This window comes from Ammospiza nelsoni, chromosome 20, assembly GCF_027579445.1.
Source record: "Ammospiza nelsoni isolate bAmmNel1 chromosome 20, bAmmNel1.pri, whole genome shotgun sequence".
NCBI classification, from domain to species: domain Eukaryota; kingdom Metazoa; phylum Chordata; class Aves; order Passeriformes; family Passerellidae; genus Ammospiza; species Ammospiza nelsoni.
The window spans coordinates 7260432-7526023 of record NC_080652.1 but is presented as its reverse complement, the minus strand read 5'-3'; the positions used below and the strand labels follow the sequence as shown (position 1 = coordinate 7526023).

The window sequence follows — 265592 nt, the reverse complement described above, 5'->3', positions numbered from 1 at the left end:
GAGCAGGGGGTGCTTGGCCAAGCAGCCAGGACAGCTGCACTGCTGATCTCTTAAACCCACTGGCATCTTCGTGCTCCAGCTCCTCCTGCCACAGCCTGACCCCACTGCAGGCTCCCATCCATCCCACCGGCTCTGCCCAAGCAAGACACAGCTTTCTCCTTTGCACATTTGTTTGGTCTGTGAGAAGTTTTGCTGGTCTCTGATTCAGCTGGCAAAGCAGCATCCAAACTTCTCCAAAAAAGCAGCAGAGCAAAGACCTGCTGGGTATCAGTGCTGTGGCAGTGACACAAACAAGTGCAGGTGGGGAGGAGGAGGAAGGAAACTCCCAGCTCAAAGGAAGGAATGTGCAGGGATGGAGCTGGAGCAGGGGAGAGGACAGATTCTGAGTGGGATTCCTTGCCACAGTGGAAACACTCCAGCCTCATCTGTTGATAGCAGCTTAAATTTAGATGTCCCAGTTTTGGAGGGAGGGAGGGAGGGGTGGGGAGGGGACACAGCCAACTCACAGCTGCTTTGGTGAGATCCTGGAAAAGCCAACAGCTCCTGGACACTTCTCCCTGCACAGGGAGGCTGGAAAAGCCCCTGTGGGGGATGAGGAGGGCACAGGGAAGACCATGAGCTGCTGAGCCCAGCACAGCCCGGGTGAGGCTGGAGCTCTGCTCTGGTGCCTCAGCTAACACCAATCCTTGACTGCAGCACATCTCAAACTTTGCCTTTCTACGAGTTTTCTCCCTTGGTTTTGTGATTTTCTAACCTCAGTTTTAAGCAGACTGAGGCAACAATTCCTTCATTTGAAGAAGCCCTCTGACCTCCACAGTTCTTTCTTGAAACTCTGCAGGGACTTTCCTCTGCTGATGCAAATCAGGTTTTGTTCCCTATTTCTTCTCTCACATCTCCTTAAGCTGTTAATGTGCAGCAGCTGCAAATACTCCTTTCATTCCTTCACGTTTTCAAGTTTTAAAGCAAAACATTTTTAGCAATGCCCTGAAGAAGCACCTATGAAAAATAAAATAAAAATACAGTGCCATGAATTGACACATAATTGTAACAGCTCCTGAAACAACCTGCACTGAGATTCTCAGGGCTACCTTTAGTAGCTTTTGTAAATTGGTCCCCACAAAGCTTTTGGTTGTAGAGTCCTGGAAAAAGGATTTCCCTGTGAGGGTGGTGAGAGCCTGGCACAGGGTGTCCAATCCCTGAAGTGTCCAAAGCCAGGTTGGATGGAGCTTGGAGCAATCTGGGATAGTGGGAGGTGTGGAAGGGGGTGGAATGAGATGGGCTTTAAGGTCTCTTCTCCCCCAAACCATTCCATGATTCTGTGAAGAGCCCAAACCCAGGAGAGCAGCACTGGAGAGCCAGCTCTGACTCAACCACGATTCACGACTTTGGGGTTGTCCCACGTTTCCCTTTCACCTGTGCACCTGCAGAGAGGTCCTGTGAGGAGCCCTGAGTGCAGCACTGGTGCAGGGGGGCTCACTGCCTCTGTCCCTGCTGGGATGGGGCTGTGAGGAGGCAGAACTGCAGCCCAGGCTGGGGCAGAGCAGTGCAGCCCCAGCACTCGAGCTTATCTCCTATCAGGGAACACAGGAGTCCCAGACAGGCCCTGGCAGCACAGAGCCCGCATGAGATAAGGGCAGAAAGGAGAAATCCTGGCTCTGCAGCAGGGGACAGACTCACACTGGAGAGGAGGAGCTCTGTGACCTACTGGGAGCTGCAGATGGGGTGAGGTGAGGAATATGCTGAGAGTGACCACAGAGCCCCTGGGGAGCTGAGCCCACGGACACGTGTGGGTGTGCAGAGCTGGAAGATGTGTTCTCACATCCAAGCTCATCCCTGGGAGAGGAAGAGCCATGGAGGCACAAAGGTTGGAAAGGACCTCCAAGGTCATGGAGTCCAACCTTTGAGCAAACACCCCCATGCCAATTAAAGCAAAGCACTGAGTGCCTGTTCTCCATGGCTGCCAGACCCCAGAGCCTCATGGCTATGAGAGGGGGGACAGGGATGGACTCACTGCTGACCCAGGGCTGCTCATCCCTGTGAGCCACAGCTGCCTCTGCCCAGCCCCTGGGGCTGCACACATTTATCCAGGAACACAACTTGCCCTGGCACTCCCAGGCTCTCTCATGCCAAAGCCTCATGCAGGATTATTTTTCCTTGTAAGCAATGCTGCAAGCAATGCACCAGGGACACATGAAAACTAAGAAGGGATAAATAAAATGTCATTTCAGCCTCTGAGCCTGGGCACATACACAGCTGAGGGGAGAAGGGAGCTCTGCTCCAGAATGCTGGCAGAGAGCAGTGCCCTGATTGCTGGGCAAAGGGCTGGCAGGACATGGAGCCACCACCTGCCTGCACCCTTCCCCAGCCTCACTCCCTGCTCCAGCATCTGCAGCAAGGGAATGTTCTGCAGCACCTTCCCAACCTCCATCACCTCTGTGAGACTCACCCCAGCAGCTCCCTCCCATGGTCTGGTTCCTCCCACTGCCAGGATTTTGGTCAGGGACACATCAGCTTTCTTTTGTCTGGAAAATAAGGCCAAACCATAGCTTTGTCACAGAGGTGGAAAAATTAATTACTTAAAACTCATGTTTGAAAGGCTTTGCTGTATAAGGCTTGATATTTCAAAATGTGGTCTTGGCCATATCCCTCTGTCTGGGAAGGGAAGGACATCATTCCCTTGGCCCTTCTGTGCCACAGTGGGGAGGTGACCAGAAGAAAAATGCCAGTGGTGTCCTGCTGTTGTTGAGCTGGGAGGGGATGGCAGGGCAAAAGCCCTTCAAACATGAGATTTAAGCAATTAATTTTTCTACCTCTGTGACAAAGCTATGGTTTGGCCCTATTTTTCCAGAAAAAAGCTTTTTTCTTTTTTGCTCTTTTATCATTCAAGGAAGCAGAAATCCCTGCTTTGGTCTCCCCATGGGTTTGGGGAGATCCTTTTTGTGCCTGAGGCTCCCCTCTGCCCACCACAGTGACACCAGCCCTGTGCTCTGTCACAGCACAGCCCTTCCAGCACTCGGCTTCCCACTGCCCTGAGCTCTCAGGGGAGGGGAAAATAAGTGTGTGCCTTCATTAGACATAATTAAGATTTTGCCTTTGATAAAAGCCTTGGAAGATTTCTGCTCAGGAAAAAAAAAGGCACAGAAGGCAAAGCTCCTCCAGAACAGTGGAGTGAGAGGTGCTGGTTACCCAAGGATTAACCAGCATGGACAAACTACTGAGTGAGACCCCAAACCTGGCTGGTCCTTGAATTGTTCCCCACCACCAGAGGCCACTTTTAGCAATGTGACACAGCTGTGACAGCCTCTGGCAGCCACCAAGCCACTGCCACACACACACACTTACCAACTCCTTGAGTCATCTAATGAAAATGCAGATTTTCCAGAGCAGACTCTGCTGGGTTTTGTGCAGATTCCTGTGGGCTCTTGGTCACGATCAGCCTGAGCTGCTCAGCTCCTCCAGCAGCTGCTATGGAAACAGGGAGCAGCACCTGCTTTTCTCAAGGGCACATAGTTCAGGGGGCTGGGCTGTTTCAGCCAGGATTTGGGAATAATTGCAAGAAAAGGGATGTTCAGTCAGGGTCTGGGGTAGTTCTGAAGGGACAGGAGTTAAACAGGTACCAAGCAGCAGAGCAGGGACACCCCCAACTGCTCCCATCATTCCAAAAGAGAAACTCTAAAAGGCTCAGCCTGCCAACACCACATTCTTACCAAGCCAATCTTCTCCATAGCAAGAGGCTTTTCTGAGCTATCTGGGGGAGCACAGCTGATATGGCCTCTGAGGAGGTGTCACATGCCACAGTGAGGGGAGATTAATGCAAAGAATTTAAGGTCAGTGGTTTGGGCCAGCTGCTATTTATAAAGAGGAAAGAAAGCACAACAGCAGTGTCACCTCTAGGCCTTAAGAAATGTTGTCTTGTCAAGGAGAACACACAGGGAAGGGCATGCTTCAATCCATCTTCAGCTTTTCTTCACCTCCAGACCAGCCAGTTTGGAGTATTCTCTCTGTCCCAGTGCTGTGGTCCCTGGATCACCAGAACTCTCCCTGTTCCCCCAAAGGACTGGGAGGTTCCACCCAAATCCCAAAAGTGCTGCCTCTAACATCACCCATGGCATACCAGGTGTGAAATCCAGGGCTTATGGAACAGCCTTGGAGCCCATGGCCTTGCAAAGCCTCTCCACAGCTAAAAACATTGCCCACATCTCTTCATTTTTAAAGGAAACCTGCCTAACATCATTCCCAGGTGCAGCGACAGGAAGGACACCTGGCTCAGCAAGGACAGAGTTAGGAAAATATTTTTAGGCTGATTTGAAAAAAAAATAAAGCAATTTCTTCAGGAACTGTTGAAAAATATAAGTTTATAATGGATATGAAAACAAGAAGTTACCAATTATTTACAATTCCCAAAAATGATCACATGTCCACCAAACCAGAAAATGTCCCCTGTCATCATATCATATGAAAAGAAAAAAAGAAACAATATAATATTTCTGCTGAAAACAGAAAATGCAGAACTCCCCAAAACATCCTAATAGGACCAAGGAGAAAATCCCATCTAATTTGCTAATACAGGAGCTGCTATTTCAAACATGTTATCCACAGAGCAACATTTGCAGGTTTCATGGAGGTCAGATGCATCAAATACAAAAAGTGTTTGGTCAGGAGTCTTTGGGGCATTCTTAAAAAAAATTGTTTAGTATGTTCAAGTATAAACACATGAGAATTTCACAAATGAAACTGACTAAAGCCAAAAGCTACAGGAAAAAAACCAAAATCTCATCTCTGTTAGAAAACAAAATGTATCCAACAGTAGAATCCAACAACCAAAGCCAAAAAAGGCAAAATCACTAATGGCTCTAGATGGAGGTCATGTGTCTCCTTCCAGGGCCAGAAGTTTTCCCCAGAACCTGAGTTCCAATTTTTGAGTTCTGTAAGATGTACAGAAAGGTAAAAATAGGAGAGCTTTTACTTCCCACCTCTTTGCTGAATGTTACTGCCATGGGAACGTGCTCTGCACGCTGCCAGCTTCTTCCCAGATAATTTCCTATTTCTCCACCAAGCCTCTGGCTCACACATGACTCAGTTTCAGCACTTCACTGAGATAAGCATGTGCCCCATCCTAGACTTAAAATTAGCAGGGCAAACCTCAGTCCCTTCTTCAGAGCCTGGGATAATCAGGCATTCTATTAATGAAAAATGTGCTGGTTTATGTCAGGAACCAACTGGAGCTTCTACCTTGGGTAGGCAAGGGATGGACAAGAAAAAGCTGAGCTCAGCACACATCCAGCCCTTGATGCAGAGAGATAATAAACCCTTCCACCACAGAAAACATCAAGCCAGATAAAATAGTTTAATATAGAGCAAGAGCAAGTATTGCATAAAAATAAGCAAAATCTTTTTCTTAAAAAAAAAGTCTGAGAACTCGTATTTAGAAGAAAAGCTGGTTGGGTATCAATCATGTGGGTGACTCATGAATGCAGGAGCTACAGGAAGAGTTCAGGATGTCCCTAGCTTCTCCATCCACTAAATCCAGAGGAAGATCTGTGGAGCAAGATAAAAAGAAAACCACAGCAGTGAGTGCTAGAGCCTCCCTCAGGCAGCATTAATTCAGCAGATCTCTCAATCAAACCTGCAGTCTCCCTAGTACCAGCAGCTTTTTATGAGAACACACAAGTATTTCCAGCCTCTTTTACCTGAGCCTGCAGCAACACACACTGACTAGATATAATTGTGCTTATTCTAGAGCCTGCCATCTGCAGAGATCCATGTTCTCTCCATCTGACAGGGAAACAAAGTTTAGGAAACTTGCTGGAAGGGATCCAGCCAGGCAGAGGCAGAGCAGATGACAGAGTTAACCTTTAACTGTAAATCATCATCTCACTTCAGCCACCAAAGTACCAATTTATCTCATTCCTTGTTTCAACCTGATAAATGGAGCAGACTCCTGATTCACAGACACAGCTTGAGCAGAGAGATCATGTCCCTGAGAGGTGGAGAGGGAGCATGATCCAAGTGGAAATTTTCTCTTAAGAGACAGGTAAACCTCTCTGGAAAGCTCACATCCTGGACTGGGACCTCTGCAGCATCACCAAAATGGGAATAGAGCTAGTATTTAAATGCTATTTTGAGTGTTTGCTCCTGTAAACCATTCCATTCTTTATTCTGATTCAATTCCTATTTTTAAGGAAGAGTTAAGACACAAAATGGTACTTACGTGTTAGGTGATCCAAAACCAAACCCTGAAAGAAAAGCAAGATAGAAAAACAGTTGGTAAAAGGGAACACGAATGCTTAGGATTTGTAGTAAATGTCCCCTCCCACACACAGATTGAAAAATATTTCTTTCCTGCCTTAGGCCAGGAAAAAAGCGATGGGCAAACAATGAAAGTCAAATCTCCATCTACAAGAGAAGTGACTTGCCTGCCTCCTGAGAGAGCTTGGCTTTCACTGCTCATCAGCCAGGTCATTCATTAGCAGACAATGTGCCTGCTTTGCTCCTCTCTCCCTGAGCTGCTTTTTTGAGGTTTGTGCTTAATGCAGGCCCCTGGTGTCAGGCAGCCACCAGGGAACGTGGCCCTGCCTGGATCACTGTGGCTTCACTGAACTGCAGCACAAAAACATTTGGCTGTTGGTGCTCCAGCTCAATTTTTCAGTGCATATTCCTCTAACACTAACCACTTACAGCACAGATACCCAAGTGGGTACTGAAGAAATATTCCTTATTTCTCAGTATTTTCCTTGGAGAAGAAAGAGCAACTCCACAAAAAGGGGTGAAAAGCAGTAAACAGATGAGGTGTGCAGAGCAGTAGTGATGTGCTGCCATTGCAGCCAGCAGATCAGTCATGAATTAGGAGCTGAAGGCTGAGAAGGTGCTGTACCTCACCCTGCACCTCTATCCTCCTGGACATGGTGCCTTCCCTACAGCACCAGGCAGATTTTTGAGAATTCCCACCAAATTTCCAGGGAAAACCAGAGACATGGGGATGTTATGGTGACTTTAGCCTCTCCTACCTCCTCCACCTGTCCCAAAAGCTGAGAATCCACTGCTCTGGGTGCCAAAGCCTGTGCCCTGCTGGGACAGGGAGCCAAAGGTGGGAGTGTTCTGGTTTGCCAAGGTGCCAAACGACGCCGTGTTGTTACTGGTACCACCAAACCTGCAGGTTTAAAGAGAAAATCTCAGTTTGCAAACATCATCTCACTTACACTGGAAGTTTGTCCCCATACCCATGATAACAGTGCACTCCTTAAATGAGGATACATCAAAAGGTGGGATCAGTTGATATGAATAATTGTTCATTTTGGAAAGATTTCTTGCTTTGGGAGAATATTGTACATAGCAAGGTCTGTTCAGCTCCCATTCTAAACACACACCAGGCAAATATGTTCATGCTCACACACAGGGTATATTTTCAAGGGCTTGGAAATACCAACTCCAGCCAACAAATGGAGTATTTTAATTCACCCCTGTGTGTGTGTTGTCACCAAAAGCCTTGCTTCACAAACAGGGCAGCAAACACAGAATTGGTGTGAGCTGCTCAAAGTCAGAGCACAAACCAGAGCCCAGATACAGAACCCAGACTCTCAAATTTCAGAGGGTACCTTCCCCATTGCCCAGAAATGTGCAGATTTCTCAAATCCTTTCTCCCCCCAGCCCATTTTGAACTACACAAGGTTCCAGTGCTTCCCTGAAGATCTTCACCAACCTGGCACTTCTCCCCACCAACTCTAACTAATCACTTCCCTAATTGCCTTTGGGGACTGAAATGAGAAACACTTTTATATAAGAAAATGTGCCTTTCTCCACCCACTCTGTCCAACCAGGCAGCACAAAGCTCTTGGTGTGACACACTAATGAGACCATGACATGCAGTGTTTCTCTGCCCTTCCTTCCATTCTGAATAGAAGAAATGTTCTCAAAGAACGACCTTCAAATTTAACTTAAACTGGGCAAAATGCAGATTTCCAAATGACAAGCTCTGCTAAAGCTCTGCAAATGCACAACAATCCTAAACTACAGCCTGAGCAGAGCTGGACATGTCACAGTGTGCCAGCTCTACAGGGCTGTGCCTCACACAAACTCCTGTCATTTCTCACTTCAAACACAACCTGACAGCACGTTAACCCACCTCTCCATCCATCCACATCCAGGAGACTTGAAAACACCCAAAACACAGAGCTACATCAAAAGCTATCTCTGCAGACAAAAGACAGCCCTTGTAGCAATGTGACAAGCAATTCACCTGGCAAAGGACATCACCTCTGCTGCCCCAGACACTGCCAAGTGTGCACACTGCCTCCACAGACTGCAGAGACACCAGGGGCACTTCAGTGACTCTGCATCTCTGCTCCTGCTCTGCCTTCTCACCTCTCAGAACCACAAATGTGCTTTTCTCAGGAAAAGCAGAACAGATTTTTTATTTTAAAAAGAAGCAAGACTGGGTGATGTGTTCAGAACAAGAGGTTTCAGAGTGCTCCATCCTCTCAGGACCATGCTACAACACAAATCCTGTCTACCTTGTGTAAGGAAGAGGTGAAAAGAGTGACAAGAAAACTTGTGGTTCAAACTGCTCCCTTCAGGCCTGTTGGAAAGGCTGCACACAGTTTAAGTAAGAAACAGCTTAATATGGACAGATTTTTTTCCAGACACATAAAAGACATGAAATGCAGTCATTGCCTGGTAACAATTTAATCAACCTATCTTGCCCAGATTTTCAGGTCTTTTGTAAAGCTGCTGTGCAAAACACAACTGAGATGCACTTGAGGTTAGTTTATAAAAGCAAAATATTATTTGCCCACAAACAGTTGGAACTGCACGGTCTGAAGAAGTGTAGTGGTTTCTATTTCTGATACCCCCATAATTTATTGAGTGATGCACATTTTTCAGAATTGAAGCAGTATGAATCACATGTATTTAAGTCAGCAGAGTATTCTCAGGAACTGGGAGCTAATACAACACCATGTACTTGCAAGTAACTTCTTTGGAATTGGGATTTTTAAAGTTTCACTTCAAGAGAAAGGCAAAAAGGAAGTCCTGCACAGATGCTACAGAATTAAACTATTGCTCAACATTATGTGGTGAGATTTGGATTTTTGTAAAGATGCCTCGGAATTTTGCACACTCTTTTAAAGTTTTAAAAATCAACATCATCAGGGAACTCTGAAAACATCAGACTGAGTCTGTACCTTTCTAGTAGAGAAAAAATTGTCAAAGCTTCCCACAAGTGAAGTCACTGAATTATCTTTCTTGAGTCTGCAGACTGCTTATGCAAGCCCTCTTTTCCATCAACATGCTGCTTGTTCTGAATCCCATTTTATCTTTAAGCTCTCCATGTTGTCACTAAGCAGATCCAGTCTCAGTACAAAATCCTGCAGCACAGTGGCTTGATGATGGAACTGAACAAACCAGCAGTTGATTTAAGCTAAGTCATCCCTACAAACACATCTTCCTTTTAAGATTTAATTAAGCTGCCTGTATTTTCACTTTCCAAAGGGACTCCTCAAGCTGCTGCACATTCTGGACAGCAGGAGCACCTGGCTGAAGCCTGCCCCAGCTCAGGGGTACCTGCCCACACCTCACAGGAATGAACAAGTCACACTTCTGGATGCTCCCCTGAGCCTTACATAAGGGCAGTTCCTCCTGAAGCCAGACAGAGAGACAAACACTTGTGAAATTTATAAACACCAAGATAGGGGAGACATCCTGTTTCCTCTCCTCACTGGAAGTTTTTCTCTTTTTAATTGGCTCTGTTCAGTCTGACTGTAACTGCAGCACAATGCTGAAGAACTGCATTTGCTGCCTCCTGCAGAAGCTGCTTGGCAAGGTTTGGAATTTTGTATTTGCTGAACAAAGCAAGGAATGATGTGCTGTCTGCTCTGGTGCCAAGCACAGTCTTAGGGGACACAGGAACAGGTAAAAACAATCAGGGAGGGATAAATATGAAGAGCTCAGACTGTTACAAGTGCCTCATCCCACAGGTGAGAGAACAGCCTGAATTCTCATTAGCATCTCTAGCCCGAATCTAACCAGAGGATAAAGTGTCTGGACAGAGTAACAGATAACAATAATTGTTATTTTCTTTGCTAGGCATAGTTTGTAGTCCTAGATTTGCACACAGAGAAAATACCCCTGCATTTCCTCACACAGTTACAAGCTGACATCTCTGAAGCTAAAGATTCAACACAGGATTTACCAGCATTACAATGCTCACGCTCATTCTTTGGGGTGCAAATTTTAGTTTTATACCTTAATATTTTTGTCTTTTAAACAAACCAAGGACAGTTTGAGCTTACCAGCCAACGATAGAACATATTCCTCATGTCAAAGCAGAGGTAACCAAGCAGAACCTTGTCATGCAAGCAGGCTGCTTTCCCTGGCTTACCCAAATCCTCCAGCGCTGGCTGCTGCCGTCCCCTCGCCGAACACTTTGCCTCCCGTTGAGCCCAGAGGGCTTGAAAAGGTTGGGGCTGAACCGAATGCTGGCACCCCTCCAAACCCAGGGGATCCCCCAAAAGTGGGAGGGCTGCCAAACACTGGAGCAGCACCGAAGCCACCTGAGCAAAACAGAGGCAAAAAAGGGGACAGGAATATCACATAAATGATAAGGCAGAGAGAGAAAACAAAGAGCAGCTTTCCAGGTAGGTAATGGGGTGTGCATCCTATCATATGGACATCAATTTATGGAATTAATTCCAATCTGCAGGGTGTTTTGTTGTAAGAGATATGGGTAAGAGAAGTGCCTGAATGCATGAAAGAAAACTGCAACTGGCAAGTCTCCCCCATCTCTGAAGATCAGAGAGTAATGCAAACTTGGGTTTTAAGGGATTCAAGGATGCAAAGATTCAGGAGGTAGGGTATGATTTAATTCTGGTTTAAGTGGTGGAAACTAAAATGAAAGGATTAAATGCCAGGTCAGTGGAACTGCCTGCAGGAACCGAGAACTTATCTCTGCTCTTGGCAATTTCTTTTCAGGGGTTAGCCGCCTCCTGCAGCTCTGAATGGATTTCTACCCAGATTATTTCTATGTTCATCTGCTGATATTACTGGCCTGTTTCACTGTAGAACATGAAGGACACCTGCTCTTTTATTTGACCAGGGATGAGGATGGGATACCACTGCACCTTTTAATACCCAGGGTGAAATTCCAGTCCATGCCAAGGTAATGGATACTGTTTGGCTGTAAACACAAAAGGTCTGGAAAAAAAATAAATGCTAGGCCTGAATTATTTAAATGCAGATCAGATATTTTGTTACCTCTGTCTCTAGGAAGTTAAGAGCATTTATCCCAGGGGCTGAAGCTTTGGTCAGCAAACACTCTCTTTAGCAACGTATATTAACATTTTTCACTTTCCTTTTTCCACTATTTTAAGTAGTGAAATGGGGATAAAAGAGGTTACAAAACCCAGAGCAAAGCTTGTAAGATAATATTCCAAGGAAGTATCTAAAACAAGAAAAATGTATTCAGTTCCATGTTCTGTACTCTTAACTTTACAGAACATATGACCAGAACTAAATTACACAGCTCTCAGCTCTTAAAGTGCAATGGGAATTTTTGGAATCAACACCTGAGGAAGTGGTGTACTGGATGCTGCATAAGAGAGAGTAAAATTCAGTCTTGGACCCACCAGTTAAAGCTCCACTCACTCAGCCATTTATTATTTTTCATTTATTGTTCAGAGACAATTCTTGTCCATGCACCGAGTCCAGGCTGTGCACAGCTCAGTGCAGAACAGCAAATATCTCCCAGACAGTGAGGGCTGTCCTAGTGGGTGCTCCCCAAAGTACCTGCTTTGTTTGGAGTGGAGAACCCAAAGCCTTGGGAGGCCACACTTCCACCACCAGAGCTGAAAGTGCCTGTAGGCTTCTGCTCTCCAAAGGAGGAGCTGCCAAAGCCAAAAGTCTTTGCTCCGCTGTTTCCAAATAAGCTTGAAGAATCTGGGGAGATGAAGAATATTTATAAACAGCCAATACTCAAGAAGACAATATTCTACACTGCACTTCATTAGCTGAAGCAGGAGAAAGGAAAATGACTTTTCTTTCCACAAGCCCCAAGCACACAATGAACATCACACTGACAACAGCACAGGGAGAAGCCAAGTTTTCCCTAATTCCTACAGGACTTTGTAGTTGCACCAAGATCCATTCTGGATTTGAGAGACCACTAACAAGCCTTTATTGCTGCAATCTAGTAAATTACCAGGAGGGATGATTTGTTTAGATGCATCCTGTGCCCCAGTCAGTAAAAGACAATTCCTCAAGTGAGAAATCCCAGCAGCTACAATCAGTCCCTCCAGACAACACAAATATCAGCAAACCACAAATTAAAGGTTCTCAGCTGTTTTGGCAATGCTCATTATTTCTACACAAGATTATCTAACAGGACCTTAAAGTAGGAGCCAAACTTCTCCAGCCTTACTGAGAAATAACTCATTTTCTTCATCCTTCATGAGCCTACAGGGAGTTTTTGCATCTGGAGGCAGGACACAGAACAACCAAAGCTTTTCTCTGGTAAACCATCTGTTTTGTTTCATCACAAACCGCAGAATTGCATTAAATGATTAAATTAGCAAGGTTAGAAAACTGACCTCAACCATTAATCCCAATGGATCATTAAAGATGTAATAAAATAAATGGATTTTCTCTTTTAAGGCTTGAAGTGCTACTTCTAACCACTTGCAGCACTAATTTTACAGCTTCCCTTTGTTCCCCAACTTTCATGTTCAGTCACTGCTTCCCCCTCTTTGGGCTTTCTACCTGCCTATCCATATGTCAGAGCAAATTCTGATAAAGTACCTTGCATGTGCTGCATAAAGACATTAATTTTTAGGTAGAGGTTCACAAAAATTCTCTCCCTCTCATATTGATGTGTTGCAATTTTTACAGTCCTAGGGCGATGAGAGATGATCAAAGCTTTCTAACTTCCAACCAAGTTGGAGGCAGAAATTCAGTGACAAGAATTTTGAGTATTTCATTTTAAGGAAGGATTTAGACAAGAATTCTCTACAGAATATAAATATTATTCACACTTCTTGTTTGTTTCAATGGCTTCCCTACTTGTTTTCCATAAACCTAGAAGAAAAATTCTGGATTACACATCACACATGCACTGGTTACTCCCTCAAAGCCTTTCATATTAACACAGAATTTACTCAAAAACAACCAGCAGAGAAGCAGATGGGCTCACAAAAAGCAGATGGAAATCACAGCACATTTTGTATTCTTGTTTTGTTCACTTACTCTGGGAAGCTGCAGATCCAAATCCTCCACTGGAGGAACTGAAGGGATTCTTGTTGGCTGCATCCTGGCTTGGCTTTCCTCCCAAACCACTGAAGAAGCCTCCACCTCTCCCACCACTTCCAGCTCCAAACAAGCTTCCACTGGAAGAAGATGGCTGCTAGAACACAAAAAAAGGACAAAAAAGGGATTTAAGCAAAATCAAAGCAGCACGTGTTCCCCCCAGGCTGCTCTGCCTGGGTCTTTTCTCTGGATGTCTGAAGGGGCTGACAAACCAGCCAGCAATCACCTTCCAAAATGGAATGCCATGAAATTTTATTTAAGTCTCTCTTAAATCTTGTCCACAGCACAGAATAATGCCTTTGAGACTTGCCCTACACTTGTCCTACTTTCCACATAGCATGGAATAAAGGCAGGAGACTCACTGCATCTATCTTATCTTGCATCTGATAAAATGTTTGTGTCTCCATGCCCCCTGCAGTATTCATGCAGATGCTGCTTTGGTGCTTACCACAACAGCAAATATCTCCAGTACAGACTGGGACACATTTTATTTAATACATCAAACTATATTTTAAAAAATACATCAGAAATAAGGAACCCTGATCAAGTCCCCCACAAACAGCCATAAATACTTGCCTGGCCAAAGACAGTGCCTCCAGTGTTTGCTGCTTGCCCAAACACAGAACCTGTGTTACTAGAACCAAAACCTAAGAGGAAAATAAAAGAAAAATTAACCACTAAAACTATTACCAGAGTGTAAGACCAGGACAGGATAAGGACAGGTCTTCCATGCCAAAACAAGGATACAAATGATGTTAGCAAACATATCTAGGCTGGACAAATACAAAGCATGTCCCAACACACAAATAATAATTTACACTGAAAGTTTATATCAAAATCATTCTCATTCTCTCTTTGGCCAACTTAAAAACAGACATTATAAGGCCTTTTCACTTGTAGGATTGTAACTAACACTAAGAGAATGGAATTTCTGTTAACATGGCTACAATAACACTGCAAGTCGTGCACAAGCACTGGAGCATTCTGATTGCCCTTGTGTAAAGAGGATCTGAGCTTTGTTACCTGAAGACTCCTGTTAAAGATAATGAAATGTTTTGATTAAAAAAAGAACTCCCCTTTCCATTTCCCAGTTCACTTAAATGTGCCTTTTGTAATAAAACTTGCATCTCTATAATTAGGAACACCTTTCTCGAGCAGAGTTCACTTCCCACCATTTAACTATTCTCTGCTACTGTAGTTAAAATGAGCAAGCAGTTGCCTGCAGTGCCATCATTTTTAATTAAATGAACCTAATTAGTTTTTCTTCTTTGGAAATACATGCTCTCCATTATTACTATGCACTTGTCACTTTTCCCTGGGAGCTCTCTGAAGATTGTACAGAAAAACCTTTGGAAAAGCCCCAACAATATACTGGAGAACAAAAAGGGACTGACCAAGGAGGTTTGGTCTGTGCAGGAATCCAATTTAACTGTGTGGACAGGTAGCTGATGCTCCTGTTACTGCTATATTTAATTTTGAGATGTTTCCAAATGCAGAAGTGGATTTAACAGATTTTTCCCTGCAAACCCATCACTTTGAGGGCTTAAATTTTTTTTTTGGCCATCCTAGCTGATGATAGTGTTACACCTGGCTGTACATGCACTGTTGCATCTGTTCAGTGCAGGTCACTGAGGGAAGTGCTGCATCTGTGTTTATTCATTGCCTTGGTTATGGTTTCAGAGCTGCTCTGTCCCTTTCGTGCAACAATTTACATTTCCAGTTATTGTGCAACAGGCAGGATAATATGTACTTCAAAATTAAATTAAGGTAGACTAGTAAGTATAAAATGAAGGCAGGACTGGCTGACAAGGCTACATTCAGAGGCCTGCTGCTGAACAGTGAAGCAGAGCAAAAGCTTCTTTTGCCTCCAACATTAGTCTGCTTCTCACATCCACTGCAGCTCTTGTTCTTACTAACTGAAAACAAAACAGAACAAAACCAAAAAATGAGACCCATCAGGTGCAATAGGGGGGGAAAAAGGCATTAATGCCATCCTGCTTTCCCCAGTGATACACTCCAAGCCAGAGAGTGCCAACACTCTGCTCTTACCTGAGGCCTGGCAGAAGCTGAAGCCAGCAGAGGACGTGGTGGTGGTGACAGCAGCAGTGCTCCCAAACACAGATCCCCCCTGCCCAAAGCCAGAGCTCTGCCCAAACACAGGAGGGCTGCTCTGCCCAAAGAGCACCCCCCCTGTGCTGGCTGGCTGCCCAAAGGAGAAGGAGCTGGCACTGTTGGTGCTGGCTGGGGCTCCAAAAACATTCCCACTGCTCGAGGCTGCTGTGGAAGCTGCTGGCTGGCCAAAGGCTGGCATTGTCCCAAAGCCAGACTGGCTGAAGGTAAAGCCACTTGAAGAACTGCTTGCAGGCTGTCCAAAGACTGGTGCTTGCCCAAAGGCTGGCTGGCCAAAGCCTCCCGTGGTGGTGGTGCCAAAAGCAGAAGCACCAAAGGCTGAGGTGGCAGCCTGGGTGGTGGCAGTGGCCGTGGACAGAGTGCTGGTGGTGAGCTGCCCAAAGGGAGAGGATGCTGTGGTACCTGCTGGGAGCTGTCCAAAAACTGGGGGTGTGGAAGGAGTGGCAGCAGCTTCTCCAGCAGGCTGGGTAAATGCTGAGCCAGAAGAGCTGGAACTTGGTGGCTGAGAGAACACTGAGGAGCCTGCAGACGTGGGGGCAAACACAGAGGCACCAACAGCTGCACTCTGCACACCTGTAGTAACATCAGAGGTAGAAGCCAGAGCACCTGTGGCTTCTGCAGGAGAGGCAACACTTGCTGTGGAGGTTGCTGCTGACACATTCTGATCTGCAGGGGTGGCTGTGGAGACAGCAGGAGGCACTGGGGCCTTCAGATCACTGGTGGAGGTGGGAGCAGCCACGGGCTCAGGGGCAGGAGGTGCCACTGTGGTCCCAGAGCCCTCTGGGACGGTGTCCCCAGCTGTGGCCTGGGGTAAGGCTGGCTCTTTGAGTGGCTCTGAGAGCTGTGCCTGGGGCTGTGGCACTGCAGCTGAAGACCCAGCTGCTCCAGTTTCGTTTTCAGATGGTTTTTCTGAGCCTGGTGGTAATTTGGCATCCCCTGCAGACTTACTGGAAGTTGCAGCAGGGACAGCAGTTTGTGATGAACTTGAGAAACCTCCAAACGAGAGGGATGTCGAAGCAGGGAGAGTAGAAGGGGCAGGGGTGGAAGTGCTCATACTGTTTGTCTGCTGAATACCAAATGAAAAGGTGGGTTTGCTGCCACCAGAGCTTCCAAGATTAAACACCCCAGAAGAGCCTGTGTTGGTTAACTGGACATTGCCAAAGAGACTGCCCGTGGCACTGGTGCTGATGGACAGGGGTGCTGTGCCAGCTGATGTGACTGAGGTTGAAGCAGCTTCTCCAGCTTTTCCTAAAGCCAGGGGAGCAGTAAAACTAAACCCAGAAGATATTGTAGACACTTTAGTTGACTGTGTTCCTGCAGCACTGGTGGATGGTGCTTTACTGGTGGTCTTGGCATTATCATCTACTTGACCAACCCGTAGTCCTGAGAAGCTCCCAAGAGTTTCCCCAGCTAGGTTGCCCTGAAACAAGTGATCTCCTGGTTTGGATGGAGCAATATCCAACTTGCCAGAGGTTGTGGGGGGAGCAGAAGATGATGTTGCAGCAGCTTTGGTTGACTGGGTGCCATCTGCTGAGGAGCTACTTCCTACTACACCTCCTGGAGCACCTGCTGGTTTGTGGGACCCAAACACAAAGGAGGAGGCCTCAGCAATTGCTCCAAGTTTGGAACTCCCAGCAAACAAAAATGAGTCTGGCTGAGCTGATTCTTTTGCAGGAGCTGTCAGTGAGAGAGACAGAGGAAACAAATTGAGTTAAGGTATGCAAAGCTCATTTATCATTCTTGCAATAATGGTCCATTTTAGTGCTTCACAGACTGTCAGTGCTCCTGCCTCAAAGCTATAAAGCCTCTGTCCATCAGGTAACTGCAGCCTTCACATCCATTCAGGACACAACAGTGACACCTGAAGCCTTTATGGCCAGGGTGGCAGTGACAAACACTGCTAGTGTCACATCACTGCCTCCACTTAACCATCCTTTCCTCTGAGAAGAGACAACTCCAGCCTTTGGCTCCCATTTCTTTTTCAACAGTTTGATAAAAACATGAAAGACCTGGTTATTACAGATCATTTTCTACTGACACCACTCTCACCTCTTCTTACTTGGTTCAGGTAAAAAAATTCCTGACATTTACTACAGCACTTTCTTTTTAAACCAATGGCTCAGAACAGTTAAGGTCATAAAAATACTTTCTGACACTTGAAGAGTTTTCCACAAAATCAAATCTTTCTTTACCAATTCAGTTATTTATAGACCACCAACCAGTTTTGATACAGCTTGTTTTCAGCTTTGAAAAACTAGAGAAAAACTCTCAAAGGTAATTGCCTGCCCTCCATTTCTAACCTACACTGCTGTCCAACAGGGTGAAATTGTTAAAGTTTTAAGGGAGACTGAGCTAGTTTTATTTAATGTACTGTCATTTCATTTCTGTGCACCAAACTCTGACCAGAAAACACTTCACTGGTGTTTGGACAAAGAACAGGAAATCTTCATGGAGCTCAAACAACAAAGAGCAAAAGTTTCTTACCAGATCTGGTATTATCTTTGTGTTTTCCTCTATATTAAGTATATTTAAGTGACTGACATTCAATAACGTAGCTTTATTTTCCTCCTGAGGCCCTGAAATTACATTCTGTAGTTCTTTCATTATCAATTAGAGAGACAGAGGTGCTCCTACCAGCTCACAGAACAGAGTGAAGTACCTGCCCTCACACAATGCTGTGGTTTACAAGTCTGCCTCCTGTACCCCCCACTCCTGCTTCATCTCTGTTATTTACCTAAGCTTTTATGTTCATCTCCAAATTTTAAGCCCAGCTCATTCTCTCTGCTTAACATCAAGAGTGTCAGTAGGATTACTGTAGCTGTGATGTCTAAGGATAGAAACAAGCCAAGATTTGTAAGAAGAGGTGATATCTTTTATCAGAGGGACCAACAACATTGGGAGCAAATTTTCTGACTGTATGATCTCATCTGCAAGACTGAAATTAAAGGCAGAAAGCTTCAAAAATATTACAAAGCAGATTTTATCAGTTCCTTTGATGAGACTCAACAAGGATCTACCTACGGCATGGAAAATCAGCCTCTGTATTGTCACTTCAATTTTGGAAGCAACACAAAGCCATTCCAAGCACTTCCCTCTGATTACTAAATGCTCAGTGGATAACAGTTCTATGTCAGTCCACCTCAGCAAACTTAAATCTACAGATTAAAAACAGCAGAGGAAATGACTACAGATGTTACCCTTTCCATAAACTAGTGCCTCCTAAATGTTCTTGGCAACAAATATTTTGCTTAATTGATGGGTGGGTGGCCCAGATTTCTGTGTATTACAGGGGAGAACCCAGCATGTGTATGAAATGTTATTGCAATTTTAGTAATAGAAGTGCAACACACAACAAGAACCACATGGATTAGGAAGAGTAAACACTCTGTTAAGAGGGAAGAGATGCTGTTTGCACAACTCTCCCAGACTAACCTTGAGAGGGAGCGAGGCTGGCAGGCGTCTGTGATGAAGCAGCTGATGTGACACCACCAAAATTAAATACAGGCCTAGGAGGAGAGGGGAGAAAGGGAAAGAATGACTTAGCTCAAAGTGCTGAAATTTCCAACCATATGATGGGCACAACTCAGAGGCTCAGATTTCCAGTACAGACTTGCACAAAGCCAGGCACACAGGAACAGTTTCTCCAAGGATTAACAGCAAGAGAGAAGCATACACACACACTGTGCTCCATTTGTTCCCTCGCTGAAAAGGCTTCTAGAGGGTTAAAGAGAGTCAGGGCTCAAAGTTCTTTTCACCACCCTCATCCTTCCATGTTCTTTCCTTTCTGTGGTGTATTTCTTGCTCATGCACCAAAACCTGATGAATTTGGGTGAGAGGAAAAACCACAGAGGTAACTAGAGTTTGAAAGAGGTAAAAGGGAAGAATCAGTGCACGTGCAGAAGGGAATGACTGGATACAACCATCCATCAAAAAGGAGATCACTCATAGCAAGACAAAAATGAAAAGTTATCATGACTATTTTACACTGAAAATATTTTGTCTTGCAAAAATACTGTGATATTTCATAATGAGTCTTGCAGAGATCTCCATTCCCTGAGGCTTTTTAAGCTTTCTCTGATTCTCAAAGACCAGCTGCTGATACAGAAGTCAGGCCATGGGACTAAGACATCACTGACAGCAGCACTGTATTTAGCATATGGTTTACACACTGAGGCACTGCACATGGGACAAAGGGAGGGTTGTTTGCTTTTTGAATCTGAATTTCCATCACTCAAAAGGACTCTTTTAGCCCTCTGAAGAGCCCAGCAAGGCATTTGGGTAGTATTCACTTTAAAAAAGTGCAGAGAAATGGGTAAGACTGGAAGAAAGCACCCATTTGAATGTGTGTGTATTCTGAAATACTTAATGCTGCCAACTTCACAGAGAAATTCACTTGAGTGGTAGACCAGTAAACACGCAGAACTTCAAACAATCATTCCTAAGGAATTATCCCTCTCCCCTAAACATAAGATATAACCAAATAAACATTTTTGCTATCCCTGAAATTCCATAAGAAAGATTTCAGAGTAACTGTATGTTCATAATATGTGCCTTGCTCTGTGTTATTGTTATGTAACAGATATCACCAGATGGCTTGGGGGCCCTCTTGTCACCTTCATGAACTGATTACTTTTCCAAGCCAAAACACAAAATTTGTTCTGCTGTATTAAAATGAAGAAGTAATTGTGACCATCAGTACATATTTCAAGTCCTAACAGGTCATTTGTTTATCAGTAGATAAAACCCAAAAGTAAGCCAGTCATCCTTTACTCTTGATTAGTTATACACTGAAAATTCTCAGAGCAACATGATATTGAGTCAAAATCTCAAAGACCTTCACTCAGGCTTCCACAAACAAGGTCTTCAAAGGATTCTGGTACAACCCCTGCCCTCCCAGTCTAACATTGCAGGTGCCATTTTACAGTTCTGCACAGCTTGTAGGCAACACCTGCTGTAACAGCCAAAACTCATATTTAATGTCAACCACAAAGAAATTTAATGTTCATACAGACCCTGCAGAAGAAAACAAGGATGTTTTGTTAAGCTGTGAAGTTGTTGCTTGTACTGATGTCACAGTAGAAGAAACAGCTGTAACTGTTTTTACTGTCCCTTGTCCTGTAAGTTACAAGAACAACAAATAAATATACTTTTAAAATAAATTTACAAATTAAAAAAAATAAACAAGGCATCCTGTCATCTATCTATTAGAAAAGCAGGGATTAGCTTGCACACACAGTCTATAATTTAATAAATTTCTAATAAAAAGGAAGTGCTATCAAATTCAGGAGCTGACATTTTCAATAAACCAAAATTTAAGAAGCATTTGCCAAGTCAAATATGATTCCTAGCTATTTTTACTGCTTCCTACCCCTGGCTAAGAGGCAACCTACATCCACGGATTAAAGGCAAAAGACCAACAGAGATGGATTGCAGACATTTATGCAAGAGGCTTATAAAACCATGCCCAATGCAAGCATTATTGTCTAATACACATGAAAAATCAATTGCTTCCTTCCCCTAATGTTTCCTCTTTCCCTGTTAAGTTGTAAACTGAGCACTCCTTTCTTTGCAAGCTTCCCAACTCTATGAGACTGATCCCTGTGTCTGAAGTGGCTCTGAAGTTGGTCCTACAGCTCAATGTTCAATAGATCCAGCACAGGAATTAGATCAAGCTTGTTCAGGTACTCCTATAATGCTATGTGGCTAAAAATCAAATCAGCACATTTAAAATCAGTAGGATTTTAATGTTTTAAAAATGAAATCTGCTTTTAATTTGCTGTCAAACCACAGTAGCCTTGTGGAAGATGTGCTTTCAGCATTCCCTGATAAGAGTTACAAGCCCTGAATGCACTCTGAACAAGGAATTGTGTCACTAAATTCTAGATGCAGGAGCAGACAAAACACAGGGAGAGTAGAAAACCACTCTCCTGTACTTCTGTACCTTCATTTTTACAAATTCTTCCCTTCAAGACTGGCACAGCAACCTCTCAGTGGAGGCAAATCTGTTCTCAGTATTCTCATTCTCTGGACTATGCACCCTGACATCTTGCAAGAGACATCCAGGCCTTATTTCCAACTTACCTGAGATCTTGTTGCCTGATGATGTTGGAGCAGCTGTGGATGCCATAGGAGAGGGTGCACACACAGAGGAAGGGGGAGTCTGGCTCTTCATTGAGCTTGTGAGAGATGTCTAAAAACACAGCACCACTTCAGGTCAGTGAAGTCTGTCCATTATCAAAGGTCTTTCTGACTTTGGTTTGCTATTATCAGAGTCATGCAGTGACTTAAGAATAAAATAGAGGTGGGTGGCTGCAGCACTTAGAAGAGCTCTGCACTCTTGGGCCCATTATGTCTTGACACTTAAATAGAGGGTCAGTCCTCAGCTTTTTCAACAAGCCAGCAAGCCTCTGTGGGCAGCAGCTCAATGATTTCAGAGGACAAAGACTTCTGCATTGGGGTTTTTTGATGCATAGATATAAACCCCAGCAGCTTGTCAACTATTAAGCAATATTTTCAGTAGAACAGCAGGGTAATAAAGAACTCTCTCCTTTGTTTTCCTGTAACTTTCTTTTTTTTTTTGTGTGTGAAATTTAGTTGTAGCTACCTAACACAGCTTCCTTTGCTGTTAGCTGCAACCATCACTGCAGCAAGGCTGTGGCCATTAGAAAGCTGCATGTCTTCAGAAGTGAGAAAAGACAAGACATAACATAAGATATGCCTGACATCACGCTGTCAAGGTCACAGATACAGAAATGGTTTGTCAAGAATGCAGGGCAAGCTATGAAAATTAAACCCCCAAACTCTGCTGAGCATGCCCAGGTAAGTATTCCACAGGGAAAGGGCTCCCTATCAAAATACCTGCTTAGCTTGATTTGTAGCAACAGTTGCCAAAACTTGATGGACTGCCTGGGCTGCAGAGTGAGGTACAGATGATCTAAAAAAAAAAATTAAACAATTATATGAATAACTAGTCTGAAAGAGGATTTCCTCTCCTCTCCTCTCAGAAAGCCCAGCTCCCAGAAGCCTTGAACAACAGCCACTATTAAAGATTCCACACACAACTCCAAAAGAACAAATCTGATTAGAGAATAAACCTCTTAAATGAATCAGCCACATTTAACAAAGGAAGTCTGTAAATGTGTTTAAACCTCTAGACTGAAATGATCAAGTCTTCTCCAGACACTCTTGTCTCTGAACAGAGTCAGGGCTTTCTATTTTACAGGGAGTTGATGAAAAATCAGCAGGTAAGGGGATTACAATTTTATGCCTAGTGGATAACAAATTTAAGCAGCTTCCTCCACAATGTGGAGTCCAGACACGTACATGCAATACTTAGAAATGCTGAGTAAGTTGGGAGGGGGTGGAGGGAGCATTTCCTGTCTTTGAAGTGCACTATAAACACTGACAAAGTCGTGGAAAGAACTGTGATAAAATTAATCTATATTCTACATTGTAAATTTGGTAATTTTGACCATGAAATACAAACCCCCAGACAATTGCTGCAGAATGGCAGCACCTCATGGGCTGCAGGATCTGACCTTGGCACTGTGGGGCACCAACAAATCAAATCAAGCTCCCTTTCTAAAAAGCTGAATCAAAGGAATTCCACCTTTTTTTTTTTTTTACAGTGAAAAGTAAACACACAAATGTGTGAAAGCCAGTGGTGATGCAACAATAGCAATTGTTCCAGGAACTGCACATACAGTTATATGGATAAAGCATTTGTAATTCCATATATAATCAGAGATATGTGATGAATTTATCCCTCTTCTTGCAGTAAGCCCAACTTTGCACAGACTTCTCAGTACTGCCCTGAACTGGCCATGCACTGCCCTGGTCTTAAGCAACAGCATGAACTTCAAGTTAAGACAGTTCCAAGGTCATCACAATGGCAGGGAAAAAGCTTAGTCCTAGGCTGGTGACAGAGCCTGGTGATAAGGAAGAAATCTCTGGAATGAGCTGAGCTGGCTGCTGTCTGCAGGAAGCAGAGTAGGGAAGCCAAGTGTTAGAGCTAACTCACAAGAAATGGTAACAAATTCAAGGTTAAATACCAGAAGTCAATGTTCCTAGTTTACTCCTGAGGAAGAGCCCTGCAGCTCTGAAAGGTTCCAAAGGGACTGACCCCTAGTGACACCCAACCTTGCAGTCAAAATTCTGGTGTCAAAACATTTGAGACAAGTTTCCAGAAAAGCCAGAGCACAGCTCTCCCTCCCTTCAGGGGGTAAATGTGGGAACAGACAGAAGAGGCATAACTCCAGAGAAGGTTCTCTCAGCAAAGGATGACAAAGTAGAAGGAAAACATCTGGACAGCCTGAAGTCACAGACCACACTCAGTGACAGAGGGCTGCAATTCCCTCACTGAAAGAGGTAGAATAGAGGTAGTGATTTGAGAGATACCAGGGCCAAATTTCATATTAGCAGTTAAACCACTGAATCCCAAAAGCAGAGGATGCACATAAATGCATTTCACAGACAAATGGAGAAGGAGGTTAATACTGGTCTCATCATTTGTTCAGGACAAGCCTTTAGCAATTCCTTGAATGACCTGCTAAGATCTTTCTTTCAACACACAAACCCAATACTCTTGTCTAAATGCACCCACTTCAGGTCTTACACAGGCAGACTCAGTAAAACACTGCTACTGCTCCCCACTGGCAGATGTGCTCCAGTGCAAATACTACCAAAGGGCACCAGAAAGAGAGGCAGCACTCACTCACCCTATAACTGCAGAGACTGCACTGCTGGACAGTGCACCAGACTTGAGTTCTCGAACGTTCACCACCTGAGGAACATTCTTCAGAGTTGATTCAGTCAAGGAGGTGCTCACAGCTTGAAGGAAAAGGAAAAAAAAAAAAGACAAAAAAAAAAAAAAAAACAGATGTGAAGAAAAACTCTATATTAAGCATTTAATTTCATTCAGCATGGCCTGAATAATTCCAAGAAGGTCCATCCAAGATTCAAGAACATATATAGTGTACCTGGCCTGAAATATTTGGAACCTCAGATTTCATTAAGGACAAAAGTGGGCAGCAATCTATATAGTTGGTACATTTTTTGTTTGCTGAGCAAATCTACTATGAACTCTCTCTTACCAACATTGTAACATCTTCTGTTAACAGAAACGGGAATTTCTCAGGTATTCTGTACTAGCAGCTTACAGGAAAAAGGAAGACAAAGGAACACTGGATAGCTCAGAGGTGCGACAACTACAGATGTGTGCCACATTCTGTTTGATGATCTCCTCCTTTGAGAGCACTAAATCCCTGTGAAAGCCCCACTGAGCTGCTCAGAGGTCACTTGGGCAATTAGCCATCCTTTTACCTGGGGACTGGTTAGCAGCCATCTGCCTCTGCAGAGCTGCAGCAGCAGCTGCTTGTGGTGCTGGAACAGTGACAGTGGGAGCAGGGGCTCCATGCTTCACAGTCTTTGTTGCAAGCATTGTACTGTCTGCCCCTTGTGGGATGATTCTGTTTGAAGATGCAGGCACTAAAAATAAAACAAATTAACAAAAGTATTAGTTAAATGTTTCTCTATAAATCAGGGAGTCTTTGGAAGCCTTTGCTGAGCTGCAGTTCCTCTAAGTACACAGCTTCCTTCTGACAGGACTCATGTGCAGGCCATTCAAACAATCAACACAATCTGTCCCTGGCAGATTTTGGTATATCCCAAGAAATTTAGTCAGTCTCAATAGATGTAATTTCAATACACTAGAGGATTTCCAATTTGCTGTAACAGACACTTCTGCTGACACCTTATTTCTCTCTCTGGCTGCAGAGATTAAAGAAACCTCTCTTGCACAAGGAAAACTGAATGTATGCAAATGCAGCTCTTACTGAGACTTGCTGGGCTCAGACCTCCTAACCCTGGCCACAGATGCAGCAGTACTCCAGCTTCTTAGGCTTTGGGCAATATTTTAGCTCACTGAAATTTGAAAGAAGCAGGCTATCACAAAAACACAATCAGTGAGTTAAGGTGTTTTAGTGCCTTTAGCTCAAGTTCATGAGGTTACAAAGCCACTCTGTTACTGCTCCTGGGAACCTGGCAAAGTAAATGTGTATCCTGCAGTCTCATTTCTCCAGGGCCTGAAGCACTGGCAATGGATAACACAGTAGTTAAAGCTACTCACAAGACCACATTGAGAAGAGACACTGCAAACACGACTCACACAAAGTACCCAGGGAGAGGTGCTGTTTCCCAAAGGATGGAGACTGAGCCATCAAGCCAGGCTGGACTGAGGGAGTTCGGACCACGGGAGCATGACGAGGGACCTGGACTGGGGCAGCCTCTTCTTCCTGGTCCACTGCTTGGGAATCATCATTCTCCAGTGACTGGGAAACTGAGGATGTTGAGCTGACTTCATCCAAATCTTCATAATATCTTGTGGACAAGAAGGCAGATCGGGACAAACTTGCTGCAACATCAAAACCAAAATTCAGTATTAAGTTGAGGGAACCATCCAGTGTAACAGCCATGACAAATGCACCCTAGGACAGTCACCTATTGGCTTGTTTAACTCATACATTTAAGATTTGACTTCTTAACTGCCTGCAAAGGCAGCCTTCAACCAGACAGCAACTGAAGGCAAGTCCTTCTGAGAGCAGATGGGAGAACAGGAAAGGAGAAGTAGGGGCTGAGTAGTCAAAAGCTAATTTCAGGTCTCAGTCCCACAGCAAGTAAGTCACCCTCCCAGAAAGAGTGAGACTTTATAGAAGTGACTATAGAAGCATATCAGACTTCTATAGTCACTAAAGGCTTACCTGGAGCTGTAGACCTAATTGGTGGAGTTTTCCTCTTGGCTAGAAAATTCCTCAGCTGTGCCTGCTTCACTGGGGATAACTTAGCTGGAAAATGGAAGGCAGTTATTAGTCTACAGTCAAACTGCAAGTAAAAAAAAAAAAAAGGTAATTCACATTTATGGCAGGAAGAAAGAATAAATTACCAGGTGCTTTGGGCAGAGGTTTTGCATGTGATTTCAAAGTGGTTTTCATCAAATCGTTGCGCAGGCTTTCAAGGTCACTGTCAAAACTGGGACAAGGCAGAGAAGTGAAAAAACAGCAGCAGAAAAAAGAAGCCAACCAAAGCAGGAACAAAACTGGGCCAAAGTAGCCACTAGAACCACTGGCATATTTAGAAGAACAATTGGCTCCTCTAGATACTGTGTGATGCACCTTTAACTATTTTGGAAACTTCAATTCTTCCCCTGAAGTCAGACAGACAACCAGCAGTATCTCAGCCTGGAGGCTCAATTATCCCATTTACTAAAAAACTTGTTAAACTTTTAGGGGAAATTTCTGCTAAGTATCACACAGTGTCCACGAATACAACCAATGAACTTCTGTATTACCTGGGCATGGTTTAGTATAATCTTCAGAACATCCTGTCCTCCCGTACCATGCCCACAAAACATCATTGTCTGGAGGATGCACATTACTGGGGGCAAGAGAGAGGGAGGAATTCATGTTTCACACACCTCTGAGCACTGTTGAGAGGTGAATCACTGGGAACACTCCACTGAGATGTCTGGTTGTAGAGGCGCAGCTGCTGCAGGCTGTTCACCAGGTGGTTCAGCCTCTTCCTCTGCTGGTTGATGATTTCCCGGTTGTTTGCCAGGGTGTTGAACAAAGTCTCTCGCTCAGGGACTATCAGACGCCTGCAGAGACCAGACCAAGAGACAGGGATAAGGATCATTCTGTGCATCTGGGGCACAGGCAGCAAGCAAACACCAATGGTTTGGTGGTTCTGGCTACTGAAACTCAAGGTCAATCTCCAAAGCAGTTCAGTTCATTTCAAATACAGATTTCTCCTTTGAATGTGCAGTTTATTTCTTTAGCTCATTTGCTTTAAGATGCTTTATCTATTAGAAAGGTTTAATTAGCTGCCATCAATGAATTTCTGCAAAACTTAGTTTGTTTCTACAAGCACTATTTACACTGTACAGAGACACAACAAGCTTATAACATGTACAAAGCCAGAGAGTCTGAACCTATGGCTCCCATTAGGTGTCTGAGACAAGCTTCATTTGCAGATCCCTCAAAAAAAAAAAAAAATCACACTTTTAAATAGAAAAAGGTCTTTATCTGTTAATTATAGACTAATTCCCAATTCACAGATGTAGTTCTGTACTCCAGTTCCTTACTTCTGCTTTCTCTTCTGTTCCAGGTGCCGGTCCCACTCCAAATCCAGGACGTCGTTCACATCCTGAACAGCAAACTTCACGTACTGGTGCAAGCGCCGGATTTCCTGCCATGAAAAATAAAGTGAGCTTTAAATTCATTTCAGATATTTCAGTTGAAGAAGATGAAGACTCTTTGGGCTCATTCAGTCCAAGCCATAGAACACTTGCCTGTATTTCTGCCTGGAGATTTTTGCCAGCACAACAGAACCCAACACGGTGAAAATTTATGTAACAATCAATAGGGTACACATTGTCCAGGGTTTGCCCTGGACATTTCACCTCAGCTCTCAACTAAGAGAAATACTGTCCATAATTATTTGCAAAACACTGCCAGGTCTTTACAAAAAGGATTTTACAAACCCCAGGCATTATACAAAACAATTCTTATTTCAAATGCCACTTCCAGAGCATGAGTCATTTGGTCCCATCTTACAACACTGAAACTTCTAACAATTATAAGTGATCAAAGCTTTGCAGGCTGCTCACACGGCTCTAGAATATCAGCATTCACAGACTATGATTCATGAAAGCACTCACAAATGCTTACACATCCCACAGTAAGGCAAGGAATTAATTTGACTTTTATAGGTAGGAAAATAAAAGTAAGTAAAAAGCAAGGACAGAGAGTAAAGTGACTTATCCATGACCACACAGCTGCACAACTGCAGCTATGCCAGAGACCTCTGGCCCCAAGCTCTGCTCCCTAAACAAACCCAGAGCTCAGTCTCATTCCTGTGATCCCTCCTGCCTGGCATGGCACAGCCCTGGCTTGAACTCCAACCTTGTAAAATGGAAGTGGGAACTGTAGCTGGTTTCAGCTCATCTCAACAGAATGCTCACCTAAATACAATGAAGCAACCAAGGAACACAGCTTGAGAAGAATTCCACTATAATGCTCTCAAGATACAACATGGAATTCTAGTGGGACCTCTCCAACCTGAAAGCAAACCCAGTCCTGCTGTGGGCTTAGTGTTAAACACTGCCAAGCCCAGGCTTCCTTTCCCCAGCACCTATGTGGCAGCAACTCTCTGGATACCAAACTGGTAGAGCTGGACATCAGAAAAGTCTCAGGGTATTGAAAACTTCATGAAAACTAAGACACAAAGCTGCCTAAGGGAGCTTTTCTCACCCAGGAGAATGGGGATGATGCAGACTAAGCAAAATTTCAGAGTCAGCACACAGCTTTCTCAAAGCAAACTTCCACAAAGTTGACCCAAAAGCTCTCTCATTCCATTCAAATCCACTTCCACTTCTCTCCCACTGTGTTCTACTTTCCTCATGGTCCTTTCTCTACACAGTGAAACACATACTTCAAGATTATCATCTCTCTGAAGTCACAGGCTTAAGCTTCAAATGTCACAGCGACATGCTGGACATCAAAGCAGCAATTAAGACTGTGAATCAGTCAACAGAATCCAGGTGAAGATTAGAGATCAGACTTAAAAGAAATTACTTTGTGTCAGCTGATTTCCAATAACTACATGCATGGTCTTGATACTTAATGCCACAAAGATGACATTCAATTATGCCTTCAACCTGCCAGTCAAACCTCTTGAGGGGAACTTATCAGTGTATAAAAGACCAAGTATCATTTGTAGGGCACATTCACTCTATTTTGCTTAGGGTTAAATAGCCTTCATCACCAGAGCTGCAACAAAAAGTGCTTCACCCCTGCTTTCTTTCTTGTCTTTGAAAGCTTCTTTATGTACTGCTGGTTATTTTCCTTTGTGCCCCAGCTTTCAGAATATCATTAAGCTTTATGCTCCACCATCCATGAAATTAACCACACAATTCTGTAAGTCATAATAAATCATCAAATTGTTCCACAAGGCACTTGCTGAAGATAAAAATAATTCTAAGAACTCTTCTATAAAGTGTAGGAAAAAACCCAACACTCTTTTAACTAAATCCCTGAGCAAACACTACAGGCTGAGAAGGAACAGGATGTCAAGAGTCACATTCTAAGATTAGAAGACTTAGATCTCAGGTGAACTACATCCACTTCAGGAGGAGTTTTGAATCATCACTGCAAATGGCAACAACAGAGAGGAGCTTCAGGAGAGGATTTCCAGCAGCTCTTGCAAACTCATGGAAACCAAAGCTCCCCACACATTTACTAGACTATTTACTGAAACAGCAAATACTTAGGGCAGAACAAGAATGTTAGGAACTTGCACACACAAGCCTAAGTTTTATTTGATTTAAAGCTCTCTATCAGAAGTTGGCTGACATGATTCATACCTGAAGCTGTGCTTCACTCTTGGGATCCAAAGGTTTCTTATAGAGCAAGTGTAAATACCCCGAGCTACGATTCTGTTCGTTCTGTTCTTTAGCCTCTTCTACCCCTGCAAATCCCTCCAGCAGGGTTGTCTTCAGAATACTGATATCTCCATGAAGTGACTGCAAAGTGAAAAGATGGGACAAGGTTCAAGGTAACATTTTCTACAGCCATTTCTAGCACAAGGGCTCCTGCAAGCATCTATCTGTCTAAAAGCACAAAGGCAAATGCCAGGTGTTCCCTCTACAGTTCAGGTGTAGAGGTGTAGGAGGAACATCAGGTGAGGAACAGTCACTGCTGGTTCACAGTTTGAAGACAGCCTGCTCACCTCTGTGGTCTCTTTAATTTCCAAGAGGAAGGTGTGAAGATCCTCTGACTCAGTCCTCAGCATCTTCATTTCCTCTGGAGTCCCAACTTGGAAACAGGCTTTGGAAGTCCTGGCCTTCAGCTCCTCCATCTCCTTTTGGAAATGTGCAATCTGCAAGGCCAAGTGGAAGAAAGGGCAGCCACTGAAAACACAGCAGGGACTGGAACAAATGTCTCAGCTCTTGGACCATGCCTCAACCACACCATAAACACTGATCACTTTGCAGCCAATGCAGGAAATTCTTCTTGAACATTAACAGGAAAGAATACTCCATCTTCTCAGCACAATGACTGAAGATGACTGAACAGGACACACAAATAACAACTACAAATCAGGCTGATCATCTTAGGAAAAATTTTCATTCTGATTCCTGAACTACTTACAGACACCATCAGAACACAGCTGAACTGAAGTGTTTGTGTGGCATTATGAAGAAAACTGCTTGAAAATCTTACCTCCTCCCTGATGCCTGCTATGACAGGGTCTGACTCCTTCCACTGGTGGGTCTGTTTCTCTAAAGCTGTGCTGGGGAGTGCTGATTTGCCCTGGGGAAAAAAAAAAAAAAGACAAAACCAAAACAAATATTAAGGATATATCCATTGTAACAGGGAGTTCAGAATATCAAAAAAGGCCTGGTGTTAAACTCCATTCAGACACTCTGGTTATAACAGGTAAAATACAGCTCTCTAAAGACATGCAGAAAACATTATTTAGAACCACAGATTTGCCACTGTTTCAAAATCAGAACTTAGCTAATTCTTTGACCAACATTAGTTCAGTCCAAAGAATTCTAAGCAATTCATGGGCCATGAAAAACATTCACCCTCCAAAGAAACCAGACAAGTTCCTGTTACCTGAGCAGAGCTTGGTTTTGCTGCTGATGGGGTGACTTTGGCTGTCTTCTGTACCAAGGAAGCTGAAGGAGGATTTTGAGCAGGACGTGCCACTGGAATTTAATAAGAACAACAGAAATGGATGAAGTTAAACAAAGCTTGAGGAAACAGGCAGTGATGAGAAACAATCAGCATTATCAAATCCAAAAGCAGTAGTGCTATGGGCCCCAATGCAAGAACACACCTTCCTCAGGTGCCTTTTCACTTCCATTCAACTTCTCTTGTGACTGCTTTGAACTCTGGTCAATGCAGATGGAAGGTAAGGCACTGATTTGTGTGGCTGCCCAGAAACATTCAGAGCACTGAAAATGCCAGAACTTCTGGGTGAACTTCAGCAGCTGAATATAATTATTTCACACATGGCTCTTTGAGAAATAGAGCACAAATGGAAAAAATGCTCAGTTTCAAGACAAAGTGATTCACATCATGATGGTGTGCCAATCAGGAGGGCCTCTGGAGCAGGAAAAGCAGCAGGAAAAAATAAGCAAAAAGCCAAACGAAGCTCCCTGTGTCCTAAAACTTTTATAATGTTTTTCATAATGCTTTATTCCCAACAATAGGTATCAGACTCCTACCTGTGGCAGGCACAGGGGATGAAGTTTTCAGTGGTGTGGCAGGAGGGGCTGCAACAGGCATGGATTGGCTCAAAGAACCTCCAGGAGCAGTTTTGGAACTGGTTGAGAAGGAAAACATTGTGGAGGTGCTTTGCCCACTGCTGCTGGTGGGAGAAGAGGTGTCTACAGCACTGAACCTGCAACAGAATGAATAAATGAGTGAGTGAATTAATGAATAAATGAATGAGCACCCCCTGGGATCAGAACCACTCAAGCTGCAGATACAAAATCATGACTGTAACTTGTGGGATAGTGGGAAGGAGCCATTCAGGATAATTTCTGAATACATGGAACCACAGAGACTTCTATCTTAGATCCTCCCGTGAGCAAAAGCTAAATGCCAGCAAAAAATACTACCCTGCTTCAAATGCACCTCATAATTTTGTTCCAGCTATAGCAAATCTGAGCTGACCTTCACTGCACATCTCAGAGTAAGGCTCAAACAGAAATTCTATAGGAAAATATGAATTTCTGCTCATTTGCAAACTCAGCTCCTCAAGACAGCCAATTTAAATATTCAGCCAATTCACTGGTGTATCATTTGCTTTATACACAAAATATAAAAAGCCCTAAGAGCTCCCATCAGATTCTGGTGTAGTAAAGATTTTTCTAATTCAAAAAGAATCATTTAAACCATCAGAAATTTCTTTATGATGCATTTACATGAAAGTTCTTCTCCTTAAAAAGCAGCTCCAATTAACATAGCTCTGTGTTTTAAGCCACTTTTTCTAAAAATAAAGAGCAAGTCTCAGGAGTTGGAGGGAAGAGTGAGTATATGACATCTGAGAACACTCAAATCCATTTTACATGGCTTCTAATCAATATTAGTTTTGTTTTTTTTTTCCAGTCAGTGTGAACAAGCTTTGAAGATTCCAGATCCTGTGCTCAGTGAGCAAGTGTCCATTTAAGAATACAACCAAAAGGTCTGGCACCTTCTCTGCTGAACACAGAGTGGCAAAGCAATCCATCAGCTGTGGCTCCAGCTTCCTCTCAGGCTGGGGTAAGGAACCTTCAATAAACTGTCAGAGAAATTTGTACTATCACCACCCCACTCAAACAATTCCAGACAGAAGAGATTTCCCAGCAGTCCTCAGTCACGATTTGCATCAAACCAAGGCATGGAATCACTGTTTGATGCCTATGAAACAAAGATATAAAACCCCCCTAAGTCTCTGGCAATTTATCAGTCTAAATTTTTGGCACTGTCCCTTGACTAGTACACATGAACAAAATCTCTGCCATGGGAAGCACTGAGGGTTTCCACAGCCACAACACTCTTGGATAAAGAGGGGCTTCCTCAGTGCTTTCCTGGGAATGTGGGGAACTGCTGTCAGGGCAAAAAGCCAGACACCATCTTCAGAACTACCATATATTATCCATGCCTGCTGCAATTTAACATGTATCCAGCCCCTGCATTCAGTGCTGAATCTATTTACTTCTCATTGAGGTTCACTTTGACTGAAGAAGCTGAAGGTGCAAAAGATGACTTCTGTGCAGCAGGTGCTGTGGAGAGCAGTGGCCCAGGTGAGCTGTCTGCAGCTGGTTTAAAGTTCATGGAGCCAAAAGGAAAAGAGGTGGCAGGAGCTGCTGTAGTGCTGCCTGCAGAAGCAGGAGTCATGGATGCCTTGGAAGAAGCAGAGGAGAAGGAGAATGTTGCTAGTCCAGTCAGAGAAGGAGTCTGGCCTTGCTTGGAGGCATCAGTGGCAAAGGAATATGGTGGAGGATCACTGCCTGTGGAGCCAGGAGCCTTCACAGCTGGGGGCATGAAGGAAAAAACAGCTGCTCCACTCCCTGCTGGAGGCTGACTTGAGGTGGGCACAGTGGGAGCAGCAGCTGGGGCTGTGTCAGGCTTCAGAGAAGTTGGAGTTGTGGTTGGACTCGTGGCAGCACTCCCTGCAGGAACACAAATGGGAAAGGAGGAGGCTCATGGGGCTGCACTGAGTCATGGCAGAAGGTATTGCAAGGCTAAATCTGTTTGATATGGACAGCTCAGCACTGCTCCTCTCATTGGACAGTGAGGAAGAGAGATGGCAGAGCTGGGCTGGCAGTTCCCAATCCCAGCAAGTGATACAGAAACTGTACAAAGTCATGATCAATACAACAATCTGTTCAGATTAATGTTGTCTGCAGTTTCCTGTGAAAAAGCTTCACCTTCCTCCATTGATTTTGATGAGGTTCCTGCCATCTCAAATAAAATAAGCAGTAAGCATTCAAGTTAGCCAGCACTGCAGGAAGGCAGGCTGCCAAAAAGCAGCTTTCTGGCTGGGAAAGGAGAAGCAAATTTGGGCACAGGGGAGAAAATGGTGCATTTGCAATTATTTCTCTATGAATGCAGACAAGCAAAACAATCATCTTACCTGCCTACATCATACCACACAGCAACACATCTATAACTCAAACAAAACTACTCCCATTCACCTGCTGACACAATTTTCACAGTGCTGAGGAAAGCTTTAAATAGAATTTAAAAATAATTTTATTTAAATAGGATTTTTCTGCAGTCAAACACCTTAGTTCATATCATGACCTCCTGTGGCAAAACTATGGAGGAAAACCATCATCTCTCTGAAGTGTGCAGGCCATGTTCAGAGCTGGGCAAAGAGCCTCCTAAAACTGGTCTGGCCCTATTCTGCAAAATAGGGAAATTGCAGAAGAGATTGCACAGGGAAATCTAAATGCACAGCCTGTAAAGTGCTTGAGATCCCACAAACAAACTCCATGATCCTAGAGGTCTTTTCCAAACCAAATGATTCTGTGATTTGGTGAACAGGACTTGGTAATTTCATACTCATGCACCAAAGACAGAACAGTCCTGGAAGCTCAAAACACCCAAGAACTGCTCCCCATTATCATTATAAAGAAATAATATGTTTTCTGTCACCACATGTATCTGACTACTGAACTGACAAAGATCAGTATGACAAAGATCCACAAATCCCAGTGCTCCCCTGAGCCCTGGAGCACTCACCTGCTGCCTTTGGGACTCTCTCCCCTGCCACCTGCAGTGGCTCTGGGGTCACAATAAGTGACTTGACTCCTGGGTTTTGGTTGATCATGTGAAATGGGCAAAGCACACCATCCGTAGAGAGCAGGATCAGAACTGGAGCTGGAGCAAGGATCTTCTCATCACCTGCCAGAGACCACACATGTAAGTCCTGCAGTCAAAGCTTCCTATTCTGTTCCTGCTGGAATTGCCTCCTTCAATATTTCTTACATTTCTACCTTCTTGCTTTCATTTGCATTTTTGTTCCCTTGCTTCTCTGTCAGTGCTCAGATCTCTTCCTTTATCCTTTTGTATTCCTTTGTGTTTCTGACTTCATGTTTCATAAAAGAGTTGTTTGACAATTGAATGTCATCTCCTGAATGACAAAGCCCAACTTTCACCCATCAATTCCTGTGCCAAGCTTTTTCAGATTTTGAAGCAGTCATTTTTCCTCACTGATACTCTGCTCCCTCCTTCAATTCCTCTCAGCAATCCCCACATTCCATTGGGCCCTCCTCATTAACATTCATATGCATAAACTACAAAATGGAATTGCTACAGAGGAAGCTTTTTAACTTTAAAGAAAGCAAACATCAAACAAATATCCTCGTGATCTGAACCACTGACATAAAATACTTGTGTTTTATGCAGCTGCTTTGTGAGTCTGCTTCAGTACAAAAATTCTCAGAACAGTTAAAGGCTCCAGAACACTCTCTGTCTTTCTCAAATCCTGTAATAGTTTAACTGTGCCTAATTACATGCAAAAAACCAAACCCAACACATACAGAGTGTAGGAAAAATCTGCTATAATCATGGTGCTTTGTTTGTCAGGCACAGTGAACAGCCATTTTTCTTTACTATTGGTTCTTCAGGAAAACCATGCTAGGGAAGGGCTGTTTGCATTTGGGAACAAGCTCCAGGACAAATCAGGTTTCTCTGCAACCTAAACTTGCTGTGAACTGCAAAGCCAATTAATGTGTAGCCAAACTCTTGTGTCAGAACACAGAAAATGTATTAGCACAGAGCTTCTCCAAAAACCTTTTTAAAAACTCTGAGGCAGCATAACACAGGCTTTAAAAAATCTGTCCTGACAGATTTCTTAATCCAGTAACTGTATAGATTAACAGAGAAAAGGCTTCAAATTCAATTTGGCATTCAACTACAAATGTTTGACCTCAATTCCCTACTGCAGGTTTTTTTTCAGGTAAAGGTCTCAGTTAACTGGCACCCTCCTGCGCTCTTCAGGAACTCCTGACTGCAGTACCTTCCACTCTGCCTGAAGGCATCTCTATTTCCATCTGTCTCTGGCCTTCAAGGCAGAATTCTCAGAATTCACTGAGATGCAACACAATAGCTCAGATGTAGCTTCAGACTTTGACAAAATGCTTTGAAGGGCCTTCAGGCAGCACAGAAGGTACAGCAATAATGCAGCTGAGATGTGGAGCACAGCAGGGTTCAGGCAGTACAGACCTGAGCTTTAATGCAGAATTAAAACCTACGCATTCACCTCAGCAATCTTTGCTCTTTCTGGCTTTGAAACCAACCCACTTTTCCTTTAGATCCATGCAAATGTACTTGATACAAAACAGTTCTGCAAAAGGACATAAGTGACAAGAATAAAAAACACCTCATGGGCAGCCTGAAATCCCCAGTGTTGGAACACAACTCCTTTAAACTCACTAAAATGTCAGTTCTGGGGACAGATGTAACTCAGGAGCTTTGTTTGTCATGTCTGTTGGTGTCATATCGCAGGATGCTGAAAGCTCCAGGAAAAAAATGAATTTAACACTTCACCCCTGAATCCTTACACAGAAGTGAAGCCACGTGCTGTGGGTTTGGAATTAAAACAGCAGGAGATGTGTTGGTCTGCCTTTCAGAATGATCTCCCAGAACTCTGAGCACAAGGCTGCCCCTCAAGAACATCAAATATACTGAGATTTTTGGACTACCCCACAAGAAAGACAAACAAGACTTACTGATCACAATGGGCATGTTACTGGTGTAGTCCACAGCAACACCAACAGGCAGAGTGTCATCACTTTTATCTGTCAGAGGAAGTTCTGCTCTGCTTGAGTCCTCCAAAACCCACGATTCCCAGTTCTGCAAAAAGTAAAATTATTGCTACATCAGCTACTGCTTTCCTGTGACCAGCCTTCTTCAGCACTCCAGCCTACAACAGCTGAAACACCAGCTAGAGAGTAACTACTTAAATTTGTCAGATTAACAAATGCCAGAAAGATCAGGGTCCTTCACAGATTTCTGTGTGACTTCTCATGTATCACTGCATGTCAGAGGTCAGACATTTTTAATGCTTAACTTCAACTGATGACCCCACATCAATCACTTTATTATAGTGAGTTTGATCAAATTTTGCAAATAACAAAAAATAGACTTCTGGAACTTGATTCACAACACACATCTCTTGTTCACCTAAGAGTTATCTTCAGATTATGTACAATTTAGAAGCTTGTTTAGTTTTGGGATGTCTTAAAAAAATCATCATCTCATGGTATTCCAGGTCTTATACAGGTTATACCTGGGGAAAGAAAATGCATGTTTGCACAGATGCAACACAAAATACATTCCAAAATGGAGTAAAAATATTACCTGATCCCCCTGCCTGGCAAGAATGCTGACTTCTGTGGAAGCTGCTGAAGCTGCCAGAACTAGATCCCTGTAAGCATGGACACAAACAGGTTAAAACTAACATAACAGTCCACTGCAAGGTCAACAAAAAGGAGGAACACAATCTATGCAGAAGCACTGATGACTCAGACATGCATACCAAGGGAAGGACTTTGCCATGATTCCTGCCACTCACCATTCCTCCACAAAATTGAGGAAGTAATGATGTTGTCTCTCAGTGCAGCTCGTGTAGCACGGTTCCATGAAATTCACAAACTTCTCTGGTCGCTTCTCTTCCTTTTTCTGTAGGATCAACATTGATAATTTATCCTTCAATGCACCAACCAAGTGATCTCCCTTAAACTTGACAGTATCAGGGCACACCAATAACATCACAATTGGATCTCAGCAGAGAATAATTTACTCATTGATTTTCAGGTGGATCCTACTTCCTCCACTTAATCCCCCAACCTCAATCCCATGATTTACAGCACTACTAAACTCAAATTCTGTGTGGTGCCAACATCAACAATAAAAGTAACTCTCCATTGTCATGAAGAAGTCAGGAACAAGCAACAGACACTATTGTCATTGTGACTGCTGGCACTTACAGGCAATATGGCTATGACCACTTGTGGAGACATCTCCAGTGTCCCATCAGCCTCTGCATACACAATGGCAAAGACATAGGTGCCAATCCAAAGCACATCCAAAACTGAAAGAGAAAGCAAATACCTCAGCCAGAAACACTTTATAGTTAATATTTCCTTGTTGATTTTAACTGTGCACAGCACACAAAAGGAAATAACAAGCAAATGGCAACTAAACTCCTAAACTACCAAGCTTAAGAATCACAGAAAATCACACTGTAATTTCATAATCATTGCTATACAGGTGCTATAACTAAAGACAATAGGGGGAACAATGAGTAAAATACTTTGGAAGAGAAAACAAGTTAAAAAGTAATAAAAAGATGCACCTTTAACAGGATTGTCCGAGTCATAAAAGGGAGGACAAGGAATTACTTTCTTCTCCTGCAGATTCTGCAAATAAAACAACTCTTAAATATACAGAAAAGGCAATGAACAAATCCAATTGCAAGTTTTGCAGAAAGCCCAGAAAACTGGTTTAAAACTCACCCATTCTTTAACAATCATGGGCCACTCTGAAATCATGACTTCAGTGACCAGTGCAAACCTTAAACTAAACCAAGTATTGGCCTAAGACACTTGAATATTACTGAAGCACTTGGGTAGCATCACATGGCTCACACCATGTGCCACCTAACCAGATTCTGGAGTTTGTGATACAAAAACCAATCTACCAACCAAAGAAAGACCAACCAACAACCCAAACATATTTTAAACTCCTGAAATCATAAGGCCTTAACACCACCAATACTCACAGGCAGATATTGCACCACAGTGCCATTTTGCCTCCCTGCAGCCAGTTGTTTTCCCTTTGGGCTCCAACACACTAGGCAAAAAAAGAGAAAATTTCATTAGCCCTGAGGAACTGGAGATGCCCCACAAAAAGAGGGCAAATAAATTAAAACTGCTATTTTTTTAACTGAAAGAAAAAAAATAATCTGAATCAAACAAGGCATCATCCAGTCACAGAGAAGGCAGGACTATACAGGTCAAAGCCCAACAGGTGATGATGCTTATTTGCATGTTTTCCTGGAAATGAGTCAAGCCTGAGATAGCACAAACCACAGGTGGGCACGTTTGGTAACTCACAAGACTCAGCTGCTGCAATCAACTGGGAAAGAGTAATTCCACTGCAACACATTTTCTGAGTCTCACTGAGTTTAAACCCTTCCTTTTTGAGAAGAATTTTAAGAAACCTCCTCCTGAGGCAAACAACCTGTGTTTATACACCTCTCAATCAATGTCTCCTCTTTAATGTTCAAGATTCTGAGTGCCCTCCAAGGCTGCCACTCACCAGATGTGACAGCAGCAGAGGATGGGAGTGTGGCATAGACCTTCACAGAGTCTGTGACCTGCAGCACGGAGATGCTGCCATCGGACAGACAGACGGCCACCATGGTGGGACTGGCAGGGTTCCACTTCAGGTCATTGACCATGGCTGCACCTCCTGAGTCCTTGGCCAGTTTGTGACAAGCAAATGCATGTTTCTGCTGTTTTGCCTTTTGGGGAAGACAAATACACAGGACAGTCAAAGTGGAGCACAAAACCAAACTCTCCTGAAGCCACAGCTCAAAGCAGTTTTGACTTATAAGTCTATAAATTAATGATAAAAACAAGCAGATTTTGAGAAACTCCTGTACAAGACAACCCTCAGAGAGACAGAAAATCCCACCCCAGCTACACCTCTCCTCTGCTGCATTCTGAAAAAAAAAATCCAAGCCCCAAACCAAAGGCAAACCCACTTGGCATAGGCTGTACCTGATTTAGGAATGTGCGGACATCAAAAAAGCTGATGAAGGACCCAACCTCACTGGACATCATACAGACAGACAGGGTGAGATTGTCACAGCTCAGAGCCAGGTGCTGCATAGGAAACTTCATGGGAACCAGAGTACTCTGAATACTCTCCACTTGAAACACAAAAGGAAAGGAAGATGGAATGAAGGGGACAAATTTAAATAGCAGGAATTGTTCTTGTAAAATGAGACAACAAATTTATGCAATAATCTTCAGTCCTATGAACAGCAGTTATTAAAAGTAACATGTAGAAAAACTGAATGAAAGCAAATCCCTTGATCTGTATCAATACAATCTTGAGAGATGCCAAATTTCTAAAAAAAGAAAATGCCACCTTACTTCCTCAGTAACCTGAGTAATAATAAGTGGAAAGATTTTTGGCTTTATTCATGTATGTAGAGAATGGAACAGTTACTAAGGAGAATGAAAACCATTCTGCACTCAGGTGGTGGAACAGTGGTTGCTTCTCCTCTCCTGGACAGTAATTTAGCCAGAGTGGGTAACTCAGTGTGAAAGCTGCCTCAGTGTGTCCCTCAAATCTCACACATCCCTGACACATGCACAGGCTCACAGCTCAAAGAATGGCTACCAACCATTGTTCCTGCCTTCCTACACAAGAAAATGTGGCAATTCAAATGCCTGACAGAGAATGGCAAGGACTGTAACATGTATCAGAAACCAAGAGTTCCATGTCATAAACCCCTACAAACCTGTCTCTGCCAAACCCGTGAGATTTAAGTGTGTCTTACCGTGAGATTTAAGTGTGTCTTACCAATTTTATTGGGATCTTCTCCTGGCTGTTTCTGCATGAGAAGATCTCTGGTGTGGAAGATCTGCAGGCTGGTCCCTCCTCCAGCAAAGACCAGCCCATATTTGTTGGACACTGCGAGGAGGCTGGAGCGCTCTTTGGGGAGGTCATCAGGAGAATCAAAGATGCGAACCTTCTTCAGTGCTCTGAACTGAAAATCCTGTTTGGGAGAGTTGGGAAGAGGCTGCTCACATGCTGCCCAAGAGGAACAATTTGCTTTGGCTTCTCTATCCTGCACACCCAGGCAGGCTCTGGCCACTCCATCACATTTTCTGTCTCATCCATAAAAGACTGAGATCACACCACTTTTTTTTTTTTCCCATTGGTTAAATCTTTCTTGTACCCAGTGCTTGTGTTCATAAAATCTGCCTGGGATATCTGACCTTCTCAGGAGCACACCAAAACCAGCCAAGGGATACAAAGAGAAAGGAATAAAGAAAAGATGGGACAGGACTGAACAAAACTTGCTGCTACAGGTACACATTTGCCAGCCTACATGCCAGTAACTCCAGTCAAGCACCTGAGTTATTCCCAAATAACTGCCACTAAATAAGGACATTCCTGCAATCTGAGGAGGATGTAGGAACTCAGAAGCTTCTGCAAAGCAAACAGCCCAACCACCCTGTCTGTGAGGGCAGAAGGCATCTGCATAAAGATCCATAATCACCCCAGGAATCTGTTCCCCCATGTCCCTTCTCACAGTAACACTGGGTGACACAGGATGGGCTAGGCTGGCTCCACACAGCAACACTCCAGCTCACACTGCCCCACAGCCACACATTCCCAAACCACGAGATCCCAGCACAAGGCATGCTGACAGAAGGACTTAGAAACATATCACTCTTCTTCCAAAACAAGGTTCCTCCAACTCTCCTTCATCCCTGAAACTGCTCAAGAACGAGGCTTGGAGCAACCTGGTCTGCTGGAAGGCGTCCCTGCCCATGGCAGGGTTTATTAGGATTCCTTCCAACCCAAACCATTCTGTGATTTCCTCCCCAGGCATTAAACACCCCTCTACACCAAGGCCATGCCAGCCTTCACTTTTCCACCCCACAGGCTTGTACCACGGTATACCAGAGAGTCCCCAAATATTTGGAAGTCCTCAAGATTGCCCAGAAAGGCTGCGGAGTGTTCCTCACTGGAGATATTCCCGACCCGTTTGGACACAATCCTGTGCTGTGTGCTCTGGGACGAACCAGTCAGAGCAGGGAGGTTTGCCCAGATGACCACTGTGGTCCCTTCCAGCCTGACCCATCCTGCGGTTCTGTTTCACAAACACTGCAAGGATGTCTCAAACAGCCCCGCCATATCCCAAGCCGACCCTCCCGGTTTGTCAGCCCCACGGTCCCAACCAAGCCTCCCCCATAACCCATCACCGCTCGCAGCCCAGGCCGAGCCTTCTCCAAGCCCCGCTCCCCTCCGGCTCCAAGCCAAGGCCCCCCGGCCCGAGTGAAACAGCCTGTTCCCCCGTCGGGCTGCCCCCACAGCCCCGCTCTCCCCGTGCCTCACCTTCATCTCCCGCTCGGGGATCACGTCCATGTCGTCCCCCATGGCGGCCCCGCGGCCGCGGTCCCGCCGCCCGCGCTCCGCCGGGAGAGCCCCGCGCCGCTTCCGCTTCCGCCGGGGCCGCTCTGGCCGCGGCTCTCGCTGCTCCGGGTCCTCCCAGCGGCTCCTCCCCTACAGCAGCTGGGTTTAATAAACCCTCTTTGCACAGAGTCAGATTGGAAAATAACTATGAACCATCGAGTCTAATCTGTGACCGATCACCACCTGTCACCCACATCACTGAGTGTCGTTCCTTAAACACCTCCAGGGACCGTGACTCCAGCACCCCTCTCGCAGCCCATTCCGATATCTGATCGCCCTTTCTGTGAAGAAATTCCTCCCAGTGTCCAACCTAAACCCCCCTGGCGCAGCTTAAGGCTGTGTGCTCTAACCCTCCACACGTTCTGAGGCGCTGAGAGCTGCGCGATGCCCGTGCCTCGCTCCATCCTGAGGGGACAGACCCCGCTGACAGCGGGGATGGGCTCCGGCAGAACCAGGGTTAGGCTCCGGCCGAACCGGGGTTAGGCTCCGGCTGTCCCTGCCGAGCCACGGTGGAGCCTGGCAGGCGGCTGCTCCACCCCGGCCACCAGCCCTTGGTGAGCTGCTTTGATGCTTTTCCCGTATCAGTATTGCTGAAGGGCTAAGGAATAACAGACTCCCGAGTCGGAAGGAACGCTCAAGGATAAATTGAGCATCCTGACCCTGCACAGGCCAACCCCAGAGTCCCACCATGTCCCTGAGACCCATGTCCAAACATCCTGCAGCTCTGGCAGCCTTGGGGCCGTGCCTGTTCCCTGGGGAGCCTGGGCAGTGCCCAGCATTCTCTGGGGAAGAAGAACCTTTTCCTAATTCCAACCTAACCCTACCCTGACTCAGTTTCGTGCCTTTCCATCAGCTAAAATCCTGCTCCCTTGGCGTGGGCTGCAGTGGGAGCACAGGGATGCTCTGGGTCAGCTCCAGTGCGGGGTGGCTGAGCTGCAAACACAGCAGCTCTGTGAGCTGGAGGAGCCTTATTGTGCTCCAGGACCATGCAAAAGCAGAAGATGGGGCCTTAATCATGCCAGGTCCCCAATTTCTTTACTTGTTCAAGTTTTCAGGGGTTCAGCTCCCAACCAGACAGAATGCCAGCACTCAGCCCTATGGGAACATCTTGAGAAGGGCTGTTTCCAGCTCTAGCAGGTCATTCTCTTTTCCAGGACCAAAAAGGACAAGGATTGCCACAGAGACAAGCAATGATGGCTTTGGGCAGTGACCTGAACTGCAGCAAACCACATCCAAGTTTCCCTCGTGTAATATGCTTCCTTTATTTCCTAAGTGAACAACAGCTCCAACACATAGCCAAGAAAAGCAGGTGCATTCCCAGAGGCTACCAGGCAGAAGAAAGCAGACATGGGGCTGTGATCTCAGGGAAATTCTGTCCTTTTGAGAAACATGTGAAAAAAGTGCACACAGTAATTCCCTGGGAAACGTGGTCTCCCCTTTAGATAATTCACATCAGACAAGAACCTTGGGCAATGGCTTCCAGAGCAGAGAGAATAATAAAAAAACCCTTCCTTCAAGAGAAGCATTGCAAGTGTCTGCTCTCAATAAACAAGTTATTCCTTAAAACAAGCACTGGCACCTGCTTCTTTTCAGTAAGTCAGAAAAAAGCGCCAACTTTCAGGAGGTGGCCTCTGTATTTCATCCCACAAACTCCATGGCTTTCAGTCAGTTATTACAGATAAAAATCAGATCAAGACAGTCCAAACCTATCTCCACGATCTGTTTAAGAGTTTATATTAACAGACTTGGAAACCAGCTCTCTTAATCTTCAACCAGTCATATAGACCAAACTTCAGAGGAGATAACAGTAAACACTGACACACTGTGTAGCTTTAAAAGATTTATTTTCAGTCCCTGAAGTAGACTGGTGCTGCTTTTGCTCATAATTTTTCTCTCTGTTACAGTTTTGGTTTTCACACAAACAGTAGTGAGAATGTTTTTGTTGGTTTTTTAAATTATTTAAAAGTGCAGCCTTTGGCAGGAACAATCAGCCTAGTAGAGTTAATCATCTGTATTTCCTTTAAAAAATGTACTTACTAAACCATGATTTAAAAAAGTTAAAAGCTGTCAAGAGCATTTAAGAAAAGAGGAGGGAAAGGCCAAAGAGCAAACACCTGAATTCCAGAAATTGTGTATGGAACAAGAATCACCACAGTACCCAGAGCATGGATAGCACAGTCCCAGCTCATATTCCATATTTACAGCCCTTCTTATTTTGCAGATTTGACAGCTTATCCATCAGGGAAATGGATAATCCCAGGGGACCAGGCTGAAACACGTACAGGGAGGTCTGCAAAAATCAGAGGGACAGAGCAGCTGCCTGAGGACAGATCCTCATCTGCAGCTGCTCTGGCCAGGCTCAGTTTGGTCACTCAGCTTCCTTTCACCTGGAGGTTTCACTTGCCCCAGGAATCCTGTGGGGCTGCAAAGGCATCACAGCTTGGTTCTGGACTCCATGGATGGGACAGACAACCACCTGCCCAGAGGTTACACTCCTGGTCGGGCCCAAGTGGTGATTTATCAGGAAGGGGCTCCCCAAGGTGGCATTAACCATCCTCACTTGCAGTTGGACCCCGAGATCTGCCTGCAGGATGAGCCCCCAGAGCAGACAGAAACTGTCCCCACTCCAACAGGCTGTGCAGGCAGATCTCTGTGTCCAAGCACATTCCCCATAGGATCAGGCAGATGTGGGAGGCTGATTTGCATTTTGGGGAGGTCAGGAGGGGAAGAACTAAGTCCAAAGTAGGAACAGGAGGATGCCGCAGAGAAGGCACTTATTTCTTTGCACCCATGAAGCTGCTCTCAGGGGCTTTTTCCACATCTGGCAGCAAGGACCATCAGGAACCTGTCGTGACAAGCACAGCTCTGAATCCATAGGCTGGGAACAAAGTAGCTCCTCGTCTGAGAAATGCAGGAAGGGCAGAGGAAAGAGTAAAATCACAGGATATTTTTTGTTCTTTTTGGTCTCACATTACACTTGGTGCTACGGCTTCTGTCTAACAGATCGAGTGTGCTAAGGGATGCAGCAGAAAGACACGAGCGGGAGGGGCTCCAGCTTCCCTTGCTGTTCCTCTAAGGCAGGTTAGTTGAAAACTAGGACTGTCCACAATAAAGAGTAACAAAGCACAGGTAACCTCTGTTACAGACCAGCAAAGCAAACAGTGCCCATTTTACAGCCTGTCCTCTTCAAGGGAGGCTGGCTATGTCTCTCTCTGGAGGGGGACCAGAAGGTTTTCGGCTGCTTTCATTGGCTTTTCCTTCAAACAGCATGACCCTGCAAAACACAACAGATATTGCCAATTTTAAAAAAGCAAATGTATATTTATCCATCATTGGGGGTGTCATTCTCTGCTGAAAAAGAGCATCTGGCTCCCCTACAAAGAGCACTCAGATAATTAACAAAGCAGGGAAAGCCAACAGAGGGCAGTGCTGCCAGGCTGGGTTTTCCAGCAGCTACCAGGAGTGGGTTCCCTAAGTCTCTGCCGGTTTTCCTCTCAGAGCCCAGGGGATTAGCACATTTTATTTAGACAGCCACTTCCGAAATCCCCTGGGCACACACTGCATGCCAAGTGCTCCTGATGCGTAAAAGCAAATACCACTCCTGGCCCACCTTGCACATAACCACACAACAGAGCATTCAGAAGCCAACACTGAGCAAGCAATTACAGCCCGGGGAGAGAGCAAAAACAAGGAGCAAGGCACTGGCTGTAGGAATCTCAAGCATTTTGAAACCACTAGCACTGTCTTTGTCCCTGAGGACTGCAGCTACGCTGGGAATGCCAGCTGCCTCGATGGATCAAAGGGCTGCACTGCTCTTAGGATGAGTTTTACATTTCTGCTCCTGCTCTACAGGGTCCAACAGACAATGGGGTGTCTGTTAGCAAGAGAAGGGACCTGTTTGTGAAAGCTGCTGCAGTTGGGAGGAGGGATGGGAGATACAGGACACGCTGCAGGCTGTCTGATTCTGTGGAGAAAAAGGAGGAGCAGGGATGTCAGAAGTCTGTGTCTGCCTGGAAGAGGAGCATCACAACAGAGACACAGCACACAGTGGGGAGAATCTGCCAGCAAACATGTCCCAGCTTAGAGAAACCACATGAGAAGTGGATGCAAGATTCTTCCTCCCAACCTGCCCGGAAAGCTGGCTGTGTTTCTAAAGCTGCCTTCAAAAAGGGGTAAGGAGGATGGAGAGGATCAGCTCCTATTCATGGCAGTTTCAGACACAAAAGCAAGGCCAGCCTCTGAGCTGTGAAAGGAAATGCCAGGCTTCAATGGGATGGAGATGGAGCCAAGCAAGTGTTTGGAAGCCATTTGTTAGAGCAGCACTTTCAGAGCCCTGTTGAGAGGGCAGAGGGGGCCGTGGGAGGCTAGTGCTGGCAGCCTGTATCACAGAACACCTCTCCCAGCACAAGCCAGCTGTTTTAAGCATGTGCCCCATCTCCATCTCTGCCCATCCCTCCAAGATCAGGCAGGGACAGAGCATCCTGCGGGATACAGGGTGCTCCATCATTCACTCAGGTCCTGCCACCATCCACAGGGGAAGTCTGTGTCCCCAAAGCCAGCAGGATCCTCAAGGAGGAGATGGGAAGCAGTCCTGCAGCGCTGAATGCCTGCACACCCTCGGGCAGGGAGGGGGATGGCTCCCATGGAGCACGTGGGAGGAAGCCTGGTGCTAACACACAGCAGGCAGCTCTGCTGGGAGCACTCACCACTGCTCAGCTTGTACATCCTCCATGGCACCCTGCAGACTGCCCTGCACAAGGATCCTTGTGTCCCTCCATGAACACTGAGCGTGCACAGCTCCAGCTCCACCACACAGAACAGCCTGTGCTTCCCAGCTGCCCCCAGAGCAGCTCAGGTGCTGCTGCTCTCCCCAGCTCCATCCTGGACACTCACAGTTTGAGCACAGCAGAGCGCTTCCCAAGCATCAAGTTGACAAAGTCCTGGTAGGAGATGGTGTCGCTGACCCCTCCAGTCACCTCAGAGATCATCCTCTTCAGCTCTAGGTGGGTCTTCGGAGCCCCCAGCTTCTCCATCATCCTTTTGACAGACATCAAATCTGCAAGAGCAATCACTGCTGTCAAGGGGTGACCCCACAGACCAACCCTAGGGACAGAGCCATGAGTTCCCCACCTGAGACCACCTCACCCTGTGGCTGACACTAAAAGTCCTCCAGCACAGCTCACTGCCACTCTGCCCAGTACAAAGCATCGCTTCCCACTTGTGCAGCTCAGTATAAAAGTACCACACACTCAGAGAAGAGGGACAACTGCAAGTGCTCCAGGGACACTTGGGGACAGTGCTCTCTAGCTCGGATTGTGGTGCCAAGAATCACAAGGATGGGGAGGAGGGAAGCACCACTGGGGTTAAAGCTGGAGACAAACAAGCAGTGGGGAGCAGACGCCCCTGCCCATCTCCACAGGCCATTTCCTCCCATTGCACTGCTGCCTGCTGAGACCTGCGGGCCCCTTCCCTCCCGGAAGCCTCAGTCAGGCCTCTCCAGCTCCACACAGGCTGCACTTCAGCTGCAACACTTGTGGAGGAGGGGAACAAGGCAGCTGCCTCCTGGAAGGGCACAGTGCACAAGTGATTACACTTCAGTGTCAGCTCCAGGCCTGCAGGAGGCTGGAACTTTATGTAACTGGTGCTTTCTGAGCCCAAAGCAGGGCTGCTCAGCTGAGCCAGACTCACACCCAAGGCCTTGGCTTCCCTCTGCTCCCTTCCTTGCAAAGCAAAGAGCTTCTCTGCACCAGAGAATTGCTCGTGGATTTATACAGCTCCTGCCTCAAGCCAGGCAAGCCCTAGGATTGTCCAAGTCCTGCAGCTTCCCAGCTCTGAATTCCCAGCTTTGCAGCAGAGGATTGAGTAGAAGGCCTCAGTGGAGAAAAAGGGAGAAGAAAAAAAAAAGCATTTGGAGCAGAAAGAAGTGGAGGAGATCAACAGAACTTCATGAGAACAGCACTGAGAAGAGCTTAGATCTTGAAATAGGCAAGGAGAGACTGAGGAAGCTGAGAGGCAGGGGCTGGAGAGCCAAGGAAGCCCCTGGCTGACAATCAAGGTCCAAGCAAGGCTGGACATAGGAAAAGCCCACAAGTTTTCCTCCTCAACACCATGATGCAGAAGGAAGCAGCAGATCCAGCAGCAGACAGGCTGTGGCTCTTCCAGTCCAGCATCCCTCAGAATCACTCACCAATTTCACCTTGGTTGTTAAGGTCAAACTCCATGTATTTCTCTGGAAAAGACACAGAATTAAGTTAGCAGGACTCTAGAGCAGGGGGGTGTGCAGGGCTTTGGAGCACTGCCTGCTTACAGCCCTGAAATAAAGCATTTGGTGATAAGATTGATATACTGCTGAATGCAAAGTTCAGAGGGGGAGACCATCTCAAGGCCTGGTTTTAGCACCCTTATCTCAACTCTAGGGCTCTAGAGTTTAGGTTCTCTTTAATTGTGGCTGCTTTTCATTTAAGCTGAAGGAAAACACTGGCATGAGAACAAGGTATCAGCTGGCTATGAACAGCGTTAAAAGGTTTCCAGCCAGAAAAACAAAGCTCTGGAACAGGCTCCCAGAAGGAGTAGCAAGGAAAACAAACCCCTGAGCACTGCAGAGATGAAGCTTGATCGGATTAGGAGGGGGATTAAATGACGCAGTTGCCTGCAGTAATGAGGGACAGACTCCACAGTGCTCCCATCACTGTGCTCCCTCCCAGAGCAGCACCTGCCAGCTGAGATGCTCAAGGACCACATCAAGAGGGTGAAGCCAAGAACATGCCTGGGCACAGTGATGCTGGAGCAGGTTGTTTGCCCTTCCAGCCTGCTGTCAAACACTGCTGACTCGAGCAAATCCAGCATTGTCAGGGAGAGGCAGAGCCTGCTCCAGAAGGTCTGGTTAGCTTTGCAGGACAAAAACTTGCATGCTGCAACAGGCAGAGCACTGATTTGAGTTAGAAAATTCAGGAATTCAGTCCTGTGCAGTTTCTGCCCTTTGAAGTGGCACACCTGAGCTTCCTACACACCCCTCACCCCTTGATAGCTGTTCCCCATTTAGACTTTAAGCTCTTCAGGCAAGGATTTGTCTGTCTTACAGACCATACAGCTCCCAGCACCACAGGAGGCCCCCATCACCTCAGCTCCACTAAATGGAAAGAGCAAGATGCCTGCTGGCACCATCCATCCATGCTGAGCTGGAGAAACCACCCTGCAGTGAGCACTCGCTCCCCACACCAGCCTTGGAGGACTCAAATTAACCAAGGCTTCCAGGCTGCTCCTTTTCCCCAGGAAGGAAAATGGAAAACACCTTTTGCCTCTGCTCCAGGAACACCAACAGGCATATGAGCATGAACACAGAAGTGGCAGGCTAATTTAAGGAGCCAAAGGGAAGAGTGGTTATTTCACACAATGGATTCTTCCCAGGACCTGTGCTTCTAAAGGAAATTGTTGGGATAACTGGACTGATGGGCAGGAGGCAAAGGAATGGCTTGGCTTGGCTTCACCTGGGTCTCAGCCCATGGATTCCTGCTGCCATGAGCTGACCAGGACAGAATACCATGGACAGGAAATACCATGTACAAACCAAAGCTATTCATGCTTCAGGCTGGAGTAAATGTCTCACATTAAGCATCAAGCAACCAATCCTAGAAGAAATCAGGGCTGTAACACACAGCCCTGATTAGGGGCTGATGTGGCACTGCCTCTCCCCACTCTCTGCCTCACCAGAATGACCTTGTGCATTTTAGCTGCCACCTCCCTTACCAGGGTCAGGCACCCCTGCATATGCCTGGGGCACAAACCCTGCTCTGCCATGTCCATGCCCAGCCCATGTTTTCTTTTCTTCTGAGCTGACACTTAGCCAACAGTGCAGAGAACAGAGGCAGCTTTACATCAGCCTCAGCTCACACATTCACATTTCCCTCCCACCCCAGCAGCAGGGACATAGTGGGGCAAAAACCATGCACGGTCCCTCCCTCACAAACACATTTACACAAACACTGCATGGGGGCTCCATCTCTCTGCCTCCCCCAGGCTGGGAGGAGGAAATGGGAAGGACAGCAGAGAAGAAATATTCCCCCCATCATCACACAATGAGCTGATTGTTGGGGGAGCTGGAGGAGGCCTTGGAGAGAGGGACAGGCCACGGAGACAAACTCACGAGGCAGCAGGAAGAGATGCCAAAGGCTCTCGTTACAGGGAATTCTGCGCCTGTGACCTACAGTTGCAATGTTTGAAGAGCCCCAATTGTGATGGGAAAAAATAATGCGGGGCTGCAGCCAAAAGCCAAAGCTGCACAAAAAGCAACACAAAGAGATGGGGGAGCACAGGAGGCTCCTCTGTGCCCAGCAGTGTAAGGGATCACAAAACGCCAGCCAGCTTCTTCCTCGCTGGACTGCAAAGCCAAAATTCAAAGGGAAATAGCAGACAATGTCTGAAATGGAAGCAAGGTCAGGTTTTATTTGGTTAGAGCCAGGCTGAGCACAAGCCTCGAGGCAGTGTGACGCAGGCATGTTTTCCCAACTGCCTTCAGCCACAGCTTGGAAAGAAAGTGGGTACACCAGAATAACCCTGCCAGATCTTGTCCTCTAACCAGTCTGAGGACAAGCTCCAGAGGACTCCAGGCTTTTGAGCTGTTTCTCTATCCCCTGTCCCAGCAAAAGGCCCAAACTTAAGCCCTGGATCTGCTGACCCACTGGAGTCAGGCTTTGGTCAGAACCAGACATATCAGTGCTGTGTTCCCTCTGCTGGGAAAGAACTAAAACTTTTGGAGAGAGGAAGTCCCCAACTCCTCCAGAAAGCAGCTGACACTTCTGCTTTGTGGAATGAGGCCCTCCTACATACTGGAAAAACAAAAAATAGAGTCCAGCTATTGCATTGCCCGTTATGCCAGTTAGCTTGCTGGGTAACTAGACAGAAACCATCCTCCTTTGCTGCTCCCCAGGGTTTTGCCCACACAGCAGGTTTTGTAGTAACAGCAGCTGCCAGGCAGGGTGTCTGTAGGGTGACAAATCCCTGCCCTGCAAGCAGGAGAAGCACAAAGGCTTGTGTGGAAAACACCTCTCCAGAGAGTTTCACCAAGTCCCACAAGCAAGGGGGAAGGCATCCATCCCAGCTCAGTCACTTGTATTTGGCCGAGAATCTCAGGCTGGTGACACCCAAGTGCTGAGGAAAATAATCAGGTTCAGCGCAAACAGTAAGGCTCAAAGGACAGGGCGACCCTCCAGTTCTCACCTTTGAACACTGCCAACTTCTCCTCCAGGCCTTTTTCATTACTGAACTTTGGGTCACAGAGAAACTCCTAAAACAGAAAAAAAATATCCTCAAGGTTAAAGGTGTGAAAACACCCTGGAGGACACCTCCAAAGGGCACAATTCCCAGAGAGTCACAGCTGAGCAACAGCACCAGGAGACTTGAAAATGGGCTGAATCCCTCCACACCTTGTCATTAACATTCCAGTGCAAGGGGAATCCCTCTGATGTCTCAGATTTCCCACCAGCAGCTTGAGGGAGGGCTGGACCCCACCTGCCTTTGAAATAACTGCATGAAAGCCCCTGTTCATGCTCTCAAAGTTTCAGCTCCCCACATCTCTGCTTAAGCACACTTAGCATGTGGATTGGGCACTTATTTCCAGCAAGGGCTCCTAGTCCTTGCAGAAAGCACTCTTATCTCAGATTTCAAACTCTTAGATAAACTCAGAGGGGTTGCAAAGAGAGCAGGCAAAGTTTGCAGAATGTCATATGCCCAAGAGGACGGGTATTTTGGGCTCAGGAACTCTTATACCAAATATCCATTTTCCCCCCTCTACCCTGCTCAATTCTGGCCACTTGTCCCTAGCCCCACCTCAAAAACCTTCAGATGGCCATGAGAACAGACCACAGCTCGCACAGCCAGCTCTTGTGCTGTGCCCTGCCAGCAGCACTCCCCACAGCTGTGAGCAGCAGGGTCTTGCTCCTGTCCCTGCCCTCCCACACCGCCCAGCTCCAGCCCAGCACAGCTTAATGACTCGATCTGTGTTCAGCACAACACCACATTCTTCAGTGCAGAAATCATTAACATCTGCACAGCTTATGCATGGCCTGCCCAGGACAAACCCCTCGAGGGGTGAGTGGATAGAGGGCTGAGGCTGTTGCCTACTCTGGGAATGTGTTCCTCACCACTGCTCCCCATGCTCACGTGGAAGGCAGGAGTGTGCTGATCACTGTTGGTAATGCTAATCCTGCTCCTGTGCTCTGGGTCCCACACACCTGGAGCTGCTCCCTCCTTCCTCATTGGGACAGGGGAGCTTGGACTGCTCAGGGAATCCTCAAACCTTCACTGCCATGGCAAGTCTTTTCCCTGCAGCTGAACTAGGGTTTTGCAGGAAGCCCACTAGGACAGAAGTGACTGCCACCCCCTCCTCCCACCCCAGAAACTCCAGATGGGACACCAGACACCATGGCCACAAAACCAGTGTGACACTGGCTTCCCTCATCACCGTGGTCACCAACTCAGATGGAGAGCTGTGGTGAAAAACAACATTTCCAGTTCCTTCTTTTGCTCTCCTTTGCACACACAGTTTCATTTAGCTCAGTTATTTCTACCCAGGGGTATCATTTACCAGCCCAACACAAAGGGCCCAATTCAGCTTTGAGACCTGGGCCCAGGCAGCAGCAGGAGTCACCAGAGACCAGAGTAGTGTTACCTGCTGCCATCACCACTGAACAGCCTCTGCAGAAGGCAAACATCACTGAAAGCCAAAACAGGGCCAAAACACCTCCTGGCCACTAGGTCACAGCTTCATTCCTGCCCTGCAGGAGCAGCAAGCAGCTTCCACCTCCCAGCAGGACAGGGGATGTGAGGGCAGAGCACAGCGTCTCTCTAGGAGCAAAAAGCAGCACAGAAATGGTGAAGACTGAAGGGAATACATCCAGACCTGATGGCTGAAGGATACACGCCCAGGAGCCACCAGCACCTGGCACAAAAGCAGCACAGGTGACACTGCACACAGCATTAGGACTCAGTTCCCTTGTGCTTCAACTGGAGGGGGGCTGCAGGGCCCACCAGCACCACAGCTCTGCTCCAGGTGCAAGGAAGCAACAAGGGGCTGTACTTGAAAGGCATTCCACTTTCCACATTGTGTGTGAGCTGGGCTGTGACTGTGATAAGGAAAACACTCACAATGGCACACAGGAATTCAGTCCCCAGGGCCTGTGACTCAAACTCAGAGTGGCTGAAAGTTCCTCCTAGAGCCCTTTGCCGAAGTCCCCATTTTAAGGAGCATGTTCTATTAATAAGAACTGCTTTAAAAGCCTCTCCCCTGCTCCTGCCCTGAACAGCCTTTCTTGAGCTCTTGACTTTTCTAAGCCAATAAACTCAGTCAGACAAGCCCCAGTCTGACTGACTACCTGCAAGACAACCTGAGCAAAGCCAGATCCATCCTTGCTCCCCAAAAAGGTGACTCCAGCTGGCAGGCCAAGCTCTCTCAGGGATGTTGAAGTGCTGAATGCCAGCCACCCTGCCTGCAGGGGCTGGGAAGGGCTGAGGGATGCTCTGCCTGCCCTTGATGGGAGAAGCAGGCACCTGCTCTCTAACAGGCTGAATTCCTTCCCTGCAGCCCAGAGCATTAGAAGGTAAAACAAGGTTGAAACTAATCTGTGCTGGATTAGACCTGCCACCTTGATGCATGAGGCTGGACAATGTGATTGCATTGCCTGAAAAGAGGGGAACAACCAAGAGGGGAGCCCACAAGAGTGGTTCAGGCTGGAAGAGAGGAGCCAGCACCAGGACTCAGCTATCCTTCAGCAGCACATGTGCACTCAGCCTTCTGCCTGCCAGACCCATATCCCAGAGAGAGCTCTGGGGTAGAAACCAGCCAGGAAAACAGGGCTGGAGGGAGCTAAGTGTTAGGATGAGACAATGAGATTAAGCCTGATAGGAATTTGGCCTGATGGGTTTTATTAGGAGCACTTGACTGTTTTACAGCCTCAGGGCTCTTCAGTGCTGGGGAAACCCCCGTCCCTGGCTCCAGCCACAGTATCAGCCCAAGTTTCTGTATCAGCTGTTTGTCAGGGAGGTGTGAGGCTGTTTGCTGCACTCCCCCATTGCCACACAGAGCTGGCAGAGCACAGCAGCGTGGGGGTTGCTGCCCAGAGCACAATGGCTTCTGAGGATCCACGGGCCACCCGTGCTATCTGCAGCTCGGTTTTGAGCTGCTCAAACCCCAGCTCGTAGCGCTGAGCCAGCACACAGGGCAGCAAGGGTGCAAACAAGCAGCTCTGTCAGTGGGAAGTCACACAGCTTGTTTCATTTCTGTCACCCAAACCTCAGCCAAAGAAAAGGCCAGAAGTGATGTCAGCTTAGGGGAGAGATAGGGAACCTGCTGAACCCTGCGTGGGAACAGCCCTGAGCCTGGGGACACAGCAGGGGCACAGCCCCAGCATCACAGCAAGCACAGCTTCCCAGGCTCAGTCCTACCAGCTTAAGGATCATGAATCCACCGTGGGCCTGTGTGATCCTGGATGCTCTGCAGAAGCAGAAGCTGCAGCAGTAGGTACATCACAGTCCCTTGATCCCCAGCCTAAGGGCCAACACCACCTTGGCTAGGAGAGATGTATTAGACCCAGCTGCACACCTTGGTGCAGGGTGTGCTGTGTCTGCCTTCCAGCTGCAGGTTACAAAGGCTCCATTTTAACCAAGTGCTCTTTTTCCACAGCACATCCTAATTTCTAGTTAATTGAGTAATTTCTAATGACTTAATTCCCTCCCCATTGATCTAAACTTCACCTTTACTGTCTCACTGGAGGAGCACATTGCTACTTTTCATAGCTTAGTCAGTGTGAGGGCAAGGTGAGCCCATCTCCTCTGGGCTTTCATCTTGTACAGCAATTTGATTTCTGTACTTCTAACACCAAGGTGTCACTAACTAAAGGAGCAGCTAAGAAGTGCTAGAAATCCCAGCACTGTTTGCTTCGAGGTTAAAACCTTCTTTTCACCCTCAGAACTGCTCTTAGCTGGGAGGGATGCCAACAGAGCTGCCCCCGTAACCATGCCAAGCAAGGGACAGGGTAAGCCTGGAGCTCGGGGGAAAGGACCTTGCCTGACCCTGGCATGAAGAGCACGAAGCCCAGTGCACTTTGCACTAATCCAGGAGGTTCCATTCCCCCTGCCCGAGGCTTGTGGGACGTCCAGCCATCCCGGGCAGCCCGTTCACTCGCTGTAATGAAAAGCTAGGAAGGCTGGAGTCAGCTCTGAGCAGCACAAACTTCTCATTCCGGGAGGAAAAAGTTGAAGCGCTCGATACAGCAGAGAGGAGGTTGAAATCCTCCAGGAGAACAACAGCCCCCATTCTTGCCGGAGCACGTTCCCAAAGGGAACTCCATAGCAGCCAGCCCCTGGGCGCCCACCAGCCCGCTCGGACCTGCCGATGTGCGATGTATGGGGAGCAAAGAGCCGCAACACCAGCGGATGGAGAGCGGGCCCCGCACAAACCCCGCTTCCTCCTGCGGCCGCATCCCCTCCCCAAAGGGGTTTGGGCAGAGGGGTCTCCAGCTCCTCCTGCACCCACCGCCCCCTTCCTCCTCTTCCTCCCGCCCCCTCCGCAGCCCCCTCCCCATTCCCCACTCCTCACAGGGGTCGGGAGGCGGCCCCAGCCCCACCTTGTTGATCTCGTCCAGCCGCCCGTCATGCGGGGCTCTCCGCAGCCCCCCGCCGCTCGGCCGGCGCGGAGCCGCCATCGCACCGAGCCGCCCGCGCCCGCCGCCGCCTTAAATAGGGGCGGGCAGGGCCGGGCCGGGCCCTCCGCCCCCCGCCCTTAACCCGTTCCCCGCCCCGCACCGGGAGGGCAGCGAGGTGCCCGCGGTGCCCGAGCACAGCGGGGAGGCACCGCCGGCTCTGGGTTTCCCGCAGGAGGGAAGGGATCGGCTCCCTGTGCCCGCACCGCCCGCAGGACGCGGCTCCGGGACACCGGGGATCGCTCGGAGCTGCCCTGGGAGCGGCATCGCCCCGCAGAGCCACAGGGGCGGGATGGCACAGCCGCTTCCAGGCGATGGATTAACGCTGGAGTGCGAGCAGCGGGAAAAGGGATGGACCGAGGTGATGTCCCGGCCATGCGTGTCCCGGCCAGGGTCGCACCTCCTTGCTGCCACCCTGACACCTAATTTTAAAATCATGTTCTAGCATGATTTCATGCTAGAATTTTCAGACATTTGCCCCTTGCCACCCCAAATGCAGCCGCATCTCAAGCCCTGCTCTTTAAAGCAGCGAATGCAGGTACAGCGTGCTCTCCTGCCACCGCACACCCTGGATGGACAGCTGCGTGTTATATTAAGAATTTTTAATGGATACAGCTCTAGGCAGGTGGCGCCAGCCAAAAACACAGAGTTCCAGGGAGAGCAGGAGGCAGCGTGAAGCACATCTTCAGCGGCAGGCACACAGCAGAGGCTTGACATTTCTGTAAGAGCAGCAAATTTGTGTGTTCACTGGAGATGTGTAATTGTCCTCCCAGAGAGACAGTGAGTGGCCATGGCCCCCTGCCTCTGGCCAAGCCGGATCACGCTGTGCTCTCGCTGTTCCATGGTTTTGCTTTCCCAGAGCTGTCCTTGGGCAGCAGCAGGGGAGCCCCTGCCATCACACCCCCACAGCACTGCAGCTCTGCCCACTCCTCGGGCAGCTTTTGTGCAGAATTAGAAGGGCGATGGCTTTGTTCTCAGCAGGAGAATCCTGTGTTCCTTCCAGGCCACTGGACCCACCAGAGATGTTGCTGGGGGAATTCAACATCGATGGCAGCAATTTTACATAAATTACACAAGACTTTAGCAAACCTGATTTGCAGCACTGTGAGCAGAAAAAAAACATAGGTAAAACCGGTTAAAAAATGAAGCAAGCTCCAGCCTGGGGACTCGTTTCTGCTCTCATGGGAATGATTTCAGCTACCTGGAGTCACAGCCCAGCCAGCACAAGGTGGGCTGAGCCAGGACCTGGCTTGTCCTGCAGCCTAGCCCACACAGGAGCACAGAGGAACAGAAATGCCTTTCCTTTAAAGGCAATACAGCCCCTGACCTCTGCCACCCCGTGGGAGTGACACAGGCAGAAGCAGTGTCCAGCTGTTCCCCATCCAGTCCACACTGGCTGCACAGCCTGCTGCCATCAGCCAGTTCCTCTCCAGTGGAGCTGTGGGTGCTGCTGCTCTGACACCTCCTTTGGCTGCATCTCTGGGACTTGGTGGCAATTGGCTGTTTTGTAGCCATGCCTGGTGACATTCAGTGAGCCAAGCAGAGCTGGCTGCGGCCTTGTCTTACCCTGGAGCAAGGGAACAGCAAGACCTGAGCTCCTCTCATACTGAAGCAGGCTGAGGATGTCCCACCTGCCTTCCAGGAGCTGGGTGAGGATCCATCTTTGCTTTGTTTCTGCTCATTAATTGAGCCCTCCCTGCTGTGAGCTCCCTTCCCTTGGGAGGCAGGCAAGCTGTGTGCCCTCAGGCGAGCAGCTCTCTGCCTGGCTTCACCAGCATTCCTCTCTGCACCTCTGTGACCACAGCACTGCAGGGTGCTGTGCAGCAGCACCAGCTTCCAGCATGTGTGAGAGCCTCTCTTCTCCTGGGGCAGGAGGGAGTGCCAGGCAGTACAGCTTGGGTACACTGCATACTTGGTAAGCTGTCCCAGCGATGGGAAAGGAGGGATGGAGGAGATCTGTGAGGATTCTTTGTTCACTCTGCAGTGGGAGACCAACCCTGGAATGGCTCCATATCCTGCACAGAAACATCAGTGCCCCTGGTGGGTGGGTGTCCCCCCATCCCAAGGACAGAGGTGGTGGCTGGAGTCGTGCTGCAGAGTGCTTGAGGTGCGGAGCCTGAACAGGTGTGAAGAAGGACCTGGGGTGTGATACTGAGGGAGGGCAGTGCAGTGGGAGGGATTGGTGCTGGTGAATGCAGAGTGTCCTTCCCTCTGCCATTCCCTGTGCAGGGTGGGCACAGAGGACGTGTGGCAGCAGCCAGCCACCGGTCACTTGGAGCAGCTCTCAGGGAGACTCCTCAAAATGTCCTCCAAGTTCTGCTTGTCGGCCCGGATCTCAGCCAAGTCGCTCTCAAACGCCTGGATCTGCTCCTGCTGCCGTGCTGCCTCCTGCTGCAGCCGCCTGAGCTGCCTGGCCAGGGGACCTGGTGTGGCCAGGCGCAGCCACAGCTGCTCCAGCTGCAGCCTCCCAGCGCTCAGCACCGCCTCCACCTCCGTGTCCTGCTCCAGCTCACCTGGGCAAGGAGGGAGAGTGTCACAGACATCTTTTATGAAGAACCCTTTCCTTACGATTTTTCCTCCTGAGAAGCTGAGAGGCCTCAGGAATAAAATGTAAACATTGATTATCGGCTGCTGTTGAATGCAACAGGTAGATCTTTGATTGGCCCATGTTGGTTGTTTCTAATTAATGGCCAATCACAGCCCAGCTGGCTTGGACAGACAGTCTGAGCCACAAGCCTTTGTTATCATTCTTTCCTTTTCTATTCTTTGCTAGCCTTCTGATGAAATCCTTCCTTCTATTCTTTTAGTATAGTTTTAATATAATATATATAATAAAATAATAAATCAGCCTTCTGAAACATGGAGTCAGATTCTCTTCTCTTCCCTCATCCTCAGACCCCTGTGAACATGGTTACAGGAGAGGACATGGATGAGAGCAGAGAAGGGGACAGGAGATGTTCTGGATGTACTCCATGGCACCAGGCAGACTATAAGGAGTGGGTGCAGCAGGGCATGGAGGCTTTGCAGCTTCTCACTGATCACAGACAAGCAAACAGAGCTGTGGCTCCAGGCAGGGCCTGGGCACTTCTCATTCTTAAAAATGGGTCATGGTTTCCAGGCTTTTTCAAAATTTCTTGGATGCAAAAGTCCTGGAATGCTCAGAAATAGACCCATGTGATAAAAACAGGAGGAGCTGGAGCAAGACCAACCAGCAACAAGGAGCAAACCAGTCTAGCACAGCCCTCAGTTCCAAAGGGACTTTGCCAGCCTTGCTCTCCCTGAGGATCCCAAGGGAGATCAGTGTACCCAGAGCAGACATGAGCACACACATTCAGCAAGCCCCAATTCATTCTTCATGAGCCTTAAAGAAGCCTTGCTGAGACCATGGATATCAGCCAAAAGAGCACCCAGCCCAGCCTGGATGGCCATCAGGCAGGAGTAGCAGTGAGCAGGAGAGCCCTGGTCCCCAAGAGCCCAGCCCTTCCCCTGGAACTCACACCCCATTTCCCCCAGGTCTCACCTAGGCTGTTCAGCAGGTTGTTCAGGGTCTCGATGTCCGACATGAGTGAGCCCCGGGCTTCCTGGAGACCTTTTGCCATCTCACTCACCTCTGACCCCACCTTCCAACAGAGACAGACACCCAGATCAGGGACACCACTGACCCTTGGCTGGATGGTGGAGGAGATCCCAGGAACATCCCCAAGGTGTTGTCCCTACAGTGGAGCTCCCAAACCAGATTGCTCCCTATGCTTTGGGCTGTGGGCAAAGCTGCCTCCATGCTCTGGAGGACACAGCCTGCCCAAGGGAACCCAGCTGACCTGCTGTGCTTCCTCCAGGTCGCCTCTGAGCTTCTCAGCCATGTGCTCCTGCTGGGAGAGCTCCCACTGGGTCTCATTGGCACGCATGGCGAGCTGGCTGGCGTGTTTGAGGGCCTGTTTGCTCTCCTGCAGCACCGCCCGTGCCCTCTGCAAAGGGACAGAGATGGGGACAGTCACCTGAGGACACACAGCCTGCCTGCAGCAGCCTGGGCTCTGTGGGTGATGCTGCCAGCCTGGCCATGCCCAGCAGCTCCACCCCAACCCCTCAGTTCAGACCTTGGCACTCTCCTCAGAGAGTTTCTCAGCCTCCCCAGCTGTCCTCTGGGCTGTGGTGGAGATGGACAGGGAGTTTCCCAGAGTCTTCTCTGCCTGTTTAATCTTCCTCTGAGCATCCACCACCACTCTGTTCCGCACAGAAGCCATCCTCCTCCTCAGGGCAGCCTGGCTCTTCCGATGCCCCAGCACCTTCTTCATGCCTATGGGAGCAACCTGACCATCACCAAACTGTCCTTTTCTCCCCTTGCCACCTGATGAGAGCCAGGTTGTGGCTGGAGATGCTCTGACTGGTGCCTTTTACCTTCCAAGCTGGCCAGGAGGGACTCAGTATCGGAGAGAACAGCTTTTCCTCGAGAGACAGCCCTGGTGGCCATGCCATGGGCAGAGCCAGCCTGGTCCTGGAGCTGGAGAGAAGATAGGAGGAATGAGGCTGGGCAGCTGGGAGGCATCTGGGAGGAATGAGGCTGACCACACCTGGCTGCTGGAGCAGCAGGGATGGGGCTCCCCATTCCTGTGAGCAGCAATTACCTGCTTGAAGCCACGAGTCCTCTGCAGTTCCAGATGCAATCCTGCTGCCAGAGTGTGAGATGCCTCCACAGCCTGCTGAGCCAAGGGCTCCTGGGCTGCTGCTGCCTGCTCCAGCACTGCCAGCTCCTGTGCCAGGTCTGCAGCCTGCATTGGCAGCACCTGCTGCGGGATCAGGAGTGCCAAAGGCTCCATGAGATCATCTCCCAGCTTGGTAAAGCAGGAGGTAGGGGTGCCAGCAGGAGCTTGGTTTGGGTGCTGCTCACCTGCCTCAGAGCAGCCACCTGCAAAAGTCTCTCAGCCAGGTCAGCCTGTGCCTGTTCCACAGCTGCCAGAGCTCTCCTGGCCTCTGCTGCCACCTCTGCCATGCCAGCACCCAGCTCCTCCTGTGCCCGCTGGATTTCCTCATACCTACACAGGACACTGCTGTCAGCCAGGGCCCTCTGGTCCCTTCAAGGATGAAGAGGACAATGTGGCCCTGGACATGGATGTAGCAGGAAATTCTGGGGCTTTTCTTGAACCCTCCCCAGCACACAGCACTCTGTCCCTCTGCTTTACAGCACTGTGGTGCTATGAGCACCCTGCAAGGTGCTCAGCATGTGCCTGTTGGGCAGGTGGCAAATCCCTGTGACTGAGCCCTGTGACAGGGACCTGGCCAGAGGAAAGGGGCTGTGGTGCCCTGCCAGCCCCTCACCCAGCCTCCAGCTCATCCTGTGTGCTGTTCCTCTCCAGCAGGTTCCTCAGGAGCTCGGAGCTGGCATTGGAGGCACGCAGTGCTCTCCTGACCACGGCCTCCACCTGTGCCATGGAGTCCTTGTGGCTGCAGGGACAAGGACACACAGACAAAGGCAATCAGGATTGGCCTCCTGGAAAAGGAATGCCCCCTGCACCCCCAGCTGGGCTGACAGCTTCCTCTGCCTGCTCAAATCTTACCTCTTGGACAGAGCCTGAGCCTCCAGTGCCCAGCGGCTCCAGTTTGTGGGCTGCTGTGGGATTTCCTGGGGAATTTCCTTGGAACGCAAACAGCAGCACTGAGACCCTGGCAGGGAACAGGCACCCCTGCACCCTGCCAGCCCAGCACCACGAAGAACCTCCCAAAGGGCTAGAGCAAGGAGAATATCTCCTCTTGGCTCAGCTGCAAGGAGGGCCATACCCACATGGAGCCCAGGCTTTCCCACTCCCCCACTCTGCTGGTCACATCCCACCCCAACAGTGCTGGCAGGCACATCCCAGTGCCCCCAGCATTGCCACCACCCCCCCAGGAGCCCCTGAGAGTCCCCACCGTGGTAGCCAGGGTGTCAGCAGCGTGCAGGATCTCCTGCTCAGCCGACTGCAGCGCGGCCCCAATCTCTGAGAGCAGCGTACAGGTCTTGGGGGGTCCGTGATGGGAGCAGCTGCTGGCCTGGCTGGCATTGCTGAGACGGCCTTGTGCAGTGTTCAGTGCCCCTGCCAGCTGTCCCACCTGCACCAGGAGGGTGGCCCAGGCACCTGTGGGCAGCACAAGCATCTCAATGCCCGTTGGGGTTGCTCAGGGCTCCCTGCTGCCCTGTGGAGCTGCCCCATGCCCCAGCCCCTAACAGCTACTGCTGAAAGGGGAGTGCAGTCCCTCTGGGTGTGCAGGAGGAACCCAGGAATTCAGCACCCAAAGGGTACCCCCCAATAATGCCCATCACTGCCTGCTCCAAGACCTCAGTGGTGTGAGCATCCCCGCAGTGTTCTGTCCTCCCAAAAAGGCATGTCCCCTCCACTGTTCTCCCCCAGGTCACAGCACACTGAGGCTAGCACGCACCTGGGACCTCCTTGCACCCCCCCAGCATGTCACAGCACCCTGAGGGAGCAGCGAGTGGGAGGAAGGAGAGTCCCCTGTACCTCTCAGGAGGTGTGGGCTGGGCAGCCCATCTCCACGGGGTGCATCTCCCAGCATGGCAGCCTGGCCCGGGTGGGTGTCACAGCCTGGCTTCTGCAGCCACTCCTCCATCTCCTGCAGCCTGGCCTTCAGGCGGTCAGCCTGTGGGCAGGACAGGGGACACGGGGGGACAGTGAGGCACTGCAGAGGTGTCACAGACATCTCTTATGAAAAATCCTTTCCTTAGGGTTTTTCCTCTTGAGAAGCTGAGAGGCCTCAAGAACAAAATGTAAACATTGATTATCTGCTGGTGTGGAATGCAACAGATGCATCTGTGATTGGTCTCATGTGGTTGTTTCTAATTAATGACCAACCACAGTCCAGCTGGCTCAGACAGAGAGCCCAAGACACAAGCCTTGTGTTATCATTCTTTCTTTTTCTATTCTTAGCTAACCTGCTGATGAAATCCTTCCTTCTATTCTTTTAGTGTAGTTTTAATAAAACATATATCATAAAATAATAAATCAAGCCTTCTGAAACATGGAGTCAGATCCTCATATCTTCCCTCATCCTCAGACCCCTGTGAACACCGTCACACAGGGGTACTGTGCCTGTCACAGGCTGTACCTCGTCCTTCACCAACCCGTAGCAGGCAGGGCACTGCTGGCAGCGGGAGCTCAGCGGCTCCAGGAAGAAGTTGGCCTGGCAGCGGTCACACTTGTAGCCCACGAAGCCAGGGTGGCACAGGCAGGTGCTGTTCTCGTGGCACTGCGGGGTGATGGAGCCCAGCGGGGAGCAGTTGCAGGCTGCAGTGGGGGCAGAAAGGCGTCACAGTGTGGCTGCCAGCCCTGCTTTGGGGACAAAGATGCAGCGCCCGTTCCCCTTACCTCGGCAGCCCCTGGCAGAGAAGCCGAAGAAGCCGTGCTGGCATCGATCACATCTCCTCCCTGTGACACCAGGTTGGCAGGAGCACTGCCCCGTCAGCGCGTGGCACCCGCTCTCCCGTGACCCTGTTGGGTGGCACTCACAGCTGGCATGAGAAGTGGAGGGTCATGAGCAGGCAATCAGTGCAGAGAGCAGAGCTGGGAGCATGGAGCCATCCCTGGCAGCCCCGTGGGATGCCCCACATACCTCCTGCACCCCACGGTGGGCTCCAGGCCGTAGTAGCCAGGCTGGCACTGCCCACAGGCTCTGCCTGTCACATGTGGGAGGCAGTGGCACTGGCCTGTGCCAGGATCACAGCCCTCCAGCCTCGGGTCTGAGCCACTGGGGCTGCAGTCACAAGCTGTGGGAGACAAAATAACCCTTAAATCCCAGCATAAATAACCAGACAAAATAACCCATAAATCCCAGCATGGGGCAGGTGGATTGGCCTGCAGGTGGGCGCTGGGGCTGAGCTCCTGACAACGTGGAGAGCCACATTCCTCCATCAGCCAGGGCTCCAAAGAGCCCCTGCAAGCCAGAGTACCTCTGGGGAAGGATGGCAGTGGAGCAAGAGGGCAAAGGGGAACAGGTGGGGGCAACCTGGACCATCCATCAGCCCCCTAAACCTGCTGGGCATCCCCTTCCACCCTCTGCCTTCACTGCTGGGAGGGTTTTGGCTGCTAGTGAGCTGTGCCCCGGGGCGGTACTTACGAGCACACTTCCCAGCAGGGCTGGGAGCCAGCGCGTCCCCGTAGAAGCCCGGCCGGCACTTCTCGCAATGCTCCCCCATTGTGTGGTGGAGGCAGCGCAGGCATCGGCCGGACACGGGGTCGCAGTTCCCCACGGCATTGGGATCCACGTTCCCGTGGCACTGGCAGGGCTCACAGGGGTGCACGGGGCCTCTCTGCCCCAGGGGGTCCCCGAAAAACCCATCATCGCAGAGCTCACAGCGCTTTCCTGGGGAAGGTGGAACGGTGGCGAGGATCCAGCCGTGCCCACTCTGCCCACGACCCCTGTGCCCACCCAGGCCCGGCCTCACCTCTCTGCCCCGGGGGGCAGTGGGTGCAGACCACCTCCCCAGTGCTGGGCACCTCGGTGCAGGGCGAGCGGCCGGGGCAGGGGCAGGGCTTGCAGTCATCGGAGCGCCCCACGAAGGGGTTGCCGTAAAAGCCGGGGCTGCAGCGCTCGCAGGAGGGACCCTCTGTGTTGTGTGAGCACTGGCAGTGCCCTGCGGGGAGGAAAATCCGCTAATAACCCCAACACACCCCCATGAACAAGCCCCACCACCACAAGCAACCCTATCCCAAGACCATAACCAACAACACCCCAACGAGCTCAAGCTTCCAGATGGGGATCCTCCGCCAATGACGCTGAATAAACAAACACTACCAACATCCCCCCTAAATAAACTATACCGAGCACCAAAGGCACAAAAGAGACCCCTAAACTTACTAGTCAACCTCACCCTGCAACCACTGCTACAACTAACCCCAACACCCTGTAGTAAGGGTAGGGGTTAGATGCAACCCAGCGGATCCCTTGCTGAGCGCGGCGAGAGGGATGTGCAGCTCCAAGCGAGGGGTTGCACATCCCCAACCAGCACTCGGGATATTTTCCCTCCTTGCCCAGTCCTTGGTAGAGGGAGAAGGTTTTGGAGCGGCCACGGAGGCCACAGCGATGCAGGGACGAGGCAGCGCTGGCACAGGCAGCACCATCAGTGTGCGCGGGGGCTGCCGGCGCCTGCCGTAATCCACAACACATTTCCGAGTGTCGAGGCGCGTCCTTTCCAGCCCGGCTTGGAAAACACAAACAGCCGGCCCGGCACCCACCGGGGAGCATCTCCAGAGCGAGCCGAGCCTCTGAGTCAGCCTTCCGAAATGGGCTGTGAGGAGGAGAGGGAGGAAGAGGAGGAAGAGGGGGGGCTCAAGGAACCCCCAGCTCCAGGCAGATGCTCTGCTTCCCTGGAGACAGAGGAGTTGGGGGAGGATTCCCCCCGTGTTTTGTGGGGTCGGGTCATACCAGGAAGGCTGCGCAGGAGGGAGTGTTATTCCATTTTCCCCACATCCAGGCAGAGTCAGACGATGGAAAAGAAAGAAAAAGCGGGTGGCAGGAAGAAGTGGAAAAATAAACGAAAGGAAATGCGCAGGCTGGCAGCGCCCAGGCCGGAACATCAAAAGTCTGGCCCCTTCCCTGGGGATTGTGCAGTCGCGGCGCCAGCCCCGCTCTGCGGGATGAGGGCGGGTTTGCAGAGCTGCTGCCGTGGTTCTGCGGGCAGGGCAGGGACATTTGCCGAGCTCTCTGCCTCCCCAAGCCCTCTCCATCCCTGCTGCACATCATTATTGCTCCCCACCTAGGAGAGCCAGCCACCAGGGGTTGGGCTGGTTGGGCTCCTCTGGTGTCTGCCCTCTGTGTTTTCCTGCTTTTTTCCTTGTTTCTCTGCTCAGGTTAACTCTCAGTTTGCAGATCCCAGAGCTGCCCCCAGTCCTGCTCCTCTCATCGGGCAGTGATGCTATCTGTGAGACCCAGCCGAGCTAAACCCTCTCTGCTGCCCTGGTCCCTGCTCCCTCACTCCTCTGAGCACCAACACCCTTCCCTCCTCCTCCTTAGAAGTCATAAATTATCATGAAAAATGCTCCTCTAATTATAGATTACCACCATTATTGCACTTCATTAATAATCTCTATCTTTGCAGTTATGAACCCTGTCCCTAGAACCACCCAAGCGATTCAACTTGCAGATTTTGGGAACCACAACCTCACCAGTGGTTCCCAGCTTCCCTCAGAGCAAGCAAAGGCGGGGATTTGTCACCCACACACGGAGCAGCAGGTGAGTGGCGGGGCTGGAGGGTGCACACCTGTGAGGGGGTGGCAGTCCCCGTGCTGGTTGCAGGTGCAGGGCACGCAGCTGATGAAGGGGCCGCCAAATGGGATCTCCCTCTTGAATCCAGGGGCACAGGACTGGCAGAACTGCCCGCTGTATCCCGTGGGACACGTGCACTCCTCCACCCAGCCCGCCCGAGGGCCCGGCCCGGGGCGAGCAGATGTGAGCTGGACCTGGCTCAGGGACAGCCTGCCTGTGAGAGGGGACAGCCGTGTGGGAATGGGGTGCTGCATGCCCTGCTCTGCCCTGAAATGCTCCAGACAGACCCCAAAACACCTCCTGGAGAGCCCAGGGGTGTTCACAGAGAGGAGGCAGCCCCTGCCCCAAAACACCCCTGACAATCTCTCTCATCCTTCAGAGCCTGATGCTGCTTCACTGTCTCCAGTCCCACCCCAGCCTGGTCCCCATGGGGATGTCCTGTGGAGATGTCTCAGTCCCACCCCAGGTTGGTCCCCACAGGGATGTCCTGTGCAGATGTCTCCAATCCCACCCCAGCCTGGTCCCCACAGGGATGTCCTGTGCAGATGTCTCCACCCCCACCCCAGCCTGGGCTCCATGGGATGTCCTATGGACATGTCTCCAGTCCCACCCCAGCCTGGTCCCATGGGATGTCCCCTGGAGCCACCCACCTCTCCCGGGGCCGTGGCTCACGCGGAGATGGAGGGAGCTCAGGTTGGAGAGCAGGCGCTGGAAGCTGAAGGCTGACAGCAAAGGCTCTGCACCCTCCTCTGCCTCGTGGAGCCTGTTGGAGAGGGAGTGGGGAAGGCAGGAAGGGCCAGCATGGGCTGGGTGCTGCAGGACAGCTCAGCTCCTGGCTGAGACCTGGGCAGGGGGTCCCTGAGATGGGCAGAGAGCAGTAAAAGACAGCCCAGACAAATCAGGCACTGAGCCCTAAACCCACTGAGGCTCCCCAAAACACCGTGATGGGTACCTGAAGGTGACAGCTTGCTTTCCATGCTGGAGCTGGCTCTTGCTGCTGGACATGGTGATCTTCATCCCCTCACCCTCCAGCAGCAGCTGGACCTGGAGCAGGGGCACTCTGGGTTCTGTTCTTGTCCCGTTCTCCACTCCCAGCAGCAGGGACAGGAGCTGCCCATAACTGAGGCACTGGTTCTGCAGAAACTTCTCTGTGAGGGGAGAGAGGAGCAAAGTCTGTAGGACATGGAGGCACAGCTCTGCCAGGACTGCCAGTCCACTCCTATTCCCACCGCCACCATCGAGAGCCACAGCCACCCTCCTAGAGTGGTGCCAGCTCCAGCCTGCCCTCCTGGGGTCCCAATGCACTGTTCCAATGCCCACCACTATGTGTTCTGCTATGGAAATGTTCTTAGCTCTGGAATGGAGCCCAGTGCCTTCTGCAGCAGCATAGCAGTGGGATGAGAGAACCAAGGGATCCACAGTACCTGGTGCAAGGAAATCCACTGGCTCCTCTCCATCCCACTCAGCGATGATCTCCCGGCCAGCCCAGCGCAGGGGCAGCTCTGTGGTGCCTGGAGCTGTGGCAGCCCAGCCCTCCAGCCCTGTGTGACAGGATAGAGTGGCAGGGCACAGCTAAGGGAGCAGTGAGTGCCTGCCAGCACAGCACCAGCAGGGCGCTGCTTTCAGGGGCTCTGTCCCTCCTCCCAACACTCTCTCCTTGGAAGGAGCCAGCACTTTGTAACACCCTGCTCCACTTGGGCCCTGTGTTCTCATGCCCTTAACCACCCCTCATCTATTTATTTTCTTAGATTTGGAGGAAATTATCATCTTTAAACTTTTGCCCTCCTGTCTGTGCTGCCATTCTAACATTACTGTGTGCTGGTGAGCACAGGAAGCCTGAGGAGAAATGCTGGAGAAGCCCAGAAGAGATGGGCCATAGTTGCATTAATTTGGTTTCCTTAAGAAACCAATTAAACTCCCCCCCATTCCACAGGGTTAGCTATTTCTTCCAGCTCTGCAGGACAAACACTTGGAAATCTCTCAAGCGGGCTGTGCTGTGTTATCAAATCATCCCAAATTTATACTTTCACCCAGTGTAAGAAAATTCCATCTGATCCCCCTCCACTCTGGGCTGGGGAATGTTTTGGGGAGCAGGGATTTAGGAGTGTGCTGTGGCTGCATCTCAGCTCAGAAACTTCCAAACCAGCCCCCAAAGGAGCAGCCCCAAACTGGCTGTGTGAAGGATGGAAAAAAAGGCTCGGTTTAAAGCCTGGCTCGGTTTCAAGGCCGGGAAGACATTCCAGCAGCACAGCAATTGGCAGCGCGGTTTAAAGGCAATTAAGATCCGCCCGTGCCCGGCGCGTTCGCACCCATCTGGGAAGCGCGGGGTGCCCGCCGGGGGTGCCCGTGCCCGCGGTGTCCCCGCGGTGTCCCCGCAGCGTGCGGCAGATGGCAGGGTTTCCCCAGCATCCCGCACGCTCCCAGCCCTGCCAGCAGCCAGGCAAAAGCGCCACCTCCCTCCCTCCCGCCCGTCCAACCGAGCTGTCACATCCCAGCCGGGCACGGGGACAGAAGGGAATAATTGGGGGAGTTCCCAGCAGGCTCCGTCCTATTGTTGTTTTTTTTTTTTTTTATCTTTCTGAGCTGATCTTTAGTGCTCCTGCCGTCCCTGGTGTGGTGCAATGTCCATGCCTGATCCCACAGCCCTCCCTGAGCCATGCACAGCCCCAGGAGCAGGTTGGCATGGAGGGGTGCCACGGGGAGTCACAACACCCTGTCCCCGTGGAGCTGGGGGCAGGAGCAGAAATTTAACAGCAAAACAGGGGCAAGCCAGAGAAATCCCTCTCCACCCATCACCACCAGGGAGATGCTCAGCCCCACACAGGGACATTCAGCCACATCCTTCCCAACCATTTTTGGCTGAAATTGGCAGAGCAGTGCCCTTAGTTTTACTTGGGGCTAGGGGAGGTCGTTACCTTGGCTGAAGTCGGAGCGGATCTGGGTCTCCTCGTAGCCATCTGCCGCCCTGCAGGCGCTGGAGTGGCCGTAACAGAAGCAGCTGGTGCAGCCGATGGGGTTGTGGGGCTGCAGGTTAAACCAGCCCGGCTGGCACCTGGGCACGGGGAGGAAACAGGAGAATGTGGCACAGGGCAGGCAGAGCTGCAGGGAACCACGGCAGTGTCACTGTGTGGGACTCTGGTGACACTCCTGTGAGCCCAGCCCCAGTGGTCCAGAGGAATGCGGCCCTGTCACCAAGCCCAAGACTGGAAAGGGACAGTGTTCCTGTCCCCATGCCAGGTGCTCACCTGTTGCACAGGTGTCCCTCCACCCTCTCCTTGCAGGTGCAGTGCCCCGTGTTGGGGTCGCAGGTGCCCACGCTGCCCGCGGGGTCACAGCTGCAGGGTCTGGATGGGTGAGATAAAGGCAGGACGGGGTGAGATAAAGGCAGGACGGGGTGAGCCCCGGTCCCATCCCGCTGTCCCTGCCCAGGCCGAGCTCCTCCTCACCTGCAGCCGCCCTCGCTGAGGCTGTGGTAGCCGTCCTTGCAGCGCTCACACTTCCAGCCCGTCACGTTGGCTTTGCAGACGCAGGTCCCCGAGCTGTCGCACTGGGGCTGCAGGGACCCTGCGGGGACCCGACCAGCCCTGAGGCTCAACCCCAGAGGGGAAAGACGGGGAAACCCCGAGCAAGAGAGAACCCCCCAAATTCATCCCTCCCAGCAAACTCCGGCTGGGTTATCGGTAGCTGTGCCGCACGCACCTGCGGGGTGGCAGTGGCAGGGCTGGCAGGCTCCCTGCGGCTCCCAGCGGTAGTAGTTCTGCCTGCAGCTCTCGCAGCGGGGCCCGGCCGTGTTGTCGCGGCAGCTGAGGCAGTGTCCCCCGTGCCCGGTGCGCCGGAACAGCTCCCGGTCGTAGAAACACTCCTCGGAGCGGCCGCTGCAGTTGCAAGCTGCGGGAGAGGCGGGAGGACGGGTGGGCACCTGGCGGGCACTGGAGGACCCAGACGGGACCCCTTGGCCCAGCAGTGAGAGTTTTCAGCAGTGCCTGTGCCCTCGGAAGCAGAGGTGCGTGCAGTACAATGCACGGAGCAGATGGCTGCACTCGTGGGGTAAAGGGAATGGGAATACTCGGGGTGCTGCAGCGAAGGGGAGCCCCGGGGTACAAATCCTCCCTCCCTCCCAAAATGGAGCAGTGCGGGAAGGGCAGGAGGTGCCAGGTGAGCTGATGCAGCAGCAGGGCACCCAGAACCACTGGGGGGTACTCACGGAGGCACTCGTTGGCAGCCTCGGCCGTGCCGCGCGCCCAGGGCCGGTCCTGGTAGAAGGGCTGGCAGCGCTCACAGTCGGTGCCAGCCGTGTGGTGCTGGCACACACACACCAGCTGCCCGGCCTCGTCCGGCAAGCACTCGCTGGCATGGCCATTGCATTTGCACCTGCAGTGAGACCCCAGCACGGGGCAGCTGCTCTGAGCACAGTGTGGGCAGCAGCAGCAGTGGCACAGTGCCCAGGCTGTGCAGTGTGTGACCCTGCTGCTGGCCTGGCTGTGGGGTGAGAGCAGCTCAGGCTGTGCTGGCCTTGAGGCCACCTGTCATGTCCCTGAGGCTCTCCCACTCTGGCCAGTTGGGAGGTCACACACTGAGGGTGGCCCGTGCTGACCAGCTCCAGCTGCTGACCCCAGAGGTGGGACAGCAGCTCCAGGTCTGCTGGCTGGGAGCTGTCCCAGCCCCGCTGCCTGGGGCAGACAGCGCTCTCAGGGATGGGGAAATTTTCCACTTCTCCCAGCTGGGGAAGGGCATGTGCAGCACAGCCCGCAGGCAGCACCAAGTGGGTGCCACCTGCATCTCTATCCCACATCTGCTGCCCTTTCCTGCTGGCAGCTGTTCCAGCTTCTCTGCCGGTGGCCTCTGCAGCTTCAGGTCATCTTTCCACTAGAACCCCACGGCTCCCCTTTTGCAGTGCCCAGGAACCAGCAGAGTCACAGGAGGAGCAACACGAGCCCCAGCATGATTAAAAGCCATTGGGCTGGGAGGGAACAAAGCAAATACAGCTGGTGCCACATGGACTGGGCTAGTGGGGAAAAGACCTTTCTGCACAGCTGGGAGGTCTCCAGATTTCATCCCCTATCTCTGCATTTCCAGCTCCAGTTTACACATGGAGGAAGCCACACCTGAGCAGTTTGCCCCAAAATTCAGACAAGAGATGGGGAGCAGCTGCCCCAGTCCCACAGCCCCAAGAAGGTCCCCATACTTCTGCCTGGCTGCTCCTCACCTGCCACCAACAGAGAAGTCAGATATGGCGTAGTAGTAGGACTGCAACACCTTGGGGTCCTTGAAGATGTCATCCCCAAAAGTGTTGAGCCGGTTCAAGGAGATGAGCAGGTCAGTGACTGTCACCCACTCCTGCAGGGGACATGAGGAAGCCACCTTGGTGGAGAGGTCTGGGCCACCATCTCCCACCCCAACCAGGCCACATCCTGCAGCTTTTCAAGCCGGGCTGCAGCTCATCCCCAGCTGGGTGCAATAATTCCCTTGATCCCAAGGCTCTGTGCCCCACACCCTCTCCACCCTGGTGGCACCTGCAGCGCGGGGCTCCCATCAAAATTGTAGGCGCTGGGCCGTCCCTCCAGGGTGGAGAAGGCCACGTTGCCGCCGCTCAGCGGGGAGATGTCGCTGAACTCGTCGCTGCAGAAGGCCACCTGCTCGTCCTCGCCGGGCCGCAGGTACTGCCGCGGCTGCTTGCCGTAGGTTTTGTGGCAGGAGGCGCTGTAGAACTGGAAGGGCACCCAGGGCCCCCCGGCGCGGCTGCGCTTGTAGATGGCGAAGCTCTCGGGGCGGCTGGTGTGGAACTTGAGCCGCACGTAGGTGATCTCGTAGGCTTTGCCTGGGGACAGAGCCACCACGCTGTGACCCTGTGTGGGTCACTCGATGGGCACCACAGCCTGGGTTATCCCAACAGCACCCTGCAGCACCCAGCGCAGCTAAAAATGGACAAATCACTGCCCTCACCTGTCACAGATATCTTTTATGAAACATCCTTTCCGTAGGATTTTTCCCCCTGAGAAGCCTCAGGAACAAAATGTAAACAATGATTATCTGCTGCTGTGGAACGCAACAGGTGGATCTTTGATTCAGCCATGTTGGATGTTTGTAATTAATGGCCAATCACAGCCCAGCCGGCTCGGGCTCTCTGTCCGAGCCACATCATTCTTTGCTATTCTATTCTTAGCTAGCCTTCTGATGAAATCCTTTCTTCTATTCTTTTAGTATAATTTTATTGTAATATATATCATAAAATAATAAATCAAGCCTTCTGAAACATGGAGTCAGATCCTCATCTCTTCCCTCATCCAAGACCCCCTGTGAACACTGTCACACTCACCCATCTGCCCTCAACAGCTCCTCCTTGGTGCAGCCCAAACCCTGTCTGGATCCAAGCTGGCTCTCGCCCCAGTGCAGGGCCCACCCCTTGTGTGGTGCACTGGGTGGGTTGCAAAGAGCAGCTCCAAATCCAGGCTGTGGGGGAGAGTTAGGCCCACAGCACTGAAAGCATCCCCAGGGCAGTGGTGCTTTAGGGATGGAGAGCTGGAAAAGGTCAAGGCCAATCCCTTCCCAGGGAGCTGCATGCCAGGACCTGGCATCGCTTCCATCTTTGCTGGGATGAAGACAAAGAGAGGCCACCAATCCTTGGGGCGTCCCAGCGAGCTCTGAAAGAGCTTGAAAGGATTAGCAGAAAGGAAAAGAGAAAACACCAAAGTGAACATCAGACCCACTTAATTGCCAGAGATGAAGGACCAGCTCAAAGCCCGAATTGCTCCATAACAGCACCACTCCTGACAGCACAAAACAATTAGCTGCAAGGTTTTGGCTTTATTTGAAAAGATAATGAGTTGGGAATGTTAGAGGGGTTATTCCGGGACTAGGAAAACAAGCCTTTAATTGGGCCCATATGAATTCTGTCGCGTATGTGCTGCGACTTTGCTGCGGGGGAGCCGAGGCAGCCGGCTACCAGCGCTGGGGAACAGCAGCTGCATCCCATCAGGGATGCGGGAAGCTCTGCCGGGAGAGGGGGACAGAGCCACTGCCAGCCCACCCGGAGGTGACGCGAAGGGGCTCAGCTGGGCTGTGCCACCCTCGCCTTGTGCCTGTCCCCTCCCCCGGAGCGCTGGTGGCAGCGGGGGTGGCCCTGTCCTGCACACCCCGAGCCTGGCAGGCGCCGGTTCCCAGACAGCGCTGTCCCCAGAGGGGTTCTACCAAAACAGCGAGGTCGGGGCCGTCACCTCCCGGGGCAGCTCGCTCTGGGAGAGGAAGGGAAGGCAGGGCTGTGTCAATAAACCACCCCTGCCCCAAGTGGCCCCACATGAGGGGAGGGGGTGGCCGCGCTGGGGCAGCCCCGTTTTGGTGCCTCCAGCTGGGGTGGAGTAGATTCACTTTCCTGAGGAATTTTCGTGAGAGGAGAAGTTTGGCTGATTAAATAGGCTGTCTGAGAATTTTCATGTGCTTTTCCCAGACAGGCTTTTTAATCAGCCAATTTCTCCTAAGAAAAAAAAATAATAAAAAAAGATCCAGAAAATAAACCAGGCTGGTTATCTCCTCTTTGCTGCTCAGGTGTGACATGTCCCAAAGCCAGATGTGCTGCTGGACAGCGATGCTGGGAATGGTACACAAGCAGCACCAGGACCCCTGGGTGCTCTCCCAGCTGTGCACCTGCCTTCCCCCGAGCCCAAACTGCAGCTTGTACTGCCCTGGGGCTCCAAGAAGAGAATTCTGGAGAGGAGGAAAGCAGCATGTGGGACAGTCATGTCACCTACATGTCCTGTCATCTCTAGTCCTACAGGAAAATCAGAGTCACAGACACAGATAATGCCTGATCGAGACACTCCAAAGTGAGCCATTGGCATTCAGATTGCTTCCTGAGGAGCCCTGGAGTGTGCTGCCTTTGCAAGCCATGGATATTTTGAGTTCCTTCCTGACATCTGACAGGGGACATACAAGAGCTGTGGACACTTGGGATGATCGACCAGCTGCGAGCCCACTGCACCATAACAGCATGGCTGGAACCTCACAGAGAGAGAGAGATTTAAAGGAGCATAATCTAATTAACGCCAATCAACAACACACAGGTAAACACGGGTCTTGTCCAAGTCATCCCATGTCTTATTTAATAAGCTCCCCAGGCAACCACGCTGCAGAACTTACAGGAGGTGTGAGTGAGCAAGACAGGCAGGCTGAGGGGACACACTGCATGGGATGGAACACCCAATTACTTGGTGGAGCTCAGGGGCAAGGACTCAGCCCAGGTTGCATTCCAGGGGACTGCAGTTGGGCTTTTCCTGCTTAACCCAAGTGAAAGCATTGAGGCAGCAATAAAAACATCTGTGGCTGGGACAAGAACGGGGCCTGGCAGTTGTGGGAAAGGTCAGACAATGATGTGCCAAGCACCAAGATGGTATTTTTTAGCATGGCAAGATAAAGGAGCCATGTAGGAAGAAAGGTACAACGGCAGAGGATGCTCCAGCTCATGAAGGGCTATAGGGCTGGAAGATGATCGGTGCAATGCTTGAGCCTTGGCTGTGTTAACAGAGACAGATACAGCAGGGCAGTCACAGGGACTGGGCTCCACTGGAAACCCCAGTGTGGGGTCCAAGAAAGACCACAGAGGAGCCAGGGAAGAGCTGGAAGAAGGACAGGGAATGGGAAAGCAGCCCCGGGGCTTGCAGAGCCCGCACATGTGGGTGTGCACAGCTGGGACTGGTGGCCACAAAGTCGCCCGGCGGCGGCAGCTCAGCCACACAGGCTGCATTCGGGTGGTCTGTGCCCCGGGTCACCCACACACGGACTGGGGACAAACAGCCTGTGCTGGGCGGGCAAGAGGCTGGATAATGCCCTCAGGGCTGGCAGGAGCAGGGAGTGAGGATGGCAGACTCCTCCAGCATCGCTCCTGGTGCCAAGCCCCAGCCCGGGGACAGGAGCAGATGTCCTTCCCCTTGCAGGGCGCTGGGAAAGCAGCGACCTCCACCCAGCCAGGCAACTCCCAAATCCCTGCTGGGACAGGCATGGACCCTCCACGGCCACCCCGACCCCGCTGGGTCCCACCAGCACGGCTCAGTGCCACCCCGACACTCGGCTGTCCCCTCACCAGTGCCACCCCGACACTCATGCGTCCCCTCACCGGCTCCAGCCGCAGCCCCTCCACTACCCGCCTTCGGCATGCAGATGGCAGGAGACTGCAGAGAATGAAGATTTTGCAGCGCTGGCCAACAGCCAGGAGAGTTTAGATGGCAGGAAAATGTTATAAAACCTTTTTAAAATGCTAGGCATGCCCCTTGGGTTTAAGCACCCTCCAGGTGGGCGGCTTGCACGGTATTTAAAACACAGAGGGTTTGATGCCAGCTGGGGAAACCTACCGGGATTGCACGGTGTGTCTGGAGCTCGGCACCCCGAGACACACCAGGCACCCCGAGCAACGCACGGGGGTGAAACAGGAGGAGCTTGGCACCCACGGCAGCCACCCTCCCCGGGCAGGGCTCTCCCAGGGTAGGAACTATCTGCCTCCAGCTCCACAGGCTTCCAAAATCAGTGAATAAAACATCCTGGGGTGAAGGGGGGAGCAGCACTCTGAGCATGGCTGGGAAGCAGCACAGACAGGCACAGCTCCTGGCATCCCGGGCAAGGCTGATGGAGTCCATCCTCCCCGAGTCCTTTCAGTGCTCTGCACAGTGCAGCTCCCTCCATCCACCCCCCAAAAAGCCCTCGGGAGGGTCCTGTCCTTAACCCAGCGCTGGCAGCAAGAGCTGCAGGGTGCAGGAGCATCCAGCCCCATCTCTGCACCCCGATCTCCCTCCACCGACCCCGCCGCGGCTCCTGCTGGCGCTTACCCAGGTGCAGGGTGATGTTGACGGAGTTGGGGTGCTGGATGCCGAAGGCCATGGACTGGCTCTGCCACCAGGTGCTCTCCTCCTGGCTGTGGAAGTCGGTGAGCAGGGAGGCGTTGTGGTGGCGCCGGGGGTCGCTGGCGTCGCAGCGGTGGCACAGGGCGCTGGCGTGCTGGGCGCCCATGTGCAGGCAGTAATCCTCGGGGGGAGACCCGCACGTGTTGCTGGCACGGACGGCCCGGCCGAAGGCGGCGTTCTCGAACACGGGCATGCAGCGGCGGGGCTGCCCCCGGGGGTCCCAGCAGGGGGATGGGACCCCCAGCCCCAGCCCCAGCAGGGCCAGCAGGCAGAGCCCCGCAGGCCGAGCCATGCCGCGGAAACCCCGGCCGGACTCTGAGGCTCCTCTGGATGGCAGCAGGCGGGACGGGATGGGACGGGACGGGGTGGGATGGATGGGATGGGATGGGACGGGTCCCCCTGCCCGGCACCTCCTCTCGCTCCGAGGTCCATCTTGTGGAAGCTGCTGGGAATGTCGAAATATTCGTGTGAGAGGCAGAGCTGTGGAGTTTGAGATCCCTGCAGGACATGCTAGTGCTCAGGCCGTGGGGTTGGGACTATCCGGTGCTCCATCCCCAAAACATCTCCCTTTCTTTGTGGATTGGGGATTTGCATCTCCAGCTGCGTGGGCATAGCTGAGCTCCTCCATTTCTCAGCCGTGGGAATGAGCTTGTGGTGGTGCATATCTCACATGAGGATTTTTCCATCAATTGGTGGGGGTCACCACTTTTTTTGCTGCTCCAAAATCAAGGGTGGATTAGGGAAAGGCTCTGAAACAGATTCACTTTGAAGCACCTTCTCCCCACACTGATTTATGGGGGGCATTGACTGCTCTCCCACTTACACCAGCCTGCCTGGGCTGTGGGTCTGTGACACCCCAGCACCCTCGAGTGGGGGGTCCCATCCCTGCCTGCTGCCCTGAGCCAGCCCAGTCCCCCAGACCCAAGTGAGGGCACATTCCTGTGGAGGCATCTCCATGGGGTGGCAAACCAGATCATCACCAGACCTCATTAGCAGCTCTCGGCTAATGCTAATTATAGTCTGTGCCAGGGGAACCTCTCTGGGGACCACGGCACCCTCCAGATCTGACCCATGAGGGCAGGAGGGTGGCAGCACACAGGGAGAGAGGCAGCCTGGCACGGTGCCATGCCCCTGGACAAACCCTGACCCACACCCCACAGGGCAGTATTTGCAAAAGTGGGATGCACAGGGGAGCTCTGACCCCCACACCACTTCACTGAGCTGCCCACAGGGGCTCTGGAAACTTAGTACTCATATATAATTTAAGCTCTCTTCCTCCCCTTCCCTTCTACTCTTATTTATTTTATTCTCCTTCCCCTCCACGCTGCGGGAGAAAGCACCAGAGGGGAGCTGTGAATCAGAGTCCTGGGCAGCAGCGCCGTTTCAAAGCCCCATTATCATATATTGACCCAGGCTCTGACAGCCAGAGCCAGCTCCTCTGGGAGGGCTGCATTTCCCAGCATCCAGGAGCTGTGCAGCAGCTGCTGGGAGTGGGCAGCCACTGGGAAACCCACTGTCAGCCTCCGGGGAGAAGGAGAGGGGTTTGCAGCTCAATTATTGCCCCGCGCGTTCCCAGCGCCAGTTTTAATGGGACTTGCATCCTGCAGGGATGAGGTTTTCCAGGTGTTTTGCTTTTCCTGTGGTACTGAGGCTGTAAGCTCAGGACAGGAGATAGAATCATAAAATACTCTGAGCTGGAAGAGACCCAAAAGGATCATTGAGCCCAACTCTTAAGTGAATGACCCATGTGGGGATTGATCCCACGACCTTGGCACTATTAACACCGAGCTCTAACCAAACCTTTTGTGTCAGGGGTTTGCCTCCTCCTCCTTGGGATGCAGCACTCATCCCTGAGAGGATTTGCCTGCCCCTGTTACAGAGGGGGAGAGAGTCATGACATGTTAGAGAGTGATGACACCACACAGCCAGGGCTCAGGATGCTGATGAGTGCCCCAATCCCTCCTTCTCCTCCTCCAGCACAGCCCACCGGGTGTGGGGGCACAGAGAGCTTGATGGGAATTGGTGCTGACACTGCTCTGCTATGGGGATGCTGCAGTGGGAACTGCACATTCCCAGGTGGATTCAGCTGTGCCCCAGACAGGATGAGCCCTCACCAGCCTCCTGCTGGGTGGTGGGCACAAGTTTGCCCCTTACTGTGGTCCATAGTAGCAAAGCCCAACCTCACCTGAACTCCTCTGTACCTGAGAGACTTCACCCAATGCTCCAGGACTTTGGTCCAAGCACTTGAGGGATGTGGTGACCAAGGCTGTGATGACACCAGCCTGTCCAGGAACCTTCTTGTGCCCCAACACAGACCTGGTTCCCCGCAAGGGTTAAAAGCCGTGGAGGCGGAGAGGAGAAAATGTTCTTCTGATTTGCTTAATGAACGTTAATTAAGAAGACAGAAGATAGCAGATTCCTTCAGGGTAGAGATGAAAGGCCCGTTAATTAAATCTGGAGAGCGAGGAACAGGGCCAACTGATCCTCCTCCTGATCAGACCTGACAAGGCAGGCGCGGGGCAGGAGCGAGGTGTGCCACATCCCACAGCCCCTCGTGGCCCCCAGCCCAGCTCCAGGCTGCCAGCACGGCCAGGTTCTACAGGCTGTGTGGGACTGGGTGCCTCTTACCTGCCCCCAGCGCCCCTGAGGCTGAGGGTGGCCCCATCCACGCCCTGCAGCTGGGGTGAGAGCTGGGTCACTGCTCCAGGCTCCACTGCACTCATGGAGTGGTTCTGTTCTCAGTTTCCAGCAGGAACTTCTCCCAAAGGATGAGCTGACCTTGCTGGAGGAAGGGGAGCACAGGATGGACAGCTCCATCCTGAGGAAGAGGAGGAGAAGGTTTGGTCACCCAGCTTGGTGGTTTGCCCCAGGTCCCACCTCCCACAGGTTAAATGGGAGAGGGTCAGGAAGGCACTGACTACCACCATGTGCCATGGAGGGACAAGCCTCTGGGATGGACACCTCCCTGTGCTTCACACGCACACTGCCTCACCTTCCTGGAACAGGCAGCTCCTACCACCAGGGATTCGCCAGAAATGGATTTTGTGCCTGTAGCTGAGACCTGGGGCACAGTAACAGGATTCTGCTGGCAGCCTGCTGCCTCCATGCTATCTTCCTGCTTTCAGCACAGCCTTATTTTCAAAAGCAGAGCACTTGAGCATCCCAAATCACAGCCCAAAAAAACCCCAGCAGCCTTACCTGGCCCTCTCTGACACTGTGTCCAGTTCCCTCTCCCCCTGCATCCCCTGCCCTGGCACTGGAGCAGGGTTGGAGGCAGGCTGAGCTGCAGGATGCCACCAGCATTCCAATGAGCACAGACATGGCTCTGCTGCTCTCCCAGCCCTGCAAGGGGGCACAGCTGGGGTGACAGGGTGCTCTTTGTCACAAGCAGCAGCTCCTTGGGCAGAAAGGAGGAAAGGGCAGCTGCCAGCTCACCCCCCAGCTCTGCTGACCACGGAGTGAAGGTCCCATCTTCAGCGTAGTGGGAAAACGAACCTGCAGTGTAAATAATGGCTGGAGTATCTCTCGTGCACGCTGGCTTATTTTGTAAACCTGAACTTTGCAAAATGTCACAAAACGGAGAAACGAGAGGCCTGGGATGAGTAAATCTCCATTAGAAATTCCCTGGGATGGCAGCAGTGATGTTCTCGCTCGATGATGGCACATTCCAGCCCAGCCCGGCTCGGGGAGCGGGGTCATGCGTGGCGCTGATTGCAGAAAGTATTTAATTAACACTGCTGTAAATGCAGTGCTGGAGATGCCAGCCAGACCACGGAGGGGCCACCACGCTGCTGAGCTGCAGGAAGTTCTGCCAAGGCTGACAGGAGATGAGGGAGGGCAGAGAAAATCCGGCAGATTTTGCTCCCTGCTTTGCCACAGCCCCTAAGGGGCAAGGGGAGGATGGGACAGTGACACTGCCAGGATGTCCCCTGAGCAAGAAGGCTTCACCAGCAGTGTCCAGACAAGTGGGGGAACCCCATAACGGGTAAAGGAGCTCTCTCCCAAAGCAATTGCCAGGACACACATCACCATCCTCTTCCCTGATGCACAAATGGTCTAAAGTCACCTTTTCAGAGGTAATCATCCCCAAATTCTCTCAATACCTGGCAGACAGTGAAAATAGGAACATCTCAGCTTCACTCGTGCATGACCACAAGCTCATCATGTCACTGATGAGCTGAGCTGCTCCAGATCTGACCCAGCTCAAGGACACAGGGTGAGAGCCAAGCCATCCCTGTCCCCAGGACACACATTTCACCCATTGCCTTGGGCTCAGGAGGTCAGGGAGCACAGCAGGAGAAAGCACCAGGTCAGAGCAGGACCAGCAGGTTTCAGGCACAGCCAAAAAGGACCTTTTCCCTCCTGAGCTCATCAGCAGCCTAATGACTCTGCCTAAAAAGCTCCAGAGCCCCTAATCACTCATCACATTACGGCTGCTCACAAGTGAGGCCAACCAGCACAAACCTCCTCAAAGCCTTTCTAATTAATGAGCAGAGGCTTAGGCTCTCCCAGCCCAAAAGCAGCATCTCAGATAAAACCAGCAGCCTCCTGCCAGCCCCAGTCCCCTTGATAAACCCCTTTAATGGGCTTGTCAGCATCACCTGAGGCCACTCCATTGGCTAACAAGGCACATCTGTCTGTCTGTCCCAGCCTCCATGCTGTGGGTGGGGAAATGTCCATCCATCCATCCATCCATCCATCCATCCATCCATCCATCCATCCATCCATCCATCCATCCATCCATCCATCCATCCATCCATCCATCCATCCCCACCGTGGCAGGAGCCATGGGATGTTCCTGCCATGGCTGCCCCTAATCCCCTGCTGGATCCCTGGACATTTCCCCTTCACCAGCAGGGTGGGTGACAGCTGAGCAGCAGCAGATGCCACCAGATGGTCACCAGAATGACAGACCCAGCTAAGCTGGTAACTGGGAGGACACTGGAGCCCCTCATTTGCTAAGTGGCTCCCTGTACTGGTCCCAAGGGGAGCAAGCAAGGGATGGTGGCACTGAGCTGCTGCCCACAAAGCCTCCAGGCCCTTTGCAGCACTGAAACACCTGCACTGGCTCTGTCACAAAGGTTTGTGGCCACAGCCACAGCTTGAGCTGTCCTCTGAGAGAGGCTGAGCACTCGCACCTCATCACAGAGATGGTTTCTCAGGGGGCTTTGGAAAATCAGGCTTGGGAATCTTTTAAGAACTATTTAAGCCTGCTGTAAGCCTGGGGGCTTTCCCACAGCCCCTAAAACCCATTGCTGTGATGAGTGGTGAGTGCTCAGCCCCTCTGCCAGGGGCTCCCCCCCCCTCCCTCCCTCTCCCATCAATCAGAGGTGCCCCAATACTCTCTGTGACAAATAAAAGTTGCTGCAATACCTTTGACTTTAAAGCAGGAGAAATAACTCCTCCGTAACGTGATCTACTGTGTCTATCCCCAGGCGTGTCGCCCTGCATCGGGGCTGGGGCTCTGATTTAATATTCTCATGGAAAGCGGCGCCCTCACCCAATTACCACGGGCATTTCTGCACAGGCAGCAGCTGAGCCACCGGGCACTGAATGAGCCCCACGGGGGACAGAGCCCCACTGGGGTCACCCCAAAAGTGCCGCAGGGGGCCCCGAGTTAATCTGGCACTCCCAGATGCGTCTGTGCCGAGCACTGGGTTGGACTGGGAGGCACTGGTGGGAACTGGGAGAGCGAAGGGAAAGCAAAGCCTCGCTCCAGGCGGCGGCAGAGAGCTCTGTGGGAAACGTCCCCGGAGATTTCCACTTTCCACGGGAATAAAAACCTTCTATTTCCAACTGGAATGCCTGCTGCTCAGCATCCCCCTCCAGCCACGGAGGCTGGATGCTCCCTGGTAATCCTGCATCGTTTATTTTCATTGGCTGACAGAAAAAAGCGCCGTCAGAAAAGCGATGTTAGCTGTGCTGGCTGGCATAGAAAATGTTGCTTTAATTGTATTTTATTTGGCAGTAAGAAAAGAGAAGCAAGAACAAACCCTCGAGATATCCCCTCTCTCCCCCCCATTTAAAATTTCAATTTGGTAATTTTATGACAATGTTTCTGATAAAACCCAACAAAGCACATTAAAGTGAGAGAAGTGATTTATCCTTTTCAGTGGCACATGATCTTTGGATACATTTCCCAGTCTATATATATTAAGACAGTTAAAAAAACCAAAAACCCAAACAAACTTGTTTTTATTTTTTTTTAATGTCAGCTGTTATTTTTCAACCACAAACCCCAGTATTTTTTCCAACTCTGGTTTCCTCCTTTCTGATCTCTAAAGGGCAAAACCAGGCAAGTATTGGATATCCCATCTGAAAAAACCATCACGGAGCAGCCCCACTTCCTTCATCCCAGGCTTGGCCATCACACCATGTCCTGCTGTGATTTTACGCTTTCAAGGCCATTTTCCTTGAAAATTTCCCTTCCATCCTGTCCTCAAAGAAACTGTGTCATTGATTTGCTGTTGAAATTTGGAGGAAGCGGCTGGCTCATGCTCAGCCTCCCCTGATGCTGATGCCAGCTGGGAGCCGCACGGGCTGGCCATGATTTGGGGGTTCCCTGACCTTTCCCCATCATCTCCACAAGCCAGGAGGATAAAACCTTCCAAGCTAACCTGACACTTAGAAACCAAACCACCAACACGTAAACCTGAGGGGTTTCTCTGTGCCACCCGGAATCAAACACTGAGTTTTGGCTAACCAGCCTGGTTCTCCCACCCAGCCGAGCATCCTGAGCTTCCCTCCAGCCTCCTGCAGATTTATTTGCTGCACAAATCTCCTGCTCCCACCCAGTGTGGCAGCGACGCCTTCGGAGCACCGGGTGTTCCACACAGCGTGGGGAGGGCTTGGGAAGGGGTTAATGGGTGGGCACAGGCAGAGCTGGGGAGTTGCTAGGAGACTTGGGGCTTTGGGATGCTGGATGTGATGCTCAGCCAATGGAGAAGTCCTCCGAGGAGTAAATCTGCTAATTTGGGCATCGTTGGTTGCAGGGGCTCGGGGTGGATGTGGGTGCTGAGCAGAGCTGACCCTGACCCCCTCCTCCCAGCCCCACACTGGTGCTTTCCCATCCTGCTCCTGTGGTTTCAATTAAACCACTGAATTAATCTCCAGCAATAAACTCAGCTGCTATTGTAGTTTGCTTTGGGATTCATCATCACTTTTGCAGCAAATACAGCAATTAAACAGAAAGGTCTTGGTAGCTCAGGGGGGGAAAGCTGGGCTCCCCCAGGCTGGTGTTTGGGATTGGGGTACCCAGGTCCCCCCCAGGTTAGTTTTCACCAGCCCAAAGCCCTTTGTGGAGAATGCTGAGAGCAAGGAGAGCTGGAGGAGGCACCACTGCCCCCCCTCACCTGCATATGCTCCTCCAGATGGCCCAGGCTGCTGCTCTCCATGTGGGAAAAGGTTTTAAATTAAAATCTTCCCCGTGTTTTTTGGTGATTTTTGGCTGGGTTTCTTTCTCCTGACTTTCCAGCTCTCCAGCCCATTTGCCATCATTAAGTGCAGATGGATTGGCAGCACGGTGGAGCTGGGTGGGCACAGGGGGGTCTCCAGGCAGGGCCCAGACCCACAGAGACATCCTTGCACCCCACAGTGAGCCCCTCTCAGCCTGGGGTCAGCCCTATCTGCCCACAGCCCTCCTTGGCTGTCAGGAAAATGAGTTGTTCCTTTCTGGAGATCCCTGTGGACCCCCCAGCCAGCCCCTCTCATCAGCACCAATGTCCCCCCTGTCACCATGGGCAGGGGAGCACTCTGGATATCCATCCCAGTGGGGTCTGACCTGGATCTGCTCCAAACCAGAGCCTTTTCCCACCCATCAGCTGCTCAGTGTAGAGATGGGATGGGATGGGATGGGATGGGATGGGATGGGATGGGATGGGATGGGATGGGATGGGATGGGATGGGATGGGATGGGATGGGGATGGGATGGGATGGGGATGGATGCAGCTTTCCTGCTATTCACAAGCCTGGCAGAGGAGCAATGCCCACACCAGGGCAGGATCTGGCCCCTCCAGGGACTCTGGGATGCCAACTTTTCAGAGAAACAGCGGATTACAGCACATCAGCTCCAATCAATACTCTGCCGTAGCAGAGAGCAAAGGGAAAAGAGGAACAAAAAGAGGTTTCTCATTTGCGGGGGATTTGGGGCTTTTGCTGTGTTTGGAGGGAGGAGTGGGAAAAAAAAGCTTGAGAAAGGGCTGGGAAGGAAGAGCTGGGGGGGACAGAGCAGCTCCCACCCATCTGGGACACTGGGTGGGACCCTCTGAAACACTCGGGGTGCCAGGGAGAGCACAAGGGCATGGGGTGGGATTGGGATGGGAATGGGGTGAGCACAGGGTGCTCCATCTCCTCCTGGCACAGAAGGTTCCATTCTCTCCTCCTGAGACCATGGCATCTGCAGCAAAGAGGGGCAAAAGTGCATGACAGGGTTTGGCAGAGGGGAGAGAGGAGAAAAGACGCTCAGCCCTCGTCTGGTCCTGCTGAGACCCTCACAAAGTACAGCCAGGCTGGGGGATGCTCTAGACAAAATGGAGGTGTTAAAGGAGGGGTTTTGGAAACCCAAATATCTTGCAGGGACAAGAACAGAAGTGATGCTACTGACCCCATGTGGGCTGCAGCCCGGGAGCTCTTTGTGGGTGGTTTGTCTCTTGTCTGAGCCATCGATTCCCCCTGTGGAAGAAAAAGGCCCTGACACAGCCAGCGGTGTCCTGCCGTGTCACCCCAGGGATGGACAGAGCACCCTGGGGGAGAGGCTCCTTCCCTGGCAGCCAAAACGGGCTGAAAAAGGGGGACAGGGGAGCCTGCACAGCCTCAGCACAGAGCAGGGCTGGAACAGGAGCTGGGGACACACAGGGGAGCCTGGGGACACACAGGGGAGCCTGGGGACATACAGGGGAGCCTGGGGACATACAGGGGAGCCTGCACAGCCTCAGCACAGGGCACTGCTGTGCCCAGCTCACCCTGGGCTGCCCCGCTCCTGTGCAGGGACCCCCGCAGCAGCCACACTGCCAGCAGAGAGAGCCCCCAGCGGGGACCAGGGAGGGTTTTTGTCACTCCGGGTCGGTGGCCCGGTGAAGGACCAGCGAAGGACCATCCGGGCACCGCAGCGCTCTCCCTCGGCTGCTTGGGATGAGGCTCACGCAGCTCCTCTGCATTCCGCGCTCTCGCCGGCGCGGGGACGGAGAGCTTTGAAGGAGCTGCCCTTTCATTATTAATATGATGATGATGTCTGACGCCGTGCGTGTGCAGCGGCGGCTCTGCCTCCCCTGGCTCCCTGCCAAGGAAAGCACACGCTGTTCCTGGGGAGGGCTCGGTGTCCCCCAGCCCAGCCCTGGCACCGTGTCTGGGACAGTCCTGATGCCCCTCTCTGGGCTGGACCCACGGGCCATCGCTGCTCTCACCAGCTCTAGCACCGAGTGTGGCTGAGCACAAGGAGGGTGAAGTGCCACCTCTGTAGTGTCCTGTCCCCACGGGGGCACAGCGCTGACCGCAGCCCAGCCTCTGCCCGACACCCCCACTGCAACTCTGCTCGCTGTCTTGGACCACAGCATAGGAGAGGGTGTCTGAAATGTTTCAAAGGGCTCTGTTTAGAGCTTGGGTCTGATCCAGTGTTGCTTCAGCTGTTTTCTTCCCCCAGGCCAAGCCGGGACCCCGGAGCAGAGCGGGCAGAGCAGCTCTGGGAGGGCTCCCGCAGGAGCCGCAGCCTCCCGGCATCCTCACATCAAACCTCTCCTGCTTTTGCCCTCGGGCCACTGCCTGAGACATGAATCATCCTCTCCGATGCCGATCGATCCGGGCTGGGCTGCTGGCAGAGCCCCCTCCTCAGCCCCGGGGGAGGGTCTGTGCCCATCGGTGCCCAGCCCCCGCCGTGTGCCCAAAACAAGGCTCAGCCTGAGCGCCCAATCCCTCCCGACACAGCCTGTGGAGCCGGGTCCAGGCCTGTGGGGCCGTGGGTCTCAGCTGGCATGGATGCCCCTTCCCATGTCCCCAGTTCCACACCTACAGCCGGACCCTGTGACAGGTAACAGGAGGTGGCACGGCTCAGTGTAAGGCAGTGATGAGCCAGGCCAGTGTCCCTGCTGGCCCCTGGTCCGGGCAGGGCTCATCCTGAGCATCACTCAAGCTCCCAAAACCCTTTGCCAGAGTGGCAATCTCCTTCCCACTCACCGCATGGCTTGGAGACCGGCAATTGGAGACAGCAGTGGGACCGAGCCGGACCCTACATCCTCCCAGGGGACAGCGGGGACACCCCACACATGACAGGGCTGCGAGGGGCCAGCCCTGCCTGCACAGACCGGCCAGCAGGATCCCAGATCCCACCCTGCACCACCTCCGCAGTCCGGCTGTGGGCTATGTCAAGGTATGTTGGATTGCAAATTAAGCGTCAGCCCCGCTGCACGGTCCCGGCTCCATCTGCAGAAAATGAGTTGCTGGACTTGGAGAGTGTCCAGTTGTGCAGCTCGGCGTGCCTAACGCCCAGGGCTGACAAGCCACTGAATCACTCCTCCCCGCGCTGCCAGGCCACATGAAGCCAAGATGCATTTCTTTTTAATGATAAGTTTTTATTGTTTGGAGTTCTGCTTAAACAGCTTCCCGGGGGCAGCGCCTCCTGCCTCCAGGAGCCGAGCACCAGGGGCACGGGCTGGCCGGGCTCAGCTGCACAGGGAAGTCCTTGAAAATCATCCATGGGGAAGGAGCTGGGCTGGCAGCCACGAGTGAGCATCGCCCGGTAAATCCACACTAAACACCTCTGCAGCCAAAGGCAGGATTTGCACCTGGCTGGGACACAGTGCACACACCCCCCCCCACACACACAGAGAACCGAAGGATTGAGGCAAAGCCTGCGCTCCCCTCCCTGCCCCACAGAGCTCTTTGGGGAATATTCGCCAGCCCAGCACGCATCCAGCTCTTCCCAAAATAGGGTGTGTGCCCTGGAGACAAACTGCTTGAACCCCTTGTTCCCCATATATGCAAACTACCACCCCTGTGCCACCCCTGCCCCACAGACAGGCAGCCCCCACACCAGTGGAGCCACATTGGAGCTGCTGCAGGTCCCGACTGGGGCTGAGCTCCAGGACAGACCCAGGGGGGTTTGGGGGTGCCCAGGGGACCGCCCCATGCTGCAGGACAAGGGGCTGCAGGGCTGCCCAGGAGGTTTCCCAGGGGATTCTCAGCCTGGAGAGAGAGCTCAGCCTCCCCCCAGCCGGATTGAAGCAGCTCTGAGCCATCGCTGCTCTCACGCTGCTCCTCTGAACCTCTCAGCAACGCTCCTGCCCGCAGGTCAGACAAGTGGCAAATAAAAGATTTACGGGAGGTGCGGCAAAGCTCTGGGAAGGGAAAACCACATCCACACGGGAGTGGCGGCACACGGGGCCGGGAGGGAGCCCTGGCACGCAGGGCCAGCCCCACGGCTCGGGGCTGGCAGCGCTGGGCTTCGGGCACCGCTGCCACCCTGCAGGGGCTGGGGGCGGCTGTGCCTCGCCCCGCCGGCCCCGGCTCCGCAGAGTGCGCTGGGATTTGCTCCGAGAGCACTTTGGCCACCCTCGGGAGCAAAGGTTTGGGGGGTGGCGATGCCAATGCCGCCCTCTCCGCCCCCCCGCCCGGCACCCTGCCCATCCCTGCCCACCCATGGGACTGAGCCCCACCAGCTCGGGGCGTTCCGCCGGAGGATGTGGGGGCGTTTCTCCGGCAAGGGGTGAGCGGGTTCCGGGGGCATCCCCCGCTCTCCCCCCGGGCCCCTGCAGCACCCCCGATCCCGCTGGCACCCCGCCTTACCTGCTGCCGCTGCTCCAGCTGTGCTGCCACATCTGGGCAGCCGCGGAGCCCGGGGCTGGAGGGGGGGTTCGGGTCCGGGTCCGGAATGATCGGGGGGCGGCAGGCGGTGCTGGGGGGGGCGGGGAGATCCCCCGGGGCATCACCGGGCGGGGTGCCCGGAGCGGGGCCGGGGGAGCCCCGGGGGGGGTCGGGGCGGGCGGGGAGGGAAGATCCACCCCCGTGTCCGTGCCCGTGTCCTCCCTCCCTCCTCTTCCTCCCTCCCTCCTCCTCCTCCTCCTCCTCCGCCGCCGCCGCCGCCGCCCGTCCTCCGCCGCGGCCAGCCGGGCAGCGCGGGCGGGCCGGGGGCTGCGCCGCCGGAGAGGAGGTTTGGGGGGGCTTGTGGGGGTCCGGGCACTTACTTGGGCTGGAAGTTGGCGGCGCGATGGGGAACGAGCGTTGGAAAACCGTGGGAGGAGCCTCGCAACTTGAGGATGGGCAGCAGGAGAAATCACAGGTACGGGGCGGGGGGCAAGGGGGGCAGGGGGTGGGGGTCACCCAGCCCGAGGGTCCCAGCCACCCCCCAGTGTCCCCAGCGAGCTTTTCTCCCGGCGCACCCCAGTGTGGCGAGCTGTCCCCTGTCCCCACCGTGCGGAGCCCCCCGGGCTGCACCTCCTCACCCCCCTCCCAATTAATGCTTTCATTAACCTGCGGGTTAATTAACCCGGGGCTGCCCCGGGTTGGGGCAGCGTGCGATGCTCGGGGGCTACCACCCTGCCGAACCGCTCTAAACTGCTGAAATAACCCTTTAAAGGGGATTTGGCATCTCAGCTCCGCGCTGCAGCCGGGCTCACCCCTCCCGGTTCGGGGGCTCCCGGCCCCCGCTGGGTTTGGGGGGGCCGGCGCTGCGGCGGCAGAGCCTGCGGTGACACGCGGGGATCCGGCACGTGCCCAGCCCGTTTGCACACCCCGCTGCACGTGTGGCAGCTCCACAGCCCGGCCGAGCGGGCTGCCAGCCCGGCAAGCGCGGGATGGCTCGGCTTGGAAGGGATGTTAAAGATTACCCAGTTCCGACCCCCGTGGCACGGGCAGGGACACCTTCCAGGCTGCTCAATCCCCCATCCAGCCCGGCCCTGGACAGTTCCAGGATAGGCACAGGGATGGGCACGGGCACGGATGCGCGCTGAGCGCGGGCAGGGTGGGAAGAAGGAGTGAGGAGTGTGGGCAAAAGCGTCTGCGAGGAGCTGCAGGACAGCAAATCTCCAGCGAGCCTGTGAGTGAAGGGAAAGGACCCAGAGCTGGCAGCGCTGACCTTCCTCGGCACCCAGGAGCTGGGCAAGCATGGGGGGCGACACGCTCGACCCCAGCTCTGCCACTCTCCTGTCCCCTGACACCCGCAGCAAGGCAAGAGGGGCTTCTGCCCGAATTCTCCTTCTGCCAGCAGCTCAGTGGAGAGGGGCTGCGCGCCCCGGCAGAGCCCTGACCCCCGAGAGAGAAACCAGCCTGCCCTGCCCTCCCCTCCTTGGCAGAGCCCTCCCTGTGCACAGGGATTCGAGCCGTGCCACCCGTCTGGAGCCGCCACCCCCCGGTTTGTGCCCCCGAGGGCGAGCCGGGCAGGATCAGCACGGATCCAGTCCCACAAGGCAGCGGGGCCGGGTGGCTCGCGGTGGGTTTCAGGGATGTTCGGAGTTTGCCGTGCTCCGGTGGAACCCAGCCCAGCGTGCTCACCCACAGAGCGGCTCGGTGCTCGCCATCCTGCCCGTGCTCTCTCCTTTCCCCATCCGCAGAGTGTGGCGTGCCGAGGCAGCGGTGGCAGGCAGGCTCTGGGTGACGGAGCAGAGCAGGAAAACAGGAGTGGGGTTCGGTTCAGCCGCTCCGTGCCCGCGGGGGTGACACAGCCCCGGCCAGGGCGAGGGGAGGCGGCTGCAGCCCCGAGCCGGGCAGGGCGGGATGGGCAGCGAGGGAGGACAGGGACGGAGAGGGGGAGCAGAGCGAGGATGCAAACTGAGCTCTGAATAAATGATAGGTGCGGGCTGGGGGACCCTGCAGCGCTGGGTGGACCCCGGCAGGGAGGTGCGGCTACCTGGACTAAAGTTACACCAGCAGCTGAGCCTGGGCGATGCAAACCTCGGTGTTCACTTACCTGGGAGGCAGAACAGCGGCTCTGGTTCGTCCCTGGCTCAGGGCACAGCCTGGGGGCTGAGCAGAGCAGCCCGGCTGCAGGAACGCTGCCTGCCATCCCTCAGTCTGCTGGGCTGGAGAGCAGCAGGGATTGTGGCAGGAGCAAAGGGGACTCCTCATCTTAGAGCATCTCCCAGGGCAGAGCTCAGCCTCTGCTGCCACTGCTCTCCATCCATGCTCTCCAGGGACCAGCCACCTCTGCTCTGGGGACAAGCCAGCTCGTGTCCTTCCCTTCCCACAGGTGTGGAGTGCTGGCGCTGCTTGTCTCCATCCCAGAACGGCCAGTCTGGCTGGCTGAGTGGGCTGGGGGCTGATTTGAGGCCCCTGATGGGGTCCAGAGCTGCTCAGGAAGTGTGGCTGTGTCACCAAGGACCCATGGGTGACCAAGTGTAGATCCTGTGCCAGGGCAGGGCATGGAGAGCCCAACTCACCAGGGACACAACCATCCCTTGGATCCTGCCTGGGGCTCCCTCCAGGCTCCAGAGCAGGTTTGCAAGTGAAGATCTGCTCATCCCAGGCACCACTCAGTCACACAGATTCTGCTCTCCTTAGGAAAGATGATTTCAAGACACTGGGACCTCCAGCCCAATGGATATCCCCAGGGGAACATCAATAACCAGGGCAGGGGGGTGTCTTACAGCTGTCCAAAAGTCTTGGCAAGAACTCCAGGAGCTTGAGGCCATGGAGCAGACAGCAGGAACCCTATGGATGATGAGAGCTGGCTCATGGTGAGGCAGGAGTGAGTGGCAGGGGGTGTCTGCAGGGTCCCTTGCCCAGCTGGGCATGCTGCTGCAGTGCTGCTGTGCTGGAGGGGCTTGGGGGGCCCCCCAGCCCAGTTTGGAGTGCTGCTGGTGCCACTGGCTGGGTTTGCCTCCTCTCCCCACTGCAGGTTGCCAGGTAACACAACGTGCCAGCAAAACGCCGTGGGACTCCTGAGGCTGCTGCCACTCAGGATCCTGCAGCCACAAGCAGGGGGGATCCCTTTGGAAGGGAATTGGCCTCAGTTCCTGCTGCTGGTGGGAGGGCAGTGATTGTGGGGCTTGAGGGCTGGAAAACAGCTGGATACAGCTCCTGGTGTGGTGCACACCCAGGCAGAGCTGTGAGGTTTTGGTGGCTGGGATTTGTGTGGCTGTGGGAAGAGGAGCCTCATCCACTCATGGCTCTGTTTTGGGAGCTCTCACTGCTCAGAGGGGACGTTGTGCCCTGCAGCTCCTCCTTGTGCCCCTCGAGCTGGGCATGGCTCATTGTGGGGAGCAGCACGGGAGGGCACAAAGCCCTGGAGGTGAGAGTGCTGTGACAGCCAGGACAACCACAGGGACAAGGTCCCTGCTCACCCCGTAGATCCCACTGACACTGGCCTTTGGTCAGCAGCCACCCCTCCTGTCACTTCAGGGTGCTGAGGGGCCCAGGTGAGCCCAGGTCCTGGGTGCCCATTTAAGGATGTGAGCAATGGGCATCTGCCACCTCTGTCTGCCACCATGCTGCTGCTCCTGGGTGTCCCCTGTGCCCCTAAGCAGGGCTCTGTGTCTACACACACACCAGGCAAACTCCTCAAGACCCTGCTTGCACAGAGTTTCCCTTATTGCCTTTGACATCTCCTTTTAACCTGCGCCGAGGGGCTGAGCCTGGGGCTGTGTCCTCCCTGCAGGTGGCTTCCATTCAGCCCAGTGCTGTTTGATCTCCCTCCATGGAGAGGGGCAGAAACCCAGAGCCCACCCTGGGGCTGGTGGGGGACCCTCAGCCCCCCAGCCAACCCTGCTGCTGCTGTGGGGTCACCTTAATGCAAATGGTTGCGTGAGAGGGAATGAAATGAAGGGTGCTTGAAGGAAGGTGTCACTCCAGATAGATGTGCACGGGAGGGGAGAGGGCCTGGGAAATCTTTGCAGATGCAGCAATTTTCCCTTCGTTTCTGGGCAAAGTAGTCTTTGTCTCTCTGAATCTGCAGTTTGCTGCCAGCCCTGCAATTCCTTGTGACAGCCGTGGCCAGGGTCAGGGGGAAATCAGAGCCTCTGTCCTGCAGGTGTAACGAGCAGGGGAGGGGACAGGGAGCCGATGGGATCGGGTGGCAGCTCACCTGCTCTGCTCTGACTGTGCTGGCACTCGAGGCTCTGCAGGGAGAAAAGGCTCCTGGTGGGCATGGAGCAGGTGCCAGGGGCTGAGCCCGTGGCTCTGAGCAGCAGCAGAGCTGCCAGAGGGGCTGGGGGGGTCAGAGACCTTTCCCACAGCGACTCTCCCTTGCCAGGAGGCTCTGGGACTGATCCAAAGCTTTGGGAGCAGCTCTGCCCCCTCCAGCAGGAAATGATGAAGGATGAAGGGGATGAAGATAAGTTGCCTGCCATAGCTGGGAGCTGCCCTGTGCAGAGCAGGTCCCCACATTACTCAGTGACCCCAGCACAGCCCCACAGCCACCAGTGCTGCTCTCCCTGTGGTCCTGCTGTGAGGGACACGAGGTGTTTTCCCATTTTCCCCCCACATTTGTGCCCAGGGCAGCAGGGAGCCCCCCCCACATCTCCGGGGGAGCCAGGGCTGCTCCAGCCGAGGATCAGGGCTGTAAATAAAACATGCCACGGGAGCGGGCGGTGCCGTGCCTTGCTCTCGTTATTATTTCATACCCGCTCCCCAGCGGGCTCGGCAGCTCTGCTCACTCACAGCTCACCCGTGTCCCTGCAGGGCTCCCTGGGTCCCCACCCTCACAGCCATTGCCAGACCCCAAATCCCGTGCAGAGCCTGCCTGTGAGGGGATGGGGCAGTGCAGATGTCCTCCATGTCCCTGCAGGGCTCCCTGGGGTCCTCCCCACCCTCACAGCCATTGCCAGACCCCAAATCCCGTGCAGAGCCTGCCTGTGAGGGGATGGGGCAGTGCTGATGGCCTCCATGTCTCTTTGCAGGGCTCCCTGGAGTCCTCCCCACCCTCACAGTCATTGCCAGACCCCAAATCCCGTGCAGAGCCTGCCTGTGAGGGGATGGGGCAGTGCTGATGGCCTCCATGTCCCTGAAGCGCTCCTGGGGTCCCCACCCTCCCTCAGAGCCATTGCCAGACCCCAAACCCCATTCAGAGCCCACCTGTGGGGTGAGGGGATGGGGCTGATGGCGTGTCCGTGTCTGCCCACAGAGGATGAGCTGTGGCTACATCCTGTGCACCGTGCTGCTCTCAGTGGCCGTGCTCCTGGCCGTGACGGTCACCGGCGCCATCCTCTTCATGAACCACTACCACACGCCCGTCACCGAGCCGCCCCCCGTCATCAGCACCAACCCCGAGGAGGCCAACGCGCTGGTGACCATCGAGAAGGCCGACAGCTCCCGCATCAACATCTTCATCGACCCCAACTGCCCCAGCGCCGCCGGCGCCCTGGGCCGCGTGGAGGGCCTGCAGAGCTCCCTGCTGCACGCCCTCACCGAGCACGACGCCGAGGCCAAGGCCACCAAGAGCCAGCAGAAGGCCCTGCTGGTGACGGTGGCGGACGAGGTGGCCAAGCTGCTGAGCCACGCCGTGCAGCTGCGTGCCGACTGCGACGGGCTCAAGAAGGGGCACAGCGCCATGGGGCAGGAGCTGAGCGCCCTGCAGGGAGAGCAGGGCAGGCTCATCCAGGTGAGCTGGGGCTGGCAGTGCCAGGCAGGGCAGGCCCCACTCCTCCTGCCACCGTGAGCCACCCAGCTGCAATCCCCTACCACCACCCCAGCCTGAAACCTCCTCACTTCTCCTCGTCCTTACCCTAGGACTAGTGTACGAATGAATTCAAGGCGGATTAGAATGAGCAGAATAACAGAAAGTTAGTCTAAATAAGATTGTTGATTTGGACTCAACAGATTATAGCTACAACCCTATAATTTTCTTTATATCCTACCTCCACCTAAGCTTCTACTCAGCCTTCACTCTAAGCAGCCTAGGCCCAGCCTTCCACCAAACACACCTATCCTAACCCACTGAACCCCGCAACATCCCTGGGGGTGGAATTCCCTGTGCCAATATCCCTGTGGCATGGCTGCTCCTGCCCTCAACATCCAGGGGAGAGCTCCAGGTGAAGGAGCTGAGGTTGAAGGTAAGGGCTTGGGAATTGGAAGGTGGAAGTATCTCCCTGCCAAACCACCCCAGTGCCAGTGAGCCTGGTGTGCAGCCTCCCACCTTGTGGGTGTCCCAGCTCCAGGTTCAGTTTGGGAGCTCCAGACAGAGCAAAGCACACCACAGAATCTTCCCAAGGGCAGTTCATGCAGCAATCAGCTCCCCCTCTTTACAGTCCCCAAAATTTCCCAGCCAATGAGCTGTGTTGAAATGCTTACCTGAGTATGCCAGGGCTCTGCCAGGTGTCACAGCAAGATCCAGGGCATGGCTCCACGCCTGACCCTCCTGGTACTCAGCTCCCTCTGAGTACCAGCGCTGCTTGTTTCTCTCTGCTTCCCATCCTGGTGCTCTGCCACAGCCACCCCGTGTCCCTGTCCCAGCCTGGGTCACCTCAGGGGATGACAGGAGCTGGGGGCTGCCTCAGGACACGGCTATTCCTGCCGCCTCCGTCATCCTGCCCTTGCCCAGAGATGCCCCTTATCCCACGGGATTGCAGCACCACTGCACCCAGGTTTGGGGATCTCTCCTTCCTGGGGGCAGTAAGTGCTTATCTGGACCTTGACCCCTGCCAAAACTCAAGAGATAAAGAGATAAAGCAACAGAGATATTTTATGGGATTTACACCCCTGGCATTGCTGAGCACAGCAGTCAGGGGGCAGGGAGGGATGTGGAAAGGATTTAACCATTTCACCCCCATTTCTGTGTCCCCCCCTGTGTCCCTGCCCGCAGCTGCTGTCGGAGAGCCAGAGCAGCGTGGCCCGGCTGGTGAGCTCCGTCAGCGATGCGCTGGACTCGCTGCAGAGGGAGCGCGGCGGGGCCCGGCCCCGGCTCAAGGCTGACCTGCAGCGAGCCCCGGCCAGGGGAGCCCGGCCCCGGGGCTGCTCCAACGGTGAGAGGCACCCCTGGGGAGAGGGATGGGCCTGGGGAAGCTCGGGCAAGGGAGGAATCACCCTGCATGGGGCAGAGCATCCGGGAGAGGGGATTAATACAGTGCAGGGGGTGGGAGAGGGAAAGGGGTGTCCTGGGAGGGGGAGTTCTCAATCTGCAGCTCCCAGTCATCCATAAACCAGCCCAAAAGCCCTTTCACACCCCTGCAAAGCTCCTACAGAGGGTAGCAGGGACCAGGCAGAGCATTCGCCTCCATCGGGTGTGGAAGGTGGCCCTGCACAGTCACATCCCTCAGCCTTGGGTTGGTTTGCAGCTGAGGAGCCTGTCCTGGAGCTGGGAGCATTGTGCCCACAGCCTCCCTGGGCACTGGCTGTCCCTTGTCCCCATCTGGGTGCCAGCTTGCCCTTGCCATCCCACGGGGACATGAGGGCAGTCCCTGCCAGCTGCTGGGGAGCCCCGTGGTGGTGGCATCCCCCTTGGCACTGCTCGCCCCGAGAGGAGAAGGGAGGAAAAGAGCAAAGCGGCGCCAAGCTGCAAGCAAGGTTGGGAGCCTGTAAGAAATGGCAAGACATTAAATTAGCCCATTAATTAACCAGCTTTCCCCATCACCCCACCCCACCCCGATGGCACCCTGCAGGCTCCCGGCCCCGAGACTGCTTTGACATCTACGTGAGTGGGCAGCAGGAGGATGGGATTTACTCCATCTTCCCCACCCACTACCCCGATGGCTTCCAGGTCTACTGTGACATGAGCACGGACGGGGGCGGCTGGACGGTGAGTGAGCTGCCAGCACCCCGCTGGGGACACAGGGACATGGGGACACGGGGACATGGGGACACGGGGACATGGGGACACGGCGCTGCTGGCCCTGCTGGGCGGGGGAGATGGCACTGGGACACTTGGGGGTGTCACCAGGAGGGACAGGTGATGCCAGGGGGGCTGGCTGTGCAGCCAGTGGTGAGCCCTGAGCTGGAGCCAGTGCCTGCCTGCACTGGGGAGCTGGGCTGGGGCTGGAGGCGTTCAGGAGGGAGTTGGTGCCACCTCTGGGATTTGTCCCTCTCAGCAGGGCTGGGCTGTGCCATGGGCCATGTGGCCGTGCATTGCCCCATTGGGGCAGTGCTGGGGCTCAGGCAGACCCCAAACCCGGACATTTGGCCTCATTTAAGGCCAGGCTGCCTGGGGCACCTCTGCTGATTCACTCCCTGTCCGATTCACTCTGCCACAGCGCCTGCAATGGGCTGTGATCACAGCAATGGGGGGGGACAGGGCTCTGCCACTGCCCCAGGGAGCAGCTGGGGGTCAGCAGCACCCCCTGCCCTGGAGGGCATCACTTGGGGTGCCAGCAGGTGTTGGAGGTCTCGCCAGGCAGCCTCTGCCCTGGGGACATGCTGGGCCAGGACCCCTCCAGCTGGGCGCTCTAGGAAACAAATCCCCACCATGTGATCCCCCTAAGCAGCTTTGAGCAGGGCCAGCAGGGAGCTCAGCCCCCCTGCCCTCAGGGGCTGCTGAGAGCCCACCCAGGGCAGGAGGGACCTGTGGTGGGTACCAGGGTGGTACCGCAGCTCCGGTGGGGAAACTGAGGCACAGCACAGCCAGGACCTCAGCTCTAGGGGGATTACAGAGGGGAGAGGGGACCCTTCGGGCTCCCCAAGGCACAGAGGGTCCTTGCAAACCCCGTGCACAGCCTGCACAGCCTCTGCCAGCCCCAGCCAAGCCTGAAGAGCAGCCCAAGGTGATTAGTGAGACACTCAGAGGCTTATTTAAAGCTGCTGCAGGCGGGAGGGCTCGGCTGGGCTGGGGAGGGGGCTCAGCGAGGGTTTCTGAGCCTGGGAGTGCAGTGGCACAGACACCACAGAGCTCTGCCCTGCCTTGGTGGGACCAGGAGCCAAAGCAGGACCCCAGAGACAGCCAGGGCTGGGCTGAGGGTGCCCACCCCAGGCTCCTGTTCTGGGGGTGCTCTGCAGCAGAGGGTCCCAAACGTGCCGTGGGTGCAGGGATGGTCTCAGCCATCTCTGGAGGAATGGGGGTGTGAGGGCACTGCCTGACTCAGGCTCCAGGAAAGCCATGGCATGGATGGGTGCTGTGGGGCAGAGCCTGGGAAATTCCCTTCCCTTCCCTTCCCTTCCCTTCCCTTCCCTTCCCTTCCCTTCCCTTCCCTTCCCTTCCCTTCCCTTCCCTTCCCTTCCCTTCCCTTCCCTTCCCTTCCCTTCCCTTCCCTTCCCTTCCCTTCCCTTCCCTTCCCTTCCCTTCCCTTCCCTTCCCTCTGGAATGATTTCTCCTGACATTTGGGCTCATTTGCATGTGGGTGGCTGGGTGGAAGCGATGGCAGCAGCTGAATCAATTTTGACTCGGGAGCCTGGGAGCTGCTGAGCTCAGCTTTAGGCTGCCTGGGCAGCTCAGAGGCCAAGGCCAGGGCTCAGGACCTCCCTGTCCCCAGAGCCTGCTCTGCAGGGTCCTGCTGGCTCCCTGTCCCCATCCTGGGCTGTTTTGTCCCCCCTTGGTCCTGCCCAGAAGCAGCAGGGCCACGTTTGTGCTGCTGGGGATGTGGCTCTGGGTCAGTGCCACCCATGCCCTGTGCCCAGCACTGCCTGGGGCTGCAGTGACTGCCCTGGGGCTGCCCAGCCCAGCTCTGCCCCTCACACTCACCTCTGGCTCTTTCTTGAAGTGATGATGGCATGGTGGAGGTCCAGGGAGCTCAGCAGGGCTCCAAAAGTGTCCTTTTCACATGATGTCTTCAGAGTGTCTTTGCTAATGTCCCACGCTCCTCCCAGTGCCCCTGAGCCTCCATTGCTCCTCATTTGGGGCAAAATCCCCTGGATCAGCACCTCAGCTCCTCAGCATCACCTCAGGTGCTGTGAGCACTGGGAAATGTTGGAGAGCCAAAGAAAGCAGGAGAAAAGGCTGTGCCAGCAGCACAAGGGCTGTGGTGACATCAGGTGACAGCTCCCAGCCTCAGGGGTGCCTGCTGTGCTGGGACACTGCTGGGGATGGCCTCAGCAGCCTGGAGAGGGGTCCTGGACAGGGATGGGGCTGGGCATTGACACTGGGCTGGGGTAAAACACAGGCAGGGCTGAGAGGAGCCACAGAAACGTGTTCTGTTTCCAAGGATGTGGTTTGTGTGCCACCACAAACAGGACAAGACAATTCTGCTGGCAGGGCCAGGCAGGAGCAGCTCCTGGGAGGGCAGAGATGCCAGCTCTGGTGTTCACAGCTGTCCCAAGGCACTGGCACATCCTGGGGCCTGGCTCTGCACTGCCCAGAGCTTCTCCCTGACTTTCTTTGGGTCTCCCTGCTATGACAGGGCTCAGAGAGCACCCTGGGCTCTGTGCCATGGCTGCCAAAACTGGACTGGGAGCCTGAGCTCTGTGCTGGTGATGTCCCCACACTGGGAGCTTCAAGCCCAGCCGGAGTTTGGTGGAGCTGAGGGAGAGGAAGCTGCCAGTGGCAGGCACAGGCTGGTGCTCCCACTTTTCCCTGCTTTCAACCCATTTTTCTGGGTTTGTGTCTTTGCAGGAGCCTGTCCCTGCCCCACAGGGGCAACTGGGGGAGGCAGAGAACGAGGGAGATAAATATTTCAGCCTTGCCTTTAAAGAAGGGAGGGAAATCCTTTTTGCTTAAGAGGGGGGTGATGCATATTTGATGAGGAGGGAAAGAGCAGCGAGGCAGGGCTGGAACACGATGATCCTGCAGGTCACTGGTGCACCCAACATCCCCAGCACCCACAGAGGGTGATCAGGAGGCTCCCACAGCCCTGCCTGCACCTGGAGGGTGCAAAAAGAGGCACAGAAGGGATTGTGCATGAGAGATGGTGAGGATGGAGCAGGACACAGGGACTGCAGCACTCACCAGCAACAAACCTTGTTTCAAACCCCTTTGGGGCTGAGTCTGGTGGGCTGAGAGGCACTGAGGCCTCTCCTGGGATGATTCCTGAGCTGTGCCAAGGCTCAGGCAGCGGAGCCCTGTCCCACACGCTTCCCTGGGCACCACTCAGGCAATTGGCCTATTTAGAGCCGTGGCTCAAAGCCGATTAGGAGGGAGCACTGGTGCTGCAGCCACTGCCTTCCCCACGCCAGCCACGGAGCTGGTGGTGGCCGGGGAAAAGCAGCTTCAGGCCCCTGTCCAGCCATGCTGTCCCCCTTTCCCAGCAAGGCTGAAGAAAGCCCCTTTAAATGGGCTTAACCACAGCTTCTCAAGTGCTCAACGCGGGGATAAAAATTAAGGCTCTAATTCTAGAAGGTAAGTACAGCAGGATCAGAGCTGTGCCAGAGCCTCAGCCAGCCCCAAAAACACCCATCTGGGGAAGGGAAAACACTGAGAGCTTCACAAGGGGGTTCTGTTTTTTATGCCAGGGTGAAAAACCTGTATGGGAGGGCAGGAGCAGCAAGGGGAAGCAAAGGAGAGTGGCTTCCCCCAACTCCAGGGCTCATCCACATTCCCCAGTCCTGGAAGCTCAGCTGGGCAGCTCTGAAGATGGGGTGCTCTGGCCCCTGGCAGGGCTCTGCCCAAGCCACCAAGTGTGCCAGCTGTCCCCAGCACGGCCTCGGGAGCGCAGAGCTCGGTGGGAATGGGGCAGGCTTGCTCAGCCAACTTTAATGCAATTAATCCAGGGCTGGAGGCTTAGTTAAGTTCAAATGGTCGGGCATGAAGCAGCATTTTCTGGATCGCTGTCAATAAATCAAACCCAAAAGTATGGATAAAAGGGGATGGAGCACACAGGGCACACGGGCTGGTGAGCAGATGGGAGAGGGAAAGGGAAAGCCTCTGAGCAAAGCTGCATTGAGCCCTGGATCTGCCTGGGATCTGGGGGCTCTGCAGGGCTCAGGGCAGGCAGTGCCTCACAGCTAATTTCTCTGGGAGATTAATGAGGCTGTCAGAGAGATGATGTTTTATAATGGGGTGCCTGCCCAGGAGAGCAAGGAGATCCAGGAGGAGGAAATCAGCCCCGCTGGGTTTTTGCACAGTTCTGGGCACCCACTGTTGGCAGGAGGGCTCACAGCAACGTGGGCACCCTGTGCTGCAGGACAGAGCTCGGGTTGTGCCCTCTGTGTCCCTGCTCCCCTGTGCAGGGGCAGCCTGCAGGGTGTCCATCACCCCAGGGACACCACAGACTTCCCAAGGAACTTCAGGTTCCCAAGGAACTCAGGTTTCCCGAGCTCTGCTCACATTTCCAGACAGAGGATCCTGGGAAGGGTTTTGCCTGAACAGACTCACCCACCCCTGGGATGGAGCATTTCCCCGGGGAGCTCATCCCCGTGCAATCACTGAGCCGACAGGGCTTAATTTGTGCTGCTAATTAAACAGGGGTGGGCAGCAGGGCGGGGAGCAGAGGGGTCCCACAGGCTGGGAGCAGCCCCACAGCTGATGCCCTTTGTGTGTCCCCAGGTGTTCCAGCGGCGGGAGGACGGCTCCGTGAATTTTTTCCGTGGCTGGGAAGCCTACCGGGACGGCTTTGGGAAGCTGACAGGAGAGCACTGGCTGGGTGTGTGGGGCTGGCACTGCCGGCTCCTGGCAAAGCCTGGGCAGCTCCGGGGTTCCTTTGTGATGGAGGGGACGCCGAGACCCCCACCCATGGGCTGGGAGGGAGGGGCTGCAGCCCTGGGCACGCCATCCCCACACTCACCCCTTTGCCTCTGCCAGGGCTCAAGAGGATCCACCTGCTGACGGTGCAGGGCAGCTACGAGCTCCGCATCGACCTGGAGGACTTCGACAACGGCACCGCCTTCGCCCACTACGGCAGCTTCGGGGTGGGGCTCTTCTCCGTGGACCCCGAGGAGGACGGGTACCCCATCAGCATCGCCGACTACTCAGGGACTGCAGGTGGGGCACCAGGATGGGGGGCACATCTCCCATGGGTGGGGAGGTCCACAGCTGTGGTGGTGTTCACAGGGGAATTAGGAAGAGGGAAGAGACAAGGATCTAACTCCATGTTTCATAAGGCTAATATATTATTTTATTAAAATAAATATTATTTATATTTATATAAAAATATATTCTATTTTATATACAAATAGTATCTATATATAAATAATATTCATATATAAATAATATGTATTATTCATATATATTATTATATATAAATAGATATTTCTATATAAATAAATTTATATAATATTTGTACATAAGTATATTTTAATATAAATATTATAAATTCATAGATAAACATAAATATATAATTTAATATAAAATATAAATATATAAATATATAATTTAATGTAAAATTATATATTTATATATAATTTATATTTATATAGTATAAATATATATTTTATTATGCAAAATATAAATGTTATATTATTTATAATATATAGTGATAAATATTATATTAAAACTATACTAAAAGAATAGAAGAAAGGATTTCATCAGAAGGCTTGGACAGAACAGAAAAGGAATTAAAATGGAATGATAATAAAATCTTGTGACTGACCAGACAGTCCAATACAGCTGGACTGTGATTGGCCATTAATTAGAAACAACTACATGAGACTAATCAAATATCCACCTGTTGCATTGCACAGCAGCAGATAATTGTTGTTTATATTTTACTCCTGAGGCTTCTCAGGAGAAAAAAATTTCCATAAAACGTCTGTGACACACAGCCATCAAACCCCCTTGCTGGGGTGTTCCAGTGTCCCATGGCAGCGGCACCAGCTGCATCCCTGCGGTTTTGGGGAGCTGGAGGTGGGTGAAGTTGGGCATCTGCTGGTTGGGCATCTGCTGGAGGAGCCCCATGGGGTGCCCAGGGGAGCCCCACAGGGCAGGAGGTGCCCATCAGGACTCCTTTCCCCCGGCACAGGTGACTCCTTCCTGAAGCACAACGGGATGAAGTTCACCACCAAGGACCTGGACAACGACCACTCGGAGAACAACTGCGCCTCCTTCTACCACGGCGCCTGGTGGTACCGCAACTGCCACACGTCCAACCTGAACGGGCAGTACCTGCGCGGCCACCACAGCTCCTACGCCGACGGCATCGAGTGGTCCTCCTGGACCGGCTGGCAGTACTCGCTCAAGTTCACCGAGATGAAGATCCGGCCCATCCGCGAGGAGAATTAGCTGATGGCATCTGCCCCCCCACACCGTGCCCGCTCCCCTGCCCCTCCCCAGCTCCCTGCAGATCCACTCCCTCAGCTGCCACCCTCCTCATCCTCTCCGAGGGCTTGCCCACCTCTGAGGGGCTTCTGGGGAGCATCTGCTGCCACTGAGGGTGACTTTGGCTCCTGGGCACCCAGAGGTGTTGTCAGAGTTTAGCTTCCCACTGCCATGACGAGGCGTCCTGGCCAGAGTGTGACCCACAGCCTGTGCTCCTGGCTGGGGCACAAAGGATGCAGGTGTTTGGGCAGAGGTGCCCAGCAGGAAGGAAAGGATGGAGGAGGGAGGGATGCAGCAGCCCAGGCAGACTGAGCACCTCTGGTCACCTCTGCCCTGGGCACTGACACCTGGCAGTGGGCTCACCAAGCTGGCAAAGGGCTGGGGGCATTGTCATGGGGAACCCCAGGCCCCCAAACCCACAGGACTGGGATGAGGCTGCTGCAGCTCCCCCATGGTGCTACTGGTGATGGGGAGGCTCAGCTGGGGAAGCCTGACGTGCCAGCAATTCCTCCTTGGGCTGCAGAACGCTCTCCCCTGCCCCTGCAGGAGCAGCGCGGCTGGGGAGGGACAACCACCAGCTCCTTACTCCCCACTGTCCCTGTCCTGGCTCCTGGAGCCCCCCAGCTGGCCAGGACACCCCAAAGTGAGCCAGAGCAGCGCTGCAAGGACGCACACCCAGAACTGAGCTCAGCACAGAGCTGCTTTGGCAGTGCTGGGCAAACGGGGAGCACAGCAAGGAAGAGGAGGAGGCGAGGAAGGCTCACTTCCCAACACAGCTCTGCCTGCAGTTCACAGCCCCTCCCTCCCAACCAGACCCATTGGATTCACATCAGACTTTCACCATGCAAAGGCTGTGACCTTTCCCCAGACCCTTGGGGCAGCTCAGCCCCATCTCCCAGTGAGCCCCCTCTGCTCACTGCTGGCCTGGACACTGCACTCTGAGCTGTGGCACTGGCTGGGCACCTGCAGATATCCAAAGCCTTTCATTTCCTCAAATCCTGTTAAGGTTTTGCAAAAGAGAAGCCCCGAGTGGGGCTTAGCATCTGCAGGGCCCTGATAACTGGGCAGCAGCACCAGCCAGCCCAGGCAGGAGCTGCCGTGGGACTGATGTCTCCTGCTGGCTCCCTGGAAGGACTCAAATGGGGGATTTTGTCCAAAAAAAACTGAGAACCAAATGTGATCAGACTCTGGACCGAGAGGGGAGGGGACAGACAGAGCCCTGCCGCCCTTTACAGCATTCTCTGCCTGTGCTACAGCAGAGCCCTGCCCCAAGAAACAGCATCAGACAGACAGATGGACTGAGGAGGGGAGGAAAACTCCCCGTCTCCATTTCCAGGGGAGCTTAAAGCACGGGGAGATCAAAGGCTCAGCTTCCCAACTGTGCCAGGTTTGTACTTCCCTCTGTGAATCTCCTTTTTTTTTTAAGCCTTCCCCACCTCGGATCTTGTGCTGGACAAGATCTCTCACCCACTGGGTGAGTGTCTGTCTGTCTGCCCTGACAGAGAAACGACAAACCATGCACTGGGATCACCACAGCTTTTACTCTGCCAGAGAGATCCTTCAGAGCCCTCAGGGCAGGGAGAGCTCTGAGCGAAGGGCACTCAGCTCTAAGCACTCCATCCATGCCCAGAACGATGGGGACTGGGGGAACCCAGCAGTGGCATTTCTCAGCACAACAGCAGGAGCCCTGACAGCTTCCAAGGAGCTTCCTGCATTCCACGGGACCTTTCTGGAAAGGTTCCTGCCTGCACCCATCTTTACTTTTCGATCAGTTATTTCGGTGGGTTAGCTGTGGCTGGGTTTTCTGATGCTTTGGGCAGGAATGCACATGGAACCATGTGCTGGGTGGGAAGGCTCATCCCCCCCCAGACCCCTCCCCTGGTCATGCCAGGGAGGGAATGTTGTACGTTGGTTTGTTGGTAGCACATCCTTGTGTAACCGCCTGTGTCACCCAGGACCCCCCAGAGATTTGTTTTGACTTGCACGAGAGGTTTTTAATCCATGCCAAGACGCAGGATTTCCCAGGATTATTCCCAAGAGCTCAAGCGTTGCTCCATGGCCCTGGATTAGGTTAAACCCATCTGTGGTGACACCTCCCTGGGAAGGGGTGGGCAGGGGTGACCGTGGGGCTGGGATGTGGCCATGGACCTTCCAGAGCAGCCCTGGGCCAGGCCGTGGTGTGTAGCAGTGCTGTGAAGTCTAGGTCGTGTGTGAGTGTGTCCAAAGCTGTACATGTGGACTTTCTAAACTCCTTAATAAAAGGATCTCATCGTTACTCACCGTGTGACAGCTGTGACAGCGCGGGGACACGGCCAGAGGGACAGCAGAGGGAGTGGCACTGAATCCCTGCAGCTCCTCGCTGTGCTGGGGGATGGATCCTTCACCATGCCAGGCCACTACACCAAAACCACCCTGCACAACAAGAGCTGGGACACCCAGGGGCTCAGGAGGCTCCCCAGGGCTCCAGCCCAAACCAAGGCCCTGCAGGACATTGGGGTGGCCCTAGGACAGGGGCTGGGAGGGTGGCAGTGTCTGTGCCACAGGGACATGTCTGTGCCACCACACCAAAACCAATCTGCACAACAAGAGCTGGGACACCCAGGGTCTGAGGAGGATTCCAGGGCTCCAGCCCAAACCAAGGCCCTGCAGGACATTGGGGTGGCCTTGGGACTGTCAGGGTGGCACTGTCTGTGCCACAGGGACCTGCTCTGATGGACAGAGCACCGAGCAATGCCCCAGTCCCTCCCTGCTGCCCACTCCAATTCCACTGCCACAGCCAGGACAGACCTGGAGGGGACAGCAGGGTGCCTTGGGGACCATGTTCCAGCACTGGGGCTGTGCGTGCTGACTAGGGAGGGTGGGAGCACTCGGTCATGTCCATGTGGGGCCGGGCCCTGGGCAGGTTTGGGGTCTCCAGTGGTGCCTGTGCACACAAACAGATGGGTGGGACCCCCCAAGAGCTGCACACAGGACACACCAGCCACATGGAGGGGACACACTTGTACCCCAGATGAGACCCTCCATCCCTGCAGCACCCCTGACAGCTGCCAGGGACGCAAGGCCAGCTCCCAGCCGCTCTCCAGATGAGGCAGCAGACAGCAGCAGTGTTAATGAGCGGCGTTGCTGCCTTCCCATTGTGGCAGCTCCACCAACCCCTGTCCCCTCTGTCCCCGAGGGTCCCACCCTCCTCTCCCCGTGGCCACAGCCCAGGGGTGACCTGGCAATCAGCGCCCGTGGCTATTTAATGGCCCAGGGTGGGCTGGCCACTCATCCGGACTCAGGGCTGGCAGAGAGGTGCCAGGGGAGGCAGCACTGGGCAGCACCGAGGGGCAGAGGTGAGTGACTGGTGCCCGTGTGTCTGTCTGTCTGTCTGTCTGCCTTACACCCCTGCCTCGATGGGCAGCACAGCTGGGGAGCAGTGAAAGGCTGGGGGAAACAGCTGGGGACCCACAGCACCCCCAGACCCCAGGATGGGACTCAGAAATTTGGATCCTTGATGGGAACCGGGGAGCAAAAAGGGAGAGAGCAGAGCAGAGGGAAGGTGTGGAAAAGGTAGGGGTGAAACTGAAGTGAAACCTGCGGGCTAAGGAGTGTTGGGAAGGGCAGGAAAGGGCTTGAGTGCGTCTGGGTCTGGAGCAGGAGGGAGAAACAAACTCCTTGGGTGGAGCAGACAGCACCTGCAGCAGCTTTTAAGGCAATATCTGAATAATAATAATAATAATAATAATAATAATAATAATAATAATAATAATAATAATACCTGTTTCCTCTTTCTGGGAAGAGGAAGGGAAGGCATGGGGGAGCTTGGACCCTCTCTGGGGCTGGGTGCTGCTGCAGGAGGAGCAGTGGGTGCTTGGGGGGTTCTAGCACGGCTGGTTTGGGGGTGCTGCAGCAGGGATGGGGAACAGCCCAGGGCATCCCCTGCTCCCCTGACATTCCCTCCCCTCCCTGTGCTTCCCCCAGATGAGAGCACGCTACTCGCTGTCCTGCCTGTTCCTGCTGAGCCTGGGCGCCTGCTTCCCCCCGGGCGAGCGCTGGGAGCCGGCCCAGCCCGGGGAAGGGGCTCTGCTGGGTCCCGGCTGGCACACGGAGGGCCGGGGTGCCGGCTGGAGGGCAGCCCCGAAGCGGCGGAGGAGCGAGGAGGAGCGGGACGCGCTGCTGAGCATCGCCCGGGAGCTGCTCGGGGCGCGGCCGGGCCGGAGCGGCGGCCCCGAGGCGCTGCCCGCGGGAGGGGAGAAGCGCAGCGGAGCCCTGGGCAACCTGGCGGAGGAACTCACCGGCTACAACAGGAAAAAAGGAGGCTTCACCTTCCGCTTCGGGAGATGAGAGCGTGGACTGCACTCCCCGCCTCCTGCGGGTCACCCCGTCCCGTCCTTCCCCTCATCTCACCTGGGTTTGCGTGGAAAAAAAGGATATTGGGTTTTGCTGCTGGGGGTCACCCCGTCCCGTCCTTCCCCTCATCTCACCTGGGTTTGCGTGGAATAAAAGGATATTGGGTTTTGCTGCTGGGGGTCACCCCGTCCCGTCCTTCCCCTCATCTCACCTGGGTTTGCTTGGAAAAAAGGATATTTAGGGTTTTGCTCCTGTGGGTCACTCTGTCCTGTCATTCTCCTCCATCTCACCTGGGTTTGCTCAGAAAAAAAAAGGATATTTAGGGTTTTGCTGCTGGGGGTGCCTTGGGAAGGGGGGGATTCTGTGTTTGCTCTGCTCCCAGATCTGCTCTAGATCTCCCATCCCTGTTCCCGACCCATGCAATGGAAGAAGAGGAGGGGAAATCACCAAATCCCTTCCCTCATCACACAGAGCTTCTGCTGGGGCACAGGGAAAGGGGCTGTGTGACAGCTGGGTCTCCAGTGCTGGCAGAGAACAGGGGTGGCACAATGGGATGGGCAGAGCAGGGTGGCACAATGGGATGGGCAGAGCAGGGAGGCACACGGGCATGGGCAGAGCAGGGTGGCACAATGGGATGGACAGAGCAGGGAGGCACACGGGCATGGACAGAGCAGGGATGGCACAATGGGATGGGCAGAGCAGGGTGGCACATGGGCATGGGCAGAGCAGGGTGGCACAATGGGATGGGCAGTGCCAGCAGGGCCAGGCAGCAGGGCTGGAGGGTTGCAGCAGGATGCTGTGGCGCTGATAGTCCCCAGGGACTGTTTGTAGTCCAGGGCCAGCATCAGGGAGGAGAGGGTCCCTCAGAGCTCTCCACCGAGCTGCTGCTCTCCTGCCTATTAAGGGAAAGTCCCTTCGGCAGCAAATTCTGCTTAGTGTCAAGATGCCTCTCACACGAGGCAGCTCCTGCCTGCAAAACCAGGGCAGAGCAGCAGGGTTCGAGAAAATCTTGTCCTTAGCAACCCCTGGAGTGAGCACAGAACCCTGCCCTGGCACCACCAGCCCCGGCACAGCCCCACAGCCCTGCCCATGCCCCACACCAGGGTGAGATTGTGATGCCTGACCTTCGATGTCCTTGTCACCACCCAGCTCCTCAGGCAGCCTGGCCCTTCCCAAAGCCTTCCTGGCCTACTCACCACCTAACCCAGCTGGAGCTACTGCAGAAGGACTGAAACAAAACTTCTGACCACTGAGAGGTGCTCAGTGTCACTGGTGCTCCAGCCACCATCAGTGCAGCTTTGGGGACCATCAGCCCCAAAAGTCAGCACAGGAAGAGCCCAAGCCACCGCCTTCCCCTCTTTTGGGCAGATTTAGCTGTGCCAATCCCAGTGTTTTCTCTGTGCCTGCCAGAGGTAGCAGCAATCAGAGCTCTAACTACCTGCTGCAGGCACTAACAGCAACTCACACACTGAGCCACGGCTGATATTTCATTGCAGGCACAGAAACGAGCCTGGAGATGATTTGCAAGCTCTGAATTGCACCCTCAAAAATCAGAGACCGTGGCAGGACTTGGTTGGGGGAGTAAAAAGATTAAAAAAAAAAAACCTAAATCAGGCTGCAAGAGGTGCATTGTAATACCCATCAGGCACACAGAGCACTTAATGCAGTGCTGCGTGAGCCCTTCTGGCAGCAGAGCAGCGGCTGGGGCTGAATGGAGGGGGAACAATCGTGGGGCAGCAGGAGCAGGGAGCAGTGGAGGCCAGGACAGGCTCACCCAGGTCTGAGGGACACGGACAGTGCCGGGTTTGCCCTCAGGTGAGGATGGTGATGGCTCTGAAGGTGAGGATGGGCATTTCCTCCCCTGCAGCCCCGAGCATCGCGCACTGGGGAGCACAGCAGGTTCACCCACGGCACTGAGCCCGCACAGACCCGCAGCCCAGGGCTCTCCATCCCATCTCCATCCCTGCATCCCTCCCAGTCCCGCCCCGGTTTGGATCGGGCCGGCGGCGCCGCCTCACGGAGCTGTATCGATGTTTCCATGGCAACCACTTCCCCCTGCCCCTCTCCCTTTTGAGTGTTCAAACCATCAATAAACACGCACTGATCAATTTTACCCTGCGCTGGAGCCGGGGGGAGGGAGCCAAGGGAGGAAGGGGAAGAGTTTTGGTGTAGCTCAGGGTTAGTGAGGGCTGGTAAATCCCCGGCTTTGCTGTGATGGATCTTTGCAGGGGAAAGCGGCACTGACTGCTGCGGGAAGGGAAAGGGAACCTGCTGGGCAATGCTGTGGCTGCGGGGATGCCTGGGCTCCTGCACTCCAGTCCCGGAGAGGAACAGGCTCAGAACAGCCTCATAAAAGCTCTCACACAACGAGGCTTTGATTGATGTGCAATAACCTCGGTAGAACTCACTGAAAATTGGAGCACTTACCTGGCAGGTGGGACGGAGTTGGGCTCAGCCCTCACGCCCCAGGGCTCCTTGATGGGCAGCTTGGTGCCAGCAGGGCATTGCCATCACCCTCCTCACGCTCTGCCAGGCTGTGCCATGGGGCAGATGAGGGGCCATGGCATCCCTGAACTGCCCTGAGACACCTCGGCGTGCCCGGGAAGAGGCAGCATTCCAGCATTCCAGGCTCTTGGTTGCTGCTCCTTGGTGCTTATTGCTGGGGAGGGGAGGTAAAAGTGAATGGAAAATAACTGCCTGGAGCCTGGGGGTGTAGCTGGGAGGAAGGAGGGGGGAACATGCCAGGAACGACCCCTGAGGGGCTGAACGCCCACCCTGCACACATCATCTCCCACAGGAAGCCGCACCCCTGCCCAGATCCTCTGCTATCCTCATGGGGAGCAGCTCCTGAGGGACACCCAGACCCTGAACATCCCTGAGAGGTGGAGAGCTCAGAACCCACCTACCCACAGGGAGCTGCATCAAACAGGCTCTGGATTCCTCTACAGGTGGGCAGAGACAGCCCTGCAGGCATTGCCACAGCTGGGACTGCCCATGAAGTGCCACATTAACCTTCCCTGCCTTCACAGCCCCTGGCTCTAACCTGGCCTCTGCTCCACTCCCATGGGCTGCCCCTCACTGTTCCCCCAGCCCTGGCAGAGCTGCACACACACACAACAGGAACAGCAAACCTCAAACCCAAAGGATCCTCTGCAGAGAAGAGCCTGGGTTAATTGCATCCCGGGGACTCTGGGTATCACAACTGGGCCATGCAGGCTGCAGGAGCACAGGTGGGACCTTTACAGCAAAGTAGATGCCAGCACAAACACAGAACCCTCAACAAGGGGGGGTTGCTGGGCAAACGTGCAGCACAGCCTGGTTTGCAGGTCAGCTCTCTGCTGAGCTGGATCTGCCAGGGAGGACAGCCCTGAGCCCAGGCTCAGCACTGGGGTAACTGAGGGCTGTTCTCACCCACACTTCAGGGGCATTGGCACTGCCAGGGCACCAGGACTGACCAGGAATTGACCATGGAGCATCATTCCCTGCAGCCCACCCAGGCCAGGTCTCACCCTTGGCCAAGGAGTGCCCCACTCTGCTGCCAGCTGCTTTTAGTGCACAGGTGATGACAGGAACCCTCTCCTCAGAGCTGACACTGTACTCAGGTCTATTTTCCTCTATTTCCAATTGTGGAAGGATGGATTTCAGCCAAGCGAGAGGCTGTGGCTGTCCCTGACCATCCTGGGGGACAGGCACACCTGGAAACACCACTGGCCCAGCCAGCCTGACCATGAAAACATGGGATTTGCAAGAAAAATACTGAGCATAAATCACTGACATTTTACATCTCGTGACAAGCAACTTCCCAACAAAAAGCAAGACGACATTAAATGAAAACTTAAAAGAGTGAACATTGTAATTTCAAAGACACGAAAACCAAAACAAAACCACAAACACAGCTATTTTTCCCCCAGAGCACTCTCACTTTCAAGCTCAATAGCCTTGAAAATTGGAGCAATCAAACTGTTAAATGCATCGATCTGTTAAATCAACTCCTACTGTACTCAGCTAAATTTAGCCTTTAATCCCCCCTCTCTCACTCCCAACACCAAAGATCCAGGGGCTTTCCCCAGCCAGGTCAAGCAGCCCCTGCCTTCCCACCACACCACAGAGCAGTCCCTAAGCCAGCAGGGATGGAAATCACCAGCAGTGACAGCATTTAGGGGCAGGTGAAGCTTCTGCATCAGCCCACAGCTACCCACCATATCCAAGTTTGGACACTGAATTTTGCCAGGGTGTTGGTCACAATCCCACCCAGAACTCCCTGAGTGCTGCAGACCCCTCTGTTGTGCCTCTGCCTTGCCAAGTGCAGGCCATTAATTTTCTTTATATTCACCAGTGCATCCTCCTGCTTCACCTTCTTCAGCCTCAGCAGCAGCAGCCCAAGGTTTCCCCTCAGCCTTGTTCCCCTTCAGCCAGGACCCACAGATTTCACCAGGGACTTACTGAGGGGATAAGGAATGCAAAGAACTGGGTTACAGCCCTAAAACATCACTGTGGAACTGTGGGACACCACACACTGTCACCTGCCCTTGTTTTCCTCTCATCCTTTTTTAGTCTTGAGCATCTTCATTAATCAAAGCAGAGGCTGATTTTAGAGGCTGCTCAGTGCCTGGAAATGTCCCTCCCCCGAGGTTTGCTGGAAAGGCTGAAGGGAAACAGAAAATAAGAATGGGCAAGCAGAAATGAGGGAGGGAACTGCATGAGGACAGAAACTCATGGGTCATTTCAGAGCAGAGGAGGAGGAAGAGGAAAACACATCAGCAGCTGAATTATACAGAATACAAACCATTAACAGAAGAAAAGTTTAGCCAAATCTCTGATATAAATCTCCTTGAAGATAACAGAAAGTCTTTGATTTAGAAGAGGTGATGACACAGTCTTACTCTGTGTATCTCTTTTCTCTCCTGCTTTTCAGAGCCAGATCAAAGAACATGGGAAGGGGCTGCTGCCCTGGCTCTGCCCACCCCACTGTGCTGAAGGGTCACAGTGAACCCAAACAAGAAACTCCTGGGTTTGGATGAGTCTAAGGGGAGTCAGCTGGGTTGGAAAAGCCTCACTTACAGACAAACACCAGTTTTCCTCAACATTGATTTATTTTTAAATATACTACGCAAGAGAGACTGGAATAAAAAACAAATCAAAAAAATGGAAACAGAGAAAGAGAGAAGAATTGGAAGTCATGTACAGAAACAATCTGTACTGGACTAAATTAAAGGGGAAACGACCCCCTGAAGTATCACAGAGATGAAGGACAGAGATATTTACACACTGTAAAAAAGACGAGTCTACAAAAGTGTGTAATAACGAGATACAAATGTATAATATAGTGGCACAATATGTTATCAAAGTAAAAACAGTACCTCCAGGAAAGAGACAATTCAAGGGTTGGGGTTTTTCTTACACTTTTAAAGGCAGCCTGTGGTAGAAGTGTGTATTTTCTTTTGAACATTTGTCACATGTTAAGTCATGGCTGTTTGTGAGGGCGAGAAGTGGCATGAACATACATGAGTGAACTACTAGAAATCATATACAAAACAAACAGTTCCAAAGAGAACAGCATAAAATACAATTGAAGGCAATTAGTGTTTAAGATACACAAGAGGGGTCACGAGTTACAGGGGAACAGAAAATGGGAAATGTGTTTTTTCTCATGTTTGGAACTGTTAAGAGGAGTTAAATTGCACTGTTAATAGCCCTAAACCTTGTTCTTTCACTATTGTCACCAGTCACAATTAGTTCCCAGCATTAATTGGGAAGGTCACAGGACCTTGGTAAGGAAGGCCTGGAGTCCTGCTGTCAGCATGTTGTTTTCATGGCAGTTTTCTGGGGAGATGCACCCCAGGGAAGGGTCTGCAGTCTCACAGATCCTTGTTTGATGCTGGATGGAACCAGGCTGGCATGAGGGTGGGAATGCTTTCAACCCCAGAGCACTGGAGCTCCTGCCAGGGGGTTCCAGGGGCACAGAAAGGGAGACACCACAGCCGCCCAAAGCTCTGCAGGAGGGCAGGCTCCATCTCCCTTCACTAAACAAACAGCTGGAAATTCAATGGAGGCACAGCCCAGCAGCTCTCACCCACTGAGAGGAGCAGGCTCAGCCAGAACAGCAGCTGCAGGCACAGCTGGATGGGGATGGCTCACCCTGAGCCATCTCCTCCCTCTGCCACCCTCCCACCTCCCCAAGCTCTGTGACCCCACCCCAAAGACCAGCCCTGTTAGTGTCAGCCATCACCAGTGCCACATCCTCCTCCTGACCTTCTCCAGGCCTGTTCTGCTGCCCAGGGAGAGCCACAAACAGGCTCCAGGGCTGGGACACCAGCGGGTGCTGCCTCCAACACTGTGAGCCCAAGCAATCCACTGGAGCTCAACAACACTGAGAAACTACTGAAAACACAGAAACCAAGGGGAGCAGGTGCAATCAGAGGAAGAATTTGGGCAATCATCACTTGTAGCATTCTGTCATTAAAAAAACCTTACATTAATAATTTTCCCCCCTTCCCTCCCAAGCACCAAATCTGTTGCATTAGTGTCAGGCAAATGTCAGACTTGGGCAAGGAGCACGTGCTGGGCAAACTCTCCCAAGAAATGCAATGGGTATATTGTTATCCAAACACTCATCCTCATGTACAGGGGGGCAGAAGGAGGGGACAAAAATGCAGTACAAAGTCCTCCTGAGGAGGATGTCATCTCAGTGTCCATCAGTCTGGCTTCAGCCTCAACTGTCTGTCCAGAACAATAAAATATTAATAAAAAGGCATGGTGTGACATCAGCATTTAGACTTGTAGTCCACAAGGCAAGAACTCCACAGATAAGACGATTACAAGTATATGAAACACAGGGAATGTGGGTTCAGAGGGTGGGAAGTGCCTCCTGAACACAGCCCTGTCCTTTGGAGCTGGGGTGTCCATTCACAGTCTGCATCCTTGGCACAGCCCTAACCCCAACACCCCTCTCCTTTGTCAGTCCACACCTTACTCTCTCCACAGCTGGCTTTGGCCCATTGTGATTGATTGATTGATTCATGGTTTGTTTTCCAGCCTGGTTTCTTGCTACCTCTGGACGATGTCGCTGATTTCTTTCACGGAGCTGAGCAGTTTGCTGAAGTCCTGGGTGGCAGCGGGGCCGCCGCCAGCGCTCGCGGGGCAGATCTGCAGCTCCCTCAGGTTGTTCTCCAGCTTATTGATGGCCTCCCGAAAGGCAAACTTGTTCCTCATCTGCTGGATGGAGTCCACGTAGCTCACGCAGAAGGTGTAGAGGTTCTTGCCAGCCTCCAGGACGGCGCTGTGGCTGGCCATCTGCTCCGAGTTCTTGCTGATGGCGAGCCGCAGTGCCTCGGTGCTCTCCAGCACCACCCCTTTGGTGATGGTGCCGCTGGCAATCCTCTCCGGGGGCTGCCGGGTCTTCCTCAGCGAGACCCTGGTGGATATGAGGGGGATGAAGGCTGTGGATGACGGCTGGTCCCCGCCTGGGGCCGAGGGGATGGATGAGGAGGAGGCAGCTGGGGTTGCTGTGCTCAGCAGCAGCTTTGTAGAGGATTGTGGCTTTGGTACCGAGGGGATCCCCAGCTTTTTCACACCTTCCCCTGACTGGTTTGGCTTGACAGCATCACTGCCTGCAGCCTCTCCAACCTGAGTCAACTGTTTGGATTTCGGCCCAGACACCACATCTGCTGCTGCTTCATGGCTGGGACTGTGAGAAACCTTCCCAGGCTTGGCAATGGAGGATGAAGACAGTGGGAGAGGAGGGGCTGGTTTCAGCTTCGATAACTTCCCTTTGTCCTTCCCTGCCGACTCCGAGGGCTGCTTGAGCCTCCTCAGGCGTGGCTCCTCAGAGGAAGCTTTGCTTGCCCCCACGAACCCAGCAGGGTTGGGTTTGGCAGCAGAACCTTGGTCCATCATCACAGTGGTACCTAAGGCACTGGATTTGACTCCATCATCCTTGTGGAGCCCGCTGGAGGAAGGAGGAGCAGCAGGCTGCCTACGGCCAAGTTTTGGTGTCAGGGTGGGAGGGCTGGAGCCAGGGCTGGACTCTGCATCTTTGAACACATCATCAGCAGTCTCTTCATTCTTCTTAAGCAGCCGTGGAGGAGGGGTCACTGTTCCCCTGACAGCAATTTCAGCCTTGGTCTCGTTCGCCCGTTTCCGAGGCAGCGCCGGCTTCTCACTCTTGTGCCCCCCGAAAGTGGAGGAATCAAACTGGCGTCCCGTGGACTGCAGATCCCGAGGCAGAGTCACAGATTTCCACTCTGTGTCCTTGGCTCCATGGGGCACACAGGAGGCTGAGCAGGACCTCAAGAAACGCTTGCTGGAGTTGGAACTGCTCTCCTCCTCAGCAGCCACCCCTCGGCTGCTGCTCATTGTGCTGGACTTCTTCCGTAGGTGGGGAGATAAGAACCCAGAGTTGCCAGCCACGACCCCGTTGGTGACACCAGCCCCATTGCTGGGGCTCTGGAACTTGGAGGGCTCAGCTGTGTCTGCAGGGGGGGCAATGAAAGCTCCATTTCCAGCATCCCTGCTCTCCTCCTCCCCGCCTGCCCTGCGCTCCGAGTGTCCGTCCATCTCCCTGAAGGAGCTGCTCCTTTTTGGAGGGGTGGGGGCAGTTTTCTTCTTCTTCTTGATCAGGGCACTGAAGAGGTTGTGCTTTTTGTCTTTTGGGAGCAGCCGCTCATCTTCATTCAAACTGCTCTCCAGGGCCACCCTCTCCTTCCGTGGGAGCAAGGGGGAAACAGCAGGTTCATGATCCAGGAGGTCTGCAAGGGAAAAGGGAAGTTTTCTCAGCAGTGCTCAAAGAGCCAGAATAACCCATTTTCCTACAGGATCCAACCAGTGCAGCACCTCCAAAAGGTGCAGGTTCTCTAAACAGACACAATTTCAGAGCAGAAATAAATCAAGTGCAGCCACACTCAAGCCTAGACTGAACATGGTCCATGATTCTGCATCCATTCATTCCTGAGGTGGCTGCCAAACTACTTTCCCTGTGGGGGTTTCTGACTGGAAGAGTGACATACAAACACTACATGTTTGTGTTCAGATTCCCCTCCTCACATCTGGAGATTTGTCTAAACTTCACACTGTGAAGAAGATAAATAGGAAGAAGCCTTTGCTTTAGTCCCTGTGCAATTGCTGTCTTTTGAATCGCTGACCCTCTGAATTAATAAGGCACCTCCGTAACCCACCTCCATCCCCAGGCTCCTCGTTCATTTTCCTGATGTCATCCTTTGTGGAGAATGGAAAGGACTGTTTCATGAGCAGAAATGGAGATCAAGCTATGACACTTCAGGTCGTAGCACAGTGAAGATGCTCAGCTTTGTACAGCAACAGAGAAAAGGGGCAGTGCCAGCCTCCTCCAGCAGCGCTGCTGCAGAGGGAAGCCAGGGGGTGACCCTCTCTCCACTTACAAGCAGTACTTAAAAATGAATAATGGTTTATAATAAATTCATAGAGAGTCCTGAAGGTCTCTGTGCTTGACTGACAGAGGGGCTCGTTCCCAGGCCAGGCACTCCAATGGCATTCTAATCCAAAGCAGCAATGCCTGCAGGGCAGCATATACATTTACAGCTTGACTAGGCAGCAAGAAGGGAGATGAAGCAGAGTCATAAGGAAGGATGCTTCTTAGTCACAAACTGGTGATCATCATGCTATGGGTAGGATTTTGGCTGAGGAATGGATTTTGGTTGAGGGGAGAGAATTTGAAAAGAAAATATTTGCGCAGTTTGAGAGGACAACATGTTTTGCACAGGAACACTGCAGTTGCACCATTCCCATGGGATTCAGGGGGACATGGACAGCCAGAAGAGCCAGACCATGGTTCTACTGAGTACAGACACAGTAGAGGTGCAGAAATCCAGAGAAAACTAGCAGCTAGCACTAAGGATCAGCTTCCAGCTGCTGGACTTGCTATGGAAACACTGACAATTGGAAGGGAAACTGCAATAAAACTTTATTGTGAAAAAATTTCTTCCACAGTAAAGAATTAAATGATTCCCAGCATAATGTTAAAATCATATTATGCCTGCTGTACTTTAATTTCTCAAAGCTCTCAAGTATTTAAATGAAATTATTTTAACTTCAAAAGCTTGTAATAATAGGCAATTATATTTCCTATATATGGTAAATAACCTTCCTGCCTGAGTCACTGATATTTTCTTTTTCCATCATTTAAAATCCCCTTTTTCCCTCCCCTCTGCCCAGATGTACTTTGGTCACTGACACATGTACCACTGGGTGAATCTGACATTACACAAAAGAGGTCAGTCTCATGAATGGTCAGAAGAGGCAGCCTCAACAAGAGCTGCAAAAAACCCCACTGCATTTCATTTTACATTCTTGTTTTTCCAGCACAGAGCTAGACACAAATCTCCTGTACTCATTCAGCCTTTTACCACTGCTTTTATTACCTCGGAATGGAAGGTAAGTGCCTGAAAAAACTGATTGGAAGTTTAATTTTATGGAAGAGTCTGTAAATACCTCTTTGTCCCTCGCTGAAATTATATTTGGTGCCTGCCAAGAGTAATACACTTCTGTGCTGCAAGCACAAATCTGGTAGGATGGAACAGTGAAGAAACCTCCCTTATGGGGCTTGCTAAACCCAAGCTATCACCCTGCTTTAAATTATGCAGTGTGGTAGTGTAAAGTGGCTTGAACACAGCAGATTACCCAGCACTGAGATGCAGTGGGAGATCCCACTGATAGCTCCTGCCAGGGAATGGGAAGAGAATATGATCAGAGAGCTCTGTGCTCAGGCTCTGGTCTTTGGGGAGCTGCAGGCAACAGCCATTAAGTTAAAAGAACTCCAAGGGCTTCTCTAAGCAACAGCAGGGAGATCACCAGTCCCTCAGCCAGTTAAGGATTCACACTCCCAGCTGCTGTGTGTATCTGGCTCCAGAATTAACAGCCCACCTTTGCAAAAACTAATAAAAGGAGTTCTGGACCCAGGACAGCAAACTCAGCAGCCTGTCACCCAGAAACACAGCGAGATGGCACCTGTGATTAGGCATAGCTTTGCCTACGTGAGGGCCTGCAGCTAGATGTGCATTTTGTTTCCCCCTGTATTTCCTGAAGGAATAATGACTTTAATTAAAACCTACCACATTCCCCCTGGCCTCGAGCATGAGCAGTCTCCAAGCCCTCGTTGGCATCTTTGCTTTCTGCAGCTCTCCTCGATGTTCGCGTTTTGGTTGGCAACTCTGGGGCTTGCAGGAAATTGCTCACTACACTCCTCATGCCCTTCTTTCCCAGCTCCTTCTCCACCTCTGCAAGCCACAGAAGAAAAACAAGCACTGCAATGAACTGGAGATAAAAAACTATTGCTCTGTTTAGAATTAATAGCACAAAAGAAAAGCGGACAACACAAAACGGGGGTTCCTTGGGCTAGTTCAGACATTTGGCCCCTTTAAAATGAGATGGTTGCCCAGAAAAAATACCCATGTAAACAAATAACTGCTTTCCACATCATTTACACCAGGTAGTAGAACACAGGACTGAGTTTCACTGCAAAGCAGTCTATGAATAACAGCAGAGTTAAGGATGCAGTCAGCCCTGACCTCACCCCTGGTACTGCTGGTCCAGCAGGGACCCAGACCTACCATCAGATATGCTGGATTCCTGAAACATCGTCTCAAAGGCCTGATGGATCTCAGCAAAGGATGGTCTATCAGAGGGACTCCACTGCCAGCCTGAAAAAAAGCACAGCACCACTCAAATCTTCCCTCCAGCAGCAGACACTCACTCAGTGCCCTGCACCAACAGGAGCCAGAAATCACAGTTCCCTTCCAATACACTGAGATAAAATACTGACATGAAAATGTGATTTACAGGGTGCTGAGTGTCTGCAACCACTTTGGCTCAGTGACAGCTGCAGACACCCAGCACTCCCTAAATCAGGTTTTGGTGTCAGTGTGTGACAGTAGGTGCTGAGCACTGCTGGGGGAAAGTGCAGGGCACTGAGTCACGTACCAAAAGGCCACAGTGAAGAGTCACAGTCTGTCCTGCAAGAAGCCAAATGAAGCTCCTGCTTCATCCCTGGAGCACAAGCTTTTCTTTAAGTTGTCAGGAAAAAGGAGACAAAGGAAGCATTGAGCTCCACAACAAATCTCCTCTCTGGGCCTGTGGGCTCCCAGCAGAGATGAACAGCTGGTTTCATAGCATGTTCATCCTCAAGAGAAAGCAGTTTTAACCAAACACTTCCACACAGCACTGCACCTTCCCTGATACTGGCAGGGGATTCTCATGCTTTGTGGTACACAGTCAGACCCCTGCACTTTTATTGCACCCTTGCAGAGGTAAAAAGCAGCATCTGCAGGGCTAAGAAACACTTACATGCTCTCATGAGCTCATAAACTTTCTCAGGACAGCCTTCAGGACGCTCCATACGATAGTCCTTCTCCAACAGCTCATAGACTTGAGACAGGTCAATCCCAGGGTAAGGGGACATACCATAGGTTGCAATTTCCCACAGCAGAACACCAAAGGCTGCGGTAGAGAACAAGAGAGAAGAAAAAAAAAAAAAAAAAAACAGAGGAAAAAAATCAATAAGCTTTGTTTTCATCTTGAATTTGAGAGGATGTTTAGTGGGAGTAGTCACTAAACAGTGTTGCACACTTAGACCAGCCCTGGGTGGCTCAGATCCCATGCTCAGCAGCAGCTTAAATGTTAAAGAAGCGTAACAAGACTCTCCATCAGCACAGACAAGTCTCCTGCGATATGACAGGGTAGAATTAGACTAATTTTCAATGTATCAGTTGTCTCCAACCTGAACGCCTTGAGATCCTTCAAGTCCTATTAGAGGCACAATTAAGAGACTTCACAGTGGATTAGCTGAAACTGCTTCACTGCTGCACTGCAGTCGCTCCCTCAGTGTGACAGCTCCTCTCATTTGCAACCTCTCCCTGGAGGACTCGCACATTTTAATAGCTCAGTGTTTTTGGGGTGCCCTTGTTTAGCTGCAGTGTGGTCTGGAAGGGGAATTTGGGAGGCAGCAGTGAGTGGAAAGTTTGAGCAGCTGCTACCAACGAGATACGGTGAGGGTGAGACATTTTGGGCCCAGGGAAAGCTGAATAGGAAAAGGGAGAGCACAAAAAGGGTCTTGGAACAGGCATTCAAGTGGCAGCAGTCAGTGGGGATGCAGGTCAGCAGCGGGGTCAGGCAGCTAACCCAGGAGTCAGGCACACAGAATAAACCCAACACCAGTTCAACAACCTGCATGTAATTAGTTCAGTCACCCTATTCTGTTCTTAACCTGAAGAGAAAGCGATTACAATTCTGCATAAGTAAGGAAATCACATCACATTACATGGCAATGCCACCAAGGGCAATTTACATTAGACATTGCTGTGCACAATTTTCTTTGATTGCTGTCTTGAGGCAGTGAGGTGAAAACATCTAAACCCTGGCGTGCCCAGCAGCAGCCCTGGCCTCTGGGGACAGCTGATCTCTGATGAGATCCCAAAGTCCACTGCCCCAGCTCTGCTCCCTGAGGTTACATTAACCCTCAATAAAGATACCCCATATTCCTTTGGGATCTATCCTCACCAAAATACTCTGTTATTGAAAGGCACCACAGCAGTACAGCAAAATCCTAAGACTGTGGCAGACACTCAGCAGCCAACAACACATGGAAACCCAAGGCAGAAGAAACATCTTGATCAGCAATCACATACTCCTTTGGGGGCTGCTTTGGCTTTTCCTCCTCCATCTAGGAAATATTTTACACATCACCCATCCACCTAAAAGTTTCTTCAACATAAAACCTTTCTCTGCACATTTTCACCCAAACTGCAGAAAACTTCATCTCTGCTTCACTACTGTCTGTTGGTTTATTCATAGAAGATGCTCAGGATATCATTTTCCAAGTGCCTTTGGGACCACATTCCACAAACCTCTATCTCATGTCACTGGGCACTTTTGAGAATTTGACCAACAGCTATTGCAGAGATATAAAGCCCAAAGAAGTGTACTGATAAAAGTACAATGAGATTTTCTGTGGTCAGATTTGATACAATATAGCTCAATTTAGCTAAGTCTACTCTTATCACCAGCACTTCAGGGCTCTTCAATACCCATTTGTCATCAAATTTTCCCTCTGCTTCTCCTCATCTCATTCCAAAGATTATTCCTTTAAAATGTAGAAAGACAAGCTTGGAGCTATCACTAGACAGATACACACATAATTATTTTTTTAACATAAAGGACTAAAGAATCTGGTTCATTTTAAGTAGTTAGAAAGTTTTTGGCTATATAATAATGTATCACTTCATAATCCTGTGCCAGAACCCCATCAAGGCAGTAGCACTGGTGCACTTCAGCCCCATTTCTACATTTCTATAAACACTACAGTACCCTTTACTTTTCATATTTGCTAACTCAAATATATATAATCAGGTGTGCATTCTCTGCTGAGACTGCCTAAGCAGAGATCAGTTCCTGCACTCTGATAAGCTCACAGAACAACGTTGCCCAAACCAGGGAACTTGCTGCTCCCTCCTGAAATGTTCCAAACAACCTCACTTCCCAGCCCTGGAAAAAACCACTATCATCTGCATTAATTTCCCATGCAAATTCTTACCCCAGACATCGGATTTGATGGAGAACTTGTTGTAGGCCAGGCTTTCTGGTGCAGTCCACTTGATGGGGAATTTTGCTCCAGCGTGGGCCGTGTAGGTGTCACCCGTCATTAACCTGCTCAGGCCAAAGTCTGCCACCTTCACCAAGTGGTTCTCCCCTACAAGGCAGTTCCTGGCAGCAAGGTCCCTAAAAAGAAGAGGCAAAAATAGGCAATGAGAATTCTTTACCATCTCACTTTTAGCAATGGCAAGGCAGCCTGCTGTTCCCAAAGAAACCTGGGCCTGTGTGATTATTTTGATCCAAATATTACACAGAAATTCTGGAGTTACATGCACACACACAAGAGGGAAAGTTATTTTCCATTCCCCCTTCGTAAGACTGTCATCCCAATTTTTTTTTTTTCTTCTAATTTGAAGTGAGAGCTTCAAGAAGCCCCCTCACTTTCAATAAAAGCTGCCACCCTCAGGATAAAAATATTTCAAAGAAATGTCAGTGCTCAAGTTATCAATAGCTGGGGATGAGCACTGAATAAACTGAGTTTCAATTCCTCACTTCTTGCCCACCTCTGTAGCACTTCAGTCACCCCAGCCTTTCTCCAAAACTCCTTTTCCAGTCCTTGCTTAAGGACCAGGATGAGTTCCTAGTCCTGTTCTTTCTCCTCCCAGGTGTACCACCTTTCACAACACAACTTGTTCACAACCAGCACTTGGCCTTTGCAAACCTGCTGGAGCCTCTGTTATCAGTGCTGGCATTTTCAAAGGACTGGGCAAAAAGCAGATTTAACTTTTTCTCTGTATTTTTTTCCACCACTGGCCCCGCCCAGGCAGGTGAGAGATGTGCACATTGCATTTTCCACTTCTCTGGTTTGTACATGCTGTTTGCATCCTTGGAAATGCTTCAGGACGATAAAAATGTAAAGCACAGAACTACATTTCTCCTAATACTAGGTTTTGTTAAAAACACTTTTCCAGATTATGTCACATTGAACTAAAAATTGATTGTACCAGGAAGCTCCTGTGAGATCTTTAGATATGAGGCAGACACTGCTGTTTCTGTTGCTTGCTCTTCTCAACTGGAATAAATTAAAAGCCAAAAAAAAGCACATCTTACTGGATGCCCATTTAAATTTCACAGTGTTTTTGAATGTACCTTCTTATCAATGCTGATTACTACAATGTGTATCCAAATAAAAGCTCCTCTCCATAATCAAATTCCTCCTCCTTCCTGATTCATTAAATGAGGTCAGAGCACAGCATTTGAATCCATGGATGTGAATTGTGACAACACTCTTCAAATAATTGGGTAGGTGGTTATGGGGGTGGCTGATAAGGAAAAAAGCTACTATTTATTTTAGATAAATGGGTCATCAGAAGTAAGAGGAAATGAAATGAATGGCAGAGAAGACAAATGAGATTCACACAAAGGAGTTTGTAAAGTTTACTTCCTGCGGGCTGAAGGGACAAAATCCTTTCAACAGAGCAAATCAAAGGCTGGAAATTTTAATTGGCAGCATCACTGTTCAATTTATTGACTGATAGCAGCATTTAACCAGGCCTTTCAAGCAGCAAAGGCAACTCATGGCTTAGAAGAGCACCTAGAACTTTACACACCATCTTCATATTTGTCTGTATTAAAAAACCCACGTGCTAATTCCATATTCCAGTTAATTGGGCAGGAAAGGTCACACTACAACACTGAGAGCATCTTGTACAAAGCTCAGGCACTCGGAGCCCTGGTGCAGGATGTGTCATTACATTGCCAGGAGCCCATTTCTGCAGACAAGGAACGCAAAGCTCCAGCCATAATTGCAGCACACTTTAAAGGTCAGAGTCCCTGAGACTTTTAAGACAGTAGAAATGCTTATTAAAGTGAATACACAATCTGGACAATAGCATGGAACAATCCCTGCGGTGGAAAACAAAGTGAACCAAACAAGAAAGAACAGAGGCTGGGGCGGTGCTGGGAGGGTGATTCTGCTGTGGGGACCTGCACACATCCAGCATCACCAACTGCAGCTGGTTTGAAAGGCTGTTAGAAACAAGTAAATGCCTTATCTGGTCCATTAAAAGTCCATTACTTTGAGCTTAAATTCACATTTCAGGCCTTGCCCAAAACATATAAGTACTGATGTGTCTTTCACCTGCATCTGCTTCAAAGGCAAGAGAAAAACCCAGAGAGAAAACTCATCCTTTGGGCAGGTTAATACTGTGCCAGATTTGCACTAGTGTGTTAAATATATGACACCAATCAATGCTGTGACAGACTGAAAGGGAGGAAAATACATCAAGATTGTTCTGTGCTCAACATTCAAGGGTGCTCACTGTCCTCCCTACCTGTGGATGAAGTTTTTCTTCTCCAGGTACTCCATGGCTGAGGAGATCTGAGTTGCCATGTACAGCAGCACCACAGCATTCACCTCCTGCCTGTTACACTCCCTCAGGTAATCCAGCAGGTTCCCATATGTCATGAACTCTGTGATGATGTAGAAAGGAGGTTCCCGTGTGCACACCCCTGGGGAACAACGTGAAGTTGACAGTGAATGCTGGAGAATATCAGTGAATCTTCAGGTTTCATCCTCAAAGGCAATTTGTACCTCCAGAAGGCAGAAGAATGGGGCCGGTGGAAAGAATGGATTCTGCTTGGAAGTGGTTAATAGAGGGGCTTAATTTTCTGCTTCAGCCTCTGGCAAATTAAACATTAAGGAGACGAGATCATTAAAAATCATGTATTAGTGGTACAAATTGTGAATTTTGCCAGACAATAAGTGACTGTATTTAAAGCCTTGCTATGGTAAGCAGCTTATCTGCTCCTTAACATCCATATCACTGCACAAGGGTTTAGTTCAAATCCCTCTGCTTGGTATTTATCACTTACCTAATAATTGCACCAAGTTCGGATGCTTGATCTCCTTCATTACTGCAGCTTCTTTCAAGAACTCTTCCACCTCCATGGTATCCTCCTGCAGAACAATGGCAAAGCTTTGGCAAAGGCAGTGTACACAAAGGAGAGACAGATTTTTATATGAAGACACAAAAAGAACTGCAAACTGACAACATACGCCACAGTTCTCACACAGTAATTTTTTTCCCTGTAGCCACAACACAAAGCCAGGGAGTTATAAACATTAATTTTTTGTATGGTTTTAAAAATACATATTTTTGTAATTTTCATACTAGCTGAGCTTGCTGGGGCAAGAAAATCCATATCCCTTTTGTGAATAGTCTCTCACAGAACGCTCGGGAGCAGAAAAGGAAAAAATAAGCCTGTTCCTAACAGGAAAAAAAAAAAAACAACATGAAATAAAAAGAACAGAAAAGGAACAAGAACGAACATAAAAGAAAGGATACACCACAATCAAATGCTTGAGAGGCTGCTGAAAGGCAGGCCCTTGTGTTCACTGGGCAGGAACAAGAAATTCCCTCTCTCAGTCAGGGAGGCATGACCGATGGCAGCCCTGGTGTGACTAAGAACCCAAGGTTTCACAGATTCATTTCTGGCGTTCAGAGCCTGACCCATGACGTATCCATTCTGGGTAGAGGTGTCACCACCAATCTGTTGGGCACCACAAAGTCACTTGGCACAGCACAAAACCAAGGAAGATACAATCTTGCTCAAAAGACCTATTTTTCTGAAGGAGATACGCCCCAAATGGCCGGAAGGTCATATCAAAGTGGTGCAAAAATACAGATCTATTCCTAAAGCAATGTTTCTTTCTATATCCATATTTTTTTCAATGATGGATTAATGTTGACAGGCTACATGGACAAAGTGTTTTAGGGAAGGATTGGAAAGGATTTACTGCTGCTGGTGAGAACGATAACAGTGGGCTGCCACTGTGAGATCCAGCCAGCTCCCTGCTCTGCACTTAGCACTGAGAACATTTTTCCAACATTTCCATTCAATCATTTACTATTCATTGCCAATTAGCTTGATTGACAGCTGTGATTTGCTCAACACACTGTCAAAACTAATAGTCCAGAGGTCCTTGTGAGCAGAACCTTAAACTGTTCTCTTTGGCAGAGGAAACTGGGTTAATAATCCAGGTTGCAAAATTATCCTAAATATGTCTTTGTCTTATTTGTGCTACACAAGCCTTGGAAGGTTTGTCCTTTGCATAGCTGCTCCACAGTTTGAAATTTCTTACCTCTCAGTGACCATATTAATAGGAAGGACACATACAGAGAACCACTGTAGCAATGACCTCTCTGAAAACCCGATCTTGTGGAAAGGACCAAGCTTTAACTGGCTTCCAGCTCCTACTATACTAAACCATGGCAGAAATAAAACAGTTCTGGCTGTCCAGCATTTTCCCAGCACAGCACAGGGCCATGCCATGGCATTAAGGGACACCAGGGTTACATGCTGCCTAATTTAAACACAGACTTCTCTGCTGGGGAAAAAATAAAGGAGAGAAGGAAAAAAAAAAAAAAAAAACAAAGAAAAAGCAGCAGCAGTCCTAGGGGCAGCAGAGCCGAGGTGAGCAGTGAGAAATGTGCTGAGCTGACCAGCTCACAGCAGCTCAGCCATTAAATGGCCCTCAGGAGAAGCAGTTATGGCCAGAGTCACAACTGGCTGCACTTGGCCAGTGCGGGTCACAGAGCCCCCTGTCCCCACAGCCACTGCCTTGTGCTCCTGTCCAATCTGGGGGTAAAACCACAAATTGAGTGTGTCCTGTTATAACAGCCCCTGATAAATACTGTGTCCTGTGCAACTCAGAGAGCTGCCAGGGATGGGTTTTAACAGGCAACATCTCATTACCAAAACACGGTCCTGCCCTCTCCAGTTAAACACTGAGGAACAGCCTGTGCTGCTTCCATCTCTTCTTCTCCAGCTCTGTGCCAGCCATGAGCTATCTTTAGACACTTGACAGAAAACTGAACAACAAATGGGTGTTCATAAAGCATCATTATTCAAAAAGATGCTGGGAGGACTTTTTTCCTCCTCTCTCTTTTAGTCTTCGCTCTCCTTTATCTTTCTTCTAGAGATATCTGAGGTATAGGAGGAAGGAGCAAGAAGAATCATACAAAGTTTTGAAAAACATTGTCTCAAAGGAAAATAAAATGAGTCATCTGAAGATTCGGGCAGAAGCTGCAAAAGGCTTGTTTTTCCCAGTAGAACTGGGATATAAATGCAATTTTAAAATGTTTCCCAAAACTTTGAAGAAAGCTATAATCCCACCTGTCAGGCAGCAGACTAATGGATTTAAAGAAGGTGGATTATAAATTTGCTTTTAAGGATGGTTTTAGCGTACATAATTGCAGGTTGAAGCATTTCTCAACTCTCTTCCTGGTTGTTCTTACACTCCCCAGTGGAACACGCTGCTCCATACTACATTATGAACCACTTTTAGTCGTGTTTCATTAAATATTTATTTATTTGAAACAGCCGTGGTCTGTATTAAGGTTTCTCCTTTGCACAAACAGATTTGATGGGATAACATGCAGCTTGTCTTTGTTGACATGTTTTAGGGAGATGAGAATGAAATCAACAACTTGAGCTTGGAGCAAGGTGGGAAGTCTGAAAGCAGCAGGAATGCTCACACTGCAGCCAGCAGCAGGGAGATGTTACTGCAAGCTGTGCTGCAGGGCAGAGCTGAGCTCTGCTCAGTGTTGAGCAGCTTTGCTGAACCTGGCCCCAGCCCAGCCCACCTGCACCGTGGCACTCCGAGCATCCCGAGCAGGGACAACACTAGATGTCACTCGCTCCCTGTGCAAGCTGCACTTGGACTCCCCCGCCGGGAGCAGCAGCAGGAACCTCCAGAGTACAGAAAAGGCCAAAATCAAAATACTTTCTGCAGCCATGGCAACCCACAAGTACTGAGGCAGCCGCTGCTCGGAGAGCAAGGAAGAAATATTTTCCCCAAATCAAGAAAAAGTTCTTCCCCTGACACTGAAGCATCCACACAGCTCTCTCCACTTCATAATTTCCATTGCAAAAAACCCAAAAGAAACAAACTAAACCCTCAGTTCTGTTTGTTTCTGCAAGACCAAACCACGTCCCCATTCGAGAAGAGAGAACATGGTGTCAAGTTTGCATAAACTCCTATTAAGCAATCAAATGCAATGCATGCAGATGGTGCCAGAAGATCTCAAGACAGTTTTATAAACATAGATGAATTAAGAAATGACCTTATGAACTCACAGAGCACTATTTGCATTTCAACAGACAAGGAAACCAAGATGCAGAAATCAGGGAGCAGAGCCAGAAACAGAACTGATTATCCACTTCTTCATTAAAGCCACTTATGAATTTTAATATACCTTAGCTTGCATACCATCTTTTCTCCTCTTGTGTCTTTTGATAAGAAGCAGCTGTGAACAGTTGCTTAAGACTTTCAGGTACACAGGGAGCTTGTCTTTTGGGAAGGACGCCACATAAGACAGAAAATCAAAACATGTAAAGCCTCCCTGAAGCACAGCCTTTGAATTTTATGTTGACTGACTCACAATCCACAGTTTTCTTTAATACACCAGCTTGTGCTGGTGTGTTCATCCGTGAACAGCTCACCTCTACCACACCCTGAACACGAGACACTGTGGCACTATTTGCTTTTCTAAGGTTTCATCCATTCTCCAGTAAAAATTGTGCTGCTAACATCCTCCTTTGTTTAGATACGAATGTTTTAGGTATCACATAAACCATAAGAGGATCAAGCTCTTTTAAAAATATTCTGGCTCCAGCTTACAGCACTCAAAGGGAGAGCAACCATCAACACAAATACAACTAGAAGTGAGGGCAGGCAGCCAGCCTGAACGCGAACTTCTCCGAGATCGAGTCCTACCTTGAGAGTTTTCACAGCCACTGTCAGGTTGTACTTCTTCCAGACTCCTTCATAGACCTCTCCATACTGGCCTCCCCCCAGCTTGTGCTTCATGGTGATGTCGGTGCGCTCGATCTCCCACTTGTCGTAGTTGGGGGACACGCCGTAGATGGTGGGCTTGTTGCGCTTGGGCGCTGGGTAGTGCAGCGTGGTGATGAGCCCGTCTGCCACCGTGGAGTGGTGATGCACCAGCTCTGCCAGCGTGTTGAAGCGGCTCTCTGAAGACACATAGAGCTGGGAAGCAAAGGGGAAGGGAAAAGCTCGTTCAGGTAATGCCCCTCGGAGAGGTCGCGCATAGGAGCTGCGTTGTAAAATTGTGAAAGCAAAGTGTGGTGTTGCTTCTGCTTGAGCCATGGAACTGTGAGCTCCACAAGCTCTGTAACCAGCTCCAGAGCCCAGAACAACCAATGCTTACATGGGAAAGGCATGGATTCAGGAGAAAATACATGCACTTCGCCAAAACAACAGGGCAGAAATAGCTGCAAATAGCACTAGACTGGCATGCTGTTGCTTGAGATGTCTTTTTTCAAAAGGCTGGTCAGTGGGACATCTCCTGCAGAGTATGGGGGGTGTCACCCTCACTGTTTCAACTATTACTGCTTGGGTTACTACATTTTCACCTGCCTAAATTCTCCCTCAAGTGTCATTGGCAAACCAGAGCTTTCCCTGCTTTAGGCCTGAGCTTCTGCAGAAGTTTAGCGTGAAGTCAGGAACTGCTCTGCTCCATTCCTGTGATGGGCACTGATCAATAGCACAGAAGGAAAATCATTACCACTGAATGAAAACCTGCTGCGAGGCATGATAACCCATATTTGTTACCTTCTTAACATTTATACACAAGATCCATTTTAAGCCTAAAATCCTGCTAAAGATAATGGACAACTGACTCCCTCCCACCAGAGCTGTGTGCTTCCAGTTTTCATCCTCAAACCCAGTGTTCTGCCAGGCAAGGTGAAAAAAGCTAGAAATTGAATTATTTGAAAAGTGCTGGTAACACCTGAAGGAGATGGGGAGAAGTCTTTGTATCAATATGCATTTTGCATCACAGTGTAGCCTACAACACAGAAGATGGAAGAGCTCCATTTCTCACAGAGGACCAAGGTTTGGTAAGGGACAAGCTTGCAGGAAGAGCAGCACCCAAATTCCTGTCCACTCCACAGGCTAGACCTACTGCTCACATCACATGCTATGATCAAACTTCTCAAATGTTTCTGACATGCTGGATGTACACTCAACAATTTCTGCATGTGCACTGGCCATCTGCTTGGGATTTCAGGAGGCTGGGAAGCTGATGGGGCTGCCAGGCATCCAAAAATCCTAGACTTAGGGTAAAATTCTGCTTCTTCCACCTAGACAGAATATTTGGACAGAAAAAGAAAATGCATCTGTGAAGCTCCAGCAGTAAGAGAGTATCACCAACAAAAAAGGGAACTGTGTTTGCAAGAGAAAAAAGTGTTTGCAAGAAGGGACAAAACCACCCTCAAACTTGATTAGTCTTTTTAATGAAGACTGGAAGATAATGGCACCCTCCTGGGAAGCATGTTCACATCTCTCCACCAGAATTAATCAGATATTCTTTTGATATCTCATTTCAACATTGGCTAAAAAATCCCCCTCAAATGAAAAAAGCTACAAAAACCTACAAAGCTTTTCACGACCAAACAGGTGCAATCACCTTAAAACCAGATGTTCTTAGAACAGAAAAGTGGCAACCTAAGAGGCTGTTACAGCTGCTTGGTGTGAGTGATCAAGCATTAGCCAGTACAACCACAATTTAGAACAAGCTATGCCTGTTTGGGAACAACTTGACTTGCAGTGGTATAAGCAGTTCCCATGTTACACTGAGAATTAAAATCTGAAAATATGGATGTAGAAAAAGCTGAACTCCAGGATTACTTGGAAGTATTAGAGAGGCACGGAGAAGGAAGCTCCCCCATGGTTTTATGACAAGTTCTATCTCATGAAAATTAGAGATATCTGCATTTAGTGTGACAGATTGTATGATCCTGTTACAGAAGGAGAAAGAAGCTAAATAAATGGCCAAAGATTTCAGAGAAAAGCTGTAGGAGGATGAGGACAGAACAGGATTGCCCTGTCCAGGCCACAAAAACAACACTTCATGGCTTAACACTCATGAAGTTTTCCATTTACATTAAGATAAACATCCATCAGTAAATGTGTTTATTCTGCAGGCAGGTTTTTTCTAACCTCTCACTGATGACACCCAACAAAAAAAAAAACATGTGGTGCTGCTAACCTGTACTCTCAGAGGTGACAGACTCAGCATCTGAGATTGCAGGGACTCAAGTTTGCTTCCTGGCTATGTTGTTGACACTATTTGGTCAATTTTTGTGTATCAAACAAACCACAAACAACAGTCCTGTTTTAAGGGGCTCTGCCTCCACAAATGGGCTGCTCATCTGCACTCCTACCACCAGACCACATCTCTTTTTTCCTGGCTGAGGTATTTTGTACAGGTGGTTAAACTGGCCCGTGCTAACCTCAGCACATCCTGAATCCAGTGGCACTCCCACTTCCCACTCAGAAGACAAAACTGAACATCCACACCAAAAAAATCCATGGAGGTTCAAGTCTGCATCCAATTCAGCCACTGGAAGATCCAAGAGACTCAAGCAGGACCCCAGTCCTGTTTCCTTCCTGCTGAGGACAGCAGGATTTGAAGAACTGGCTGGACAAGGCTATTTATTCAGTTGGGTTACTCACTAAAAGGTTTTCCCTCAAGTACTATCAAACCCAGGAAAACCAAGGCCTCTGTACCACAGAAGTGGTTTACCACATGACTGGCTGCACTGTGCCAGCCAAATCAAGAAAGGTCACTTTTAATACCTTCCTTAAAAAAAACCCAACCAACAAAACCAAACATTAGAGGGTGGTCCAAAGTAATATGACCCATAGAAGTGGGAAATAAAGAAAAAAATTCCCAGAGGAATTTTTTTGAAGTCGGCCAATGCATTCAATATAATTTGTACTAAAATGAAGATGTACAAACCTCTGATCTCTCTAGTCCCTTCAATTTTCTCCCAGGAAAAAGTCTGGGTAAGGCTTTGCAATGCAGGACACAGCAGTGAGCTAGCAGCAGCTGGTCCACATGTTCCTCTAATACCTCTTTCTCCTGGAGCGTGTTCTGTCAGGCACAGGATATGATCCCACCAAAGCCATTCATCCTTACTGCAGCACTGGGAGATATTAAATTCCCTGGACAGGCTGGCTAATGATCCAGCAGGCTGGGAGAGCCCCAGGTGCTCAGGGCAGTGAAGGTAAGAGCTTTCCTCCAGCACAGCCATGATCTGCTGCAAAGCTGGTAATAAATAGAGTGCGACACGAGGAGCTCAGAGCAGGACCTGCTCCAGCAGCCTCCATCCTGCAGAGGGATAAACAGGGATATTGGCTGTTTCTCCTCCCAGCTCCTCAGCTCTGACAGCCAGGGACAGGGTGCTGGAAGAGCACAGTGTCCCCAGCCCGGCAGCACATCTGCCGCTGAGATGTCGCAATTCACTGCCCTGCTCGTTAACGCAAATTGAAAGCGATGAGCTTTAACAGGCCAGGCTGCAAACTGCAGCTCATGATGCATGGCCGTGGCAAACTGCCCCTTCTGCAGGGATGCTGGCACTTGGCACAGCAGCAGGAGCACTGTGGCTACCTCTGTGCTTGATCCTGCAACACCCAAAAGCCACAGGTCTAGGTCACTGCTGCTGCTCAATTTTGTATTTCCAACCATCATGAGCTGCAAATCTGCTTTAGTGAATTGTTCCAACCTTTGTTTTGCTTCTTCTCAAAAACACCAATGCAAGCAACTTTGTGGAAAACGAACAGTTAACCTGGCTAACACAGACCTGAATGGATTACTGGAGCTCTGCAGAACTGTTTTTCTGGGATAAAACGGCTCTGCTGGGATGAAAGCCTTCATATGCCAAACTCTATTACAGCTCAAATGGAGAACATGTGCTATCTCCTCACGGACACATGCTTATTTACACCAACCCAAGGAGCCTTCGGTTCAAAACGTTCACATGTGAGCACTGCTCATCTGCCAGCATCTATGGGAATAGAAGGAATATCCACTAGAGAGAGAGGAGGAGGAATAATATTCCAGATTGCCATGTAGTCCTTCAAGTATGCTGCATGTCAGCACTTCACTGAGCTGATGCTGACCACAGAGAGCGTCTACATGGGAGGGAGAAGGAAGAATCAAAATGCCATAAGTTGGAAATATGTTGCCTTAAATGACATGGTCAGAATTGTCTCAATTACAACCCATTTGTTAAAGCAGACAAAAAATATTTCATCACAGAATGAAATCTGGTTATCTTATTGGAGGTTTTAGAGTGCTGAGTCTAATAAATAGGAAGCACAGTGTACTGGTTCCTTGTATTTTCATACTAAAGATTTTGCTGTCACCTTTGCTGTAAGAAGAGTAAAGGTCTCACAGGACAAAGGAAAATTTGGCACAGTGGGCTGCTACTATACTTGATTACTTTTGGTTTTTTTCTTTTGAGGAAATTTAATGGTACAGAATCTGTCATCTATTAGATGCTGGCAAGAAGAGCCTCAGCAGCCATGCTCCAGACCCACACTTCAACTTCTGCACAGGATCTAAAGAGACACTGCTTAAAATAGATTTGTTAAAAAACAAAATTTTCCAAATTCCAATGCCAGTGGAAATGTTTCCATGAAATCAAAACAAAAACCTGTGGAAAACTACACTTTTATGCTAACATTTCTCTGCAGCATCCACAAAGCACAGCATTGCACCACTGCTACAGCACACAACAATCTAGGGGAAAAATGAAGGAACTGGGGACAAAGCCCATATAAAAGTGAAAGTGCCTACCCGTCTCCAATGATCACGCTGAAATACTGTAGAGAAATCAAAACAGTAGTTAAAAATACTGCAGAATACCTCAGAAAGCATTCTGTCCCTAATATTTACAGGATTATTAGCAACAGGCGCTGACTTTTCTGATTTGACAGTCAGGGATTATCTTTTGAACATAAGGGATAAGAATTCTCAGGATCTCAATAAAATTATTTATTAGATTCTGCTCTGATCTAACTCTATTATTTTTTCCCTTAAAGAAAGGGATAAAATGTTTCTGGATTATATAGCATTCTACCGGAACAGAACTGTTTTGTCCCAGCCACATCAGAATCTCACAGTTTACCGTAATAAATCACGAGTCCTGCGACCAGAGCTCAGAACTGCTCAGTTCCATTGCTACTGCTCCACCAAATATCCCAGCGAGGTTAGCAGAGCCTGGAGCCTACCTTGCCATCGGAGGCAGTGTTGATCCTGTAGTGGTAGACCCTGCCCTCGTAGCGCAGGGAGATGGATCTCTGGCCGGGGCTGCTCTCGCTCTCCCGCACCAGGAAGCTGCCGTTGATGCCGCTGCTCAGCAGGTACTCGGCGGCGTTCCGCGACACCGGCCCGTGGTACCACGAGTGCTTCTCCAAGCTGTTCACCGGCGTGATGTAATTGCTGGGCACCCAGCCCTGCCCGTTCTTGGTCTGAGCCTCACACCACTCCCCATTGTGATTGTAGCCCAGCACGCGGAGCTTTTCACCTTGGGGGAAGAGAAAATGGATTTATGTGGCAGGCTCTGAGCTCGCTAGGGCCCCGCGGAGGGCTGAGGTGCAAAGATAGGGATTGCCAAGTCGTGATGAAATAGCAAAAGAAGCTCCCGTCTTCCACCTCTCAGACCCCAGCTTATCTCTGTAACCCCACAGGTCACTTTCCCTTAACCCCTACTATTGGACAAGTTTGGATCCCCTTATGGCCTGTAAAAAGGGGCTGCTTTAGCTCATTCTGGTTAGAAGAGCCGTGGCTGGAACACAGACCCCTCAATAAAACCATCGCTGTGGAACCCCAGGACGTTTTCTTCTCCTCTCTCGTGTCTGCTTCTCAACTAGCCTGGGCACCTTAGCAAGCAAAGAGCTGGAATCCTAAGAGAGCTGGTAATCACTAAAGAGCTGATATCCCTTGGGCTTGCTAAGGTAGCCAGGGGCTGAGAGTGGCCTGGGCACTCAGACACCCTGCCCCCATGAAGGACTGAGCTATTCTGTCCTTGCTGCCTGCTCTGGGGCAAATTAGCCCAGCAGAGAGTCAGGATTAGATTTAGACATGGCGAGCCTAGGAGTTGAAGATAAAGATAAGTTCTTTCTGCCTAGCAGATCATTAAATAATCTCCTATAAGAATAGGTATCTGACTCAGCAGGGAGCATGTGTTTCTCTTCAAGCTTCAGTGGAGCTCTCCAAGCCAAATAAAGTCACATGCTTCAGATTTTTAGGCTCTCCTGCAGTTCTGCACCAGCTCCAATACTGCTCGAGTTTAAGAAATGAATCCAGCAAATTTTATTTGAACTGAGCTGGCTTCTTGGAGCTAGGAAAGAACTGGAGTGGATAAACAATTAAAAAATAATTTTAATTAGGAAGGTAAGTAGATGTGACTTGGAGTACATACAGTGTTTTCTTTCTCAATCCTTCTGGTCCTTATATCTGTACAGTCATTTTTCATACAGGGACTGTGTTTTGGAGAACTGTGAAAATAAGAGGCCAGCCTCCAAAATCAGCTTAGTTTAATTTCTCAGTTCAAATTCTTGATCCTAATGGAGAATTTAGTTTTGACAGTTTCTTGCCCAATGCAATAAAAAAAAAGACAGTTATAACCTTTAAAAAGGTCATGACTTTGTGAAATATTTGTATTTGTTTAAGATGATTTCCCACAGTAAAAAAAAAAAATTCCACAGGGTTTGGTGTAAAACTTAATTATTTCACAGCGACCTTCCTTCCTACACCTTCTCCCACACTCCCAGTGGAATTCTGGGCAGTGACCTTACCTTTAGTTATGCTGAGAGTGTTGTCCCCACTCGCCACAAAATCATACAGTGCAACAAAGAGATGGGGGTCATTTTCACTGGGGCAGGAGAGGAGGTTTTCCTTGGAGTTCCAGCGAGCTGCTTCGCTCAGACCCTGCGGCTCAAAGTCTGACACTACCGGTCTCTGAAGGGCTTCTGCAGGAGAAAGAGGGAGAGAAAGGAAAAAGCAGGTTCATTTTGGCTGATAAAAGCCATCTGGCCAACCCACACACTCTGACTTTCTAAGCTGCATTGTTTCATGACACGTGTGCTCCTCGTGCGTCAGAGCACAGATATGGACGGTGCCTCAGTGCACATCTCCTGCCACATGGGCAGGACACTCCTGTTCCAGAGCTGTCCCCAACCCTCCCAGAGCCCCCAGCTCTCAGGAAATGCAGGAAAGGGAAAGCCCTTCTCCATTCCCCCAGTAAACGCAGCTCACGTAGGCTGTTTGCTGCCTGTAAATCCTCTGGCTCACACCTAACTGCTGGAATGGTTAGATTTGAAAACAAACCCAAGACCTTTAAAAGGTAAATCCCTTAATTATCCTATAAATGAAATGGCTAGAACGTGCAGCAAATGGAGCCAAGCAAGGTGAGATTTATAAGACATGGTATTTAAGAAGGAGTTAGGTCTTTCTATCTTCACAGTTTTTTTAATCATTTCTCTTCTTATTTGAGAACAATGCAGTATTTTTTGTTGCCCTCTCTCCTGCCCATCACTCTCAAACTACAGCAGTGTTGAGCAAACTTCTACACTTTTAGGAACCCTGAGACAACTCCAAAGACAGAAATTCCGGAAAACTGAGCTTTACAGGTGAATAAAAGCCAACCTCCAAAGTTTTTTATACCCTGCAGCACATTAGGCATGTAATATTCAGTAAGTGTCAGGCAAGTCCCAATACACCAGGGAATTTTACTGCAGTTGCTCCTGCAAGTCCTTCACTTTGGGGCACGACCGTAGAGTCTGGAGCAGAAATGTCCCAGATAATTGTGCCCCTCACTCTTTAACACGCTACCCCCAGATGTGCTGGCAGCACCAAGCCTGACTGTACTGGCACAGAGCCAGGACAATAAGTTGTGAAACTCTTGTATTTGAAGGGTCATTCTCCATCTGGATGAGTTTGCTGAGCGAGGTCACAGAGCTGCACACAAAGCATTGCGTCAGCGTGGCTCTGGGGACAGGAAACACGGCACTGTCACTGCAGCCCCTTGCCCCAGGGACTGCCCTTCATTACAGCATCAGCCCCTGCCTGCTGAGCCCCTCTCTGCACACACAGGGCTCTGGACGCAGAGATTCCATGCCAAGTGTTTCCTAGACTGTCAGGTCACCTGGGAGCTCAGAACTCTGTTTACACCTGCAATACTCAGTAGCTTTGTGCTGTTGTACAGATGCAATCCTGTCAAAACATGGTTTTAACACTACTGTTTGTTTGGCCTGGAAATTGAGTATAAGCTGTGCCAGTAAACCGGTGAAGAACTGAGGCAATTGACATCAGAAAAGGAAGTTTAGTGTGTACTGGGACATGTCCAAAATATGTTCCCAGTGGAGAAAGGATTAAAAAAAAATACCACCAACCCCCCAAATTCAACCTACAAATCATAACAACACACATTATTTTCTAATATCATCTTTGATAGTGAAAGTGCAAATAGTAGAAGTGGCCACTATTCACCCAAAGACAATCTGGCATCCTTGATGTGTTAGTCAGGTGACCACTGGTAAAGGCTCTTTGGGTGGTTATTTATGTACATGAGTACTACTGTATTTGTTGGAAAAAGTATATGATCTATGTGAGCAAAATAGCAAATACAGACACTGCTGGGCCTGTTTTCATAGCCAAACTGTAACTGCAGGGAGATGTATTTCCATAGTGAATCACAGCAGTTAAATAATTCCACTTTCTAAATGATTCCACAGTCAGAAAAAGTGGTAGTGTGTTGGGGGGTTATTTTAAAGCACGTTGATATCCTGGCTTCCTCTTCATGTGTCCTGAAGGAGAATATATTTTAATAGCCTGGTTTCCCTCAAGAGTGACAATGAGACAAGAAACAGAAAATCCACTTTGAGAAATTAAGCTACAATCATTTTACCATGAAAATGCTTTGAAGCCCATTAAGCTCCCTTATCAAACACAGGGCACCAGAGTGATGAGAGGTACTCCAAGGAGTTAAACCATCAGTGAACACCTGGAACAGACAGACAGCATAGCTGCAAGGGGCAGACACACAGCCTCAGCAAGCAGCAATGCTGTGATGCTCTCCCCCAAAATGGGACAAAGCAGCAGTCACTGCTCTGTGGGATGGACCATAAACTCCTTTAGGAAGGAAAATGCCTCCCACATGGGCACTAATTCCACAGGAAGGCAGGAAATCCAAGGCAGGCTCCCCTCCAACTCCAGCACATGGCAGCCCAGCGAGGATGGCTCAGGCACAAGCAGGGATGGGGATGTCAGAGCAAAGCCAAGCGCTCCACAAGAATCCCTCCCTCGTGCCCAGGCCCTGGTGAGGCTGGGACTGACTCACTACACTGGGATGCCAAGGTATGTGCTTCAGTTCAGCTGTGAGACAACACCACGCCAGTGCCAGCAACACCCACGAGCGTGGTACAGAGTCGGGGAAGGCTGGCTGTGCTCAAGGACATTCCTACAGACACTGACTCAGTGACAACACCTGCAACACCAAGGACTGCAGGAGCAAGGGCTGTTAAACACACACATGTCAATTTGCTAAGCTGGAAAACCACACTGGTCTCCCAGTGAAATCAGGGGATGCTCACACCCTCTGTCTCTCCCAGTCTGACCCTCCTGTGCAGCCACAGGCACCCCAACAGAGGTGCTGGCTGTGTGTGAACGTGCTGAGCAGGAGAGCACGATGGGGACACACCAGACAACTGTTGGGCTGAGTGGAGCTGGTTTTTCCAGAAGTTAGGGACCCCAAGTTAAGAACTGGGGTGGAGAAGGTGGTGAATGAAGCTTGAAGAGTGTCCAGAAAGGGAGGATGAGGCCCTGAGTCAACACAGAGAAGAGCGTAAAGGGAAGAGCAGAATTGTGGTGACCCGAGTGTAGCAGAAGCTTGATAGACCGTGACAAAACACACTTTTAAAGGTCTGGGCCCCAAGAGGAGACTGTCAGCAGACTGAGGACACAAAACCATGAAGCGAGAGAAGCAGACAGGACATGTCCATCTGGGAGCCACGTACAGCCGGCTGTCAGCAGCATTTACCCTCTGAGCATCCTCCAGCAAATCTGCCCAGACATTCCAGTCCTCCAGAGCAGGAATTAGACATTGCTGCTCCTACATATTGAGAGTCTTTTTCAACACACAGCTCCTTCACCTCCTACTGCTGGTTTTAACTACAATTTTACAGCACTGCTGAGATCTTCAGTGGGCCAGGTTCCTCCTAATAAATCAGCCTGGCTGCTGTACCTACAGGAGGCCATCCTGGCACGGAGAAGGGGCAGGAAGCGAGCGTAATTCAATCTGTTATCGCTGGGCTGTCCTTCCTTCCACACATCCACTTTGTCTTGTGCTGCATCCCAGCAAGGCTGCAATTTATTACTCTGCTCTGGATAACACCTGGGTTCCTGATGGGAGTCCTAAAGCAGCACTGTAATTCAGTTCTCCACTAACATCAACTAAATGATGACTCTTAATTAAAGTGGTGCCAACTTTGAAATAAGACAACAGCAGTTTGTATTTTGAGGCATTAGCCATAAGAATGTCATCATTTCCTCCCTTAATTTTTTTCCCAGAAGGTATTTATGCTTGCACACTAAAAGGTTTCATAAGTGTAACTATCTCCTACTCATTACTGTTCATACGAAGCCATGAATCATGGTTAGGGGCTGTGTGAAAACTTCTGAGTATGAACAATTCTGGTCGAGACGAACGCAAGCAAATTTCCTTCACAATGCAAGGGAAGGGCTGGCAAAGAGGCAGGAGCACAAAATTACACTTGGCTCCTCCAGAGCTGACTGTGAGGCAGTCCTGAGGGAAGGAGGAGACCTCCTGTCTCCCTACAAAACAAACATCCTGTGGGCTTACAAACTGTGCTGGCAATTTTCCACAAGGTTTGTAGAGCAAGGGAGTGCAGAACACATCTGCTAATCTCTTTGGAGGCACAGCACATGCCACCTAAGCCTTCTCTTTTCCCTACATTCCCTCTACTCCCCTTTTCCCCTGGAAGAAACTATGATAAATAGCAATGCAGATTTAATACTTCCAAATGTTTCCCACTCTGAGCACATATGATGGAGCAGCTGCCTCTCTGTCTCAGTATTGCTCCTTAGTGGCCCTCACAGATTCCCTATGCCTGATGGAATATGGATTTAAATATAAAATTAAAGAACCTGTAAAGCAGATCTTTCCAAAAAGGAGGGATTCATGTTTTATTTCAGACTCATCCCTCCAGTGAGATCAGGCTCAGCCTCTGCTGTTACCCCCACAGACCCTTCTGCAGCAATGACAATTGCTGATTTTCCTGCTCTTGGCTGATATTTGGAAAATCCACCTTCTTAGAGCTAGCATGAGGATAAATACCACTTTTTAAACATTGTGTATTTATATACAGAGATGAAGCAGTGCAGAAACTGATCCAGCCCCACTCCCCTGAGCTGGGCCCCTCCTCCAAGAGATGATTCCATAATTTCAGGGCTTTTAATGTCATTTTTTGTTTTGTTGATTTGTTTGTGGGTTGTTCTGCTGGGTTTTTCAGCAAGTTCACTCATACACAGACTGGTAGGCTCTACCTGAACTCAGTCACTGAGTTTACTCCATTTATAACCCCTTAGTGACACGGCAAACATCATCTTTCTGCAGCCAGCTAATCACAGCTGTAAATGGATGGAGTAGAACAGTGGGTATGGCAGAAATCTGAACTTTACTCCCAAATCTGCCACTGAGTTCTGCCTGACCTTAGACAATAACGTCTGGGAGAGGAAGAATAAAGAGTAACTAGATTCAAGTGAACTTCAGTGACACTTCAGTATTTCTGACAACTTCACTTTTATAGCTTTTGGTTTTGTTTCCTTCCTGAAGGAGCAGAAGTAGGAAAGTCTGCCTGATTCTGAGCCCTGGGGCAGGGAAAGCACCAAGCAAGAATCATCAAGATTTATTGTTCTATTCCCTTGTTTCACTAAGCAGCCCCACAGACTGCTCAGGGAAGGACTGACGTGTCTGTGGATGATCAGTTTCAGGTCTCAAACCTGTTACAACTTTTCCTGTGAAATGACAATCCTTTCCCTCACCACATCCCACGGGAAACTGTAGCAAGCACCATCAGCCAGATTTTTGAACAGATAAGAACCACTGGAACGAGCACACAACAAAGAAGCCGCTGCAAAGCCAGAAATGTGGATAACAGCAAGAACTCTAGTGAGTGGTGGTAGATGAGAGGCCATGAGGTGAGGAGCAGAAAACAGCCAAGGAAGAGAGGAAACACAGAAGGGAGGCAGCAATTCCAGGTTAGTGCATCTGCTCTCCCAAGCAGGGGCAGATGATTTTGCTCTCCCAGTGACACTGGGGCAGACAAGTCACTGTGCTGCCAGTTTAGGTCTGGCTTAATGTGTGCCCAAATGCATTACAAAAATCCCTCTCCAGGAACAGGGCAATGGGTACAGGCTGCTGCTCCTCTCCAGGCTTGTCTCCTCTAGCTGTAACAAGACATGCTAAAAGAAATAAATTAGAAAAAAAAAAAGTCAGTCTGAAGCTGGCAGAACAGGAGTCTTTTCAGCTAAAAAACAAAAGGACTTTACTAGTGTCCTCAAAATATTTTTTTTTTCAACTTCACAGAGAACACTGACAGGTTTTAAACAAGGCTTTTGCCTTTCAGTGGCAGAGCCAAGCCCAAAAAGGCAGCAAGACTATTCCAGCCCCTATTTGGGACATGGACACATTCTGTTTTCCTGATCAGATTGGCAGCAGTACTCGCTGTGCCTCTTCCCTTCTACTCTTTACCCTTTCTTGGTGTGAAGTGGGTGAGGAATTATTCACTTTGGCAAAGGCAGATACGAGAAAGCAGATGAGAGAAATTCAAATCTGTCACATTTTAAAATAATATTTACTAGTGGGAATAGAAATGAGGGCAAAGAAATGCCCAGCTCAAACGTCAATATGAAAACTCAGTCATTGTTAGAACCAGGTTGAGCGTATTTTTGATCAAGTTAAGAGAAGATTTCAGCTTTTTTAGGGAGCAGGACAGTCTGCCCTTGCACAGCAGCACACAGCCATGGGCCACAGCACCTGCCAGCCCTCCACACCACACACGGAGCATCTCCAAACAACCCTCGTTCCTGCAAACCAACAGAGCATAAAAGCCTCTCAGAAGGGACCACCATGAAAAGAAAACCACATTTCTGATTACTTGGTCAAAGGACACATGCACCTACACACGTGCCTGACACCAAATCAGCCTCACAGCAAATCCAGACTCAGCACAATAATCTCCAGAAGTGTTTGAAAATACAACAAATAGACTTGATTTTGTTACCTCCTATGCCATTCATCAACCAACAACTGGATTATTTCTGTTAACATACAAAAATAAGGAATACATACAAAAATAAGGAATACAAATACATACAAAAATAAGGAATTAAGTAAAATTTCTTCTATCCTCCCCTGGCTGCAACTGGATTTCCAAGCACCTAATGGACCTTTCAGCGTTTAAGCAGTTATGTTTAAGGTTTCTCATCTATTACAGTAAAGAAACTTTCAGCTTTTCATACAACTAAAATAACAGCAGAGTTAAATCCTCCAATGATATCACCACTATCTCATTAATTCTTTCTTTCAGAGGCTGAGGGTTGTGCATGGAAATGGACTGGCCATCACAGGCTGTTCAGAGGGATCCAGGAGCAATGATCCAGAGTTTCTGACCCTTGACACAAGCCTGCCCCTTTCTCATGATCTGCCAAGCTTAAAATAACAAATCCATATGTAAAAGCTTGTCACATTCTTAAGGGCAACACAAGCAAATGGATTTCACTTGTGCTCTTGGAATTCAGGAGTTTGGGACAAGCCACCACCATTCTTTTGGAGGAGTCCTCAACAAGGATTTCAACCTCACAGTAATGTTTATAAGAAAGCTGCCCAGGAAGACATTCAGCTTTAGAAAGGAGTAACAGAAAATCCTGATTTTTTAAACTTCTTTTTCCTCAGCTGAGTATCTCACCCTGTTCCCCAATCAATTATGGGGGTTCTGGGCTGTCTATGTCCTGACTGCCACATTAAGGTTGCAGTTGCCACATTTGTACACCTTTAACATCAGCTCTGACACTGGCTTTGGGTTTGCCCCATGATGAGCTGAGAAGTGAGACTTTGAAATTGAGTAAAAGTCGTTTCAATGTGCATTTCCCATTACATCATTAAAAAAACCAAATATACAACCACAGTCTCAGGGAAGCAGGAGGTGGAAATACTACAATATGAATTGTGTCCAACGTTCTTAACTCACACTGCCTATACAGCCGAGTCAAACTATGCTCTAATCCTATTATGAAACTGCATTGCAAATTGGGGAGGGGGGGAGCGGCTGTAAGGAACACAAAAGAGAAAACTTGCAAGAAAGAGTCAGGGCAACACCCTTGTAACATCATCCCTCAGCATTCATTTCTGCAGAGGGAAATGAGGCCCCAGATGCTCTGCCTGCTCTCCCAGGGCTGTGTTGAAAGATCCAGCAGCACAGACAGGAGGCCCAGCACAGCTTGGGGCTCCTTCTCCACACACACCCTGAGCAATACCAGGGGCAGGGAACACAGACACAGGCTTTGTATGCTTAAAAGATCGCAGAAGAATTCAGTCACATAAAAACATCAAAATTATTCATGCATCTGCCCACCATTTGGTTTCTGAAACTTTAAATAAGCAGAAAAAGTCCTCTGGACAATGTTCTTTGATTTTAGAGAACAGAAAAAATTCTTCAGAGTCACTGAATGTATCCAATAAATACAAACTCTCGATCCAAAACTTCTTCAAGCGAGTTTGCCACGAGCAGCCATTTGTAGATTTTGAGATTCCTAACCTATGAATTTCCGAGGGCCGTTTCTGCACTGAATATTTGAGAGTTGAGCAACAGCGACTTGCGATAGGCCCCTGGAAATCAGCTGCTGCCTTCCGTGCCTCTGATTTGATGAGTTAGCACGGTCCTCCTGGCAGGAGGATTATTTTTACTGAAACAACATCCAGCAACACAAAAGAAGTTGAAGGAGCCTGTGGGATGGACACAGCCCTGGGAGTGCAGGGAAGGAGGGACCACAAGGCTGGTCCAGGCACGGTGTGAAGCCACGGCAGGGTGAAAATCTTGCTTGAGGTCACACCTCATCCCAACGTCCCCCCTTGGAAAGCCCAAGCTTTCCATCCAAACCAGTTGACTCCATATGTTTAACATCCCGCTGTCTGCAAGTAACCACGGGTGTGACTCAAAAATCACTTTTTAAAAGCAAACACGCAAGAAAAGTCAGTTAAACGAATGCCTGTGGAAAGCACACTAAGAAGGGGGATAACCAAAATTGACTAATGTGTTACGTATTAACACATGCTGAAAATATTTTACCGATGGACTCATCTAAATTTTCTTGAGTACGGCGTTAGGTTTTTTCACGTCCAAAATAAGGAAGATTCCCCCCCCCCCAGGGAAAAAAAATAATAAAGCTGAGGCCTGAAGATAGGGATTTGTTTATGGGCTCGGCAATAAGATCACTTGACATTTTACAACCATAAATGGTAGAGCCGCGCTCCCTCTGTAACTGCATTAATGAAAGGCACCTGGGTCCGACACCGCTGGTTCCTCACCCTGGCTCTGGAAAACCCAACCCGAACGTGGCCAGCTCCAAATATCCCCCAAACCTGACCCCAGCCTAAAAAACGAGGGATAAAACTCTGTCCGGAATGGGGGGGATCGGGGTACTCACCTTCCAGGTAGCAGCTGGAGGAGGAGGAAAGCCCCTTCTTCGATTTGCAACCCACCAATTTCAAGCAAATCTCCAACATTTTCATTTGTTAGAGTTTGGCTTCGGCTGTTCAGTTTTCCCTTCCCCCCTCTTCTCCAGCTTCTTTTCTATGTGGAATTATCCGTTAGAAGTCTTTAAAAAAAAAAAAAAAAAGTCTAAAAAGATCCCGGTAAAAGTCTAAAAAAAGTCTAAAACAACATATCCAGGAGAAGCCTGAAACAAAATATCCAGGAAAACTCGACGAAATCCAGCGCTCCGAAAAGCATTACAAGGGCGAGCCCGAGAGGCGGAAAATGCAGGGGCCCCGCACCTCCTCTCCCGGGGAGTTAACTCCAGCCATCTTCCCTCCTTCCCAACTCTTTTGGCGGGAGAGAGAGGAAAGGAGGCGGGGAATGAGGTGGGGGAAGAATAAAAAAAAAAATTAAAAAAAAAAAAAAAAAAAGAAAGAATAAAAGCAGTAAGAACTAAAAAAAAAAAAAAGCGCAGCCAACTAAGTTGGGCAGAGTGAGCGGTGCCGGCCGTGCGCGGCAGCCGGCGGGCGCTGCTGGGGCTCGGCTGCCAACAAAGGGCCCCTCACTCCGCCGCCGCCGGCCTCCATGACATCAGGCGTGCAGCAACGCCCTCGCTCCTTAACCTCCTCCTGCCTGCAACTCTCCCAGCGCCCAGGAGGCCGGGGGGGAAACCAGCAGGTCTGGGGAAGAGGGGGAAAGGCGGAGTGCCGCCAGGGGAGCCTCCAAAGCGCGTCACTCCACAGCGCGTTCCGGGGCTGCTCCAACAGCGGCGAGCCCGGAGCGATGCCCACGGTAACCCGGCACAGAACGGCGGGGGAGCCGCAGCTCCTGCCCTGCGATCTGTCCTGGCATCTCTGCGCCAACTACAGGCACAGGGATTCAGGTTCATGCGGTTGCTGCTGCTCCTCCGGCACAAGGGCACAAAAGTTTTCACTCTCACACTACCTACTGTTCTTTTTCCCGGCATGTTTCTCAAGGCTGCACACCAATTAATGCTCTCTGCTCATGTATTTTTATAGATTGTTTTCTGGCATTATTGTGTGTGTCCCATTTAAACAGACATAATTTTTGGGGTGTGTATACACACACACACACATATATATAAATTTTAATATATATTTATATAATAAAAATATTTATTTCTATTTATATCTAGTTATGACTTTTATATATTATTTATATTTATATTTGTATATATTTTGCATGTTTATATTTATATATAGTAGGTATGGTCTATCTACCTACCTATCGCTCTCTAAAGGAGATAGCATATTGGGTATATATACAACTGCATTATTTCCACTCAAAAATCCCTTTTCACCTCCCAAAGCTCGGGGTGCTCTTGCTGCTTGGAGCAAGAGGTGCTCAAAGGATGCAGAGTTCATAAGGGATGCAGAACAGTGTTTGGGGAAAACGGCCTGGGAAGCTGATCTCAGCACAAATCACTCCACGACGTGTGGAGCCCTTGGTGTGTCACACACAGAGTCAACAGATCAGCAAATCTTCATTTTTTGTCCCTGAAAACTTGCCTTCACATCTGACAGTTTATTTTGGCAAGGTTTCTGACTAGTGCTTGTGCTCTTTTGCCCTCCATGGTTTTCAAACATTGAATACTTTAGGGGAAACTCTGCATGCTTCCAGCATCTGAGGTCTGTGCCTCCGAAACAGCAAACATTGCTCAGACTCTTTAAACATTATTTTACAGCATCACTTTGCCCCGGTCTTCTGATCCATGGGGTAAAAACATGAAAGACAGCTGGGGAAAAAAAATCCTTGATCTCTCAACCCATACTGAACTGCAATAAGAGCATTTGTTTTTCTTTTTGGTTTTTTAAATACCACAAGTCACATTTCTAGCAAAGAAATAACACTAAGGACAGTGTGATGTTTACAGTGCTTTCACCTTTTTCTCAGAAAACACAAACATGGATATGCCCATTTAATACACCAGAAAGCAGGTAGAGAACTTCAACATTTCCTCAAATCAGACAAAGAGCTGAGGCTCTCATCCCCACTGCTGGCAGCCTGCATGGACATTGGGAAAACAACAATACAGTTCTCCCCATCTATCCCATCCTCTCTCCACTTCTGGAGAATTTCTGTTTTATGGAAGCACCAGAGTTTAAGAGAAACCCACACCAATCTACTTGTTCCTTGCCTGCCTAACAGGGAACTTGTGTGCAACTGCACTGGGGGAGTGAAGAAAAAAAAAAACTACCAGGAAACAAAAGAGGAGTTAAACACAGATTTGGAGGAGAAAGGTTACATAAATCACAGGAGGAGCTCAGGCCTCACATATTTCAGCCCAGTGTCATGTTTTAGGATGAAATGAGGTTTTAAGAGCAGACCAAGCATCCTGCACTCAGCTTCTTTTCCGTGAGACGAGCGTCCCCATCCCTATCCCACTTCTCCTGCAGCTATAGGAACTCAGAATCCCCAAAGCATTCCCTGCAGTACAAAGGCTGCCCCCCACGAGCACCACCCAGCCATCACAATTAAGGTTAATACAATGAGTGCCAGCAGAATTAATGCGGATTACATTTCTGATGAACTCCTGGGGTTCCTATTCCTGAAGAAGAATGCCTCATCTCAAATTAAATTAACCCGCCTGCAGAAGAACCTCACTCTAGGAGAAACACATCCACTTGGGGAGTTAAACACAAAGGGCTATCTGGGATAACTTCCTCTGTAGATAAACAAATTAATTCCCTTTATGCTTCCAGGCAGACACGCTTGTGTGGTCCCTGTGCTACAAACATCATCCTTCAACATTTCCTCTTTTGTGTCATGGCAAACTGGGCTGTAAATACTTTGAGCAAACACCCTCTGCCATTCCTGAATGCCATGAAATTAACTGGTGATACAGAAATAAAAGCCATACTGGTAGTGTCACACAACCTCTGCCACTCTTAGTGCTGTCAGCTATAAATCCCTCTCACATTTGTTTGTCATACACATCTTAAACAAGATCAGTCATGAAATGTGTGCAGATTTCTGGACTATAGTGACTGATGCAGCCTTCAACTCAGTCTCTCTGCTGCAGAATGGCAGAACAATTTGGTTGGGAGCAGGCTCAAAAGGTCTCCAGTTCCAGCTCCTGCTCAGAGGGAAGCCATCTCCCCACATCAGGATTTTCCAGGCTTAGAGTTTGCTGGGCAGTTAAACGCTTTTTATCCTCTCATACCTACCCAGCTCCGCCTGGTTGCAAGTTTTAAGTGTTGCTTCTCCTCCTTTTGCTGTGCACCTCTGAGAAGAGCCTTTCCAGCCACCAGCAGGGTGGTGATGAAAGCTCTGGGACCCCTTCCACCCCCTCTCTGCCTCGGTCCTGGGGGGCAGTGCTGGCTCCAGCCCCCTCCAGCTCCCTCCAGGGTCTCAGCATCTGCTGCAGGGGAAGGAGCTCCAGATGTGGCTTCACAAGAGCCAAAAAGAGGGAAATAATCACTTCTCTCGACCTGCTGGCTCTGCTCTCATTAATGCAATCCAGTATCCATTAGCCTTTATGGTTCATGTTCCTACAAGAGCACAAACCTATTTAGCCACAGCCTTTGTGTCAGAGCTGCTTCTAGCAGACAGATATTTATTCTTTACATTCTTAACACTACCTAGAATTTGAGGACAGATTTCTATCCCAAAGAAAATGATCACACACACACAGATATGACAGCAGCAGCAAAAGGACTGGACTCCATGAACAGAAAGTGAGTTTTGGCATGATCTCACGTGTTAGCAGCTGGAGTGAATTTTGTTGCAATACTGTTAAAAACAGCTTGAGTGTTTGTCACCCATTTAAAATCTGAACTTAATTTTGTTTTAAAATCCTCTTCTGAAACATGGAAAGTTAACAGAGTTTCAAGTCCCAAAGTCTGGGCATTTTTTGATAGGCACATTCAGCTGATTTGGGATGGAAAAGTCACTTGAAATAGAAGTATCTCAAACTAGTGGTTAAAGCAAAGGAGTAAACAAGTGTGCCAGAAAAAGAGCAAATTCTTGCTTAAAGTTACCTGTGCCTTATCTCTCTCTTCTATAAAGGCAGTTGAGAATTTCCCCACGATAAAGACTCATCAGTGCCAGCGGTAAAACAGTTTTTTTGTCTCTGGAGCAACAAAATGTAGAATCACATAATTTATGAGATGCATTTTTCTTCGTAAGTGGTGAGATTACATGTCATTTGGCACATTCATAGGTCACTGTCTTTAGGATTAAAAATACACCCATGCCACAGAACACTCCCATGCTACACAGCTCTTGTCTGATGGCATTTTTCACATAGTGGAGTAACACATCCTAACACCATTACCTGATAAAAAATGTGTATGTGTGCATGTTTATATGCAAATAATTAAAGAAGCCAATGTTGAAATCCATGAATGACCACAGCATGTGCTACAGATGGAGCTGTAACAGAGCTGGGCTTTGATCTGACAGCAAATGCAGCACTGCCTGTTTTCCTGGGGGTTAGTCCTGCTTTGTCTGACAGGTTCCAGCTTTCCTTTGGATTTTCAGATCCTGCACTGTTAAACAACTTCATCCACTCTTAGACACAAAGTGCCAAACGTTTGGGAAGACAGTGCTATCTATCAGATACAGAGGGCTAGCAGCTTTCAAACCCTGGCTACTCAACTCTACCTTCTTGGCACGTGCAGCACAAAAACTCTGGTGGAGTCTTGTAGAGCTGTTGGCAGTGAATACAACAACTTCAGTGAGTCAAGCACATTGTGTAATGAGAGCTTTGTTATGGTAGAGAAATTCCCAAGTCTGGCAGGGTTAGGGGTGAGTGCACATCCCACACCCAGCCACCTCAGATTTCAACAACTGTCTCCTGAGTGGATCACCTCTTAGTCTCGAGTGATTGTTCAGACACTCCAAAGGACAAGTGAAAACAAGTCTTCCAGAATACCCCAAGGTTCTTCACTTCTTTGGCTATGACAGCACTACACAAGAAGGCAATGACTTTTGGGATTTTTTTTGTAATATCTGCCATGTAATGAAGAGAGGGTGAGAAAAGTCCTCGTTGGTGTTTTCACACAGAATGTGCTCTACATCAGCCGGGTGAGATCTCCAAGTGAGATTCTCCACAAGAGAAAGCACAGGAAACCAGGATACTGAGGGATCTACAGCTACCACTTATTTCGTGAGCTCTAGGAATCTCACTGGCATTAGGAAATTAGGAATGCACACCCAGATAAACAGGGCTCAAGTGGTTTCACCACTCTGCCCAGATGAACCTTTGTGCCAGAGATGTGTGCAAATGCCAGCCTTTCTCCACCAATGCCCTAACTTGAAACCACTCCACCAGTGCTGCCAGTGTCTCTCTTCCAGCTTTTTATGTAGAAACCTGTTTCTCCCTTTCCACTTCACACACAAAACATTTTTACAGACCACTGTTCTACCTTCCTGTTTAAGCTCTTCTCAAGATCCAGCTGACAAGTTTACAACAGCTAGTTAAAACAGCATGTTAAAAACAAAAGCCTCTTGCTACTACTCAGACCATTCCACAATAGGTATTATTGTAAATAAAATAAAAAACCCCACAAATAAAGGCAAGTTAACACCTGAAGGCAAAGAGTGTTTTTCTTCCTTCAGTCACCATCCAGCAGAGCTGGAATAGCTCTGCAAGAGCACAGAGAGGCAAATGCATGTACAGGGAGATATTAAACACTTCTGGTACTTGGACTTACTAAGTCCCACTCTCGTTGGTAGAAACTTAAAAAAAATAAAAAACAAGAAATGCCAGGTTACAAAAAGTCCACTGTACACATCAACAGAAAAGCCAAGGATTTTGCAATAAACCATGTGCATTTGTTGGTTTTTCTCCTTGATTTAACAGATGTTTGTTATTTGCAATTTTCATGAGTGAAGGAGGTGCCTGGGAAGTGGTGGGATTTCAGAGATGGAATGTTCAACTACTTGAAATTCCTTTCAAGCAACAGAGCAGAATCCTTATTTTTTTAAGGTAGTAACAAGGCAGAAGGTAGTACTAAATTCCTGCAATGGTGATATGTATTCACTGTACTCATGTAAAAACACAAGATGGGTCATGAGCTCTGCAGGGAATTGCTTGGAGTTTTCTCATTTGAAGCCTGCAAGGTTAAATTCAAGTCCAAAGTGGCTCATCACCCATCACTGAAAAAGTTTTGGGGCCCTTCCACTAAACACTTTATGAACATCTGCAGGCTAAGAAAAAAAAAAAAGAAAAAGAAAAAAGAAAAGAAACCAAAGAAATTTCTTGTACTTTTCAGATCTGAAAAAAATAGCAGTGTACGTTAAAGACACAAAAATGGCATAAATTCCTCCTGACTATTAATGACTGACCTTCCATTGTCCAGGCAGTTTATTAAAATTGCCAAAGAGGGAGCAGGGACTGGAAGTTCCTGTGCATTAGGTAGAATTCCAAAGTTTAGGGATCCTGCTGAAGTTCAGTATTTTGTGCCAGCCCAGGGAAGGGAGGAATCACAGACAGCCAGGATGCAATCACAAAACATACATGCTTGGAAAGGACCAGCAAACAAATTTTAGAGAAATATCTCTGCCAAACACTGACTCAGATCATGAGTGGGAACATTTCCGTATTTCCTTTAAATGAAAAGGCAAGGAAATGCAGATGAGAAAGTAAAGGTAAGAGAAGAGGTTAAAGGGGAGCTCAGAGCTGATGACTGTGGGCTTTTCTTGGGTAAATCCGAGCACATCTGCAAGAAGAGCCAGAGGGACCAGTGAACAGGGGTTAGTGCTGGCAGTAACTAAATGGTTAATTTCTTCCATTCAAGAGCTGAAAAATCTGCCAAAGCAGAAGAGCAGGCCTCGCAGATCAAATTACACATGAGGAGGGGGTGGAAGGGGAAAAGAAGAAAAGAAAACAAGTATTACTGAACCACTGCCGCATGAGACCCAGCGGGGATTAGGAGAACATGGAGGAGGAGAGCTTTATCCAGGACTGGCTGTAAACACAAACCCAATCCATGCCTGCACCTCGCCATTCCCTGCGGGAACACCGACCTGCCCTGAGCCCCTGAGCTCTGTCAGTGTGCAAAACCTTCTGTGCACCAGCTGTGGAATTCCAGTGATGGGACCAGCTGGATCTCCGTTCTCCCTCTGGCTCTCCCCACCCAGGCAAAGTGCTTGTGCTGCTTTTCCTCTCCCAGCTGGGGCACGGATCTGTGGATGTGTCCTGCTGCTGCCACGGGTGTGGGAATCACCCAAGGACTTGAAAAGCAGAGGGATGAAAGCCACGTGGAGCAAGTAATGGTGCACAAATAAACAAATAATCCATCAAACCGAGGAGCAATTCAATTCCTTTGCCTTGAAGGTGATCACACAAAGGAGGTCTCACAGCCATTTCAGGGCAGGTGAAGGTTCCCTTCCCCACCACACATCATTTCTGTACTCACTCACCTAAGCTTTTTCAGCACTGAATTCAGCAAAGATTATCCTAATTTACTGAAATGCAGAAAATTTCAAGTAATACATGCACACAGCCACAAGAGAATAGGATAAATTTGATTGCAGAGATCATTTTTCTCTAGGGAGCTAATCCTTGACAGTGCCTTTGAACACTATCAACGGGCAGAAACCTTTAAAACACACAGATGTTTTGACACTGAAATGAGTGTGCTTTTTTTCCTCTTCTTTTAAATTATTTTTTTTTAAAAAAAAACCAAGGGAAAAAACCCTCAAAACCCCAACCCAAAGCCCCAAATTCCAGTGCCTTCTGCTCAGGAATTCCAGACGTCACTAATTCATCCACAGGGGAATACATATTATTTTGAGAAAGTAGTGGAAGCCCTTCGTAACTATAGAAATAAAAAAGCATCCATATAAGCATAAAACCCACTATATAAAGCCATCTACAGTCACTTGATTTAAATTACTCTACTTATCCACTCTCAGGATCTACTCTCAGCCTCCCTTAGATGTGCAGGTAAATGCCGGGTGCTCCTTAGCACTAATTGCTTATTATTCCCAGTGTAAGAAAGTAAATATATGCTCCCAGAAAGGAAAAGCTTCCAGTTAATTAGAACTGCCTGCAGCAATGGTTCCCTCCAAACAGTTCAGCATTTTATTTTGTTGTCAGGACACAATATAAGAAGTTTTAAGAGTCCTGCTGGGACTATGACGTAAAGGCAGGACCAGTATTTTTTCCTGTGAAGGCTGGGGCCGACAGGAAGGAGCTTCAGAGAGAAATAAGGCAAAAGCAAAATGTATATATACACCTCTGTCTTGGTCCAACTGGAGCAAGGATGCAGGAAAAGGATCTCTAATTTACTCATGCACTGCTGAGCACAAATGGATGCAGTTCAAGTCCTAAACTCTCACAAAGGCTGAACACTCTTTTCCAATTGCTAAACATAAAAACACATTGAAAGAAGCATTTTAATTTGGATTTTTATTAAAAAGCTAGGGAACATTGTCCCTGGGTTGCACCCTTAAGACAAAGCAAAAGACTGATGCTGAATTCATAAGGGGGAATAGTTATTAAGCTAAGCTCTTTAAGAATGAGGGTTTTTTGTATGCTTAATCATGCTTGTCATATCTGAATACAGATTTAGAAAATGGCACGAGACTGTGCAATACCTCTGCATGTTTTCTGCCTTTCCAGGCACAAGTGGAAAGATAAAGGAAGGTGTAAAAAAGAAATCAGTGCTACTGATCTCCAAAAGTTCCTTTCTATTCACTGCCTCTTTACCTGCCCATCATTAATCAGAGCCTTTCCCAGAGCAGATATGTTACATGTGGTCTCATTCTGTCTGCCCACATAACAGACAGAAAATAGGGAGAAGAGCCAAGTATCAAGGAGTAACAGCCACTGGCACCCTTCAAGCCATCCCACCCTGCTCCAAGGGTGAGCCAGACACTTCTGTCATGTCAGGCTCAGCTGAGTCACTTCACTGCTCAGGGACAGAGGAGGATCTTGAGGATGTGCACAAATATTTAAACAAACAAACACAAGACTAAAATACCTGTGACTGCTCTGAAAAGTTGCACAATGGAGCAGCAGGGAGGGAAGCAGGAAAGTGCTGCAGACAAACACTGAGATGAGCTGGGAAGAAATCCTGCTGACACAGAGTGAGGGTCTTCAGCCAGTTAACCCCATCTAAACACAGAGTGCCTCGGTCCCACCTTTCCCATCTTCTCCCTCTTGCTGGCACTGGTGCTCACACAACCATGTGGTGACCCAGTTCAAGAATGTCAAGTCTTGTCAGTTTATATTCAAACAAATAACAGTGCTGGCATCGTGAGGGGGTCAGCAAAGCTGTTCCTTAATTCAAAATACTGAGTAAACCATCTGTATTGACAAGTTGTATATAAATAGCTTAATCTTACCAACCTTTCCTACTGAGACAGTTACAAAAGATCCCAAAGAAATAAACATATAGAATCTAGAACTGGACCAGCTATAGATGGAGTTCATCAATCATTCAGAGACCCTCAAACAGACCACAGTTATTCTGTGCTGGGAGACGTGCTTCCACCTGAAATGGGAGTACTTCATCCAGCCTCCAGTAACTGGCTGCACTCCAGTCTGGATCTAGGGAATGCAATGCCTCAAATTCCTAGAGAGCTGACAGATACCCAGATATGCAGCAGTGCTGCAACACAGACAGCAGTCCCAGAAAACACAGCTTGGTGAGAAACCTTCCGGAGTAAGGAATTCCTCTGCAGCTCCACTCTGAGCCTCTCCTGATTCTGGGGTTGTTCTATGAAGTGCCAGACAGAAGATAGCACAACTCTGTAATTTAACTCACAGCTTTTCCTATTTCTCATTGCTAGTCCATAGTGAGGTCTCATGCCAGCCATAAACAAGCTGAGCCAAGTTAGAGATGTTATATTCAGTTACTACAAGAATAAAGACTAAAATCTCACTAAAACTAGTGAGCCTGGAACATCAGCGGAGGAAAGCTCTGGCTTGAACTGACATCAGGTGGGAATATCCAGGCAAAAATCAATGAACTGGTTTTTGTTGGGCCACACATCCTGATTTCCTCCCTTCCTTGGTTCAGTCTTTGCACGTCCAGCGTGACCAGAGGATTTTCAGATGGTGAAAGAGCTGCTGTGTTCTCCTAATCCCTCCCTCCCACACATACAGCAGCCAGGGTGCCAGGAGAACCCATTTTAAAATTAATCTCAAAGTAGAGAACATTCATAGAAAGAATCAGGACTAGAAATCTTCAGCAGCTCCAAGTCAAGGGGGATGAAGCAAGGACTGAATGGACAATAGAGGATATTGAGGAGGTGACACAAAAGGATTTTAAGCCTTGTAACACACCATTTATAAAATGGAAAAACCCCACAGACCATGTGATCTCTCATTTTTTTAATTCTACCTGAAGTGTTTGTAAAGGACGTCACAAGGTCACTGGGAGGCTTAGCAGGTTATTGTTTTGGAAAGACCTGAAAGATAGCTTGGGTCACTTTTGCTTACACTGTCAACCCCCCAAGCAGGGCCTGGATTTTAAGAAAAAAATAATTTTGGGGGAAAAATAAATAATGGAAAATTAAGTATTTATACGGAATAAAATAAGGGAAAATTAACTATTCTGCTTCATCATATGAACAGACATGCCATAATTTTATTGCCAACTCTTCTTCAGATTTCTCCAATCATTGTAGATAAATTACCTGACTTGGCATCTCCATTTTTTTTTTCCAAATGTAACTAAGACAAACCTTCAAACCACAAATCAGGACCCACTGCTAGGAGTTACTACATAAATGTGAAACATTCAGTAACACACCCAACACACCAACTTCCAGCTCAGAAACCACACTTCCCATGTACTTCAGGGGCACTCACATTCTTTCCATCAAGTGGAGCTGCCTCTCGTGGCTGTGGCACAGGGCAGGATTTTAAAACTCCTGAATTCAAATCTGAGGGAGGCTTCTCACAGCTCACTCAGGGTGTGCTCAATATCACCAACACACCCTGCACCACCTGCGAAATGTCTGCACATGCAGAAATTCTAACAGACATGAAAAGGAGATAGTTCCAAGCACAACAGACAATTTTTTTCTCCCCTTGCACAGAAACACTTTGTTTGCACTGAAAAGAAAGGAGGTTTTCATGTGTTGGAGCACCAAGAAGCCTATCCTGGGAGGAAAACCAGGTCTCCCTGATGAAATAGGGATATTTTCTGGTTTCTGTTCCACAGAAATGTGCTGGAACTCCCTGGGGTCTCTTAGCACAGACAGAGGAGTAACAGAAGCTCAGGGAGCTCAACAGCCTAAGGACAAAAGTGCTCCAAACCACTTCAGTCTTGACAGCTTGAGGAGTCAACATGGTATTAATTGGAAAATACAAAGGCTTCCACAAATGCCTGTGAACACTGATTACTGCCCTTTTCTCAATCCACTCTCTTCAAGCTTCTTATAATATCATAAGAAAAAGCAAACATGAACAGCAATGAGGAACAGCCTATTCTGAAACCACTTCCAGGAACAGGGATTGTTTAAACAAAATACATTAAGTGAAACCATATGTATTAAGGGTCAAACGCCATCTGAGGCTGAATGTGCAGAAATAACCATTTTACAAAATTTGGGCAATTATCCCTTTGTTGTTTTTGTTTTTAACATGAATAATCAGGGTGTTGGAGGTGTTACCAAGGGGGCAAAGCTCGAGGGAGGAATTTAACTCCACAGCTCCCAAGCCGAAGGTGCCAAGAAAACATTCCTGTTAATGCTGGTGCTGCCCTCTCCCAGTGTGCTGGGAGGAAGGTTTGCTCAATCCCATGGACAGAGCATCCTCTCCCCAAGCAGTGAGGGGTCCAGGGTGGGGGTCTGCCCTTGCATTGCTCCCCACAGGAGGGTCCCTGTCCTGCTGCCAGGCGGTCATTTGATCTGAATCACAAGGGATGCTGCTTTCACAAGACTTGCTGGCAAAACAGAGGTGACAGAAGAGGCTCAGAGAAGAAAAAATAAGGCAATTTAAAGCTGCAGAGCCATGAAAGATGTGGTTTAAGTCATTTCAGCACAGAGCACTAGTGCTGGAACTCAGGGGGATTCAAAGATGGTTGACCATTGCTAAGGATAAATATTAAGCTAAAATATTTCACATTTATGTGGAGCCTATAAATGGGCATCTTGTATGAGACTGACACATTGTACTGTTTCAAATACATGTTGATCCTTTCCCACCCTAAATCCATCCAACTTATCTGAAACTTAACTTTAACCAGAGCAGCAGGGGAACCTCAGTGCCTCAAAGCAAAGGGAACAGAGCAGATCTTGGGCACTAAGCTCCTCCAAAGCAAAGGGAATGGAGCAAATCTTGAACACTAAGCTCCTCAAGTATTTATTGAATATAAAGAGTGGACTGGTATCACGACACAAAGGAGTAAAGTGCCATGGAGGAAAACCTGCCCTCAGAGATCTTGCTCATTGCAACAACTACATCTGAGTATGTCTTAGTCACCTGCTCTGGATTTGATAACATCCTATTAACTGCAGAAATATTTCCGTATTCATCACTAGTGAAGTCAGACTGCAATCAAATGTTGCAGCTGCAAAGGCTAAAGCTCATTAATCACTTTTTCTGGAAACCGAGAGGATGATGATGGAAGGGAAAACTACGATTCATTTGTTTTTAACAAAACTGCCAGCAAGAAGGCCAAAAAAATACCAATTTCTAATATTTTTTTAATTAATATTTACATGCTAACATCTTAATGCCTGCCAGCTCTTTAAATGGACAAGTATTTAATAGATCCAACATAAGTGTATATGCCAGTTATCAGGAGGCAAATTGCACAGCTATGATGTAATGAAATAGCTTTGCTTTATGGGAATGAGGTGACAGGTTTGAAATATGGCTTTAGGTGTTAAAAAAAAATTGATTTTTCACAGAAGCCACAAAACTGTAATGCAATTACTTGCCTAAGTCTAAAATTTTACAGAAATTTAAATTCAACTTTAAAGATATAAATGAGTCATCAATTTGCATTAGGATGGCTGGGGACCATATCACTCTTCAATCAACATGAACTAATGAAGCTTTCCTGGTCTGAATAAAACAGCTAAACTGAAGTGCTGAGGTGCATACACATCACAGTCACAAAATGCTTTTATGTTCTTGATAATAAAGTGTCAGAATAGCTCTGAGGGAGCCCAGGGACCGAGCTACCCCTGCTCAAAAAACCCCAAATGAATGGAAAAAGCCATGTTTTCTCATTTTTCTTCATTCTTGGCTCTCCAGAAACTTGTTCTTTTATTTACAGAAAAGTCACTCTGGAGGTTCATCTTACCTGTAAAAGTCCAGCTTGCTTTGATGCTCTTACCCTGCCCTGCTTAGATAAACCAACAAAGTTCAGCACCTCAAGTTACTCAGTCCAAGCAGGCAAAGAGCCTGCCTGGAGGGGAGATTTTTCAGGATTTTTTGCTGTGCTCTGCTGGGAGGAACAGCCTCGTTCTGCTGGTCTGGTAAATGAGGAAAACGGGCTCAGTTCTGAAGCAGAACCAATAGGAAATATATAAGCACAAGACATTGTCTTTGACTTCACTGCTAGGCCACTTTCCCTCTTTTCTTTGTACTTTTTCCCTCCAGAAACAGACCATAAAGATGAACTCATCTGTGGGTTTGAGTGGTTCACACCTCTGAAAGCTTTCAAACGAAACAACCAACACACCAACCATACCATGACAGACCTTGGCTATTTCATCTCCAGCAGGACTGAAAGCATTTTCAGGAGAGCACACCTCTAAATGTCCTGCTGCGGATCACTGCTGGCTTTGGAGGAAGGAGGGATCCCATTCCCACTTTGTCCACTTGTGGGTGGACACAAAGAGAAAGAGCAGCATGCACTGACAGCAAACCTCCCCATGGTGGTGACAGGGTCCAGCAAGGACCTGTCCTTACAAGCCACACTGGGTTCTGTGACAGGACCTGGGGCATCTCCTGGGCCAGAGGAGCTGGGCCAAGAGCAATCCCAACCCAGCTGCGCTGCAGCAACACACAGCTCGTAATGCTGTGGAAACCATCCCAAATCTGAGGGCGGTTGAAAACGTTAAGGAAAAGGAGGAGTGGGGGCCAAACCAAGAGGCTGCCCCCACCTTCCTTCCTGTCCATCCCCATAAGTTATTCATTAACATACCAAAATACACATATCAATGAAGAATTCATGGAGATTCTCTGAATACCAAATTACTGAGCATAGTGACAAGGAGAACTTGCTCAACACCCTCTTCCAGTTCCACACCCTGTCCCGGGTGGATCGCTCATAAAGCTCCACTTGTATTTTACAGCAGCAAAGTCCTCCCTGAACCCCTTCCTCACCAATGCCTCTGATGACTGCAGACCATCTCTAAACAGAGCAGCAGCCACAAATGCTGTGTCTTTAAATCCATCCCCATTTCATTTTCCAAGTTTCTGTTTGAGCCGTTACAGCTCCCTCAGGACTGCACTGACTCACTGCATTTTCTGGATGACGCAAGCATGCTCCTCTGCACAGCTTCAAAACAGGCTCCAAACATTTCCAGGCACAAAGTGGCCACCAAAGAACCATGGAAATTAGGTGTTCTAACTGAGCAGGCATCACCCCATGAAGCAGGGGGCAAACTTCAGTTCCTGTCCTTATTGCAAACAGATTCATCACTGGCATCACTTCTTCCCGGGAATACTTCTAGGAAAGCTTAAGTTTCCACTCTGAATTCTGTGGAAAATATTTTGGTTCTGACAGAACACCTACGAGCACTGGTCCACCACTTCCTCTGACCCATCCAGCTCTGCCCCTGTTCCCATGGGATTGTAGTTCCAGCTCTATTATTGAGTGCAAACCTCTGCTCTCAAGCTGCACCCTTAACATTCAGATTCACACTACATTTTCCAAGCTGATTCCCAGTTTCTCAGTTTTATCTTCCCAGCAAGGGCAGGCAGGTAAAAGAAGAGAAAATTTATTCCAGGAGGGAACGTTTAGGGAACACTCCAACAGGTTAAGCACATGTGCTCGTGGGTGGACTATGTGAAGAGACCTGAAACCACCATGGGGAGACATGCATGCAAAAAACACTAGATTGGGAAAAGCATTTTCCATGACTCAAAACTGAACTCTGTTTCTCTTCCTTCTGAATCCCTTCACTCAGCTCTTTGTGTTCTCCCAATTACTGCAAGTCAGCAAACAGCCCTTTTATGTACTTTTTTTTTTTTCATACAGGAATGGTAACAAAAGCAAAATAAACACTGGGCTTCTGACTGATGTTTGCAGCTTGATAGCAAAGGCAGCTGAAAAATTCTGGTTTCTGCTTGTTGCCTTCAGCTTTTATCCTCTCTGAAAGATTTCACCGTGATAAAGAGAACTGGAAGTGACATAAAAATGTAAAACTACATAATGAAGTGGAGAACAAATTCAGAGAGAAAGATGAGTGTCTTGTTTTATCATCTCCACTAACGCTGGTAACGCACATCTCAGGGAAAAGACCTCCTTGCTGGAGAGGCTGCTCATTCCATTCAAGCCAAGTAAAGGAAGATAAATGTATAAAACAAACCTGTTCACACTTCACTCTTTAAGGCAGAAAGGCCTTTTGCTAGCAGAGGGTTCCTGATTCCTGCCTCACAGAGAGCACCAAACATTCATTTCCTCACACTGCAGAGTAACAAGTGTTAGCACAAACACTGCAATATCTGAAACCAAGAATATGGAGCACATGAGGAGCTTGGAGACACCAGGAGAAAAGCAGGCAGCAGGATTGGAGCATGCAGGTGCTAAGAAGTGCAGGATGGCTTCACATGGGCCAAGAGTTCACAAATCAGTGCCCTGGCTCCATCCCTACTCCAAAACAAGGACTTGGAGGGGACCTACAAACTTGCTTTAATCCTTATTGTCATTCATAAAAAGGCACACGAAGCTTCACATTCTCTGTGCAGAATTGGGAGTTTTATATCAAACCATATGTGAAAAAGATATCTAGTGTTAATATATGCAAACAACTTTATTTAGATATAGATTTTTTAATTAGTATTTGCACTGTCTTGGAAAGAGAGGATTGAGGATCCTGCCAGATCTTAACAAAAAGAGCAGATTTTCTAACCAGGCAAACACACTCTGTTTTACAAACTGTGAACTGAAAACTGCATACAAGAATGCTTTTGCTCACAAGCAAATTACTGGTCATTTATCACATTTCTACAGCTAACTAAATTTCTTTCTCTAATTTTTCTGTGTCTTCTGGTTCACTCTTAAAGCAACAGAGGAAAAGAAATGAGCCAGAGTCTTGACGTGGGATTAATGCATTGGTGTAGGAAATTGGCAAACTTTTAAACTGTTTGAAAGCCCTTTTCTCCCAATCAGACTGGACTGGCAGCCCGTGAACCAGGGACACACTAAGGACAGCGATTAGAAAAGCGTCAGGAATTATGATGCAGAGAGGTGAATCACCAGCAGCTCCCCTGGGGGGTGAATTTGGGATAAGCATACCCGAAGTGCAGCCCTATGCCAGATTACACAAGCCAGGGCAGCGAGCACAGGATGACTTACTTGGAGGCAGAGCTCAGGTCCTGGTTCCCAGCCCTGTCCCGGCGGAGCAGCGCGCGGCGCCTGCTGCTCTCGCTGGGCTGTTCCCCCTTGCAGCCTGAGCTTTCTCCTGCCCAAAGCCCACACACCAGCACGGCCCCGCTGCCAAGCACGCCACGGAGCCCTGGCATGGAAGCTGGGCTTGATCTTCTCAAGAGCTGTTTGTTATTCAACAGCCACAGATGAGCCAGCTCTGCTCTGACTTCACACGGGAAGAGCAGCAGTGCTTTAATCCTGGCTCCACTCTTCCCATTCCAGGCTTTACCTTTAGACAGCACAGGCTGGGAGCTTCCCAATGGTTTTACCTCTAGCAAAAGCACATCCCAAGCTCAGCACTAGGCCTAATAATCCACAGCACTTTCAAGGAAGTTTATTTTGTTCCATGGGATGTGTTTTTATGAGGGTGCTTTGAATCATGGGTGTGCAAACAGGGAGAGAAATTCTGCAGCCCAGCTCAAGTAGAAACAGTGGAATTTGGCCTGCAGTGCTTCATCCAAGCAGCCATCTGATCTCATGACTAAGTGCATGCAGAGCAATGGGGATGGTGGGCAGGAAGAGATGCAAGAAGATGAAGCTCTTCTAGTAAACATCTGAGCTGTCTGGAATCAAGGCTGTGCTATTAAAATGAAGCCATTACTGGTTTTCCAGTATCTTTCCCTCTGTTTATCTCAGTTGCCATGGCTCTCACTTGAATCATCTGCACAAATTGCATACACATGTCCCAGGCCACGTTATTTCCACTCTCTCCACAGCTCCAGATCAACTTTCACTCACCTGGCAGCTGCTCGTGCCAAGCAGTGTCATCGTGGCCAGCGATGGAGCACTGCCTCACAGACACCCCTGCTTGGAAAACCGTGGCAGCTATTTCAAAAAGGCTGATTAATATTTCAGGAATTGCAGAAAAGGGAAAGAACTCAGAAAAAAAAACGGCCCCATGCTATCCTTCATGACCTGGCTTCCAAGAGAGTTGAGTCTCCAGTGTTGACACAACCAAGAGCTCTTCTGGAGCAGCTGGAGCAGGCCAGCTCTGAGCTGCTGAAGCTGCTCCCCTGCTCCTCCAGTGTATGAGCAAGAATCAAAGGAACGGAGTCAAAATTCATCTCCCTGGCACATCAAGCTATCTAAATAATCCAATATATTGTCCTCTGGCTATGGTTCTGTGCCATGTGTCCCAAACTAATTACACAATCCAAAACCAGGTACCAGCCTACTGACAGAAGATCAGACCCTTGGTGCTGCTGATGCAGCTCCCACAAATGCACTGTATTCTGTTTGAAACTTGGAGCTTAGCAAGGTAACCCCAAAGCATTCTATACCTGCAGTAAGATGTATTTTCTGAGTGTTTCTCTTTGCATTATAGAATTTACAGAAGAGAACCATGCCCTGCTTAAACACAGAGCATAAAAACCAAGCTCCACCACAGCTGCCATGTCAAAATTGTGAATACAGAAGATTTCTGCCCCCTCCTCCCACTTCCATCCTCTCCAGACCATTAAGAATCAGAAGGTGAGAGCCGAGGCTGTCTGAAAGCAGCAGCTGAGGCAGCACTGCAGACAGGATGCTCTGACCAGACAGAGGATCTGCTGCTGCTGGAGACAGAAAGATGGCTCAGAGAGCCCGCTGTCCTCCTGTGTCAGACACACAGCAGACACCCACACCACCCCAACAGGCTCAGGTTGCACAAAAACAAGCATCCCTCACAGTTTGTCTTGGGAATGACTTTTTGTCTGGAGCTGAGCAAGATGGAAGCATAAGGGGATTGCTGTTGTGGTTCCAGAAGTCTGATTTCTCCTGCTCACCTGCCCTCTGCTAAGGGAAATCCTGCTCACCCAGCCAGTGCTGTGCCAGTACCTGCATCACACAGCTCAGAAACAGCTCTGAGGTATCATGGTGCTGAAAATGGAGAATCATTTTCTGTAACACCAATGTTCCCACCCTGGGAATTTAGGAAACAAGCAAAATATAACAAGGAAACTTCCACTGTAATGTTTAATCGAAACACTGTAATGTTTTAATCGAAGTTTGCATTAGGTGAGGAGCAGGCTCAATGTCAAAATCTCTGTTTCCTTCAGCAACTCCATCAAGCAGGTTTATTCTAGAGGAAATTTGCCTTCACCAGGTTTTCTTTCTGTCTGTTTTATAATCCTGGGAAATAGCTGCAAATTAATAAAAGAACCACTAAAAGGGACATGGTTTAGTTGTGGCCTTGGCAGCGCAGGGTTAATGGTTGCACTTGGTCTTGGAGAGCTTTTCCAACCCCAACAATTCCATAATTCTGTGAAAAGCATTAGTGCTTTGACTTTACTGGGCACCTCCACAATTCTGCACTGAACTTAACACAGCACAAATTATCTCACTTTCCAGCACACCAGACTTCAGAACCCAAGAAAATTGATCCCAAATTCTTGAGATTACTGATTTGCTTCAGGACTCTGGCTACTAGAAAGGTTCCCCTGGCACCAGCAGCATGAAATCCACTAAAATAGCTTAATACTAGATGGGTTCATGAATGTTTCAACAGGCAAAGTGTTGCCATAGAGCAGCACAAAAAAGAGCAAACTTAATTTTTTATTTTATTCTACTGCTCTGACTTTCCGGGAGAACTTTGCCAGATTTGAATGGAAAGAGAAAATAAAGTGGAATGATTCAATGAAGATATTCTGTGGTTAGTCCAGTACAACATAAATGCTCATCTGACCAGGTTTTACTGTGCAGGAAGATTGACAGATGAGCTTTCCCTGCTTCTCCCTCTATTCCTGGATTAAATTTGGCTGCAAGTTATAAGGTATGGACAGCTACCACGCAGACACTATGCAGGAAACCTGCCTGAAACATATTTTCTTCACTTGAAAAAAGTCCAGCTAACAGATTCACTGTCTAGAATAAATTAGCAAAACCCTCACCAGCACAGGATTGTGCCTTTCTTTCATGGAAAGATGAGCAGCGCGGCCTGAACAGCCTTTAGGAGGCTGCTCACAAGGTGTGAACGTGTGGATGTGTGTCACCCCTGGTGACAACCTGAGACACACTGCAGTGATGGAGACCTGCCATTTACTGCTCCACAAAAAAAGTCCTACCAGCAGTGATATTCCAGGGAGTGATATAATGAGAAGTGATAACCTGGTATTTAGAGCAAACTGGCACTGAGGAGCTGAATTCCTGCACTTTACTTCACATGCAAATAAATCCCTGTAGCACAGCCTTCTTTACTCTGAGATTTGAGAAACACACTGGTCAGTTGAGCTCAAGCCTCCCCTTTAGTGGGGATGATTTTATTTTAAAACACTGTCACCAAGTGGCAGAGCTCCGAATGGCTGCACCAGGTCAGCAGAGTTGCCGACACCATCAGCTGGGGCAAGACAACCAAAAATCCAACCAAATGTCCCAGGACATCTCAGCACATTGAGGGAAATGTCAGGGTAGATCGGTAACTAAATCAAAATAAGCCAAGGAAAAAATAAATTATCTCAGAAGGAAACTTCAAATACTGTGAGGTTTGTTCTGTCAGTATAAAAACTGGTAGATTCCGTTTTTTATTCTTCCCTTTGAAGCACAAAAATCACTGACAACAAAGCCTGATGACACTGTTTCATGTGAAACAGCCACCTTGGGGGCTGTAAAACAAAGAGAAGGAAAGACACAGCCTCCCACTTCAAACTGCAGTTTGAGTCAAAATGCAATGTTTTATACCTGACATGAAGTAATACAAGTTATTTTTAACTATTATACTTAGTGTTTTCCCAAAGCACTACAAAAAGGCAATTTTTAAGAGTACATACATCTAGGCAAAGCAGGCATTTGAGGATTCATCTATTAATCAAGCTGGAGCCTGGCTGGTGGAGCTGTTAGCAAACTGCATTACCATTGCACCCACAGGGAAGGAGACTCCTCAGCTCATCAGGCACATTGTGATCCATACAGGATGTACAGGATGGATTTGTTTCATCCCATACCTGTAAGTAGCCATTTGCACTACAACAGTAGCTGTGATTTTGTTACTCCTCCAAGCAAAACGCCACAGTTTCTCTTTTAAATTGCATTTAATCTTAATTTCTTTGAAGATGTTGATTTCTCTACATGTAACTGAAGGTGAGTGAAGACAGGGAAGGGCATCGCCAGGAACCACCAAGATTTACATCAACAACTATCAATTTTTGTGGGTTACTGCTTATATACACACTACATCCAGAGAGCAGAGACCATCAGAGAACAATGATGGAGCACGTGATACCCAAGTAGTCTCTTGACAACTGCTGTCAGTGCTTTAGAAAGAGCTTTGATGCACCATCATTAAAGCCACATCAGCTCTCTGGGTCTAAACCTGCAGCAAATCACAATATTTTGGATTGGAAGAGACCCATAAGGGTCATCAAGCCCTGAAGCTTGGAGATAATTTAGGCTACCTGTGCCTGCTTTCCTATTAGAAACTTGCCTTCTAGTTTATTTGGGGAGTAAACCAAGTGAGTTGATGTGAAATTTTCTTTGCACTCTCTAGTCATTAGCCAGAAATCCAAAACAGTGTTAAAGACCTGGGAAGATTTTCAGGAGTAAATTGGAGGCGGTGACTTTCTTGCAAGCCTCCCAACACACAGCTGATGTTTACTTAGGCCTGCTATAGAGCTTTCAATCAACAAAGTTTCCAGTCTCTCATAAGTTTGACAGATTTCCATCTTCTGTTCCAGGCTGGCATGTCCAGCTGCCACGGGCCTGGACTCACCAGCCACCAACAAAGGAATTGCTCTCAACAGCACAAAGAGAAGACGGTGCCACATTTCCTCTGCAAATGACAAGGTAGTTAAAACCAGCATCACCTGAGAGAGGAAAGCATCAAATCTGCAAACTGGAGTCCCTGTGCAATGCAGTGAAAAGCCCAGTCTGCAGGCTGGTGTTTGTTACAGCACGGCACACCCCATGCCAGGGCTGGACACAGGTGCATTGAGCTGCTCCCAGCTGGCACAGCCACTGGGAACCCATCATCCCCACACTGACACAAATCTGGGGATTTGGGAGGTTGGGAGCACCGAGGAACCCAACTCATCCCACAGAACCCACAAAACAATGATTCCACTTTAATAATTGCTCTACTCTAGATCCCAAAAATGATGCAAAAGAAACAGCTGCCAGCCACTCCTTGAAATAACCCATCATTTCCACCATCCTTCTTGTCCCCCTCAAAAAAAATAAATCCTTCTGCCATAGCAAACTGATCTGGAGGCTTTACAGCTCCTGGAGGAAATCTTGCCTCATGCCTAGAGACCTTTAGAAAAGCACTGGCAGCAGAATAAATTATTTACAGTACTATTTCTGACAATACCATCTCCATAAATGATACAAGATTGAAGGCTTTAAAAATGTGTGCATGTGGCAGAGGGCCCAAAGAGGTGCCTAATAGAAATATTGATTAACTGGATTTCTACAGACTCTGTAAACAGTCTGATGAAAACAGAAACTGCAAGTAGATTTTTTTTCCCATTTACTGTAAAGTAGGACAAAGCAATCACTCCACCCATTCAAACTAAGCCAAATTAAAGTGGTTTTGGACATTTACAAAATTATTTTCTCTTTAAAGCAATCCAATCTACATGTTATTTACCTGATTCTAATTCACAACTTATTCCATTTCCCCAGAATAACTCAAGTCATTTGAGGCTTCTGGCTTGAAGCAAGGTTCCTGCTGTTTACTTAGGTTTTCCAGCTGGGTTGAATGATATGCAAAGAGGTCTGAGGAACTTGCTGGAGGTCATACAGAGAGGAAAGTCAGTTCGCTCCACTGGCATAATAGCCCTGCACTTTTACAGCTCCCAGGACTTTGCTCTAAGCACCAGAGTAACCTTCTCATCAAAAGATACTAAATCTGTTCTCAACATTTCAAACATTCCCCGGTTCTTAGGAAAAGGCACTTCCCTCCATAAAGAGTTTGAAGCAACCCTGCTAAAGGGCACGATGAAAATCTGAAGGCACTGAGTGCACATGCTCACAATTAGAAAATTCACTGGAAACTGCCACTGTGGAGTTTTCCATTTTCAACAGCAGAATTTCAAACTTACTTAGGCAAGTAATATAAAAGAAAGGAAACTGCAGGGGATGTTTAAATAGAGCCTGCCTAAATATTTTGTTTAAAGGAACTATTTTCATTTTGGCTAGAATTTATAGGGTGAAACATCCCAGGCAATCCATAATGGCCATCAGCCTTCAATTCATCCATTCTGAGTTTCCTGCACAGGCAAGGGCAATCCAAGGCATTCCCTGATGCCTCTGATCCTGCAGAGCCACAAGGAAGGTAGGGAGCACACACCCTGAGGTTTTCTCACCTCTACAACTCCCCCAGGATAAACTGCCCTGCTAAGCAGGGCTCTGGAGCATTGGGTTGGCTGCAGAGCTTTTGATTTGTGATGTTTGCTGGTGTTGTCCCAGAGCAGCACCAGGGACACCAACCTCTGGAAGAGCAATCCACCTCTCTTGTGCCACTGCCAGCGTGCTTGACATAAACAACCCCCTCTGAAACACTGACAAGGCAAAAACATGGGCTATAAACTCCTGTTTGAACACAGCACTGACACTAAGAGAGATTAACAAGGATACTTTGAAGAAAAGGCATTTTGCTAGTAATTCAACACCCACTCCCATCCATTGGGGCAGAACCATTACAATCCATTCTCCAAGAACTGCAGGGCCCTCCAGCAAAAACCTTCCACTTCATCGTTTCACCCCAACAGGCCTCCTGCCCTTCAACATTTATACTGCTGCCACCTAAAACCCACTTATTTTCACTTCCAAGCTCTTCAAATTCATGCCCTGATGTTCCTCAGTTCCTCTTCTCTTCCATCCCAGAATAATTCAGGCAACTGTACTTCTGAGATCTGCTCTGCCAGCTCAGCTGTTCTAATGCCCTCTGGCTCCAGTGTGGCTCCTCAGCCCTTTCTTTTTTCTCCTCCAGTGCACCAATATTGCATCAGCTCCCATTTCTCAGTTTAGTATTCTTTAAACTTTCTTCTTCTTTTCAACCTTCAGAGTTTATTCTCTTTATTTTCTCCCAGTGTTCCTTTCTCTATTCTCCTAATGGACATCTCCAATTAAACCTTAATTATATCTCGTACCAGCAGCTGTTCTCAGGCTGATGAGCACACTCTAGAAGAAAACCCAAGGCAAAAGGTCTTGCCTGTTAGACACTTTGCTGTAATCCAAAGGTCACACGTACAGACACATAACCCAGTAATTTACACTTACTCCAGCATTACAGATTTCTTTTCCTGCCTAAATTACTTTGGAAGAGGTTACCCTACCCTTAACAAGGTTAAGTATCGTTGTATGGTGATGACTGCACATATGGTGATGACTGCACATGTCTGAAGCTTGGCAAGCTGTGCTGGCTGGTTTAGTGACAGGATGACTTTTCTAGGTGCCATCCCCTCCTGTCCCAGCATCCCTGCCATGCCACGGTGGCACAGAGACCCTGAGCTGGTCTCTAGGCTCCAGTTAAGCGGGACTCAGGCCTGGCTCAGGGTTACCACGGTTCTCCAGCCTGACCATGAAGCAGCCAGGACAGGGGGTGGGGATGGAGAAGCCAAGTTATGCCAGGAATGAGCCCGGGGAGTGCAGCAGAGGTCACATTGCAGAGCGGGTACCGACACATGCTGCTCGTTCCAGCTCCTGGATGGAGGCTCTCCCAAAGCCTGGGAAACTGGCAGTGGGCGGTGACCTGCACCCACTGGATCCTCATCCTGCTTAGCATATGCCAAGTACAATAAAATGCATTAAGTCAAGCCTTTGCTCTACCCAGCGCATGATGTGATTGGCAGAATAACCTTTTTTCCCCCTCTAATTCTGCTGATAGTATGTAATTCTGTTCATCCCTTTAGCCTTAGCCAAATATTTATGTCAAGCTGGGAAAAAAATGCCAGGCACAGAGCAGGAGGCGGAGGGGAAGCAATCTAGAAAAGGCTTATAAACCAATTTCAGTACATAAAGAACTCACTTCTGCACAGTCACACTCAGATTAACAATCAGGTCTCTATGCTGGCCATTCCTTTTTTTAATTAACGTTCAACAGGTTAAACAGCCCAAGACAACGCTATCAGATGATCAATAAACCTGGGTGCTAATTCCATACACACAACACAAATGCTTTCCTGGGTTAGGATAAAACCTCAGTTGCTTGTTAGACACAGCAACTGGCTGCTAGTGGGGGGCAGATGGACCCTAAAGCACTAATGATCCCACACACTCATGGATACCCAGCCTGCCTGAACTGCATTCAATTCTTCAGCCACACTGCTGCTCCCAGGCAGGGATCTAACACATACATCACTTCTAACACTTAGCCCGTTCTGGGTGAATGGGAAAATTCATTATTCATTTAATTCTAAGTAACAGCCAAATGGCCCAATCATCAGCAGAGTGCCCCAATGCTGTGCCAACACAGATGAGGAACAGCTCCTCTCTGATGCAAAGGGCTCAGCGCTGCAGCTCTTGGGGTAAGAATATGCCATCATTTTCTTAAGAGATTCAAAAGCAAAAGCAAAGCCATAAATTATTTTCTAATTGTTTAGCAGTGAACAAAGGCAAAATGGGCCTGCTGTGTCGCAACTCTTCCAAAGGCACACGTGAATAAACAGGACTGCTGGAAGCCTAACAAACTGACAGCCCATCCCAGGGAACACAAAAAGGAATGTATGCCTAAACACTGTCTTTCAGCAAGAATGTAATCAAAGGAAAAAAAACTCCATGTAGGATAAGAAAGATTCCTGGTGGTTCTGGCACAGTGATTATTCTCTACGTAATTGGGAAGTTTGGAAACACTTGAGTACTCTGTTCTGATGGCATGCTTTCAAAAAACACTAAAAACCCAAATGGAGTAGTTCAAACAGCAAACAAGGCCCCAAACCAGTTACTAAACCAAAGCACTACAGATTGAAAGGAAAAAAACTCTACACATTTCTTCACGTTTTCTGCACTATGAATGAAGAGATATGGGAAGCCTGCACAGATAGCTGGTATTAGCGTGTCCACAGGACACAGGTATAACTATTGCAAGTTGAAATAATCAACTTGCTTTTATGGAGGAGTCAAACAAAAGGGCAGAGAGGGGAGCTCCAGCTGCACACCTCAGCAGGGACAGGAGTGGGCAATGTTGTTGTTTTGTGGCCCTGTGAGGAGCCCAGGAGGTCTGCACTTGATGGCTTTGAAACTGATCCATAAACTCTGCTAGGTTTGCAGGAAATCAAAGAGGCAGAAGGATCATGGAAACAGGAAAAAAAATCAGGAATAGAGATAATACCAGTCAAAATCAGTGAGTAATAGAAAGAGAGGAAGATAAACTGGCCTTCTTCCTAGACAAGTAGGAAGATCCTGGGGAAAAGCTCCTTAGAACTATGGGAGCACCATTTCAAAACCCTACCAAAAGACAGCACGTCCTGAGAAAACAATGTTCTCCTCACAAGAAGATGAGTCCAATCAGAATTGCTCCTGAAAACCCAGGGATCATGGAACCCTCCTGTACAGCCCATCAGCTCTCCCTAGGGCCAGCTGCCTGCAGGGAAAGGATTTACCTTGGTACAAATCACCTGTGCAAGGGAAAGGCTGCACAGCCTAAGCACACAGGGTTTGGGGTTAAATACAAGTTAATTCTGTTTATCTGAACCAGGCCGGAGGCAGCTGTTGGATATAATGAGATTGTGACGGAATGAAATGCACAGCCTGAACTTCTAAGCCATAAAACTGAGCTAAGCCAACAATTCATTAGTTACTTTTTTTAAAGCTGGTCATATCTGCTGAAATGTGAGCTAGATCACTCAGCAGGTATTCCTCAGATGCATGGGAGTAAAACATCCTACATGATATTATTGTTTATTATGTAGGTTGGTGTTTATCACTGGCTATCTTCAACAGGCTCAACCCCCCAGGCTGAATTAGGCTGGAGTTTTCTAGAAAACAAAACATGAGGGTGCAGAGCCTGCAGGGGATCTCCCCAGGCAGAGATGTGCCCCTGCTCATGGAGTGAAGTCTGCAGGCTGGCACTCTGCAGACTGACACCCACAAAGCCCCCAGAATGCCTCCACATGCAGAACTATATCAGTGAAAGGAAAAGAAATGTACGACCCCTTTCATCAGTCATGTTGACAAATCAGAAATAACTCAAGATACCTTAATTACAAAGCTCAGAATTCACTTTTGTGGTTCTCCGGGAGTTGTTGGAAGGGAAACAATCCTTCAAGAGAAAGGAATGAGCTGGTTCGGGTTCTTAGAGATGGTAAAGGGGCCACAAATGCTGATTTTAAGTTGATAAAAACATTTTAATTAATTATTCATAAGAATAAATTTTTCTTTCTACAATGTTATTTTATTATAAAGATGTTTGCTGTCCTGTAACAACTGAAATAAAGAGATCACTCCGAATTTTCCCACTAGCACCCACAAGCCCTGAAGCAGATATTCCAAACCATACACCTGAGTTATTAAAGCAGCAGTCACAGCACATTTAAGAGCTCCTTGCACAAAAGCCCTATTGAAGGCAGTTCTGCAGGGGGACCCTGCATGCTGACCCCAGGCAGACGTGGCTTCCCTGGCCTGAAATGGAGAGGTCTGGCACAAAAAGGGGTTTTGTCCAGGAGGCAGAGAGACCCCCCCCACCCAAAACACACCTCCCACTACATCAGCCAGCTCTAACAGCAGGGCTTTAAGGCTTCCACAGAGTGAAACAGCCACAGGAAAACCTGCTCAAGCCTCCCCAGAGCAAGGAGGGATTCCACCAGACGCCCAGGAAAGAGCTAATATAAACTGTAAAACTAATTTCAGCTTGGAACAGAGAGCCAACCCTTCTCCATCTCTCTAATTGAGCAGGAGAGCAGCCACGGGGACAGGAGAGGAAACCTGCTCTTGTTCCCTCCCAGAGAAAGGTAATGACAGCACGGCAGAGCCTTTCTGTGAGCTCCCAGACTGCCGGAGCACCATTCATCAGGAGAATGGGCCGGGAGAACAATCAGAAATCCATTAGCAAGCTGCGGCTCCGCCTGAGCTCCTGATCAAATGTCACAGCGCTGAATGGCTTCTGCCGCTCCAGAGCACGGAAGGAGCAGGGAATTGTTCCAAGGCGATAAAGATATTATTACAATTTTTAGCTTCTATTACGATTATTAGCTTATATACGAGGGGCAGCCATTTGCAATCTACGCTGTGCCTTCAGGCAAGTCTCTCAAATGCGGGACAAAAGCTCCCAGAGTAATTAAAATGGAAAGAGATCTCCTCCAGTAGCAGAGACTGGCACCACAAGGAGAGCGGTGGGGGAGAAGGGAAAGCTGGAGGTGGAGGGATGCGAGCAGCGCTTTTCCTGCCTCTATCCAGCAGGATTTCAACTAGGAAATACTGCAAACTTGCACGAAAATAGCAAGAATTACCAACGCTGCTATTTACTAGCAGGGGAGTGACCCCACAGGAATAAATCAGCTCATCAGCAGCATTTCACCCTGCTCTTGTGCAGGTTCAATCCTGCTCTCAGTGACACTTCACTGTCCACCTATCACAGCAGGAGACAGAGCCAAAACCAATCTGCTCCAAATCTTCCTGAGTTACTCCTTCCCTCAGATGAAGGGTGGTCATCAGGCCATTTAAAAAGCAATGCAAATAACCAGGTTCATAAATGCGTTTATCCATTAAGGAGTCTGCACCATGTCTCTGCAATGTTATTTACGTGTCTGAAAGCTGTTATCCGAGCTATTATCCAGCACAGAGACAAGAAAAATATATTCTGAGTGTATTAGCAGCATATTGAAATGATTTGTGCAGATTCCTTCCATTCAGATATGTTGATGCTTGAAATATAATAAGGGGTCTCAAACAGGAAACTTGCATATGTATTATAAGCAGGGAAAAAGCAATAATTAAAAAAATTAGAAATTCTCCAGTGCAAATCTTTCCAACTACAAACTGATTCTCATTATCTTTCACCTGCCAGAAAACCAAATTAAAATATCAATCAAATGTAGTGATCCAGGTAAAAGTCTTAGACTGCATCTCTGGTTCAATAACTGCAATTATTGTGTCACTGTTCTCAAGTCGTTGAGCTCCTCAAATGAGAACAGAAATGACTACAGAAAAAAAAAACCCAACAACACAAAATCTCAAAAAACTCTCTGATCCACAAGATCTGAATTACATTTGAACAATGACATTTTTGTCTCCAAAACAGGTAACAGCAAAATGAAAACAAAGTTGTCAGCACTGCCAATATGAAACGTTAGCCATGAAAACTGCTACTGTAGAGTTTTCATTTGCTTTATTTACTAGAATTCTTCTTTTTTTTTTTTTTTTTTCAAGAGAGAATCAGTCTGAAGCTTTGAAGTGTGTGAAAACAAAGTGTCAGTATCAGATCCTGGAGGAGGAAAGGCTGCTGAGCACAGCTGAGAGACACTTAGTGTGACACTGCGAGCCCACGGTGGGTACAGTGTTTGTTTTACACCAGGGTACGGAGCTGTCACGAGTCACACACAGGAGCAGATCTTAAAGCTCTGCTTGTTTTCCACCAAGACAAGAGGAAATGCACATCCAGCAAAAGAGCACTTGGATCTACATGAGTCCCAGCAACTTTCCTTCATCTGCGTGGATCACATCATACACATGAAAATTAAAATACTGTCAAATAATGGAAAGTACTAGAACTAGTGGCAAAACTCTTCCTGTAATGTGCAACTCCAGGTCCATTTGTAGTCGAAGTTGACATTTCCTAAGGAAATTCCCTACAGCAATGCCTCCAATATGCTCTTTTATTGTGGAAAAGCCACTTAGGGGTACTGAGACTGATCTCTCCTATGCCAACTGTCAGCTGAGCATCAATCTCCTTTAAAACAACAACTAAAAACCAATGGAGGAGGGGTAATTTCCTTACTGCGCTTTCCCCACAGCCCATCCTGGCAGGGATCAGCCATCACAGGCATCCAAGGGCTGTGGTGTGGCTGCTTGCAGATGAGCTGAGCTATTAGTGATGGCCCAGTTCCTGCAGGACAGATGTCCTCCCTGCAGTCCATAAGCACAGCCATCAGCCTTGCTGACAGCACCAGCAGCTGGGGAAGTGGGCAGGACACACTAAAATCCCCTTTCTCTCCCTAAAATACCCAGAACCCTTCCCACTGTCACTGCCTGTAGATCTTCAGGGACTCCTCTGCCAGGGGTTTCAAACCGACAACTTCTGAAGTGCGACGCTCATGTAAATAAGTAGTTTTTCTAAGAATGAATTAGTTGAGCATATTCTATGGAGTTATTTCATTTGTTTTTGCTCCTGTTCATTTATTCCAATCTGCTGCACCTTCCCTTGGAGAGGTTATTAAACTCTCTGCTAATGGGAGCCAGCACTCGTTTAATTCTTCCTAATGAATGTATGAGTGAGTAGCGGAAGCTATTATGTGGGGCTTAATAAAGGGCGGGGAGGAATTTCCTAAAATTTATTGCCACAGGCTGCTGCTTGAAGATAAAATAAATGGTAATTGCTTGGAACAGGAAAGAGGAGGATGATAAAATGTCCCCAGACATGAGGTAAAAAAAAATACCAAATGCTCCGAACCAAAATCTCAAAGCCCAAAGGATCATGAAGGCAAGATGGCCTCCTCCAGATTCAGCTTTTTATTAATCCTTAAGACTTCTCCTTTGAATATGGATGAAGGATGAACTTGATCTCACTGGAATAGTTATTTTATGATATAGAAAAGACTTATATATATATATATATATATATATATATATATATAAGGCATTCGTTCTGACTGCATCTTATGAAAATAATATTTGTAGGAAAGAGACAATGCAGAGGAAATGGAAGGACAATGTTTCTGGACTATTGAGTCCAGCAATACAATCTTCCCTAAAATACAGGCTTTGCAGAATGAAGGAGACACACATAACATTTTGCTACAATTATGTTCTTTCTTTCCCATTGCTGTGTTGGTCAGGGTTCATGGAAGAAGAGAAATTGCCGAGACGTGAACCTGTGCATTGTTTCTTCAATTTCTGCGACTGTTTGTTAAAAGAGATAAAAACCTGCAGGCTGGATGAGAGAAAGTGTCTGAACTGGAAGTCCCAAGTGTCTGTCCTGCTCCAGAGTGCTGCAATCACACTGCCAACCTCCCAGCAAGCTCCAGGTCAGGCCTCAACAACTGGCAAGAACAAAGTGGAAATCCAAGTCCCATCCCCTGTAATTGCAAGGTAGGAGAAAAACACAGGTTTTCAAAACAAAGCTTCTTGTTATAACTCACAACAGCCTCCTGTCCACATAATCCTTCAGGCTTCGTTCAGTGCAATCCTGTCATACAGATGAGTTTGGCTAAAAGCTTTGATCCATGTCATCAAAAAAGCTAAAAAGCAAGTTGCCCAAAAACAAGTCTGATTTTCTTGTTCCACTGAGCTGTTGGAGGTGGTGTTTTGCACCTTAGAGACTACTAAAGTGTTCCCTACCATCAGGCTGCTCAGGAGTTACACCAGCTTGCATGTTTAATTAGAAGCAGTGATCAATAGCTCAAGGGTCACAGGCTGTGGTGGGAGAGGACAGCAGGGATGTCAGGGATGACTCAATGTCACTTTACCCAAATGCCACCAGCATTTCAAGTCCAGCTGCCCCAAAAAGGACACTGCCAATCCCTAAAGACAATCTCCCCAAAAAGCAGCAAGAAGGAACAAGTATAGAAGGATGCCAAAATATCAATTTGAGTGGGCAAAGCAGCCATCACCCTTTACTTAAAGGGGTAGAAAGAAAAAAAAATATTATTTTCAATAGCAAGCTAATATATCCAAGAACTTAAAGCTGACCTGAGAAGAAAAACAAGATTAGGTTTGCTCTTTTTTGCTGCCTTGGGCAGACAAAGCCCCTCTCTGAAAATCACTATTTTTCATGCCAGCTTTGACCATCTTAAAACCAGGAAAAAGGAGGATAAAACCCAATTTTTCTTTCTTAAATCCTTGGCAGGTCACCTGCAGGAGCAGGCCAACACCTTTTCCAGCAGGCAGTAGGAAATTATTAGTTCCTTTCTAAACAAGGATTTCAGTTGCTTCAGCTCAACAGCAGGATTTCCATAGTCTTACACAATACAAAGCAATCACTCAACCTGCAAGAGCATCCAATTTGAAAATGGACAGTTGTTTCTCCAAGAGAAAAAAGAAACAATTTGATAGAGACAAAGAAAGCCAACAACAACCAACTCCAAAATAATCAAAACACATAAAAATAAACAGCTTTAACACACTGAAAGACAAAAGGTGAGCAGTTACAAGATGAGTGTGAAATATCTGGGATATACAACACAGATTTTTCAAAGGATCAAATTTAGGTGCCAATAGGATAGGCATCCACTAGAGGTGTTATCCAGAAGAGTTTAATCTTCACCCACTCCAATGAATAAATCAAAGCCAAATAAACATGCACAGCGTTCCATGTTGGCATCAATGCCTGCACAAAAGGCAGAGCTTCCAATTCAAATCAGCAAACACAAATTATTCCATCTCTGAGGACCTTCAAGCACTTCCACACTTTCAACCCTCTTTCCCTCCTATGAAGAAATCTTATTAACCATTTATATGGGTTATAGAACAAGAAGTTGCAGCTTTATGATGGCAAAGAACATAAAGATAAAGGATCTGGTTTTGACTTAGGAATAATCCAAGCAGGCACTTGTTAACTATCTGTGATGCTGTTCCCTGGTACAAGGAATAACACAGGACTTCATCTGCCTCAGCACCAGTGCATCCCTGGAATCACTGCCTACACAAACCTCAATTACCCAGCCTAAAAATATACATTTTACATATCCAAGGACAAGCCCAGCACAGAGGAGAAATGACTGAAATAAATCTCAATTATTCTTTGCAATGTAACACTGATGTCAGGTGCAAAGAAAAAGCTGGGGTTTTTTCTGTATTATTTGGTCTGCTTTTAGTAGCACTTTGCTACTGTGTGCAAGGGCAGGTGTGGGAGGATGAGTGGAGGTGGCACAAGGAAAAGCAGGATCCAAAGTCCCTGTTGTGGTTTATTTGTGGTGTCACAGTAACAGGAGCTGTCACCCAGGCTGGCTCACAGAAGAGCCCTGGAGAAGCTGGAAAAGAACATGGAAAGAACATTTCCACGGCTCTGCTCCCCCATCCCTGCTATCTGCTTTTACTTGTGCATCTCACAAAACACCCCCAGGCCAACCCCTGGCAAGGACAGCTCCTCAAGCTTCATAAAACACCCCAGGTATGATCCCAGGCTAAAAGCAATCCCCTCCCCACAGCCACACACCTTGGATGCTCAGACTGAGATGTCAGCCCCTGAAATCAGGAGTCAGGGAGGGTGATATGTACTCCAGAGGAGTGAGAAGTGCTGCATGGCACAAGGAGGTGAATTCCAACATCTCTGGCTCCTGTGGGGCTTTGTTTGGGCAGGAGCTGCATTCACACAGCTCAGCCCCACCACAACATGGAGTCAAGGTGGAGGTGCACTGACAGAACTCAGCAAAAGCTCTCTCACACACCTCCTCCTCCATCCATTTTTTGCCTAGGTCATTGCACTCAGATTGGTTTTTTAAATACCTTTTTTTGATGGGGAGAGAGGCACAAGGGGAAGCATCCAACACACTCTAATCCAATTTGTTGTAGTCTAAAAGAAATCCATTTGTTCAGCTTTGCATCCGGCATCCTTGTGATAATAATTTTTAATAGCACTGCTTATTTGGATCCATTTTAAATAAATCAGAATTGGACTATAAGCCAGGAATGCACCCTGCAATTACCTTTTGAGTTTGAGTACTCTCAGGTAAGACCTTACTCTGCAGAAATCCCCTGGACTCATCCCTTATGGACACCCCCACATGGCTGACCATGGATACAAACAGGACACACTGCAGCAAGACAAAGAGAGCTCAAATCCAAGTGTGATTGTGCAAGGCTGTAGTAAAGAGGTCTTGGAGTAGAAGACAGCACCTTTACTTGCGCAGCATTAGTTTTACTCCTAAAAATTTTAGAAGTTATTACATTTTTAAAATTCAGCTTCTAGCAATTCCAATTTGAGAATCATAAAAAGTGCTGTATTAATAATTGAGATGTAAAATGCCTGTTTGAGTCACTCCAGCCCTCAGTCCCCCTCCCCAAAGGGCTTGTTTGCCTTAGGGGAGCATTTCACAAGCAGCACACCAACTTTCTAAAATACAACTTCAGCAGATGAAAGCCTCATAACCACAGAAGAGCCATCTTCCTCCTAAATCTGGAATTAAAAAACTGTGACATCCATGGAGCGATTTAAAGGTAGAATAGCCAAGGTATTTCAGCCCAGCCAAGCACTTTGGCTACCACATGGTGTAGTTATTTCAGAAGTGGCTGAGTGGTGATCTCCCCATTTCAGCCACAACATTCACCCTTTATCTCCGGGCAGAGCTGTGTCTGCCCCTGCTGTGACTCAGGGCTCTGGGGTGACGAGGCACCCCCAGCAATGATTCAGGCCTGTCCATGGCCACGAAATGTGTCTCATTCCAGGGGCTCCACATCATCCTGCTCCCTGGCTGCTGAAGCCCACCACTTCCTAATTTGGGAAGGCTGCGGATGACAGAGATGTCCGAGCTGCACAGCCACGGCTCTCTTGGTGTCTGTGACTTTCACCTCCATGTTTTTAATGCCTCTCTAGTTAGGCAGGACTAAATGATGTGGACATGGCAAACACAATGCAATATTCACTTTTTTGGGGAAAAGCAGCCCCAAGCTAACAAATCAGAGCAAAAACACCTCCCTGGATTTGTGCTACTTATTCCTATGAGTGGAATGCAAAATACTTCAAGTTAACATTTCACGGTTCTTTGAATCCTTACCTGATAATGAATGCAGCACTGATCTACTTTCATTTAATGTTTTTCAAATCCTGTGTTTTTAACCACGATTACAAAGCCATGCTGCTGCTCAGTGAAGTTCACAATTCCTCTCAGGAGAGGTCGGCTTATCAACATTGCAGCAGGTCTTCAATGAAATGTCATGCACTGCCTTTGCTTTGCAGAGGCAAAACTGCACTCACCAAGATGATTATATTAGCATTTCAAGCTAGCATTTGCCTCCAAAAATCCAACCTTTATTATTCTAATTCCTCCTTTTGCTTGGCTCAAAATATTACCTACTTAAGAGGTAGCTCAGTGGTGTTGGTAACCAGCCACAGCCTTCAGGATTTGACCCTCTCCAGACTAATTGCTGCAGCAAATCCAGAATTAACTCCCAGATTATGTCTCCAAGTTGTATTTCACAAGCCCAACAACCCACACCACATCTGGTGGTGTACCTGTGGTCAGAAAGGCCTTTTTTATCCCACTTTTCAGCAAGAGCAAGGTAAAAACCACCAGCAGTTCTCACAGTGAGGTCTAAATTAGACTGAAGTTTCCACAACAGATTTTTTTTCCCCCCAATGACATGGAATTTGAAAGGTTGAGCAACACTTACACTGTCTTATGTGATCACCTCATAACAATAATTACTACTTAAAACCTGAAACATGATAGCACCTTGACATCCACCCTCAGCGTGGGAGGCACTATTTAGACATAACAGACAATCTGCAGAGCCCAGGGAAATTACAGCTTCTAGATGAACATCAACAGTATCAAATGATGGGAAGAGCTTTGTCCTCCCTCCAGTTCATTTCCTGTAAAGGACATCTATTTTATATTAAATAGCTGCACGTTGAGAAAAAAAAAAAGACAAACACATTTAGTGCAATCCATCAATAAGTCTTGTAAGAAGTAATGGTTTAATTGCAGAGACTTTCAAATGCAGCTTCTTATCCATCCAGCTAAATATATTAAAGAAGAAATAACAGATTGGCATTTATTCAAAACTCTTCATTTGAGCTTTCCTAAGTTATTTGCAAACATGAGGTGTAGCCAGACAACAATGGCTCTAATAGCTGTTCCAGTTATTCAGGCTAAAATGGGATGTAGTTTTTAAATGAACATTATGTGTTGTCAGACTTATATCAGGAATGAAAAGAACTTAGAGCCAATAAAAATAATAAAAAGAAAGCCCCATTCACACAAACATATTTATAGCTTAAACTATTTTGCTAGATGCACTAAATCTTCATTATTATAAAATTCTCCCACCCAAAAGAGATTTAAGTAAAATAGAGTATTACTAGATTACAGCTTTGCTTTAGTGAGCATTGTTATGACTTCATAACAATTTAACTCCACCATTAGCTCTGTGAGAGCAATTCTGACATTCAGACAACACCAACTGTGTAAATAAGTGTCACAGGCTGAATTTGTTTCCAGATATTCCCTGAGCATCCTTGCCATAAAAAGCTCATGATCACAAATGTTGAACTCAATGCTACAAGAGGATTTACCAAATCAATTTCTATACTGAGAGGAATCTAATATTTAATATTAATTTTAGGAAAGTATTTATATCTTTTAAAAGTCAGTGAGCATAACAAAAGAAGTAGGGGAATTAGACCAATTGCAGAAGACATCAATAAGTGAAAAAGAATGCAAAATTGAAAACCTTTTCTTTTATTTTTTTTAACAAAGAATGAGCTAAAATGGAGCTTGAGGAGATGAAGGAGCAAGATTTTCCCATTAACAGTGAAAGCAAACATCACCTACAAAGCTTTTTTCATCAGCAAGCAAGCACACAAAGATTACAGGTTCTGGTAGTATCTAAAAAGACCTGACAGCCACTATTTCTGAAATTCACAGTTGTCACTTCTGACCCTGGTTCTCACCAATTAACTTTTGTTCATTTCCAAGACGATTCTCACTGCAGGGATTGTTTTAATCAGAGCAAGTTAGTGAAGAGTCACAGAAGACATCTGGTGGCCACTGCCCCAAATGACAATTTCATTTGCTTTACACCTTTGTAATAAAGCTTAAATTTTAACTAAGTAAATAATTTTAAACACTTCAAATTAATTAAATAATTTCATTCACAAAAACCCAAGTGAAAACAGTTGTGTTTGCTGCATAACAGCCCTGTGGTCAGGCCAGGAGCTGAGAGCTTGGGAACAGCCCCTCACCAGGTATGTTAAATGAGGCTGAACATAACAAGGAGCCTTTGAACTTGGGCAACTTGAGCACAAATGACAGAGCAAACATTTCCTGAAAGCCCAAAGAATTTCCTATTTAAAGTTTCCATGTCCTTATCCCACTACCATTCCCACATTCAGCCTCTGAAAAAACCACCTTGTTGATTCTGGGAACACACAGGCACAAAAAAAAGCCATGAATTAGCCATCAGTTCCCCCAGGTGTGGAGTGGCAGGAGATCAGCTCACTGGGGTCACTACCAAACCTGACAGAGCCCATGTGGGTGTGTGCTGGATGCTGGGTGTGCAGAGCAATGAAATTTCCTCCTCTGCAGCTCAGAGTGACAGCAAGCACAGGGAACATGCCCAGGTCACCCTGTGCTTCCAGCAGAGATGGACATTGGACAGGGAACAAACAGCAGGTCAGACAGTGGGGGAATCCTGTCCTCAGCAAGCCTTGCCATCCAAAACCCAGCATTTAACAGGCAGCAGAGTATGTAATTCAATATATTCTCGATCACACGTTATTCCCAGTTTCTGAGGCCATCACTCCCTCTTTGATGCAAATGTGGAGTGCAAACCACAGCAGAGGAAGGTCCAGCCTTTTACTATTTCATGAGCTCTAAGGAGAAACTGGAGCAAATAACATTTGCTACTGCTCAGACAGCACTTCAAAGGAGGAATCTGCAGAGAGGCAGGCTGGACACAGCTCAGGCCCTGGAAAACGTGGCAGGAATAAGGTAGGAACTAAGTCAGCCAAAATGATAAATGCACCAGAATGCCTTAGAAAAGCAGCACTAATGGATAAGCAGCTTCTCAAGGCAGGCAACATGTAGCAATATTGATTCTTTAATACACACAATGAAACCAAAGTCTTAATGATTAATAATCTGTTGTGAAACTCTATTCATTAGGTAAAAACAGTGCTCAGAAATGACACAACATAAATCAGGCAGTCTCCTCACTCATGAAAGAATGATGAGCTTGCTCGCATCCATGTAAATTAGCAGCAATCACTCTGCATAAAAGCAAGCTCCTGCTTTTCACAACCCAGCTGGTGACAGCCAGGAAAAAATGCTGGAGAAAAAGAAAATATACATGAAAAAACCCTAAATCTAATTTCAACACTAATTTCAGAAAGTACTTAAGCAAAAACTAAAGAAAGTTGGTATTCAGGACACACAAGGAAATGTGTAGAGGGACTCCTCCCAGAGCACAACACACCATTCTAGCAGAATTATATCAAATTTTGCCACCAGCATGATGAAACTTTGAGCCATCTCACAAAAATTAATGATAATATCTAAGTGTAACACTGGCATTAAACACAGAAGTTTAAAGACCAGAGTTAAGAACTAACTAAGAACTAATTTAGTTAAGAACTAAGAAAAGACACTGCCTTAGGCAGCTTTACTCACTAAAATTGAATGTTCATTACCTTTTTGCCCAACAATCCTCCTTAAACCAATTAAATGGACACTCTGGCAAGCAGATTAATAACCTCTACAGATTGTTTAGATTGATCTTCAATCAACATAGAGCAGAGTAAGAGCTGAGTGATAAGGGAGTCACAGAAGCAAAGAAGCAAGAGTCCCTCTCTCTGCTGGAACTGCCCTGGATGCTCCTACAGCAAAAGACTTCACAACAGAGCTTTTATAAGGAGACCAACTCCTTCTCACAAGAATGGCACAGCATGGCTGAACTGACAGAACACTGCTGGGTGCAGACACCGCTCCTCACACACACTGCAGAGGGAAGGCAGCCCCTTCCCCCTGCCAAAGAACAAGGAAAGCAAAATCTGTATTTTTCCATCTGCAAAAATACTCCAGAAGGTCACTAGTGTTTCAAACACTTCCTTCAGTCTTTGTAAATGCAAATCAGAGTGTTTTGTACAGCTGAAAGAGATGGCACCTGCAACACACCCCATGTCCACCCACACAGCCATCCAGGTTTTAAACTTTACAGGGTGGCTCAAGTACACTGAGGGAGCTGCAGGAATGTCCCGGCCATGCTGAAATATTCCAAACAGCCCAAACCCATGGCAGGGTGCTCTGAACTTTTACTGAACACAACACTGGTGTCAGCTGGGTGTGAAGAGCCGGACTAACTCGTGCAGCTCTGCATCCTCAGTGCCTGCTGCCAGCCAAGAGCATTCCTCATTGGCACCCGCCAAGGCTCTGCTTGCAGTCCCATCCACACCAGGGCTATCAAAACACTCTCCCAATTATTTCTTGTCTGCTTTGTCACAGTTCCTACACAGGAAACACATCCCTGTTCTTCCAAGGCACAACGCAACAGCAGCATCACCACCCTAAAGAGATTGTCAGCAGGACAAGACTTTCCAAGGCCATTTTCACCTTTCTGCACTCTCACAGAGCCTGACACTGAGAGCACAGGGATGAAAGTCAGGACTCTCAACTCTCAGCAACAGGACTGTGTCAACTCCTCACTTTCAAGCTTCAGATTTAAACATTCCAATGTAAAATACTAGAATGTTGAAGTGTGCTGAAAGAGATGATCTCCTACAAAGGAAGATTTCTATGCTAATACCCTCTAGCCTTCTCCTGCCTCCCTGTCCTGATTTCCTACCACAGCCTCCCTATTAAAATTTGTAAATAAGAATGCAGAACTACCATAATCTGTTAATAAAAGTCTGGCTTATGAGCAACCACTACCTATTAGTCATGAAGGAGATCAACTGCTTAAATATGGCAAGTTATCAAAGATTAGCCAGTGCACAGAACAGAACTGCTTTTGCCCAGGAAAGGGATTAGCCTTTCCCCATCATCATCATCATCCACCTCAGCCTGTGGAAAAGCAGTTTAGAAAGTCTTAGGTCTCTTTCCATATATATTCCAACCATAGATCAAGTTTTGTGGAAGAGCTTCTTAGCAAAACCTAGTAGTATTTGATAATTGGAGCAAAAAAAAAAAATACAGCAAGTGATTTTTATGATGAGAAGGTATACAGTCAGAGGCAGTAAACAAATCTGCATTCAGCATGCAGCAGATGTCAGCATTAACCAGGCTAATACTGAGGCACAGTGAAGTTGGATTCATAAGCAATGATCCCAAAAGCTGGAGATAAGTCTCTCCTAATAGAGATGGAAATTGAAATTTGGGAGCTGCCAAATCTCCAGCCTGACAACAAAGAAAGTTTTGTCAGTTCAGAATGAAAACCTGAAATACTGAAGGCAGACTAAAAAATGGCTTCCAATTAGGCCACTGCTAATGATCCAATTTCAGGTGAATGGTCTAAAGTGGAGTCAGGAGTAGTAAAGCAGTTTCTTTGAAGTCTCAGGTTTTGCAGTTGGTGAAGCAGAGACAAAGTATAAAAATTCCCTGAGGTACAATGGAAAGAGATAAATGCAGGGGTTTTAAGTACATGGGTTTGAAGAAACAGTTCTAGTATGGAAGGAGTCTCATTTAAATCATTTCCTTGTATGGGCAATTGACTATCTAATAAATGTATATTGCATATAAGGAAGACATATTGAGCTCCCCTGTAGGATAAAGGATAATGAGTACAAAAATCAGACCTTGAAGGTAATGCCATGGACAGGGACGCCTTCCACTACCCTAAGTTGCTCCAAGCCCTGTCCCACCTGGCCCTGAACACTTCCAGGGATCCAAATCTTGTTCCAAAACCCTGCTATGGGCAGGGACACCTTCCACTACCCCAGGCTGCTCCAAGCCCTGTCCAGCCTGGCCCTGAACACTTCCAGGGATCCAGGGGCAGCCACAGCTTCTCTGGGAGCCTGTGCCACCCTCACAGGGAGGGATTTATTCTGTATATCTCATCTACCCTCAGCTTGCAGCCATTCCCTGTGTCCTGTCACTCCAGACCCTTGTCCCAAGTCCCTCTCCAGCTCTCCTGGAGCCCCTTTAGGCACTGGAAGGAGCTCTGAGCCCTCCCTGGAGCCTCCTCTGAGCTGAACACCCCCAGATGTCTTCAGAGCACAGCAGCTCCAGCCCTTGGAGCTCTCCTTGGCCTTCTCTGGACTCTTTCCAACAGCTCCATGTCCTTCCCATGCTGGAGACAGCACTGCAGGAGGGCTCTCAGCATAGTGGAGCAAGAAGGAGAAGAATTTCCCCCCCTGCCCTTCTGCCCACATTGTGGGATCAGCCCAGGATATGCTTAGAAGCGATTATAAAGTAATTTATTCATTTTCACAATTGAAGTACTTGAAACATGAAACTTAACGGCATAAAACAAGATAGATTATTAAACATAAAGACCCTTAAAATTTATTTTTAATCGATAATGTAGGAAATGGTACTTTTAATTGCTGGGGTTTTTCCTCACAGTGAACTGTACAGGGCACATCTCCAACTGGCAGCTGTGGCAAGCTGGTGCTATAGATCCATTTTGCACAATTGCTTCCTAATTAAAGCAGTAAAATCTTTCAGCACCCTTGTAAGAAAAAGAATTCAGATCTAATATGACAGAGGCTGTAGTTGGCTGACTTCAGCTATATTCAGCACTAAATGTTTAAGAAAAATGGATCCAGTTCTGCAGTTTATCTCTCTTTACAGTGAGGTAAACAGCTCATTTAACCTCCCCTATCACTCACCTGCTGGAAGAGAAACTCTAAGACCACATTTTAACACTATGAAAGACTATGAAAAGGCCATTTTTGTTTGAGTGCTTCATCAATCTCCTCCTCATCTCAGCATCATGTATGTAATAATTAGAGTTCATTTTTGAAGCCTTCCAGTGTTGCTTTTGCTCGGAGATGCTGTTCTACCAACATGCTTTGGGGGATCAGCTCATCATTCAGCACAGCAACACCTCCATGAGAGCCAGTCAGAGGAGGTGTGGTGTTTGCCAGTCCCTCCAGTCAGCTCCTGCCAACTCTGGGATCACAGCTGAGCCCTCTGAGCACACACCTTCCTTTTCAGAAAGTTTGAGTTTTGCTGAAATTAACATTCTGGAAAGGCACAAGATACACTAGTGTGCCAATTTCAAGGTGCACTGACAGAGTGTTTCCCCTTAACTGTCTGCTGGCCACACTTTTTTCTCAGCTGATATCCCCAAAAAGCAGTGATTGTAGACTCAACTCTCACCAAGGAAAGCAGAGAGAAAGAAGCAAAGTTTGCCTTTATAATTCCTCTCAAGTTCAAGCTTGCAAGCAAGCTGTGAGCTGGAGTAATCTGCATCAGGGTGAAATTTGTGAAATCCCAGCAAGGGCTACTCTGCTGCCCAGGGTAACGACACGAGCGTGAACTCCAGCCTGTAAAACACCCTCCGTGGGGAAAGCAGCAGCACAAAGAGACAAGCCCAAAACTTGCCCATAGATTACTTTATTCCCCTTAAGGCACTCCTCAATTGTCAGCTCAGGACAAAATTTAGAGCCTTTCTGCATTATTCTCACAGAACATTTGAGCACCAGCAGAGCTGATTTCTGGCCAGTTGCCTCCTTGGCTTTTCAGAAGCCTCTCCATGTGTTGCTTTGGGTGCTACGGAGAGTGTGATGACCGAAAAACAGAATTACTTTGCTGAAAGTTATTTTGCCTTACATTGTTAGTATCTGATAATATTCACCAACCCTTTCAGCCAAAATCTGGTACCACTGAAGCAATCCAGATCTTTCACTAAGTGCCTGCTGGATGAGCCTCAGTAGAACTCTGCATGCTCCACCAAACCAGGATCATAAATACCTTTATAAAAATAACCCTAAAAGGAGAGCCCTGCTACCAAAAGTTCCACTTCTCGTGTTTGTTTTATCATGGGCTTTAATACACAAGAACTTCAGACAAGTACATTTAAGAATTCACCTGTCTCTAGGGGGTTAAGTGGCCCACCATGGAATTTCTCCTTAAGCATTTCTTAGTTATGAAAAGCCAGAAACACAATTTTCCCGGGACAAACCAGTTCCCACAGTGCAACAGAGAAACCAGATACAGTGTTTGGTATTTAGAAGAAACTGTGTAATAACATACTGAAAGGGAAACATGCAAATATTTAAGCCCTGGAAAAACACCAATCTTAGTTTTATGAACTACAACCCATGGGACAATAACTGAATAAAGTGAAGGCATTAAATACTGATCTGTTCATTAATTATAAAGTATGTCAGTCTATGTATTTCAAAGGTAAATTACAAAGGAAAAGGAAGAACTTTCTAAAACGAACTTTGTTCCCTCCTAATTTGTCCAGATTTTTAATATGCCATTTTTCAGGACAGGAGCAGCCCAAACTCAGAAGAGAGCTGAACAAACAACAGTGGTACTGCCTTCTACTGCCAGGACCTGGAAGAACCTTTTCATCCACTCAAAGGAAGAAGTTTTTCCTCATGTGTACAAACGAAGCTGATCTTTTGCAGTTCTTTTAACAGATGTCCTAGCCCTGATGTCCCCTTTCAAGTTTATCCCCTTCTAAATCAAGACACCAAGGTCTCTCGTGGACATATGGCACATGGACATTAGAGATACCATTTTTCCTCGTCAATGTACTGGGATCTGCTGACCTCAGGTCACACTGGCAAGAAGTTACCATCTGCCTGTTGCTGTTAGATGATCAAAAAGGAATGTTTCTGGCTTTTCTGCCACAGCAAAGCACCAGAGGGACTAAGAACGTTGTATTGCTTGCAGCAAGTGCTCTGGCTGTACCTCACCTGACCTTGAAACTCTGTCCAAAGTAGTAAAAGCAGGAACCAAACTGGGGGTGGAGGAGTGGGAATAACACAGCACTGAAAGCAAGGAAAAAAAAACAGCAGCAGGTTTAACATCAGAGGGACAAATTAGCCCTGGTATTCTCTCTAACCTTCCCTTAATTACTTCCAATTTCTTCAGTGCACAAACATTGTATGGGAGAATAAAACACTGAAGTAACTCAAAACAGTAATTCAGCAGAGCAGTACAAACATGGGATCTCTGTGTGTTTGTTGAACACTGCAGAGAATTCCTTGGGCCCTTCTAGAAACACAGAATGAGAAAAAGCTAGAAAGCAAAGCCCTTTAAAAGTAAGAACAAATCAAAACTTTTCCTCTAACTAGATTGTGCTCTCGGACACAGCAAATATTTCAATTTTTAGTTCTGTAAAGATTACAGATGCAGTTTTGCTTTGTTCACAGATAAACTTCCTCTACAAGACAAAACTGTTGCAGAAGCTTTGTCAAAGTCACATTCTCTAGCCAAAGACAGCACGTCATTTCAAAGAAATTTCTTAAAATTCTAATATTGTATTAGAATTTTTAAAGTGTTGTGCAAAAGCAAGGATTACTCCAAAGTTTAAGCAAAAACAATGCATTTCTGCACCTCACTTCTGCAGAGATGCCTTCAGTTTACAGTTTTGGGAGTGGGAGGGGGTCGTTTGGTTGGTTTTTGTTGTTTCAGGAAGAATTTAATGCAGTCACCAAATCTACCTCTGAGTCCTACAGAGTTTTTCATTTGGCTTCTTTCCTGAGATTCTGAACTCCTCCCATACTTTGCAGAAGGCCAGCAAGTGACAGGGTTGCTCTACCCCAAACTTTTGGTCTCTAGCACTTTAATCCATCACAGCACAGGATGGAGGTTTAACCAGCTATGAGAAACCACTGAGCAAAGCTGCTCCAAATGCCACAAGAAACTCTTTTCACAACAGCAGTAAGTTCACGAACTTTCCAAAATAAAGTTTTTTTCCCTTCCAAGTAGCAAAGTCCCTTCAGTAAAGATAATTAAAGAACACCTGTGACTGACCACAGCATCACCACTGGCTGAGGCTGGTTTGTACTATGACACAGGCAACTCAAAAAGGATCAAACACTTCCCCAGACTGCAAACCAGAACATAACCAAGGCAGAAATTAGAAACTTTTACAATGTTAAAAAGTTACTTCCTTGCATTTCACCTTTAGCTGTACAATAACCGCTCCCCAGCTTTCAAGCAATCTGACCCAAGTATTTTCTTAAAAAACAAATCACAGAAGATTTGCATTAAGCAGCAAGAGAAAGAAAACAAGACTTCCATAAAGTACATGTCTGTATCTGCTCCATGGTCTTGAATAAATCCATATTGTACCTAGCTCAGCAAACCAAAATTAAACCAAATGGAATAGTTTCTGTTACAAGGAGAAACTTCTCACCATGTTCCACGAAGACGTTGCAGTGTGGGCCCGCATGCCTCGATGACTCCTTCTTCCCTGCTCCTTTGATGAAGTGCAGGGCAGGCAGACTTGGCCTCCTTTGGTCCCCAAGAACTTTTCCAGGCTGCTGCCCCATAAAGTAACTATGGGCAGCCTTTCCCAGGAGGAGAAGTTTCCGAAGAAGTCCGTGATCCCTGATCTTCCAGGCTGGGAAGGAGTTTTGAAGGAGGAAGGTACTCAGGTGGGTGCACTGGCGGCACTCACAGTGGGATAAAGTCACTTGAGGTGAAGAATTAAGACAAATTCCTCCAATGCTCCTGAAGACAGCAACAAGGCTCCTTAGGTGACTTTATAAAAAAAAAAAAAAAAAAAAAAAAAAAAAAAAAAAAAAAAAAAAGAAAACAAGCAAACAAAACAAACGAGTAAAAGTTCCAACCGCTCAGCAATGACCAAGCAGTACCAAAGTTTCAGGTTGCCATATGTAGTGTGTCTTCCACCGGGGAAAGGAGAATCAGTTCATCTCACAAGCAAGAAACCACACACGGGCTCACCCAGGGCAGGAAACAGCCATTCCCACCACAGCTAGTGTCAAGGTTTCTTTTTTTTTCCTCCTTTTCTTTTGCATAGCATTGAGTTAGCAAAGGCCAAAGAGCCACGGGGATTTGGCTTCAAGTATCGCTCAAGTCCAGCAGGGTCAGGTGCGCCGGAACCATGGCAGCTCTCCGGGCGAAGCAGCAGCAGCAGCAGCAGCTCGCGGTGGGCTCCGCACGCTCCCCGGGCTGCAGGGATGGGACCGGGGCTCCTCGGTCACCGGGCTTCGGTCACCGGGCTTCGGCTCCTTCCAGCGCCGCTACCTCGGGGCCGGGGGGCCCGGCGGGGCCATGGCGGCGTCGGAGCAGCGCTGGGGCGGCCGGGCCGGCGCCCCGTGCCCGCTGCCTCAGGCGGAGCCGGGCGCGGGGCTGCGAGGCCGGGGAGCTCCGGGAGGCCGGGTCCTGCCCAGCAGCCGGGCCGGGGCAGCCGGGGGGGACCGCGCCGGCCGCATCCCCGGGCGGGCGGGCGGCAGCGGGGCCGGGCGGGCGGAGCGGGGCGTGGGGCCGCGGGTAGCCCGGGGCTGCGGGACTGGCGGGGGGCGGCGGAGGCGGCGAGGGAGATCCCGGAACCCCCGGGCCGGCGGGCGGGCGGTCACATCCCCTTCCGGCCCCTCCTCCTCCGCCGCCCCCGCCTCCCGCCCGATGCCGGCCCCGCTCCCGGCTCCGGGCACCGGCCGGGCGGGGAAGGGCAGGGGGGGCTCCCGGGAGAAACGTCCGAGCAGCGGGCCCGGCAGGGCGAGGGAGGGGATCCTCCCTTCAGGCGGCCCTGGTGAGGCGCATCTGGAGCGCTGTGCCCAGGGCTGGGCACTGAGGGCGAGATGGGCAAGGAGCGGCTGGAGAGGGTCCTGTGAGGGGACACCCAGAGGATTTGGGGCTAGAGCAGCTCTCTGGTGAGGAGACACTGCGGAGCTGGGCCGGGTCAGTCTGGAGAAGGGAAGGCTGAGAGGAGATCTCAGCAATCCGTGTCAATATCCATGTCAATATCTCTCCGGCGTGTCCGAGGATGGTGCCAGACTCTCTTCAGTGGTGCCCGGTGACAGGATGAAAAGCAATGGACATAAACTAAAACATAAAAAGTTTCCTCGCAACAGGAGGAAGAACTTCTTTGTGTTGAGGGTGGCTGAGCTCTGGAACAGGTGCCCAGGGAGGGTGTGGAGTTTCCCTCTCTGGAAACATTCCAAACCCACCTGTCACCTGCTCCAGGTGACCCTGCCCTGGCAGGAGGGTTGGGCAGGATGATCTCCAGAGATCCCCTCCGACCCCAACTAATTATGATTCTGTGAAAAAAACCTGTGAAAAGGCCCCAAAATCTCATGTGAAATCCCGTACCTCTTTAGAAGGGCTACCCAAGTTGTTTTCCCACAGATCTGACTCTGCAGGGGTCTCAGAGCCTCTGGCCAGCTCTGGACCCTGGGTGCTTGCAGAGATGGACAGGGAAGAAGAGATCTTTGTGGGATCAGCTGTGTGCACAGCCAGGAATCTGTCACCCTGCTTACACAAAGGACTTCACTTCCTTAAAAATGCTCTCAGCGTACACAGAACTCGATACCAAAACCAACCATAGAGTCCAGTGACAGTTGACAAAATATTTTATTGACCTATTTCTGTGCACCATTTAGTACAAAGATGGAGTTAAACCACCAAATTCTTCAGCAGGCACTGAGAGTTCCCTGAGCTAAGAGCAGACCGTGGTGCTGAAGATATTTAGGTTTTCATACATTCTCCAGTTCACCTTGGGGATAAAGAAGGTCAAGGCAGCAGCTTGAGGTCAGGGTGTTTTGGTCAAAGGTCTGTGGTTGCTCCCACTCGACAACAGGAGAACACACAATTGCAATTCTGTGCTGTAGCCTCCTGCTCAGGGCAACCATCTGGACACAGAGCAGCTTGTTTATACTGACTCCTCCCTTGTGACAAATCCAAACACACTCCTTGTCTCCTGTGCCATATTCAAGGTCTCTGGCAGACCTGCATTTTTCATCTTCTAACAATAGCTTCCAAAATGGAGCACTTCATCCAGCCCTGCGGGATCCTCCATCTCTGCTGTGCCAGGCTGTTCCTACATCACTAATTCTTAGTCAGGAGACTGAGCTCAAACCATTTCTATTGGATTTCTCCATCAATCACTCAGTTTGCAGGTACTGAGACTGGTTGTGCTGCGCACACACCCACACAGGAGAGAGAAATTCTCATGCTGAGGCAAATCCAAGGTCACATCTGTTGAACTCTGTGGAATTTCTCCAGGTTTATCTCAGTAATGGAGATCAGCCTCTCACCGAGGTGATATAACCCCCTCTGGGCTCCCACGGACTGGGGGAAAGGGAGGAAATGAAGCTGTCAGCACAGGCCAAGCAGCCCAAGAGAAATTTGTTACAAAACCCAATACCAACCATTCTTCACTGTAAAAGTTCCTCCCTTCTGGGTCTGACTGCAGCATCCTGGATAATCTCTCCTACCATGGCAGGGCTGAAGCAGAGTAAACTCCAGAAGACAACCATGGGTCCACAATAGTGAGAAAAACCTTCACCAAATTAAGCAAAAGTCATTCCAAACATGCAATAGAATCACAGAACTGTTTGGATTGGAAGAGACCCTAAAGACAATCATGTTCCACCCCCCTGCCACAGGCAGGGACATCTTCCAGGTTGCTCCAAGCCCTATCTAACCTGTCCTTGAACACTTCTAGAGCTATGCTGTGGACACTAAAGGCTGCAAATGTGCTCTTCCTGCCTTGCCTGAGATCTGTGCAGAGGAATGCACTTACTTTTTATTTAACAGACCAGGTGAGTTTATCATTCAGGCCGACAGGCAGTTATTCCTTCTGAAGCTGTGCAATCACAAGCAGCAAAGTGGGGCAGATCCTTTGCCAGCAGTTCCCAGCCTCTTTCCACTCAGCAGTTTCTCCAAAAGCATTTCCTGTTTCCCAGAGCACTGCTGTGGTTAATCTGGGACAATACAGAGGCAGATGAGTCAGCTGGTCACTGCCAAATGTCATGGTGAGATACCTGCCTTCCCCTTCCTGAAGGGTACTGCATGTTCTGCCCCCAGCCCTGCTGCCAGTTTTTGGGAACATGACTCTCCTGTTAAACTTGAAAGCTGCCCAGTAGATTCAGAAATTGTTAGAGAAAACAGAGACAGAAAAGTTGTGTGAATACAGAATAAGTTTTAAAAAAGCTTCAGAGGTTTTTTTTTTCAATCAAGTCCATGTACATACCACCATTTATTTTTTTTTTTCCTAAGAGATACTTCAGCACTTTTTCTGTTTACCTCCCATTAAGTGTGGGTTCTCACCCAACAGCTGCAGTGACATTTTCTCCATAACAATATTTTAAAAACTCAACCTCTTCACCAAATAATAAAACTTAGCATGCTAATTAACAGTCCTCAGGAACCTGAGAGAACCATTTCAAGATGTCTCAAATCTCAGTGGGATTTGTCTCTTCTCAGGTCTGTGCAAAGCTTTTTATTTGTACCATTCTCAGCTGAACCGCAAAACTGCACGGCTGGTACAGAAGTAATGCAATAAGCAGCAGTAATTGGATTAATAACCCATTAGCACAAATTTAAAATCTCAGTGGTTATTCCTAGGAGTAAAGGAATCCTTGCTATTAGTACATGAACACTGGCACCAAGAAACAAGAAAATTCTTTTTGCACATGAGTGATAATGTGTTCTTATTCCTACAGACAACACTCACCAGGAAGGGTGAGTTACCAACCCCACCTCTGAGCACAGCTGCACCATGTGTTAACCCTGGAGGAGGCAGCACAGGAGGTGCTACAGCTGCTTTACAGTGTCAGACACTGGTGAGCAAAGAAATCAGGTTGGTCTGAGCTGTTTTAGTACCTGCATGGGCCTTTTAGTTCCCCATAGAAAAATGAACACTTACTAGGTTATTCTGACCCTCCTTTCAACTACTTGTTTTTTTTATTCTTAAACCAGAGAATCCATAGTTTCTTCCCTTCCACCCTTCCTGCTTAGAAGTTGCCCAGCACAATCCCACAGACTATTTCAAGAATTTAAGGGGCCACTGCTGTTTGCTGGCTTGTTGTTTGGTCGCTGCTGGTTTGCAGAGCTGCGCTGGATGGGAACTGCCAGCAATGACCTTGCTGAAGCCTTGTTACAGAATTTAGGTCTTGGCACAGCACTGGCTGAATGTGCAAAGATCAATAATTACCCCTCATGGTCCCTGGGGAACATACTGAGACCTTTGGTTCCCTCCCATCAGGAAAGATCCACAACCAAACCTCACCAGCTGGTGTTCTACTTGGGTTTAAAAACAAAAGTGCCAGGTAATCAGGAGTAAGGGAACTGGATGAGTCACAGGGCTCCCCTATTTAACTCATCATTAATGCAAGATATCAGGAATCCTGCAGCAAGCAGGAGGAATCAGAAAGCTCAGAGCTAAAGCAGTCCAGATCTTGAGTTGGTTTTTAGCAGAATAAACAGCTGCTAAACTACAGCATTAGGTAAGGGGGGGGGGGGAAATGTACTTTTCTAAGTGAAAGATGCAGACTGCTAAAGCTCTTTTAGCCTTTTTGAACCAGTTTTGTCAATGGAGGTGTGTATTATGTGGCTACCAGCAGTCTCAATGGAGACCTGAAAGTGTCTCCATCAAACCTTGGTTTTCAAATTTCCCCAGTCATCTTGAGGATGTGATTTTTGCAACACTTACTATGAAATCCTCTTAAAACTCAAAAACAACAATTCCCAGGCCTTGTGTGGGGCATTCCAGTGATACCCCCAACAAGTTCAGTGCTATTTTCAGAGGCAGCACGGGCAGTTGTGCAGCAGCAGAACGGATTAGCCATGTCCTTGCTTGTCCTTAGCCCGTTGTGCTTTTGGATCTGGGCAGCAGCGCTGGTGGCAGCCGCCCAGGCCCTGCTGTTTGGAGAAGGGAAGTGCCACAAACGCGATCCAAAGGTGCCATCTAGTGCCTGCTCGGCACAGGGAAAGCGGCCCGAGCTGCAGGGACAGCCACAAGGGAGTTTCTAGTTCCCAGGATAACACAAAGGAAAGAATTTTCTCGTTTGTCTGAGGCAAGAGTGTGAATTTGAAACGTGCAGTTGGATTCAGGAATAATTGGGACAGATGTTTTATCATCATTTTTAAGAATAGATAGAATACATATATAATAAACCAGCTCTAATACAGCACCTGGAACTGAGAGGATTCTCAGGGAAAACATCACAATCTTCACAGAGAATGTGACTGACTGCCTGCCAACACTTTGACTCAACGTGTCCACCTCTAACCACCAGCATGAAGATCTTCACCAGTGTCATACTGGGCTCCTTGTCACCTCCCAGTCACCTCTGCTTGACTCACCTCTCCAAGAGATCCTGCAGGGAGGCAGTGCTTGGAAAGCCACTGTGAACACCAGGCAATCCTTACAGAGGAACCCTGTAAGGGCTGAAGAGGAAGGTCAAGTCCTGCTGGGATGAAGGGCAGCAGCTGAAGGGGAGATAAGACAGTGGAACCATTCCAAGTGTCCTAGCACAAGGAAACTTGAGCCAACCACAGCTCTCAAGCTAGGCTAAACACAAGCCAATGCACACACTGCTGAAGGAATGATTTGTTTCAAAAAATTTATTGAAATGTAAAATACTTAATACAAAACCATACTGGTGACTCCTCAGAAGAGGAGCTCACCTCTCAGGCATAAAAAAAGACCAGCAGGATATACACAAACCAGGACACTGCTTGTCCAGAGCTCCTGGCTCATATGAACAGACACAGCCACATCCCATCTCATACCCCTGAGACATTCAAGCCATGAACAGCCAGACCCAAATTGTGGTTAGCAAGGCTGTGGATACTCCTGTTCTCTAAACACATTCTTAAAAATGAGGGCTTTCAATCAGGGGACAGACTGGCAGATCTGTATCACAAGTAAATTAAAATCCAAATCATCTTCTAGGGAGAGAGAAACATCACAAAGCAAATCTCTTCCTCTCTGTCATTTTGCACAAAGTTCTGGGGCACTAGACACAGCAACAGGTGCTAGGAGACAGGTGCCAGTTGCATCTGATCTTTATAAAGGTCAGATATCAATTTCTCAGGCCGTTGCACTAAAAGGCTATTGTACTTAAGTACTACTTTGTACTAAAAGGACACAGGAGATATCCTAGGAGTGAGGAATTTTGGTGGTTTCTGAAGTGTGGAATGAATGTTGAACTAGAACACTGAAAAAAACCGTATAATACTGAGAATCAAAGCTGCCATGCTGGGATTTCAAATGACTGCTTCTGGCCACGTGCCCTGTCCTATCCCTCTGAATCCAGCAACCTCTGTCGAGCTTCCAGAACGATCTCCTCTGTCACCTCTGGTTTGAGAATGTCCTTGATCTGCAGTGGAAACAAGAGCAATATGAGCACCAGGAATCAACAGCTACTTCTGCACTCTGTGGGGAGACAAAGGTCCCTGACACACGGCAGCAACCAGCAAGGGAGTTTAGAGGGTTGTGGTGAAAAAAGATCTATGGCAGAGGGTCCAAGGCATAATTAACACCTCATTGGGAATGAAAGCAGAATTCAGATCTCATTTATTTGTGGGAAGAGAATTGCCTGTGATAGTGCTGGCAGGAATCACAGTGAAAAGCTGTACAGCAAGAGGGCAAATGGAGGCAGTCCTGCAGCAGTGCAGGATGTGGGTACAGACATGAGCCTGCTCTCTGTACAATACATGACATTTACTTTTTCATTGCTTCATAAAATGCACTATACCCTCATACAATGCCAAATTTAACACTGTTTTCACAGGAATTAAAGGGTCCATAATCCCAGTGAGGGATACACAACATCTATCAATAAAGGGACTGAACTCTCTTTAGGAAGAGTTAGACTGCCAGAGGCAGAACCTTACAAACTATCCCTGAAATTGTGCAAGGCAACTTATGTTGTGCAGAAGAGGAGAGTTCATACTACAGGATGCTTTGGTAAATTGAAATGAAACTCTGACTTCAGCAGCCTTGCTGTTCCCTCCCCTCAGTGTGGAATAAACACCACTGGTTCCTGTACCTGATGAGGAAGGGATGCTTCATAGCAATACAGGATGCTGGTGTCAAAGAGCATGATCTTGTGAGTAACCAGAGCCACGATGCAGTTTCGGAGCCGTGAGATCACCTCCCGGTCAGACAAGGGAACTGGCTGAGGAAGGACAGAGGAAAAGGGATGAATGCACAGGGATACAAGGAAAAAAGCCTTGCTGTGAACCTAACACAGGATCCTGAAAGTCTCAGGTTACTCAGGTGCCTCTGACTGTGTCAGACTAAAAACCATCACTGGCAGAAGAGGGCTCACATTTCCTGGACTCACCTCCAGGTTGGCAGTGTAGCCTCCAGCCTCGTCATCCTTCTGCTCCGGGGTTGGGTAGATCCAGATGAAGCCATTGTTGCCGAGGATCACGGAGGCACCGCAGGGCAGGTCATGGAAATGAGTCTTCTGCCGTTTCACAAGGGAGGGAGAGACCTGAACCAGCACTCCCTGGGCAAGCTGGAGGGCAGGCCACAAACTCAGTGTGAGAGGCATCATGAGCCACCACAGATAACACCAAGTCACTGATACACACTCACCCCACTCCTGGCCTAGGAACAACTCTGTTTTAACACCTTTTCCAGTGAAACAGTGAATGTAAAACCTGGCTGCCTCTGGGAGCACTGGGAGGATTAGCTAATGCCTGTGCAGCCCTTTGAAGATGAAGAATACTCTAAGTGCTTAGCAGAAATGTTAATAATATCTTGATCGTAACTACACATCAACCATCCCTGCAGAAAAATGAGGAGTCAGAGGCCCAATTTAGCAGAACATTTTCCCTCATAATCCAATCACTGTCCTTCACCCTTTGTGCAATAAGCACACTTCCCTTTCATCTTTTAAGTGCTAATACCCTTGGTCTGGTAATCCCAAAGCACAGCCTACGCTCCAACGGCCCCTTGGCTTATTTCAATGCACAAAACCAGAGATAAATGCCAACTGTGTAAAGCCTAAAATAGAGCCCTGGGGAGAAGAACAAGTCACAGGGGCAACAGCCAGCAGAAGAGGAGTGAGGAGATCTCTCCTCAGGATTTAATTCCCAAGTGGCTAGTGGGGGAAACAGAACTAGCAGGCTGAAACTGTGGACAGGGAGAGCAGTGACTCAAAGGGCAACTCAAGGACACCTTTGTTTTAGGGAAACTCTGCTTGGTGGTCCCATGGAAGAGCTAAGAGTCTTCCTGTCCTGCAGGAATGGGTTATAACAACATCGTGCTCTACTCTGTAGCTGTTTTCTTAACAAAGCTCCAAAAGGCCTTATACAAATCAGCTGGTGCAGAATGAACCCAGGATCAAGGGCTTTGGAATAACTCACCTTCCCATACTTCAGGCTCCGGGTGTGCAGCGATACAGCCCCATCAGAAAATATAGATTGGACCTCTGCCTGTTGGTGCCACTTAAGGAAACAGGGTCCCCAAGGCTGCCCAGTGCCACCCCAGCATAGCTCTCACCCCCAGCCAGGCTAGCCAAGGTCTCCCTGTTCTTCCCACATCCTTGGCTCTTCTGTCAATGGGAGCAGCAGAAGGATACACTGATGAGATCCCCTTCCTGCAGGTAGTCCCTCATTGCAAGCTCATCTTCTGCTGATTTCCTTCTCTGAAACATCACAAGGAAAGTTACATGTAGCCCAGAACGAGAAAACACCCATCAGTAGCTCTTTGTGGGGCACCGTAGGATGCCAAGCAAAACACAACCAGCTACACTTACCAGCTCCCCACCAGGTAAATTTATAGACGACAGCAACAGGACTGAATCCAGCCTGGAATTAGTTTCCACTTTCCATCGCTTCTGCTGAACCTAAGGGGGAAAAAACCACCCAAGGTAAATTTATAGATGAGAGCAACAGGACTGAATCCAGCCTGGAATTTGTTTTCACTTTCCATCGCTTCTGCTGAACCTAAGGGGGAAAAAATCACCCAAGCTTTATGGGTACACACTCAAAAACTGAATGGGACCTGCAGCTCACCAAACTGCAGTAGGGGACAGCTCTGCTGGCTTCTTCCAGCCCCATCCCAGTTAAAATCCACACACTCCCAGTACCCTGAGCAAGGACATTGATGTGTGTCAGTGTTTTAGGATTCCGGGAGGCGCTTAGAGTGGGACTGAGCCACAACCACCCTCCTCATCCTCAGCACCGCGGCAAACAGGGGTTTTACCTCCGTAATCCTGCCGACCACGATGTCGCCGATCTCGCCGTTGTACCTGGGGCAGAGAGCGGCGGTCACACACCTCACCTCACCTCACCTCCCTCACCCGGCCGAGCCAGGCCCCGCCGCCGGCTTGTCCCGCCGCGGCCGCGCTCACCTGGCCTTCAGCGCCCTGACACACACCAGCTTGTTCACCCTCTCCACCACGCCGGCCACCGAGGCGATCAGCTTGTCGTCCTCCACATAAGTACCGTGGCCCCTGCGGAGAGACAGCGGCTACCTAAGGACAGCCCGAAGCCGCGCCGCCACCCCGCCGCCGCCTCTCCTCCGGCGCTGCCCGTACCTCATGTATCCCGTGTCCGTGGTGATGGTGTCCCCCGGTGCCACCAGATGCTTCTCGCCGCCCCGGAGCGCGCTGGAATCCAGGGGCGCACGGGCCGCCGGCAGCCTCATGGTGACCGCCGCCATCTTGGTACCGCCGCACGCGCCTTCCGCCCGCCATGTTGGCTGCTGGCGAGAGCGCGCCTGAGGGCGCGGGCGGCGCCATCTTGAGTGCGGGCAGCAGGGGCGGTGACTGGGCAGCCATGTTTGTTCCTGTCAGCGGAGAGCCTCTCTGGCTTCGCTCCGTTGAAACCCAAGGGGGACTGCGGCCATTTTTAGTGCGGGCAGCTCCCGGCTGTGACCCGCTCCCTCAGAACCTGCACGGCAAACCGGGGGGAAGCTCGGGAACCCTCCCCCGGGCTCACCGGGCCCCACAGCCTGGGCCGAGGCGGGGAGCAGCACCCCCCGTTCGGGTGCCCCTCACACACGGTGTCCCCCTGAGTGGAGTCCTCTGACGCCCTCCCCAGCTGGCCAGCGCTCACGCTGAGCTCAAACATCCTCCGGGGCTTGGCCCTGAGCCTTTCCCCTCGGCCGAGCTGTGCCGGCACGAACTGATACGTCTGTGAAAAAGTTTTATCCATTCAAGCACGGGTTAGGGTCTCAGGGCTGCAGAGGAAATGCCAAAAGCAGCCCGCCATAAGATGACTGTCCTCAAATATATCCCTTCCTTCCAGCAGGACTTGCACCTGTGCCGAATTACAGCAGAAATCTGGGCACTAATTAATGGAATATATCAAAGGATGGCAGTAGCTGTGGCTTCAAAGAGGGACTGTACAAGTTCACAAGAATAGGGACTGGCAGGGTGAAGCAGTAGATACCACCCACTCTGGAGTGAGCCAGCCCTTATCCCAGCTTCCAAACCTGAAAAAGGGCTTCTTAAGCCAAAAACTGGGGGTTTTTTCCCTTCCCCGATGCACTTCTTGGTCCAACAGATGACTCCACATCTCCTCACTCACAGATTGTTGTGTTAGTTAAGACCTTCACTCATTCCAATACTCACATCCTTCCCCTGGCACATAAAATAAAGCTCTCCATGCAATCCCTCTTCTAAATGATAAATGTTCCAAGTAATTTTATTTAGAATACAAGAAAGGTACAAATATATTTACACTGTGTACATATACAATCAAATAATATATAATATCAAAGTCTGGTAAATAATGTTTACATAAATATTTACAAAGTTAAAGTGACAGTTTGGGGGTTTTTTTCTTTTGTTTTTGTTTGTTTTCTTCTGGAAGTGAAACACGGTTTGTGAGAACTTTATACATCTTAGACTTATCATTAATATTAGAATACCTTTTTTTTTTTTTTTTTTTTTAAGATTTATGATACACAGCTCTCCTCCGCAGTGTGGGGACTCCAGAGGGCGCTTAGAGTTGTCCTTGGGGACGGAGCTGGCTCGGGGACAGGTTTTCTCTGTCCCCAGAGGGCAGTAGCAGTTCCAACCAAAATGTTCCTTCAGAGCTGGGAAAGGGATGGGGAGAAGAGCTGCCAGGGTTGGAACGGCAGAGCTCAGGGTCCCCACAAATCCTGCCTGTGGATGGGCATTCCCAGCTGGCACGGTGTCCCCTCTGCCCACAGCACGGCTTGGAGCAGTGACAGACCCCAGTACTGGGCTCTGGCTGGAGCAGGGTGGGCAGAGGGGCCTCGGGTGCAGGAAAATGCAAATGTTCACTAACTCGGGGCTCCCAAGCAGGGAAAGGTGTTCCTTGGAAGGAGCCACCGGGGCCAAACCACTCCTGGGGCAAACAGGTATGGCTGGGGTGGCCACATCAGGGCTGTGCCAACCTTTCAGTGGGGCACATGTATGCTAGAGCAGAGGATGACACATAACAGGAATTTTTCTCTTTCTTTCTACCAAATTTTCTGTAAAACCCAGGCATGACTCCTCCAAGCCTGGCTTTTCAGCTCTCCCAGTCCTCCCCCAGTGCACTGGCAAACCCACACAAACCCACAGCCCACCCTGTGCCACATCTCCCTGGGGATGATCCCCCACAACTCATCTGCAGAGCTGGGGGCTCCCCTCCTGCCAACCCCCTGCAGTCAGCAATGCCCAAAAACAACCCAACACTCTCTGAGACGCAAAGCAGCTCAGCCAAGGCCACCCCCCCAGTTCATCGCGTGTCTCAGCATCAGTCTCTGCTGTCCCAAATCCTGCTGCCGTACCAGGGCTTCACAGCACCATGGTGGGGATGTGATGGGCCAGGGAGGCAGGGTGGGGCACGGGCAGGGCGGGCGAGTGGGCCTGCAGGGAGGCGTTGGGGGGCCGGTGGCGGGCGCTTTTCTGGTGCGCCCGCAGCCCCGCCAGCTGGGAGTAGGCACTTTGGCAAACCTGGCACTTGTAGGGCCGCTCGCCCGTGTGCAAGCGGACGTGGTTGCGGAGCGTGGAGGACTGGCTGAAGCGGCGGTTGCAGAAGCGGCACACGAAGGGCTTGTCCAGGGTGTGGATGCGCATGTGGGAGCGCAGGTTGCTGCGGGAGTTGAAGCCGCGGTGGCAGATGACGCAGCGCATGCGCCCCGTCGTGCTGGCCCCCGTCTCCACCGCGTGGAAATCCTCTGGGAACAACAGGAGATAGTCAGGCACTGCCCTCCAGCATGGCATCTCACCCCAGCACAAGTTCCTGAGGTGCTGGGTGCTTTGGAAAATCCCCACTGCCCTCTTGCTGGCTTCCCTGCTGCTGAGGTCACCTGTCCTCGCTGGCTCTTAGCATTTTGGGATGCAGCCAGTGCTGGGAATGCACTCAGCCAGATTTAGGTAAGGGGTACATTCAAGCTGAGCTGAATGATTCCCTTATAAATGGGCACAAAACCAATTTTCCCCTCCCTGGGCTGAAGCAGAGCTGGAGGAGGTGGGTGCAGGAACTCCCAGGGACCCCCAGCCACACTGTCCAGCCCCTGCCCCAGTCCCAGCTTGTCCCCTCATTCTGCTGGGCTCAGACATGGCTCTCTCAGAGCGGGGAGCAGAGTCAGGGAGCATAGAAGTGGCTCCAAACACAGACTGAGCTCTGCTGTGCCATGGAGAAGCACCTCAGGGAGCCACTGAGACAAGCAGAGAGCGAAAGCCCAAGGAGAGAAAGCCCTCCTGTGTTGGTGGTTAAGATCCCTTAAATGCAGAGTGGGGATGCAGAGTCTGCGTCCACTTGGTGTTTCACGGGGTGTTGGGGCTGCCTTGCACTCACACCCTGCACTGCTCCTCCCTGCCTGGCTGGATCAGGCAGCAACTGCCAACACCCCACCAGCAAACTGAGCAAACTGCCCTGCAGGCATTGTCCTGAATTACTGAGGACCTGCTCGAGCTGCATGGATCATTTCATAGTCCCTGTGCTTGTCCACAGAGAACTGAGATATCTAACATACCCTGGGACGTCCCTGCCTTGTGGCCACCCAACAGCCTCAGAGCTGGGCACAGTGAGCAGGCAGGGATGCTGCACCCTTGGCTCTTTCTGATATTACCTACCATGTTTGTTCTTCTTCTGCTCCTCTTCCAGCCCTGGAACACCTGGGATGCCCAGGAAGGTGTTGTGGGAGTTCCCATACCAAACCAGCAGCTCTTGGTCTGGAGGAATCATCTACAAAGAGAGATAAAGAAAGGGTTGTTGGGAGTGGCAATGAACATCCATCCCTGCTCTGATCCATTGGGACCTACCCTGGCTGTGCCCCATTTCTGTGAAACCCTGCTGCCATCTGGGACCTGCCAGCAGTCCCCTACACCCACAGGCAGGCATGGAGCAGCCCAGGATGCAGCACTAGAGGTGATGGCACAGCTCAGCACCAGCACAAACCCACTCCAGGCTCTCCCCCAAGCTGGGACACAAATGAGATTATGGGGAAATATGCAACTACAGAGCACAGGCACAGATCTGGAATCTCCGGAGTGCAGGACCCAGAGGTCCCAGCAGCTCGGAGAGACCAGGACAGAGTGAAACAGAGACATGGAGAAATAAATCAGTTGTGAAGCCACAACCAGCACAAGTGACAGAGACTAAAGCAAGGAGATGGGACATGGAACCCTCAGGGCTCCAGGAGAGTATTTTCTCTTTGGACAGAGCCATCAGCACCCTTCACAGGCAGCATCTCCTACCCACCCCTGCTGGGGCTGATTTTAGAAGGTGGAAATGCAGATCCACCAGCAAACAGCTCATGAGCCCGCAGAGCAGAGGAGAGCTTGGAGCTGCTGTCAGAGACCATGGCTCAGGTGTGAAGCGCTGCTTATATTCCCCACCAAAGCTGCCTGGAACAGCCCAAGGACAGCTACAGGAGCAGGGCAGGGGTTTTGCATCATCCACGCTCCCGTTTCCCTGCAGTGATGGGATTCTCCTGTCCCTGCTGTTCCTGCCGTGTTCCCGCATGGCCGGGGCGAGCGGCCAGGAAACGCCGCTCACGGCTCCCCTCGTGCAGCAGCCCTGGCTGGGGAGATGGGTCCTCTCAGACCAGTTCAAACAACACTAATAACAACATCACTTCATAAAGAAATACATATTTTCCCTAGCAGTCCCTGCTGTTACAAACCTAATTTAGGAATAAGAACATCCTGCATTTTGGAGGATGGCTTTCTGTACACAGAGCATGTTAGATTCCAGTAAAATATTATCCACAGGAAACACAGATGCTAGGTTCAATCACCTCAACACTGAAAATATGTTGAATTTAAAGCATCTGAAATAAATAGGAATTTGACTTCATATCTTTGTCCCTCTGCATAAAGACCTCGCTGGGCTGCAGAGGAGGAGGAATTTAGGAGGCAGAGGAAGCCAATATCCTTTTGTATCCCAAATTGATGACACTGTTTCTTGGCATTATTTACTCTTAACAGAAAATTGGTCATTTTTAATACAAGCAAATATAGTATTGCTGAAAGGAAAAAACAACCTGCATGGGTGCATGCATGGGTGTGTGGTTTTTTCTGCTGAAGCTGCTGCAGCCACACCAGCAGCAGGGTGAGCACCCATGTGTGTACACCCCAAAGGAAATTCAATTTGCCCCCCAGAAATCTTGTGGCTTTCAGATCAAAGGCCAAAACTTTCCGCCTTAGCTTTATTTTCCAGCAGCAACAACTTGGTATTGCTGAGAAAGAGGATGGGAAAAACGAATCAGAAAATAAGGGCAGGAACAGGCAAAATGCACTAAAATATCTAAGACAAATAGGAAAAAAATTACCAAGCGGTCTGTTTTTTTGGCATGTAGGTGAGAAAGGCATCCAAAGAGATGGATTCACTGGTTGGGAAGCCACCAGGGCTGGTAGAGGATGGAGGGTGACAATGGCTATGCATGGACACCTCTGGTGCTGAGCAGGGCAGCACCAAAGTTCAGATCTGTGTGTGCATGCCCTGCTGAGCTTGGGGAGCAGGGTGACAGCAGGGACCCTTCGTGCCCACCTCCTCCCACCCATCTCTTGGGGTTCTGCACTCTCAGCATCTCAAATTCACTGCTTGTCCCAAGAGAATTAAACTCATCCTGCTCCACTGCTCAGTGTTTCAGCACTAGGAGCAAGCCCACAGCTGGATCAAGGCTATACCCAAATATTCGTTCACCCACCCTCTCTTCTGTGCCTGCACCACGTGTAAAAACCACAGCTGTGTTCCTAATTACACCACGGCTACCTGGGATTATTCTACTTATTTGCATAATTTAAGAACAGTAGTAAAAAGTACTTAAGGTACTGTCACAACAGGCACAGCCGCCCACAGGAATATCAGGTCTTAAAACTAGAAACACCTGGAGCCTGTTGTCCAGCAGGAGAACAGCAGGGAAGTGCTTGGAACTCTTGGGAAAGGTGGCAGAGCCCAAAGGGCACACAGGACTCTCCAACCCGAGGAGAGAATATCTGATCCTCTTCCTACCCACCCATTCTCCTTTTGCTACCCTGTGGCAGCAATTCCTAACCCAGCCCTGCTGTGGTCCTGTGTCGTGGAGCATTTGGGTTTGTGCTGCTCTGTGAGCCAGTGCAGGAGCCTGGACAAATCCAGAGCACTGCTCATGCCCACGGAGCCAGCAGGTACTCATGGTCATTCCCAGCTGAGACCCTCTCCCCCTGCAAACACTCCCCAGGTGAGACTCTGAGCCTGATACTGGAGCGACACAATCCCAGTGCTGGTCTGGGATGGACTGGGACATGTCCCCTCCTGTGACTCTTGAAGCCAGAGCTGTGGCACAGGGCCTTGTGCAGCTCTTTTCATGCTTTACACCCCAAGCCACCACCTTTCTCCACTTGCAATAGCATTGGGTTATGGGGACACTGCACATAAGCAGGGCTGGTCCCCACAGTCACCCCACTCTGGCACTGTGTGACTTGCATGCACATGTCACCAGTAATGCCGGGGAGCTGACACCCACCTCCATCCCAGAGCCTCCTGTAGGGAGCTGTGGGCACCCTTCAGCCATCACCCCACTGCACAGCAGCCTGTGCCACCCCAGCACAGACCAGCACTTCATGCAGGAGCACAGGGGTGAGGGGGCAGGAAGAGCCCCCACCCCACAGTGTAAAGCCCAGGGCAGAGCTGCACCAGCCCCACTCCCTGCCCTCCCCATGGCTCCCTGCACAGCCAGAGTGATGCCCAGGCAAAGTGCAGAGTCAGGCACAGCCTGTGCTCAGCACCTGGGTGTCACAGAACCCCCCAAACTTTACCCTGCTATAAAGAAGGAGGTTCTGCACAAAATCCCACTTTTTCAATAGAGCATCCAAACCCTTGCCTGAAGCCCCATATGAGCCAGAACTGCAGCTCTTCATGCTTTACACCCCAAACAAGGATCTACTCTCGCCCTGTTTAACACACATCACTCCATGAGCCCACAGGAAGGGGGCAGAGAGGAGAAGAGACCTTCTCTATTCCCTGAAGCCCATGAAACGACCCTTCCCTGTCATTTCTACCTTTGCAGGTAGATCTGAGTGCCAAGGATGGAAAAGCTGCCGTTTCCTTCCACAGACACCCCGCCAACAACCCAAAGAACAAGGGAGAGAGAGTCTGCAGGGTGGGGGACCCCACCACCCTCCTCTTCTATTGCAGATTCCCATTGCCCTTCAGCCCCACTTACCTCAATGGCCTTGTAGAAGATGCTGTTCCCGATCTGGACCACCTCGAGGTTCTGCTCCTGCTCGTTCCGTGCACATTTGATGTAGGTCATCCAGCTGCGGTGATCCTCCTGGCTGGCATCGATGAAATACCGCACTGTGCCGTCCTCATTGAACACCTGGGAGGGCAGAGAGCGCTTGGTAGCGATGCTGCCCACGGTGGGCTGAGCCCCTCCACTTCTGGGACAAGCTCAAAGCCAGCAGAGCCCCGGGACTGAGATCCTGACAGCAGCTGGAGATGCTGAACCCTTCCTGCTCGTGGTGCTGGACTGAGAAATGTCCCCTGCTCTCACTGGCACGGCTGGTCATGCCAGCCCCTATCTCCCTGCATAACCTTCCTCAATTTCCCTTCTCATCAGCGCCCCAGCAGCAGCTCAGCCCCAGAGGAAGGGGCTGTTCAGCATCCTGCAGCTGCCATGGGAGCAGGAGAATCCCTGGGTGTAGGGGGAAGGTGCATGCCAGGCCTGCAAAGATGCTTAGCAGGGTGCCAGGAAAGATGAGGCAAGTTTCTGTTAAGCATAAAATTACAATAATAATTAACAATAATTAAGAAGTGCAATTCTGAGTCAAACAAATGAAAAAAAATAGGAAAACCCTCCCTATTCACTGTGAATTAGTGCACAATGTCCTGGCATCTCAGATCCCCCCAAACTCCACGGTTTCATTCGGGATTAACCTCACCAAGGCTGGAGCAAAGCAGGGGGCAAGGGACAGGGCAGAGCTGATTTTGTCCACTGTGCCCAGTGCAGGCAGCAACCAGTCGGGTGTTCCACCAGGTCGGGATGGGCAGGGCAGGGCGTGATCCGCCTGCACGGGATGCGAGCAACAGAATCTAGGGGCTCCTCTGTGGGCTGGCTGCACCCCGAGGGCTGGGGAAACCTCATCCTTCTCCTGCAAGGGGTTCCTAAACCCATCTGCCCAGATATTTGCATGAATGGGGAAACTGAGGCACAAGGACAGTGCTCGATGGTGCCCAAGCACGGCACAGAGCCTCAGCACCCCGTCCCTGCTTCTCCCCAGACCAGTCGGGGCTCGAGGTTTGGGGGGGGGTCGTTACCTCCCACATGAGGTTGTTGTTCTTGCACAGGTCCACATGTTCGGGGGAGATGACCCTGCCCGTGAACGGCCCCATCTCGGTGCCAGCCTTGATCCAAGTCTTGGAGAAGATGCCGAGCCCTTCCCCGGGGATGGAGCTCTGGGCGATGATCACTTCCGACGGCAGCACCAGGCTGGAGAGCTTCTGCACCTCTGCGAGGGGGGAGAGCAGCTCAGAAAGGGACAGGGGTGGGGGAGAGGAGGGAGATCGGGGGCGGCGGGGACCCCGCCCCAGCCCAGACCCGGGGCTGAGCCTTTTAAACGCCCAACCGGGCGCCCACAAAGCGCTACAAGGTTCCCCCGGGGCATTGAGGAGGTACCTGGGAAAAGCATCCCGGGCTGGCCGAGGGAGCGGGGCTGGGAAAGGAGGTTAAATGGTGTCTATTTCGGCCCATCCAGCAATTTGTCATGCTGTTAAAGTGATCTGCATTCATTAAACTCAACTAGAAAGAAATTGCTAATTCTAAATTCATTAGTCCTTTAGGAATGCTGTAGCGGTACATTGTGCCTGAATGGCGCGAGGGCTTGTTTAAAAGGGCCCAGGAATTCCTCTTACAAAATGGGGAGATGAGATGGTTGACATATCGTGAATGGAAATGGAATTAGCCTTCATGGTAAATTAAGAGAGGAACAGAAATCCGAGAGGGGGAAAAGGGAGCTGGGACGCCCCGGCGATGCCGGGGCGAGAGAAAAGATATTGTCCCGGGCGGCTGAATGCGGGACGGCCCCGGCCCCCCCAGCCCGCGGTTTAAGTGGGAACTTTCTCAGGTCAAGCCCAAGTTAACCAAATGAATTTAAAGCCCTTTTTCCCCAGTCCCACGCCTGGGGAGAGCGGGGCGCCGGGACGGCATCCCGCCGCCGGGCTCCGGGAACCGGCCCGGGGCCCATGGGGGAACCCGGGGGGATCGGGGAGGCTCGGGGGGGGGGGGGGGGGGGGGGTCACTCACCTCCGGAGAAGGACTGAGCCAGCACTTCGGCCGTGAACGCTGTCTTTGGGCTGCTCTTCTCCTCGAAGAGCTGCTCGCCCAGGACGTTTCTCCAGCGGCCGTAGAGGAAGCTGTGCAGGATGTCGGAGGTGATCACCTCGGCCAGCGAGAGCCCCTGCGGCTTCAGCCCGGGCTTGAGGACCAGGGCCTCGGCGGGCAGCACCGAGCCCATCATGGGGGCGAGGCGGCGGGGCCGAGCGCGACGGGGCCGGGCGCGGCGGGCGGTGGGCTGGGCTCCGTTCGGCTCGGCGGCTCCCGCCCGGCTATATATGAGCTTCATTGACCCTCCTAATTGGTTATTAATGACCTCCCTGACGTTGGCGGAGAGACTGGGGCTGCCGGAGCGAGGCGAGCCGTCGGAGCCCCCCCCTCCCATCTCCTCCTTCCCTCCCCTCCCAGGGGTGGGGTGGCTGGAGGGAGGGAGGGACACGGCGAGCACACACACACACATACACAAACACACAGGATACACACACACACATATACACACCAATACACACACGCGCACCGGCTCGGCCCCCGCACTGCCCGGCCCGGGCAAACCCAAACCCGGGCACCTGCCCCGGGCACGGCACAACAGCTGAATGGGGGCAGAAATGTCCCACGGACGGGGCGCACCCTCGGGCACGGTCCCGCTCCCCACCTGGCCCCGCGCTCGTTTTGGAGCTAAAACGCTGCGCTTTGGGGCCACTGAGCACCACAACGAAATCGGCGGCCCCGAGCCCGACAGCTCCCGATGCTCGGCGGCGTTCGGCCCTCGCAGCCCCGGGGGAACGGGCTGAGGCGCCCGCAGCTGGCCCCGACCGTGCCCGGCTCCCCGCTGCGCCCCGCATCCCCGGCTTTCCCGGCCGGGACCGGCAGCACAGGGAGGCTCCGGCGCCGCTCCCCCGAATGCCGGAGAGGGTCCCCAAGCACGGGGAGGGTGGGACACCACCCAGGGCCGATCCCCGCTTGACCCCGGGGCAGGGCTCATCCAGCTGCCGCCACCAGCCCGGCCGGCCCCCGATCCCGTATCCCCGCAGGAATTGTGCCCAGGTGTGCACTGGGAACCGCTGGTGGATCTCCCGTGTCCCTGCAATCACAACCGTGCCCTGCCGTGTCCCCCCAGGGCCGGACCCGCACCCGGGCAGGCTGCAGCATCTCCGGGGCTCTGCCGCCGCATCTCCCCCATCCCCGCACCCGCGGGCATTCCCCGGCCAGCCACGGCGCCCATCCCCGCCCTGCCGAGCCCGGGAGCTCCGCAGCCTCCTCTGCTCCCCAGCAAAGCGGCATCGGAGCGGCGGCCCCCAAACCCAGGGCTCCCCTCGGGGCCCGAGCTTTGCCGGCTCAGCAAAGGGTTAATCTTTCCCGGATTTAAACCTAGTCCTGCTGTGTCGGAGCTTAGAGCCCTCTCCTTAGCCTCGTTCTTTTGATTTTCATGGGGACGAGGGGCTGGAAAGGGCTGCGGGAAGAAGGCTGGGCCCCCGGGATCCTCGGGCGCTCCAAGGCCGGTGCCCGCAGCCCGGAGTCCCGGGCAGCCCCGCCGGGTCTCGCCGTGCCCGGAGCAGAGCCGAGCACAGCCCAAGCCCCCAGCCTGCCCCCTAGGTGGGTTCTTATAGGGTGAAGCTGTGGAGTGTCTTCTGGCCTGGGTGAAATGATGCTACAACCCATGTGCAGTTAATTATTTCTATTGCTCCAATCAAGAAGCAACGCAGATGTCAGGAACGCACCCAAACCTGCGCGGACTTTCGGGTCTTCGCCTTCAAAGGGGATGTTAACAACCTGCCAGGGACTGGTTTAATAAATGTAAAATATAAGTTTATTTTGTTTTTCTGGACTTTGGCTAGAGGAGCCGTCAGAATATTTCAGCCTTGCTAAACGTAACGCATCAGGTGGAAAGGTTCCCAACACCGGCTCCCTCCAGCCGCCGAGGCAAGCCAGTCATCGGATTGCTTTTTTTATTTTTTTCCCCCGTTTCCCCAGGAAAACCCTTCAACCTTCAAGTTATCCCGGGACAAAAAACCAATAATAGATGCTCTTGAACCCCCTGCGGCTCCGGTGCGGGCTGCACTGAACCCGCTCCCGGCTGCGGGGGCTCGGCGGTGCGGGGGGGTGACGGTAAAAAAAGGTGGAATAAAAATTCTTCCATTTTCTGCGTGGTTTTAAATATCCCCAGCTGTTTCCCCAAGCTTCTTCCCGGTCCTAGGAAGGTGCTTTGCTGTGTGTTCCCCCCCCCCCCCTTACCCCCTACTCATTTCTCTTTTTTAATATCGCAGCTATCCCTCCTTTTTAACATTTAAGAGGAAACAAGTTTAATATTCATGGCTGTTAATAGAGAAGGGCCATTATCGCCGCCCCATTGTTCTGAGCCCCGCACAATGCTGCTTGTATTTTCATGTGTATATTCCCAAAGTTCCTTCTGAGCGTTTAGTGAGCACTTTAATATTCATGGGTGTTAATAGAGAAGCCCTCAGTATATTGGCATATTGTTGGGAGGTGTACATATTGGTCTGACTCTGAATAGCCACAGTCCTCTTTTCTTTTGCTCTGTTTTGCAGGGTTGATGGGCCAGGAGTAAATGGGCATTTTTCCCCCCCGTCTCCCCCTTACAGAGAGAACATCTTTATTCCAGTCCCAGACTTTCTGGTTTCCCATTCAGGACCCTCAGAAATAATGTCAGGCAGAAGAAAAGTGGAGCAAATCAATCTTTCATGGTCTTTTTGAGACCAATTTGACATCCATGGACTCTTCTTTTCTTTCACAGCCTACAAGGGGATGGTCAGGATCTGGACAAGGTTGGGGTCTGATGAGGGGAGACATGGGATCATAATGCAGCAAAGAGAGAAAAGAAAAGCAAAACAAGAAAAGATTGCAGGGATGGGGTGATGGAGGAAAAATGAGGGTGAATGACAGTGCAAGAAAGGAGATTAGAGCCCAGCAGCTGCTTTTTGGGGGGCGGGGGGAAGGGGGGAGCTCTCTCCCCTCTTCCAGCCCTTCGCATGAATAGGATTTGAACAGAGCGGAGATTGATTTATAGTTATTGCAGTTGAACATTTATTGCTCTTAAAGAGTGGCGGGGAGAAAAGAGAGAAAAGGGGTTTGAAAAGCTCCTTTCTGTATTAAAGAGGTATCAAATGAAGACTGCTGAGATAATATACAGTGGCCAATGGGAATTTGATTTGCTTTAAAATTTAACTCTTGTGGGGCCGCCGGCGATGGAGCGGGGATGAGGGGATGGAGCGGCCGCTGCCCCGGGCCGGTGCAGCCGCGATTCTCTCCTCCAACCCCGCATTCGCTGCCCGGCTTCTCTGCAAAGATCCGCGGCAGCTCCGGTGCGGCGGGGAAGGGCTGCAGCGCGGAAGGAGGATTAGTGCTTCGTTAGTACAATTTTGTATTATTTTTATTTTTATTTTTTTCCGTACAGAGTCGAACGCAGGAGGGATGCAGAGCTACGAAAATAACGGGCGCAGGGAAGAGCCCTTTTCGAAGCTGAGTTTTTCTTGCCCTAAAAGCGGAGGTTTCTCCTCTCCGGCAGCAGAAACGCGATCGCAGCCGAGTCCCCTCGGGCGCAGAAAGGAGCCCATTGTTCAATGGGGAGAAATACATTTTTAGCGGTGATTGAAAGCTCCCCTCTCGTTTGAACTTTAGAAGAAAGTCCCTGGCAGGGAAGAGCATCCCCCTCCCTCTGCCCCAACATCTGTTTGGAGCAATCCAGGCTCTAGGGCAGAGCCGGGCTCTGCCCCCTCCCAAAGTCATTAAAAAGATATTAGTTGAGCTGAGAAAAGTCCAGCGCAGCCCCCGATCCGGGGTGAGGGGGCTGGTATGTGTCATTAAAAACGATTTTGGATTTGCCAGCGCTAATACGAGGCGAAGGGAGCGCGGGCTCTGAGCTCCAAAGCCCCCCGGCCCCGCCGCCCCGCCGCGCCCTGCCCGCTGCCCGCGGCTCCGGTGCCCGCTGCCCGCGGCTCCGGTGCCGCTGCCCGCGGCTCCGGTGCCCGCTGCCGGCGCGGGGCGGCCCGGCCGACCCCATCACCCGCTCCGAGCGCCGGGCAGGGACACGGCCGAGAGCCGGGCTGCGAGCCGGGGCGCTCAGCTGCTCCGGCCGCCACCTCTGCGCCTCCACAGGCTGCAAATGCCCCGGGAGCCGGAGGGAAAGGGGGGCAGGAGGGATCATCGCACCCCTGCGGGAGCCGGGGCAGGAGGGATCATCGCACCCCTGCGGCTGCCGCAGGAGCCAGGCGCCTCCGAAGTTGCTAAATGTGTCATTTATTAAAGCATTCAGGGGGCTTTTCTTTGGCGTTTGCTTGCAAACTCACAAAGGCCGAGCTGCTGTTTGGGGGTCTTTTCTGATGGAAAAAGGGCTCGGAGACCCCCGGCACAAAAGAAATCCTGGCAGTGCTTTCAATGGCCAGGACTCAATGAGGGGGACCCTGCGCGGAGCGGGCGGGGGCGAGGGGCCGCCCGGTGCTGCCTGAAAGGCAGGCCTGAATGTAATGGGGAGATCTGCGTTTATTTGTTGGGATCACATTTAATTAGCTTAGTACAACCCTTGAAAGACAAAGGGACCTCAATCTGGATCCAATCTGAAGCTCGTTTGGAGAGCGAGGGCTCCTGGAAAAGTCAAAAGAGAGAAAGGAGAAAGAAAAGGGAGGCTGGGAGAGAAAGGGGCTGGGGGCCCAGCCAGGTGACTGGCACGCGTGAAACAAGGGGGCCTTTTGGGCACAAGGCAGGGCTCAAAAGGGAGGGAGGAAAATAGCCTCTTCCTCAGGTTTTACCTACTTAAACCCCCTGAAGGGGCTGGAGCTGAAAAGCCTCAATGGGGGCTAAGGAGGCTGCAAAGCAAACAGCAGCGCTGGAGAGGGGCTCGGGCCCTGCCGCCGCAGCAGTTGGTGACACTCGGTTATGGGAATGTGCCCAAATGTTCCCTGCGCCCGGGAACGCTCCCGCCGGCGGAGCAGGGGGTGCAGGAGGACACGGCGAGGACAAGGCGATGCCCAGGGTGAGCCTGGGCCGAGGGGCCCGGCGGATCCTTGGCGTGTTCCCTCTGTAGGGTGGAGGGAATCTCCATCCCACCTGTGCCTTCACCCGCCGCACGCAGCACCCCTGAACCATCACCTGGGGAGCTTCATCCCGGGCCCGAGGGGACACCGAGGAGGGGTTCCCATGTGTGCACCCCTTGTTTCAGAGCAGCTCCTGGCGTTCCCCATCGCAGTGCCAGCACAGCGCTGATGCAGGTGCGCGGTGCGGAGGATGCGCTGCCACCTCCCAGGGACAAAAAGAAAGCGACCATGCCCAAGGTGCCCCATCCATGGACGGAGCTGAATGGTCCCTTGTTCCCTCCGAACCGCTCACTGCCACCCTGTCCCTGCTGCCCTCCGCGGGGCTGGAGCACTGGGGATGGGTCGGGTTCTCCCGAGCGGTGCCAGCCCTCGGCGGTGCCCGCGGCCCCGGGCACGGAGCGCTCGGTGCGGGGAAAAGCTCCGGCACAGGGCACGGCAGCCCCTGGAGCCGCGGGCTGATCGCGCTGCTCGGGGAAGGAGCTTCGGGGCATTATTTGCCTCCATTTCACTCTGCGGGAGGCCGCGGAGCCGAGCAGAGATGCTGAGTGCTCTCCCCTGCGCTCTCGCTCGCTTCCTTGCCTTTCTTTCCCCCCCTTCCTTTCTTTTAAGTGTTATTTCCAGGATTGTTTCGGCGAGGGTGTCACGGCACGCAAGAGCAGGAGGAGGAAAATCACCGTCCCAGCTGCGGCCGAGCTCAGGCGGCCTCGGAAGGGAGCGCGGCTGTGGCGGATCGAGGGGGCGACTCCTCGGCAGCCGCGCCGGGGGCACGGGGTGGCCGGAGGGACAGGGCGGGGATGCGGACTGCAAGGACAGGGAAATCTCTGCGCCTTTTCCTCCCTGCTGGCAGCGATGTGGGGACGGGGCAGTGACATCCCAGCGATGTCTGTCCCGCATCCCACCAGCGTCTGTCCCGCGCCCCATCCCTCCTGCAGCATCAGCTCCAATCCAGCTGCGGGCTGTGACCTGGAGCAGGGACTGCGCTGAGCCATCAGCCGGGGAGGTGCCCGAGGGGACGGTGTGAAAGTGTGACAGTGTGACAGTGTGACAGTGCGGGGCTGTGCGTGAGCCCCTCTTCTCCCCCTGCCCACAGCCAGGACCAGCCGCCCGAGCCTCCCCAGCAGCGGCCAAAGCCACGGGATTGCAGGAGCCGGCGGCGGGAGAGGGCAGCTGGGGCTGGCAGCAGCAGGATCCCAGCACCAGGCACAGCTGCCCTGCTCCAGGGCCGGGGCAGCGCGGCTGGACCAGCCCTGGCACGGCGGAACAGGGGTGGGTGGCAGGGACGGGGCTGCCCGGCAGGCGGGTGACCCCTCCGGCAGCTCCTGCCCTTCACCAGCCCCATTTTCCCCAAAACAAACAGAGCAGCAGCTCCGGCCTGCCCGTGTAGGGACTGCACGGCAGCAAAGTTTAATATTCCCTGGCGAATGGGCCGGACAGGGAGGCAGCGCTGAGTGACGGCTCCCACAAAGGGCAGGGAGCGTCTAATCCCCGGCACCGCGGCACCTGCACCCCGGCCCGGCCCGGATTAGAGGGCAGCGAGCCGGGCTCTGCAAAGATCAGAGGCTTCATTAGAGCGGCCTTGAAATAGGATTTCCTCAAGTGATAAGGAGCAGGGTAGGGAGATAATCTGGGGGCTGTTGGTACCTGCCCCCACATCACCCCCAGAGATGCTCTTTTGGGTCACCTGCCTTGTGCATGGTGCCCCAGACCTGGAGGGAAGTGGCGGGGCAGATCTGGTACCCTCTGCCCCAAATCCTGCATCCCAGGGATGGCTGGTTCCCCTCTGCCATCTTCCTCCATCCCCAGCACCACTGAGGAGCTACCCAGACATGGATGGGGCTCTCTGCCCCCCCACTGCCCTTGGCTCCAGGGCCTGTGGCTCTTCCAACTTATCTTCATATCACATAACACCAATTTCTGTTCATTTCCACCATTAAAATTCTGGAAAGTTTCTTTTGTGTCTTTTCCAGCCTTATGAGAGCAGAGAAACGCTGCCTGGCCATGGGCACCCTACACTGCTGCTCCCCACAGCAAATCCACTGAAAAACCTCCAAACCAGCCAAATGAAGGATGAGCAGCTCCCTGCATGGAGTAAACACCCAAGTGCTCTGTGACAGGATACACTGACACTGCAAGATCCCAATTCCTCACCCTGCAAACACCAATAGCCCTGAAAATCCCCCTGAGAGCGGGAGGAACCAGGTGGGTTTAGGGGAGAAGCAGCAGCACAGGTGGGACCTTGTGAAGATCCACATCCTGTTGGAAAGCTCCATGTTAAACACCAGGAGCTCTCACTCTGACCATGCTGCCCATTACTGTAAATACAGCGTTCCTTTAATGCAATTAAATATTAAATACTTGGAGAAGGGGGGAAAAAGGTCCCACATCTTGTCTCTTTCAACAGTAATTTCAGTCTAACTCACAATGGCTATAATGTAGTTTGTTCTCAAATCATGCAAAATTAAAGGATTTTAGTCTATCTCAAAGTCTCCCACTCCTAAAAGTGCTGTTCCTGTTCAGGCTCACCAAATTCAGAGCACAGGAGAGCATCAGGGTCACCCTGGACTCAGTGAGAGGCTTCAGTGTCAGGGTTTTTAGGGCTGCTGCTCAGAAAGGGTTTTCAGGAGGATCACAGTTTAATGTCTGCTCAGGACTCAGGCTCTGCCTGCAGAGTGGGGTGGGTGCTGCCAGCTTGGGGGATCCTGTGGGACACGGTCCAGACACCCCCACAAACCCAGCAGAGCTGGGCAGGAGTGAGATGGATTCATTCTGGGGCAGCAGAGCCATCGTGTGCCTGAGCCAAGGACTCTGGAGAAGGATTGAGGATTTTTGTCAAAGGCCATTGACTCAGTCCTGCTCTTCCCAAATGTCACACTCTGGAGGCTGAGCCTGCCCCAGACTGAATTGATGGGATCACCTCCCTGCCCCTCAGGATTCTGTCCTGGCCCTGTGCTGGGCTCTGGGTCCCTGTGAGGAGGAAAAGGCAGCACCATCCCCATCACCATTCATGGACCACAAAGTCCCAAATGTGTCCCTTGTCCTGCCCAGCCCTCAGGGACTGCTCCTGCTCCAGTTCCTGCCAAAGGGACAGACAAACCCTCCCTGCCCCAAAACCCAGTGCAGCCAGGGCTTGATCCACATTACCTGGGGTTAAATTTGCCCAGGGCTGAGCAGGAGATTTGGTTCCTCTCCTGGACACCAAGACTTGGCTTTGAAGGCACCACAGCAGCTTCTGGGCTGCACCACACACCCGAGCCAGGACATGAGGAGCTGCCTGCAGACCCAGAGTGAAAAGTGAGGGGTGTCCAGCCCTGGGTGGGAGTGACCATCTGATGGTCCCAGAGCACCCTGCATGGACACAGACCAGGAAAGCAGCAGGGCTGGAGGAAGCCTTGGAGGAACCCAGGGGCCACCAACTCCTCATGAAGTGCTGAGACATCTCTGCCTCAATCCCTGCCCCTCTCCAGCCCATCATGGACTCACAACAGTTCAACATCCGTGGCCTCTCTGCCCAGAGCAGGCAGCAATAATGGAAAACAAATCGGTGAACTTGGGAACGTTTCAAGCACTTCATCCTTCCAGGACAGCAGACTGCTGATGAAACCCCAGCTTTGCAGGCACCATCTTAATGACAGGCCAAATTTCAAAGGCTTGCAAACTATTTCTTGTGCTGCTGCCCCACCCCCTCAATAAAAGGTTGCATCAGAAAGAGATATTTCCATAATTTATAGTAGGGGCATTTCACTGGGGAGACTCACTCATCTGTACTTACAGATACATTTAAGAAAATGCATCCTCCCACAATCCTACGCCATTTACGACTATTGGCACAATCTGTAATCCTCAGTCTTCAATTAAGGGACACCTTAGGGTTCATTATCACACAATTGCTCCCTGTGAACCATGCCAAATGCTGTTTTGGCACAGAGCTTGGAAGATGAATTAGAAGGAAGTCTTCTCGGTAATGCCCGCTCCCAATTCCCATCAGCAGCCTTTATGCCCTCCTCTAGCCATTTTTTCCCCCCTCTCCCCTCTTTCCAAGTGGCTTTTACTATCCCATCTCTCAATGTCTCTCTTGATTCTCTGGAGGTATATTTAGAGATGCTACATCTCCTTTTCTTCCGGCTCTCAATGTGCCTCCCGCTCCCGGCTCTGCAGATGGGATCTTCTTTCCTCCCTTCCCCCGTCACAAACCCCCACGGCTCTGCCTGGGAGCAGGGCATGGAGCTGCCTTAGGCTGCTCAAAACTCACATTTTACAAGAAAAGGATCCCTGAAGGAGTTACAGATGTTGCCAGACATGGCCTGGGCACAATTAATGCCCTCCATACCTGATAAGGTCGGAGCCACATCCCTCCCATCAGTGCTGCTCCAGCAACCCCCGTGCAGGGACAGATCCTGATGGATTCAGCCACAAAGCTGGGGAAGAGCAACAAGTCCCGAGCCTTAAAAACAGGGGCTGCCAACTCCTAAGCAGTAAAACCTTACAGGGCTGCAGAGGAAACCTCCTGGTGTTAACACAGAGCCTGCCAGGACCCTTCTGACCCAAATGGCAGCAAACACGGAAACTTCCATGAGAATCCTCGGTGTCACCGCACCAGGGGGATGTGACAGTGACAAAGTTTCTCTAGAACAGCACCAGGGCAATGTGACAGTGACAGAATTTCTCCAGAACAGCACCAGAGTGATGTGACAGTGAGAGTTTCTCCAGAACAGCACCAAGGGGATGTGACAGTGAGAGTTTCTCCAAAATCAAAGCTGATCCTGCCCTCAGTGACCACCCAAACTCCCCGGGACACGGCGCCATGAGCGGGGAACAACGGAGTCCAAGAGACGGGAAATACTTGGTCCACAAGACACCTTGTGGAAATTTTATTATATAGAGTGTAAAATGCAACTGTCAGTCAAATAAAAAGAACACTTTTTTTTTTTTTAACACCATGCTCAACATTATCCAATCGTGGTTCTTTATAGTTAGACATTTCAAGCATAAGGAAAAATAAGGAAAGAACCCAAGAACAGTAAATTCAGTACATTTAAAAACGGAATGTCCCGGAGGGCAATTAAAAATGCAAGAAAAAATAGCTTCAATTCAGTTTTTCCTTTAAAAATACACTGTTATCTGTACAAGAAACACTACAGTAAACATCAGAAATCATATTATCCCTTTTATTAAATCAAAATTATTTAGCGCATACTGTGGTTAATACTAGATTCATTTATTTCTCTAGGTAATTTGACAAATATTAGATAAGAAAATATTTAAAAGAAACAAAAAAGCAGAAAACACCTTGGAATTAAAAAATAGTTACTACCTTTTATACGGTTTTAAGTTCCACAGTGTTTGTTAAAGGTACTAATAGCAGATTCATTTTAATATTAAAAATAACAGTATTTATATTTCTGAGAGCATAGAAGAAGTTTTTTTTCTTTCTTTTTTTTTTGTTTTTCTTTTTTGTAACAAGCTTGGAGGTCTTAGATACATAAATGCAACTACCAATGGAAACATGAAAACATGTATTGCTAAAAAAATTAACACGTTCTTATATTACCCCTTTAGACTCTAGAAATTATACAAACCCTACAAAATGCCCCCCCAACTTGCAAACAGTAACTGTTTCAAATACAGAAATCATATCATTAATTACAATACATATCATAGTTCAGTTTTTTAAAAATGCAATAAAATCAAAGACAGCCAAGATACAAGAAATTAGAAGTAAAACATTTAATGAATTTACATATTTAAGAATATTTAAATACTGTTTAAATTTTTTTTTTCTTTTTAAGATTTGTTACATACCACCTAAGACTTCCAAGCCACTCTTTCTGTTCCAACAGAAAAGATCGAAAATTAAAAGGAAAAAAAAAACCACACAAAAAACCCACATGTTGAAATGTCACAGCTCTGGGGTGCGTTTTGGTGCCTGCAAATTCTCTGGCTTCTCTCCAAAAAGAATCCCGGAGGTTTTTTTTAATATAAATTTGGAAACAAAATTACCAGCATGTCCATACGTTTAGTACATTACTAATTGTTCCTGATTCTTAGAAAAGTTCAGTATAGATTATCCTACAGCTAGTGTTTCACAAACAGAAAAGTCTTCATCAAAATGTTGCAAATCTAGAAACCTCTGTTACAAAAAGGTTTTCTTCCACAACGATTCCAAAGAAAAAAAATTGCCACGAGGACCTTGTTCTACTGCTCCTGGAAAGAAAAAGAGAGAGGAGAGAAAAGGAAAAGTTACTGAGCAGCAGGAAAATTATCCAAGCTGCCGAGCACAGGTCTGTCCCCGCTGCAGCTGAGCGGGAAACAGAGCTCAAAGGATGCTCTGAGCTGCCACCAGAGCCCCCTGCCCCAACGCTGTCCCAGAGCTCCGCTGCCCTCACCAAACAAGATCCCTCTCTCTGGCAGGGCAGGCTCGGGGAGGAATGAAGAGAAGCCCTTTCATCATCACCGTGTCCAGCTCAGCCCTGGGCAGCGCCCGCGGCAGCGCCGGCTCCACCTCGCTGGGGAGAGCAGGGAGAGCCGGGGAGAGCAGGGGAGAGCAGGGAGAGCCGGGGAGAGCTGGGGAGAGCAGGGAGAGCCGGGGAGAGCTGGGCAGAGGAGAGAGCAGGGAGAGAAGGGAGAGCAGGGCAGAGCTGGGGACAGAAGAGAGAGAAGGGAGAGCAGGGCAGAGCAGGGGACAGAAGAGAGAGCAGGGAGAGAAGGGAGAGCAGGGCAGAGCAGGGCAGAGCTGGGCAGAGCAGCTGCTGGGGCTGGCATCCACAGCAGCCTCTGCTCCCGGAGCCGCAGCTAAATGTGCAGCAGTGGGGACAAGTGTCAGACCACAGCAAGGTGCCCCTGTGCTTTGCACAAAGTTTTTGCCGCTTTGTTTGCTCCATGAAGCACCGAGTGTGATCAGGATGAGTCTCACACAACTCTCTGGTGCAGAGTAACAGCTGAAGGGAGATTTCACTCAAAAGCAGGTTAATATAAATTATTTTTCAATGGTTTTGGTCTCTTTTTCAACAGGGAGATGGTGAGCACACAGCTCCTGTCGCAGCATGAGAAAAGGCAGTGCCTGCACTCCAGTTCAGTGCTATGCTGCCTCACCAGCCTGGATTCATAATTCCTTTTACTTTAATTCCCCAAAGTCAAACAACTGTCTGGGGTCTATAAGGAAAGGCTCCCAGGAGAAACAAATAACCTCCCAGTCCTCTCCTAAAAACCCCTCACCCAACCGGTACAAGAAAATAAGACTTTGATGTTGAGGCAACGCTTCTGTGATCACTTCCTCAGCCACAAAACATCTCTGCTTCACCCTGTAAGTCTGAAGGATAGTCCCTACACTAAGGCAAAGCCAATATACCCAATTGCCCAAGAGAAGGAGCAGAGGGGTTTGGGGAGTGTGAATACAGACCTGGCTGTGGGCCTGAGCCTGCCCTAGTGTCTGCCCATAGTAGGCAGCCTGCTGTCGGTAATACTCTGCCCAAGCCATCGTGTAGTCCGGCTGGGAACTTGCCTGAGAAGCAGCACTGGCAGCATGACCTGGAGGGGAAGAAGAAAAAAGGAAAAGAGATAAGCAACTCCAGAAGTTCTAGCCCAGGCTTAGGATCTCCTTTTGCCAAGCTTAATGAAGAGCCAGCCCCCTTCCAGCTGTTGCAGACGCCTGACAGAGTGACACCGGCTCCGCTGCGTGGGATGGCAGGATGGGCTCCAAGCTGACTGTGAGGGACAAGCCAAGAGCAGGCAGAAAGCACCCAGAGCGTTCCTGCAGCTGCAGGGACAGCCTGACAGCCTGCACACCCCTCATCCTCAACGGTGCAAAGCCTCCAGCAGCTCCATGTCAAAGCAAGTCCAGAGGTCGGGATCATGCACTCCGGAACACGGCGCAGAGAGCCAGGCCTGTGACTTTCCACGAGCTCTCCTATCCTCTCACAACCCAGCTGCAGCTCCCTGGGTTCTGCCAGCAGCAGCTCCTGCGTGCTCTGTGTTCCCCCAGCCAGGCTGGCTGCAAGCAGGGGCACGAGGGGCTCGCTGGGAGCTGCTCTCCCGAGAGGCGACAGCACAACCGAGAGCTTTCCTACATGCACCATCACCAACAGGGCAGGGCCAGGGGGCATCTGCAAAGGACTGGAAGCTAAAAACGGCAGGGACGGAGATGCAAGTCATCAGATTAGAGTTAACTCCTTGTGACAAGAGCTGATTCATCTCCAGGAAGCCTGTTTCACTCACTCTGTTTTTTGAAATACTCCTCCCATGCTTTGCTGTAATCGGGATGGCTGTTCTGCTGCTGGCTCTGTTGGCCTGTGCAAAGATGACAACAAGGGGCACGTCAGTATGGAACAGGTGACAGTTTCCAGCCAGTGACATCCACCTCTCCACTAGACAGGCCCTGGGTCCACCCCAGCTGCCCAGACTTGATACTTCAGCTTCCACTTTTCTACAGTGTTGGGCATCTTCAGTTCAGGGGAAGCTGAAGAAAAGCTGGAGTTCCTGATCTCACCTCATGTGCTGAAGGGCATGAAGCCAAATGTCACCCTGCTGGGACGTGCTCAAGGCAGAGCACGTAGTAGGAGCTGCCCAGCCTGCAATCAGCCACCCTGGGCTCCCAGTCTGCTTGCACTCAGGAGAGCTGGGACACCTGACACAGCTGAGACCTGTCACCTCCACAGAGCTGCCAAGGGAACGGCCATGTTTTGAGTCACTAATTTATTTCTCAGGGGCTGCATCCTTCACCCCTGGTCTTCTCAGTGGAGCAGAGCTGAGGGACCTGTGAGCAATGTCCTTCCACACACTCTGCACACACACGAGCCTCCACAGCATGACCTGCACAACTCTGGGGCAGCCACTCAGCTGTCGACTCCTCAAGGTGCCATGAGCCCTGCACAAGGTACAGCCACCTCCTCCACTGGCCACAGGGTACAGCCAGCTCCATTGCCCAGGGGACACAGCCCAGGCATCACTGAAGAGCAGCCACAACATCCCAAACAGCTGCAGCTGGCTCATGGTGTCATATCTGGGCTCCTACTCCTCCAAGGGAAGCGGTGCCAGTGTCTCCTCAAAGATTCCAAACCTTGGGCTCCACCCAGCACAGATCCCCCGTCTTTGAAGCACTAAGGAACCTTCAACCCAGCACATCCAAGTGCCACAGCAGGGAGAGAGGAAGGATCCCTGCCCTTCCCACACTTCCCTGGACCCCAGCAGGAGGCACAGAGCCCTCAGTGAGCCACAGGACACACCAGCAGCAAACACAGCACTAGAGCTGCAGAGAGGCACAGCAGGAGTGGGGAGCACGAGCACTGGGGACAAGGAGAGAGCAGGGACAGAGGACACGGGTGCAGCAGAGCTCTCCCCATCCCATCCCAGCTCTGTGCACAGCCCAGCCCGATGCTGGCCCGAGGGGGGCTTTGAAGTGGGGGAAGGGGAAAATAAAACACTGCAAGTGTGAAGTGGGTGGAGGGAACAGGGCAGCAGTGTCCTGTCCAGGGGCATAAAAGCGGGTTAAAAGACTTGACCAACGCTACAAGTCAGGACCTTTGCTGGCAGAGGTCAAGGCTGCCTCAACTGTCCACCTGCTAATGCCAACAAAGGACCTCCTTCAATGCCTTTTCTTCTCGGAGAATTACAGTCCACAGCAGGCTGAAAGGACACGCAGCTAAATGCATTGCACAGCAAAATGTTTCCCCAGCCAGTTAATTTATTTAAGATGGGGGAAGTAATTAAAATCTAAATACATGTGTAGGGGGTGGGGGTCTGCCCCTCCTCCCACAAGCAGGGCACTCGAGGCTGTCCCCAGGACAGCAGTGCTGTGACAGGGCTGACAGAGCTGTGACACACAGGCTGCAGCACTCAGGCCAGGGACCCTGCACAAGGCTGTTTGCACATTAAAAACTGCAAATCAGGTATTTACCTATTTCTACAACAATCCTCCTACACCTTGGTGAGCTGCACCTGGGCACCACTGCAGCAGAGAAGAGTGGTGAAGGTTCTTAAAGCATTTTATGTGTGTCCTCTCTCCTCACCCAGCCTGCCTTCAAACAGGAACAGGGAGCATCCTGAGCACACACGGAACTAGAGAGCCAACATCTTCCATCAGGTTCAACTGCAGAAATAAAACACCTGCCTCCAAAAGGCAGCAGTGTGGGACTAAACCCACATGGGGAAGGACAATGGAAGGACAAGCTCCAGGGGTTTGGGAGCCACCTGAACCTGACAGTGCAAAACTGGAGTATGAGCTGCATTATTGGTCATCAGGGGGCTGTGCTTCCTACAGCAGGCTCCAAAGCCAGGAGGGGTGAGCCTGAGACATTATCTGCTGCAGGAAGGGAGATTCTTCTCTCCCCAGGGACTGGTGGGCAGCATGAGGGGATGTTTCAGGAAGGTGAGGAAGAAATTAAGCTACCAAGGTGAGTTTCTAAAGGCATCTTGCAAGGCAAAGAGCAATGCAGTTTTGTAAGCATTTATTCCAAGGAATAATATCTATGGAAGATAAAACTTAAATATTTTTGTGGAGCTTTCCCTGCTGCACTAACTCCTCCGCTTCCCAAAGCACAGGAAAGTTCAGAGCCCTTGGGGGTGCAAAGCAAAGGAGTAGAGTAACAATTTTTCCTGTAAAACAAATTAGTGAGAAAATACTCTTCTTCAGTACCATACCATTCCACCCCTGTACACAAGAAAAGTCCATCACTACATTTTAATGTGCTGAAACCAGAACAACTGCTGACCTTCTCCAAGACCCTAGAGCTCAAAGGGAAAGTCATCATTTCTGGCTGTAACTGCTAAGAGGGAGGATTCATCCAGAGTTTAACACACACTTCCCATGCAGGGTTCCCATGTGCCACCACAGCACACATTTCAGAAGTGCAGCAAGTTAACAAAGCAGCACTGAGATTTCTAAATTTCACATATTCACAATAATGAGTCATAAACACTCAAAGGTGATCAGTGTTACAGGGAATCACAAGTGCAACTGCAGACATTGTCCCTGCAATGATTCCTCTACCTCAGGCACTGCAAAGGGTGGGAATTTATACCAAAATTCAAAATCTGCTTGATTGTTAAATCAGCCTTAGCAGTGAAAAGGATCTGCCATTAAACCCCTTTAAAATTAACCCTCCACACACCTTTTGGTGCTTAGCTTATGAGACCAGACAATTTAAAAATTTGTATTTCTTAAAATATTGTGACTGCAAAGGTCCTTTGGACATTATCACCATCACATGAGCTTTGAGATTACCAAGCAGACATGAATCTGCTCTGTTCAAGGCAAACCATTCCTCAGCTGTTGGAGACACAGGATGGTGCAGCTACAGCATCACCACCAACATTTAGTACTTGAATTATTCTGAAAAGGCAATTCCCCATTCCAAACTGCTCAATTTTGACTCAAAAGACTTTCAGGAAGAAATGACCAGTACAGAAGCCCTCCCTAACCTTCCTTCCATTTCCTGCATCCCTCTCCCCTGTTGCTCCATCAGTCTGGAATTTGAATAGTGATAAAAGCTTGTAAGGAATAATTAAATAAGAAAATAAGCAAGAAACTATAAGGTCAAGAACAAAGATGGGAAGGCTCAGCACCTTTTAGGGAGAAGGGTGGTTAGAAAGTGCTTGCCTGGAGGATCCTGGGAGAAGAGAGCCAGAGGCAGGAATGTTTTTGTAAAGAGAGGAACAGACAGCAGAGACCAAGTTTCTACCCAAAGAGTAGAAAGAGGCAATAAGCACTTAAGCACACAAAAAGCAAAAGTTTTCCACATCCTTCAGCTCCTTCTGAGCTCAGCCACCACCACGTGTCTCCACACACTTCTGCTCTGCTCAGTAAAACTGCTCTGCTGTTTTCCCACACGTGGTCTCATGGGTGATCCTGCCTTTTGCAGAGACTGCAGAGGGAACACCAACCCTTCTCCAGGCCCTGCTACTTACTTGGGACTTGCTGTCCAGGCTGCTGCCACGTCTGGTAGGTGCTGCCCCAGCCCTGTGTCATGAACGCCTGAGGACCACTGCAGAGGACAAAAAGCCATGCTCAAGTAGACAATAAAATACTTACCAAGGCACAGACATGAAGCTGCCCAGAGAAGAGAAGCTGTATAGTCAGCAGCTGCTGATCAAACAGGCAACATGGCAGCAAAAGGAAAGTTGTGCAGGTGTGAACTGCTATGTCCTGCCTTGGAATCAGTCTGTTCATGAAGCCAAGGTGAAGATACATCACACTGAACAGCACTCCTCGTGCTCTGTGCAGTTCAGGCTTCTTTCCATGCTCACTGCACTAGAGATAAGAATTTTGGAGATGCCAATACCTACCTGTGCATCATTTAACAGGTGAAATCTTTCCTGTAGCCAAGCTTAAAGCATTGAGCTCACTTGCTTTTGCTTCTGAATGCTCAGTCTTTAAAAGGCTCCACTCACACCCCACCCCTTCAGGGCCCTCCACCCTTCTCCCAGCACTTTCTAGCTCCCAGCCATTCCCCCAGCCCGTGGTGAGGAGATGCAGCAGCTTACTTTTGATGAGGTGTAGCAGGTGCTTGGCTGAAGGGACTTTGACCAAATCCTCCAGGTCCACCCATGCTGGTACCCTGCCACAGAATCCACAAATATTTAATGCCAGCTCCAAGTGCAGGGTGGAGGCAGCTACTATGAGTAGTAAGAAAGGAGAGAAGACAGCCTGGGACACGTGGATCCTGAGGTTGGTGTCAAGCCTTCTCCTCTCAATTCAGCACGAAGGCAGCTTTTCAGCTTTGCCATGCCCCAGTTCAGTATTTTCCATACTTTTTTACCAAAGTGTCCTCATTCAGTAGTAATGCAGCATGACTTCATTAAACTTCAATACCACAGCACTGCATTAAGTGTAAGATAAGTCATCCTGAACCTACTGAGAAAGTTGAACGTTTTACTTTCAGGATGATGCTGCCAGGACTGTGTCATTCTCACACAGTGACACTATTGTCTGCCTTTCAAAAAATCTCCTCTGACAGCCTTTTCATACCTTATTATTGCTGTTCTTCCCTCTCATATAGCTGTATACACTACCCAGGATTATGTCAACAGTCAAATCCTTCTGGGACCACAGCAAAAATTAACCAAATGGATGCTGGAGGGCCATCCAGTTCAAGCCAGCTGCTAAGAGGCAAATGGTTCTGAAGCTGAACAATGCAAGCACGTGCATTCTGTGCCATCCTGTGAGTCCAGGCCTACTTGTACCCAAGAGTGACAACAGCAAGTCTGAAAGGGACAGAGCAAGAGAGCAGGGATGGAACTTACACCAACTTTCTCATCTATGAGATGTCTAGCGAGCTCGATTTGCTGGGGGACCCCTCTGATTGTGAATATTCTTACACCAGGGTCTGTGTTTGGGGGTGGGTTTCTCTGCAGCTCCACGTGTGCTCCTGACTGCTGATTTATGCTCTTGATGTTCTCACCACCTGAGGAGAAGAAAGCCAAGACATTAGGAGGGATATTCAGCATTTTTCTCCATAAAATCATATCAAAGTCAGGTCCTGGGAATGGATTACAGCTTCAGGCACTTTTTGTGTGCCTCAGGAGAGGTGGGCTGAGGATGGCAAAAGAAACTGCAGTACCTGAGCTCATGCTGCTCCTTTAATCTACTTCACAAGCACAACCTGAAACCTTGAGCTACTCTAACAGTTTTTGGGGTCATGGATGATGCTGCTTAAAGAACACAAAAGCCCTGCTAAGTGCCCACTGCCAGGGTCCCACCAAGATGCAGCATGACTGGGATACACTTTGACAACACAGATGCAAAACCTACACTGACTGAATTCCATTGCTTTTGCACAGCTGTTCAAATCCTCTAGGAAATGAAATGAAGGTCACCTGCAATCTAAACATGCTGGTTTTTCTTCTTTTTTCCATCACTAAGGCAAAAAGCCACCAGCCACATAACAAAGCCTAAGCTTTCTCCCAAACATGAGCTGTTTGACAGGTTGTTGCCTTAGAGCAGCCTCTGCTTACAGAGTTTGCTATTCACCCTGCAGCCACACATCCCTCCACGATTTCAGGCTGTCTCCTGCTATTTCAGAGTTAGCTGTGCATGCAGTGAACATGTCTGGCTCGTTTGCCATCTGGATGCACAAGAGCACAGGAGTGCTTCCAGCAGGATGCAGCAGGGTCAGTCAAAGTGGATCTGATTTCCTCAAGACCTGCTAGGTCCTGGTCTCTTCATGAAATTTGCTTAACAAAAGCCTCAGCCAATGTTACAATGGTTCAATTCTTCTTTTGGAAGCTCACACAACTTACAGAGCAGCTCCACTCAACTGGAGAAATTAAAGGGTGTGGGGAAGGAAGGGGTTTTACAAGTTTTAAAATCACAAACCAAAAAGTTGCCAGCTCAAAGGATAGACAGCAAGCAGCACAGAGAGCAAAGGAAACTAACCAGGGATTTTTGTTTGGTTTTCATTAAAAAGAGCCTCCAAAAAGAAATGCCTCAATTTTGCTCACATTTCCATCTCTATACATCCAGCACAATTTCAAAACAAACTGTGGATGTTGCAGACACTTGTTCATTTCATTGTAATGGACTCGTGACCTTTTTAACATTTTAAAGCCTTCTTGGGGAAGGGAGGAGGAAAAGTTGCCAAAGGGCAATTAACTCTTTCTAAATGAATTTTTGAAGACGCATTTAACAAAAGATAATCATGTCACATCCCTGGGCAGACAACAGGGATTGTACTGTGCAGCCAAAAGCCAACCCACTTACTTTCAGTCAAGCATGGGAAAGGAGCAAGATGAAGTTTCAAAACCAAGAAGTTTTTTTTTTTGTGTCATGCTTTTGTCTGATGCAGATTTGTTTCAAGCTCTGTTTTTTACATATCGAGGTGAGATCTGAATCAACAGCCATTTCATCTGCTCAGTGAAAACAGAGAACCCTTTCAGGCAACACAATTTGAAGGAGTGGCACAACTTCTTTACTGGGTGACAGAGGCACAACCAGAGGTTGCTACTTGCACTGCAGACTAGTTTCTCCTTCCAAAAGGGGATTAAAAATCGAAGCATTCTCAAACTGGAAGCAAGGAGAATACAGATTTCAAATCATTGCCCCATTTAGCATTCAGCACCAAGCCCGTGGTTGTTGGGCCTGTTTCTACAGCAGCTCCTCTACACTACACAGCACAAGTCAGCTGCCTTTCCAGGTTTGGTGGGAGACTCCAGAAGGACTCGTTGCCCTTGTGCTCTTCCCCCTGCAGCCTGGTACAGGTGGAAGTGCTCCCTCCAGCCAAGCCACCCTCCAGAGGATGGAAACGCCGTGACGCAGCCGCGGTGCCGGAAGGAATCTCCTCCCCACGGCGAGGCGACTGCTGGGCACATGGTGCCTGCCTATAGAGCATTCATCCCCTCCATTCTTCCACCTGATGGGGGGCAGGAGCGAGCCAGGAGCGGCCTCCCTCCCGGCTGGATGTGAAATCCTAAAGCAATTAATCAAACCTGCTCAAAGGCCGGCCTGACAAGAGCCAGGCCGGGCGCGGTTTCTGTCAGGATTGCTGTATTTATCATGGAAATCCAGGGGGGCCCAGGCAGTCAGAGGCTGTTTCCAAGCACCACCAAACACAGACAGACTTTGACATGTGTATGGTGCTCGCCTCCACCCTTCCTCAGGGCCTTTGGGAAAGCAAAGCTGCATCTTCCCACCCTTCAGGGGGAAAAGCCATGCGCAGGAGCTGCAGGCCAACTCCTAAAAGCTCACACTCCCAAGCTGAGATGGTCACAAGAAAAAGGCATCAGGTCTTCAGTCGTGAATGCTGCAGGATTGAGCTGAGAGACTTCCCAGCCTCCCTTTTTTGCCAGGTTCTCGAGTGCTTACCAGGTCAGACCACACACACCACACCTGGGTGCTCAGGGCGCTTGGGTCAGCACTCTTTGCTTGGGTGCTGATGTCAAGACCAAGCTGATTGCCCACAGCCCTCAGCCAGATTTTACAGAGAAAGCCAACAGCCCTTTCCTGTACTCACACCCAACAGCTGGAAACTGCTCAGAAACTGTCAGGGAGTGCAAAGGTTTTGTAATTGGTCACAGTTAAGAAAGCCTCACTAAGATCCCCTCTGCCCTGCACTGCCCCACAGGCAGCAGGGTGTGGAAATAAGAACTGCCTGTCTTGCATCAATGTGTGGAGAGTGCAGCACATCCATGCTGGTCCAGACCCCAAAAGGCAATGCTACAGCCATCACTCACTTGACAAAAGTGAAGGCTGCAGCAGCCTAAGAGCACAGGCACTGTGAGAACACCGATTACAAGGTGGTATTACAATGCTACCAGCACTCAAATCACCATACAACTAGTAATTAGTCACTCCAGAAAGCTTCTGATCTGGCCAAGCAAGAATCCCTATTTTGCTGTTGTGGAAACAAAGGTAAAAAGCCACCCTTCACCCCCCAGTGAGGCTGTGCCAGGCCTTGCACTTGAATGCTGGGACATTCACTGCACTACCTGCATTTATCTTTTCAGCACACAGTGCTCTCTGTAGTCACAAATGCTCCACTTCAGTGCACTGCTGAACAACAAGTGACCTTTTCTGATCCTTTATTAAAGATGACTAATGGATACAGCAATAAAGTTTCATTATAATTTGATTTTTCTGTACATGTAAGTCTCACTCGTGGGCTTAAAATTTACTTTGCTTGATCTTTTGGCCAACTGGACTGGTCAGTGAGGACAAGCATAATCACTGCAATTTCTGCATAATGGGGAAAGCAGGTGGTTTTTCATACTGAAAAAAAAAGTTTTCAGGTTTGTGAACAGGCTTGTGGCAAAAAACATCTGAAAACAAATGCAGCTACAGGGCTGACCTGCCCATGTCCCTGGTCATCCAACAGGGCAGGAGTTCAGGGTGCTGTGGGGACAGCCCGTGGCAGGGAACAGCAGGGATGTGCAGGAGGGAAGAGAGGCCACGTCAAGTCTCACCACAAGCTCCCTCCTGCCAGGAACACTCAAAGCCACTGAAACTTGGCCCAATGCCCTCAAGCCTCTGCCTCCTTTTCTGCTGTAGCTTATCTATTCCTCTTCTATTCTCTGCTGAGGCTGAAAGCCAGCTGTGATTACTTAAACATCAGTTCAGGCATATGTCATTCTTTCTGAAATAAGCAGATAGAAAAATGAAACACTGCCTTAGATAGGTCAGTGCATGAGCTCAGACACATCCCAGCAGTTCAGAGCTACAGAGCTTGTCTGCTCCTGGCTCTACCTTGAGTCCTGCCACTGCCCCACGTGCAGCTCCTGCTCTGTGACAAACAGAGCCTGCTGCTGGTGCTCAGTTTCATAGTCAACACCAGGGGTGTTCTGATTGAGAGGATGGCTCCTCATCCATCCCCTGAGCATGGAGAAATCCACTGACCAAGCAGCCAAGGGGCCTCCATGGCAGTGAACACACTCAGCCAAGTGGCACAAGGTGCACCAGGCTTCTGTGCCAGGTCAGGTGCCAGCAGAGGCAGAGAAATCCTCCTGCTTCACTTCATTCATCACACACTTCAAGGGCTGGAAGCAGCTCCTGCTATTAGCACACCCAGAGACCTTCCATTTCCTCACAGAGCTCTCACAGAAATCCAGCACCATGAAATGACTGCTCTGCTTATCCCTGATAAACTGTCCTTCAAACGAATTCTCTGTAAAAAGACTCCACAAATGAACCTGCCTTTTCTCAGCCAGCTGCTTGTTACAAAACAAGCTTATTTGACAGCTCTGCATTAAGAGCCTCTCTTACAGCTTGTGAACAAGGGCCTGGAGAACACAATTATGAGTGAGAACACCACAAAGACAACAACAACAACAGCTTATTCCTATGCTGCATTCACCGGGCACTAAACACTACAATCACAGAAAACCCCAAAGCTTTGTTGTCAGGCAGCAAGAACATGACCATCCTGAGAGAGAAGGATTGCAAGATGTGGTATTTGGAGCCACCAAACCCACCTTTGCCGATAACAAGGCCACACTTGTCAGCTGGAACAGTGTAGGTGATTTCCTGCATGCCCCCAGGTGCTCCAACACTCCAGTCCCCACGGCCACGACCTCTTCCTCTGGCAACAGCCAAGTTCCCAAAGCCATCTCGTTCCTGAGAAGCCAAAACATGTGCATCAGTGGTTTTATGCTGGCACCAATGCTCATTAAAAACAAAATAAAGCCAGGTCAGTTAAACTCCCTCATAATCAATGGCATTGAACTGAGATATTCCTGGACCTCAGTTTCACAGTCAAGAGTTTGAAGCGTTCTAGAAAGATGCCAAGTAATGTAGGTTGCCTTCCTGATTCAGGAAGGTATTTCTATTTTTAAATGCATGCCTTTACATCTGCTGAAATAAACCTATAAATAAGCATCAACTACTAAAGGACTTTCAGTTTGTGATGGGGGTCTCTTTAGAGCAAACAATGGATCTTGGCACTGACACACACAAAAGTTGCTTTCCAACCCTTTCAAGTGTCACCCTGGTGGAATTACTCAGCAGAAATGCACATTTTCCAAAACTTCCAAAGGAAGCTTTTAAGTTCAAAGGCACTTAAAGGACATACCCATTTTGGGTAAGTGATTTTTCCAAAAGCAAATGCCATGGGCAGTCAGAGGTTATCATGACAGACCACAATATTTAAGTGAATCATTACAGCAAGTTACAAAATCAAGTATTCAAACCAGGTATTGGGGCTAGAAGAGATATCAAGATGGATAAATTATGGACCTTGTTGGACAAATTATGCTCAGGTTTCTGAAATGGCCTAAAGTTTTAATTCCTCATAGTGCAAAGGGAATATACAACCTCCTTCAAGAGTCTGCCCTAGTACTTCACCTTTCTTGCTCTTGTGCAATGCAATGTTGGTGTGTCTTAGAGCACAGTGACACAATACCTGAGCAGTCAGCACCTGCCTGTGCCTCCACCAGACCAAAGGGCTGGAGGCTGAAGATGAGGCTCCACTGAGCACTGGCAGTGCTCTGCTGTCTAAGCAGAGCCCCCAGTCACTGTCTGATGCTGATGGACTCCATTCCATCAGGTCAATGTTTCCAAACTTAACAACTAAACAGAAGATAGATGTGGAGCTATAATGATGCCTCATAGGCCTGGGAATAAAAGACCTTCCCACAGCTCAGTTAGCTCACACTGCATTAAATGAACCTCATCATAAAAAATCAAACCTCAAACCCAGCAGCACCAGGCAGCAGCATGTGTGCCCTACCAGGGAAAACTGAACACTGCTGCTTCTCAGAAGCTGGCCTCCATCCCTCCATGCAGCCCACATTCCCAAAGAGCACTTGCAGGACCCACCTGTGCCGTGAGGATGAGCTCACTGATGATGTGTGCTGCGTGCTGACACCGGTCCGGGAGCCCCATGACCTGCGCGACTCTTTCTGCACTAATCCCATCATCTGTGGAGAGAGGTGGCAAAGACTCAATTAAAAGCAGAAAACATCCACTCACCAACAAAAGCCTCCTTCCAGCACCAACACTGCTGGCAGCATTTTCACACCACAGAACTATCCCAGGAGCTACTGCTTCCCTCCACCTTCAGCCCCTCTTCCCTGGACTGCAAGAAGACAAAACCCAGCCCACACTGCAGAGGGAACAACACTCAAAAGAAAACACTTTCAAATGTCAAAAAGCTATGAAAGAGACTGATATAATTTTAAGAGGAAAAAAGGCAGCTTTGATAGGTGATCAGACAGCCAAGGACCCAGAGAAAGTTACTCAGAATTAATCAACTCCTGATCCCCAAAGGCTTTAATGTCCTGAAGGAGAATTCTTTAACAGGAAATAAAAGATTTTTGTTATTTTATTTATCACTCAAGACATGACTGTTGTGACATCTAATGTTGCTGTACGTAATCTTACTCTCTGAAAACCAGGAAGTGCATGAGGAGGCAGCACATCACGTTTAAATGGGTTTCAGAAAGAGACACAATGCACCTGTAAATGAGGAAAGCCTGGCTGCTGGAACCCAAAAGTGGAACACTGGTCAGAAAGCAACGGCTCTCCATCCTCACACAAACCTGGTTTAAATTGAATCCTAACTCCAGCATCATTCTGAATCTTTTTGATCATTTCTCCATTTCTTCCTATCACAATTCCAACAGCATACCTGGGCACAGAGACCTGATGGGAAAGGCAAAGGAGTATGAAAGTGCAGAGAACTAGACTGAATGACTCTGATTTTACAAGGAGATGCTCTTAACTTTGAGGGTGGGCCATGTTAGGCAGCTCCAGGCTACAGAACCGCATCTCTTGAGAAAAACAAACACGTGGCCACAAATTCCTTCCCCACTAAATGAACTCTGCACTACAAGAATGCAGCTTCAATTATAAAGTGCCATCTGGGAGTCCACGAGAACTCCTCCTCTTTGCAGAGCCAGACTCAATTCTTCTGGCAAAAACAGAACACAACACATTTAAAAAAAAAGCTTACAGGTTACAAGTGCAGTTGGATGACTCCCCCCAGGACCCATCCCACAGGGAGGTTAGCAGAGCACTGAGAAGCAAACGTACCTCTATGCTGCCTCCTCCCATTCTAGCACTGAAATCACTGCGCACGCCTCGGAAGTCTGCCTGATCTTTCTCTCGGATGATCTCCAGTACCATTTCCCTCGCTTGCTACATGGGGAAAGAAGTTACAGTTAGCTTCAAATTCTTCTGCTTGCCCTCCTGGTGTCAGGGCCTCAACATGGGGAATGGTCAGGCTTCAGGCAGGAGGGTCTCCATCTGCTGACAGGAACAGCAGCCTGGTTTAGGATTTCTTTTACCACAGTCTGTTCTTGATGGCATCTTCTATGTCTGACAAAACCTGCCAGGTACACAAGGTGGCAGTTTCTTGGGTGCAATTGCCTCCTCCATTTTTTTAAAAAAGGTCCTTTAACTTTTAAAATATCTTTGGAAGTGGATGCCCTTTCCTAGTGACAGAACTGACACCAATACAATAAGGTAGAAGCTGGCAGAGGTCATGCCCACCAAGAGCTACAGAGCACATACCAAAGAGGCTGCTGGGCACCACTGAGCTTACTGACCCTAAGAAGTTAAACCCAAGTCTGCAGCAATCCAGCAAGACATTTTCTGAGACAAATGGATATTTTTCCTACCTACTGACAGCACTCAAGGCCATTCACAAGCTCAGCTAGTGAAAGTCTACCCTGGAAACTAGCCAACAGTATTCACCAATAAAATAAAAAAAGCCTGCATGTCAAACCCCAGCATTTGTTTCTCTCTACAACCAGTCAAGCTTTTGACAACTTGGTTCTATTTCCAAGCTTGAGGACAGTGGTGAATCTCTCTCCTTTTATTTTTACATATTTCCCAAAGTCCTCAAAGTATTTTTAACAGAAAGAAGCAACTCAAAGACATTTCAGAGATGCCAAGACAGAAATATGGGTGATGGAGACATTTCAGAAGGATTTGAGGAAGTTAAGAAACACTGTTATAGCATCCACAGAATCCCACCAAACCCAAGGATTCATCACACTTCTTAAACACTTCCTGAGTGTGCTCAGCCTTAAGTGCCTCAAAGATCTTCCAGCCTGTGCAGTCTCCATGTTTCCTTGAATGGAAGATGTGACAACAGCAAATCTTGCACAGCAGAAGCCACCTGGGAAGTGGCAGCACTGAGAGTATGATTTAGTTAGAAGTAGCCAGACTGTCTTTAAACTCCTTTTGCACAGTGATACCTCCACAGTAAGAATTTCAGAGGGAAAAAAAAAACCAAAACTCTAAAACTTGCAATAAGAGCTTTGAAAAATACTACACGAACACTATGCCTGAGCAACATCAAGTGTTGCAGTAATTTATGATTAGGGAGATCCTATGAAACAGAACTTCTATTGGAGACAGGAATGCTAAGCTAGATTTAAGTACTTAGCAAGTTATGAAAGGCACTTGCTGAGAAGTGGAACAGGCTGTGGCTGAACTTTAATGCTCTAATTCAGGTGCTCCCATCACACTGCAATCCCCCAGTCTGCAGCTGATGGGGATTTTCTCCAAACCACAGGTACATCCACATCTGCAGAACCCTGGCACAAGGAGACTGAGGCACCAATACTAAGCAAACCCCTTGGTTTCAGGAGTTGTTGTGGGATTGGTTTTTAATTACCTGCGTCGATTGGCTGTCTGAGGTAATTTTGTGAAAGGTTTGCTGTCTCAAACGTGATTCAGTCACTAAGAACCCATTTGCTTGAGTGACACAGAGCTCTCTTTGATTTTTTGTCACATACTGGAAAGCATTTCAAAACTACTTTCTCCAAACCCTCCCCCTCATCTCTACTCCTACCCATGTGGAGTATTTATGGAGTGACAGCTCCTAAGTCATGCTGTAAAACAAACTCTGCTGTTTTAACTTGCTCTACTCAACCTTACAGAACAAACAAAGCCAGGAAAGATTATTACATTTACAGTTGGATTTGACTCCATTAGGTGCTCACAAATACAGTCAGGTTTGAATTTCTCCTCAGTTCTCTTGGGGAACCAGTTTGCTTTTGTTACATACCTGTACTTTAAATGCATCTCCAGTAATACGGAGAGGTTTATCCGCTCCAGTAGGCAAAGGACCATCTTGGATCATAATCATTTTCACACCTGTTCGCTCCTGAAGAAAAAGCACAGAGCAATTTTCTAAGCAGAGTCCCTAAAACAAGGGACTAGATTTTGGTTATTAAACATTATGAAGGTCAAACCAGCACCGCTACAGAATGCACAAATTCAGGAACAGTCCTAGAGTGTAAAGGACTGCCAGAAACCACACTGCTCCTGAGGTTCTCAAATAGCTGAAATCCTTGCAAGAACAACCCTCTCCACCTCAACTGCTGACTTTCCAGCCCTTTCCAAAATGTGTAGCTGTCTGCATGTAACAGTTATTAAGTGACCAGCCTCCAAACTATATGACAGAGGTCTAATAAGGGCACTCAAAACCCCTCCATTTTTGACCCTAGGTGTTTTGCTATAACCTTCTATTCTTTAAAAACTTGTACCAGATGGAGGAATAAAGAACGTCCAGGAACACAGTTTATACATAACACAACACTTAATTAGAAAGGGGTGGGATGAGAAAAAAAGATGACATATGGCAGCTTTACCACAGACCAGCAACAAAAGAGAAGCAGAGCACTCTACAAGAGCGTGGCTGGCATTAAAATACTGCAGAGCAGAGCAGACATGGCCCTTCCTTGGCTACAGGGATCCCCTCCTGAACAGCACACACCAAGTGTTATCTACAGCACAAGGGTTTCTGTCGCAGTTCTGGCAAAACTCCACTACTTGTGTAGCTGGGGCCACACTGATTTTGTAACACGAGATTGGATTTGAGTCCAATCCCCGAAGGCAGAAGAGTAGTCCCTGCTGGAGAAGGTTAGAGCATTCAAGGCTCTCCATTTCAGCCCGTTCCAGTGGATCTAGAGAAGCTGCAGTAGGGAAGAGAGCCCTCAAGGAAATGCATCTTGCGCACCTGCAACTGTTTTATTGTTTCACCTCCTTTGCCGATGACTAGACCCACTTTGGATGCCGGGATCAAAATCTCCTGAATGGTACTGTTGCCATCAACATCGTTGTGAAAACCAGGTCCGTTGCGACAGCGATCTACAATCTGCCCCAGAAGCCGTTTTGCTTGTCTTGGGAAAAGAATCGAGGGAAACAACCATTAGACAACATTGCTCCACGTGACCAAGAGACCAGGAACCATCGGAATGGAGAGGAGAAGTGGAAAGATGGAGGAAACCAGTCAGCACAATATTTGCCCTTTTTTAAAAATAAACTCTTTGATGTCTATTTTCCCCTATCATGATTACTTATAAGCAGTTTGATTTTTGAAGGGGAAGAGAAAAGGAAGAGCAGCAGCATGCTCTGACCTCTTAGGAAGTTAAGGACAATAGTTGAACTACAGCATTTGGGATGCTTGCTTCAAATGAAGATGCTCTAGGTTTTAACTTTTCTAACACATACACAATAATAAAACTCAAGCTCTGGTCTCCTTCTCAGTCAAGACAAAAAGACACACACTGCTCTGATACTAACACAGCCCATGGATTAACCATTCTCTGATCAGTCACAGGCAACTGCTTTGCTCTTCTCTACCTGCTCTTACCAGCAGCACCAGAACACTGTCCTAACACAGCCTCTGCTCCAAGCAGTAGGTGCTGAAGCTACACCACGAAGCAAGGCAGGGATACTGCAGCAGCCACCAGTGAAAGACTGGGTTCTTCTACTCCTGGTGAGAAGAGACACACAAAGAAGCATTTGGGAGATTAAAGATCCCTTCTCTAAATTCTTTAGCATGTCAGAGCTAACTGACAGGGTTTCCCTTCCTCTTGAAGACTCCTATACCAGCACATCCCATTCCTGCCCTTGTCCCACAACCCTTCTGAAAGCAGAAGAAATTCACTGGTTCCCTGACAGCCTAATGCAGCACCTTCCCCTCTCTCCACCTCACACCAAGCCATATCAGGCACCCTAAGGATGACTGAATTCTCTCTGCAGATTTGAAGAACCAGTACAAACTCATCCCTTCAAGCAGACATTCCCCCAGGGCATCTCAGGGGGTGGTGCTCTGAGGCTGCACTCAGAGCAGAGCACTGCTTGCCCCTGACTTTCTCACAACAAAAGGGAAAAGGTAGAATTTCTGGAAGCCTGCTTCAAATGTTCTGGAAAAGTCCTGGGACATTTTACTTATCTGCCTTTGTATTTTGTGCAAAGTTTTTTTAGTGACAATATAGAGACCACAGCAGTTAATACACAACATATTTCAGATCAGAAGGGGTCACTTGGAAATTAACCCTATAAGTTTGTCACTGGATATAACTAATGAAAACATTCCTCACAAAACCCTTCTCAAAGAAGTCTGACACTTAGAATGGCTTTCTTACATAATTTTCTTTTTCTACAAGTAGCCTGAAAAAAACAGTTCAAACAACCAATTTGTCAAGAATTTTACCACAAAATTAAATTAAATTTCAATTAATTCCATGTCCATGTTCTGTTTCACAAATTTAACAGTCTCACTTAAGATTTACTCGTATTTTATTTAAAGACAGCATTGGACATGACTACCTTTAACTGCTTATTTCAGAACCACAAAGTTTTAACTACACTTCTCCCCCATTTTCCCACAACTGCATCTCATAAAGCATCCCAGCTTTTTACTCTTTTGCTCCTGTTCTTAAATATCCTTTGCTAAAGGGGGAAAACCACCTCAATATCAGCAAGAATACACTGCCTGCCCTATGAGTTTGCCAATTATATTTGTTGGGGCTCACTGCTTGCAGTATTATGGTAGAATAAGGAGATTTAAGTACCCTTAGATCTTTTTAGGAATGGAAGGATGATGAGTGTCTTCTCTTTAGAGAGACAATCTTTGCACCAATGTATTTTCAAACGCAACTCAAAGATTTCCAGATGGATTTTAAAAAACCCACCTACCCAAAGGCTGGGGAGAGAAAGAGCAGCTCCATATGTTAAGTGTGTTCCTGTAAGCCTGAGGATCCTGGATCCAGTTCCAGCAGGAGGTCCTCAACTGGTTTGTGAGAGTCTCAAACTCAGCTCCTGGGAAGGGGGAGGGAGGAAACACTGTCCCTAAAGTTTCTATAGGTCTAAAGATAGAAATCCCTGCTGGCTGGCCACGTGTCTCTACCATGCAAGGAGCAGAGAATCAAGACTTGGGTTCAGTCCTTTGCTTCTTGTTGGCAGCAATGCAGAGACAAGCACCCAGTGGGCCTCATGCTGCTCTGCAACAACACCAACAGCTCCAGGGTATCCTGGAGTGGCACCCACAGGCTTTGGAGGCCTCATGCAGCCCTTGTTCAGCTGGAAGGATGCTCATCTCAATAGGAGTGGGGAAGCGAAGGGGAGAAGAGAAGTGCCCTTCAAGAGCTTAGCTCAGTATCCTGGAAAGCTGCAGTTACTAAACTGCATCCTAGGTGCCCTAAGAGCAACCTCACCCTGAGGAGGGGAATTCCAAGGAAATTTCTGCAGAGGAGTCAAACTGCAAGTGGAAAAAAAGCCTTTGAGGTGCACAGTTTAAAGCATCAGACCAAGAGGTTCTATGCTCCAGAGACCCTCAAGTTTCTCTAGGCCAACATTTGCTGGTGTGGCTAATAACCAAGTAGCACCACTGACAGAGCACAGCATTAGGGAGAAGAGAAAGAAGGAAAAGGGAGAGAAATGAAGTCAGAACTCACTCAATGCTCTCTGGTGTCCCAGTGAGTACACAGGGCCTCTCAGGCATCCCACCACTGTCTGCAAAGGAAACAAGGAGAAAAACTTGTGATACATGGAATTAAAAATGTGGCAGCTATTTCAGTGACCATGAAGCACCAATGGAAGCACCACCCACCTGCACACATAGCATGCTAAAGAATTCAAAGACATCCAGGATCAACATATTTTAAATTATTTACTGGATGTCTGCATTCTTTTAAACCCTTCCTCACAAATTAAAGGGAAGGGTAAAAACTCAGATAACATTGATCAGCAGGGAACAGCACAGTCTTCCCCAAAGCAAATTGGCACCAAATGATCCATTTGGATGAATGTCTCATTTTTATGATGCAAAGCAAGCTGTATGGAAAGCTGCTGCCAACCCTGCTGAAATGTCCTCTGCCAGGAGCTGGAGCTGACCACACCAGTCAGAGGCAAACCACAGAGCTGAGCAAAGTGAGAAAACCCAGCAGCTTCAGGTCTGAGAACAACATGGATTGTTCATTTGCTCTCCAACCATCTGCTGGTTAAAGGCAGCTCCCTCACTGTTCCATTCCCCAAACCACCTGGCCAACCTGTTCTCTACCCTGCTTGGGAGGTGGGTCCCACAACAGCTCTCCCATGGCTGTGTATCCATGTTAATGGTGATAACACACCCTGAGCATGGAAAGTGCCTGATCTAATGGACACAACACCCTCTGACATCAAAACCTGCTCACCCACCACACAAAGAGGGCCTTACCTGGAGCAATTTGAATTTTGCAGCCAGACTCTATCTGGATCCGTGAGATCTGTTCTCCTCCCCTGCCGATTACTGCAATGAGTGCAACAAGCATCAGAACAAACTGCTTTTCCTGGAAACTGCAGAGCACCTTCCCCTTTTACTCTGCTGCAGCTTTTTATAAAGGAACAGTTTGACTCCAGGATTGCAGAAGAGCATCCACAGCATGACCAAATTTATCATAGCAGAAAAACATTAAAATACTGCTGAAGGTTATTCTATTTGCTTGGAAAAACAAAACAAAAAAGCCTTTCTTGCACAGGAATGGAAAGAAATAAGCATGAAAGAAATAAGGCACTAGTCTGGATGATGCTAGGAGAGTAATTTAAGTACATTTTGTTCAGTCTGAACCAATAAGCCAGTTATTTGAAGTACTAAAGAAGGTAAAGACTTGTTTCTTTATAATTCCTATTTTACTGCCATTTTTGAACGGACATGCTATTTGGCTGTCTGCACTCAGCCAGAACCACATCCTGAAATGCTCTATCAACCTCCAGGGAACACAAATATCCCTCTCCCTTAACTCTCAGAGTTAAATTGCTGTTTCACAACAAGACACCCAGAGCACAGGCTGTGCCAACCACCATTCCTACCCTTCCCAGACTGCAGAAACAGCAAAGCTTTGAGTCAACCAGGCATTCCTGGCTCAGGATGCTCCCAAAGAAGCATCTCAGCTGTGGGGCTGCATCCCCCCCTGAATCAGTGTGAGAAACAGAGATGATGCCTGCAAGCTCCCCTCTCCCAGGGCTCCATGTGTAGCACCAGGAGTGGCAAATGAAGAGGTTTGGCAGAAGAGGAGGGAGCTTTTCCTCTGCAGGAATTTGAGTTCCAGTCTTACAGAGTCGGGACAAAACTTGGCGCGCTATGGGGTAATTAGCAGGGCCTGTTATTTTCCTCTTTACTCTCCATATATCAAATTGGAAGGGATACACAGAGAGGCAGCAGTGGAAGAGTCTATGCAATCACTGCAGTAACACATCAGCAGGAGGTGCCATTGAAAGGCAGAGTAATGATCATTAAGAGGAAGAGAGAAATTAGGATCAAGCTTGAAAGAGAACAGCATCAGGAATGCAAATCTAGGAAAAACTCTGGTCTGGTTGTTTCCCTGCAGCAAATGTGTGAGGAATTTAAAATTCTGTTTAACTTGCCTTTGGCCAACTAATATTTTAACATTTAAATGTTGTTTTTCTTCCTCAACTCTCACAGTTTTGCATACTCAAAGTAAAATGTTGCAATGAAGGGAAATAAAGTCACTTTTGACTTGTTTATGTACTGTGCTAATGGGAATTTAAAAGAGAAAATCACTAAAATGCCCAGGAACTTGTACCAAACGTTCTTGTTCTTATTACTGGGACACCAAGCTTTTCCATGAAGTTTGCATCTGGATTTTAAACACAGATCCTCTGTTCCCCATGAAGACAGCATTAAACAACACTTATCCAAGGCTAATAAACACAAAAACTTGTGTCAGAATCAACAGCATTCCTGCACAGGAAACACATCAAGAAGCATCAAAAGCATCCAAGGTACTTACTAAATCCAACCATTTTATCAGGCACTTTGAACTCTTCTGTTATTACAGCCCTAAAAAAAAAAAAAAAGAAAAGAAAAGGGAAGAAAACCCCAAAGTCATTACAAAGAACAATTTGGAGCAAACTACAGTCCTGCCATGAAGCCTGGGCTCAGCACAGGGGCTCTGCACACACAAGTAAAAGCACATCACTGTCAAAATTATTTGTTTTGGAAGGGATCTCTTGATGGTCACACAATTCCTCCTATGCTGGATGCGTTTCCAGTCTGTCTCTGGTACCTTGAATGGAGCTGAGGGAAGAAGCTCCTTCTGTCATTCTTGCTCCAGACAGATTTAACAAAAAAACCACAAAGTTTGCTCATCACTGAGCCTGGACCTTCCAAGCAGCAGGGTCTGCCCAGAGCTTCTGGACATTCTCTTCCCAGGAGACACCAACCACAGCCAGTCCTGACATAAATCCCCCTTCTGATATTCACAGGTCTGGTGGTTTGGGACTCCTTTTCACTTGCTTGTCCTTATCATTCTTTTCCTTGGAATTAATAAAGATTGTCTTCAATTATCCTCTGAATTCTTATTATCTCTAGACTTCCATACCTATTGCTCTTTGGACATTTTCAAAACAAATTACTCAAAGCAGTTTCCTAAGAAATGACCATAGTGAAGTAGAAAGAAATTAACTTGGATTGGTTTTTTTTTGTTTAGCTTTTTCTGTCTTAGAGAAAACACAACACCATGAATGTGGAATTTGCAAATATGCATTATATATACAACTGGCTCAGCAATCCCAAAAGCAACAAAATACCTGCAGAGTAAGTTCAATGCAGGTTTTGTAGGGAGGTGTATTAAAATATTCCCATTTTTTTTGCTTTAGATCAGTCAGGAAAGGTGTAAAATACACATTAGACTCGATTAGCTAAGTTGCAGATAAGTAATCAAACTGCCTATCCCCTTTCTGGGATGCTCTGGTAGGACATTACCTTTAACTTAGCCATTAAAAATTTAAGGTTCTACAGCCTTCATGCACATTGTTTGTCCCTTCTGCTGAGGTCCCAAACAGCTGGTTAGGATGGAAATGCACTACCATTCACCTTCAGGCTAATCCAGCTTTAGAAATGTTCCTCCCTTCAAAACAACATAGAAAATTCTCAAGAGCGGGATTTGAGAAAAACTGAGAATTTTACATTTTTATTAGATGCTGAGACATGCTGGATGACAACTCCTACTTGCTTCAGTCTTCCCAAACCATCTTTGACAAAGGAGTCACCCCAGGTCATTTTACATCAACAAAACTAAATAATGACAACAACAACAGTTATATGTGTCTGTTTGATAGTTCCACCTTTCACCAAAATGCCAGATCTTTTCTCACTTTTTCTGTCTTGCCCCTGCCAGGGCAGGGGAAGGGAAAGGAGAGAGAATTTCTTTTTTTCAGTCCTGCAGATTTGCAGAGACCAAATCCAAGTTTCACATCAACTCCTCTTTTTTCCTCAGAACAAACAAGCCAGGCTGTAGAAAACCCAAGCTGACAGTTTTTCCACATTCTCAACCTCTGACTTTCTAACACTACTACAGATGGTGGATCAATAAACAATTAGAATTGATCAATAAATAATAAAACATAACCCACTGCTTACCTTTGATGTACCAGGGCCCCTAACTGGTTACCTACTGTGGCAGAGAGAGAAAAAAGGGGGAAAAAATCAAAGCATTAGCACGGATAAACTAACTTCATCCCTATAGAAAAAGAGTTCTTACCGTTTCATCAAAAAAGAAAGAAAAGCAAAACAGTAATTTAGGTTCAGTGGCTGAAATGAATGCGTTATGTGCTACAAAACAGGAGGGGATTTCTTGATCAACACACAGCACAGCCCAGTGCCCAGCTGAACACAGGATAGGGAATTGATCCGTGTCTCCCCATGCTGAGAGTCATGGGAGAAAATCCTGCCTGCCCAAATCCAAATCCCTGCAACTAACCTCCCCCCTTCCCAAATTAAACCCAAAGTAGTAAAAAAAGGGAAAAGGGGGCGAGGGAGGAGGAGGGAGAGAAATCTGAAGGAGACCAGTGTGCATTAATAAACGCGAATAAAAGCCAAGCAGCCTCAGAGATTCCCTCAGTCCAAGCATTGACAGGGCTGGCACATACTTCTCTCAGTGTCTCTGATCTGTGCTCCATGGAGCCCACTTACACGGAGACCTGTTAAAGGAATAGGGCTGTTAAGTAACCTCGTGGCACCCAAACACTGTTTCAACCCAACAAAACACATGTTCCTCAACACATTCCAGGCATTTCTGCCATGCTAGCTGGTGGTCCAGCCCTGATTAGCAATTATCTCCCTACTGACAACTCTGAGACAGACTTCTCCCCCCAGCCTCCACAGATTAGATCTTTCTTCCAAATGTTAATGGGGAAAATATCATTAGACCAACTCATGCAAAGTAGGAACACGAGCCCTGCTGGGCTTCCTACTGGACTTTGCCTGCAGCAAACCAGCTAAAACCCAGACCATTTGGTGCTAACAACCAGTTGAAAGATTATATTGCATGCCTGGAGGGCACAGAACAAAACAAATGAAACTGGCCAACATGTGAGCTGTGAGAATAAAGATGCTGTTTCAAACTACCTTGCAGCAAGCTGCACATTCTTTGACCTGAAATAAATTGGCAATCAGCTGGCAGGGATAGAAAGTGGATGCATCCCACAGTGTCTAAATCTGGTAGAAAAATGCATCAACTTTGTGGCCAAACACTTTACTCAAAGAAAATAGACAAAGAGAGTCAATAGTGTATTTCTGCTGCGTGTCAATACCTCCGTGATAGTTCAGGACCAAAATATTGACAATGTTTCTATTTTATTACTCTCTCCAGCTCAGCGCTAAGACAACTGCTGTGTTAATTGACTCATTTAGTTTGTCTTTGCATATTCTCACCCTAAATATGAAAAGCTCTAATTTGATAATTGTGAATATTGCAGTTGAAAAGGGTGGGTGATGTAATGGGGAATATTTGCTCTGGCTGATAAGCTTCTACCACAGAGCTGAGCAAATACAACCAAACTCAGAATATTTCAACTCCATGCAGTAGGTCTGGTGGTACTGGTGTAGAGTGGGGCTGCCACAGCCAAGGCCACTCATTATCAAGATGCCAGGAAGAGTGGTTTTAACCCTGCAAAGGCTGTATTTAAATCTCCACTTCTCATTTCAATTCACCAGAACTGCTCTCTTAGCAATCTGTTCTGCTGCAGCCACAGCCCACAAATTATGAGACAGACACACATCCTATAATCAACTCCCCAAGTTCATGCAAGGAAGGGAAGAGCCTTCATTTTGTAACACAATCCTACACTTGAAAAAGCCAGCTGTGGAGGGGAAACCTGTACCAGCACAGGGAGTTAAATCAGACAGGGAATTAATGCTTTAGATGCAGGTAGCAATGTCCCTCCAACCCATTCTGAGCTGCAGAATCCAGAGTAAGCCATTCACCCCCACAGGGAGCTATCAGCCTTAATGCATGTTTATTGGACAAATTAATACGGAGAAATTATGTCACAGTAAATTATGTGAGAGACCATTCCTTCACAGATAACTTCTCAAAAAACTGAGACTGAAGGCAAATGGAGAGAAATGGACATTATTTACTTCAAGTCATTTATGATTTCTCTTTGTTTGAGGGGGAAAAAATGATGTGGCTCCTAGTTCCAACAAGCTAAAGGTCCATTCCCTCTCCAACATGTCCATTTTTCTCTGAAAAACAGGGAGTGACAGAGAGGCAGGGCTGGGGCAGCCACAGTTCTGAAAGCTGATGCACCATTCCACTGTCTCCCTTCACACCAAGGAGGGGGCTGAACTCTGACAAGCCACATACATATTTCCCTCTTTTACATCTATTCAGTACAATTTAACTGTAACTGCAGTCATTTTATTGCAAATAAGGAAAAATACTGAATAAAATCAGCACAATTTCCTATTAATGGCACCTGCTGGTTGATAACTCTTCAATCTGCTTTACGCTTCACCTTAACTGAATTCTACCTAACAGACACTCAAAACAAATGTGGATTTTTCTTCCACCCCATAAAACAGAGCAGTGCCTCCCACTAAATTAATGTGCATGATGGGAATATGCAATCTCTTCAGGAATATCTTCATGGCTAGAATAAAATCAGAGCAACACATCTCCTTGAGAGCAGTGGAACAGGGCTGCTTTTCATACTTTAGAGCCAAAATGGGAGAATCATAAATTTTAGAAAGCTACAAAGATTGTTATCCTAATTCTCCATCATTAAATATTGATAGGTTTTTCTTGAATTAAATAGTCAAACCCTAATAATTTCTGTGTGTGACTTCACTGCAAATCTTTGGAGGTTTTTTCCCCTCCCTTAAACCACTTCATTTTAAAAAGTGGCCATCTGTAAAGTTACAAATTTTGAAGAACAGTGGCATTTTGTGTATTAAATAAAATCTTTTGCCAAGAGATCTGGACTTTTGCCTTGGTCCTACTGCTGCTGCAGATCTGTCAGAGCATCAGTACTGACTTCCATCAGCAGTAAGGGATAGAATTCCCTTCTGCCCATCACTATTTTCATTGAAAACACATTGGAGGGAAAGAATAAAATACTCTGTACAGCAGGATCATGTCATGTTTGAGCCCTTGGTTCTATTAAAATCAAATTTTATTACACCAGAACAAGTCATCTTCAGATCTGGATGTACCACAGGAGCTTTGGGAGGAGAGAGGAGTGGGGAGGGGGGTGTGAGGCTTCTCCAAGGTCTCTCACCTTTGTTTTCCCAGACTGAAAGGGTGCCCCAGCCTTCAGCTGTAATGCTGCTGCTTAATCCCACGGATCTCCCAGGATACTCCTTTAAAGCAGCCCAAACAAAGGGCAATGCTCTGTCCATCAGTCTCTTTGCAGCAGACTAGACCCCTGCTTCCTTTGAACAAAAGGAGGCTGCTTCTTTAAAGGTTATTTGGCATTAAACAAACTTATTAATCTCTGCTGATAATTAGAGGGACCTTTTAATTAGAACAGAGGCCAGGGGCAGCAGTTGGCCCTTAACAGGTGGGCTGGGGTCTGTCCCAGCAGCAGCCACAGGCAAGATGCCACCAGGTCTGTCTGCAGCTCACACTCACCTGTCCCCACAAACATCAACCCCTGCAAGTGGCCACAGAAATGGCAGCTGTGACTTGCCAGGAGCAGCACAAATCAACCTGATCTCTTCCCTGCACTACAGCTGTTTGCAGGATTACTTTCAAGTTGTTTCCAGAAAGGGGAAAAAAAGAAGCCAGGGAAAAGAGAAATAATCAGTCTCAAGGTCCATCTAACACTGGAGCCAGGTTACCAGGGCTGATCCTGCTGCTCCTCAGTTCAGATGAGGGTTATGTTAAAGGAAGTGCAAAAAGCACTCAGACATCCTGGTTTCTGACATTATATTAAGTCTGTTTTTCCTGGAAATGCTTGAAAAGCAGCTGAATTTGTTTTGATCAACACACTGACACCTGTCTCAAGACCACTTCCTCAGGTGGCATCAGGCAGCCACAGCAGCAGCTGTTTACAAAAACAGATGGGAAGAATGAGATTGTCCTGAAAGACAGACAGTTCTCCTGTCACCTTAAACACTTCCTCTGCAGACAATTTTTTCAGCAGTATTAGGAACAGAGATAATTTCCCAAGAGCTGCATGGGGATAAGGAAGCAGTGAGACCTGCACCCAGCTGTGAGCATGCAGTATACAGGGAAATTTCCCATCAGATTTGTTTCCAACCCATCCAAAGCAGTAGAATGTATCCAAATCCACTATAAAATGCACTATAACATTTCTAAAGCGTGTGTAACAATATAATCACTTCTTGACAACAACATCTCCAAACTGTGTTTCACAGACAAGCAGAAAATGGAGACAAGTGTGGGCATGAAATTCCAACACCCCTTGTTGCAGCTAACAGAGAACTAAAAAATCATCCAAATAGGAAATGCTTTCCTAATTTAAGTGTCCTATTAAAAGCAACTTCCATCTTCCAGATGTTTAAAGCTAAAGCTGCATTACAGACATTTAATTACACAGCAGCAAGAGCAGGTAGCCCAAGAGTGAGATATGGATCACACCACAAAGAGATCCAGAGCAAGAAGCACCCACAGCTTCAGGTAAAGAACAGCACAGGAGGATCCCACATGTAGGGGGGAACTCATCACACAGCTGCATCTCAGTACAGGATTTACTAACACCATTAGAAATAAAACCCAACATGACCCAAACTGAAAGAAGTGCTACAACCCTGACAATTCCTGCTTCTTTGTCAAATTCCAGCCCTTTAAAATATGACTTCTGTCATTTCTCACCTTCTCAAAGACCAGGTTTTTGGGAGGGGAGTTGGACAAAGTTCTATACAGATGTGTATGAACAACCCAAGGGCAAAAACAGCGTTTAAAAACAATTACAAACAAAGTCCAGTGCTGAGGACAGGGTGAGCAGAACAACTGCTGATGCAGGAGTCAGGAACAGCCACTCTGGGAGGCTCTCCCAGGAACAACACCCACCCATGGAGTTATCTCCAGAGCACAAGAAACCAGCAGCAATGCACTTTTCTAGCCCAGACTCTACTGTATTGACAGGCTGTGTGTCAACACAAACAGGCTCACCACGTTCTGGGGCTCACCAGTACAAGTTTAAGTACAAAGTCCAACCTGTCACTGAAACACTACAACCAACTCACGTGGTAGGAGTTCCTAAAACCCATTTTGTCAGGAGGTCAGAGCTCCACTTCAGTCTGATGAATCAATGACGAACACAGGCAGGGTAAATGTTGTGAATGACAGGTTCCCAGAGGGCTATTTTTACTCCTTTTCACACACAGCCACATCCCTAAGCTCAGAGCTGTTCAGCACTCCCCAGCACTGCCCAGCTCCTTCCCCTGCAGAACCAGCACACACCAGCAATGCCAGACCTCTGGCTTCTCAACAAAGATACAAAATGTGGCGCTCACCCAGATAAATCCATTCTCTCCTGAACCCCCAAACCAAAGGAGCAGCAGCAACCTGTTGCTCAAATGGAGCCAAGAGCAGAGAACAGAAGTGGGTGGTGGCATGTGCTCAGAAAACAGCAAGCCAGAGGCTCCACATGAGAGAAGCTTCTCCCCATGCAGCAGCATGTTTTTTTCACACTGAAGAGCAGACATGCAGCTATTTTCAGCCTTTGTATCAGACAGAAAAAAATTCTTTTCAAAATGAAGTGCTAGGCAGCAGCTTGGCTTATCTCCTCAGTACTCCTGAACATGTTCATGGGGGAGAGGATCACCCTGCAGGGCTATGAGTGTCAGGAAAAACACCAGAGGAAATAACAAAAAGGAAGACATAGCCATGCTTTTTATTTCTTCACAAGAAAAGGTGAGCTCTTTGCATCTGTACAGCAGCAGATAACACAGTTTAAACACTTGTAACAATGCATATAATTAGATTAATAAAGCCTAAAAAGCTATTTTTCGAGTTCTAACATTTTTGTTAGAACTCTTGTTCTAATAAAGATAAGAAACTAGTGGCTTATTTTAAAATTATAACAATTCATAAAATATTGACTTATGACAGTTACCAGTTATGGTCCATGCAATAAACCATCCTTTGGCTATGGCAAATTTTGAATTCTTCAGATTTCAGAATTCTCAAATAATAATGGAGAAAGCACAGCTAAATATTGGAAGTTTCCTTCCAATTTGCATCACCTTACATAAATATCTTTTCTCCTTAAAATTCAAGTAAACAGCACCCAGAACTTGACAGCAACTCAGCTCCTGGGCTGTGATTATTGTCACAGGTGGAAAGGAACATGTGTAATACTGTCCCTACACATTCCCTGCTCTCAGAAAAGAAGGGCTATCAGGGAAGAACATGTGCTGTGTACACCTGCTGCTCTATATGTGGGCTCCAGAATAGACCCAATGAACAAATCCTCCTCCCTCTACTACCACAGACCAAGATTTAAGTGACACAGTTTGTTTGCTAATTCCCAAAGGTCATGAACTACCAAAGAATTGCTTCACATTAACACTAATGCCTAAGAACACAGTGCAATCTAGGTAAGAGCAAACAGCACAGGGCATCTTGTATAAAATCTCTACACACAGAAAGCTGCAGCTTCCATCCTTAAAACACAACTGCCTCCATAGATGGATTTCAGGAGCTGCATGCACAAGACTGAGTAACCACAGGCAGCTTACCTCCATCATCCAGGGGCCGTTTCTGCACTCCATAACCGTAGACTGAGGGGTCCACAAGTGTTGTAGAATTATTCAAGTGAGGAATATCTCCAATTTTAGCAGCAATCTATAAAAAGGAGATAAAAACATTATCAGCCACCACAACTGAACACTGTTTCTTCCAATAAAGCTTTGACCCCAGGCCAATCTTCTCTCAGGTTGTTACTATATAGGTGGATTTGTAACAAGGTGCTTCATTTGTAAAGCAAACAGTTTTCTGCTTGCTTTGAATATTTGCTTAATTAAGATCATATTCACCCAGTTCCTCTTCCTGATCATAAGCAGCCCTGGAACATTACATTCAGGATTATTTGCTCAATGGATAGCTGACAAGCTAAATCTTGCTAAGAGGAGGGTTCAAACCAACCCCCCAACTTTGTCCTGGAGAAGCTGTGTGGGAGGACACGTGCTTCCTCCTGCATCCACGCAGATCCAGGCACACAGAAATGCACTCACACCCAGGGGGGAGCAGAGGGAGAGCGCAAACACAGCACAAGGACAGGTTTGGGAGCTCCCTGTCAAAGACTGGATCACTCTTGTTTGCTGTGTGAGGAATAAGCCAGTGGGCAAACTATCAGTGCAGAGCTAGTTTCCATTTCCTGCAGTGGTCAGTGCAGCACAAACACAGCCAATGCTGCCTGTGCCGCTGCTTCCAAGCCTTGCAGAGGGGAAACTGCCATTCCCTGCTGAGCCAGGACACAAGGAGTTCATTCACAGCAAAGAGGAGAGGCAGGTATCACAGTGAGGGGACTGAGGTAAGCAAATAAACTGAGACACACACCTAAACATCACTCAATGCAAGAGACAAGTGAAGCTCATCTCCAGTGACATTTGGGGACAGCTGTACAGGTGGGTGCTGACAACACAATTAGCTCTCTGAGCTAATTGATAGAAAACCACCCCAGAAACAGCCAGGTGCATTCCCTGGGTGCTGCACCCCATTTCACCCACCCAGGACAGGCAAACTGCACTGTCACAGCTCCCCTTGCCCACATAAAGTATTTTGCTGGAATAAGCAAGCACAGAACAAAGCAGTTACAGAACAAATATCAAGTACACTGTATGCTACAGCACTTGCTGCCTTCTCCAGCAAAAATAAAATAATTTCATCAAATCTTTACCAAGAGACTGATCTCACTCCATTATAACTGAGTTTCACCAGGGAATAAGGAACAGGAGCAGATGAAAGAGCATTTTACACAGAGATGGTTTTAATGACCAGCATATCTAAAGATTTCTAAAATTTGCATTTCACTGCAACAGCAAGACATCTCCAGCAGCTCTGGTTGTTGACACTATCTATCTTCTGCTGCAGTGGAACAAACAACTGCCCAAGATGCAGAACCACAGGGCACTGGAAAAAAGCTATTTGAAATAATCTCGGAAGATCGAGAGCATTGCTTTTAGAAAGAGAACAGCAAACATTCTGTTCAATGCCTTCCATGAAAAGGGCCCCAAGTTTGGACCATTTTCTCCTTATAGTCCATCCTGTCTTGTCTCCTTTTGGAAAGTCAGAAACTTTGCTGTGTCAGAAATGTCAGAGCTAGAGAATAAAATCTTCCAGCTGCAATCCTGTAGTGCAGCTTTCATGACAAGCATTTTGTACAGCAACATCTCCAGTAAATCCCCAGCCAGCTGGTTCTGAAAGCATTAACACACCTTGTCCTGTCCAGGAGGGAGGGCCAGGTGATGCTTTACCCTTTTGATAAATGTTGTACTGCATCCATGGATCCAGCCCTTTTCCCTTTCCCCTCATGTTTGGGATGAAGAGAATTGCAATGAAATACAAAAAGCAGAAATGCTTTCTGACTACTTCAACACTGAAATATAAATTTTAAAATTTATTTTACAGCAATCTGTGAACAGCTTTCATGCAGTAACTTAGACCAAAAAGAACAGTGTCAGGTATAACACACTCTGACATATTCTGGGATATTTAATTTCAACACCCTATTCAAGAACTCTCTTTCTGTCAGTGGTTATTTACCATGACTTACAAATTATGGATGATCCTTTAGAGGTGAAATCACTCAGCACTCACTCCAGGAAAATCAAAAACCAGTCTGTGGACAGCAGAAGCTGGCAGCCTGAAGTACAAAGGTGTTCAGGACCTTTGCTGGCACCAAGGCTGTGTCCTCCCACCTCGGGGAGCTCTGTGAACCCCAATGATCACCCTGGCACAGAACCCTCCAAGGGCAAAGCAAGAGTGTTAAAACAATTTTTACATTATCAGCTTTTAGGATATTTTCCTTTCTCCCCCCCTCTCCCTTTATTTAAAGTTGTACCCTTATCTCTAAAGCCTCCCAGCTGCCACTGGGTTGCAGGCAGACAATGGTGCCACCCCACCACAGCAGGAAAATGCACCCTGCAAAATGAAGAGCTGAGCTTTCCAAGTACATGGAGCAGCTAAAATACATTTTAGCATCTCATGCTCAACTCAAAATGGGAAGCTCAGATTTTATGACAAGTTCAGCAGGGAAGTAAGCACAAAAATTAGGACATGGCAAAAGCAAGCAGACCCAGCCCTTATCTGCCTCAATGACCTTGAGTAATGTACTGCTGTTAGCCACTGCTTTTGTCCTGCTCCATGTCAGCCTTAGGTTTTTTTCCTCCTTTTTTCTTGCACTTAAACCCAATGGATCCATTTTATCAAGCTCTGAAATACACTGGGGAAAAAGCATCTCTGTTTCTGCATCCCAAAATAAAGCTCTGCAACAAAGACTTTAAAAAGCAACACAAGTCCCAGCTGCAAATTGCACTGATAAAGCCAAGAAAATCAAATTAATCCATGAAGTTGTGTGAGAGATACAAGTTTTCCTACACCTGGCACTTCTGTTCTCCTATACATTTACCAGCCAGAAAAATGACAATACAAAACACAGAGTTAATACAAAACCACTTCTAAACATGGAGTTTCTTTGCTAGGCACACTCAAACACAAATATCTGCAGAATTTCAAGAGAACAGGCCCAGCTTCTAGGAAAAACCTCTCCATGGTGCCCTGCAAAGAACAGCAACAGATAAAATCACCAATTCTAGGTATTAGCAGGGTAAAAAAACCCAGTAAGGCACTGTCATCTGACCCTTCAGACTATTCTGGTCCTTGTGCTGCGCCTCCCATTCCCTCAGCAGAACACTCGAGTTGGGCTGACAGACATTTCTCCAGAGCTCTGCAGAAAGCAATAAAACCATCCACAACCATTCAAGCTGCTTGTCACAGGTGGTTTTCCTAAATACCAGAGTAACTGGCAAAGCCTGGATCTATTTGAGGATGACCTGAGAAAGGGGGTAGAGAAAAGTTTGTCCAGGACCCCTCCATGACCACAGAAATGAAAGTCAGAGCCTGATACAAAGAGGGATTTCAAACACAGCCTGGTGACAGTCAGTCTCAGGATATTCCCCATTTTTGAGGTAGCCAGGATGGCACATCACAGCCTCATCAGCCTCTCCTCTCCAGAGCATTCCCAGAATCCCAGCAAGGCACAGTTTGGTCAATAAGAACAACAAAACTTAAGGACAGTCTGAGAGAAATTCATTTTAGTCCAAAGCACAAGCAGCTCTGCTCATTTTCAGATCCCACTATTCAAAAGGGGAGCAAACATCCTCTCTCTCTCTTCCCACCCCAAAGCCAGCCTGCCTGGGAGCAGCTGCACAGACCTGTCCCCACCTCAGAGCCACCAATCACTTGGGACATGGTGCAGAAGATGCAGGACAGAGCAATTCAAAGTCCCAGCACTGCCTTGAAAAAGTAATTATTCATAAATCCCAAATATTTCAGAGTCCACAAAAAATCCAAGCAATTCCTGCACAAATGCTGAAAGCAATGCAAGGTAATTTCTTGCAAATATATTCCAGGTTTCTATTTTATATTCCCATAATCATCTCACATCCCAGTGGCTCTGAGGAATGCACTTTCCTTGAGTCAGGGAAGTCTTCCTTGTCCTTGTTCAGATGTTCAGAACCAAGCTCTGTATTCCACAGCCTGCTTGTGATGTTGTGGCTCTTGTGAGAACTGAATTTAGCAAATTTGATTCCTGGTCTTGCATGTGACACAAAACCTTGAAAGGTTCAAACATCAAGGCAGGGATGACCAAGCCACAAAGTAAAATCCTGAATTTCTTTCCTCTGCTCCCTCATGCCCTCAGAGCAAAAGGAATACTCCAAAAAGGCCAAAAGCTGTGCCAGATCAGTACAGCTCAGGCAAACACAGCACCAAACCCTTGGTGAAAGCTCTGCCATCATCTCCAGAGAGATATAAGGTGCAGCTGCATTTCCATTTTGCCCTGATTCTCAGCCAGGAAGCTCCATCACAGACTGCAGGGTGCTGAGGGAAATATCCATCACCTGAGCAATGAGGAGCATTTTCAGAGACATTTGGCAATGAGTCACCAGTGGCAACCTGGTTCTGTGCAAGAGAAAACCACCTGCTCTCTCACACAGCCTCTACAGAACTCAAATCAATTATTTTCACTGGGGAAGGAAACATTTCAGCCCTCCAACAGCTCCTTTCATCCCACAAACCCTAACAGAAAAAAAAAATCATATTCAACAGGCAGCAAACAACTCACTGCACAAAAATGTAGGACACTGCTCTCCCACAAACACGTGCAGAGCCCACATTTCCCAACACTCTTGTTGCCAGGCTGAGACAGCCAGAAGGCTGCTGCTGGAATCTTCCAGTTTTGGGCTCACGGAAACCCTGCAGGTACAGAATAATTGCAGCAAGCATAATGAACTTAAGAACAACCCAGAATTATTTACTGTTTATTATTCCACCTCCCTCATGCAGGGGTTGGGGTCTCACAGACTCTCCTTACAAACATGATGAGAGCAGTGAGGCAGCTCCAGCTCAGATCCATTTGAGTGTTTGGGCTCAGTTTGCACTGTTTGAGCTCTGAGGCATCACCCTCTATGCTGTGACTGATCACCAGTGGTACACACAGCAGGGTTTGGGGTGGGAGGCACCTCAAAGCTCATCCAGCTCCACCTCAGGGTCACCTTCCACTGTCCCAGGTGGCTCCAAACCCTGTCCAACCTGGCCAGGGATGGGGCAGCCACAGCTGCTCTGGGCACCCTGTGCCAGGGCCTCACCACCCTCACAGGAAAGATTTTTTTCCTAATATTTGACTAAATGTCCCCTCTTTCAGTTTGAGCCCATTCTCCTGATGGAAGAATCCAGTTCCTCTGCAGCTTCCCTGCAGCCCCTTCAGATCCTGGAGGATGCTGTGGTGTCCCCAGTGCACCTTCTCCTCTCCAGAGAGCCCCAGCTCTCCCAGTCTGGCTCCACAGGGCAGCTGCTCCACACCCCGACCAACCTCATGGCCTCTTCTGGACTTGAAAACACTCACAAAATAATTCCAACCAGCTGCACTTCAACAGCAAATAATTATTTTCTTTGACATAAATGAGTTATTCAGCTGCTAACAGGTGCCAGCATTATCAGATATTTAAATAAGATGTTTTTTTTGCAATGAGTAAGATAGAATCAGGTCAGACAAAAGCAGGTGCAGCACCAAGCACAAAACCCAGTCTGGCTGCTCAGACATCACAGTTCAAGGACAGGGGCTGCAAGAAGCAAGGCCTGGCTCACCCTGCAGCAGCTCACACCCACCAGCCTGTGCTGAGAGGGAAATCAGTGGCCCCAGAGCAGCTCCAGTGTCCTGGGAGGGGCAGGGTGTGGGTCTGCAGCACCAGGTGCCCCTGGGCAGGCTGCACACGACAGGGACTGGCTGCCCCTGATTCCCAGGGGAGCTGGGAGTGAGGGGACAGCACCCACAGAGAGCACTTGAGATGTCTCAGGGTCCAGCTTGGCTCCCTCAGAAGATTGTCAGTGAAATGACAAAGTCTGGGCAACAGGAGGGGATTTCTCCCACCTGGAGAGAGCAAAGTCAGGGTCTTTGAGCAGCTGCTCCTGGCACTCAGCTGTGTCACAGCTCCTGCATGTGCAGCCTGCTCAGAGATGAAACAAACCCCTGAGGCAGACCTGCAACAGGAGATGGGAACAACAGCCACAGCACCCGTGCTGGGAGCAGCAGCTCCTGGTTCTGCAGCACCTTCCACAAGCCAAGGAGCACAGAAATGCCTGGAATAGCCTGTGCTGAGGGCAAGGGTGGTGATTCCTGCAGGGCTGGGCACTTGCACTCAAACTTCCCATTTCAGCACTGAGTAAGCTCATGGATTCCTCGGGGAGCACCTCAGTGCCCCCTCCTCCCTCCCTGCAGGGAATGCCAAGCTCCTGCTCTGCCCAGGTCTGCATTCACAGAATCAAACAGCTTGGAAAGCATCTCTGAGGCCATGGAGCCCAACCTGAGGCTGATCAGCACCTTGCCAATCAGAGAATGTCACTGAGTGCCACACCCAGGGTTCCCTTAAACACCTCCAGGGGTGGAGACTCCACCACCTCCCCGGGCAGCCCATTCATGGCTAATTACCTTTCTGTGAAGGAATTCCATGCAATGCCCAACTAAACCTCCCCTGGCATGGCTTGAGACTGAGTGCTCCTGTCCTGTCGGTGGCTGTCGGGGAGATGAGTCCGACCCCAGCCGGGCACAGCTCCTCTCAGAGAGTGACACTTGTGACAAAGTTTCCCTGAGCCCCAGCTGGGGACATGCTCCTTTCAGGGACTGACACTGTCACAATGTCCCCCCGAGGCTGCTATTCTGCGGGCTGAGTGCCCCCAGCTCCCCCGGCCGCTCCTCACGGACACCCAGCCCAGCCCCGGTGCCGCTCTCCGGCCGGTGTGAGACCCGAACCGGCACCGCCTCAGCCCAGCCAGAGCCTGCGGGCCGCCCCCTCCCGCACAGCAGCGCTGCCGCCCCGGCACCGAGCACGGCCGGGCTGTCAGAGCCCGCCGCCCCCTCAGGGCTCGGCTCTCCCGGCACAGGGGCAGCGGCCGTGCCCCGCCTCCGCTCCGCGGCCTAGCGGCGCCCCGCTCCTCCTCCCGGCCGCCCCCGGCCCGCCGGCCGGCGCCTCACCTGCCGGGCCCGGTGCAGAGCGTCCACGAACCCCTCGGGCTTGATCCCCACGGGCGCCGCGCTCTGGCTCTGCCCCTGCGCCAGCTCCGCCATGGCCCGCGCCCGTCCCGCCGCTCCGCCCGGGGCCCGCGCCCGGAAAGGGAAGGAGCCCCCCGCTTCCGGCGGAAGTGCCCCGCGGGGGCGGGGCCTCGAGGGGGCTCGCGGTGAGGGGCGGGGCCGCTCGCGCGCCGTGGGTGGGGATGGGGAGAGGGGCGGAGTCAGGATAGGCCACGCCCACGTGGACCCCCGGGACCGCCCCCGGGATGGACCCGGGGACACTGAGGGGACACCGAGGGACACGAGGGAGACATGGTGGGGACAGGGCTGGGACACGGCGGGGACACGGAGGGAACAGGGATGGGACAGGGCAGGGACAGGGAGGGGACAGGGATGGGACAGGGCGAGGACAGGGAGGGGACAGGGATGGGACAGGGCAGGGACAGGGCTGGGACACCACGGGGACACGGGGGAACAGGGTTGGGACAGGGCGGCGACAGGGATGGGACAGGGCTGGGACACCGCAGGGACCGGCAGCGCCGCTGTCCCGGACCCTGCTCTGCCCCTGACAGCCCCTCCCGGCCTGTGACATCCCCTTCCTGATCGTGCCATCCCATCCACACCTGTGACATCCCATTCCCACCTATTCCATCCCATCCACACCTGTGACATCCCATTCCCACCCATTCCATCCCATCCTCACCTGTGACATCCCATCCCTGCCAGTCCCATCCCATCCCCACCTATTCCATCCCATCCCTGCCCGTTCCCTCCCACCCCTGCCCGTGCCACCCCATCCCTACCTGTCGCCATCCTCTCCCTGCTCATGCAATCCCCTCTGTGCCCTCTCTGTGCCCGTGCCAGCCCATCCCTGCCTGTGCCATCCCATGCCAGGCTGTGCCCTCACTGAGCCCCTCCCTGGAACACGCCTCCCATCCCACAGCTCCCATTCCCTGCCTGCTTTGGTCCATGTGTTTGAGGTTCCTGACTCACATGGCCATGGCTGGACACTGCCATGGTGTTGGTGACACTTTTTGCACAAAGATTCTGGGCGTGGGGAGCTCTGGGGGTGCCCCCAGGTCTGGTCCAGCCCCCGCTCCTGCCACAGTGAGCAGCAGGAGGCTCTGGGATGATGATGCAAGGACCAGTTAGTCAAGGATTCATGCAAAGAACATGCAAAGCTTGTTCCTTGAGCAGGGCCCTACACAGCCCTTCCTGCTGCTTTTTGTGAGTGTCATTTTTGGGTGATACCCCCCAAAATGCTGCCTGCACCCAGCTCCTGGCCTGGCAGGGTTTGCACACAAGGTTCACGGACCCACAGCCCATTTCCCAAAGCCCTGAGTAGGAAATTCAACACCTGAGGGATGTCCCACAGAGCTCTGTGCTCATCCTTGGCTGGGTCTTGCTCTTTCCAGTTCTGTGCATCCCATTTGTGCCTACAGGAGCAGGAATTGCTGAGCTGATGGGATGATCTGGTGGGAAGGGAACACCACTGGAGTGCAGAGTCTGCTCTGTCACCTCCCCACACCAGTGGTCTAGCTGCTCCCCAGCTTTTCCTCCTCTCAGAAACTGGGGTCATTTTAAGCAAAAAGTCCATTTGTTTTAGGAAAGGAAGGATTTTAACCACAGAATGGTTTGGGGTGGGGGGACTTTAAAGCTCTGCTGGTTCCACCCATTAGACACCTCCCATGAGACCAGGTGGTTCAGAGCTCCATCCAGCCTGGCCTGGAGCACCTGATCACCTGAGATGATCACCACAGCCACCCCATCACCTTCTGAACGTGATGGAGGCACCACCTCCAGCCATGCCCAGGCTTTGCTTCCTCCTCTCTTGGGAACACCCAGAGATTTTGGATTCAGGGATTTTTCCCCTCCTGACTCTGGCTGGGAAGACCCAATGTGCTCAGCACCAGCTGCCCCTTTTCCCCTGGGCTTATCCTGGGTGAGGGATCACCCCAACAGCCCCACTTGGCTCTCAGGGGTGCCCTGTCCTGAGCAGGATCCACCCTGTGAGCCTCCAGCTAATGCCAATTCCAAAGTGGCTGCAAAGGTGACCAAACCTGCAGCATAAATCCACCAGCACAGGGACACAGGCAGGGAGAAGCTGGAAATTTCCCTACCAGACCCAGAATGATGCTGAGAGCTGAATTTTGGGATCCCCAAGCCCTGGTAAGAGGCAGAAAATCCTCCTTGGTGCTGGGCAGGAGCAGCTGAGAAGGACCAGGCTGCTGGGAGGGTGACAGCCAGCCTCAGCACTGGAGCTGGCAAGAAGAAGACATCAGGCAGTGATTGAAAAGAGGGAAATTACAGGCCTTAAACACTCCCAGAAACAAATTTCTGATGTAAATCTTCCTTTTTGAGGAATAAAAAAAAAAAAAAAAAAAAAACAACAAGGGAGTGATTCTACGCCTCCATCCCCATCTCCCCCCTCTCGAGGCACACACACACCTTTGCACACACACACTGAAATTAGTTGTGACAGCTGAAATTCTCCACTCATCGGATGCTGTTTGACAGGGTACTTAAAAAAGGAGGAGGGAAAGGGGAAAAAAATAAAAAAAGAAACAAAAAAAGGAGAAGAAGAAGAAAAGGGAAAGCGGTTTGGTGTCGCACGGGGGAGGCAGAAGGGGGGTGATGTGCTGGGGGGTTTCAAGTGATACAAGACGCATAATTCAGCCTTCTTGGATTGCAAAAGCTCCTCTTACCTAAAGGGCCTGCTGCCTTTATTTTTATCCAAATGGCTCAATTACTGCAAAGCCCCACAGAGAAAATTATGGATGTTTGCCTCTATTTTTCTCCCCTTGTCTCGACAACTGTAGATATTTTGTTTTCCTTCTTTCCATCTCTTTTTTTTCTCTCTTTTTTTTTTTTCCCTCCCTTGTGGTGGTGGTGGTGGTGGTTGTAGGGGGTAGAAGGTGGCTGGGAATGAGGATGGGGAGATGTGGGGGTGAGGGGTGGGGTGCTGGCATGTGGTGGCCCTGCCACCATCACACACCTTGGTGCTCTCTCCATGTCCCCTGTGTCACCTCACAGCTTTGGCCCCTCACATCCCCTTCTCCCACAGAGCCCCCACTCTTCTGCCTTCCTCCAGCCCTCTCTCCTTCCTCTCCTTCCCCCTACTCTCCTCCCCACCACCCCCTCCCTGTGCCTCTCAAAGCCACCATAATAGCAGCTTGTTTGGCACTTCACTTGGTCTCAATGAGAAAATTCCCCTCTCTCCCTCTCTTTGCCTTCGTTATTTCCAAACCCTGCAATAGCTCCTTTGCTCAGGGCTGCGGGAAGTGCCCATTTTTCAACATTTTTCTTTGGCTTATGTTTGTCATCCTCTGAATTACCGCCCCGGGGAGTCCAGTCAGCCCAACACCGGGCCCTGCTATTCACACCTCTCCTGCTCCTTGAGATCATGTAGGGAGAAATTAGTTATTTATTTCGAGCACCACTGCAATGCACTTCCCCACACGAGTGTTTGTTTTGATCCCCTGCTGGAAGAGGAGGCTCCATGGGGAGCGCCAGGTCCGGATGGAGATGCGCTGAGGGCAGGGCAGGGTGTGGGAAGATGCAGGCATTCCCAGGAAAGCTGTGAGCAGAGAGACCCCCAGCATGGTCCCCTCACCATGCTGAGCTGCTTTTCTGCAGGTGCTGAGAATTTCCAGGTGATCTTGTCCCATCGGGAAATCTGTCAGGGGTTTTATCTCTGGGTCCCCTGGCACAAAGGGATCATCCCACCCTGATGTGGCCACGACTGCAGCAGGCAGTGTGACCCAGGAGCCTCTGCCAAACGCTGAAAGATTGGACAGATTTTGTGGCTGGAAGAAGAAACTCTGCTTTGACACACTGGTCATGATCACCAGCCCCATTCTCCACCCCATCCTGGCCAACCCTGCATCAGCAGCCAGCCTGTTGTACAAGGGCAGCACAGCCTGGGAAACATCCTCCAGCTCAGAGACAGCCCCAGACGATGGGAGAAGGGAAGGACCATCCTTGGAGATGGTGATCCACCCCCTCTCCTCTCTGTGCCAGCTCAGGAGCCAGTGAGCTCCCATTTCAAACCAGGCTGGCATTGCTGTGGCTGCACAGTGAGGATGCTGCCAATGCTCCTGCACCCTCCTCCCTGTGCAGATGCCATGGCCAGGCACAGGCAGCACTGGCACAGGCAGCACTGGCACAGGCAGCACTGGCACAGGCAGCACTGGCACTGGCACCATCAGGCTGCAGGGAAGGGGCCCAGGGAGCTGCAGCTTTAAAGAAAGAAGAGGAGCAGCGGGGAGGACGAAAATGCAAAATTGGCCCAGTGGGTAAGAGCTGCTATTTAAGTGCAGTTGAGAAAGGAGCAGGAGGAATTACAGGAGAAATGATAGTGTCCTGACAGCTGCCATTTCCCAGCACCAGCCTCCCTAATGGAGTCCTAATGTAGTGGTGGGCTCCTCGCTGACAGCCCAGCCCTGCACAGGGCTCGTCTTTGTGCTGCTGACAGATGGGACAGTCCGGACACAAACCTGTAATCCCTGATTCCTGCAGCTGCTTAACCCCTTCCTCCCCAGCACCCGCCCCTGACAGGTGTGGGATGGGGTCTGACCAGCCCACAGGGACCCCCATGGCACAGCAAGGGAATGGGAATGGGATGGGGATGGGAACAGGATGGGAAAGGGGATGGGGGAATGGAAACGGGAATGGGGATGGGAAGGGAATGGGGATGGAAATGGGGGAATGGGAACGGGATGGGCATGGGAATGGGGAAGGGAATGGGGATGGGAATGGGGAGGGAATGGGGAAGGGAATGGGAATGGGGATGGGAACAGGATGGGGAAGGGAATGGGAATGGAAACAGGATGGGAATGTGAATGGGGATGGGAATGGGGACGGTAATGGGAATGGGGATGGGGATGGGAGGCAGCTGCCTGCATGTCCCACCTCATCCCTTGGCTGCCGCTGGGGCAGAGGCTCAGCCTGGCCATGGAGCCAGAGCAGGCAGCAGCAGGAGTCCCTGTGGGTCACTCAGACTCTGCCCTGTGCCAATGAACTGCGCAGGTGGATGTGGGCAGGTGAGCAGGGGCAGGTGTGCTCGGTGCCCGCAGGGAGGGCTCTGGGCTGCCTGCCCAGCACAGCGCCCACAGGCAGCATTCCCACTCCCTGGCACTGTCTCTGAACCTCCTTGCCTGCCTCAAATTAGCCCCAAACCTGGGTGTGATTGGGTGGCTGTGAGATAAAGGTGTGACAGCTCCCCGCCCCCAGAGCAGGTGGCAGTGAGTGCACACTGCTCCTGTCCTGCTCCCCAGGATGCCGGGGGTGGCAGCAGCAGAGGCTCTCCAAGTTTTTCTGCAGAAAAATAAATGCAGATACTGCACATACTTGTGTCTTTCTGGGGAGGGGAAGGCTGGGTCCCCTGGTTGGGGAGGGGGAGATTAACCACCCTCTGATCTCTTTCCCATATCCCAAAGGGCCCAAAGGATTCCTTGGGAGGGATTTTTGGAGGCAAAGGTCCAAACCTTTCTGCCTCCCTTCCTGCATTGAAGCATCTCTGATTTGCACCCTCTCTGCCCTCCATCAGGCACCTGGATCTCCATCCCCTCCAGTGAAACCCACTGGCATCCCTCTAAGCTGCCACAAAGCTCTCTCCCATCAGCATAGAGCAGCTCTTCCAGCCTTCAGAGTCACAGCCACAGAGCTAAAGTCACTGGTCTGGCAGGGTGGCACCCATCTCATACCCCCAGAGCTCCCATTCCACTGCAGCTGCCTGCTTTCCTTCCCAGGAAGGAATCAGCAGGTAGGACAGAGTCCAGGGAGCTCTGCTGCGCCCATCTGTTCATCCATCCTGCTGCAGAGTGAGGGCTGAGCTGAGCCCCACTCCTGCCTCTGAGGGGGAATAGAAATGGCTCTGAGCATCCTCTCCAAGCTGTGGGGAATAGAAACATCCCAATCCCATATCCCTCACTACACCCTGCAGAGCAGCTGAGACACCCCCAGGGCCAATCCTGGTGGATGCTGGAAGGAATTAGCAGGAAGGACAGAGTCCAGGGAGCTCTGCTGCACCCATCTGCTCATCCATCCTACTGCAAAGCCCCACTCCTGGCTCTGTGATCATCCTCTCCAGGCTGTGGGGAATAGAAACATCCCAATCCCATATCCCTCACCACACCCTGCAGAGCAGCTGAGACACCCCCAGGGCCAATCCTGGTGGATGCTGAGGGTTCCATCCCCGCTGCCCTGCTCCCTGGCAGCATCCGAGCCTCCTTGGCAGGAGAGCGCAGTGCAGGCCCTCGGCACAATTAGCCAACAAGTGGCTGTTTTGTGAGGGATTGTTGCTGATGTGTTTTAAGTGGCTTTCTGAGTGGAAAATGTGAGGCGCTGGAGAGGCCAGCAGACAAAGAGGGGGATGCATTAGGTTTTATTGGTCTGCCTCGCACACATCTGACATCACTCCACGGAGCAAGTTCTGCCTGGCTTTAGGGGAAAATGAAAAATAAAGCAAGAAAAAGCGGCCGAGGGTGCAGGGGCGGGGGAGCACCGGTGATTCAAGCAGGCAAGTGGGGGCTTAATAGCAGGAGACACTGGAGCAAACTGTGTCAACCAGATGGGACCCGGGTGCCGCGGGAGGAGAGGGGAATTAGCCAAGCCCGCTTTGTTCGCGCAGAAAGCGCGGCCCTCTCCCCCCAGGAGCTGCCTCCATGTGATATAATACAGCCCCTTTCAGCCGCTAAGCTGGCCAAGGACAAAAGTCACCAATAAATAGCGAGAGGGCCGGGCTGAAAGCAAAAGGCAGAGTTGCCAAGAGCTCCCTGCTTTTCTCCTTGGGCTGCCCTGGCTGCTGGCACAGGGACGCTGGGCATGGCTGTGGGGTGGTTCTGTGGGACAGGAGGGGTTCTGGAGGTGTGGTGCCTTCATCAGAGGTGGTGTTGGAGTGTTGTCCACGTGTTCTTTGCCTTCATTCCATGAGCCAAGCCATAAAACCAAGAGTCCTCATGCCTTGGGCATCCCCAGTGTGCAGCAAGAAGGGCTGGAGGCTGCTGTCCCAGCCAGGGCTCTCACTGCTTGGACTTATTAAGTTGATGATCCTTTACTGTCACCTCCAGGCTTCTATAAAAGCAGTCCCAGCACCAAGTAGAACAGTTCCAAAACCCCTCATCCAGGCCCAAACACCACGAGCAAGAAGCAGACCCTCCAAAGCAGCCCCACCCCTGCTGAAGCCATCCCAGCTCCTCGGGTTTTGAAGGCAAAGATATCCCAACCACTGTGCCCCAGTGCAGAGAGTGAGAACTGGGAGGAGGAGACCTCAGTGGTCTGAGCTCCACCCGTGATTTGGGGTCTTCCTCCCTTCCCAATCCCCAGAGATGACCCAGCCCAGCTAAGCATTAAACCAGCCGTGGGGCTGTGCAAACAAGCCGGATCCCCTCATCCCCTCCTTCCCCTGGAGGGATCCTCCTTGCCCTTGCAAGAAATATTGATCCAGATAAACCAGGGAGACACATTAGGTGCCCCGGGGAGGGTCAGGAGATCAGCAGCTCAGCTGGGCCCCTGCTGCCCACAGGGTCCAGCCTTGCAGGACCAGGATGGGCAAGGGGAGAGCTGAGGGGCTTGGGAAGCTCCTTCTGCCATGGAAGGGGCCAGGGCAAAGTGCTTTAGCCAAGGGGAGGTAAAACAAATCGATGAGGGGCCGCTGTGACACGCTGACCCTGGTGCTGAGCCCTGGTTTTAATGTGTGACAGCAAAGCTGGGTGGGGGGCTCAGAGGCAGATGGCCGAGGGGGAGGTGAGAGAGGGTGGGACAAGGGAAGGGCAGGAGCTCCCAAACTGAGCAGAGGCCAGCAAAGCCCCCAGGGAAGGAAGAGGAGGTGGCAGAGGGGAGCTTGGACTCTGACATGGGGATGGGTGATGGCTGTGCCATGAGCAGGGTGCTGCTCACAGCCAAGGATGACTGCAGTGCTCCCCTCCTGATGCTGCACCTGCCTGGTCCAGGCCAGAGGGGTGCCTGAGGCTTGCTCCAAACCCATTTCCAGGTGAGGAGAAGCATCCCTGCTGAATAAGGTCCCGTTTCCAGCCCTCATCTCCTCACTGCCACTCCCCAGGTGCTGCTCATAGCCAAGGATAACTCCTGGTGCTCCCTTCCTGCACCTGCTCGGTCATATCTGTGGGGTGCCAGAGCTGAGACACCTCAAGGCTTGCTCCATTTCCAGGTGAGGAGAAGCAGCCCTGCTGAATGAGGTCTCATTTCCAGCCCTCATCTCCTCACTCCCACCCTCAGGGTGCTGCTCATAACCAAGGATCACTGCAGGGCTCCCTTCCTGCTGCTGCACCTGCCCGGTCCACACCAGAGGGATGCCTGAGCTGAGACACCTCGAGGCTTGCTCCAAACCCATTTCCAGATGAGGGAAGCATCCCTGCTGAACCATCCCTGCTGAATGGAGGTCTCATTTCCAGCCCTCATCTCCTCACTCCCACCCCCCGCCAAAGGCAGAGCAGAGGGCAGGGAGGCACCAACGGCCGCAGATCCTGTTACCTGCGGCCAACAAAACCTACCTGTCCCTTCCCAGCCACTCCCCCTGCCCCCTCTGCGGGGGGACAGAGCAGAAGGAGCCCCTGGCCCTCCCTGAGCATCCTCAGGTCATTCCCTGTGATCGAGTGACCAGATGGACGCTGGGCTCCGAGGGCAGCCCCCTCTGTGGGTCCCTTGTCCCTCCCCGAGCCGGCTGAGCTGTGAGGCTCTGTCCCCCCGGGGCAGCCTTTGTCAGGGCCGTGCAAAGGGCCCCTGTGTCCCTCTGATCCGGCCCCACAGCAGCGTGTCCCCAGCCAGAGCATAAAGCTGGCTTTCAGGGACACGGCATTGGGAAAGGAGCGAGGGAGCTCCTTGTTAAACGTGAGACAAAGCCACCTTGTTAAGGGCTTTACAAAGGCCACCATCTCCCCCCTGCCTGGGAAGATCAGGGCTGGTGACTCCCAACCTCACTGGGGGGATGGCTTTGCCCTGGAAGGATGGGAATGCTGAGCAGCCGTGCTGAGCTGCAGCCCTGTGACCTGTGCAGAGCCCAGGGCACCCTCTGTGCTCCCATGGACCACTGGAAGCCACATTTCCAAAGGAAAATGGGAGCCAACCACTCATCCTGGGGAATCCTGTGGTTTTCCCAAGAGTAACCCATTGCTGCCCTGCTGAGGGGATGTCACCCAGGGCCAGGGAATGCCATCTGCACAAAGTGATGGGACACTGGGCAGCACCAGAGGGTTTTCTGTCCCTCATTTGGGAGCAGTGATCCAGGGAAGGATGGGAATGCTGAGCAGCCGTGCTGAGCTGCAGCCCTGTGACCTGTGCAGAGCCCAGGGCACCCTCTGTGCTCCCATGGACCACTGGAAGCCACATCTCCAAAGGAAAATGGGAGCCAACCACTCATCCTGAGGAATCCTGTGGTTTTCCCAAGAGTACACCTTGTCCCTACTGACTAGCAGTGTCCCTGCTGAGG

General features: G+C 49.5%; 9 protein-coding genes across 11 annotated transcripts; 2 read left to right on the top strand and 7 right to left on the bottom strand.

Moving 5' to 3' along the window:
• Window positions 1-4335: 4335 nt before the first annotated feature.
• On the bottom strand, window positions 4336-42191 carry NUP214 (nucleoporin 214). Its single transcript, XM_059486598.1, has 36 exons — window positions 42120-42191; window positions 40575-40770; window positions 39764-39915; window positions 39300-39504; window positions 38761-38831; window positions 38335-38398; window positions 37967-38070; window positions 37552-37658; window positions 37338-37404; window positions 36707-36830; window positions 34716-34877; window positions 33184-33640; window positions 31709-31884; window positions 31095-31186; window positions 30696-30785; window positions 30202-30351; window positions 29837-29995; window positions 27557-27660; window positions 26891-27070; window positions 26360-26445; window positions 26178-26261; window positions 25586-25831; window positions 24742-24906; window positions 24138-24249; window positions 22279-22354; window positions 21502-21610; window positions 20433-20535; window positions 18853-18926; window positions 15340-17097; window positions 13867-13937; window positions 13231-13387; window positions 11779-11928; window positions 10376-10547; window positions 7008-7150; window positions 6212-6236; window positions 4336-5538 (listed from the first exon to the last, which is right to left on the bottom strand). Exons 1-36 carry the CDS (start codon window positions 42159-42161, stop codon window positions 5505-5507), a joined length of 6267 nt encoding a protein of 2088 aa, XP_059342581.1. The 5' UTR covers window positions 42162-42191; the 3' UTR covers window positions 4336-5504.
• A 1833-nt stretch (window positions 42192-44024) lies between these two features.
• On the bottom strand, window positions 44025-55908 carry AIF1L (allograft inflammatory factor 1 like). The gene is made up of 5 exons (XM_059486276.1): window positions 55817-55908; window positions 51414-51480; window positions 48385-48426; window positions 47091-47253; window positions 44025-45471 (listed from the first exon to the last, which is right to left on the bottom strand). Exons 1-5 carry the CDS (start codon window positions 55892-55894, stop codon window positions 45384-45386), a joined length of 438 nt encoding a protein of 145 aa, XP_059342259.1. The 5' UTR covers window positions 55895-55908; the 3' UTR covers window positions 44025-45383.
• Window positions 55909-56511: 603 nt separating this feature from the next.
• LAMC3 (laminin subunit gamma 3) lies at window positions 56512-76473 on the bottom strand. The gene is given in 29 exon segments (XM_059486339.1): window positions 56512-58404; window positions 59412-59511; window positions 59710-59856; window positions 59986-60185; window positions 60287-60389; window positions 60514-60675; window positions 60777-60921; window positions 61205-61330; window positions 61444-61520; window positions 61793-61998; window positions 62380-62518; window positions 62984-63162; window positions 63244-63386; window positions 63488-63641; window positions 63992-64237; window positions 64320-64508; window positions 66135-66353; window positions 66790-66902; window positions 67092-67287; window positions 67564-67680; window positions 69055-69191; window positions 69385-69483; window positions 69586-69703; window positions 69839-70027; window positions 70344-70510; window positions 71346-71476; window positions 71653-71957; window positions 75952-76375; window positions 76378-76473. Coding segments are annotated over 29 exon segments (4857 nt in total). The 5' UTR covers window positions 76459-76473; the 3' UTR covers window positions 56512-58159.
• Window positions 76474-88216: 11743 nt separating this feature from the next.
• Window positions 88217-101959, top strand: FIBCD1 (fibrinogen C domain containing 1). Its single transcript, XM_059486523.1, has 7 exons — window positions 88217-88294; window positions 93071-93547; window positions 94748-94907; window positions 95544-95680; window positions 100289-100385; window positions 100544-100723; window positions 101700-101959. The coding sequence occupies exons 1-7, from the start codon at window positions 88223-88225 to the stop codon at window positions 101957-101959; spliced, it is 1383 nt and encodes a 460-aa protein (XP_059342506.1). The 5' UTR covers window positions 88217-88222.
• A 3978-nt stretch (window positions 101960-105937) lies between these two features.
• On the top strand, window positions 105938-106321 carry QRFP (pyroglutamylated RFamide peptide). Its single transcript, XM_059486642.1, has one exon. The coding sequence runs from the start codon at window positions 105959-105961 to the stop codon at window positions 106319-106321; it is 363 nt and encodes a 120-aa protein (XP_059342625.1). The 5' UTR covers window positions 105938-105958.
• A 6579-nt stretch (window positions 106322-112900) lies between these two features.
• Window positions 112901-188482, bottom strand: ABL1 (ABL proto-oncogene 1, non-receptor tyrosine kinase). Of its 2 annotated transcripts, none has more exons than XM_059486529.1 (11): window positions 188111-188482; window positions 134562-134735; window positions 132993-133288; window positions 127668-127940; window positions 123761-123845; window positions 123220-123397; window positions 120888-121072; window positions 118643-118795; window positions 117910-117999; window positions 117412-117576; window positions 112901-115074 (listed from the first exon to the last, which is right to left on the bottom strand). In XM_059486529.1, the coding sequence occupies exons 1-11, from the start codon at window positions 188244-188246 to the stop codon at window positions 113375-113377; spliced, it is 3435 nt and encodes a 1144-aa protein (XP_059342512.1). In that variant the 5' UTR covers window positions 188247-188482; the 3' UTR covers window positions 112901-113374. The 2 variants fall into 2 exon arrangements, with proteins under 2 accessions (XP_059342512.1, XP_059342513.1); XM_059486530.1 differs by lacking the exon at window positions 188111-188482 and adding an exon at window positions 143491-143878.
• Window positions 188483-194268: 5786 nt separating this feature from the next.
• EXOSC2 (exosome component 2) lies at window positions 194269-198369 on the bottom strand. Its single transcript, XM_059486389.1, has 9 exons — window positions 198219-198369; window positions 198033-198134; window positions 197885-197930; window positions 197436-197525; window positions 197259-197324; window positions 197044-197112; window positions 196014-196190; window positions 195717-195845; window positions 194269-195044 (listed from the first exon to the last, which is right to left on the bottom strand). Exons 1-9 carry the CDS (start codon window positions 198341-198343, stop codon window positions 194964-194966), a joined length of 885 nt encoding a protein of 294 aa, XP_059342372.1. The 5' UTR covers window positions 198344-198369; the 3' UTR covers window positions 194269-194963.
• A 1981-nt stretch (window positions 198370-200350) lies between these two features.
• On the bottom strand, window positions 200351-208029 carry PRDM12 (PR/SET domain 12). Its single transcript, XM_059486557.1, has 5 exons — window positions 207371-208029; window positions 206386-206576; window positions 205292-205447; window positions 201717-201828; window positions 200351-200815 (listed from the first exon to the last, which is right to left on the bottom strand). The coding sequence occupies exons 1-5, from the start codon at window positions 207858-207860 to the stop codon at window positions 200433-200435; spliced, it is 1332 nt and encodes a 443-aa protein (XP_059342540.1). The 5' UTR covers window positions 207861-208029; the 3' UTR covers window positions 200351-200432.
• Window positions 208030-217285: 9256 nt separating this feature from the next.
• FUBP3 (far upstream element binding protein 3) lies at window positions 217286-256232 on the bottom strand. 2 transcript variants are annotated; one of them, XM_059486462.1, is made up of 19 exons: window positions 256109-256232; window positions 249096-249201; window positions 243035-243085; window positions 242526-242559; window positions 240895-240944; window positions 239322-239393; window positions 238561-238618; window positions 235836-235998; window positions 234882-234980; window positions 232898-233002; window positions 232405-232507; window positions 231683-231783; window positions 230341-230482; window positions 225682-225842; window positions 224923-224996; window positions 224347-224423; window positions 220660-220731; window positions 219845-219972; window positions 217286-218649 (listed from the first exon to the last, which is right to left on the bottom strand). In XM_059486462.1, exons 1-19 carry the CDS (start codon window positions 256199-256201, stop codon window positions 218641-218643), a joined length of 1698 nt encoding a protein of 565 aa, XP_059342445.1. In that variant the 5' UTR covers window positions 256202-256232; the 3' UTR covers window positions 217286-218640. The 2 variants fall into 2 exon arrangements, with proteins under 2 accessions (XP_059342445.1, XP_059342446.1); XM_059486463.1 differs by lacking the exon at window positions 220660-220731.
• Between the last annotated feature and the right edge of the window lie 9360 nt (window positions 256233-265592).

Excerpts from the sequence above, each read along its gene's own strand:
- NUP214 (XM_059486598.1), bottom strand. The coding sequence starts at position 42,161 with ATGGGGGACGACATGGACGTGATCCCCGAGCGGGAGATGAAG. Across the intron at positions 25,832-26,177 it reads AATTAGGTCTACAGCTCCAG|CAAGTTTGTCCCGATCTGCC; the intron begins GTAAGCCTTTAG and ends TTGATGTTGCAG. Across the intron at positions 13,388-13,866 it reads GAGGCACTGTCTTTGGCCAG|CAGCCATCTTCTTCCAGTGG; the intron begins GCAAGTATTTAT and ends TTTGTGTTCTAG.
- AIF1L (XM_059486276.1), bottom strand. The coding sequence starts at position 55,894 with ATGGCGGCTCCGCGCCGGCCGAGCGGCGGGGGGCTGCGGAGAGCCCCG. Across the intron at positions 48,427-51,413 it reads GAAGTTGGCAGTGTTCAAAG|AGAAATACATGGAGTTTGAC; the intron begins GTGAGAACTGGA and ends TGTCTTTTCCAG. Across the intron at positions 45,472-47,090 it reads CGCTCTGCTGTGCTCAAACT|GGTCATGCTGTTTGAAGGAA; the intron begins GTGAGTGTCCAG and ends TGTGTTTTGCAG.
- FIBCD1 (XM_059486523.1), top strand. The coding sequence starts at position 88,223 with ATGGGGAACGAGCGTTGGAAAACCGTGGGAGGAGCCTCGCAACTTGAG. Across the intron at positions 88,295-93,070 it reads GGCAGCAGGAGAAATCACAG|AGGATGAGCTGTGGCTACAT; the intron begins GTACGGGGCGGG and ends GTCTGCCCACAG. Across the intron at positions 100,386-100,543 it reads GACAGGAGAGCACTGGCTGG|GGCTCAAGAGGATCCACCTG; the intron begins GTGTGTGGGGCT and ends TGCCTCTGCCAG.
- QRFP (XM_059486642.1), top strand. The coding sequence starts at position 105,959 with ATGAGAGCACGCTACTCGCTGTCCTGCCTGTTCCTGCTGAGCCTGGGC.
- ABL1 (XM_059486529.1), bottom strand. The coding sequence starts at position 188,246 with ATGGGGCAGCAGCCTGGAAAAGTTCTTGGGGACCAAAGGAGGCCAAGT. Across the intron at positions 127,941-132,992 it reads ACACTGCCTCCGATGGCAAG|CTCTATGTGTCTTCAGAGAG; the intron begins GTAGGCTCCAGG and ends TTTGCTTCCCAG. Across the intron at positions 115,075-117,411 it reads TCGAGGCCAGGGGGAATGTG|ACCTCCTGGATCATGAACCT; the intron begins GTAGGTTTTAAT and ends TTTCCCTTGCAG.
- EXOSC2 (XM_059486389.1), bottom strand. The coding sequence starts at position 198,343 with ATGGCGGCGGTCACCATGAGGCTGCCGGCGGCCCGTGCGCCCCTGGAT. Across the intron at positions 197,325-197,435 it reads ATTTACCTGGTGGGGAGCTG|AGAAGGAAATCAGCAGAAGA; the intron begins GTAAGTGTAGCT and ends GTGATGTTTCAG. Across the intron at positions 197,113-197,258 it reads AGGAAGGGGATCTCATCAGT|GCAGAGGTCCAATCTATATT; the intron begins GTATCCTTCTGC and ends TGGCACCAACAG.
- PRDM12 (XM_059486557.1), bottom strand. The coding sequence starts at position 207,860 with ATGTGTGTGTGTGTGCTCGCCGTGTCCCTCCCTCCCTCCAGCCACCCC. Across the intron at positions 205,448-206,385 it reads ACAACAACCTCATGTGGGAG|GTGTTCAATGAGGACGGCAC; the intron begins GTAACGACCCCC and ends CTGCCCTCCCAG. Across the intron at positions 200,816-201,716 it reads GCAGAAGAAGAACAAACATG|AGGATTTCCACGCGGTGGAG; the intron begins GTAGGTAATATC and ends TGTTGTTCCCAG.
- FUBP3 (XM_059486462.1), bottom strand. The coding sequence starts at position 256,201 with ATGGCGGAGCTGGCGCAGGGGCAGAGCCAGAGCGCGGCGCCCGTGGGG. Across the intron at positions 232,508-232,897 it reads TGGGAGGAGGCAGCATAGAG|GTCTCTGTGCCCAGGTATGC; the intron begins GTACGTTTGCTT and ends CTTTCCCATCAG. Across the intron at positions 224,424-224,922 it reads CCTGCTACACCTCATCAAAA|TGGTCCTCAGGCGTTCATGA; the intron begins GTAAGCTGCTGC and ends TGTCCTCTGCAG.